A 288358-nucleotide genomic window follows, 5' to 3' on the forward strand; every position below is an offset into this window, starting at 1 on the left:
CCCTTTGAGCACTTGATTAATCAACAGACTTAATAAAATAAAATGCATATTACTATAGAAAGCTACTGGCAAAGAGTATATCCTGCACGATGAACAGTATGTCTCCCCTTTTACGTTTTTTTCCCGTTGAAATTCAATGTTATTCCTTTGTTGTTTTTAATTATTAATTTTTGTTCAACCACAAATGTGTTGGGGTGGGCTTGATCTTTTGAGCAAAGCTCGCCCACCTCGCCCCCCCCCCCCCCGTCTTTCTCACATTATCTGCGATGCATACTCTGTCACTCCTGCACTGCCGGTGTCATAGGCGAATTGGACCGGGCAGCCGATCGGGGCCGGAGGGACTAATCGGCGGCTCTTTTATCCGCCGATTTGTTCCGAATTTTGTTATGTGATGCGATCGTCATAGCCGATTTGTTCCGACCAGGCGATTTGTTCCTATACGCCGTTCATGCAACTTTGACACCCCTTCAGCAAAAATGTAAAATTCCAGTAGTCCTTTTCAACCAATTGGCTCCTCCAAATCAACCACACCCACAGAACAGTACAGTTGCCAATTTGAGAATCTTATTTTGGACATAGAGATGTATATATGTTTTGGAAATATATAATTTATGCATTATTTTAGCACACTTCCAATTGATTACAGCTGTGTGGGGCCACAAAGCCATATTCACACTGAGCGCTCCCTTTGTACGCCTGTGCTATTCGGGGTGTGAACTTCGATTTTGTATAGATCTATATGTCTTAGAAATCGGGGCAAGAAATAGGATGGGATGGCGACTGGTGTGCTGAGGGTGGGTGGGGGTAAACACTGCTGCGTGCTCATCAAAACCCCCAAAGTAAGTAGAAAAGAAAAAATATATATATCAATAAAAGAACTAAAAGCTTAATAGTCCAACAAGGTTGCCAAAAACACAGGGAACTCTCAGTGACACTTTTTTTTTGGAGGGGGGCTAAGCAGGGGCCGGGGAAGCGAGGGGTCTGAGGGGCTTTAGCCCCCCCCCCCCACTTTTTTCCAAAACCGTGTACAAAAACGTAAAAATGACCATAGGATTGTGATTTTTGCATGGTCAGCCCCCCCCCCCCCCACTTTGAAACCGTTCCGCGGCCCCTGCTGAGGACCCCCGGGTAGTCCAAAAAGGAGGTGCCAAAAGGAAAAGGAAATAGATGAAAATATATAAGGGAGAGAAAAAAGGGAGATTCGAAGAAGAGATCGCAAAAAATGGGGGAATGTATAAAAGAGAAAAGTGGAAAAAAGGAAGAGGGAATTAAGGAGGGGGGAGAAAGGGAAAAAAAGAAGGGGGACAGGGGGAGATTCAAAAGGTTATAAAAGAGCATGGGCGGCCATTTGAAGTGTGACCTCTAAGGAGGTGCCGAATTGATCATAATTATGTTCGACCTTATTCATGTTTCACATGGGGGGGGGGGGACAAATTGACATTAAATTACTTAGGGGGGAATCAAATTGACCTGTATAAATGAGGGGCCGCCAAATTGACCTCAAACTCGGGGGGGGGGTGGGAGCCTTTGGTGCTGACATAAGCAAACACACACACACACAGGTGTATTATATTTTATTTATGACAACTCAAAACTGGTCGTAGCTTCTTACGATCATCAAAGCTTGGCGCAATAAGAGATACTAAGCAGCTACAAGTTTTGTATTGTCATTTTTTTCACTTATCATTGAAGTATATATGGCACCGGCGTTCTGTCCGCGGGTCATTTCTCACGCTATATATTTCACCAAATTCATACATATGAAGAAAAAGGAGGCTGAAATACCTCTTATCTAGACCAACAATTTAGATTTTAAACAGAATTATGGAAATAATCGGTTCTGTGATCATATTAAAATTACCTTAAAAATTACACCAATATATATATTGAAACATTAATTTTGATCAAAACAAATATTTATAGAATATATTTATTACCTTTAAATATAATTATAGAAATCATTATTTCTAAGATAATATTCAAATTACATTAAAAATTACACGAAGATATATTTTGAAACATTTATCAAAGTAGATAATTATAACATCTACCTTAGAAAGATTTGATAAATGTGGAACCAAACGGCGGCTCTCCTATCGTTTCGGCAAAAAATTGAACCAGTCATTTGGATCTGGCGGGCCCGATCGACTAGCCGTTTTGTACTGGCGGTACTAATCAGCTAGCCGTTTTGGACCGGTGGTACCCGGGCCAATTCGCCTATGACACCGGCCTGACTCTCATACAAACATAACGGGGAATCCCCACAGCCGTCGTAATGAATATTCATTAAATGACGTAGCATCCTGCACAACCAATACAATGAGAATTCCTGCGCTCAAACGCTGATCAAGTTCATTCTTCGCTGCCATTCCACACAAATTCCTTTCTAAAACTGCCTATAATTAAGATCGTTTGATTGATATGAATATTGACGATTATTTTCCAAGTATAGATTGTTTTGAACAAAGATCATAGCTTTTGTAGCTTCCCATATACAAGCAGCGCAAATATTTCGGTTTCAAAATCATTCACTAGCAATTAGTCAGCTATGAGTTTCTATGATATAAATCTATCAAGGCCGACGCAGCTTGATTGGCGGTCCGGGAACCATGGGTCACTTTTCTCAGAACTACAACAATCAAACAATCAAACAACCACCTCTCCATTTCGACCCATGGTTTTAATTGACCGTTTTTTTTTTGTATATGAAGAATGATAATAGCACATTACTAGGGGAGCGGACCCCGGGGGGGGGGGGCACTCAGTATATAATGCATAGTGGGTATGTGCCGCGGAGGGGACCCCCATTTTTACACTCAAATTTCCGTTCCAAGGCATAGCATTTTTGTCTTATTGAGAAAAAGAACAAAGAAAGCCGCTCCAAGGAATAGCATTTCCTTCTTATCGAGAAAAAAAGAAGAAAGAAATCCGCTCCAAAGCTTCGCATATTTTTCGTTACGCCGTTCCGGTCGCATTGATCTGCTACAATTTTGGTGAAAAGCGGCCGTAGAGCGCTTTTCGACCATCGCCTAAGCGCGAGCGCACCCGGCGGAGGCCGCGCTAGCTGCGTCCTGCACGATTGCCCGTTCCATAGGGATGCATACGCACTCACAGAGATACGGAGATCCGTTCCGAGGACCCCCGTTTTCACAAAAATTTGTAGTTCCGAAGCCCGTTCCGAGGACCCTCCTTTTTACAATAAGCCCGCTCCAAGGCCCCCGTTTTTTGCCTCGCCCGCGGCACACCCCTACCACTTTTTTGGTCGAGTGCCCCCCCCGGGGAGCGGACAAACTCAAGGGCGGAAATCTCTCCCCAAATGTAGGGGGACCAGGTGCTGGAAAATTTGAAAAGCCAAAAAAAAAAAAGGTTATCACCCCCCAAATGACCAAAATAAATTTGACAAGCAAAATTTAAAAAAAGGTTATCACCAAAAAAGTAAGGTCATCTCGCCCAAAATACATGTTTTATTTCGATTTTGAATGATGTATTTCTTTCCATCAAAAGAGACCAAACATAGTAGGGGGACATTTTATATTGTGTCCCCCCTACTATTTTGGGTAGGGGGGCAAACAACAAATAGGGAAATAGTTTGGACTAAAGTGGTGCTCAAAAGTTGGTAAACCACAAGTCCCGAATAATGGGTTACACTTCGTATTTCCGAAGGTTCGTAATTCCGAAGGTTCGTAATTCCGAACCACGTAAATTGCCTATACCTCGATGTTCGTTAATCCGAAAACGAAAAAGGGTTCGTTAATCCGAACATTTGTGGCGTTATTCCGACGGTTCGTTATTCCGAAGGTTCGATAATCCGAAAACAAAATAAGATTCGTTGTTCCGAAGGTTCGTTAATCCGAAAAAGAAATAAGGTTCGTTGTTCCGAAGGTGCTTTAATCCGAAAACAAAATAAGGTTCGATGTTCCGAACGTTCGTAATTTCGTAACGAACCTTATTTTGTTTTCGGATTAACGAATCTTCGGAATTACGAACCTCAATTCGATTTCGGACTAACGAACCTTCGGAATTACGAACCTTATTTGGTTTTCGTATTAACGATCCTTCGGAATTACGAACCTTCGGAAATAAGAACCTTCGGAATAACCGAACCTTCGGAATTACGAAGCGTCGGAATTACGAATGTATGCGGAATAATGAACATTAAGGTTCTGCCGTGTTTTAGATACATAATTGTGATTGTCAAGTAATAACATAATACTTTCAAATAAGTTTGTTTCTCTGGGCTCGCTGAACATTGTAGTGTTATTGTCTAGTGCATTTTGTATTGGGGTTCACTAACCTTTGAGCACAACTGCATGCATTTATCAACATGATAAAAAGACACGGAAGGTCACGTTGAAATAGGAAATGGACAAAAAGGGAGGCCTTAATCAACTTCGAAGGTATTTTGAGTTTTTGACAGAGATTGTAGAAAAAATGTATTTAGTCCACGTGCTGATTAATGATTCATCCACCTCATAACATACGTTTTAATAATAAAGACATAAATAATGGTATTGTTGAGAATGAATGAATATGATGTAGTACAGTCAGGGGCGGATCCAGGATTTTCCAAAGGGGGGGCAAATTTTTCGGAGGAAAATTTTGATTAGCCAAAAAAAAAGTTTTTCAACCACAAATTAAGGATATTTCGTATACCCGAAAAAATTTGGCAAGCAAAAAAAAAATCCGCGCCTGAGTACAGTCCGAACTCCCTCTCCCTCGCTCTCACATTCTCTCTCTATTCCTGTCCCGCGCGACCGACCGTCAGATTTGGCGGGTTTTCCCCAATAATAATGTAATTCATGAATTATTCATGTTTTCGACCGCAGCGTAATACTATTGTTAAACCCGAAAATTTGCTCATATTTTTCCCCATTAAACATGTTAAATATCATGGTTATACTTCCAAAAACAGATTTAAACTGAATTATTTGGTTGAACTAAATTCGCAAACACTTTGGACCTTCCTAATTAGGGTTCATCGCCTTTTATGGTTTTAAACTTCTCTATCTTCAAAGTTCAAAATATTAACCAGGAAATAACGAAAAGCGTGCTCGATCGTTATAAATATGAAACTCAAATGTTAGTGCACCGGCGGCCAGGTAACCGTGGTCTCCCCTGTCATTCTAAAGTCGTTGAAATTACATGCTTAATTTCGTCGGTTAGAGCCAGAAACAATACCACAGGCAATAAGCCAAACCTTCTCCCTTTCGACCCATGGTTACTAAGGCTGTCTTTTAACCTATCTTATCGTTGATTTATAATAAGTACAATTGTCATTATCATTTTGAAAAAAAAATATTTATAACACGACATGCAAACATTGGCTTAACAGGGGAAGTTCACCCCGCTGACGAAAACTTCATCGTAACAGTAGCAAAAGAAAAAAAATAATGTAACATATTGATGAAGGTTTTAGGAAAATCCAGTCAAGCTTAAGAAAGATGTTAGATTCTCATGAAAGAAAAAAAAAGAGTTATCATGAACCATTAAAAAGTTGATATTTATCCTCTTCCATGTCTTCTTTTTTTTATATTTGGGACAGCTGTTCGCATATGATGCCACAGACCAATTAATTTCACATTACTTTTTTAATCTTTGATAGATTTTCCTAACATCTCCAATATATAGGCCTATACATTTGAATTTTCCTTATTTTTTGTCAGGATGAACTTCGCCTTAGTTTGGACATGGAGATCTCTCTATATGGTTGATGATGAGGACCCCCCCCCCCCCCGAAAAAGGGAGAAAGAAACTCTGTGGAATTGTGGAATGAGGAAAAATTAATCACTAATTATTTCACGTTGATTTACAGAGAGAGTAACTTGCATTTAAAACGTCTATATTCCAGAAATGGGGGGGGGGGCATGGGGGCTATGTCACTCAAATTCTTTTATGTAGGGCTTACAGAAAAAAATCCCAAATGAATACAAAACTTCGATTATGGGGGGAAATAGGCGGATCCAGGGGGGGCCCGATGGGCCCGCCCCCCCTATTGGCGGAGCAAAAAAAAAGAAAAATGGGAAAGAAAGAAAAAAAAAGAAAAAGAAGGGAAAAGAGAGGAGAAAAAAGAAGGGGGAACATAAAAGGAGGAAGGCGAGTGAATAAAATAAGATGAGGGGGAAAAAATCTTTCATGCCACTGTACAGTATAAAAATTTCGCTCGCGCTTCGCGCTCGCATTGCCTTTTAGGTGATTTATATATCTTGCTCAATATGGAACTTAATTATCAAATTTGGTAGTCAATATACAAAACATATTTCAGCTCGGATATTCGAACTTTCATTATTTTGTTTCATTTACAGATTTATTTTTAAAAAGTGCTCTGTAAGAATTTATGTTTTATCTTCTGAATATTAACATTTTCTGCTCGCGCTGCGCGCTCGCAAAATTTGATTTGTCAGGTACCTATTATTTTCCTGCATTCCATAAAGTTTTCAAATATCCCTATTCAGGTCAAATTATAAAAACGTAATAGCTAGCGCTGCACGCTCGCATTTTGATAGGTGATTTGATATGTATACCTCAATATTAATTCTATAACAAACTACTAAAAATCCCCATTTCATGACAGTTTATAAGAAATTTCGGCTCGCGATTTGCGCTCGCATTGATTGTTGAAAATATATTAACTCATGCATCTTATTTCATAATTACAAAAGTGCTCGAAATGTCCAGTTTTCAGGCCATAATAAATTTATAGATTTCGCGCTCTCATTAGGCTTATTAAATTAATAAATAAGATATTAATTTAATAAAGAAAGGTGCCCCTTTTTTCAGAATGGAATATCGACAAGTTTCATCTCCCGCTTAGGAAGAGAAATAAGAAGATAGTCATCATTTTCATATGATGACATAATGTTCTTAGAATGTCCCTGTCCTATGTCAAAACTCAAAGTAATAATAATGAAACATATCAGGTGGGTGTTTCATAAAGCTGTTTGTAAGTTAAGAGCGACTTTAAGAACGACTGGTGATCCTTTCTTGTGGTAAATGGTATATTCATTGGAGATGGATTAGCGCGTAAGAAAGGATCACCAGTCGTTCTTAAAGTCACTCTTAACTTACGAACAGCTTTATGAAACGGCCCCCAGATCTTTTTTTAACTGTGATTCATATCCACCTCATATTTTTCCTACAAAGTGCTTGAAATACCGAGCTTAAATTGACCCTATTTTCAGATTGGAATATAAAATATTTTAAGCTCGAGGTTCGCGCTCGCTTTATTGATTTTCATGATGAAAAGGGGTATTTAGAATGCCCAGATTCTAGGTCGAAATCTGAAACACGCGCACGCATGTTTATTCAGATACGCAGCTTGTTCTCTATTTCAATCATTATGAGCCTATATAGCCAATTTGAGATCAGAATATCAAAAATTTTCTGCACACCCTTTGCGCTCACATTATTAATGTAGGAAGATACCAAGTTATACCCATTTTTTTCATGATTTACAAAACATGAAGAGAGTGTCCCGTTTTTAAGTTTGAAATCTATTTTTTCTTTCCGCTCGTTCTTCGCGCTCGCATCAATTGTTTGGTTATAATACTTATACCCTTCATGATTACAAAAAGTGCATAAAACGTTAATTTTTTAGGCCGGAACGTCAACAAATTTTCAGCTCGCGCTTCGCGCTCGCATTATATAATCATTGAACTATGTATTGTCTTAATGGCTAACTGCAAATCGTCCTTAACAGGTCCCTTTTCGACAAGGCCAGAACGCATTATAAACATTTCTGCTCGCGTTTCGCGCTCGCAGTAATTATCTAGTTACATACGCATCTTCTTAGGTTTACAAACATTGCCCAAAATGTTCAACTGAATTTTCAGGACAAAATACATGAAATTTCAAAATTGTTAACTCGCACTTCGCGCTCGCAATATTTTAATAGGGCTTATGAAATTATTACATAAGAATAAAGCTAAGCAATTACTGTTAGGACATGGGCGTTTTGCCCCCCCAAAAAAAAAAAAAAAATCACGATCACGATCACGAAAAAAAAAAGGAAAGGGAAAAGGGTGAAATATAATATTATTTTCCAAATATTATGTTAAAAACTATCAAGAACTTGGATTTTTGTAATAAAAATGTCTAATTTTTTGCTCGCTTTGCTCGCTCGTAACTTCTTATTAATTTTACGCGATACGCCATTTCGAGCCCCCTCAAAATTTTTGGCTCATTACGCCACTGGGACAACTCCTTCAAAGAAACAAACAAAAATCAACTTTGAGCGACCGATCGCGGATAATATGGGTGAAAAAAAAATTCGCCCCCCCCCCCTATTGGCGGAGGCTGGATCCGCCCCTGGGGGTATGGGTTATTTCCTTTTGTCAGTGGAAGGCAGTTTACCCGCCATCAAGAAGTTGTCTCGGGATATTGTTTATTGTAAACATGGCTTTTGCCGAAATTGATTCGCCATGACGCCATGTAAGTTATGGCACAGTTCTGTCATTAATTTGTCTTGTATTTTATCGTGCCTTTTCTTTAGCGAGGTTGTGTCTTCTTGTATTTTATTGAGACATTCTGTTTATAGGTCTGAGGATTTTTGCCGATGTCGCGTCTGATGTCGTGGTTTTGTCATTTTGTCTCGCATTTTATTGAGCCATCCTGTACAGGCAGCCATGTAACTTATGACGTATACTAGTATATAGTTCTTTCATTTGTCTATTGTATTATTGAGCCACCCTGTAAAGGCCTATATAGTCTATTCCCTTGTCATGCTTTATTAGCACATACACGCACATCTGCTCATACGATATCGAGTTCAAGGCCAACACATTATATGTAGATATGCCATAGCATATCAATCATAATTTATAATCCCGTTTGTAACATACCTCAATCATATTTCTGGAGGACGACAGCTCTTCTTCCGTGGAAAGAACATAGTGTCCCACAGTGTGATCACAGTGTCATTTGTGTGTCTACAGTGTGATCACAGTGGGTGATTTCAAGTCCGGTGTTTGCCTTGGTGTTGGTGTTGAAATTTGGATTGCTTCCCTTAGCTCCAAATTTTATTCTGAGTTTGTAAAACTGATCTGGACCACATTATTGACATCTCAACAACTACTAGTGAGTGACTTTTCGGGACCATCTTCATTTTATGTTTGATGTTATACTCATGTAAAAATTGACCTAACACCAACACCAAAAGGTCAACACTGAACTTGAAATCACCCAGTGTGTCCACATACGTGGACTGTGTGAAAATGATTATTATTCACACTGTTAAAATGCTCAAATTCAACAGTATGATGATATTTTCACACTGTTGGGCAACTCGACAGAGTGCCTGCATGTTCACATGCAGCGTGTTCACATGAATATGGTCGATCCGATGTGTATATGATTGTGATTCACACTGTAAGTTAAAATGCTCAAAAGTCAACAGTGTGAACGTGATTTCACATTGTGTCCCACACTGCGAACACACTGTGGCACAATGTACTCTTTCCAGTAGGGATATTACAATCAATATGGGGGTATTATCGGCTAATAATGCGACAATCACACGGCGAAGCCGACTCCAGGCCGACCTGGGCCCCGTCTTACAAAGAGTTACGATTGATCGAATCAATCTCAAGTATATGGAAATCCACCAATGTCATAATTTTTTCTCAGGAAATTTGCTCAATGTCTTTTGAAAACAAAGAGAAGCATACCGAATTGTCAAGAAAAAAAAACAGTGAACAGGTGAATGTATGAATTTACGTCATTTCTCGAAAATATTTTGAACAAACTTGTATATTAGATGTTGACGTTGCTGGCTTTTCATAGTTGCAAGTCACTGTAAGATGTGCCCAAGATCTATTCTTTTTTTTTAATAAGTGCACACTACACCTATTTACCAAGAATACATATAGCATTTTCATTAACTAGTATTTGAATATAGGATAAAGGAGCACTGTCTATTAAACGCTGTGCTCGCGGGCATATAGGTGCCATCTTTGCCGGGGATCGAACCACGGACTTTCAAAATTAATGTCATGCAGCCAGCAGGCGCCTTAGACCACTCGGCCACTGACGACAACCTACCGTCACGGTGATACCATCACGACGATCGATCGGTTTGGTTCGTTGGTGTGACTGAGGGTGTCATGATGAGCCACTCCCCTTAGACCTCGGTCACATTTCCTCTACGGTCGCCGTATACGGCGAGTCGAAAACAGCCGTTTTATCTGATTTTATTCAAACCATGCACCCATTATTATGTAGCTGGTACAAAAAAAATGTTAAAACGGCTGTTTTCGACTCGCCGCACGGAAGCGCCGTATAGAGGAAATGTGACCGAGGTATAATTGATAACTTTTGTGGTGAATACATTTAATCCCAAATTAAAATGCAATGTCTTGTTGTCTACCATATTCATGAATTTCTGGGTCAAAATACGGGTGCTGAAGTTCACTTCAATGCACTGTTGGTCTGTTTTGGTTTTTTAAATGCCATGTATATACATTTTATTTTTTTCAAAGAAAGATTTCATTCATTCTCCACAAATCACGAAATCAAGTACAAAATGCAGGTAAATACATGAATATAGAGAACCAAATATTTGAATAAGTTCGATGTACCTGCATGGATCCATCAATACTTACAATAGACTCAGTTTGTTGCATATTCACAGTGCCTTCTAACAGGTGTTGATATTTTAATTCCCTTTGAATTGAGGAAAGCGATAAATAACCTTTTAAACATCGAGGAGAAAATATAATATATAATATTCAAAATATGATATTTAGCATATAAATGTCCGCCTGGAATGCCAAATACAAAATCATTAAAAGATAACTTAATTGCACTTTTACGAGTGTATTTTTCAAAATGAACTAAAAATTGACGAGTAAAAGGGACAATCCTAAAATAAATGAGCAATATTCAGTTTGTTCTGAAAGAAAATGAATGTCTATAGGATGCCCTATATTGTATATCGAGTAGGAGATATTCAAACTTTGATAAATTCTTCGGGATATTTTGTGGATACCCAACGTAAATTAATTGGAGGTGCCGTGGCCGAGTGGTCAAAGGCGCCTGACTAGAGATTAAAGTCCGGGGTTCTATATCCCGGCCATGGCACTAAAGGCCCGTGAGCAAGGCTTTTAACAGTGCTATTTTATCCTACATTCATATAAAAATCCTTCATTCAAAATCCTGAATACATACACACACACACATATATATAATCACAAAAGGTTTACTAAATGCCGTAGAAATAAAATCGTAGATTTTAAAAGGAGCATAGCTCTCAAATATATATATTTGATATATATATATATATATATATATAGTGTGATGATAAGTTTACTTCTACCAATCGCTGTTGAGTTGTGAATATTTAACATAATGAGATTAGGCGAGGCCAACTCAACAGATGACGCAGGACACCATTATTTGCTTTAGCTTTCGTCTTTTAATTGAGACTTCGTCAGAAGCGTCTGTAATTACAGACTATTGTGATAGTTAAAGGTCAAGTCCACCCCAGAAAATTGTTGATTTGAATCGATAGAGAAAAATCAAACAAAAATAACGCTGCAAATTTCATCGAAATTGGATGTAAAATAAGAAAGTTATGACATTTTAAAGTTTCGCTTATTTTTCACAAAACAGTTAAATACACAACTCAGCGATAAGCAAATGAGAGAGTCGATGATGTCCATCACTCACTATTTCTTTTGTTTTCTATTGTTTGAATAATACAATATTTCAATTTTTACAGATTTGACAATAAGGACCAACTTAACTAAACCATAAACTATTACAATAATGGTAATTCCACATGTTCAGGGAGAAATAAAACTTTGTTTCACTTGAAAAGGAGGAGAAAATTAGAATATTTCATATTTCATATAATAAAATACAAAAGAAATAGTGAGTGGGTGACGTCATCAGTCTGCCAATTTGCATACCGACCAGGATGTGCATATAACTGTTTTGTGAAATTAAGCGAAACTTTAAAATGTAATAACTTTCTTATTTTACATCCGATTTTGATTAAATTTTCAGTGTTTTGCTTGTTGGATTTTTCTCCTTTTTTTCAAATCAACTTTTTTTTGGGGGGGACTTGTCCTTTAAGTATGACCGTATCCTATCTCGTTCTTAACTATCACAATAGTCTGTAATTACAGACGCTTCTGACGAAGTCTCAATTAAAAGACGAAAGCTAAAGCAAATAATGGTGTCCTGCGTCATATGTTGAGTTGGCCTCGCCTCATCTCATTATGTGTTTTATATATATATATATATATATATATATATATATAATTATATATATATACAAATGGAAATGCTATGATATGCATTCTTGACAACTATGTGTGCACTTTTTTTTTTAAATGCTATTCACTAGCACTGACTTCGTCAAAATAATTAGGCTCCTTTTACCGGAGAAAACTAGAGCAACAGTTCTCGCTCCTTCGATCGCCACGCTCTCTTGCAATGTTTTCGAGAATGCATGCCTTCAAAGCCGTGATATAAACGTCGTAGAATAAATTTAAATCGTTATTTTACACATGTCAACAGAAAAGCCCTTCTACAGCTGAGTAATCTTTTGTCATTAAAGGTCAAGAAAAACAGTTGATTTGAATCAATGTACTAAAATAAAACAAGCATAATGCTGAAAGTTTTGACAAAATCGGATGTAAGGTTTGAAACTTATCTCTTATTTTTACCTAAACAGTTATAGGCCTATGTACATTATAATATATGCAAATGAGAGAGTCGATTATGTCACTCACTCACCATTTCTATGTTTTTTATTGATGTCTGAATTATGCAATATTTCAATATTTACCAGGACCCTCTAGAGGGGGCACAGCCGCCCCCCCCCCTTTGAGAGGCACAATGAAAATTTGAAATGTAAAAATGCCGTTAAAACAGAAGTGCCCCCCCCCCCCTTGGGGGCATACCTTTTTTTTTGCTTGTCAAATTTTTCCATGGACGAAATGTTCATATTTTTAGTTGAAAACCTTTTTTTTTATTGTCATTTTTTCCACGGGAAAATGTACCCCCCCCCCCCCCCTTAAAATATCCTGGATCCGCCCCTGGAAACAATGGCAATTCCAGGGAGGAATTAAACTTTGTTTCACTTGAGGAGAAAATAAGAATATTTCATAATGATATACAAAAGAAATATTGAGTGGGTGAAACCGTGATGTCATCGATCGGTCCGCTCATTTGCATACCCCGATCAGGATGTGCATTGTATTGTATTGTATTTATTTAATCACGGTTAAAAAGCCTGCTTTCAGCTAGAAGCTGCTTTTCAGCAAGGCCGTGGACAAATGATAATAACAAATAATATCAACATAAAACAAGCATACAAAAATAAAAACGAAAAACAAAATATATCAACACATGGGTAAAATACAATTGGCAAAAGTAAAATTGGAGTAAACACAAATGAAAAATAAATAGACGAAAATAGTATACAAAGTTATGTCAAAATTAAACATAAAAAAATGAAGATATATAATGCGGTATCATCAAGGGTGATCGGGGTGGAGAATTAAATTAAGAAAGTGATATGAGACGTGCAAATGTAGCCGGGTTTTTTTCTAATCGGGTTGTTGCGGGTAGGTTATTGAATAATTTAGAAGCTGAATAAAGGGGACTGTTTTTTAGATAATTAGAATGAGGCTTCGGTAATTGAATTTGTCGGTCTATGTTTCTTAAAAGATATTCTCGTGATTTAAAGATAAATTCCAGTTTTGGTAACGATCTCAAAATGACTTTTTACAGAATCTAATATTATGACCTCCCAAGTGTCTGTTTGGATGAATAAAAAATATGTGCCAAAGGATTCTGGAAGAAATTGTGTAAGTGCTGAGAAATAAGCAAATTAAGCGCGGATTTGGGCACTTCCGTCGGGTCTTTATTCCAACAATAATAATGCACTGTCCCACGTGTGCCTATCTGTGTTGGTGATCTTCAGTGTGAACATTTTTCAGCGTAGATTTCAAGATTTCAAAAAGTTCAGTTCATGTAACTGTAACAGATCTAGATCCTCGATGATATACTGACAATTAAGCCTGGTTTTACAGACTTTCTCATTAAATCAGTGTTTACTGCAACTACTGGCATTTCTCTTTAAGTGTGATTCGAGTACAAAGGATAGATGGAGCTAGATTATTGACCAATTTAAAAATGGTAAAAATTTTGACTGATTGTTCCATCTCTTGTCATTTCTAAATTTCTGGGCTCTTTAGATGCAAAGTAAATGCATGTGTCGTCTGCATATAAAGAGAGGGAGCATTGTTCTACAGATCTGACCAAATCATTTAGAGTGATTATAAAGAGGAGGGGGCCTAGGATACTCCCCTGAGGCACTCCACTTTCAACAGTACGAAAACCTGACATATTACCATTGACAACCGTTGATTGCTGCCTACCATAGAAATAATTGCGAAACCATTTTACTGCATCCTGATCAAATCCAAAGTAAGATAATTTCTTTAACAGTAATTCAGACGATATTAAATCAAATGCCTTCTCTAGGTCTATAGTGACCATACCAATAACGTTACCTTGATCAATTTTGTTAGCAAAATCATCAGTAATATTTAACAAGGCAGTGGTTGTTGAGTGGCCTGGACGAAAACCATGCTGGCATGGATCAAGCAAACTATTGTTTGACAGGTAGTTATACACTTGATTAAACACAATCTTTTCTAAGACTTTAGACAAAACCGGGAGAACTGAGATTGGTCTATAGTTTGACGGATTAGTATTGTCACCACTTTTGAAGATTGGCGTTACACGAGCCCTTTTCCATGCATGCATCAGGAATCCTCCCTGTGGACAGTGAAGTATTGACAATATGTGTCAATGGCGTAATGATGTAGTCAATACCTTCTTTAATTACATGTGCTGGAAATTGATCCAGGCCAGTGGCCTTATTACTTGCAATTTCATTGATGTGTTTTTTAACATCTCGACTTGAGATCGGCTTAAAACTGAAAGTGGTTGATACTTTGTTTAAGTATTGATCCATATTGTCTTCAAAGGTAAACCTTTCTTTGCGTTTAGCTGCCAGGTCAACGAAGTGATCGTTTAAGCGTGTGGCAATTTCCTTAAATCCCAAAATATCTTTACCATTAAAAGACAGTTTTTGAATTAACTTCTTGTGTTTTTTATTAGGAAGCATACATCGTAAAGATTTCCACATAGCAGAACAATTCCCTTTGTTGATCAAGATTATCTCTGAAATATATTGCTTTTTTGCCTTTCGTATCATATCTGTGACAGTATTTCTAAGTTTTTTGTATAATATCCAGTCACTGTCAGATTTCGAAGATTTAGCACGGTTTTTTATTTCATTCCTTTCCTTTATCTTGGTCAATATGTCACTATTTATCCATGGAGTTTCTTTTTGTCGCACTCTTTTTTTCCTAAGAGGTGCGTGTTTATTCAAAACTGAACAAAATTTACTGGACCAAATTTCATAGGCAATATTAGCGTCTGTTTCAGAGAGAACATCTTGCCAACATACATCGCTTAAATCGTTCTTAAAATCGCTTATATTCATTTTCTTTAGATTCCTTGAGTACACATATTTATGACACACAGATGGAGATTTGTGCTTTCCTAATGAGCAGATCACCATATAGTGATCGCTCATGCCTAGTGGAATGACATCACAAAAAGTAATTTTGTTATGATTTGAGGAATATATAACATCAATAAGTGTTGCAGATGTCTGTGTTATCCTCGTTGGCTTATCAACAAATTGTTTTAAATTGTATTCTTCTACTAAGTTCAACAATCGTTTTGTTTGGCAAGTGGGTGGCTCCTTAGCAATGTCACAATTAGATCTCCTAAAAGAATGACATCTTTAGACAAAGATTCAATAGATTCAAGTACCTTCTCAAACAAATCAAAAACAGCACTTTGAGAGTTTGGTGGTCTGTACCAATACACAATGATAAAAGGTTTTTGCTTATCAATGCATATTTCAACGCATGTCAATTCTAAACCATCAACAATAAGGTCACGTTTGATATTAAACAAAATATTTTCTTTAATGTAGATCAAAATCCCACCTCCGTTTCGATTTCTATCCGTTCTAACAACTCTATAACCTTGGACATCGATCTCACTATTAAATACAGATGAGTCTAATCTTGTTTCACAGAGACATAATATTTGAATATTTTGCCTAGATAAGATATTACGAACTTCATCAATGTTTTTCAATAATGAACATATATTAAGGTGGGCAATATTGATACCGGACAATGACTTGACTTTCATGAAAATGTCATCGGGAGGATGATAATTAGGTAATGCATAATAATATTATAACTGTTTTTTGTATATAGAGCGTAACTTTAAAATGTCATAACTTTCTTATGAAACGCTCGTTTGATTAATCTCATTTTATTCAAAATTTCAAATCAGCTTTTTTGTTGGGATGCACTCGTCCTTTAATGAATACACGGAAATAATATCGCCTCATGCTCAGGGTGGCACATAATATCACATGATTTGGCATGATTTCCTGTGTATGTTCATGGAAATAATTTTCTGTGCATGTTTGCCTGGAGATACATTTTTTCTCGATAGTATGTTTTTCTTCTTCTTCAGATAATGGCCGACTCATTCAGGCATTATGTGAGACAAACATTACATGATGAAGGTTAATTTATCCATGTGCATTGATCATTACTATATTGACGAGTACGAGTATTGCTTTCCATTCATGAAACGATAGCGAACATAGTCTATAAGCACAGACTCAAGGTTCGTCTACAAAACTCCTCCTCGATAGGCTTACCCCCTCAAACTAAGCTTCCATCTGCACGAATCTACATATTGACGATTGCTATTTTTAATACTGAGAGTCAGCTCTCTATATTAATGCCATTTAGTTCGCATTTCGGAGAATAACGGAAAGATCTCCGCATTTAATATGATCCGGGACAATAATAAATCGCTCAGGCCTGGGATAGATACTAGTAATAGAGAGACTCCCCGTGCGTGTGTGTTCAATGAATAGTCTGCGCCGGAGTCTGCGTTGTGTACTCGCTCGAGAAACCGGTTGATACTGGTTTTGTGAGATGCAGTCGCTGTACTGTAGCGTATGTGTAGTATATATAGAGCACAGAGATCGAGACCATTCGGAATACGAGGGTTTGTTTTGACTTGCATTTTCAAAACGCTCCTACACTGCACTAGCGTCGGTAGATGCAAGCGGATTCCATGTGCATTTTGGTGGCGCCTTTTTCGTTGCAATGGATGTGCATTGCTGTTGACAATTGAGGTGACTATTACCATAATATCATTATTATCCATAATCCGTAATTCATAATGATGTTCTTGGTTTTCCACCGTTATATCTACATGTATGAACGTGTGATGTGTATAGAATGAAGAGAATGATATTGAAAGTGTGACTTCATGTTTTTTTTCTTCATCTCAATTTTAATTGATGGAGGGGGGGGGGGGCGCCAGGATCTCTTCTTTTCCCTCCTTTCTCCCCTCTTTTTTTATTTTCATCCAATTTAAAACGACTTGAGAAAGCATAGGGAGGGTGGGGTGATCGGCGGCACCCCTCCCTCTGTGGCACCGCCCATTTCTTGTAGCTCCGCCCATTTTATGCCTGGTTTTTTTTTTATAGTGCGAACTTAAAAAAAAAAGAATGTGAATGACAGATTATCATTATTGTGGCTGATCTATGTTATATTTATTTTCAAGCAATCTTTTCTGGCATAACATTGGATATCAGACAATAATGATAATAATAGTAATAATATTAATGATAATAATGATAATAGTAAGAGTAATAATAATAACAACAACAATAATAATAATGATGATGATAATAATGATAATGATAATAATAATAATAATAATAATAATAATAATAATAATAATAATAATAATAATAATTATAATAATGATAATAATAATAATAATGATGATAATAATAATACTAAATAATTTTTCCTTCTGGCCTGATGGGTCGGGCCGTTGAGTAGATCTTCATATAAATAAAATCGCTATCTTTGACTGTATTTATTCATCAGTAGAATGGTATGAAGCAGATGTGGTTCCCTTTCTTTTCAGTTTATAATTAATTTTCATATTGCCAACTCATCACAAAGACTACGGGCGTACATGCACGCACACTACATCTTTAGATGTCAAATCTTTTATTCGCTCGTTTCGCTCGCTCGGGAGCTTAAAGAAATTTTTGTTACGTATGACCAATGTGTAAGCTGGTCAGTGAAGACTGGGTGATAATCCACATGTTCCTGCATGGTGAATACTTAGATCGGCCTTTCGATAGGTCAAGAAAATATAACAAAGATCGTCTATGGTTATTCAATGTTGACTTTGTCGAGGTTAGTGGTATGCGGGTCCGTGTCGCGTGTCATCGCAGAGTCAGAGACTTATAGGCCTCAAGAATATATCAACGAAAGGGAAACAACCCGCCCCTCTTGATCAATTTGACGCCCAGCTATGTTTAAGATCAATTTGACGTCCCCAAAATAAGACCATTTTAAGCTCCCCGAGTTTGAGATCGAATTGGCACCCCCTAAGTGTAAGATCAAATAGGTGACCCTTTATTTAAAATAAAAATTAAAAAAAACTTGGTACCCCATAATCATCCCTGAAGGGCGACCTTACGGATAGGATCGATTTGCCCCCCCCCCCCTAAAATTAAGATCGAATCGACACCCCTAAATTTAAAAACAATTTTCATGGCCCTTACTTTCGGGGTCGGTTTGGTGCCCCTAGGATTAAGACCAATATATAGCGCTCCATTGTAAGATCACTGATTAGGCATCCCTATTATTGTAGTATTCGTGGTATTATTGATCATATTGGCACTCACCCCCCCCCCCCCCCCGAGATCGAATTAGAAATTTAGTACCTCCTAACTTTTGGGTGAAGTTTGGCGCCACTTAATAATAACTCCCCACCGGAGTTTCAGATTGAATTGGCGCCCCTGTCCGATCTGACGTTCAATTGGCGCCTCGAATGAATTATGAATTATTGTTGATAAGTCACGAGGGGGTCCATTTTTAGTAGGTCATCTCCGAGGAACCCCGTATATGCTGCGCATCGGTGCCTAGGGTTCGACTGGCAGATAGACCATGGACTTATGGTATTGCTAAGTAGGCCACTATTTCACCAACCGTCATGATCTGTTGGTTTTTAATCTTATTTTTCTCCCGGAACTTGAGGCTAATCGTCAGGTTCCTTCTGAAGCGAGACAGAATACATTCTTGTACTTTAAAAAATAAAAAAATAAGAAAATTTTCGCTCAAGTAATAACCCCATCTGATATGTTGCTACAGTTGATTCACCTGGGCCCCGTTTCATAAAGGACTTGCAACTGATGTAACTTTGCCATTGTGGTTACTATACCATGATAACCTGATTCTGATTGGCTGCTGAGCCCTGTTACCATGGTAGTTACCGTTACGGCAAAGTTACAACAGTTGCAAGTCCTTTATGAAACGGGCCCCTGATATCGTTACACTCTTACACAATAAATATTCCTGGATCCTTATAGAACAAGCTATCAATAAATATACATACCGATAAGGGACACCCAATATTAATGTCCAAAGTCTAGCTATATTTGAGGTTGTAAGTTTTTCTTCGTATTTATATTTGTTTTTCATGGACTTTCGTCATGTCCAGGGATTCATCGGTCAGACACGACAGGAAGATAATAATTGTGTGAAACAACCATGCAAATATCTCATGTCGTTTGAAAGAGTGACCTGGATACCCAGACACCAGATTGGACACTGAACGAACGAACGGTGCAAGCAAGGCCGTAGGAAATACGTTCGAACTCAAGATATTGAAGACGTCGCGCCACACTGACAGTGACAGTATTCTAACATTCCTGCGAAGGTGCAATATTGACCCGCCATGGATCCTAACCCAGACTACCCCCTCGTGCCCTATGAACGTCCGTCATGGACTTCAGCGATTAAACAGGATATGATCCCGAAATACAGACTTAAGGTAAGGCCTATATAGATCTAGTAATGTTTGTTCAATAAATGTGCACATTCATCTTCAAGCCTTCTGATGCATTATAGGCCTACATAATGTCATCGATGATGAATGTTATCTTCGAACTGGAGCTGCAGTGGTTATAAAACTAAATATATAAACTATTTAGACATCATATTTGTTAAACGGATACTTCAGGCTGAAGATATTTATATCTCGATAAATTCACAGAGCAAAATGCTGAAAATTTGATCAAAATCTGATAACAAAATAACGAAGATATTGAATTTCAAAGATTTACATTATTCCGGTGAAACAGTTCTAGGCATGCCTTCATGAATAGTCATTAGGTGGGCTACTGATGTCGTGTCCCCACTTGTTCCTTTGTATTTTATTATATGAAATTAGGTAATTTATTATACCAAGAACTAAAACAATTGGACTGACAGCTGATTAAGTGCATTAGTTATTTATTCCTGCAACTTATTTCATCATAATGAAGACAATTATTTGCACAACATGTATGGAAAAAATGATTTCATGTAATGACATAAGAAAAAGGAAAGTGGGGATGTGACACCATCAGCCCACCTAATGAATATTCATGATAACGTGCATGTAACTGTTTTCACAAAATATTGCCAAACTTTGAAATTCAGTAACTTTGTTATTTGTCCGATTTTTAGAATTTTTCAGCATTTTGCTCTGTGAATTAACTCGTATTCATTTAGATATTAATATCTTCAGGCTGGAGCATCTCTTTGAAACATGCTATATAGTTTTGGGAATTACATCTATGATTTTGTTTGATTCCATTCTAATGTTCAAACTAAAAAAAACAATATTACCTAGCAATATCTCTTCATTTTTTCAACAAAATAAGCATATTCATTCTTACAATACCCGACAAAGTTCAAAATTACACTATTCAAAAGTAGAAAATGATCGCTCACTGAGATTAATCCGTCATCAAGGTCCTCGGATATGGAATACTCTGAATGTGAATGTTACATCATGCAGCTATTTAAACTCTTTTAAACAAAAATGTAAATCAAGCTTGCTATCCACTTATAGTCACTAAATATATATATTTTTTTTTCTCTCTCTAATAATTGGATAATATGTATGTACATTGTGCTTTACCGGTATTTGATGCGTCTCACTCTTTGTGGCTGGTTCACTTGAAACTTTTTTTTTTTTTTTTTTTTTTTTTCATTTACAAATTTTAGAGTGACTTGTTCCAGGCACAATTGACTAGGCACAAATACCTCCCCCCCCCCCCATGCCTGTGTGATTGACTGTGTGGTGTGGATGTGTTTGTTTTGTTTTTGCTTTGTTACTCTGTTTAAACGCTTTTTTATCATCTTCTTTGTGTACACAATCTACTGAATTTTTGTTCCTGGGGGGAACATTTAACCCACAAGCTTCGCTTTTTAGTTCCCCCCTTTTTCCTCATCTATTATATTATTGTACATGAATTATGAAATGCATTTTTTTTTAATGCTCTCTTTATGTATGTAAATATTTAATGACTAGAAATGCATTTATAATGTTATGTGTTGTAAATATGAATTTTATTTTTTTTACTGATATGGAAATAAAGACATTGAATTGAATTGAATTGAATTGAAACCCGCAATCGGTTATTTCAATTAAGCACAGTTCCTAGTTCGTTTGAGTGAAAAAATAGTATTTATGTATTTATGTCTCTTGAAGATGAAGGTGTAGGTTTGTTAAAAGAAACGCATCGAAAAAAATACCACTTTTTTATTCTTTCCGAAACCTTTTAAGTTGCGAAAAAGAAAAAAGTTAATAATGAGAAGAATTTGCAAATCCGTGTTGCATCCTAGGTATGTTTTAAAGGCCTCCATGATAAAATTGTGGATTTTCCTCGCCTGGTCGCTATATGCTCCTCGCATATTTCTCGGGGATGGCGACACTTTAGTTTCTTCACAAACACCAAGTGTGCTCCACCCTTTTTCGCTCTACGCCCCTCCCCCCTGATCTCTCCACTAACATAGGGGAGAGATCAGTGCTCCCCCCCCCCCCCCCCCACACACACACCCAATCCAAACCGGACGTTAGAAATTCGTAGCCCCTGCTTCCGGGAATAGTATAAACGGTGTCATTGGTCCAAAATTATATGACCTGGGCCCCGGCATTTTGACACTTTTGACCAGTTATAACAACAGAAAAGGAAAAGGATCCAAGTGAACCACGGCATGTGGTTTGACAACACAATATTGACCTAGAAAATCACCAGTTCAACAATCCTCCTGATAAATCTCTGTTGATAAAATTCGACCTTTACATGCTAAATTTGACATGGTAAAGCGAACAAAATAATATGACATCGGTAAAGGTTTCTCCGAATCTCTATTGTGGGTTCGCTGTGTTTTTGTAAATTTACTTTATTTTTCTATATTCCCCCCCTTTTTTTTATTGTTTATTTATTATTTTTGAATAATTAAGATAGTTTAGTAGGGTTGGTTACCTTCGAAATCTATGAGCAATGATTTCCTTTCAATTTGAGGCATCTACCAAGAAGCAACAGTACATAGAAAGCAATTGGAATGAAGGTCTACAGATTTAAATACACTGCAAAAACTCTGGTGTTGATTTAACACCAGCCCGGAATCTATATGTCCACACCGGAGAAGTATTGAAACAACACTAGTTTGGAATCAAATCGATGCTGATTTAATACTAATTGGTGTTGTATAAACACCTTTCTGGTGTTAGACCAAAACGAAACTGGTGTTGTTTAACACTTCTCTGGTGTGGACATATATAGATTCCGGGCAGGTGTTAAATCAACACCGGAGTTTTGCAGTGTAGATGGAAAATGAATACATTAAAATAGGTCTATATTACATTGACATTTCTTCAATTATTGCCAAAAAAAAAACTTTACCCCGTCGATATCAGCCTATCTATGATATGATAATGTTTCGCTTTTCATTCGTTTAAGACCTCTTTGTGAAAGCTTATTAATACAAAATCAAAATGTTAAACCTCAAAAGGCTCCGTAACACTAAGATTAGCCTGTTTTATCCGACAGTTTCCAGAGTAACATTGCCTCTCAGCCTATCCAAATTCAATTAAAAATGGTTTATTAAAAATACTTTCCTTGCGGCAAAAGCCGAATTGCAAAAGTCTACATTTCAAACAAAATCATCAATAACCAAGGTAAAATAACTTAGTACTGCATGCGAACAAATTTCAAGATAGACTATATGTAACAAAGTATATCATAAATATATAGATTTAAATCGATACTCATTGATCAAATGGGAAAATGTGCAAAATACATGTAAACATACCTAATGTGTTATCATGATCATTTTAGATTTTTTCGTTTTTTGTAAGGAATATGTCAATTTAAACCCGATATTAGATATTGTAAATAAAATCAAGAAAAGATGTCAGATCTGACAACTTGTCAGACAAAAAATGTTGATGACGCACTCCCCTGGAGTGGGTTTTGTTTGTGGCACTCTAGCATTAATTGAGATGTTTCAATTTTTCGAGTATGCAAAACCCTTCTGAATTTTGATCACGCGTCTTCTTTTATGTACCCACAATGATAACAATGAATAAATATATCTTCGCCTAGTGTTTGTCTTTTTAAACGACATTCGACAAACAATGAATACAACATTACTCCAAAGTCCAAAGTCCAAACATTAATGGACAAGTCCACCCCAACAAAGAGTTGACTTGAATAAAAAGAGAAAAATCCAACGAGTATAACACTGAAAATTTCATCAAAATCGGTTATAAAACAAGAAAGGTATGACATTTCTTAGTTTCACTTAATTTCACAAAACAGTTATATGCACATGCATCCTGGTCTGTATGCGAATGAGGGGACTGATGACATCACTCACTCACTATTTCTTTTGTATTTCATTATAATTATGAAATATGATTTATTCTCATTTTCTCCTCATTGCCCTTTGAAACAAAGGTTTATTCCTCCCTGAACACGTGGAATTACCATTGCCTTAACATGTTATGGTTTAGTCAAGTTGGCCCTTATTGTCAAATCTGTAAAAATTGAAATATTGTGTATTTCAAACAATAAAAAACATGAATAAAAAAAATTATTAAAAAAAATAGTGAGTGAGGGACATCAACGACTCTCTCATTTGCATGTCATTGAGTTGTGCATATAACTGTTTTGTAAAAATAAGCGAAACTTTAAAATGTCATAACTTTCTTATTTTACATCCGATTTTGATGAAATTTTTTAGCGTAATGCTGGTAAATGTTTAAATTTTTCTCTATTAATTCAAATCAACATTTTTATAGGGTGGACTTGACCTTTAATGCGAGCTTTCCTCGATACAGTGCAAAATCCCGCACTTTTGAGGAGCGTGAGAACAAACTTTGGTTGGTGGTTTTCAACATGACTTGTGTGGTGGTAGAACAGCACCTTAGTTTTGTGGGTGACAGCATGGACCTATATAGTCCGGGTTATAATTGAGCAAGGTGCCACACGGAAAAGGAGAAATTTTCACATAGTGCTCCTAGACCAGTTTTTTACGCTGAATATGAATATATGAGGTAACCAGGCTGTATCCTGAAGATTAACCCGTGAGGGCGCTTTTTTCAAAATGGCCGCCATATTTTCAGAAAATTCAAATATTCGTACATAGAGTTTGAAATAAGCATTCAATTGCCACAAAATTAGTGTCATATGAAAGATAAATAAATTTGCTACAATTTGATACTATTTATATGGGATAAATAGGTCATTTGGCTGAGATTTTTGGTAGAAAACTTCATTTTTTTACATTTTTTTCCAAAAATTGAAAATTTTCAAAATACTTGATTTTCCATAAATCTCAGAAAAATAAAATAATTGCCACGAAACGTTCCAGAAAACTTTACTGATATACAATTATTATGTGTACAAATTTCTAAGTGGATACCATTATTAGTTGTAAACTTATAGGGTCTTAAACTTGAAAACTCTAATTTCAGAAATGTCGCATTTTGTACACTGTAGAGTCCATATGAATTTTCGTATACTAATAGACTACATGTACATAACGTATCTTGGTTTTAATTGAGCGAGGTGTCACTCGGAGAGGCGAAATTCTTATGAGGTTCTTCTAAACCAGTTTTGTACGCTTAATAAGAATATACTAGGTAAACAGGCTGTATCCTGGACCTTAACCCATGAGGGCGCTCTTTTCAAAATGGCCGCCAAATGTTCAGAAAACTAATTCTGTGGGTTAAATAAATAAAAATTAGGCATATTTGATAATCTTTTTGCATGCATATTTATTAGAGTGAACTACATACAATTTACAGTTACATCACAGACTCTAGAATAGTGGTAAAAGGAATTATAAGTATGAAAAGCAGTGAGGCGCTCTTCAAAATGACTGCAAATGTTGCTAGTATCACTCTATATTTATATACGTATTTAGTCATAAACTTTTAAATGGTTGTGAATTTGACATTTTTTTTGTAAAATACGATGAGGGTTATTCACAAGATATATGATCCATTCATTTTATTTAGCATTAAAAGGTGAAGGCACTCTTCAAAATGTCCGCCAACAATAACATACTTTAGATCTAAGTGATGTGGCAGCCATAATTTAAGAACAATTGATCCTGTGAGTTAGATAAGTACGAAAGACGCATATTAATCACTTTTTTCATCTGCATTAAAGTGGATGGACAATTATAATCCAGACTCTAAACAAGTAGTAAAAAGGGGGTGGTTGTGAAAACTGAGGGGGCTCTTCAAAATGACTGCAAAATTTGTTGGTTAACATTATATATTTGCTCATATTGAAATGGGTGTAAATTTGACATTTTTTGAAATTGATTGTGATGAAAGTTGTTCAAGAAATGTATTATGTGCCGTTAAAATGTAATGCGCACTTCAAAATGTCCGCTAATATGTCAAATGATGTAGATGAGCCTGTTCATTTTTGTAAAGAAACATTAACGAGGCTATTTGACAACCTTTTGTTTCAATTTCGTGTAAAGTTATTTTAAAACAATATATGCAGCATTACAAATAATGTGTTTAGGGGCAAAAAAATGAGGGCGATCTTCAAAATAGATGCCACAATCCAATTCAATCCAGCTAAAAATCGAGCTAAAAACAATCAAAACCTAATCAGATTATAAGTTCTAATGTGTTGAGTTGTTTTGTATTATATGCAATGAAAGTATGCTTGGGAGATCCTTGAGGGAGTTTTCCACAAAAGTCGAAGAGCAGTGCTTTTGATAGTTTTAGTTTCCGACTAAATCGTTCTTGGTAATTTCCCGTTAAGACCATTAATTCATATGTACCATCATTAATCTTCACAATCGCTCAGATCACTGCACTCTGAAAAGTCCTCGCCTTCATTTTCAATGAAAAGTTCCTCCACATCTTCAGGCATTATTGTCTGTATCCACTTAGGTTCCATCTCTTCATTCCAACCATTAGCACAAGCATCTGTGCCTTCGTAATCTGCTTTGCCTGCTGAACGCCATTCTCTAGCTATGAAATGCGCTCTTAGTTTGTGTAATTGCAATGTTTGGAGACAGGGTGGTAGCAATGCTATATCTATTACTTTTTGCTCCCTCGTCAACTTTCGGTCGAAAATGACATGCCTTGCTTCATTGACGTTGTGGGTCTTTACCCCGTATAGCAGTGATACGTATTCATCAAGTTCCTGTGACACCTGTGATGTGAGATCTTCTGACGCTCCAAGAAGGCAGAACGTTTCAACAAACCTGGGTTTGTTCTCCAACAACTTCCAACACATCTTCTTGCCCTTGCGAAAGAAAGCAGAGTTGTAGTCATTGCCTGTAAAGGCATGAAACCCTACAAGACATAACTTTTGAGATGCTGTCAGATCAATGTCACTGAGTTTGAATGCTTTTCTGTGTTTTCCAGTGTTTGAGTCAAGGATGACCCTGTCCCCATTCTCATCAAAATATGAGAGGGCAATGATAGCAATGTCTGTGTCGCCAGAATGTGATCTAATTATTGCTATCCCTTCATCATTTCTCCTCAGGGCGTGGTCTGCATGCAATACTACCTTTGTGTCTGCTTCTTCCTGACTGCTGCTAAGATCTGGAACCAAAACAACATCATCTTTAGTTACAAGGATGCACTCTTTATAGGATGAATAGTAGATACCTTCACATCCTAGGTCATGAAGTATGCCCTCTTTATGTTCTATCAGCACATCATGAACAATTTCGATCATTCTAGTCTTGTTTTCGCCATTAGATAGAAATTTGTTAAAGTCCCGTGGCAGCTTGGAATGCTTGGAGCTAACGATGACCTTAGGAGCCATTCCTCTCTTGTTTCTTTCGGTGGTCTTGATACTCTGTGGCAAGTATGAATCGGCAACGATATCTATTCGCTTGTACCCTTTGGGGATACTTGCGAATATTTTTCTGGCAAGATCTTCATATGTGTCAGGATATGATGTGAAAGTCCTGATAAGGGCCATCAGGTCAACGACGTAAGCAATAGCGTGTTCTTTCGCTGGCAAAATACTCTCAGGTTCCATTGTGTCTCTTGCGTTGTTCTCAACAAGAATGTCCATCAGCGCACTTTTCTGTGTCACTCGCCTTGTTCCATCGGCATTCCCAAGACTTAGTGGAACAGGAGTTAGAGGATACTCTAGAGCTTTCTTGAAGTCAACAATTCTGCCGTGCTTTGTTGAAGTTGCAAGAAGCTTTCCTAATACATCTCGATTAGCTTCAATTACTTTGACCTTCCCCTGGGCCTGCAGATGAACTTTCTTTCCACTATTAGAAAACAGAGTAAGCTTGTTGCGTTTGATAGGTTCATGAAACTTCACTTTGTCTGTCTTGAGCCTGTCTTTTACAAATGTTTCATGTGCTAACCTGCCGTTTGGAAGAACTTGCAATATTGCATCAGCAATGACCTTGCTGACAGGCGTTCCAGAGCTGAGATTGTATATTTCTTCTTTATCTATGCTAAGATCAAATGGATTCATGTATTCAGTGGTCATGACATCAACTAGCTTCTGCACCTTCATTTCCGATGAGAGGATATAAGATGGTCGTGCTTGCTTGTATGTATCTCCCTCAGGTTCAGCTTTGGAAAATGCTCGTAAAGATGCTGTATTTTCTGCTTGGTGTGCTCGGTTAAGTGTCCACTTCAGGATTGACCTATCATCTGTAGAAAATGACTTTATACCACCTGCAACTTTGGCATCTCTGTTGATGGTCTGTTCTCCACGTTGATCTACTGCTGTTCGCAATGCATATCTACCTTGCCCTTGTACTGATAGCCCTTTCACTTCAATCAACTGACGATTACCAGGGTATAGAGACTCAATATTCTCCATGCACTTTGTATAGTAGCTTCCATACCGAGCATAGTTGGTCTTATTGAGACCAAAGAAGAATGGCAACATGAACTCCCATCCATACCTTCTGAGGTCATACTTGTTCTCTTGAACTGCGGTGTGATGTAGGTGCTGACATTTCATAAGGTCTAGGTAATACATTAACCAAAACTGAGCTGTTCTTCCATGAGCTCCTTCACGCACAGCTGACCTGAAGTTCTCGTAATCTTTAAGAAATTGCTGGTTTTCCTCATCATGATGTATATCATTCAAAGTCTTGTCATCGTTCACACTCGTCAAGGAATCAGGAATACGAGCATTCGAGTGGCCGAGGAATGCTTTTAGAAGCAATCTCTCCAGAGCTGCATGGAACAAATTGTGAATTGCCCAGCAGCGGTTGTAGTGTGTTCCACTTATAATTCCATTCAGACAACCAGAGGAGCATATATCTGCTTGAAAAACTATGTCTTCAAAGCCAGATCCAGCAATCAGACTTCCAATCACTGCAAAGTTCTCCTTCATGAAGTGGAAATCACCAAGGTGCAGCATCACATTCTTGAATTTCATCGGGAAATTCCACAAGAGCTTGTAGGCAGTCATTGCAGCTCCGACATCCATGGTGACATTCACATAAGGCATGTTGACCTCAGTACACAGTTGCTGAAGGAACAAAAACAACCTGTAAATTGTTCCATAATCAGTTATTGGTGTGGTCATCGGTGGGAGATATGTTTCGCATGTCCTTTGTACCAAGATGTCAGAAACCATATTTCTCATTTTCATCAGCCAGCCGGAGAACATTGGTAGTGTTTGGTCTCTGGATGCTACCAGCCTCAAGATACTCCACACTAACATCGCCTTATTGACTTTCCCAACTTCACTTTCATCAATTCTTTGACTAATCATGTTCTGAAACAGTGCTGGTTCTTTCTTGGAATCGACTCTTGGCTTTTCTGCTTGTAAGGGTTGGTCAATGATTAGAGATCTTTGCTTGATATCTTTGGTGACGCTTGTTCTTATTGTTTGAACAATGTGAACAGGTTTCTCTTCTTGAAAGGCAACAATGTTTGTAATATCGAGTACAGCCTTCTTAGAAATCGTATCCCGATGCATGTTGAAATTATCTGCCCAGAAAATGGTAAGTACTGGGTCATCATTGACTGGTTTAATGGGCAAAGAGACCCCTTGGATTGACATTTCTTGAGCTGCTCTTGCTTCTGCGGTTTCAATACTACAGACAACGTTATAGTCCAAAGAGTGGCCTAGATGTGAAAGAATCTGAATGGGTGTCTTTTGGCCAGTCAGGTTATGCATTCCCATTCCAACAAGAAAGTGTTTCAGTGTGATAACTTTGCCTTTTGTCACTCCGTGGATGAGATCATTTGAATAAGAACGCACAAGCAAGTTGACCCTTTCTTGATTAGGATGTCTAGGTGAGCACAAAAGGGTCTCTAGAAATGTCCTTACTTGAATTGGCATACCTTCCTCTTGTTGTTCAAGTTCATCTACAGATGGTGGCCAAGACAGATCAGGTAGCTGATTTGCATAACTCTGAATGTCTTCTCTAAGAAATTTAGCTGCAAGATTGATAATGATATCTTTGTTTTTTATTGTTGTTGTTTCACTCAGCCCCTTTGCGTTGATTATGATTTCAGGATTTATGCGATCAATTGCTACAAATTTGATAACATCATCTCCAAACCACCCTTGTACTTTCTGCTTAAGTCTATTCCTATACCTGGTGTCACCCTCATGACCATCGCTATATATTTCATGTACCTTTGCCATGGATACTGCCTGATTAAGTTCAATTACCGTTTCTTGGACAAATGCTTTAGCAGATTCAAAATCGCCAAGGATTTCTTCACCTGTATCTAAGATTTCATCATTTCCTTCTCTTACATTCATATACTCCCTATAACATATGTCATGCATTTGAAATTCTTTTGCGATTAAATCAACATCACTAACATGAAACAACATATCTTTGTCGTTTATTCTTTCAGCTTGGCATTTGATATTTGTTTCGGCTGCTTTTGTCCTGAGCAATCGACATGGAGTCATTTTCCCTTTTACTCTCTTGTTGACACATTTACAAAAGAAACAGTGTTTAGGAAATATTGACCTTGAATTTTCTTTACTCTGTCGACGAGGCCTTTGCTCAACTTCATTTCCTTCATTTTCTTCTTTTTTCTTCTTCGACTTTGAAATAAAGACGGTAAACTTCTTGTAGCATGGAGTCATATGGACACCAGAAATGCCAGGCTGGATTTCGTTGGGGATAGTGGAGCATTGTTCTTCATGCCAATTCTCGCCTTTCCATTTCTCTCTTAGTTTCTTTGCTTCAGTTATTCTGGCAAATGTTTTTTCAGTCAAGGGTACTGTGGTGCTATACTTTGTGTCTGATTGGTAGTGGACAACACACTCTAAGCATTGTTGTGGGGCTTCCATTTCCTCATTTGGTAAATACCTGTGTGAAAAAAATTAACACTACTTTGTCTATAGCATATGAAGAGTTTGTTGGAAAAGAAAATTTGATACCTTTGAATATTAAATCTGCTATCATATTTAAACATTTAAAATTCGTCATGTCAAAAGCATTCATTCATTTCTTTCACAACACAAACATACACATATATATTGTGAAAGAAATATTTAAATACAAGAGTTGCCGAAGCTGTTGTACGTTTATAATTTCTCACATTTATATATATATAAAAAACAATTGTAAATACCTAACTTTCTTAGGTATTTACTAAATATAATCGTGTTTGTTTTCCAAACAAATTCTTCATAACTATTTTTTGAATTGATATAACCTTCGTTATAAAGTACAATTAAAGAAGAAGTAAAAAAAATTGAAAAATGATATATTTTAATTAAGAAAACAATTCATTAAATGAATCAAAGCTAATAGAACAATACTGCATGCCGTATATCGCTCTATCAGTGTAACATAAAAATATGGTTAGTTGTAAAGTAAAAATATATGTGAATACACTCACCAAAAAAAATCCACTCAAGACAAAGTAAGGAGGCGCAAGAGCTCAATCGGTAGAGCAGGGGTTTCGGATTCCGGTGACCCGGGTTCGATTCCCACTTGGTGCGCTTTAGTGCCCTTTGGCAAGGCATCTATCCTCATTACCACGTGCCTCATAGAGGACCTTAAGCCGTCGGTCCTCTGGTTGCTTGCTTACACGCATTCATGCTTCCTTAGCAATCAGGTGAAAAAAAATCACCAAAATCCAGGAATAAACTTAAAGTGTTATTTGAAACATTAATGTTAACAAATTAACTCAGGTTTGGCTTTAATGAAAATATTGAAACAAAACAAACAATAGTTGAATAAGTAAAACATTCAACAAATGAAAACAAATAGATTCAAACAACTTTTTAACAAATTTTAAATCATGCTTTGATGGAACTTGAAAACGTATGCGATGAAATAGTTCAAAATACCTTAACTTCTGCAAATATCTCAGCTATTTTCCGTTTTATCTTGAAAAGTCTACACGAAGATACAAACTGTTAAAAGAATAATTAAATAATAGACACTTATGCAAGTTTTTCTATAATTATGCAGTAAAAACAAAGTAACAAAATAATTACTCTCATTTGAATTATTTCCGCAACTGATTGTTTAAGGATTAAAAACATTACAAAGCATACCGATCTATTGCAGATATGCTCTAGTAACATGCACTTAATTAAGTACATGTTATCACAGTTGCATATTTTTTTTTTTTTTTTTTTAGATTGATCACCTCCCCATTTATTTGAGTTCTGGGGGGCTGGGCGAAAGGGAATGATCAAAAGCGCCTGTAGAAATAAATATCAATATCGTAAATAACTCATCTCATATTTAATGAAAAGAGTTGTTAAATTTGCCCCAATTCAAATGTTTATGATCAAATATAAATACTTTTTTTAACAAATTTGCAGCCATTTTGAAGAGCGCCCTCACTTGTTATCTTTTTTACCATTTTTTACCACTCTTATATAGAGTCAGGAATATGATTGTAGATTGTATTGAGTTCACTTAAATACATATTTATTCAAGAAGTGATCAAATATGCATCTTGTTTACTTATGTAACCCACAGAATCATTTTTCTGAAAATTGGCGGCCATTTTGAAAAGAGCGCCTTCATGGGTTAAGGTTCAGGATACAGCCTGTTTACCTAGTTTATTCTGATTCAGCGTACAAAACTGGTCTAGGAGATGCTCATAAAAAGTTCGCCTTCTCCGAGTGACACCTCGCTCAATTAACCCATATACATTATGTACATGTATTAGTATACGAAAATGCATATGGACTCTACAGTGTACAAAATGCGACATTTCTGAAATTAGAGTTTTCAAGTTTAAGACCCTATAAGTTTACAACTAATAATGGTATCCACTTAGAAATTTGTACACATAATAATTGTATATCAATAAAGTTTTCTGGAACGTTTCGTGGCAATTATTTCATTTTTCTGAGATTTATGGAAAATCAAGTATTTTGAAAATTTTCAATTTTTGGAAAAAAATGTAAAAAAAATGAAGTTTTCTACCAAAAATCTCAGCCAAATGACCTATTTATCCCATATAAATAGTATCAAATTGTAGCAAATTTATTTATCTTTCATATGACACTAATTTTGTGGCAATTGAATGCTTATTTCAAACTCTATGTACGAATATTTGAATTTTCTGAAAATATGGCGGCCATTTTGAAAAAAGCGCCCTCACGGGTTAATCTTCAGGATACAGCCTGGTTACCTCATATATTCATATTCAGCGTAAAAAACTGGTCTAGGAGCACTATGTGAAAATTTCTCCTTTTCCGTGTGGCACCTTGCTCAATTATAACCCGGACTAATAGGTCCATGGTGACAGCAACAGCGCAATTTAACGTCATTTTGTGGTCATTTTTTGATTTATACTCTTCTTCCTCCTTTCTTCCCTAATTTCCCCCTCTCCATGTTGCCCCCGTGTCCCAATCCCTGATCGCAGATCTTGTGTTGATGGGGGAAGCGTTTCGTGAAATGACTTGTCGGATGTTAAAGTATGGTTTATCAGGCGGTTTCCATGGGGACTGTCCTCCTATCAATCAAAATCAAAGAAAGTTAGCAGATCTGATAACTTGTCTTATACTCTGAAAAGCGCATAGAGAGATGTTAAATCTATTACGCGCTAAATAAGTTATCATTATTCTTATTGTCAAATGAAAAATGTTGATGAAACGCTCTCCAGGGCCCCGTCTTATACAAAGAGTTGCGATTGATCCGATCAATCGCAACTATGGAAAGCCAGCAACATCAACATCTAAAATGCACGTTGGATCGAAATATTTTCTAGATATGCTGTATATTCATGCACTCACCCTTATCTTGCAATTTCAGTGTGCTTTTCTTTGCTTACAAAAGAGGAAATTTCCTGCAAAATAAATTATGACATTGATGGATTTCCATAGCGTTACGATTGATTGGATCAATTGTAACTCTTTGTAAGTCGGGACCCTGGAGTTCTGCATGGGGAGGGTTTCATGAACAAATTTGTCTCACAAGTTGTTGGGTGTGGCATTACTTTTCTTGATTTTGATTGGTCGAGAAGCATATTGTTACTGTATTCGAATAAAACAGACTGAGTCGGATAAAACGTCTGACACCTGGAACGATCCACAGAACAGTCGCATCAATAAGTATCCATATAACTGAGAAAGAAAATGGCAAGAAATCGGTCATGAACCGATCAACTATTGTTATCAATCGTTATTATGTTACGTAATTATATTTGGCAAGTCAATATCTGTCACAAGCCCAGTGCAAAAGCAAAGGACAAAAATACTCTAGAGAAAAGATAATTGCCTATGTACTGTTTACACAACAAATCACGAAAAGAAAATGGGTTGGAATTACAAATCAAATGAAATATCTTTAATCATAATTAAATTCAATGCGTTCACTTCTGTGAATAATATGGCGTAACATCAACGAATAAATTCATAATGAAATTTCATTTCGAATAACATAAAGTCCTTAGCTGTTATCATTTCGTTGGGGCCCATTGAAGAAAACTGACGAGTTTATCGCGATCAGTGGCGAATCCGAACATCGATGACTCATCACTATGACGTCACACTGGAGGGCGATTCCCGAGACTTCTGTCCCGTCCGGAGTTCCCGTAAGCACCCTCAGTACTCACTGTTGATACGGCTCTGCCTTTAGAACCTCGATACCAAAAACCCACGTATGTGGGTTAAGAAATACACCAAGAAATCATCTAAAACTCCTTCCTGACATAGCAGCATAAAATATGATTAGCTCGTCGATAAAACAAATCCATATTATGTGTCTGCTAAAATTATAGCAAAATGATGAAGTTGATATTGCCCCTAAGGCAAAAACAAATCGAGACAAATCATGTCAGCTCCATCCAAACCAATAAAACGTAATGACCAAAATTAATAGGCCTACAGTACACGACGCCGTCGGATCGGGTTTTAGGGCGTAGTTCATTTGCCTAACAAAAGTTTTACAATTAATTTGCATATACGTATGCGCTTCGCCTAGACGTAATGTCCAGTCTTTAAGAAAAGCTCTAAATTAGTAAGATTCATACACTTAACCTTGACAAATAACCGCCAACCCAAAATGATATTACTGCTTTAGAGATTTTCAATGTTATCAAATTATAAAAGTTAGTTCACTCTATTTTATGAACCATTCAATCTTCGGGACATCTACTGAGAAAATCTGCTCCCACATTATCAGATCCCTTGATAACCTCAACATGGAAATTATAGGACTGTAATGCCAACGCCCACCGTAAAACTCTGGGATTTTTCAATCTCGCTTGCGACAAGTATGCCAAAGGAAAGTGGTCCGTCTGCAACGTGAACTTCCTCCCATGTAAGAAGTAGGCAAACTTCTTAACAGCCCACGCTAAGGCAAGACACTCGCGCTCTACTATCGGATACAAGCGTTCGCGATCAAGTAACTTATGACTGGCAAAACAAATGGGAAACAATTTCTCTTCATGAGTTTGCATCAACACGGCGCCGATGCCAACATCAGATGCATCCGTGCGCACAACGAACTCGCTATCGATGTCCGGTAATCTAAGTACAGGAAAATGACTCAGCCTGCTCTTAAGTGTTTGGAAAGCGTGTTCATGCGCTTCCTCCCACTTTACTTTCGTAGCACTATTTTTCTTCGTGAGATCGGATAGAGGGGCAGCAATGGTGGCCATATTTGGGATAAATTTCCGGTAGTACCCCACTAGACCAAGAAATGACCTTACCTCCTTCTTTGTTGTCGGTCGGGATGACGACAACACTTGCTTGATCTTCTCTGGCGTAGGTTTCACTTCACCTTGTCCCACGATGTGTCCAAGAAATTCTACTGAGCTACATGCAGCATGACACTTGCTCGGTCGAGCAGTGAGATGACTTTCCCTTAATCGTGATAGGACTCTCCTTACATCTTCCAGATGCTCTTCCCATGATGAACTATAGATGAGGATGTCATCTATATAATGAAGGACGTGAGGGAGTTCATCTAACACCTTCCTCATCATTCTGGTAAACACAGCAGGGGCGTTAACCATGCCAAAGGGAAGTACCAAAAACTCGTACTGGCCATCAGGAGTTACAAACGCCGTTTTCCCACGGTCCTCCTCGACCACTGGTATCTGCCAATATCCTTTTGACAAGTCAATTTTAGTGAAGTACTTGGCATCTCCGATATCTGCGATTACCTGATCTATGTTGGGAATTGGTTCGTTGTCGATGACTGTTTTAGCGTTGATCTTCCTATAGTCAACGCAGAATCTATTCTTCCCGTCCTTTTTCTTGACGATTACCACAGGTGATGCATAGGGCGATGTAGACTTTTCGATTACTCCCATCCTAAGCATCGTCTCTACTTCCTCTCTAATCGTCTGTCGTAGTGCTTGAGGTACTGGGTAGGGGCGTGATCTGATGTGTTCGGCCGAAGTCAACTCCACCGAATGACTAATGATGTCCGTCTTCCCAGGGACATCGGTCATGACGTCTGTGAATTCCCGGAAGAGCGCCTGCATCTGAGTTCGCATGTCGACGGGTACGTCGTCGCCAAACTCCACGTCATCGATGCTTTCCGTCTGCTCAACTACTGGGAATATAATGCTCGCAGAACCATCACTCTCGTCACCCTCATCCACAATATGGATAGCAGCAACTTGATCAGCTGGGGCTGAAACTTCTTGACTACCATCTTCATGCTCCCTCTCAACATACCTCTTCAGTAGATTGGCGTGATAAGTCTTCTCTTTTCCATTCACCATCAACTTGTAGTTGTTCCTAGCAACCCTCTTCACGACCTCATAAGGACCTCTCCAATGCATGAGTAGCTTATTGCTGCTAGTTGGTAGAAGTAGAAGAACTTGATCACCACACTCAAATCTCCTCTCCTTCGCCTTAACGTCGAAGTGTGTCTTGTACTTCGTTGAAGCCTTCGTAAGCTCCTTCCTAGCGAGCTCACAAGTCGACTCTAGTCGTTCCTGCAAATCAATGACATACTGATAAACTGATTTGACTTCTTCTTCTGGGACTTCTGTAGACCATAATTCCTTGAGAATAGTCATGGGTCCCCTGACAGTTCTCCCATACATTAATTCAAATGGAGAATATCCAAGACTCTCATGTGGAACCTCACGATACGCAAACAGAAGCGCGGGTAAGTATCTATCCCAATCTTTAGGACATTCCTGACACATCCTACGCAACATTTGCTTTAGGGTCCCATTGAACCGTTCACATGCTCCATTAGCCATTGGATGGTAAGGAGTAGTGTGAAACTGGCTAACTCCTAACAATTGGGCAGCTTCTTTCATAACTCCCGAAACAAACTGAGTACCATTATCAGACAATATTTGATTAGGTACACCTAAGCGTGAAAATATTTCAACTAGGGCCTCTGCCACACGCTCGGCTTCAATTCGAGGTAGGGCTACTGCCTCAGGGTAGCGAGTAGCTAGATCAACTACAGTCAAGATATACCTATTCCCTCTATCAGTAATGGGATCTAGGGGTCCTATCAAATCTACTGCAATTCGTTTGAAACAAGTATCTATCAAAGGGGGAATTACGAGTGGCACCTTACCAATCCGTCCTTTAGGCATTGTACGTTGACATGCGTCGCAAGAAGCACAATAACGCTTGACATCGGATTGTAGTCCAGGCCAGAAGAATTGCGTCAGGATCCTGTCATTCGTCTTCCTTGTCTTCAGATGTCCAGCTAATGCAGAGTCATGAGCTAGTCGAAGAACTTGAGATCTGAACGGCTTGGGTACCAACAGTTGAGTAAACGTCTTCCCCTGGGTGTTACCTAGTGACCTGTATTCACGGAATAGAAGACCATTCTTAAAGTAAAATCTCACTTCGCTATTCTTCCCTACAAGCTTTGACTCACCCTTTTCTGCTAAATCTCTTAGTTTCTTCAGCGTTGCATCTGCCTTCTGTGCTGCAATAACATCCTCACGGGTTGCGATACACTCCTGCTGCTTTGACGATCCAAGACTCATGAACGGCCGATCCTTTCGTCTCTTCGTCCCTCGAGTCTCCACTCCTGCCCCTTGTTCCACCTCTTCATTGATAGTTGACTCACTCATCAACTCACTTGGTTGCTCTTGAATGATGACATCATCCTGGTTGTGCGGCTGGGACACATCATTCGGTATCTTTTCGTCTGGTACTTGAGTAACGCCTGACAGATCATCTTCTGTGGCCTCCGACGATGAGGGCGTACTCTGCTCTCTTACAGTTGTCTCCTTTATGTCATCAGGATCACCGTCACAGGAGGATCTATCCTCCTTGATGGATGACTCGCCGTCACTCGCCTTAGTGTAGGTCCAGTTCTGATCCTCATCTCCAGGTTTCCTGGCACCTGTAATATTTCCGATGACTAAATCGTACAACGGGTTATCAACACATAATGCTGTCACATTACCTTGGAAATATGGGGTACTAACATACAGCCTTGCCTCTGGCATCCGTCTAATTGTTCGGTCAATTAGCATACATAGCTTTGTTTTTCCTGTAAACTGAGCCTTCTTCACTAAATCCGTACGAACAATCACGCAACTACAACCTGAATCGCGCAAGACTGTTATTTTCTTGCCATTTATACTGCCATCACAAGTGGGCATATCTGATTCTACTGTACAAGCCGTATAAAGCAACGGAATTTCATGACCACACTGCAGCTTTACCGTAGCTGAATCGGGACTAACACCTTGCGTTTGCGGTGTTGACATATCAGGGCATACGCCGACTACGCATGCGTTCACAGATTGCTTACGCGAATCCGAGCTTAACTTGCCTGACCCGTCTCTCGAATTACTGCCCTTTTTGTTTGGACACCTGGCCATAAAATGACCTGATTTACCGCAAGTATAGCAAGCTTTTGGATTAGGACTTATGTCGCTTCGGTCCTTACTTTTACCATCTCTCAATTTGCGAGCATTTTCTTCACGGCGTGCGCGTCTACCGGAGTCAGTTGTAGCTGACACATGCGCACTCCTATATTGCTCAGCTAGCAAAATTAGCTCTGGAACGTTTTCGGGATTTCTCTCCCGCATAAATACAGACAATGAACGCTCAGAGGTCTCGTAAATGTGTTCACGAACTATTACATCCAACAACGCATCAAATGTCTTTTCTTTGCCGCTCAAATCAATGCAGCGCGTGACGTAACGAATCAAACGGTTAGCATATTGGTAATAAGATTCTTCTCCGCCTTTCTTCGCTTCGCGAAAGCGTTTCCAATTTCCTTCACTCGTAAGAGCAAAGTATTGCAATAGCATGTTCTTAAGGAGATCGTAATCGGTTGCCTCCTCTGCGCTTATTGAACAATATACATCTAGGGCGGGACCTGTCAACAAGTTGCCTAGAGCAGACGCCCAACAATCCTTTGGCCATTTACTCAAAGTCGCGTGCCGTTCAAAACGGTCTATATACGCATCTAGTTCATCCGTTTTGTCTCGGAACGCTGGCATACAGGGGATTTTACTAAGACCCTCAGACGATGTCCCAATAACTTTCCTACTTTCACTTATCTTCAAATCTAACTCCTTTTGTTTCGTTACCTCTTCTAACCTTCTTTGATCATCTTCCCTCCTAAGTCTTCGTTCATCTCTTTCTATCTGTTCGTTTCTACGCTTTTCTTCGAGAACCTTGTCACGTTCTTTACAAGCAAATTCTAATAATTCTTTACCCGCTAGTCCACACACTTTACCGAATTCAACAAACTTTTCCAAATCCATTCTTTAAATTCTATTTGTTATGAACAGTACTGCAATTAATTATTTTTCTCACTCCCGGACAAGCCCCCATTTGTCACAAGCCCAGTGCAAAAGCAAAGGACAAAAATACTCTAGAGAAAAGATAATTGCCTATGTACTGTTTACACAACAAATCACGAAAAGAAAATGGGTTGGAATTACAAATCAAATGAAATATCTTTAATCATAATTAAATTCAATGCGTTCACTTCTGTGAATAATATGGCGTAACATCAACGAATAAATTCATAATGAAATTTCATTTCGAATAACATAAAGTCCTTAGCTGTTATCATTTCGTTGGGGCCCATTGAAGAAAACTGACGAGTTTATCGCGATCAGTGGCGAATCCGAACATCGATGACTCATCACTATGACGTCACACTGGAGGGCGATTCCCGAGACTTCTGTCCCGTCCGGAGTTCCCGTAAGCACCCTCAGTACTCACTGTTGATACGGCTCTGCCTTTAGAACCTCGATACCAAAAACCCACGTATGTGGGTTAAGAAATACACCAAGAAATCATCTAAAACTCCTTCCTGACATAGCAGCATAAAATATGATTAGCTCGTCGATAAAACAAATCCATATTATGTGTCTGCTAAAATTATAGCAAAATGATGAAGTTGATATTGCCCCTAAGGCAAAAACAAATCGAGACAAATCATGTCAGCTCCATCCAAACCAATAAAACGTAATGACCAAAATTAATAGGCCTACAGTACACGACGCCGTCGGATCGGGTTTTAGGGCGTAGTTCATTTGCCTAACAAAAGTTTTACAATTAATTTGCATATACGTATGCGCTTCGCCTAGACGTAATGTCCAGTCTTTAAGAAAAGCTCTAAATTAGTAAGATTCATACACTTAACCTTGACAATATCTATTGTTCAGAGTATCTTTATTTTCATCCCTATCTTATATCGAGGTCATTTAAGGGCACATGGTGTCTGAGGTGAACTCAAATGTGCCGCACTGGCTTCGTACAGATGGGGGGCGGCTTTGGGTACACGCCCCCCCAAAAAAAAAAAAAAACAAGGGGGAGGGAGAGGAAAGGAAATAAACAGGTTAAAATGCTATATTAATGTCTGATTTTAAGTCGAAATCTTTCCAAGAATTTGTTTTTTTTATTGAAAAGATAAACAATTTCTGCTTGCTCGCTTCGCTCACATTTTAAAAACAACTCTTGCTCCATCCGCCACATCTGACCCAAAAAAAGGATTTTGCTCATTTCGCCAATGTTGATGTATCGACCATTAGATGTCGAACAATATCGCATCATTATTTTCCCCATAAATTGAGTTTGAAAAAAAATGATTAGGCGTGTAATTTAATTTAAGTATATTTTGATATTTCGGATGAATTTAGCAAGATGTAACGTTTTTTTGTTTGTTTTTTTTAATACTTTTTCCAGTTCAACGTTAATTTGCATTTTTTAATCATTTCCTTTGTGTTAATGATTAAAAAACACACGAAATTACAGATTGGTCGATGTATAATTACCATGGCTTCATAAAACAGGCACAGAGCAATTGTCTTTATAATCAATTTTATGAGAACTATACTGTCTTGCATTTATTATTACATTAGCATGTTAGCCATGTTTAGCTAGTGTTTTTGTGTTAGTGCTATTTTTATTATTTCGGGTGGCAATCCCGATGGTCCTTACCGTGTTGATTTAAATGGCAATTGTCCATGGCAAGCTATCTGCGTTATTTGAAGGTACGGGTCATTCACCACCCACATTTATTGTGAAGATGTTCAGGTTGACAAGACGCAAGTTATGTCAGTAAATATTGCACTATTCAGCTCAATTGGTGTTTTTTTTAATATATCATTCAATTCTGTTTATTAAAAAAGTCCTTGTTAAAACACTGTCGAAAGACTGATACAAACAAACATAACAAAGTATACCTAAATTCATAATCTGATAAGTATCGTGAAAAAAAGAGTAAATTATGAATTATTCAATATAAGTATATTGCACTTATTAAATATATGACTTCATAAAACATTTTTTGTTTGAACCTTTTATGAGACATTTGGGCCCTTTTTCTTTATACATTATTTTCTATTTAGCTTGGAGTTTTACATACACCCATACAGCGTTGGCGCTTGCCCGACATACCGGATGACTTTGAAGTGTTCGTTAAACGTGATGATATGACAGGAAGTGTTTTAACAGGCAACAAGGTAAGAATTAATCTGCAAGGACATAGGTAAAGTAAAGTAGATCACATAAATAATTAAAGGGGGGAATAGATGACGAAGTTTATTTTTTAAGAACTCTAGTAGCAGTAGTGGTGGTGGTGGAAGTAGTAGTAGTCAGGGACATATCCAGGATTTTCCAGAGGGGAGGGGGCAAATTTTCCTCGCGGAAAGATTTGACAAGCAAAAAAAGGTTTCAAACAAAAATAAAGTACATTTCGTGCACATAAAAAATTGACAAGCAAAGAAAAAAAAGGGTCCTCACTTTCAAAAGGAGGGGCACACTTGTGTTTTAACGATATTCTTACATTACAAATATTAATTGTGCCTCTCAAAAGGGGGGGCACGAGCCGGCTGTGCACCCCCCCCCCCCCCCCCCGTGGATCCGCCAGTGGTAGTGGTAGTAATAGTAGTAGTAGTAGTAGTAGTAGTAGCAACAGTATAGTAGTAGCAGTAATAGTAGTAGTAGTAGTAGTAGTAGTAGTAGTAGTAGTAGTAGTAGTAGAAGTAGTAGTAGTAGTAGTAGTAGTAATAGTAGTAGTAGTAGTAGTAGTAGTAGTAGTAGTAGTAGTAGTAGTAGTAGTGGAAGTAATAGTACTTTTGATAGTAGTAGTAGTAGTAGTAGTAGTAGTAACTCGGAACTTAAAACTCGATACTCGAAACTCAAAACAAAGAACTAGATACTCGTCACTCAAAACCCAAAACTCGATACTCGAAAAGTAGGCCTAGTGATACAGTAGACAGTTGGTTGTATCTACACTACCCATTGCCATTTCGTTTCAATATGCGATCTATTAACCTCACGTACTATACTACACGACATCGAATTTATTGTCACCTTTTGTCAACTCGTATACGAGTAATTGTAATGATGCCCATTCAAGCGTATTGATTACGTCTTGCTTGAGTGAAGATAAATGGACATGTGTGGACCAATATTTCCAAGCTGTATGATGATAAATTTGTCGTTTTTGTTGTTGTTTGGATGACACACAAACGTAGGCCTACAAAACCAGAATACAGTCACGAGGGGATACAGCGAAATAATACTTAACATGCTTAAGTAACCCAAAGTTGGTTCCTTTTTTTTGGAGGGGGGGGGCTTTTGTTTGTGAATGTGAATATGTCACATAATTCGATGACCTCCGTCACTTCCGATCCCAAATGTTAACAATTCTAAATAAATCGATTGATTACACCATGGACCTACTGTCCATGATTACACATATCATACAATTTGTTTTTGTTTTATTTGTGTAGAGAAGTGAGAGTGAAATGAGATGAATATTATTTCTTTGATGTTGCCCGGATTTAAATGTGTACTCTATGCTGAAAAATAGAGTAAAATTCACCAAACATAATGCTGCAATTTCCATCAAAATCGGACATCGAATAACGAAGTTATTACATTTTAAGAAATCTGCATTATTTAGTGGTACTAAACCAGTTCTATATGCACGTCGATCTTCATGAATATTTGATGAGCAAACTGAAGATGTCATATTCCCTCTTGTTATTTTGTATGTCATTATATGAAATTATGTTTATTTGAACTTCGTCCTCGACGGAGTCCATGACTGATTTAATGATTATAGACAAACATGGCTGTTACTCATTTTATTATAAGGGAGACATAATGCATATCAATAATGATAATAATAATACTAATAAAAATAATGATAATAATTTTTTCTAGAGATGACCATGATGTTTCCCTTGATCATTCCAATGTCAGGTACGCAAGCTGGAGTTTCTAATGGCCGATTGCGTGGATAAAGGCTGCCAGGCCATCATAGCATGCGGAGGAATCTTTTCAAATTCTTGTAGAGCAGCAGCCATAGCAGCAAGGCAGATGGGACTCGACAGCCATCTACTCCTGTGGTCAAAAGGAACGGTTGGTATCAGGTCGACATGAGCTGGGGGATGGGATGCAACGCTCGGCCTAAACCCATCCCGAATATAATGTACACTCCATGGCCGTGCTCTGCGGGGGAGGTGGGGCAGTTTCTCCCTCAGAAATTTTAAAAGCTTGCGTTTTTTACTGCAAATTTTCACAAAATTCACAAAAAGTATGCACAAAAACCTTTCAATTTCACTGTACAATTTGCAAAAGCGCCCAAGTGACAAAGCCCGGTCGCTTTGCTCTCTCGCTTTGGGTTTTCTTTTTTTCAAAAAAATTTACACGTCCTGCCCTCTCCTAAAAAAAAATTCTGGGTACGGTCATGGTTCTCTCTTAGCAGGCAAGCCCTCCGCCATTTTCCTAATGGGAATACCCCCTATTATAATTTGATGGCCATTTAAAATTGAGTGTGCACGTTATTATCAGGAATATAATGTTTCCAATGTAATAAACAACCATGGATACGGTGATATTGACATTTCATGTAATGATATCCTGTATGTGTGTGTGAGGGTGTGTGTGCGTATGCGCTAATCTAGTGGGTTATCCTTGCTGAAATGTTATTATGATATGAAGATCAGAGTTCAAGTACATAGTAAAAAAGAATGATTGGGTGGCGAATAAATTTGCCGGAATTCCTCACAGCATGAGAATCATGCAGTGTGCAACTGTGAGTTCGAAACATTGATTTTCGATTTCTCATGAAGAGGGAGAGAGAGGGGGAATAAGAGAGAGGAGTAAAGCGTGTGAGACAAGAGAAACATTGACCGAAAGAGGGAGAGGGAGAGAGGGAGTTCAACAGTACGAAAAGACACCAAAAAGATGATCTGGGGCTTGTTGCAGAAAGAGTTGCGTTTCAACGCAAGTCAAAATATCAAGCGCAAGTCCCGAATACGGATGCCTCGTTGGCTGAAAATCAAGTTACGCAATATTTTTTTGAGTTGCGTTTGATTGAAACTCTTTCTGCAACGGGCCCCAGTTCTTCAAACGAAATAAGAAGGAAAGAAGCAAGAGAGAAAGGCAGAGGGAGGAAGAGGGATCGAAAGAGAGAAGGGGGTACAGAGAAGACAGTGGAGAGTGACCCGGATTCGATTTCTACCAGGTGTGCCTTTGTAAAGGCATTCGTCGTCATATCAGGCCCTAAACGTTTGGTCGCCTTGCTGCTTGCTTACAAACACCCATGCTTTCTTTGTTATGAGGTTACACAGAATATCTACCATCACTACGACCATCACCATCCACTTTTTCTGACTGTAAAATTGCCATTTATTATTTTTTTCATGTAATTTTCAGGAGATGCCTTTCACGGGAAACGCCCTTCTCGATAGGTTGGTGGGGTGTAACTTCTACTTGATGCCGAAAGATTGCCCATTCCAGACAGACGTTTACCCACGTATGCATCAGCTCCATGATCACATCTTGTGAGTATATGATGATGATAACGACGATGATGATGATGATAATGATTATGATGATGATGATGATGGAGGTGGTGGTGATGACGATGATGATGTTGATGATGATGATGATGATGATGATGATTATGATGATGGTGACGATGATGATGATTATGATGATGGTGATGATGGAGGTGGTGGTGATGACGATGATGATGATGGTGATGGTGACGATGATGATGGAGGTGGTTGTGATGATGATGATGTTGATGATGATGAGGATGATGATGATGGTGACCATGATGATGATGATGATGATGATGGCGGTGGTGGTGACCATGATGATGATGTTGGTTCTGTTGATTCTATAACCATATTCTTGAAATGGCATTTACCCAGTTATGTTACACTAAAAAATATTGGGCAAAATTTTAACCACCACGAGGGTAATAATGTGTCGAACCAATTTGGGGCAGTATTTTACCCGATGCGGGAAACATATTGTCCAGTAAGATTAAAAAATAAGCAGCAATTACTTTAGAATGTCAAAATTTTCATCACACTGGATTAATAAAAATGCCCAAAAGAAGTGCCCAATGTTGGTTGGACACATAATTACCCTCATGGAGCACTTTTACCCAATATTTTTAGAGTGGAGACAGTGTTGTGACTATGTATTTTTTAAATTCAAATTTAAATACAATTCGGTTTTATTATAAAACAAAATCATCCAAAAGTCCGAAAACTAACAATGTGAGTTTACAATCAATAACAATGTGAATTTACAATCAATAACAATGTCAGTTTACAATCAATACTACAATTTATTACTTGAATGGAGTTATACTTGTCGAATTTGAACGTAAATTTTACTATTCATCTTACATAAATGTATAATCTTACACTATTTATTTTGTTTTACACACATTACTTCCTAGTTTTTTACACATTGTTACTTTATAGTTTATTTCACCCAAATTCCCATCTCCTATAGTGTCCCCAATTATTTCGTTACTTTCAAAGTGAATAAATTATAAGATTTGTAGTTTGTATCTATAACTTTCCATCCTTGTAACTTTAACATTTCAATGATATCATTTAGGTACAAATATTTTATTTATGTTAAGTTAACTAAGCTTTGCTTATAGATAATGATATTTTATGCATGCATGATATTGATAATTTTTGTTGTAATCTTGATTCTGTTTTCATCAGATCATTGATGAAAAACAGGTTTTTGCTGATCTTTTGAACCTGACTCAATACTGTATATTCTGATAAAATAGAAATGAAATAAAACTGCTATAGTGATGTTGATGATGATGATGACGATGATGATTATTATTATTATTTATGAATAATATTAATCATAATTTTTTTTATCACAAAACTAGAATTGATAACAATAATGGAGGCAAAATTGCAACTTGTATTGTATGAAATGGTGCTGCTTTAATTCTTCCGGTATTGACACGAAGTGACACAGAGTGGCAGATTTACGATGTTTACATAGATTTTATTGTGTATAAATCTCGAGTTAGTTGCTAAAATATTTCCATAGTATGTAAGCTACTGTTTGTCTGTAAATATGACACTTTTATCATGTTTATTTCACTTTATCATTTCTCTTTCATTTTTTAAAGTTATATTATGATCGTGTATTATTGTTTCATTTTCAATTATGCCCAACGATAGCCGACATTACACGAAAATAAGAATTATTTTGATATAACATTATTTAATCTACGGAAAGTGATTTAAACAATGAGCAAATGTACACTATAATTATAAACGAAACCGTATGTAATGATGGGAACAATTACAATCTCGATCTGTTATATATACACAACAAAATAAGTAAGTCCCCCCTTAAACAAATTGCTGTAACTTTTGAACGGCATTATTTTGAGATATGATATTCCGTAGGTGGTTTTCTACACTCATTAAGCAACTCCTGGCGAAAAATAAGATTGATCGGTTGAGTCATGCATGAGTAATTAAAGATTGAATTAAAAATGGCCATTTTTGAAAGTCACAAGAGTCATTTTTCAGATTGTGCAAATACAAAGTTGGGCAAATGTTGTCTTTAGGTGAATTTTATGGTGTTATGCTGTTTTACTATCCATCATTTAGCCACTCCACACACAATTTTGATATCATATGTTCATGGTTGAGTGAGCACAATTAATGTATTGCAGGGGCCGCGGAAGCGGGGGGGGGGGCTAGGCGGGGAGCTTCAGTCCCCCCCCCCCCCCCACTTTTTTCCAAAAGCTTGTACAAAACTGTAAAAATGACCATACGATTGTGATTTTTTGCATGGTCAGCCCCCCCCCCCACTTTGAAAACCCTTCCCCGGCCCCTGTATTGTGACGTATCATCAAGGGGTTTATGGTAGTATGGTAGTACTTGTTAGTTCATGTTTAAATTTGGAAATGTTGGTGGCTCCCCCGATTATAGGCCCCTCCCCCCATTTTAAAATTCTGGACCCACCACTGATTTGTCCATAAATTAAACTGATCATGAGAAATTGTTAGGAAAATAATACATTTATGCAGTATAAAGAGTATTCATTCCTAAGTTTTCGAATGTGCCCGTTCAACCATGAAAATGTTTAAAGTTCGGAAAGTGTGTGGTGATAGAAATGATGGATGATAAAAACAATAGCAATCAAAGTCTTATTTGAAACCGAATTTGCCCCCAATATTCACTTTATTACCTTTTAAAATGAGTCTGTGACATTGAAAATACAAATTTTCCCACTTTGATGTGTGCTCATTCATCCATAAATAAACAAATCGATTTCATTTTTGCACAGAATTCTGCCCATAGGTTGATAAACATTACTGCCAAATGACATTGCTAAAGACAGCCGTGAAAAAAAGTTCCACCATATTGAATAAGGGTTTACTTATTCTTAAACATGTGCACCCATAATGTACACAAGTCTATGAGAGACGAAGTCAAAATTTTAACAAATATGAAATGAGGGTTTGTTTCATGGACGGTTTTTGTTACTTCTGCCAATAGTTATTTCATGAAACTTCGTACATGGCTTCAGAGTAACACTATCCAAAAGGCGCGCACACCAAAATAACCATTCGATACGACACAGAGTGGGGCCAAGGCCTTGAACTTTCTTCTCATTTGCATAATATTCGAATATTGTGTGCTCACTAATGCATTAAACATCGGGATTTTCATAAAAATCAAATCAAATGAACGATGCAAGGAGGTTTGTGACAGATATCCATAGTTACAAATTGCATTTTTTCAAATAACGTCAAAAAGAGCTAATCGCATTCCACATGTTCATTCAAGCGTGGATATTTAATTAAACGCCTTTGAATCATTGAAGCATGTTAATTGGTCATGAACATAACGAACAAGTTGAGAAAATATCATTTTCAGTTCCCAAAATGAACCAATACTTGCCTATGATATTTGAAAAATCGTATTTTTTGTTTTCAATAAATGTTCATTGAACCGTGAAACGAAGAATATTGTTGAAGAAACTCTTCCAAAAATAAGTGTCATCATATTCTATCATTTTATTGATATCAATGTATAAAAAATCCAATTATAGCAAATTTGGACTTGTGTTTATTCAACCGTGAAATTTAGCCAAAAAGTTGTATCGTCTTTTAGAGAGTACCTTTTACAAGCCTTCTGACTATTTTTTATGATGAGAATGTGGAATTAGTTCCAATAAAATGGAATCAAGTCATGATATTTGGCTTGTGACTTTTGAAAAGTGACATTTTTGCATTTTGACGGTGCTCACTGAAGCATGAAGTGAAATACGTCCATAACGTTTACTAAGAGGGTAGCTTATAAAATTACCTACACGCTCATGGTAAAATTTATTAAAAACTCGCATTGGTTCGGAAATTATTGATGTTTGTTTAAGGGGGGACTTACTTTTTTTGTTGTGTATATATCGCTGTTTGTGTTATGTTTTGATTTTTGTAAATAGTATCCTTGAATATGAAGGTAAAATTAAAATTCAGTCTACAATATACAAATATATAATAGCATTCAACCTACCAGGAAACTGTCAACCAAGGTGAATATATATAGCAAAACAATAAAGTTTCTGTGAAATAATGATATTCAAACGTTTTCTTTCGTGTGCATATCTAAACAGTAAAACATCAGGGAAGAAAGCTTATGAGATTCCTTTTGGTGGGACCAATGAAATAGGAGTGTGGGGTTACATCGATTGTTTTCACGAACTCATGGGCGAGGTAAGTGTCTAGTGCTGGTATTAGGCTTGGCGGCACCACATACGGGGAGGGGGCAGGGGTGCGACCGCCCCCAGCGATTTGTCAAGTAGTGGGGGTGACAAATAGAAGAAAAGAAAGTAAGACAACAACAGAGTATAAAAGCATAAACTTGGGTCGTGTAATTCTTTAATACAAATTATTCATTAAAAAAATGTCATATCCAGATTGTCTTGAGACCCGGTCTTGACCAACCTCTGTAAAAGATATATAAAAATAATAACATCATTTTTCTTTATAATAAACCCAATGTTCTCACCTCCGAAATGAGAAAATATAGTTCTGTCGTTATAGGACTATATATTTCAATACGACTGAATATTTCATTCATTTTTTTTATTCATTCATTGTTTCTAACTTTGGAGTCAAGATATCTATATCTGTTCATGATAATATGAAATTAATTTTAAAATTATGCAATGACGACATGATCTTTCATTTTTGCAGGGACTATTTGAATCCGGTTTCACTGATATAGTGATAGCTGGCGGAAGTGGAGGGTCTGTTATAGGTCTTGGGATAGCAAACTACCTGACTGGAAGTAAATTAAAGTAAGAACATTTTTTAAAATTATTATCCCCTCTCTCCCTTCCTTCTTTCTTCTTTCTTCTTCTTCTATTAAAAATAAGTAATTGAACTACAGGCTTTGTGGAATATTGTTTTTCATGAATACATTGTTCAACATCACTTAGTTATTTAAACTGATGTATTACTATCCGAATTAATTAAACTGAATTAATTTTATCTTATTTTATGAAAAGAGTCAAATAATTACGAATCATTTTGCCTAGACCAGGAACCTATCCATAACATTGGTATAATACTGTACATATTCTCAACAGGATTCACGGGATGGCTGCGTGTCTTGATAAAGAGTATTTCCACAACGAAGGCGATAAGATTCTCAGGGCACTCGGTCTGCAGGAGGAGGGTGGCTCAGGTGTAAAAACGAAAGACATTGTCCAGTTTGCCGAAGTCGTGGGCATCGGGTATGGCATCAACACGCCAGAGGAAATGGGTAAGGATATATTCCCTCCTGGAAAGAATGCAGTGTTCCACATTGTGACCCACAGTGTGTTCAGAGTGTAAATGAAAGTGTAGAGTCCAACATGTAAACACTGTTGAATTGTCCACAGTGTGAAATTTGAGCAATTTATCAGTGTGAAATTATCCTCACAGTTGAATTTTTGATGCGGGAGTCATGTCTTCACCTAATCCACAATATGAACACACGATGAACACACTGTGTGAACTCACTGTGAAATCACTGTGAACCCACTGTGGAATCACTGTGAACTCACTGTGAACCCACTGTGAACTCACTGTGAAATCACTGTGAACTCCTGTGAACCCACTGTGGAATCACTGTGAACCCACTGTGACCTCACTGTGACAGTCAGTTCACAGTGAGTTCACAGTGTGTTCATAGTGTGTCCACAGTGTGTTTATAGTGTATTCATACAATGTGTTCATAGTGTGTTAACACAGTGTGTTTACATAAGTTCATAGTGCATTCACAGTGTGTGAACACAATGTGTTCTTAGTGTGTATTCACAGTGAACTGTTAACTCACTGTGAAATCACTGTGAACTCATTGTTAATCCACTGATCTCGCTGTAAAATCACTGTTTACAGTGAACTGTTAAATCACTGTGAACTCATTGTTAACCCAATATGAACTATGAACTCACTGAAATCACTGTGAACTCACTGTGAACCCACTGTTAACTCACTCTGAATACACACTATGAACACATTGTGTTCACACACTGTGAATGCACTGTGAACTCATGCAAACACACTGTGTTAACACACTATGAACACATTTTGTGAATAAACTATAAACACACTGTGAACACACTATAAACACACTGTGAACGCGCTGTGTGAATACACTCTGATCAAACTGTGGACACACTGTGTGACACTGTCTTCTTTCCAGCAGGGATGGTTACAGTTATGATATATTTCAATCATTGTCAGCTATATGATTTATTGAATATACCGTCATCTTATATTTGAGATATTCCAAACTTTGAACATACAATTAAATAAACCTGAGAACAGGGGCCCGTTGCAACAAAGTTAAGTTTAAAGACAACTCAAGAATTCAAGCGCCGGTCCCTAATTCATGTGTTTTGTAGCTTGAAAATCAAGTTGGATTAATATTTTTAAGTTTCGTTTGGCTGTGGCCGTCACATATCTTAAGCAGAACATTTATATGGTGCTTCTCTCTCATTTCTTTAGATTGCAGTGAGGTACCAAATCGAACATTAGATTAACAAGTCATTTATTCTATTTGTTTAATTTGAATCTGTCCCCAACACACTCTTCTAGATTGATTAGCAATATAGTGCAGGCAGACAGTTCTCTAGTAAGTTCACTGATAATTTGACAAACGAACTGCAAACTACACATCTTGTACTAATTGTTGTCGAAATATGTTTTATCCCATCACATAACAAGAAGTTACAAGAAAGAATTGAACTGAATAAACTACCTTAATTTCTTCTCCCTTATTTCACTGTTAATTTCTGTAGAATGTATAGAGAAGATCGCCACGACGACTGGTATATTCGTTGATCCGGTTTATTCATCAAAGGCTGCTTACCATCTTATTAAGATGATGAATGAGAGTCGAGATTCACTAAAAGGAAAGAAAATACTCTTCATCCATACAGGTAGGTGCACAGTCATGACAGTAAGTCATCATAGTGGTTTGAGAGGTCGTATAAACAGTGCCGTACAGATGGGGGGGGGGGCTTTGGGGCACTTCCCCCCCCCCCTGAATAAAAGAATATTAATAATAATTCACGACCAAACACAAAATTAGAAAAGGAAAAAGAGAAGGGTGAAATGTGGTATTGTTTTAGTATGTCAAAATCCGTAACAAAATTAGATTTTTGTAATAAGTTTTTGCTCACTCGCTTCTCTCGCTCACAACTTTTTATAAAAATTTTCACAAAATAACTCTTGATTGGTCTTGAGTTTCGTTGGTGTGACTGTAACGTAACATCTATACATTATTCATTTTTCCCAGAGCTATCAGCTTTCAGTTGACTGTGCTTCCACTTCTCAAACTTATTCCAGAAAAACAAAACTGGTTTTAACCGCTGAAGAACACACCGGTCATTTACTCTGGTGTTAGATTTTCCGTGTTAAATCAATACCCATGTGTATTATTATCATTACAACACGTTTGGTTGTTACTTTAGCAATCTTTGGTGTTATTTAGAAACTATAGAGTGTAATTCAAATTTGACATTTTAGGGTGTAATCCTAGAGGGGCGTCAGCTTTAAAGGGATGGTCCGGGCTGAAAGTATTTATAGCTTAATAAATAGAGTAGAATTCACTGAGCAAAATGCCGAAAATTTCATCAAAATTGGATAACAAATAACAAAGTTATTGAATTTTAAAGTTTAGCAATATTTTGTGAAAACGGTCGTCATGAATATTCATTAGGTGGGCTGATGATGTCACATCCCCACTTGTTCTTTTGTATTTTATTAAATGAAATTGGGTTTATTCAATTTTTTCCTCCAAGAAATAGAAAAATTTGATTGACAACTAATTTAGTGCATTAGATATTTATTGCTGCAACTTATTTCATTATAAGTGAGACATATTATTCACACTAGTATGAAAAAAATTAAAAAATATGATTATATGTAATAACATTAGAAAACGGAAAGTGGGGATGTAACATCATCAGCCCACCTAATGAATATTCATGACGACTGTTTTCACAAAATATTGCTAAACTTTAAACTTCAATAACTTTATTATTTGTTATCCGATTTTGATGAAATTTTCAGCATTTTGGTCAGTGAATTCTACTCTATGTATTAAGATATAAATATTTTCAGCCCGGACCATCCCTTTAACCCGTTGATTCCTAAAGTATCCAATCCCCATACGTTTTTTCTTACAGGAAATCCTGTTCCAGCACATAACGGGTTAACACCCCAGTTTTCAAAGTTGACTCTCTTATCTGCCAATCGTTGATATCATCACCCTTTCTCTTTCTCTCCATCAGGTGGTGTATTTGATCTTTTCAGCGGCGTCTTCGCTTCCAGGATGAATGCAAAATCTGCCGCTCAAAACAGGGTTCACGATTGGATGGAACTCACTGACAATGTACCAACCTGTCAATGAATCAGTGGTGACATAGGCTTTAGAAGATTTCTCACAATAAATGCGTTCTCATCTCCGTTATAAACCGATGAATGTAGACGGCGTCAGTACTCTGCATGGCGCAGAGCACTGTGTTGCTGCCCTCTACATTCGTTGGTATAAACTTTATACACTTTGATTGGAAAATTTACTGAACGTTGTTATTGTTAATTCGTGCTCTACCCTTGTCTTTTTGTCTTCCATGAAAATAACTGACCGGCAATAAAATTACGAAAAATTGGCAATATATTTTCCGTTTTAGGAGAGTTTAAGATTATCAAAGTGACCATCCTCATTAATTTATTAGTTCATGGAATTTTACCGCCAAATTTGAAATTGTAGTAACGAATTGAATATAAAAAAAAATCAAGAAGATTGAATAAATTAAGAAAGCAACGGATGGGGGTAGAGGTGAGAGAAAAGACAAAGGGAGGGGGTCGAGGAAAACATCTGATATGCCTCAATTCAGAAGACATTATTTAAAAGATATTGGTGTTTGATTTTTTTTTTTTTTTTAAATAGATCATAAATAAAAGAGAGCTTAAGTAAATCTAGAGAGAGAAGAAAAAGGAATGGGCTTACTTGATGAAATTTGAAATGCATGACTTTAATATTGACCAGGTAAGTTGTAAATAGGGAGAGAGGGGGAATAAAATGTTGTCCCATGCATCTCGGTCATTATAAATGATGGGAAACAAGTTGTCTGTGAGCATGGTGAGCCTATCTATACGTCGGGAAACTTCCCAATGTTTTTAGGGGTTAACTAGCAGTTATTGGGATTCGAGCGTTCCTCATAATTTCAGTTTGCCGCCATTTTTGTAATCAAATCGAATGAATTTATACTCTGAGGCAATAAAGCAAGATTGTTGTTACAAATTGACGAGGGGAAAAGGTGAAGCATGCGATAAATGGGGATTTAGGAACCTTCGCAGGAAACCTATTAATGTTCCTGAATGCTCCCCCCCCCCCCCACCCCCCGCCTTCAAACCAATAGAATAAGGCAGGCTGATAGATGTAGATTAACTCATTTTATAAGTAGGTAGAAAACTTGATATTTATTTAACTTTTATCGCAAAATATGGTATGATTAGGCGAAAATCCTCGTATTTTAACATGTATAATATATTTTGATCGGGACTGTGGGTCTGTTCATTTTATTTTTGTGTGTGATCTGTATTAAAATTTTATAATCCCTGTTAATAAGGATTTCAAGGTCGACCTGATTATGAAATTTGTTCAAATATATTGTTATTGATACTCGTTTTGTAAAAAAAGTCTAATATTGCACTTTGTAGTATGGAAAGGGTAGGCCTATGTCATTTTAACATGTTTTTAAAAAATCGAATCGTGTAAATTAATTACTATCATTTTAAGCAAAGGATAAAATTTATTTATTTTTATTTAAATAAAATTTATTATGTTTATGGTATATAATGATATCAAATTGCATAAATATATATGATAGCAAGTTTTAGTCGGTTACGAAATGCTGCCTTTCTTTCATAACATGATGACACAAATGTTTGCGTGTATATTTTCTGGAAAAAAAATTTATTATAATAAGACAAGATAATATGGAGTTTGAAATTTGTAATTGATAATGGATATCGCATCAACTGTTGAATATTTGTTACTTCAAAAGAAGATTTGTTACTTCATTCGTATTGTGCATCATAACATAATCATTAGTATCAATATCATCATCATCATCATCGTCGCCATTATCATCATCATCGTCGTCGTCATTGTCATCATCATCATTACATCAAAGGAGTAGGATTTTGAAATGAAATACGATTTTGATACGAGAAGGATCAATTGTCACCAAAATTTTTGGAATATACTGGGGGTGTTACACGAGACATCTTGTCAGTGATTTTCACTGACAAATTTTCTCTGAGCCAATCAAATGCAAGGATTTCAGTAGCTTATAACAGATAGTCATTGAAAATTACTCAATGTTTGTTTCATGAAATGTTTCCCAGGTGTACTAATAATTTTGTCGATTAAAACAGGTCAAGATCTTGTGAAAGCTGCTTATTACAATGGGTTAAAATGGTAGAATTAGTTGTCTGGTGGTCGTTCCATTAATTGGGTTATGGAAATGTCATAACTTTGTTATTTCTTGTCAAATTTTGACGAAATCTCAGTGTTTTATTTATCTGATTTTTTATTATAATATTTTCAGCCTTGAATACCCTTTTAAGTTTGAAATATTTTTTTACGATTGTATTTCAGATTTCTCTGATTATCTATTAGGTTTTATCCATTAACACTGTAAAATATGCAATGTGATCATAACTATTTTGACACTCTGTAATAAGCTCTTGCCTTTAGGTCACGAATGTTTGCTTCAATATAACGATTTGGAATTCAAAAAATCCTTTTTCGCGTGTATTATTGCAAAAAATATTAATGTTATGGGCAATAAAACGTGTCAAAGTATATTATCAAATTATATCCAAGCCTTCGTTTTCTTTCTTTTTCATTTGTAATGTTTGTTGTTGGTGTCGGGGTGAAATTCCAGGCTGTTTCAATTGGAAATCGTAAATGAACTGAATTAGAATTTTTAAGGCTTTTTTTAAGGCAACAAAAATGCTCCCCTATGGAGCTTTATAGGTGAATGCAGTGATGACATTATCTTTAAATTCACAAAGTTTGATGACCTTTATTTTTACTCTTTGGGGGGGGGGGGTGTCAGGATGTTTTAAGAGAAAAAAATGGGCCCTCTTTTGTCCCTTCTCCTGGATCTGCCATTGATCAGAACTTCTAGTTTATACTACCTGGAGTGTTGCTAGAAAGGGTAAAAGGAAGGAACAGGAGGGAAAACCGTTTGAGAAGGTTATGTGTAAACAGAAAGGGTATAAAGGGAAAGGCTAAGAAGATAGGAAAATAATTATCCCCCTTCCTCTGCTGCTGCTTTTCTTTCAAAGTGGAGGGCTGAACCAAAAGTGGGGGGGAGGGGCTGACCATGCAAAAAATCACAATTATATGGGGCAATTCCATAAAATATGTACGTCCGACCCCCTATATGTGGGACTTTTTTCTGTCTCTGATTTCTTGTTCTTTTGACAGTTTGTAATGCTCTCAAATGACCATGACTTGGTCAGTTTATGAAGTGAAATAAAACTTGAGAAAAATGGGGGTTGGACGTACAAAAAGGTTGACTATTTTATGGAATTGCCCTATGGTCATTTTTACATTTTTTGTACACGGCTGAAGCCCCCCCCCCCCCCGCTTCCGCTGATCCTTTGCCAATTCGTCTTCTACTATTAGTCTACCATCAGTTCGTCCATTATCCACATGGTTTAATTGCCGTTCGTCCAATAACCAGTTGGTCCAATGGCCATTTAATTAGTCCATATACCAATTGGACTAAGTGTTAATTGGGCGAAATGAATGAAAATAAAATGGACATTAGACCGACTGGTTATGAGACAAAATGGTCATAGACAAACTGGTGATTAGACGAAGTGATGATTGGACCAAATAGTTGTTGGACATGTGACTGTCAGATGAATTGTTGATGGACTAAATGGCATTAGACTGATGCACGGAAATAAAAGGTGGACTAATGAAGGTTGTGAGTGGACGGGTTGGCATCAAACGGACGAATTGGCAATTTACCTACCGGATAGTGTACAGATCAGTGGTTATAATCTATAGAGAATATATATCTATGTTATAACCCCTCTGACAACACAATATTCATAACAGCAATATGTCACTCATTCCAATATTGGTCAATGGTACTTATATTATAGCAACCATTAGATCGATGAACTTTCAGTAAATAGTACGGGTACCATGCAGGATTGCGATTTCTGTGTACATTACAATCTTATTTTATTTTTGCACATCCGGAATTATTGGGGGGGGGGAACGATATGTTTATCCCTCCCCCCAATATTTTCATTGGTGGGGCGATCGCCACCCCCAGCCCCCCCCCCCCCCAGGATCGACGCCTCTGCTTGGTGTCACTATACTTAAAGGGGTCTTAAAAATAGCCCAATAAACATGACCCATTGTAATAATAAACTTTGATATAAAACTGTATGATCCGTCGAATTGTATGTACATAACACTATATAGTATTTAGGAAATGATATTATATTTCTTCCTCTTCCCTTCCTTTCTTTTTTCTGCATTGTTTTGTTCTGGTTTTTTTTTTTGGTGGAGCCGGGACCATGACCCCAAGCCCCCCCCCCCCCCCCCCCCGTATAGGTCAGTGGTAGACAGGAAAGAAGTAACATTAACCTAAATCCTCTCAGTGTAAAAAGAACACTCGCTCATCAAATGCAGACAGAATTAAGCCTATATTGTTTCAACAAGATACCATAATATCCTACAGATTTGACTGTGAATTTTTTGACTACGTTATGCTCAAAATGTTTAAAAGTGTCTAGTTTTCGGACAAATATTTATTCGAAATAGAGCATATCTCACCCGGAATATTTTCATTGGCATTTCTTATTTAACGCGTAGTTTAAAACTAGAAACATGATGGTTTCAATCGACAAGAGAGGCTTGTATAAGCTTATAATTACATGTTATAAATAAGCTTGTAAGCATGATGTAATATTATTTTTGGAGTAACATTTTGCCAGATTTATTACGTAATTTAGATATATAATTTATTTTGCTGATGATGTGCATTTGGCCATGGACTCGGTGGAGGGGATATATAGGAGGATTGGGAAACTGGCCGGTGTAAGTATAGGCATAATTATCTTGGTAGAAGAACGCATGTTACCGAGTGCTTATTTTGCTATCACGGTCTATATAGAAAACTCACCATAGGCAGACTAAATTGATTTTAAATGAATTTAGGGGGAGGGATCAGTGACGTAATGAGCCCAGAATTTTGAGGGGGCTAGACATGGAGTATAGCATATTTTTTTAATGAGAGCGAGAGAAGCGAGAGATCCAATTTTGTGATAGATTTTTACCATAGAGATATATAAACTAGTAATATTTTCTTTATGATTTTGACATAATATTCTGAAAATAATATCATAAATTATTTCACCAATCTCTTTCCTTTTCTCTTTTTTTATCGGTCGTGAATAATTGGGGGGGGGGGCCTTGCCCCCCCCCCCCCCAGCTCCCCAGATGTAAGCCCCTAGGAGGGATAATCAAAGTTGAATAAATGGGAAACGTATTGAAAATAATATAATATGTGGTTCAGTAACATAAAAATTGCATTTTTGTTTTATAGATATTTTATATGCTCACAAGGCCCTAGTGATGACTCCAAGGCCTAGTGCTGCTACCCTCTACGTTCGCTTTGTTATATGAGCAATGGCAAATTAAAGCAGCGCCAGATTTAAGAAATGAGAGGAGCATTTTCGTGAACTTTTCTTCCAAATACAGGGGTAATTTAGAGGTAAGTGAAGATTTCTTACTCTTGAATTGCGCATGATTCGGCTCCCATAATTGGATTGGATATCATGAATATGGTATGGAATGATGATAAGTCTCTTATTAAATGGGTTTTTGGGTTTCTTGAATTGCATGCCGGAGTCGGGGAGTTCCTCCGCGCGGCTCGGACGAAGACGGCGAGACTCCCTTGCCTGAATATGGTCAAGTCTCGCAGGGCAGGGCCAGGGTTACCGGCAAAAATGCCAAGTTCTCGAAGACCAGCGTCAGCGATGTGCGTGAGATCCAGGCATGAGAAAGAGATTTAGCTGTTCAATATTTTTTGTGGACCCCTTTTCTACTTTACCCACTCACAACAGTACCTCACTCACTGTCCTCACACATATGCGATGCGAGGTTAACCTCGCTGCTCGCACAACAACGCATGTGATTTTGCAACGGACTGACGTTTTCATTCATCACACGAATGTGAGGGAATGAAACACGCCAAAACCTTTTACATTTATTCACTAAAATAATTTCAATCTATCATATGACTTAATTTTAAAAATATATTCGAAATTAGTTTTAAAAATGATTTTTTAACGCTTGCCTCCAAATCTCGGCCAGGCCAGGAAGCTCCGAAGATTCTTCAATACTGCGGTGATCATCATGCAAACAACAATCCAAAAGTGAATTTTTCCTATCTAACAGTCTCGATTCAAGTCGTCAGCGCATAACAGCTTGGAAGATTTTGTGGAAAAGAACTTCACAATCCAAACTTACCAATCTCCCCATGGATGAACTTGAAAGGCACCAAATTTTTAGTTGAAGACAAAAGAAAAGGAAAAAGTGGTTTATTTCTTTCAAAACAAAACCAGAAAAAACAGATCTATCAAAGCTCCAAACAACAAAAACAGACATCAAAGCTCCAAACAAACACTCAAAACAAGAGAAACAAAAGTGACACAAAAACTTGTACAAATCCCATCCCCATTTTCCAGTTATAAACACAACCCCCACCTGCACCCCTCACAAAAAAAAAGAAATGGATATTAAAAAACAAATGATGATAATAAAATTAATAAAATAGAAAAAAAGATTAATAAATACAGGACTCAGACCCATGTGGAAATGAAATATTCTTTCCTCTTAAGTTTTCATGTATTTTCTTACAAGAGTGAAAAATGAATGAACAACATAATTTTTGCATTTTAATTAAAAAGTCAACATTTATGATATTCCCCTTTCAAAAGCAAATCCAGTCTCCAAATATGAAACATGATTGAACAATCAACCGCCTAGACTCTTGAGTCACATAACCTTGGGAGGAAAAAATATTTTTGTGACAAAATGTATGTATTAAAATCAATATCAGAATAATAATCTACGGTACAGTGTATAATGACATCAATTTTCAGAAAAAAGCACAAGATTATCAAGTAACAAACAATTCAAGATGCAGTACAATTCAGCATGAACGAATCACTATCGACCGCTCCCGTCACCCAGCCCACTGCATCCGGCAGCTCGACTGCCAAGAGACCGGCGGTAGCCCACCGCATCAAGCAGCTAGACTGCCGAGAGACCGGCGGCGACAAGGGTAGCTTGCGGCTCTTATATCTGACCTGCGTGTTGATAGAATCGGCTCAAATATTGATATTTTGCAGATCATTAGTAACAGAAAGAGTATCCTTGTTTGGAAACATATTCTACTTACCATTACAAAAATTTGATCATTTACGCATCCAAAAATTTGATGAACTTTCACGCAGCGATATTTAGTCCATACAGCGTTTTAACATATCTTATAATTGAAGGTGGGATCCTATTTCGTTCATGAACGGTCCTCTTCCTATGACGTGCATCGGCGATGATCTCAGTAAGGCATCTCGAGTGGTTCTCTCCATCTGCTAACGTCAGGAAGAAATGCCTTTTGGATTGTGGTATTGATTTATTTTATTAGCTTGTAGATATAGTTCTGCTGGCTAGGATCTGGTGATATAACTTTCCTATGCAGGAGGTAAAAGCTATCATACAACAAATTTGAAGGGTCTTTAGTGTCGCCACCTTTGTGTAAGAGAGTTACAATTTATTCTGCTGTTTTTCCAGCATCCGGGTGGGTCCCCTTCAGTGAGCATTTTGGTGAATATTGTGGCCCTTAATCTATACCGTCATCTCCAGTGGCTGATTTTGATGTCTTTGCCCGGAGGATGTTGTTTTTAATATCTTTTGGTTTGATAGCTTTCATGTCAAAACTCGTGTCATATCTATCGGGTAGCCATGGGAACCAAATTCAACCAATTCAATTGTGAGAAGTCTATCGGGGATTGCTCAGAGTATTTTGATAGAAAGTACCGATCAGCTTCCTCCTTTGAGAACTGAGGTTTCTGTTGGGAGGAAAGTAACTTTCCTTCTGAACATTTTTTCGCGAAGTCATGGAAGTTACTCCTGAAAAAAATTTCCTGATGGGAAGTTAGTTTACGCTCGTCATTTCTTTGCTTTATTTTGTTTAAGAAGCTCACTGTTTTTACTGCTTCCTGAAACGCTTTCTTATCTTCTTCTTCTGTACCGTGTCTACCAAATGCTTTTTTCCGCAATTCATTCTTCTTTTTCTTAGCTTCTGAGAGTGTTTTTGGTACATGACTTTGGAACCGATTTCCTTTTCTTCATGTATGAATTCACTATTGCTAGACAGGACGATTGTTAGCAGATGTGAAAATTGCTCCACCGCTACTTTCGAAGATATACTTTCAGAACCTAATTAATTCAAAATGTAAGGGTTCGAGTATATCTGAAAGTTCATCGTTGTACTTTGTCCATACATGGCTTGTAAGGGATGGGACATCAAAACGTAAAGCATGGTTTTCACGTGAACATACAAGTACTGCAAAGACATGCACGAGAACGTAGAACAAGTTCAACGACATGTTACGTAATAAGTACAGTAGCACAATACAAACAGAACACAATAGTTTCACTGGAACAAAAGAAAAATATACTTCAGAACGCAGTAGTATTTATATGTTTCAGCAAAAACAAAACACGGGTAACCAGCCGGGTGGTATATGAAGAGTTCGCATTACCTTTACTTCGTATCGACTGACGACCTGAAACAGAGGTTGCACTTGAATGTCTTTAAATGGAGTTACATGTACATGTAGTTATAGAAGTCACATATAGTCCGGGCAGTAATCATGATATTGTCCAGGGGTAAACACACAGAAAAATAGATGTGAACGTGGCTAAAATCCAGATTTCAAGCAAATTTTTGCAGTGGCTTTTATGTAACCGACTGGACCGGCTTGCCGTAGTCTTATCGGTAATATGTGCATCCGGGCAGTAATCATGATGGTGTCCAGGAATACAATGTGTAACTATACTTTGTAGTACTAGTAGGGTAAAGCGCCTAGTATTCAGTCACTTATGGGCAAATCAATTTGTAAATCAAAACTTTTCTCTATTCGGATCGATTTTTAAACTTACAGAAAATAGGCCTACAGATTGATGGCTTTGATGCTGAAAAAGATATTCCCAAATTTAAAAGGAATTATATTATCAGTATTTGGTCATATGAGTTTTTCTTGTAAATTATCCTGAGTGCAACAGCCATAGAAACAAAATCTGACCAAATACTGGGCATGTTGCCGTAGACCTCTACTGATACAGTGGTAGGACAAGTGTGGTTGATATTCCTGCTAACGACTGGCAACCTCCTGCTCCCTCGTGATCATGGCTGGCACCATCCATTGCAACTTGACTCAGAGAGCGAAGTTGGCTCAGTCGGTAAAGCGTCTGCCTGTCGAACCAAAGATTGTGGGTTCGAGTCCACCCCAGGCGGATGACTGAAGCCAGTGCGTTGTGTGTAAACGTCTTTCCCCTGTTTCATAGATGCAGGCTATGTTACAGTGGAAAACACTCCATCCCTTGAATAGGATGTTAAATGGAAGTCCCCTGTAGAGGAGAGTCACCACCTTTGCACGTTTAAGAACCCACTGCACTATTCGTATAAGAGTAGGGGGAAACCCCGGTGTAGTGGTTCACCTGCACTCCCCCCAATCAGTTAAATATCGAGAGGAGACTCCGAGAGACCTGCAGATCACAGTGATTCAGTTTGCTCTTTGCCTCCCAGGCTCAGGTGACGCCAAACAAATAATAATAACTGACACAACTTTGTTGATATCAATCCCCTGTCATGTAGAGCACCCCCATGATGGCTTCATTTATGTCCTCTCCACTTATAGTAGAGGACTTCATGAATTTCCCATTTGACCTTTATGACGTATCTGACAAAGGCACAACATTGTGCTTTATCTGAGTTGTCAGTTGATTCATCCAAAGTAAGAGCAATTTAGTCTGCATTGTTCAAATCATCCGCCAGTACTATTCTTCGGGTAGAGGTGCTGCTGGATAATGGAATTTGTGTGAAAAGTGAGAGATTTTTTTCTCTTCTCTGTGAATATGGAATCACGATAACCTCATTCAAACAATCCTTCACTATTTCTGAATCAGAAAAAGGGTTTCTTCTTGTTACCCAGAACCGAGTCCACACACACGGAAGCTTCAGTTGCTTTTTGTTATTTTGGGGGAAAGATTCTTTCTCATGCATACTCCACTTTGTGGAATAACCTTCCTGGAGGTCGAGACTTATAAAAATCTTCTCAAAACTCTTTTTAAGTCACATTTAGTGTCTCAAACATCAAACAAATCGTTTGCTGGAAGATTCATACAAAGATTTCAATTGGTTTACTTTATAGATGATGTTTGAAGATTGAAGGTTTGCATGGTGGTATGAAGAAGTGATTTATTTTAGTTTCCCTTCTGTGTTCTGTGGGTACCCTTGTTCAAATCACCTGTGTTTGGAATCGTAGTGATGCTTTTTTAAATACGTTGTCCCTTTTTCCTGGAAAATGTTATTTTCGGCATCCACCTTTCCTTTCTTTGTAGAATTCGATGACGTCTTGATCTTCTTAACAGTGAATGTACCCCTGAGAAAGTCCGCAGGGTTCAACATGCAAAAATATAAGTCACGTTCATTAAAAATCAGATCGATTGCATGTGCGACTGTGTGTGTTCGTTTTCAATGAACATGATATCAAATCAACGTTCGATGTGAAATTCGTGCTTTTGATACAGCAATGGTACACGCCATGTGGGGCGCTGGCAAGACACCCATTAGGCTTAGCCTATAGCATGTCATCCATGCGATCAAGTTAGTTACTAGAAATTCATCCATAATGTGGTGCAATTGACTCGGGTCAAGTAGTCAATGGGCACCTGGTAGAATATTCCTTGAAATGCTTGATAGATGAATTTCTTGCTGAGGTAAATTAACATCGTACATGTAGCTTGGATTCACCATGATCCTTGATTGAAAGGCGCGAATCAAACTATTAGACCACGATGCTTCCACAAAATTTATTTGTTTAATTGTGACCTACATGTACATTGTATGTCATTAGCTAAGCTATTCCAGAGAGTGGGTCCAGTATATTAAATTGAAGTTCATGAGAAATTGTATAAAGTATTTTGTAAATGAAAGACGTCTGGTAATGTAGCCACTTAGAAATCTATTTCAGAGAAATATTTACCGTAAATAAAAAAAATGTAATTTGTTACATTAAGAAAATTGAGTCAGCTTGATTTATGTCTCCTTTAGATGATGCCATTAATGACGGTAAATTTAATGACTCCATGATTTTGATATTTTTATATTTATGCAGAGACAGAGCTCGTGACCTAGAAAACATGCCTCTCTCTGTTGAGTACTCAATCATCGATAATGGCGTCCTAACTGATTTCCTTTACATCAAGGACAACTGTGAACTTGGTCAACGATGATGGCATCATCCCGGTGGACTTGCTCTACATCAAAGACAAATTTGAACTTGGTCATTGATGATGGCATCCCAAAGGATTTCCTCTGCATCAAAGACAACTGTGGACGTGGTCAACGATGGAAGCATCCTGACAGATTTCCTCTACTTCAGAGGCAGCTAAGATCTCGGGTCAACAATAATGGGGTCCCAAAGGATTTCCTCTAAGCCAAGGACAACTGTGAACTCGGTCAACGATGATGACGTCCAACTGGAATTCCTCTATATCAAAGACAGCTGTGAAATCGATCAATGGTCATGGTTTCCCAGTGGACTTCCTCTACATCAAAGACTGAACTCGGTCAACAATGATGACGTCCCAACAGATTTCTTCTACGCAATGAGGTAAGAATTAAACCAGTACTCCACAATTCTAGAAATCTGCTATGCCAACTACCCTGTTAGTCATATGAACTATTGTTTTTATCAAATTGGGTAGGCCTCAAGGTAACTAACATTTTTCTCAACAATATTACGACGTGCAGCATAAGAAGACGTTCTCCCTACAATTACTGCAATTCTGTATTCAATTTTTAATTTCTGTGCAATATCAAAGGGAACTGCAGAAAAATAGATTACTGGTACCAAGAGACGTGAAATCATGAAGTTAAAATCGAGCCCAGAATAAAAAAAATTGGTATGAAATCCAACAGTTTGGTAAATGGTTTAGGTTCGGTTATTCTCGGAAAATACATGTAATGCTTGCATTTTCCTTGACTTGGATAAAATTTTAATTAGAAGATGTAGCAAACACATTTTTTGCATATTTTAATTTTACTAATTTATTTTTCAATTATAAAAAGAACCAAGATAAATTTTGAAGATATAGTACAATGAAGACAGCTTGATTTATGCCTCCATAACTTTATGATGCCATCAATGATGATTTTAATGAATCCATGAATTTGATATCTTTATGTTAATGCAGAAACATAGCTCATGGCCTAGAGAAGATTCCTATCCCAGTGGCTGTCCTCTACCTTAAAGACAACTGTGAACTTGTTCAATGGTGACGGCGTCCCAACGGATTTCTTCTACAGAAAAGACAATTGTGAACTTGGGTTATCAATTATGGTGACCCATTGGATGTCCTGTACACCAAAGACAACTGTGAACTCGGTCAAAGATGGTGGTATCCCAGTGGATGTCCTCTACGCCAAAGACAACTGTAAACATGGTCAACGGTGATGGCATCCCAACGGATTTCCTCTACATCAAAGACAACTGTGAACTTGGGTTACATCAATGATGGTGACCCATTGGATGTCCTGTACACCAAAGACAACTGTGAACTCGGTCAACGATGATGGCATCATCCAGTGGACTTGCTCTACATCAAAGACAAATTTGAACTTGGACATCGATGATGGCTTCCAAACAGATTTCCTCTGCATCAAAGACAACTGTGGACGCGGTCAACAATGAAAGCATCCTGACAGATTTCCTCTACTTCAGAGGCAGCTAAGATCTCTGGTCAACAATGATGGGGTCCCAAAGGATTTCCTCTATGCCAAAGACAACTGTGAACTCGGTCAACGATGATGACATCCAACTGGACAGCCTGGACTTCTTCTACATCAAAGACAGCGGTGAAATCGATCAACGGTGATGGTGTCCCAGTGGACTTCCTCTGCGTCAAAGACAACTGTGAACTCAGTCAACAATGATGACGTCCCAACAGATTTCTTCTACGCAATGAGGTAAGAATTAAACCAGTACTCCACAATTCTAGAAATCTGCTATGCCAACTACCCTGTTAGTCATATGAACTATTGTTTTTATCAAAATGGGTAGGCCTCAAGGAAACTAACATTTTTCTCAATAATATTACGACATGCAGCATCAGAAGACGTTCTCTCTACAATTACTACAATTCTGTATTCAATTTTAAATACCTGTGCAATATCAGAGAGCGAAGTTGGCTCAGTCGGTAACGCAGAGATGCCAACCCTCCCTATTTCATCGGGAGGCTCCCGAAAATTCGACCCAACTCCCGCCCTTACGATTACCATCCTTATCCTCCCGAAATTACGATTTTTTTGCATTGATCAAATTGGATTGGAAGTACATGTATCGTCTGCTAACTTTAGCATGTAGTAACTCCATTACGTTCACTGCTACTAAATTCTGTGTGAAAGGCAGACAAATACGGAGCAGTGAAAAGCTGGTGCATGTGATATGCCCAACGGGAATCCACTGTGCACCAGGCCGGTAGGCCCGGCTAGCTTCGCGGGGCGTGTGCGCTCGCGGCCACTGGATTTGTCGAGTCGTGCGGTGGAATATCGGTGTGTGATTTCGGCGTATTGATGGGTTGATATTGACACGAAATGGCGGAAAATCAACAAAAGAAGACCAAGAAATGGTCTCAGAAGTATAAGACTGAATACAGTCTCCAGTACCTGTGTATTCGGAAGTCGGAAAGAGGAATTTACCATGCATTTTGCACAATTTGCAGCGTGGACATTTCAGTTGAGCACGGACTACGGAGGTCGTGATGATATTCGGAAGCACGTCGTAGGGAGCAAACGGCATACGGACATTGCGAAGACGAGATCTACGAGCTCCACTAGTAGTAGTACCCTGTTGACTTATTTCACCAAGCAAGGGACCAGCGAGGTGGAAGACGTTACCCACGCTTTAATAATAGTAAAGAGGATAATTCCTCATTATTGTTGAACAGGTACTTTTCTTCTATTGTCCCCTCATTTTTTTTTACATGTAAAAATGCATATTTGATATTTTTCTTTAATTTTTATGTTAAAAAAATGGGAACAATGTTTTTTTTAAAACATGTGAAATGTTCCAAAATAAGGGTCAGATTGCACCAGAGAGCATCTAGAAACCCAGAGCTTCCACGGCCCTAAGGCGGCGACTGGACCCCGGCCGCAAGGGTCGAGCGCTCCGCGCTCGAGATGTGCGCTACGCGCACATAATTTGGTGTCGGTTGCAAATCCTTCCTAATTCTGATTTCCAAAAGTTGGCATCTCTGGTAACGCGTCTGCCCGTCAAACCAAAGATCGTGGGTTCGAGTCCACCCCGGGCGGATGACTGAAGCCAGTGCGTTATGTGTAAACGTCTCCCTTGTTTCATAGATGCAGGCTATGTTACAGTGGAAAACACTCCGTCCCTCGGATAGGACATTAAATGGAGGCCCCGTGTAGAGGAGAGTCACCACCTTTGCACGTTAAGAACCCACTGCACTATTCGAATAAGAGTAGGGGGAAACCCCGGTGTAGTGGTATTCCCCCAACGAGTTATAATGGGAGGAGAGACCTACGGGTCACAGTTCTGTGTGCGCGCCTTTCTAGGCGACCCAGATTGGCTGGCTCCTCAAAAATGCGCCTTTGAATGTCTTTGACAGATATATGGCGCTATACAAATGCTGTGCTTCATCATCATCAAAGGGAACTGCAGAAAAATAGATTACTGGTACCAAGAGTTGTGAAATCATGAAGTTTATATCGAGCCCAGAATAAAAAAAGAAGTTGGTATGAAATCCAACAGTTTGGTCAATAGTTTAGGTCAGTTATTCTCCAATTTTCATCTAAAAAATACATGTAATGCTTCCTTGACTTGGATAAACTTTAAATTAGAAGATGTAGCAAACACATATTTGCATATTTTAATATTTATTAATTTATTTTTTGCAAATAAATCATTATAAAAAGAACCAAGATAAATTTTGTAGATATAGTACAACTGAGACGGCTTGATTTATGCCTCCTAAACTTTATGATGCCATCCATGATGATGGTGATTTTAATGAATCCATGAATTTGATATCTTTATGTTAATGCAGAAACATAGCTCATGGCCTAGAGAAGACTTGTGTTGAGAACTCAGATTGATGATGGCGTCCCATTGGCTGTCCTCTAAGTCAAAGACAACTGTGAACTTGGTCAACGGTGATTGCATCCCAACGGATTTCCTCTACATCAAAGAGAACTGTGAACTTGGGTTATCAATGATGGTGACCCATTGGATGTCCTGTACACCAAAGACAATTGTGAAATCGGTCAACGATGGTGGTATCCCAGTGGATGTCCTCTACGTCAAAGACAAAGTCTGTGAACTTGGGTTATCAATGATGGTGACCCATTGGATGTCCTGTACACCAAAGACAACTGTGAACTCAGTCAACGATGATGGTGTCCCAACAGATTTCCTATAGATATGTCAAGGACGACTTTGAGTTATCAAGACTGAATATTGGCAGGAGTCGTTAACACATGCAGGTAAGAATGATACTACTAACAAATACACAAAGATGCCAACCACTAGTACCCTTTTTAGTTGATTGCAATGTGTATGTACTCAAAAGAAAATGTGTCGAGTATTTTGTTAATTGAGTCCTTTTTCATTACCAAAGAATTTGCCTATTAAAGTAAAATCTCTTAGGAACAAAGATATCTGTCCTACCTACATGTAGGCGAAATTCAGAGTAGAAGATGTAAACATAAAATCCCCATTGAGAAGATGTAGATAACACACATGTATGTTTTGCATATTCTAGTATGAAAAAAGCTTTGACTTGGGCAATTATTTGACTTAAGGAAATCTGACTTGTATGCAGACTGTAATTTATCTGACTTGTATGCAGACTATAATTTAGGTCTTCTTTTGAAATTCAATTTATTTCAATAACATTTATTTTACAAAAGTTTTACACATAATGGAGGTAATGTTTTTATGGAGGGAAACCATCGAAAACTCCAATCTCTAGTATCAACCACATGCATCCAACAAACAAGATAGCCATGTGTTTGGAGAATATTCATGGTTGGAAGGAATAAAAACTTTTTTTTAATATTCAATGAGTGAAAAAATGTACCTGTTGATTCACCATGTTTACATCCCTTGTGACTTATTCTGAAAGCACCTAGTGACGTTAAATTTTTACCAACATTTAATCCTTTGCCAATTGAAACCAGTGGCCCCAGTACAAAACCTAGCACAGTTTCAGAATTCAGTAGGCAGCGACTTGGGTAGAGTTTCATTAACTAGTCAGTATGAACCATCTCTCCTTTTCTTTACTACTATTGTCATCTTTAAAGGATGGACGTCTAATGCCAGACTTCAACTACCAGGAGCCTCCTATGATCTTTGAATGTAACATTGCGTGAAGGTGCTGGAGGAACTGTCGCAATCGCTTCATACGGAACGGCATCAGGAGAGACATGCAGGTGTTCCATAGTCCTTCGATGGGATGAGCTGTTGGATGTAGGATGCAGGATGTTCCCAGAGGCTCTTTTATAAATATGAGTAAGTACAATAACGAATCAAAAGGAAGATCTAATCATTAATGATGTAAAGACCTGGTCCTAGTGCATTTATTGAAGCAGATAGGATGTAAAATGTAAAAGAAATTGTGCCATCTTTTGGAAAACGCTATGCTCTTTCTATCAAGCATCCATTCACTGTGATTTTCGCCAATTTTGTCCATTTCTGGAGCGAATGAAAACGAATGAAGCCACCCCTGAAATTTTGATCCTCCATTCATCCCTTATGCATACGTTTTGTGTCCATCGGCCACGTAACAATCAAAGTGTCCACTTGTTAAATATATCACCACAGGTACAGTGTTTAATATACATGTACCCGGCAAACACCCAGTAATAATGATGAGACATATTGCAAGGAAGTGAGTAAATGGTTATATCCATGTGTTATTTGAATCGGCTGGCTCATTCCATTTTATTACAGGATGACATAAAACCCATTCTACCACAATGACCCCCCCCCCCATGATTCGCTTCGTGCACATGTTTTTGCTTGCTATGATTGGCTGGTAGAAATGTATTACATAACAATGGGTGACTTTGTGCAATGTGTGTGATTGGATCAATGTCTGCAGAGGGCAGAGCAAAATTTGTGGTTATAAGAGTGGTTGGGTCATAAAAGATTGTAACTTTGATGGTTCATTTGACCTTACAAGTTCACAAGGAGATGCTCTTAAACTTCATTTCATCCTGAGTACATCAACTCGACATAATTATCATGGTCACGACGGCTGAAATTTTACGTTTACAAGCGTCTACATGTTTGGCCGATATAGCCTACATGTATCAGCCTTACGCGAAGAGTTGTACGAGGACCTAGAACCAGAACCTCATTCATTGATATTCGGACAACACATTTCATTTTGCAAGAGCACATGGCGACATCCGAAGTTCCCTCAATCGAAGGTACGTAAAGAAAAAAAAATGTGATACTCTATTTATTTATTGCGTAAATATTGAATCTGTCTCTTTATTCATTAATGCATTATGAGAAGATGAATTTGTATATACTTTCTTTTAATTCATGTTACACGTATCTTCATTCTATGACTCATGATATCGGAATACGTATCAATTTTAGTGACATTAATAATGTTTATATCTTTATAAAAAAACAGATTGTGACATTGACGGGTCGCCGGGAAACAAGAACTTCCCCGTCAGTAGAGCAGCCAGCTGCAAGACCATCGAACCAAACCTCCACAGTAGACTACACACAGCAAGATTTACCCTCAACCAGTGGCCTTCCACCCTGACGACAAGGCGGGAAAAGAAAGTTCAAGCCCAAGAACGGTGGAGCCTCGTCAGCCCGAGCCGCCAGCGACGAATGCCCTGCCATCGTGCCAGCACGATGGTATCATGAATGAACTGCTTGATGGGACTAATGACAGGGATTTTGTGAGGGTTGTCTTCAATGCTCCCAGTTGGGCAAACCCATTAGTGTGCCCCTTGTAAGGCGAGACCTGGGGCCTGTTTCATAAAGAGTTACAACTGTTGTAACTTTGCCATTATGGCAACCACCATGGTAACCTTGATTTTGATTGGTTGCTTAAGCCCTGTTGCCTTGGTAGTTGCCATAAAAGCAAAGTTATAACAGTTGTAACTCTTTATGAAACGAGCCCCAGTTAGACAACGATGCATTTACTGCCAAACTCAAAGCCTCCTTACAATGGCATGAAGAGGTTTCATTGGATGAAAATGTGTCGCTTAACATTATGCCTGAAGGAGGTAAAAACTCCAAAACTTACCTAAATCTATTAAAAGGAAAGACTCCTCAAAATGAAGAACATCATTAGGATAAAGAATAGGGGTGATGATATAATGTGTTATGCACGGGCCATTGTAACTGGTATAGCTAGGATTGAGAATGATGAAAATTGGAATTCAATACGGCAGAGCTATGAAAGCAGGCAGAATAGGCTAAACAATTACACAGAGAGGCAGACATGGCATTGAGGATATTCAAAAATTTGAAAATACAACTCGGATGCAAAATTACAGAGTATTTGTCATTTCCAAGAAGAATTTAAACAGTATCATTTATTCTGGACCTGACGACAGGCAACATACCATTTACTTGTATTGGCACGATGATCACTATGATCTTGTGACATCACTCAGAATTTTTGATGGAGAAGGAATAACACGATTATTGTCAAAAGCAATGTTGATATTTTAAGGAGATGTTGCTTGAAATTCCGCACACTCTGTCAAGAAATCACAGTCAATAAGGCAGTGGATAAGGGGGATACGGGCGTTGACCCCTTCGAAAATTGTATCACTATCGCCACTGCATGCAATCTTGTTTTTCGGTGTAACTTCTTAATTCCACGTTCCATCGCCGTAATTCCTCCCAGAGGCTACTCACCACAAGACAAGCAATACAATATTGCAATACGATGGCTGAACTAGGTCAGCCAACAAGAATATGCCTATATTCAACATGCTAGGAAAGAGGGAGAGGAATGGGTTGGACCTTATAAGGTGGATGGGTTTTGTCGGGACAACAAAACTATATATGAGTTTCATGGATGTTTTTGGCACGGTTGCCCAAAATGTTACCACCGAAACACACCCTGTGGACGTGATGGTCATTTGAAATGTATGGGTGATCTATACTTGGGAGACTGTCTAGAAGGAAAGATACATCAAATCTCTCCTTCCCGAGTACAAACACGTGACCATGTGGGAATGTGAGTGGAAATCATTTGAATCCACGTTGTCTGATGATGATTTGAAGTTTGTCAAACCTTATACCCGATCCCTCTCAATCCCCGCAAAGCCTTTTATGGTGGGTGGACCAATGCCAATTGCTTATATTTTGAGCGTACGTGTGATGAAAAAATCAGGTACGTTGACTTTGCGTTTCTCTATCCCAGTAAAAACAAGTATGGTTCTTACCCAATAGGACATCCATACATCATCAACTCAAATTTTAGGGATATTGCCGAATACTATGGGTTGGTCATGTTAAGTATTACCTCCCCGAAATTTGCTCCATCCAGTCCTACCGGTAAAAGTGAATCTTAAGTTGATGTTTCCTCTTTTTCTTCAAGTGCGCGGAAAATAGACAACAAACTTTAAATTGCAGTCACGGCCCACAAGAACGAATGCTCCGCAGTACTTGGGTTACCCTTGAACTTACAAAGGCTATTGAAAAGGGGTATAAGGTCAGGGAGATTGAATCTGTTTGGTATTTTCCAAGGCAAGCACAACACAACTTTGAATAAGGTACATGTACGGTGGGTTTCTACCGATTACATCGATAATTTCCTGAAGATTAAATAGGAGGCTTCCGGATGGCCCAAATGGTGTAAGAACGGTGAAGAAAAGACACATTATGTTAGGGAATAATGAGGGAATTTCCTTTCAACCCGAGAAAATTGTTATAAATAAAGTGCTGCGGTCTCTTATTAGTAAACTTATAAATGTTAAATTTGTTTTGGGGCCGTTTTGGAATGAGGAACAATCTCCCAAGCGTACAAGTTACAGAGAGCCCCAAAGACTTGTATACGATGTTCACCTCAGATGAAATTGTTGTCACAGATCTTAATTTCATCGCTGATGATGAGGTAGCCGAGGTAATATTTATCAAGAAGGAAGAGTTTGAAGAGATGGGAGGGAAATGTAATGCAGCCATTTCTGCCTTTACTACCGTGCAGGCTCCCTTGAAATTATATGATGTAGTTGATCGTTTAGGGGAACGGGTGTTGTACATGTATATCGATACCGATAGTGTCATTTACGTTGAGCGGTCCGGGGTGTCCCCATGATTGGCAGCCTGAACTAGGTGATTATTTAGGAGAGTTAACCGATGAATTGGATGGTATGCACATAACCACATTTCTTTCAGGGGGGCCAAAAAACTATGCTTACCAATTTAAACAATGGATGGCAAGATGTGTTGTAAAGTCAGGGGTATCACACTCGATCTTTGACAATGGTCAGCTTATCATTTCCACACAATGAAAAATATGATCCAGACGATGGAGACAGAGGTTGAACACAAAATCACTGTCACTGATAAGTATCAAATAATGAAAGATGCAAAAAGGAAAAGGATCGAGACAGGGGAGCCCGTAAAGATTATCGGGTAGTGTATGACAAACGATTGTCATACCAGACAATTTCACTCTCCCATGATATGGTTACCTGACTTACCTCACCCAGGCCAGGTGTAAAGAAAAAAAAAGAATTAAGTCTGCATTGTGGTTCGTGTATATGGTATGTTTAGAAGACTTTTTTCTTATTATTTGTATTTTCTCCCATTCTATCAACATGTCCACTGTAAGAGGTGATGCAGGCAATGTTCCACGAGTGCAGCATCGAGTCAAAACCGTATTTTGTGTTGTATTTGTTACTTTGATGCTAGCACTCTTATCTGTTACCTCACATTCTCTGGAGAAGAAGCACTTAGAAAACTTAGCACTTTTATCTTAGCAAATCACGATCCAATCTCTGGGCATGCAGACTTTGCATATTTCATGCGGTCGAATCGATCCTTTCCAAATTAGTGGATGGACAAATTGTTCATGGTTCTAATGTCGTAGATATGATATATGATGTATTGAAGGGACGTAAAGCGTCAAACCTATTAGGGTGGCAACATTTTCTTCGTTTATTGATTGATACTAATGTACCAGAATCTTTGCTTTCAAATGTTGAACGCCGTACTTTTAATGAAAGAAATTAGGAGCGAGACTTCTAAAGAAGCAACAGATTCTCCAGGTTCCTCCAAAATATAACCACTTACAGCGTACACCCGTTTTAACCAGTTCTGTAAAACTTAGTATTGGTACTTAACCAATAGTAAAATGAAAGTACACCAAAAGAAAACAGGTGTCTCATTCTAAACGTTCTAAAACTCCAGCTTTGAAGTGGGAAAGCTTGTAGGTCATATATAGCCTACATGTACTGTAGACTGAACTTTAAAGTTTCAAGTTTGACTGTCAGATGTGATGATCAATGTATGAATATTCAAATTGTTTCGTGTATACATTCTCTTGTATTACTTATTGTTATTGTAAACCCACGCTGAGTGAAGTACGGACACCTTAATCATAATGTACGGAACTTTTAATGATGTTATCCGGGGTGTCAGTTAAAGTTAATTTGTTAAGAATGCATAACCATAACCATTATCCTTATTTTTATTCAAGGGTAACAAATTATATAAACTATATATGTATAAGTGTAACCGTTTTTTTCTGGATAAGTTCTTGTAACTTTTCACCCGTGATAAAACCAACTTGGGTTCTATTGTATAGAAATATCAATTTGATTCTGATTGTTTTCATTGATAAATGTATCATGTATCCTGAATCTGTCCCATATAAATGTGAGGCTGAAAGAATGACACAGAAACGAGAAGAGTTAAAAAAATATGTAATATATCAGAGTATATTCATGTGTTCAAATATATAAATTTGCAAATGTACACAATAAAAAGAAAATCAATATGAAATGACATACACTGTAGTACCAACTTTTCATGCAGTCTTTGTTTAAAATGTGTCTACGTTAATCTAAGATTTTGACCATTAGAGAGAAAGAGAGAGAGAGAGAGAGGAATGCATTGAGATGGAGGGGATTGATAGATGGATGGATGGATGGATGGATAGATGGATGGATGCATGCACGGACAGACAGACAGACAGACAGACAGACAGACAGACAGACAGACAGACAGACAGACAGACAGACAGACATATAGATAGATAGATAGATAGATAGATAGATAGATAGATAGATAGATAGATAGATAGATAGATAGATAGATAGATAGATAGATAGATAGATAGATAGATAGATAGATAGATAGATAGATAGATAGATAGATAGATAGATAGATAGATAGATAGATAGAAGGGAGGGAGGGAGGGAGAAATAAAGAAGTGGAAAAGTAAAGGCACGCAGAGAAAACAAGGGGGCACATATTTACAATAGAATGATAATAACTTATAATAATAAATTGATTAAACAAAGATTCAGAAGGGAGTACGAGAGAGAGAGAGAAACATTTTCATATGATTTACAGAAGCATCTTTGGGGAAACCCAATGACAACTGGGTTGGTCATGGTTATCTATTAATGAGAGCCGATGGAAACCTGTTACTGCATCTGGTAATCTATCAGCTGGAAAAAACTACTAAGGAATAATACTAGTTAATGTACTATCGGATTTAACCACACTTTGAATTTGTAAAGCATCCATGCTGAAATAGGGATGCATAATTACGCACTCACACGCAGGCGAACTGTTCCAAGGACCCCGTTTTACAAACATTTGTAGTTCCGAAGCCCGTTCCGAGGACCCTCCTTTTTACAATTAGCCCGCTCCAAAGCCCTTGTTTTTTGCCTCACCTGGCTGCGGCACATACCTACCACTTTTGTGGTTGAGTGCCCCCCCCCCCCTTGGGGGTTTTGGTCTGGCCTGCATAGCAGAGCAAGACTATAGGTGTCACTTTTCGGTGGAGGTGGCGGCGACGGCGTCGTCAACATTGAAATCTTAACCAAGGTTAAGTTTTTGAAATGTCATCATAACTTAGAAGGTATATTAACCTAGTTCATGAAACTGGACATAAGGGTAATCAAGTATTACTAAACATCCTGCCTGAGTTTCAGGTCATATGACCATTGACCAAGGTCAAAGGTCATTTAGGGTCAACAAACTTTGATAATGTTGGGGGTATTTGTGGAATTGTCATCATAACTTTAAAAGTTTATAGATCTTGTTCATGAAACTTGGGACATAAGAGTAGCCATGTATCCCTGAACATCTTGTGTGTGTTTCAGGTCACATGACCAAAATCAAAGGTCAATTAGGGTCGATGAACTTTGGCCGTGTTGGGGGTATTTGTTGAATTGGCATCATAACTTAGAAAGTTTATGGATCTACACATGTAGTTCATGAAACATAGACATAAGGGTAATCAAGTATGAATGATTGTTTTGCACATGTCTTAGGTCACATGATCATGGTCAAAGGTCATCTTGGGTCAATGGACATAGTATTTTATTATCATATGAGTGTTTTCTTTTGTGAATATTATTTAATAGCTGTTTTCAAAGTTAGCACTCCTGCTATATCGAATCGCATAATGCAGGTGAGACTGCCAGAGGCGTTCCACTTGTTTTTGTAAGGGACTCTAGAAGCAGTAGAAAGTAGAAGTATTTAAGGGAAAATCATCTGTCAATTTCCTTTTCCACCTACATCTCAATTTTTACAGAGCCCTACTGCTGAATGCAAGGCTACCAGATGGCAAGGATGGCAACGTCACATCTTTCTAGAGGCGATGGATGGCAACAGATACAATGTCTTCAGGATCAACAGGAGGTTGTGACAGATAACAAAGATTGCATGGAAGGTGCTTTCCTTGTGCTTGTTATTGATCCCTTCCAAGAGAACTTCCAGTATTGCGTTCAAGACCAGGAGGTTTGAGATCATGCCTTGCAGCTCCAGATCAACAAAGCCTGTCGCACACTACACAATCTTTTAGCGATCCAATTTTTGGAGAAAAAAATGTAATAGCGTTCAATCTTAAAAAACTTTATAACTTAGTTTATTAACAAATATCAAAATTTCAATTTCAATCAACAATGAGCCTCCTTTGAAGGAATAAAAGCGAATTCAATTCCAAATTGTAGCGATGTCATACAAATCTTACCATCAGCTACAATTTGAAGACAGTTTTGATTTTACTCAGACAATACAGCTTGCAGTGAAACAATATTGTGTTTTTCATGTTCCTGGCATTATTACAAATTTCTTCTAAAATTATTTTACTTTTTTTAACTTCCATGTTTAATGCAAATATATGATGTTTTAAAAAATTGGGTCGCAGATGGATTACATAGTGTGCGGTGGTCTTGACAGAACATCAGAGATCAAGATTGAAACCATGAGACCACGGGGGTGTTTCACAAAGATGTAAGTATGACTTAGAGTCGCACTTAAATGCCGAGTTGCGTGCGGTATAAAAGGCATGACTGCATTGGTCAGATCATGCAAAGATGATGCACACTACTGCAAATCAATCAATAAGATTGCGTGTTGCATATCTTGTACGCGTCGGTATTTAAGTGCGACTCCAAGTCATACTGAAATCTTTGTGAAACAACCCCAGCTTTCATAAAGGACAAGTCTACTGCAACGAAAAGTTAATTTGTATAAAAAGAAAAAATCAAACAAGGATAATGCTGAAAACTTTACCGAAATCGGATGTCAAACAGGAAAGTTGATACTTAAGTTTTGCTTAATTTCACAAAACAGTTATATGCACATCCTGGTCGGTATGCAATTGAGGAGACTGATGACATCACCCCTCAATATTTCTTATTTTATGATATGAGTACGAAATATTTTTATTTTCTCATTACAATGTGAAAGAATGTTTGAATTCTCCCAGAACATTGAGAATTGCCATTGGTACAACCTATTTCGATTCGATGAAGAGTTTCCTTACAAACACCTGCAAAAAAATAAAATATGGTATAATTTGTACATCAAAATACAAAAGTAATAGTGAGTTAGTGACATGAACTCTTGTGCAGTGTATATAACTGTTTTATGAAATTATTTTGTATCCGATTTCAAAGGAATTTCAGCATTTGGCTTGTTTAATTTTTGTATCGCCTGCATAGCAGAGCCAGACTAAGCACCACTTTTCCGACGGCGGCGGCGTTGTCAACATTTAAATCTTAACCAAGGTTAAGTTTTTGAAATGTCATCATAACTTAAAAAGTGTATGGACCTAGTTCATGAAACATGGACTAAGGGCAATCAAGTATTACTGAACATTCTGCTGAGTTTCAGGTGAACAAGGTCAAAGGTCATTTAGGGTCAATGTACTTGGACCATGTTGTGGGGATGAACATCGAAATCTTAACCAAGGTTAAGTTTTTGAAATGTTGTCATAACTTTGAAAGTGTATGGATCTAGTTCATGAATTTTGAACATAAGGATAATGATATAACACTGAACATCCTGAGTTTCAAGTCACATGGCCAAGGTCAAAGGTCATCTTGGGTCAACGAACTTTGGCCATGTTGGGGGTATTTGTTGAATTGCCATCATAACTGTAAAATTTTATGCATCTAGTTCATGAAACCCGGACATACATGTAAGAGCAATCAAGTATCACCAAACATCCTGTGCGAGTTTCAGGCCACATGATCAAGGTCATAGGTCATATAGGGTCAATGAACTTTGCCCATTTTGGAGGAATTCGTTGAATTGCCATCATAACTTTGAAAGTTTATAGATCTACATGTAGCTCATGAAACTTAATAGACATAAGAGTAATCAAGTATCATTGAGCATCCTCCATGAGATTCAGGTCACATGGCTAAGGTCAAAGGTCATTTAGAGCCAATGAACGTAGTATTTCATCATATAATTTTTTTTTTTTAAATAACTATTCAATAGTTGTTTTTCAAAGTCAGCACTGCTGCTATATTGAATGACGTAATGCAGGCGAGACTGCCAGAGGCGCTCCACTTGTTTTCCATATTTACCTAAATCAACTTTTTCTTGGGGTTGACTTGTCCCTTTAAGGGGAAGACCACCCTGACAAAAAGTTTATCGTAAAAAATAGCCGAAAAAATGATATGAAAAATATTGAAAAAGGTTTTAGAAAAATCCATCAAAGAATAATAAAAAAGTTTAATTATTTGATTTGTGACGTCACATGCAAGCGGCTTTCTCCCATTTTGTATATAAAATCAATGAAAATCAATGAAATTTAATTTTCTCCAAAAATTGAAAATAGTTTCCACTGTACCTTCAGTATATCATTAGAGAATTCATTTCACACCCGTTCCTACAAAGAAAACAGAAATAAGTCATCTCGAACCATTAAAGAATTGAAATTAATGTATTTTATTACATAGCGTATGGAGCAGCTGCTCGTTTATTATTACAAATCCAATACTTAAAATTCTAATGTCTTCCTCTATCTCTAATGGATTTTCCTCAAATTTTCACCAATATTCTTTATTATTTTTTTTCTATTTTTTAAAACAAACTTTTCTTCAGGGTGAACTTTCCCTTTTATAAATGAAGGAACTTTGTCGCCAGATCAAAGGTCCGATCACCGTAGGAAAGCCTGTTCAATCATTGAAATTAATACTCTGCCAAAACATGTGAGCCAAAATGACTCATTTTTATGCCACCTTGCTGAAAAAATCTGAAGATCAATCATTCTCTTCTGACAAATATTATGTCATTTATTTATCTGTGTAACTTTGGACAAACATTCCTTTAAAAATCAAGGGTGGATGTTTAATATACATCCACTATTCTTCATTGAGGTGGTTTGTTGCAATATGTGAACATACTGAAAATGGTTGCAGAGTATTTGTTTCACCATAATTGAATAGGCCTTGATGGTGAAATGTATATTGGTATAATGTTATGCATTCAAGTGTACCATCTAAAATATACTTATTACTAGACCTGTATTTTATTGTAACTTGCATAAGGCTAAATGTATAAAAGTTACTTCAAAGAACCTCAAAATAAGGTATCCTTACATCTTTGGCAACCATTTGGGATCGCAAATGAAATTAAAAAAAAAAAAAAACAGGTGCTTATATGAATCATTTTGCACCAAGTAATCTACCCAAAATATAAGAGCTTGTGCAAAACATATTTCAGAATCAGCATGCATATTAGAACCCTTACAGTTGTCCATTCTTTTGTCTGTTCTCCAAAATTGTAGTATGGCCGAACAAGTTCTTTTTAGTTGCTTTCATAGATTTAAGCTTTCTTTGAAGTGATATTTACATACATTCTTGTACAGAAGGTGTAGCTTTCAGTGGCCTGTTGCATTGAAAGCATCATAACTCCATCTCGATGCCATCTCTATGGAAAGCCAAGCTGGTCAATACAATGAATGGACGAAATGCAGATGCATGGACTTTGTACCTGGAAAGCATAGTCTATTCATGAACGATTATTGTCTAGCTTGCCTTTCCATAGAGATCCCTTTGTGCTGGAGTTATGTCGCTTTCATGAAACTGGGCCCCAGGGTTGTTAATTTGATATTTCTCAGGATTTTTTGGCTCGGATTCTCAGAAGAGTTTTCAATTGCACCATGGTACAAAACCATGAATTATGCAGATTTGTGGAAATAATTCTTATTTCATTGCGTTCACTAAGAAAAGTCCAATTATAAGTGTAGACTTTTGACAAAAAGGGGCCCTAATTTAAGCATGATAATTTTTTAAAGCTACTTAAACGTTGGTTTTGTACCATGGTACAATTGAAGCCTTTTTTTTAGAAAACGGGCCAGTATCTATGTGTTATTTTAATGAAACATTGTGCAGTGGATTCATTATTCACAGTGCTGCCCTGCAACTACATGTAGTCCTATCTGTTGTTTTCTGAATTTTGTGCTTCATGTTGACCACTGTATCCATGGGGAATGACCGGATCCAGTAGGGAACAGCTTTACTAGAGTTCTCATGATGCATCATGGGAAAACTACAAAAGCAGTGCAAGACCTTGTTGTTTCTCATCATTTTGTTTGGGGGGTGGGAGGATTTGATAAATTTCATAATCAGGGTGAAAATTTGTGTGGATTCCATAAATATTCCAACTATTCTCAAAACATGCTGAAGATTTGATAACTGGCCATTTTCTTGCTGTGTTTCCCTAGTTGGATATATGTATATGCCAACCAACAAGTCACAAAAATCGTCCTGTGCAACGGCTTGCCAATGGCAGCACTTTGAGTTATGAATCCATTCTTGTATACAAATATATCAGGTTTTCAGAAAGTGTAGTGGGAATTATTGATCCAAGGATGGTCTGGCAATTTCTCTTTCAAAATAAGTAGTGATGTTGACAATCCAACCGAGGTTTGATAATTCCCAATATGCTGTTTAAAGAAATGCCTAGTATATTTGTTTAACATCCCTTTATTCTAATAGCTAGCAGTTAATCTACAATACATGTGGTCCTTGTTGATGTGTAACCAATCTGGACCTAATGCAGACCAAATTGACCTAAATTGACATTCTAGACCTCTCGCCTGGAATAGATCATGCAATCTCTCAGAGGTGCCTTTCAGCAAGCTGTCTTTCTTGGGAAAGACCTGTGATGCATTGGCGCAGACATCAATCAAATTCTGCTGAGCGCGATGGCTTAGGGCAGTGAGCTCATGAGTTAAGCGCAACCAGGCTTTGAAAGCGCAGTGCGCGATCTAGACTATGGTCTTGATTAGGGATGATTCAACAAGGAAAGATCGAAAATAAGATACAATAACGATTATATTATATACAGTGTATGTTGCTTTAGAAGGTAAAGAGAGAATTATTTGTACGAAGTTGGACTGGAAATAACTATTTTTACTGAGGAGCAAAAATAGTGATATTACCACTCCAAACAAAATCGAATAATTCCCTATATACTTTCTCAAAGCCTGCATTATTTTATGTTATTATATGTTAACATGTTCATGTGTATCGTAAGACACTTGTTTAAATGTTGGGGCAGGTCCAAGCTAAGTATATTCTTCTATTGGAGATCCCAATTCTGTTATATGTTAGATATACATTTGATAAAGCTGTATTTTTTCTCTTATCTATATTGTTTGGCAATTTGGCAACAATTATTCAAACTTTCACTCTGTTGTGATTTTAAATTGTTGAAAGTAACCACCAGATAAACATGAAGAGTTTATCACAGATGTACAAAATACCTGAATTATTGTGTGTATTGTGAAAGCACAGTACCATTATTAAGTGTATATTTGTAAAAATCACCTTTTTTGTTTCTGGATCAATTTGGATATCTAAAACCCTGATATATTCCTTATTGTTTGGAAAGAATTACAAGTACATACATATTCTAGGAAATCATAATGACTATGATGCAATGTTAAATTGAATTGCATGCATTAATAACATAGATATTACTTTGTCATGAGGCCTGTAATGATGGAAAATGTTTGGGTTGGATAATTTCTTGATTAAAGACCATATTTTGAAGTTCGGTTTAATTTAGGTCTTGGTCTATAAATGCTGTACTAAAATTATTGGGAGCTGAAAATGTTAAAACTTTCATTACAATGAATTTATGTACTGTGGTGTTTCCTAATGCTCCAATGATGATGAGAAATATTGTTATTATCATTCCCAGATGATTATTAATAGTCTTAAGTACCAAATGTGCTGATAGATCAAGTCTCTTCCATTTGAGATATGTGTCACATTTTGGTGTCCATAGTTAAACCACAACTTTAGTTTAGAATATGCTAAAATTGTTTAGGCAATTTTATGACGGTATATGCAATAACCATTGATGGTATTCTAACATATATACATATGTACCAGGCCCAGAAAATTTTGTCAATTGCAATGAACCCATTATTTGCGGATTGATTTGATGTTTTACTCACTGTTGGTAACTTGCTCACTGGGACTTGTACTTGTACAAAGTACATGTATACCCCTAATGGGTATGTTGATGAATACATTTTTATGTAGCTTCCTTTAATAATAGAGCAAATGTTTAATGGTCATAGATAAGATATCCTGTTATCTCAATTCTTCAGTTATTTGAGTTACCAAGATATATATAAAGTTGCGAAGATTTTGAGCCTATTTCATAAAGAGTAACAATGATGATAACTCAACCATTATTGTAACTACCATGGAAACCTTGAATGTCATTGGCTGCTGAGCCCTGTTACCATAGCAATTGCAACTTTCACTCATGTAGAATTTACGATAGTTTTAAGTCTTTGACCCTTTCACTGAAATTTCTGAAAATTTGATATTTTTTGTGAGGGTTCTGCTTACTTTCTATGGTTATTGTTCATGTATATTTTGTATACATGGCCGTATGCAGCGGGGGGCAGTTGCACCCCCCCCCCCCAGGAAATTTGAAAACCTACATTTTTTACTGAAAGTTGTCACAAAATTCACTAAAAGTATGCAAGAAATCCTTCAATTCCACTTTTAAAAAAAGGCAAAAGCACCCCAATGACAAGCTCAATTGCTTCCCTGCTTTCAAGTCTTTTTTCGAAAAAGTTTACGCATGCTGCCTCCCCAGCGTACGGCCATGTTTGTATATCTTATATGTTCACAATGGGTATGCTAACTTCTGTTGGATACTGTTCATGTAGTGATATATTTTGTGTATCATATGTGATATGTTTTGTAGCTTGGACCTGCCCTTAGTCTTACAAACATCTGATGTAATGGGTGATATCAAGTGTGGTGTTAAGAACTGGTGTTGGTGTTGTGTCAAACAAGCTCCAGCTGCAACATTTATTAAGCTGGATTTTGGACTTGATATCAATCAGTGTTTAGATTAATATAATTTGTTGTTGAGATTTAAAAGGTGCTACAAACTTTCTACACCTCAACTTGATCATGAAGGAGCATAGCGACCTGGGGAGCGTCTCATCAAAATTTGTCTCCTGAAAATTTGTCAGATCTGAAAAATTTCTTGGAAAGGTCCCCTGATTATCCTATCAAACCAACACTAGCACCCAATACCACTCTTGAAATTGCTCTATGATATATGTACATGTTTATATCAATAGTGTATAATTCTATGTCCTGATTGTCTCTTTGTTTTAAATACATTATTTGGATGGCAGCCCAGAAGATTTATTCAAGTGGAACACACCAGAGCAACCGACCGATTGATCAACGGGATGGACTCTGGCCCTCATGGATATGGATTGCTGGCTGGTCTGAGCTGTGGTCTTCCTTCCAAAATCACCCATTTTATGGCTTCACTACCAAAGGAACCATTTTTCATGATGTACAGTGAGGAGTAGATGATTCCATCATGCATGATGCACCCCAGGCCCTAAAGTAAGTGCTTCAATTGTGATTTTAATCATTTGCTTTGAGTATTTGAGACAATGTATTAAGATTCCTTTAGCAGTGCAGTTGCTGAGGGTGACAATTATGATTGTGGAATATAATTTTTCTCAAGTGTAACTATTTCACATTCTCTAGTTTTCAGAGCATATTTGGATGGTTAAGTTATGTCTATGTCATATTCTGATCATAAAGGGAGCAATAGATATTTGGGTAGCATTTATTGGTTGGCATTTACATTATGACCAAACAAGTAACTTTGTGGGACATTTTGTATGTATGGACACTTGTTCTGATACACTCCTAAAATCTTGCTTGATTCTTCATCATCCTTCTGTCTCGATCTTCTTCAGATTATACCCAACCAGCTCTCTTTCTCATTACCTTACCCCCTCTCCAATGCCGTCTCTTTCTCTCATCCTCTCATTGAATATTCGCTCCATCTGTCAATCTCTCTGTAACTATTATACCACCCTCCCTCGCAGAATCCTCAATGCCCCTTCACTTTTGTTACCTTGCCTTATGCACCTCTCCCACATTTACTCGCTCTCTTCTCCATTTCTTAATCCATGGATTGCAATCTCTCTGCACCTTCCTGTGCTATTCACCAGAGCCCCTGATTAGAAGAGTTTGGCCAATCCAGTTCCTATTGGGCACATCATGATATATACATGTACACACTGTACCTGCCATGATGTGACTAAAAGCAACTGAGTTGACTGAACTCTGACAAGATGGCTCTGCCACCTACCGCTCTCTGTCACTCTCCCCCTCCATGCCCTTTTAACATGAATCCATCATGACTGATCAAATGTTCTATGAAGTCAAGTTTTCATCATTCAGAAAGAAAATTAAGTATGATAAACCTTCTTGCTCATAATACACACTCTTGCAAACATGTTATGATTGTCTTCCTATAAATTCCAATAAAATACTTTCCTCAATATAACTTTATCCAAAACAAAAAACTTGGTCCTTCGCTCATGTCTCATGCAGGGTAATTTCATTGTTCGGAACTTCATCTTTCAAGTATCCTCATACTCTATAAGGGAGTAGGGAGTGAAGTTATAAAACTAAGGCATTGGAACGTAAATACTCTCTAATTGCTAATTGTTAGTGTTTAGGGTCGACGCTCAATCTTTATGGGCTTGTCTGTCAAAATTAAAGAAACGAATTTTCTGGGTAATGTATGAGGCCATATACTTAATGAGCATTGAGTGCTTAGAAAAGGATTCCCTTATGTGAATGTAAAATTTTGCATCAATTTTACCCAGAACTCTTTATTTGTGTAACACTTGGTGAAGCGCAATGTCATATGTAGTAGTTTTGCGCGAAGCTTGCAAGCCTGGCTCTTCTACGAATTTTCCTCTTTGCCGATTATCTGAATTTGAGCACCGTCTGAAAAGATTTTTTCAGAGTCAAATCTGATTTGTCTTTGATTCTTGTGTCACATGTGCTGTGGTGTTCCAGTCGTTCCGACTCTCGCCTTGTAATCAGAGGGTCTTGTATTTGCAACCCACCGAGGTACACGGTAGGATGAAATTGTGAGTATCGATGGCATAGCAATTAGCGCGTATTGACTTCTCTGTGTTGGTACACTCCTCAAGAATGGAGATCCAGTTAATCTGTGTATTACAAAGTATTCAGTACAAACTTGGATGTCCTTCATGGAGCAGATGGACCTCGGGGCTGTTCTGGCCCAATATTTCATGGCTTCCATTGCATCTTGCAGAGTTTCTGGACTCAAAGTACCATCTAATTTTCTGCAATGCTAAGTGTCCTATAAGCTTGAATGCTGTTGATGTAGCACTTTTGGCACCACTTTGACTTGGTACCCACCATCTTGACCTCCCAGGAATTGATGTCTCAACTTGATCTTCCAATTCTGAGTATCATCTGTCCCTCTTGGATCCTGCAAATCCTGGACTAGAAGTATCTTTTACCATTCAGTGACTACTTTTCTTTGGTTCCTTTGGCTGATGTGAATACAATGGGCTAACACCAACACCATTATTGCAAATTCCCTGGAAAGCTTGTTTTATGATTGGCTACTAAGCCCTGTTTTGTTACCATGGTAGTTGCCATAATTGCAAAGTTACAATATTTGTATCTCCTTATGAAACTGGCCCCTGCTTTGTTTAAGAACAGTCGTTTGTCAAACATCTTGAAGTTCTCTTGTTAGGTTGACCCTGTTGGTTATATTATGGTTTCTTCAGTGTTTAGTTGGGCAGTTTGCACCATCCCTTTTGATAGGGTAGGCATCAATTTTTACCTCACAGTCACTTTCTCGGTTTTGCAGTGGTTTCCATCCTGGCAACCAGAAAGGACCAAAGATATCATTGATGTACATTGTTTACTTCCATGCTTGCTGGCAGTCTGTGTGCGGGTGTGGTTTCTGTCATGTGGACAAGAAGATTGCAGATAGCCTTGCACTACCAGTGATATTACATGTATCTGACATGTAACTTGCATGGAAGGTCATGAGATTGCTGACATCTTTGTCATACATGTACATGATGATTTCCTTTGAGGAAATTCAGCTGATTTTCGAGTTGGTTCTCCCCTTTTATTCTGTCTTTCTCCCAGTTTGTCAGTGTGTATTTGTTTTGTTTTATTTTGGGGGCTTGATGGTGCTCAACTGAAAGAGATGAGTTGTGGAATCTGGAACAAGTTGCTCATAACTTGGTCACCTTTCCCCGATGGCCGCCGTACGGCGAGTCGAAAACAGCCGCTTCAACATTTTTTGTACCAGCTACATACGGGTGGTGCAAATAAAATGAGATAAAACGGCTGTTTTCGACCTGCCGTGCAGCGGCCGTAGAGGAATGTGACTGAGATATCATTCTCTGGAAGACTACTGTGATCTTTGTCATCACTGTACATGTGTCTCTACATATCCCTTGACCCACTCTGTGTTTAAAGGATGCTTGATGGATTTAGACTGATCCACTTGTAAAGGTCTAATGGTGTGTGTTCCCATTATTCGTTAGGTCCATCACGAAGGCCATTACTTTGGCAAGAGTTGGACATGATACTGGTATGCTAGGCATCATTAGAGTTGAATGTGTCTATGAAATCTGTCCAAGTATTTGATGAATTACGAACTCCTGCACTCATTTCATGCAAGGTCTTGGTGCTTCCAGGAAATAGTTCTGTGAGTGAATCACATACCAAGGATGAGGAATGTGTTTGAGATGACGACAGAGTCGTGCCGATTTCCATCATGCTAGATGAATTCCCCCATAATGCTTTGCGCGAAATATGACATTGCGCTTCACCGCCTGATACACGTACCATGCTTTATTAATTACTTATGGAATCTTAAGTGCTAATGCTCTGGACGAGCCTATGGGTGAGAGCTGTATTTATTTTTCCGGTGTTATATTCCTTATAATCTCCTTGAGTACGGGGTGGGAATGAATCATGCTGTTCCATTGCACGATCATTGGGTTATCCTGCAAAACCAAATGAGTAAATGACCAAGAAGCAAAACCACACCAAAACAAAAGCACAGACACAGTTGCTTGTTCTTTAAAAAGAAAATATTTCATGAATTTTAATAATCAATCCCATGACATGGCATCCATAGGAATTCTTAGCAACATAATCATGACATGTATGAATAAAGAGTGTAGTGAAATAGAAAAATATTGTTTGAATTTCATACTACTCTGACATACTTTACAACAAAAACAAGACAAAGTAAAACAAAGCAAAAAAAAGGTGCTTTCTAGAACATATCAATCATGATGGATTTGTGGAGGAAGGACATGAAGGGGAGAGATGTCGCAGAGATGGTTTGGTAGTATAGGAAGGTACAGAGGGAAAGCAGTTCATGGATGTAGGAATGGATTAGGGGGAGATATTTGTGGAGGTGGGGTAACAAAAGAGAAGGGATTTAGAGGGTTTTGGGAGAGAGGGTAGTGTAGATAGAGTAATAGAAGAGATTGACAGATGGAGGGACAATGGGAGGAATAATCAGAGGGGAGGGATCAAGGTAATGGGAAGGAGAATGGATGGAACATTGAGAAGAGGATGATGAGGGTGTTAGGAGGGGAAATAAAATCATGGGGGGGGGGGGTTGAGACCACTTTATCAGAATGTGACTTCATCAACCACTCAAATATGCTTTGGAGAACAGAGAATTTGACATATCGTAATTGTTGCCCTCGGTAACTACCCTTAATGCATTGTCTTTCATACTCTTAGCAACTATTGAATCACAATTGAAGCACTTGACTTCGGGGAGGGGGCACATCATGCATGGTGGGGTTATCGACACCTCACTGTACATTATGAAAAAAGGTTTCTTTTGGTAGTGATGTCATAAAATGGGTGAGTTTGGAAGGGAGACTACAACTTGGACCGGACAGCAAGCCTATCTGTGAGGGTCAGCAGCCATCCCAAGATCAAGGTCACTTGCTCTGGATAGTTTCACTTGGATAAATCTTCTGGGCTGCCATTTTTTTTTTATGTGATTTTTTTTCAATCTAATAAAATCTTTGGTGATATCCTAAATATCTGTCCATTTGTTTTAATTTAGTTTGCATATTATATACCATGGTTTATAGGGGAAGTCCTCCCTGACACTTAGAGGATTTGAAAGCAGGAATTTAAGAGAAACATGGCCCAAATTCACCAGGTTTAAACCAAGAGGGGGTACTATTTCCAGTGGCAGCACCAGGATATTTGGGGAGGGGAGTGGAGGGGCAAACGAAAGTGTGTGTGGGGGATGGCAAGGTCAAATTAATCTGCATTTTCCCTTCATTTTTTTTTTTGGGGGGGGGGGGGAATGCCTGGTGCTGCCACTGACAAACCATGGACTGTGCAGGTCGCATGTATAAAAGTGCCCAATTCAGCACGAGCACTCCAGTAATAAATACCCCTTTTTCACATAGGGTGCTAAATATGTGCTGAATTAAACACAATTATACATAAAATCTGCATAGTCCACGGTTTCTAACCCCTCCTGATTTAAACTTCCCTTGGTGAATATGAGCCTTAAGGCCACAGCACACCTTATGATTGATCTCCAACCCGATTTTGGAACAAAACCTACTAGAATTTGATGCTTTTACTGAAAAATGGAATATCTTTATTTGTGATATTCCAAATTAATGTACGAATACCCGTGTGTGACAATGCTCTAATATAAAAGCGAATTAAACATCAAATCGTTACGACGTCATAGCAATCGTAAGATTGGCTATGATTTTAAATCAATTTGGCCTTTACTCCAAATTATAGGCTTGCAATCATCCAAAATTGTTATATTAGTAATCTTTCAGCTAATTTGATCTTAATAAAAAGATAATTTTACTTTAAATTTTCTAAAAAATGAGCAAAATGCGATTGTTCCAAAATCAGATCGTGGACCAGTCATAAGGTGTGCGGTGGCCTTAAGAAGGTTTGAATTATTCAAGATATGATTTTGCGACCTTGCATGTGAACACTTCCATATGCCACATACATGTGGTATAAATTCCTCAAATTCCCATAAAGAAAAAAACATTTCCCTCAGAAGGCATGCAAGAAAAAAAATGTAACACATAGTACATACACTGTAGAATAATTTGATATTTGGCTGGGATATTTGCAATGGAATTTATATAACAAAGTATGGAGCTTATTTATTCACATGTGAAGTCACAAAAAAGTACAAGAAAGAAATGGAAGGTAAAATGGTGTAATATGATCTATTTTGGAGAAAATTACACATTTTTTCTTATTAAAACAACTATTTTTTAATAGGATTTTTCAGTAAAATGAAAATTGAAAATTTAATTAGATTGACATAGTATCTTTCAAGAAGTTTTATATTTCACAATTTTTCCTTCCCTTTCTTTTCCTACTGACAGTAATGTTCCCAAGAACGTTAACCCTATATAGCCAGAGTGTATATTTGTTTAAATTGCATAACCCGGAGGCCGGGGCTTATAAGCCACATCCGCAGCTGTTGGTTACGCGATCACAACAAATATCAGCAAAATTGTATCGTTCCAATATTACTTGAATTCATATCTGATTATGCTAATTGATAAATGCATGTAATCAGAATTTGGTTGGAAATTATTTCAAATCTCCTGAAATTCTGGTTTGGATGCTCTTTTTAAGATTTTCATGATTTTTCTCTTTTTTTTTCTTTTTAGATTTTTTATGTATTTCGTTGTTTTTCGGCTTTTAGTTTTTTTTTCTGATGGAAAATTGTCAGCAACTCTATTTCAATTATAAATCAATTGTTTTTAATCAGTAAAAGTAGAAATATTGATGCATTTATGAATTTTGTCTAGATCCAGAATTGGCATTGGACTCTGGGGCGGTATTCTGAGGTCATTTTATCTTTAAAATATTTTATTTTATCTCTTAAAATGAAATTGGTATTCTGAGATTACATTTTATCTCTCAGATAAAATTTAAAATGTTATCTTGCATATAAATTTCATCTTGCGTAACTATAGATGATACGCAACAGAACAGTGCCTGCGTAGACATACCCATCGCGTATCTGGGTATTGCAACGCGGATGATGTGCTTGCGCCCAAGTTACTTTGAAGAAAAAGATAAAATGAACTTAAAAGAGGGTAGGGGCTATTTTATCTCCGCGACGTTGATTTCACCAATATTTCTAGGTCAATTAACCCCAAATGTTGACATGAAAATGAAGAAAAATTATATATTTATTGAGAATAACACCTTAACGTTATTCCTGTACAATCAGAAAGTATTTCATAAGACTTGTCTTGACTAATATTGTCTTTGAAATGATGCTTGAAAAGATGCGATATAGACTTCGAAAAAAGATGAGAGTATTGTCCTTTTTGTTAAAAAGAAATCTCTGTAAAGACGCGCAAGCGTATAGTGCAAGCGTATTTGAAGTCAATAAATTGACGCAATCTCACCCCTTTACCACACCTCCTGGCGGAATGGATTTCAATTGGTTGAGTGACACGAGAGAGCTATAAAAGCGCGTTTCTAATTGGATATTGATTAAAAAGTAGGTGTGTCTTACAGAGATAAAATGAAGATAAAATTGTTTTCAGAATACCAATTCGGAGAGATTTTAAGGGTATTTTATCTCACTGATTTTAACAGAGATAAAATATTTTATTTTATCTGAGATAAAATGGATCTCAGAATACCACCCCAGGTCTATGAAATCACGTGTTTGAGCAATTGGTTGGACGTGCATTCATTTACATAATGTTGCATAATTTCGGATCAGCCGACACGAGTGTCGCAAATTTGGTCTCAAAAGATTTGCGAAACTTGAAAGTAAAAAATTTTGCGGGTGGCACAGTCCCCCCCCCAAAAAAAAAAAAAATAACATGGCAGGCTAGATAATGTTAACCCTTGCAATAGAATTCAGTCGAACTATCAAATTGAAATTTAAGATTTTCAGCTTGCAAGGTAAAAAAAAAGCTGTGTTGAATCGCTCTAGCTTCGATATTTTGTTTGGAAAAAGCCATGAAAATACATATTACAGAGAAATATTGTTGCCACATACGGAGAAGGGCAATCAATTTGGTTGATCTGTTTGGTTCTATATTGATTCCTATTGAAGCATTTAGCGTTCTCGGGAACATTCTCGTCATTTCACGTTAGGTTCTTACTAGTACAATGGAATGGTGTAGAGATTAGGTGTGCGAACGGATGGAGAATAAAGTGGTTACGGGAAAGGTGTCGTGCCAATGATGAAGTGTGAGGTATGATAACAAACAGGTGGAGAACAAAGGGATGAGAAATGGAGAGATGATGGGAATGATATCCTGAATACAGTACAGTTTTTAATCCATTACAAACACGGTATCATAATTCATATTTTGTCCTGTTCTTTTACAGCATATATGTATTTCAAGAAAATAATGCAGGCTACAGATGCTCTTTTACAATATTCATAGACTATTTTTATTCTTGAATATACATTTATATTGTTCCTTCACAGAAATCTGTATTTCTTTTTTTTGGGGGGGGGGGTAGGCTCAAAGCCTTTTCAGCAGAATTGAAATGAAGTAAACATGATTTTCAAGCTAAAAACATCCTTCCATGATAAACATTTTTCATCATCTAAAAAATCAATGGTTTATATTCAAAATAAGTATAATGATTTGAAAACAACATATCACAATCAGTGAATGATTTTAAATCTAACCATAATGCACATCCACACGTCTTATATACTTATCGTTATAGTTTTGGCCCTTTATTAATGAATTATCACTTATTTATTTGGAAGCCTATTTCTGTAACTTAAAATTAGCAAAATATCATCAGAAAAAAATCACGTATTTATCTTGTCTTGACACTAAAATTTTCCCCGATTTGCATTTGTATGGGTAAGGACAACTAAACTTGTGTAGTTCTAGGGACACTTACTTTGCGATACCCTTCAAGAAACAATTTGAAAGTCAATGTGAATAGAATAAAATATTTCCATACTTGGCTCCAAATTTTTGAACTTTTGAAAATGTCTCAGATAAACGGAAAACTGATTTTATGGATGTTGAAATGGTAATCAATTATTAAAGAAATGAGAAAAAAAATTACTTGGGATCGAGTAGACCTGGAAATAAATTCATTTGGCGCCACACCCTCTTCAGATGCAACACAGAAATGACCAGATATGATATAGTGGTAACCTCTGACCTTATTCCCTGGTCATTTTGACCCGGTTAGGATGTGACCCTAGACATGATGATTTAATTTCGACAGGGATTTTATTTTAGTGAACATGTAGAAAAATGACCAAGAGAGAGTGCCAATGGATAGTGCAAAATGAATGGAGTGTGACAAAAACATATATATATATATATTTTCATATAAACAAGAAATAAATACACAGAGGCAAAATCAGACAGTCATTTAATAACAAAAAGTCCAGTCAAAATAACTGAATTTGGAACAGCTTTATGAAACAGCCCCAGCTATAATGTAATAATTGAAGTACCCGAATATCAGGAACAATTTAGGAATGCAATATTATAGTTATTTTTAATAATACTCTTTACAGGAAGTCCATCCGAACAAAAGGTTGGTTTAAATGTAATTGAAAGACAATCAAATAAGTATAATATAGAAAATTTCTTCGGATACGATGCAAATTTAACAAGTTCCGCTTAATTTTCCTTTTTGGTATGCAAATGAGGGAAATGATGCACTCACTATTTCCTTTGTATTTTACTCTTTGAAATATGACATATCTAAATTTTTCATCATAACAATGTGAATATTTTAATTCTTCCCTAACCATGTGGAATTGTCATTGTTGTAATATATTGTGATTCAATAAAAAAGTTGCTTTAGTTTCAAACTGCAAAATTTGAAGTATTGTATGATTCATACACTATTAAAATCACCTTTTTTTTGTTGGGGTGGACTTAACCTTGAAGGATACAGCAGTATGGTCTGGGGAATGTTTCATAAAGCATAATGTCAATGATTTTCACGGACGGATTTGCTCTGAGCCAATCAGATGCAAGGATTTCAGTAACTTATAACAATAGTCAGTGAAAATCACTGGCTATCTGTTTCATGAAATGTTCATGAAATACTCAAACAGGCTAACAATGATCATTGGCTGATCAGCGATAAGACGGTCCAAATAAAACGGTATTGCATTTTTAGTTTTCATGGCTTATTTTGACTGGACTAAAAAATGCATCGTAAAAATATACATAAATATTCTTATTTACAAAGGCAAAATTGATCAAATCTACTAATATTCTGAACATGAAATTTGACTCCAAATCAATGTGTAATCTTGGCGGCCATAACTAACCCCACGCGTGGGGGGGCAGTCAAATGTATTGCTGTACACATGCATGACCAAATTATTTCCAAACACCCCCTAAACAAGTTTTTCTCTGTGTGCAAAATAACCCCCAAAACAAGTTTTTCAGGGGCTTCATTTACACACTTTGGCCCCTAAATGAGTTGTTGTTGGGAATATGACCCCTAAAAAAAATCTTTGGAAAAAAAAAACTTTAATACGTTTGACCAAACAATTGACCACTGACCAGTCTTTCAAAACCACTCTTTTTTTAAATACCCTTTACGAGTCCATGCGTGGCCCTCGTCCAAAACTGAAAAAACACTCCTTAATAAACGTGTTTTTTGGTCATGCACGTACAGCAATATATTTGACTGGCCCCCCTGGGAAAACTACATGGGGGCTTCGAAAGGAGAATAAAATCACTTTCAATTGGTTACGCAAAGAGCCCTGTGCATTGCTATGTCACTGCATGAATGACACATTATTAGGGAAACCTTTGGAAAGAAATGACCATATAAAGCAGCCTCAAGAAATCAGTCTCTCAGCACGGAGGTCAGAACTGAGAATAAAAACATTTAATTGCCAAGATTGTAGGATTTAACACAAATCCTCTTTTTTTCAATTGCTGCCAAAGAGAAATGAAACAATAATTGGTTGTATTGAGGGGCAGCCCCAGGGGGGGGGGAGAAGACTAAGGGCAATGCCATATTTATATCTCAATTGAATTATAGAGACATTATAGGGTTGCATGGCCCTGATATTTTTTTTTAATATTCTGTATCTTTCTTTCTTCCCTTTATTAACCATCCCACTCTTTTTCCCTCTTTTTTCCATTAGTTGAAAAACCATCGGGGCGGGCAGTCATCCCCCCTGCCTGATATTCTTCTCTTATTGCAACCCGGTCGATTGTCTCAATTGATGTGAGTACTAAAAAACTTTCTGTAATTCCATAGAGATTTATGTGAAAGTTAGAGGTTAATTGAAATTTATTAACACAGAGAGCATATTATTGAAAAAAAATCAATGTTTCATCCTAATTAATTAATTTTGATTAATAAGTACTTTTTATGAGATTTGAGATGTGGGTTCAGCGTGAAATAACAATGCATGGACCACACCGATAGTGGACCGGGTTATTCAACACGGTACATTTAACTTCTCTTTTTACATTTAAGTCTTCTACATGAGAAATAAATACAACATAAAAAGGTCTTCTACACGAGGGTCTCATGTTAATAATGGTTTCTTGACCCCCTTTGTGTATGAATACTTATGTGTGTAACCGAGATTTAACAGACATGTTTCAATCATATGTAATTTTTGTTTACATCTGGGGGCAACCTTTAGCATCATTATCCAAAATATGTGAGCAAGGCTCAAACTTTGAACCTCTACATCAATTCATAACATCTACCATGTAGCTTGGATTATGCAGCTTGGCGTAGGCCACATTGCCTAGTCTGTCATGTCAGAATACATTTGCAGTAAAGAGAAACGTAGGAATGTACTTTGTACATTACATGAAAATTACCATAAAAATTCTGGAATGTTCTACATCTCAATAATAATTCTGCCCTACATGTCTACATGTACCATCTAAGATCACATCTTATGGTTAAGATGTTCAGGAAGAAAAAAAGCTTTGCTTCGATAGTCCCTTCCAGTCATCTTCACACAAAAGGGCTTGTGTAAACACCACTTCCAATATACATACTGTACGGATGTAGACGGGAGCACATGTTCAGACGATCTCATCCTTCAGAAGAGAGTTTGTAGATCAACCGTTCTTCTCGACAGCTTGACAGTTCTCATGTAAACACCACTTCCGAAATGCACGCTCTACAGATGAAGATTGGAGAGTGGGTTCAGACAACCTCATCCTTCAGAACAGAGTTTGTACATGTAGATCATGTTTTCTTTTCGACAGCTTTGAGTCCAGCTTGTAAGAGATCGACCATGACTGGGTAGATACTGGCAAACTCCTTCCCTTGTCTTTGCCTCACAGATTGAACATAGGCCTCCAGCGTACCTCTGTATAATGGCGAAGAACCCAAAAAAATATTATACTTTGATGTAATTCACCTTTACAAATATTCATCAAAATGAAGGACAACAATTAGCCTTCGAGCTTCATGGTAAATAATTCCTAAAAACATACAAGGAAAGAGCATTTTGTCACTTGCTCTACGTCTATGAAATTCTATATCAATCCACCTTCATAATTGTAACAATTCTGAAAATTTCATATTTGAACTAAAGGCCATCATTTCCAGAATAATGTGTGACATATTTTGTGCCTTTGGATGTTTTTGACACATAAATAGTGCTATACATATGTTGCTCATCATCATCACCATCATCATCATCATCACTATCATCACTATCATCACCATCATCACCATCATCATCATCACCATCAACATCATCACCATATCACCATCATCGTCATCATCATCACCATCATCACCATCATCATCATCATCACCATCATCACCATCATCATCAACATCATCACCATCATCACCATCATCACCATCATCAACATCATCATCACCATCATCATCATCATCATCAAACTTTCCACCATTTATTTTTGGATTCCCAGATCATTCCCACAAGCACTCATGTTGGAGGACAAACAATATAAACCTGTGCATCACACCATGATCAATCATTGTTTTATGGTCTAACGCTTTGGTTTCGAATTGTTATGTCCTCTACGATGGCATCATCTGAATCTACTCTATTGAATGAATTCTATATTTTGATCTTACTTGATTAATGCAAGCCTCTCTTTCTCGGCTGTGTGTTCACTCATCCACTGGGAATATCTAGAGGTGGACCATCCAGCAACCTAGGATTGAAAGAAGAGACCAGGGTCCTCTTACAAAGAGTTACGATCGATATGATCAATCTCAACTCTACGGAAATTCATGGTCATAATTTTTTCTACAAGAAATTTGCACAATGTCCTTTGTAAACAAAGAGAAGCACATTGAATTTTCAAGAAAACAACGAATGTATGAATAAACATAGTTTTGTGGTTGATTGGATCAATCGTAGCTCTTAGTAAGACGAGGCCCCACATATATCACAGTAATTTTCTTCAAAAGTTGTATATCACCATGAACCTATGTCAGTAACATCATGGACGTTGAATTCTTAATACCATCGAGCAACCAATGATCACAAGAATAGATCAGAGATATGGCAGTAATTAAGGGAAATAACAGATAGCCCAAGCAGATGATGTTTGCAGAGCTTTGAAATGGCAAAGAAAACACTTTAAGGACAGCCTCAAATTTAGCCTAAAGCAGTGCCATTCATACCTGAATGGTACGTGCCTGAATGGAATGGTACGCGCCTTAAAACCCAAGATAATAACAACAAACAACAACAACAAACCCTGTGCCAAGGATAGAAAGAAATGGAGAGTAGTGATTTTAGTGTGTTATCATGTCAGTGGGCCTATAATGTTACAAGACTACACTGCTCAGAATGAGGCATTATTGGTACGAGACTGGGCCAGATATGAGCAGTTGAGGACTTGAGATGGCGCTATACAAGGCAGTTGATTCATTTAGCTTTAAATAATTTAAAGGTTTTGAAAGATGAAATAAACAGGGTTCCCAGCTTTTCAAGAAAACAAAATTCCCTGATTTTCCCTGATGAAGTTTACAAATTCCCTGATGAAATTTACAAATTCCCTTGAAGTTTACAAATTCCCTGATAATTATTTAAACCCATTCCCAGTTTTGCATGTTTTCTAAGTTGCTGCAGTGAATTGCATGTATTTACAGTATTAAAACAATAGTGTAAAACTAATTAGTACCACCATAATCAGTCATTCAATGGATGTTGCTTTGATATGCAAAAAAATATATAACAAAGTCTGACTATCGTGCTTTCCACTTTTAGGCTGGTCAAAATACCCTGATTTTGCCCTCATTTGAGGCATTTTTCCCTGATCGTAGGTATTTTTTTTAATCAAATTCCCTGATTTTTCCCTGACTGGAAAAAAGTAAAACAATTTTCCCTGATGGGCAGGGAACCTTGATAAACCTACCTCATGAGGTGACATGAGTTCTGAGGGAGCCCTAGCAAAGAGGAACTGGAGGATGGTAGAATACGGGATGATGTCTCCTAACGCTGAACTGCTTGAGATGTGTTCTGGTGTTTGGAAGAGCATTGGTCTGAAGGCTCTCAGGAGTTTGTAAGGTCGACCTAGGTCGGAAGGTCGTCTGCACAGAGGCGTAATAGCTAACTCCATCTGTTTGGAAAAATGAATGAAAGGAATTTACATAAAGCTTTGTGTCAACAAAGTAATTCCTCTTGAACAATGGTGTAAATACAATTTTAATCGGTTTTTAAAACACAGTAATATGAAATGCAGCAAAACATTTTTATTTCTTATATTACAACTGAAGAAAAATATACCAACGAGGCTCATACATGCATATCACTGAAATCAGACAGAACTTTACATCAATGAAAATATTAGCTATTTAAAAAAAAATTGATTTCATCTACATTTAATAGCCTTAAATAACATAATTCAACATTTTCACCATAATCTATTTGTGATACTAGCAAAATAGATATTTTGAGGAAAATTGGAGCCTCCAATTTTTTTTGCTCAAATTTTCCACAAAATATATTTATTTAGCGAGGATCACACTTTAACAAATAATATTGTACAATCATTAAACTCATTACATTAACAATTAAACAGGCCATTTCCTCAAGTTAGGATTAAGGAGCATATTTTCTTTGAAGAACCTTACATAAAATATTTAATACAACGTCTTTCCACCCTACCAAAATATATTCACATAATAAAGAAATATTCAAGTAAAATGGGTGAATTCAGGGGAAAAAATTACACAGGAGGCTGGGAGCGATTTAACCCCTGAAATGCTCAAAGGAGCACTGGAAACAAAAAAAGGGAGCCCTGAAAATCCCCATTCATTGCAATGTTAAAGCTTATCCAATGTTGCAGATTTTTAAAGGTAGTAAGTTGTTTAAAATAGTGTAGTAGGTTTCACGGTACACCATGTATCTTTCTTGGGCAGATGTTGGTCCTGAAAAGGACCACCCAATCTCGACGTTTCGACAAGTGTGTTCTTGTCGTCCTCAGGAGAATGAGCAAAGTTTGTAAAAGCAGGCCTTATATACTCTGTCGAAGTGCCGTATGCACGGTATCTCGCAGGGTACATGTCTCTGATTGGCTAGATAGGTCACATATGACATCCACATATGCGGACGTGGGTGACAACACACAAAATAGCCCCGAAAAAAAAACAATAACTTTTTTGCCTGGGCAAATTTTATATATCTTGACTTTTATAAATAATGAATTGAAATGAATTGCACATAAAATCAAAGAAATACACAACACAGAGTATAATCATATGTTTTTCAAAACATGATGTAACTTTGACCAAATTACCTGAGCAAAATCAGCAGCTAATCTCAGTTTGCCTCCTTCACCGAGAGGTCGAAGCAGACTGGCATGTCTTACGAACAGTTCAATGGCTTCACATGCTATGCTGTGTAAACTGGTTAATTAAAAACATTGAAACAGTTTGTTACTTCATCATATCAAAGAAGTTTGGAAAATGGTAAGAAATATCAAAATTAAAGCGATAATTGTCGTGCATTATAATAATAATAATATAATAATAATTATGGATATTTAGAGGCGCTAAAAACAAAAAGTACCATAGCGCGTACAATGTATGAATAATAATTTAACATTTGCAATAATTACTACAATATTCAAGATAAGAAGGGAAATTAATTATTGAGGAAAAAGGTATGTCTTAAGGGAAGATTTAAAGCCAAGAACAGAGATGATCCTAAACAAAGATGAATGGAATTATATTTTTTTCAGATAATGGTGTCCTTCATTCAAACATTTCATTTATCATTCATAACTGTCATGTGTGACTGTTCAACAAGCCATCCAAAATTCTAATGAAATAATATGGTCTAGCCATGCAGTTGACAAAGCTAAGAATTATATTGATTTTGAACCTAGCATTTGCTTGATTTTGTCAAAAATACCAATAACTCTGAGAACAATAAGAAAAGTTCACTTGGATGTTGCCAGTGTTGATGTGTAAATTTATGAAAATCTTATGAGATTCTGTAAATTGCATATGAAAGATAGACTGCAACACTTTTTTTTCTACTTGGGTTGATTAAACAATTTTAAAAAATTCAAAATTATCTATTTAAAAATATGTACATGTAAAATAATTCAACTGCCCTGTCTACATTAAAAGGTGGTTCACTAACGACAAGTTTCGCCTGACTATCCAATTAATAAAACATGCAATATAATCTTTTTACCCTTAGATGAGCCTTTACCCCATCATCCTCATGAACACACATGTGGCTTTACCCAAGGATCATTTTTACCAAGTGTGAACACAAGATACATTTATGCAGAAATAAAAAAGCAAGAGCAAGTCAAACAAAAACTTTAAAATCTTTGCAACAGAATATCAGACCAACAAGGAAAGGGATTTCTTGGTCTCTGCTGAACTTTGTTCAAGAGACAAAAAACCTGCTCAATCTTTTGTTGATTACATTTAAAACATACGTCATGTCGAAGAGCCGTGGTGTAGTAGTTCTGACTTTCGCCTTGTAAACAGAGGGTTGTGTGTTCGGATCCCACCGCAGTCTAGCGTCCTTTAACTCTTGACCCAAAATTATTGTATATTTGAATTTGCCAGCACCATTATGAGGCTACGATGAATGCAAGGAATGCACTCCAGGGAGTGGAAATTACGCACTTTTCACGCAGGATTGAAATGAATCCAATGATTGGGGTAATAATATGCTGTATAAAATGCTTTGAGCTGTTATGGGATAAGTGCTATATAAAAACTAACTATAATTATTATTATTTTAAAAAATGAACTAACCTGTCTATTATGAAATCCGTGCAGTTGAATTGAGAGAGATAAGTCCCTTGTACTCTAGCGATGAACCCTTGTAACTCTCTCATATACAGGGAACATGGAGCATCGGGGGAATCCTTAGGAACAGGTGCACTGGAAAGAAAGAAAGATTGATTATATCTAATCTTGTCAATACATCAATTTCAATTCATATTGTTTCATCTCTAAGAGAAAAAAAATTGAATAAGTCATAATCATTGAAGTATTGCATGCTACAGGTACACTTCAATGACCACAAAAAGGTCTGAAAATATGCATCATTGCATTTAATGATTCATAATCCATGTATGACTAATCACGATTTGGAACTAGGTGCAAAGCAAAGGCTATACTTTTTTCTCTTTCATATCATATACAATTCATTACATTTTTATGATGGCTTTGTTTGGAATTGTTAATTTCATGCATAGTAAATTTTCTCCTTTTACGATGTTGTTAATGTATAGTGTACAAAAAACCTTGGAACACTATACATTTAAAAGAGTTGGTACATAAAATAAATCAATTCAAACTCCTAAATCAAAATGTTTAGTTCCTTTAGGGCCATTAAAGCTCCTTTTGTTAATTTTACATTTGATGGTATTGACAAGTGGATTTGCTTTTTAAAGCTGATCAGTATTCAAAGCATGATTATGAGTATCCCTAAAAAATATATTTTCTAAATAAGGCCCATCTTTCTTGCTTCTGTTCATCTTGTGTAATAATCAATGACATTATGGCCAAGGCAAGAATTGAACAAGATCAATGACCTAGTCATGTATCTATAATACTACACAAAATGTCTTACTCATATGGATAATTTCCAAGGCCTATTCCAAGGACAATTTCATTCAATTCAATTCAATTCTATTTTATTGTCCGCATGGAAATTTGTTTTGCTCAAATTATAAACATTTGAAATAAGACATTACATATTGCATACATGTATATCACATGCATAGATACAATTATACAAAATTGCATTAGAAAGCGACAAATACAAGGGAAATTCTCCAGGACAATGTTAACGTTTTTTCCAATAAAGATGTAAAATTAAAGACGATAAGTAAAGAAGATCGCCCAGTAGAAATGATCTGGGCTCCGTAACACAAAGCATAACGATTGATCGTACGCTTGATTTTTTACGATTGATTGTACATTGTAGTCAATGCAATCAATCGTGAACATTTGTTCTACGATCATTGCTAAGGTTTGTGTTACGGGCTCCAAAAAAGAAAATACAGGTGGTGAGAAGGAATTTAGGAAACGTTGAATGCGACAGTTCAGTGACCAAAGAAGTTTACCTGAACGCATGAAAACATGATTGAAGAGTGGATGATTTTCCTCTTTCCGTATTCGTTGCATTTCTAGTACAATTTTTTATTTTGCAGGCATCATTTAAATTTTGGGTATGGCCGGTGATCTTTTTTGCTTGTTTGGCGATTCTCTCAATTTTCCTAAATTCCTTCTTTCGACAACCCCCGAAACAGACAACACATTAACTAAATAATATAACACTCTCGATGACAGATAACACAAAGTAAGGATAGTCATATCTACATTAAATGATTTAAGTTTCCTGAGGAAATACATATGTATTTTTGGCGAAATGCCCCTTTTTCTCATGACTACTGCATGGTGTACTCACGTTTTAAAGTCTTCACTGTGCATGGTTAGAATAATGGCTTCAATAGAATCAGCAATGGATGCTAACAGAGGCTGGATAGCGTTACTCATCATGGTTACTACGATCTACAAGAAAGATCATATAAAGAACGACATGAAATATGTTTGACTGTTATTATGCTACTAAAACAATACAACTTCTTGTACTTAAGGCCTGATCCCACTGGCCGACAGACACAAAACGTATTCATAACGGATACAGCAGACAAGCAAAATTTCAGGGTGGCTCCGTCCGATTTCATCCGCTCCAGACAATGGACAAAATGGGCGAACAATGAAATCACAGTTTATGGACCAGGCACGGCCAAATCCATAAGTCGCTCTGTGTTATTTTCTGTAATTGTGAGGCAAACTTGCTGTGACAATAAAGCTAAATCTGATTGAAATTTCAATTAATGTTGGACCCAAAAATCATGATCCTTTTCCTAATTGCAGTCCAAATGGTAACTTTTGGTAAAAAATTTCTTCATCGGCCAAAATGACTTGAGGGCGGTCAATCAGTCAATCAATTTGGAATCAGAGTACAATTTTACCCCGGATAAAGAAGTCAAATCTTCCCCTATCTCCTTGGCTACAACAGTAACACAATAGATTCAAAGCGATACCTGAAGGGAGCCCTCGACGATAGAAATGGCATTCTCGGGGTAAGCTCCAAGGGCCTGTGTGACCTTACTGATGGCATGATGGAACTGGTAGAGGGAATTCACCACAGCTGCATTCTTAGCTTGACCGGCAGTAGGGGGCGCTATCACCTGACTAGCATCACCATCGGTACACAGCTGAAAGATGCAAGGTGGAACACAAATCAATGAAATGGAGAATAACATGACAGTGTAGATAACAATGTTATTTCCTATAAATAGCGGGGGGAAATGTGTATATTATAATGTCATTTCCCATAATTCAGAGGAAAATGATGTAGATTATGTTATTTCCTGTAAATCATGAATTAGCCTGAATATGAATTGTGCTAGATACATATCTGATCATCCTACACATGTATATGTAGCAATTAATAAATAAAGGCACACATGACAATTAAATATATGTACCTTGTATAGATTTATATACATGGCATAGAGGAGGTACATGTATCCTTAAGCTGACCTATCAATCTAGGCTATCTAGAAGCCTACATGTAAATATCTAGGGTATCACTTTTTATTATTCATGCTAGCACAGCCAGAGCTTATCAGGGAGCGTAGGAAAGGAAAACCTGCACATAATGTTTTCTTATAGTATCCTCTCAAGATCTTCAAGATACTGTCATTCTGGGTAATGAGCTATGATCCAAGGTGACACAACATTTGCTCCTGGGCCATTTGGTCCAGTCTTAATATCTCAGAAGGCATAGGGTTCGAGATAGGATTGTAGTAGAGTTTATTGTTCAGAATAATGTTGAGACAGGGCGCGACAAACCCGCTTGCCCGGGGCAAGTGAAAATTATGTGCGGGCAAGCATTTCTCAAAGTCAATTGCCCGATCGGGAAAGTGGTTGTTTTGGAAATAAAATATCAGTAGACCCTCTAAATTTCAATATCTTTTGGACAATCACAACTATCTCTCAGATTATGTCAAACCAGTAAAAAAAAAACAGTGGAAACTGATGTAAAATCAGCGCCAATTACCAATAATTTATCGCCAGGTACCTCGTTCGAAAAACCGTGCCATCGCATCTTACGTTCTATGTGTGCAATGACTGCGCATGCGCTACTTGAGCAATTTGCCGATGCACACCAAAAAAACAACACCAAAAGTGGTTAAAATTTCACATGAAATGGCCATCTATTTTCCATATTACCTTGAAATTGTTTTGATTTAGTTGGAAACTACTGAAAAAATGAAGAATATTCAGCTCTTTCTTGACTCTCTTTCTTTACTCTGATTTATGATGATGTTACACTCGGTAAATGTTTTTTATTATTGTGGTCCCACATGTAGACTTTCATGTTGACGAAGTGTAAAACGATCAAAACGATCAAACGATACGATCAACGATCAATGCTGCAACACCATGAAAAAAAAACCCTGAAAGTCTACATGCGGGACTACAATAAAAAAATATATTGACCGAGTGTAACATCATAAAATGATGAAGAAAAGACAAGAGAGAGGTGAATATTCTTAATTTTCTTGATAGTTTCCAACTAATTTTTAAAAAAAATGGAAAATAAATGACCATTTCATGGATTTAAAGATGCGAAATGTGAAATTTTAGCCACTCCACTTTTTTTTTTTTTTTTTTTTTTTTTAACATCATAAAACGATCTTTTTCAGAGTCAATAAAGAGCTGAATATTTTTCAATGGCTTTCTTTATAGTTTCCAACTAGATCAAAACAATTCTAAGGAAATATGGCAAACAGATAACCATTTCGTGGATTTAAAGATGCAAAATATGAAATTTTAGCAACTTTTGGTGAAGGCTTTTTTTTAACCTTAAATTAAGCCCCATTTATAAATAGCGAAAAAAAATTCAAAATAAACGTAATGACTCAGGCCTACGTTGCTGAAACTTTTACATGTGTGTTCTTTTACACTGTACATGATTGTCAATTGTTGTTATTTTGTATGACCTTTAAAAATAAGAGTAGTGCCGTCATAATAAAAAAAAATTATAAAACAAATAGGGCAAGCAGTTTTTTTTATCGGGCAAACACATTTCTTCGTCACTTGCCCGACAGGGCAAGTGACAATTTTTTTTTTGTAGAGGCCTGGACTTAAGATAAGGATTAGGGTTTATTCAGTTTTGGAGGCAAGGTTTTATGTTGGGCTTAATGTGCAGATTTTCCATCAGAGCAATTGTCGCCAGAGCAAATGTCATTTAACAATCATCAAGAGCTTTCTCTCAAAGAAGAGCAATATAGATCACGAAGAGCAATAGAAATGATATTTTGCTCTGGTTTGAATGGGGCTCATCAAAAATTTGCCAAAGGTAAAAGCAATATCTTACCAGTTGTTCACATTTATTGACGTAGAGGTTGACAGTCTTAGAAGCGTTCTTGGCAACAAGTATGCTCAGGTTGGAGTCTACACTGGCTACACTCAGCTCACTGAATGACAGAAAGAAAAAAAATTGATGTAATCGAATAGATGGATGGATGGATGGACGGACCGAGGGACGGACCAACCGACATGAATGATGGTTGCCTTAAATGTGAATGTAACAGGATGGAATTTCCTTTGAGTTGGCCTTGTGGTTTCATTTTCTTAGAAAGAGAGATTACAGAACATCATTTGAGATAATACCTAATTTGATTAAGAATATTTTTAATTCTTCAAGAGATTTTTCTCTTAAAAAAATATGAGCTGTGAGGTATTTTTGCCCACATGACAAATCATTTCATTTGCATGCAATATTGTACTATGGATATTATTGGGTACATTGTATCATTATGTTTTTCAACTTGCTATCTCTCTTGTATATTGAGTCTCAAATAAGCACCTGTCTATCATTATGAAACTCCCTGCTCTTGGATTCCCCCCCCCCTCCCGTCTATCCTCATCTACCCCCCCTCACTCTCTCTCTTAAAAACAGATTTTGAAGACCCTTTTTTTAGTAATACCTCTGGATTGTCTTGGCGATGTTCTCCACCTCACTCTCCGATGGGGGGTACGCTGCTCCACTAGGGAAGACCAGGTTGATTGGATCAAAGAGACGTGATAAGGACCTTGAGAGGTATGCCGTCTCAAAGATGAACAGGGACTCCTTCAAGGCTTTCTCAGGGCTAGAAGTGAAAGAGTAAAGTGATATGTTCTTGAATTTTGATTACACAACTGATGGTTATGGTAATCTAAGATAGAGGGTAGTGAAAAAGTGAAGGGGGATTCTTTTCCAGCAGTGGAAAGATATACTGATAGTAATGACGATAATGATGATGAAGAATTGGGGACGAGAGAGGGGGTAAGGAGGATAATGCTGGTGATGAGGATGATGATGATGATGACGTAGATGATGATGATGATGACAACGACGATGGATGATGATGACGATGGTGATGATGCTGGTGATGATGTTGATGATGATGATGATGATGGTGGTAATGATGGTGCTTGTGTTGGTGGGAATGATGATGATGATGGTGATGATGTTGATGATAATGATGATGATGATAGCAATGTTGCTGTAGCTACCAATGAGAATGAAGGTGATTTTGAGTAAATCATGTATTAAATGAAGCATTCCAAAGATGCAATTATAAAACCCTTTTATTTTGGATGAAAAACACATTTTTAACAATTAAAATCAAGTTTTGCCTTCAATCTTCAATTCCTACACGAAGGTGAAATGAGCTAATCCCAGGGAATAATTTTGCTTTACGAATTTGAATAGCATTTTTGGTCATAAGAGAAAAACCTCTCAACTAAGTAATGTACAGCATTACAGTCCTATGTAAAAATAAGCTATACATAAGACTTGATGTGTAGCAGTCTTTTAAAATATGTGGAGCAAATTGCGATGCGATACCAGGAAAATTATTCCCTGTAATCCTCAAAAAAAAAATTTATATCTTACCTATAATCCTCTTCAACTTTGAGACCAACGTACATATCAACGACAGGTGACTGAGAAACCCCCTGGGCGTCGACTAGTGATGTTGCTACAGAAACAATATTGAACTGTTCTAGCCTTTTCCACAGGTCATTGTATAGTCTGAGAAGTTTGGGATACTCCCCTTCAAAGGCCTGTTTGATGAAAGTTGATGCTGTGAAAAAAAGAAAAGAAGAACATTACACTTGTAAAAATGAAATATGCTGAAATATTTCAAGGGGAAGAAAACCAAGTCAATCCTTTCACTGGGCAAATTCAGGATCCCAATTTTTTTAAATGGACATTAGCAACAAACAAGGACTCACACAAGACAATTTTCTGTGCATTTTATTTCATTTATTTTTGCTCAAGTTCTTTTCTGCAGCTTTGTGCAACCACACAACAAAATGAGTCTCCCGCCTCTTATATCATTTTGTTGCCTCATTTCCTACTGACTTTGGACGCAAGATGTTGCCAACGTTGTTGCCAAGCTTTGTTGACATGTACCAAACATTTTTTTTAAAATCCTTAACTCTGTACTAGAACCACAAGGCTTTTCTCCTTGATCAAAAGATTAACCCTAAAATGGCCGGGGGGGGGGGGTTGAATCAACCCCCCCCTCAACATTTTTTGCGATCATTCCGCCGCGTGAAATTTTTTGACCGCGCCACTCACAGAGTTTATACTTTTAAGTCTCGCGCACCTTTTGAGACCAAATTTACGATGCCCGGGTACGCGGTTCCGAAATTACGCAACATTTTGTAAGTGCATGTCAGACCAAAAATTGTTCCAAAACGTGATTTTGTGTACAAAGTCAATGCAAATTGAGTTTTGTCATCTTATTCATAAAGATATGATTATTTTTACTTTAAACAGCTGAAAGCAATTGATTTTAGCATAATTATGCTTCAAAAAGGTTGTGCAATAAATCTGGTGAAAAAAACAAAGAAAAACAAAAGGTTGAAAAACAAAGAAATACATAAGAAATTAAAAAAACAATAAAATACATAAGAAATTGATTTCCAAACCGAAGTTTTTTTCAATTGCCATTGTTAAGAATGCTACAAAGAATATTTTCACCAAAAATTAGCATTCTAGGAGCTTTATTTAGTGAATTAGAGCAAAAAGTATGATTTATGCATAAATTAGCATAATTAATTTATATAAAATAAAATCTCATTATTTTGGAAAATTTTACCATACAGCCTTGTAGATTACATTGCACACTACCTGCGTGCAAATTTTTGCGGCGCTCGCGCGATCGGCGGCCGAGATCTCAGGGGGGGTTGAATCAACTCCCCCCCCCCCCCCCCCCCCCCCCCGGCCACAGAACAGCCAAAAAAGCCCAGCCTAGTTAGGGTTAAATGAAATCAAATCAATTCTCGCTACCCCAAATAGGAACTCCGTCGGGTCGTCATCACCACTTCCGGTTTAGAGTCATGCTCGCGCGAGGTTCGCGATACTGAGTTTTCCACCACGCTGAAATCGATGCCAATCAGCGTAATATGTACAGATTATAATACTTTTTATCACATTTGGTCAGTCTTGATTCCATTTGAATTATAAATAAAAATAAAAAATATATTTCACGTGAAAATAATTTTTATTCAAGTTTTTATTTAGCGACCGGCCTGACATCACGATCGTATTCAACTAGACGCTAAATATATACAGCATTCATTTCGTTCAATTTTTTGTCGACCACAAAATGGATAAAAATCAGTTTCGGAACTTTAAAAAATCTTAACTGACAGATGAATACCGTGCAATGGAAAGCGTCGGGCAGAATTAGTGACTTCAGCAGAAAAGGCCGTTAAACTGTATCGTGAAAGAGAGGGTTGTGATCAAGAACTTTCCGAGCGAAAGCGACGTTGTGTTGTTGTGCATGACGGCACTGTTGATCTGAATGGCAAAACAGTGCATTGGACTTCCGAACAGGAAGTTATAATACCGAAAAGCTATCCCATAATGCAATGCGCATTACAGGGATTTTCCCGGATCTCGGCGAAATCGCTATTTGGGGTAGCGAGAATTGCTAACCCTACTTACCATTGGCCAATTCTCCAAAATCTTCCTTCATCAGTTGTGTTAGGGACATCCAGAATGAGAGCATTATATTTCCACGACCATCCTGTAATACAAAAAAAAACCAAATGATATTTTTCTTGTTTATCAATCATATCACATGAAGATCATAAAGATCAATATAAAAAGCATGAATTATCCCTATACTCAGAGTTATTGTGTTTCTCATGAAAAAGTGGCAATGATGATAGTACAATAGATGCACAGCACTCTTGTCAACCAAGCATTGCGTTAAGGTGCTCAAATATACCGAGGGTACTGCCGCATTCCACCAGTCATGTGTAAATTTGTGTGTACATTACAAGGAAATTAGGTTCCACTTTGTTTACCTTTTGACCCCTACATGACCTTTGACCCCATCATTCTCATTGGCTCACATGTGGTATTACCCAAGGATCATATGTACCAGGTATGAACGTAATTGATGCACAAATTAAGAAATAAGAGCAAGTTGAACAAAAACTTGAACATTTTGGAACAGACTAACGGACTAACAGGAAAAGTGATTACTAAGTCTCTGCTGAACTTTAATTCAGGCGAGACAAAAAAATGAGAAAAAAACATGAGGGAGAGAAAGAGGAAAGTCAGAGGAGAAAGAAAGAAAGAGAGGGAGTTAGAGAGAGAGGTAAAGAGGCCTACTCCGTCAAGGTCAACAAACTTTGGAATGTTGAATGTTTCAGGAAGGGCAAGGAGCGTACCTTCTGCAGCTCATCCATAAAGCAGACATGGGTCACTGGATCTCTTTTCTTGACCAACACTTTCTGTAAATGATTCACCTGTATGCAGTACCAAAGAAAAAATAGAAAAGGAAAAAAAGGTAAACCAAGTCTGAGGAGCCCATTGCATGAAATTTATAAAGTGCTAGTGAGATAAATAATAATAATAATAATAATATAGGGTATTTATATTGCGCACATATCCACCTTGTTAGGTGCTCAAGGCGCTCCTATATTACCCGGCTAAGCTAGGCGTTCATAGGCGTTCATAACTTGCAAAAAGTTACACAAAAAACTTCTTTCATCATCATCATTTCACTATGATGCAATAAGTCATGTTGCAATTTTGTTTATCATGACAAGACAATCAATTTGTGCAACCATTTTTTTTTTTTGCAGTACGAAAAAAAAGAAAATGGTTATACTGGGGCAGAGGGGTACATTGCATTAATCTACAACAAGATGCTAAGAGAAGTAAAACTTGTAAAATGTTACACAGAAAACTCCTGACATCATTATTCAACTATGATGCAACGAGTCATGTAGCAATGATGTTTATCAGGAAAATACAATCAATTTTGTGCTACCATTTTCAGAGACTATTTGGGCATTGAAAGAAACTTGCAATCAATTGCAATTCTATATTTTGGGTCCCAAGATCAATTATACATCTTGCGATTAATTGCAAATTTGCACTTGATTGCTACTCCCCTACTTTCAACCAGTGCTCCGTCTTCCAAAGTTACGATTGATCCAATCGATCGTAACTCTATAGAAATCCATCAGTGTCATAATTTCTTTCTACAGGAAATTTGCACAATGTCCCTTGTAAACAAAGAGAAGCACAGTGAATTTTCAAGCAAACAATGAATGCATGAATATGCATCGTAGTTAGAAAATATTTTGAACAAACATGCATAATAGATGTTGACATTGCTGGCCGTCCATAGATGTGATAGATCGGATCAATTGCAACTTGTGTAAGACGGGGCCCTGGAGTATGAATTGTATGCTATAAGTAAATTGATATATCAGTTTTCAAATTACAACATAACTTTGCAATTGATCGCAAATATTTTCTCAAAACACCCCCTACCCCCCCCCCCCCCAACCATGATTGATTATTGCTTCACCTGTCCACAAGCAGCATGTATTTGGTCCATCAGTTTCTCAAGGTTCGTCCACAGGGTAGCTCTGAATGCCGGTGTGTTCCCAGGAGCGGGCATGGCTGCCTTCCCGGGTCCTGAGGAAAAAAAGAGATAACATTTAATCTGTGAACATTGAAACTCATTGGCCCAAATCCACAAAGTTTGTTTAAAAGTTTGTTTCAATTGTACCATGGTACCAAACCATGGACTATGCAGATTTCTTGCACTTAATCTGTAATTACGCTCATTTGACCGCAGACACTAAGAAAATTCCAATAATGAATGTACGCTTTCGGTAAGGGTGCTAAATTTTGCTTTAACGAAGTGTGACGATACAAAAAATCAACATAGTCCTTGGTTTTGTACTTGGTACAATTGAAACCATCTTTGTGAATTCCAGCCATTATAACATACTACAATTCAGCTGATCACAATTCACAATATATTCTGTGTCTTTTCCGGCCGCGTCAGACCAAAAGACGTTAAAAGATGGGAGTTGCTGCTACCCTGTTTGGCGTTCAACGATTAAAGGGATAGAGCCTCGTCGATCTGGCGCTGCATAGCGGCTGCCGGGCCCACGATCAATTGGGCAAAGCAAATTTTCGGAGTATTTCATTTCATGTCTATTTCGAACAATAAAATATGGATGGATAAAATATGGATGGATGGATGGATGGATGGATTTTCCACTCTACCCTATAATTTATTTCATTATATGCTTAATATATAAAAACCAACATATTTTCGTCCCTTGAACAACTTGTAAAATCACCCCCCCAAAAAAAAAAGTCAAAGAATTTAATTAAAACATTTATGGGGTTACTTTTTGAACTCACCAGCCAAAATGTTTAACGCTGAATTACAGTTGACATTTCCTGCTTGTGCTTCATACAGGTTTAAGTGTGACTTAGCATCGCAGGGATTCGCAGATAAGGTTCATTGGTTAGATCACGCACACAGGAAGCGAACTACCACGTGTCAATCAATCCGATTACGTGTTGGCGTTTTAAGGGGCTCTTTTCGGCATTTCTAAGCCGATCATTCCGAGGTGTTGAATTATTGTTTTAGTGGATCACACATGGACTAGTGTGTGCGCAGCGCTTTGTAACTGAAAGGAAAAGGCGCTATATCAAATGTCTATTGGATTGAATTTTGGCGGAAATTTGCACAAAGTCCTCCAAGTAATATTTCCCCTGCACTACAAAGTCCCTGGTGTCACCAACGATCCCACTCTCTCCCAATGTCACCTCTCCAATGCTTCATCCAAAACTGACCTTTACCAGCCGGCACAGTCGTATGACTAAGAACCTGGACATCTAAAGCATCCTTGATGTTCTGCCTCAGAGCCTTCTCGCACTGACCAACGACGGCCTGTACGGTATCCTTCAAGCTTCCAAGATTGTGAAACACTTGCAGGGATGTGGCAACTTGTGTCTGGTTCTGCATTTGAAACACAAAGAAATCCAGAAAATAGAGGAATGCATTTGACTTACAAGGAGTCATATCCCCTTTTACGTTGAGTTTTTTTTTTTGTTATTTGATGCAATTAACAATTACAACAGGTGACAAATTTATGTTGGAAAAATATGACAAGGCTAGGCTATCAATAGGGGATACAAGTGAATTAGAGTGACTTCACATGAATGCAACAATAATTATTGCACTTGTATTTTTCTTTTTTATACTTCTATTATTCAACTTAACAATCAAATGCGTCAAGTCAATCAGTTCTAAAGAACAAAAGTAACCATGAGTATCATTTACTTATGAAAATATTTTGATAATCATGTCCTCACCAGCTACTTGAAAGCAATGCCTATAAAAATAATCTTGATATTACCCAAGGCCCCATCAGACATGGCATATTTTTTCTGAAATTCCTAATGGTCTTGTAGTCATATGCTACTTTGTGCAAGGAGTGGATACCATAACCATTGGCAATTCATGAACGGTTATCCATATTTTTATTGTTTGAAATAGACGTGAAATGAAATACTAAAAAAATCTTCTTTGCCCAATTGAACCTGGGCATGGCAGCCGCTGTGCAGCGCCAAATCGACAAGGCTCTATCCCTTTAATTGTTGACCGCCAAACAGGGATAGAAGCAACTCCCATCTTTTAACGTCTTTTGGTCTGATGTGGCCGTGGTTTGAACTCGCGACCTCCCGGTTCCCTGAAGTCCGTTCAAAGGCTGATTTTGCCTCAGATGACATTCCATACTACCAACCTGTGTTTCCATGCCTTGTTGAAGCATCTTCTGCGCCTGTTTCTCGACATCCTTACGAGCTTTCCTGATGAAGAGTGTATCCTGCTCTATCACCTCGATCCCTGCCAGATCTACTCCATGATAGAGGTAGTCTGTCAAAGGGAATATAAAATACTGTGAGTGGTATAGGTTAACTTTGACCACAATTTTATGGGGTGCCACATGTCCAGTGATTCACTATTAAAAATCATCCTGATCCTTCGGCAAAAAGTTGTAAAATCATTTAATGTGTTGAGAAAAAAGGAGATGAAATGAGAATTCAATTACTTTTAATTCATTTCATATCTTTATCATGAATACTGAAGAAAAGGATTGAATCTAGCATTCAACAGTGTGGACTAAACTTCTTGTCTGTGAGGTCTAGGTTTAATTACAGAATACCATCGCATTAGGTTAAAGGTAAACAAAATTTGTGGGAAATACGGATTAATAATTGTGAGCTTTACAAATCGATTCCTCCAAGAATTTCAGGAACAATGGTTTAATGCATAGGAGTGCTCTTTAATGCACTCACATTAAAAATATAACAAATAAAAGCTGAAACTGTTGGGCCAAAAATGTGTGTGTAGTCCCTTTCTTAATCACTGTTTTTCTGCTTTAGTAATCTCCTAACCCTTTGGATCTTACCTAGTTCATTGAGACTCTGAGCAGCTTTAGTAATCTCCCTAGCTCCACCCTGAAGCTGTCCATGAAGTCTCTTACTAAGGTACAAGATTCTGATGATTCGTCTTAACAGATCACAAGCCTCCTGGTTTATCAAACATGAAAATGTCACATTAAACATTACATGAAAACCTAAATGATGGTGATGGTAGGCAGATTGGTATATTACGACTGATTAAAATTTCATGATTTAGTGTATTAAGTGGACAAGTGGTTGTAACCCGTTTTAAGGAGTTTGGAAATGAGGATCTAAATTGCATCAATGAAAATTAATGCAATATTTTCCATTGTGAAAATTGAATGCTTGTAAAGACAGTGAGCTCCAAGCTCAGTGAACCCACAATCAACACAGCCAATGAAATTTACAGCTCATGTACTATGCTGCCCAACTTTGGCTAAAGGAAGCAATGACACATCAGTCAAATTTGACTTATTGTTGTTTCTGAAACACCCTTTGTATGTTGCACGTTCAGGCAAAATTTGGGGAAGAAATTATCGTTTTATGGAAAAATATTGAAGAAAATATGCTGTTAAACTGCTGCATTGACGCCTATGTAAATGAGGAACACACATTCCTCATTTACAACAAATGATACTTTTGTAACTTGCTTCCTTTTGCCAAAGTACAGCAGTATGGTTATAGCCAACACATTAAAATTGAGGTTGTCAGGGTTTTGATATTTGCATATTCAAAGGGTACAATTTGGCGATAATATTGATGGTATCAATTTGTATCAATCACCTTTTTCTAAAGTGGATCACTCAAATTACATTACATTCTGTTTTGTTTTATTTTGCATATATTTTGAAGGGTTTTAAAATCATGAAAAAAAATATATATCATCTAAACTGTTCTTCCTTGGGTATTTAAAAAAGATAAATATTAGCATCAAGTTTAAGAAAATACATATATATTATACATTATTTAGTCAGAAACAGAAATATACTCACTTGAAGCCTTCTGAGCTGTGCTGTCCTTGCAACTATCTTGTTGTATGGCTCAACAATCTTTGTTTGAATCCTGAAAAAATATGATTTGACCAGTGGAAGTAATGATAAAAGTTAATGCCAAACACTTTTCCAAAAAGCATATTTGCAAATTAAATTTACAAACACTATCAAGTTATAATTATATTTTTTTTAATATACATTTTTGTTTGATACAACTTTCAAAATGCTGCATGTTTGTCTGATAAAAAGAGAGTTACTCGAGTGTTGGTGGATCTTGATAAAATATCAATGAAAATATGCTGTAAAAGTTCCTCTGTTTATAAATCCCCACTAGTTTCAAAATTTATTGTATTGATGACATGTAGCCTTTGAATAACTGGTAATCATTGTCCGACTTCCATAAATTATCATATCATCAACAATTCAAAATATATATATATATAGTTTAAGCAATTTAATACCTTTCTACAGCTGCTTGTAATGATTGAATCCTTGTCTGCATCATTTGTAGGACGCCTTCTAGTGTTTCGATTCCTGTAGCCTGTGATAGCAAATCTTCGTGATGTGCTCCAACCTGTATTGTGAAACAGAAAATAAAATATTCTATAAAATATCTCATGAAACATGTGATCAAACTATTTGAACCCTACAAAACAATTTAAATTCAAAATCAGTTATGCTTCTGAAATGGAGTGTATTTTCAAATAGGCCATTTCCCATCACATCAAATATCTGCGCAGTCCCAATATCCAGTTAACCAGAATTTCTTTTGAGCACGGTGTACAGCAATCAGATGAGGGGAACAGGCCACAATGAGAGAATTAGACTGGTTGCTAAAAGTGCTGGTAACAAAAGCAACAATATGACAGGAAAAAGCCAGCTAAAAAGTTCTACAATAAACAATAATAATAATAATATGTAACATTTTCAGTGATGAATAAAAATGATTCTAAACACTGCATACTATTCTACTCCATCTTTCAATCGAAAGGCTCCCCTGATCGGACCCTCAAACATTCAAGGAGAGTGGCAAATGTAGATGAACGCCTTCCCAAAGGACAAGGGTGCTGCAGTAGAATTTGAAAGCCAGGCCTTGCAATTCAAAGGTCCTGGGTCCCGTAACAAAAAAGTTTGGCAATTAATCGCTCAATGAAATGACCCATCAAGATCATCGTTACATGTGCATTTTGCTCAGTAGACTGATTAGGAATTGTTCTTTCACATTAACGATAAATCGCTATACTTTGTGTTACAGGACCCTGGAGACCTGCTAACAACACCTCTTTAGACATCTTAAAGAACAAGTCCACCCCAACAAAAAGTTGATTTGAAAAAAAGGAGATAAATCCAACAAGCAAAACACTGAAAATTTCATCAAAATCGATGTAAAATAAGAAAGTTATGACATTTTAAAGTTTCACTTAATTTCTAAAAACAGTTATATGCACATCCTGGTCGGTATGCAAATTGGCAGACTGATGACGTCCCCCACTCACTATTTCTTTTGTATTTTATTATATGAAATATGAAATATTCTAATTTTCTCCTCCTTGTCAAGTGAAACAAAGTTTTATTTCTCCCTGAACATGTGGAATTACCAATATTTTAACAGTTTATGGTTAAGTTAAGTCGGTCCTTATTGTCAAATCTGTAAAAATTGAAATATTGTATTATTCAAACCATAAAAAAACAAAAGAAATAGTGAGTGAAAGGCATCGACTCTCTCATTTGCATATTGCTGAGTTGTGCATTTAACTGTTTTGTGAAAAATAAGCGAAACTTGAAAATGTCATAACTTTCTTATTTTACATCCGATTTCGATGAAATCTGCAGCGTTATGTTTGTTTGATTTTTCTCTATCGATTCAAATCAACAATTTTCTGGAGTGGACTTGACCTTTAATTTGTGCGTACGCTAATGGTAAGTTGCAATGACAAGTGACAGCTTACCTGGGCATGCAATTCCTTGTCCAAAAGGCTGATTCCTTCAGCCATTTTGGCCAGCTGATCAGATATGGCCATCGTTTGCATGACCCTATTGGTGTGATCCCGCACATCAAAGTCAGCTGACACAAACTCCAGGAAAGTTTCTAAATGCAAATGAGATATCAAGAGGTTACAAATGAGTTTGATGAATTCAAAAGAAAAAGAAATTCAATTCACTTGAAAAGAAATTAATTTTAAATTTTCTATTTTTAGTATGGTATCAACCCCAATGTGACTCATTTGTAACATCTCGAAAGAAATAATATAAAAGTGAATTTTCTCTAAAAATGCTAAATGCACCACCCCTTATATGCGCTATTGTCACCTATAAGGTTATATATGTTTTGGTATTAGGAGTGGTAGATAATAGGTTACCGTTTTTAAAATAAAGATTCAACGGACAGAGTAACGCATGCCTCCATTCCACATGGCAAACTTGATTCACAAGCCAACACAGTCAATCACCACAACAAACACCAAACAGATTATATGGGCACTATCACTCACCACATGAAAGTCTCAATTTCAACTTAAAAAAATTCCCCTTTAAAAAGTCAAATTTCGTCATTAAAAATGTAGATTCTGTGCCATATTTCCAGAGCACGCAGTGGCTTAGCTAAAAGTTAGAAGCGGTGTTGCCGAAAATACGCTAAAAAAAAAAAAAGTTTTCACTGTGAAAATACGCTAAAAATTAAAAAAACGTTTTCACTGTGAAAACGTTTTTTTTATATTTTTAGTGTATTTTTCGGCAACAATTTAGGATCATGTCTTCAAAATAACCAATAAAATAACTAAAACACTCAGATACCGCATTGAATTTACACAGAAATCAAGTTGACGGCATGGGGTCCGAGCTTCTTCTTCTTCTTCTTCCGGGTGTAGTACAGACCTCTGGGTAGAGTATTTTCGTACTTTGTGCAGTGCTTAAAAACTAGTGTGCCATGCTGCATTGCCAAACCTCAGTAATATGCTTATGAGGTTAAAGGTGTATGTACATATAAGGTAAAAGTGCTCCTTGTGCAAGTAAAAACTAACTCCTTTTCCATCTAAGCCTGGCGCAGCGTTATCCCGTCCAGCTGCCTCTTAAACTGTTCCAGAGAAGAAGCAGATGTTACACTGGCAGGGAGCTGGTTCCAAAGGCGTACAACACTAGGAAAGAAGGAGTTCTGAAACCCAGAGGTCCTACATAATTGTTGTCGATGTTGAGTATGTCGTCGTCCAGATGATCGTAGTGCTGGGTAGAGGTAAGGTGGTTCAGGTGGGATGGCAATCAGTCCATGAAGAATACGGTAGAGCATGATCACTTTCAGATGAGCTCTCCTTTCAGCGAGAGACTGCCATTTCAGTGAGTGAAGCATTTCGGTGACACTGTGTCTTGGGTGGTAGTCTCCAAGTGTAAACCGAGCAGCACGCCTCTGAACCATTTCAAGTTTCCAGATGTAGTCTTGGTAGTGAGGATCCCAGGCTGTTGCTGCATACTCAAGGATAGGTCGTACATATGTCCTGTATGCCTGGTCCTTGATTTTCTTGGGGCAGCCATACAGGTTTCTTTGGAGGAATCCACGTGTACTATTTGCTTTTTTACATGTACTGTCAATATGCGTCTTCCAGCTGAGATTGGAGTTGATGTGTACTCCGAGGTACTTGGCATTGTCAACAGCTGGAAGTTCAACTCCATGAAGAGAATAAGGCGATTTGATGACATTTTTCACCTTATTGGTCACTCTCAGAACTTCACACTTCGATGGATTGAAAGACATCTGCCACTTGGCTTCCCAATCTTGCAGGTTAGTGAGATCTTCTTGGAGTGCGTCTGCGTCAGATTGCGAACTGATGTGTCGGTAGAGAAGACAATCGTCGGCAAACATCCGCACCTCCGACTGGACACAGTTAGGCAGGTCGTTGATGTAGGCCAGGAAGAGAAGCGGGCCAAGTACAGTCCCTTGAGGTACGCCCGAGTTGACATCAGCTGGGAGAGAGGTAGTTCCTTCAAGCACCACCTGTTGGACACGATCTTTAAGGAAGGCTCTGATCCAACCAAGAAGATTTCCTTGGATGCCATAGAAGGCTAGTTTTCTCAAGAGTCTTTCATGTGGTACTTTATCAAATGCCTTTGAAAAGTCTAACAGTAAGCATCTATCTGCTGTTTGTTGTCAATCCCTTTGGCAAGGTCGTGTATGGTCAGTAGCAGTTGGGACTCACAGGAGTGGAATTTTCTGAAACCATGTTGCTTTTCAGACAAGATACTGTTAGATTCCAGGTGATTGATGATTTCTGAGAATATGATGTGTTCAAGGGTTTTGCACACAAGTGAGGTCAATGAAATTGGTCTATAATTGCAGGCTTCGTGCCGGTTACCTTTCTTGAAGATTGGTGTGATGAATGCAGCCTTCCAGTCTAATGGAATTGCACCTTGATGTAGGGTGGACTGGAACAGTAAAGAAAGGACAGGTGCAAGCTCTGTAGAACACTCCTTCAGGATACGTGCAGGAAGGCCGTCAGGTCCTGGTGCCTTGTATGGGTTGATCTTGGACAACAGTTTCCAGACTCCTTCAGAACCAATTTCAATGTTGCAGATCTTCGGGTGTGGACTAGCTCCCATGTCAGGAATGTTGTCTATGTCTTCTTTTGTAAAGACTGAAGAGAACTGATCATTCAGGACAGCAGCCTTTGTTTTGCTGTCACATCGAAGGACGCCATCTCTCAAGAGTGGGGATACTCCAGAGTTGTCACACCGCTTATTCTTAATGAATGTCCAAAATCTCTTGCCTCCACTGGGACCTTCTCCACATATCAGATCTGAGATGTAGGTCTGGTAGGTTTTACGGCATTCCCTTTGCATAGTTTTCTTAAGTTCCTTGTAATTACGGTGTTCTGTGTTGTAAATCTCGGCTGCGGCAGCTCTCGATCTCCTGAATGATCTTTTCTTCTTTCTGGAGAGACGTTTCAATTCTGTCGTGATCCAGGGTTGGCTAAATCTGCATGAGGTCATCTTCGATGGTACATCTTCCTCAAGTGCAGATAAGATCTTACTTTTTATCTCTGTCCACTGACTTTCGACCGGGGTATCTAGAGAAGTCTGGGCCAAGTAGCTATCAGCAAAGCTTGCCATTGCTTCTCTGATGGTGTCCATGTTTGCCTTCTTCCAAAGATAGACCTTCCTCTTGATTGGTCTCTGTATCTTCGCCCTTATGTCAGCAACCGTGAGGACCATATCATGATCGCTGATACCTGGTAAGGGGATGCATTTCCTGATTAGAGATGGACGATTTGTGAGGAAGACATCTAGGATTGATTGACCTCTCGTTGGAAAGTCTACTATTTGGCTGAGGCATAAGTCTTGAAAGGTTGATAGGAATGCTGAGTTAACACCGAGGTTGTACTGGTGGCCTGTCACAGTCTCAGTCTGCCAGTTAATGTCTGGCAAATTAAGATCACCCGAGATCCAGATGGCCGAGGATGGGTTGTTTCTTACGACGCCACTGATAGCACTGCATATTTCCTCAGCACTGGCTATGTTGTTATCAGGAGGACGGTAGAGACAGATAACTATCAGGTTGTGACCACCAACGATTTTCATTTCAGCAGCCACAATTTCCTTGTTGGTATCAATGGACACTTCTGATACAATAATATCTGATTTGGTTGCAATAAGTACACCTCCGTACCCATCATTTCTGTCTTTCCGGATAGCCGGTAAGTTGTAACCCGGCGGGAGGATTTCCGAGCTAAGGATGTCTGGCCGTAACCAGGTCTCACTGCCAACAATAATGTCTGGGTTGCAGGATTCAACCGCTTCCCAGAAGGCTTCCTTCTTGTTCCGGATGCTCTGAAAATTGACAGTAAGGACTTTAAAGGACTTACAGTTATTTTTCTTGGATCTCCTTGCTCTTTGTGGTGATGAAGTCCTGGGTGGTGAATCTAAATCTTCGATTGTTCCAATCGAGATAAATGATGAAGTATCTGAACATGTGCTGAATTCACTTTGGCCATCCGGAAGATCAGAGAGAGCAGCAAAGCTGTTCTGACTCTCAGAAATATATGAGTCCAGCAGGGAAGATGAAGTGTTGGGTTGATCACATTTTGCGCAGAACCAGGTAACATTGCTGTTATTGAGACTGTTGTATGTGGCAGTTGACATTCCCATGCAATCTGTATGGTACCAAACATTGCACGAGTCACATGCAACAGCTGTCCTTTTCTTCGACCATCTTACTGCCTTCGCACACACTCCACATGGATACTTTGGTGTGTACGGTCCTGGGTGGAGCTCGATATCATGGGTGAGGAGAAGTACACTAAGATACAGAAGAACCGACTTACTACTAATTCTGCTTACAAAAGTTACAGCATACATGTTTCTTTTTTGAAAGAAAGAGTTGGTGTTCAAACTTGAAGTCAATCCGGCAGGTAGGTTTCCCAAAGATGTAACATGGCTTCCTATGGTCAGGCTTGAGGCTGGGAACCATGTTGTCATTGGGAGCTGTTCCCAGGAAGGATGCTTGAGATGTGATTTCAAGGATTGATTTTTTGTAAGTATACAGTTCACAACAAGGACTGGGACAAGTAAAAGGGCAGCAAAGATTTTAGGGTTGCCCATGTTATTAATCTAGACCAGTCGATAAATGCACGTAGTATACTCACAAACATTAGCATACAAACAAGATATATTAGTATGTTATGTGTAGTCACTGTAGATCTATACTTATCAATGACCTGTCATCAAGCAAGTTTCATGTTGTATATATGCAGTCACATGGGTTCCACTATTCTTGCATACAATAATACAAGTGCAGGGTTCTATCCAAGTAACACAAAGCTTGTATTGTGTAGGAGGCAGGGTTTCAAAGAGTTGTAGGCTAATGGCTAATCCCTTGACAATGGAACAATAAGCATCTGAAGAACTGCAATGACCAGGCAGATAGTGGCTTCACACCACTGTCTGTACACCAAATCTGGTGTCTGGGACCACACTGAGCCTTTGTGTAGTTAAGCAGCTTCCATGGTGAAAACTTTAAGTTGGAAATTTCCAGCTTTGGTCTTGAAAAAGTCTCTAAATTCGCTCTGTGAGGTCTCTGATGACCAGTGGGCAGATCACTAGTGAAGAATGGATGAGGAGATAATTTTTGACCCCCCAAAAGTAGAAATTAATGAGGAGCTCGCCAATGCAGCACGCACACAGTACAGCACGCAACAACTTCAGCCCTGCGAAGTTGATGCGGGAGCGAAAGGCCACTTTAACTTCCAGGTTGCATATCATGCATATTGCATGCGATGCAGCGCAATTCAGCGGCGTTCGCACGCATTGACTTTGAATGTACGATGTGCTATCTCCAACGAAGGGTGGGGCTGTCAAATTGCGTTCACAAAACATGGCGATATATTTCAAGATTTTATGAAATATTAAGATAGAAATTAGAAAGTAACAATAAACACACTGTAATTGAAAATAGACAAATATATTTAACAACCATTGTCATTGATGCACATTTCGTTTTGTGAAAAAGTTTAGAACAAAAAATATTGCAGGAAAACGTAACATGTCGAATTGTGGGTAGGTTACTTCACATGGACTGGAAAATTATCAACTTTTGCTGCATTGCTGCCTCTAGCTCTCTGAATGTCCTTTAAATGACCATCCAGAACGCAGAAAGTTGGCGGTCTTGCCCGAAAAAATAGAGCCAGAGAGGGCTTGACATATTCTGGAATGTGTGGGACTGAACTAAAATTTTGCAACTGAACTAAAATTAATGTTACTCTTCGGTTTTTTAATAATTTTGAATTATGTGACATTTCTTGAAATATAAAGCAAACATCAGCTTACCATCTTCCGTAAGCTTTTTCAATAATGCATCCTCCATGTTTCCTCAAATATAAATAACAATCAGTGGAGTATTACTTGAGAGTTAAATCATCGCCACGTAAGCCTAACTGTACCGGTCGCGAAAATTCAGGACCGGGGCGCGGCGCCTGGGACGGGGAGGGCCCCCGAGGGCCAGGGGGTGGGGTGAGGGGATATATATATATATATATATATATATATATACCCCTCCCACTTTACGGAGGATGGGTGGGGTGGCCTGTACAATCATCCCCCATGGCCATGCCCCTACTTTTCCGGGGCAGAAAATATACATATTCATGATTATTCATCGTTTAAATTTAAAAAAAAACTCAATCCGGCCATCATGAAGAGGATAAAATAATTTTTAAAAAATAAATAAATAAATAATAGAGACCCAATTAAAAAAACTGAGGAATGGTACGTAAGAAGAATTAAAAGCTCAGAAGAGTGGTGAGAATACCAAATAGAAATTTTGAGCCCCCCCCCCCTAAATGAAAGCAATATTTCAATTCCAAATTGTAATCACTTCATCATCAGCTACATGTACATACGGCTTTGACTTTACTCAAACTTCGAGGCTTGCAGCAAAGCAGAAACATGAATTTAGGATATACCAAACATTACCAAGAACTTCAATTAATTCATAATTCATCTCCCTAAACACATGATGCAAACCAAAGTGCAAGCTTAAAAAATGTTAATATCAAGGCCTGAAAGAGGGACTTTAAATTGAGGATCTTTTATAGGAATTCCAAGGAATCTCTTGCTCCTTTTCATTCTCTCTACTCTTTTCTTAATTCCCAAATTACTCTTCACACTCACACAAAACATTTCCTCATCACCTCTTCCCATCCTTGCTACTTCTTTGATAAAAGATATGCAACATTTATATAGCACTTGACACAAATGTTTATATTAAAACGCTGCATGTATCAGCTATTATCCCTTCCTTCCTCTTGGTGGCCCCCCCCCCCTTCTCTATATTTCCCCCACCCCTTCTCCCCTCCCGCCCTATTTCTCACCCTCTACATTTCTTACATTTGGTAAATCTTTTTTTTCTTCTAATCAATGACTTAATAGATACTCTAGGTCAAAGTTCAATGCACTTTATTTGAAATATGTGTACAAACAAAATAAAAATTTACATAACATGGAATGTAAATTTACAACTTATCTGAATGGTAAAACTTGTACTCCACCCTTTCTGCATTACTGTGTTCTATATGTCTAGCTTGGAGAAGCATAAAAAATAAAGACCTCATTGGTAAGCAAAAATGATTTTTTATTAATGATACACCAATGGAAATCTAAATGAGTGCAAATATGCAAAGCATTTGTCGATCTATGCATGGCAAGCCATTTTTACCATAAATCCTATTTGTTAATAGCAATAATTTATTTTTTGAATCAAGATCACATCCTTGAAATTACGGATAGTCTTTGATTTCTTGATACAGTATAAAGAATTCATTTTGAGTTGACACGTTGCAAATCTTGCTATCAAGAATTTGAATTTAAAAAAATCAATTCCTGATAATTACACAGAAAAGGGGATCAAACAGCTTGTCATATACTTTGGCATATGTCATCAAGCCGTAACAACCTCCATGTATCATGAACAAATTCTAAGCTGTAAAAAATGGCTGCACACATGCAAATCAGACACTCATGGTATTAAGAATGAACTTGTCTATACGCACAAATGAAAAACTGTGGACTAAACATAATATTCTAGACTGAAACCAGGATTTAGCATAAACTTTGGCACTTTGGAGAACAGCTTTGATGCAAGAATTACAGTCAGTGATGTCAGTTTCTTAAAATGGAAATTAAATGCTTAAAAGTTAATGTACACTATATTCAATAGCAACTATTCAGCCACAAACAAGTGAAGATTTTATATTACAGTCATGAATTAAGTTGGTAAAAAAAACTTACCAAACTTACAGGACAAGAAATGAATTAACTACCAGAGAAAATCACTTTGGAAGACCATCATATACATACACTTTGGGAAAAAACACTGACAGTTAACACATCTAAGATCAGGCTAAACATATAGCTTATCCACAAAATAGTACTTATAAATATTGCACAATAAATAACAGTAATAATACCTGTGGTATGGATGCTTCTCTTCTACACAAAATGAACATTGTAAAATTGTTCAGATTTGGCATGAGAAAACCCAACAAAATGCAATACAAAGTAGCACTTTTCTACTAACTTCACAGCAAATACTTGTACACCGATCTGAATTAGATTGCTAAGAAGTTATTGTGAAGCATGTAACAAGATTGTTTGCACATTTTTTTTTTCCATTTCCAAAATACTTTTATTAGACAGTTGACACTTCAATCAACCGTTCATTAACAATATTAACATCAAGTGTTGTAGGGATTGGTTGCAACATTCACAATGTCATTCAAAGAGTCTATGGCCCGTATTCTGAAGTCAGGTTTAACTTAGACTCAGGTTTAAGTATGGGAAGCCAAAAGTATCAATTTTTTTTATTAAGTTGTAGTTTCTTATGTTTACTGTGCTCTTTCCTGATTCATTGATGGTGAAGACAATAATCTATATATACTTCCTAGACAATTATGAATGATTTGAGAGCCAAATGAGCTGAAGTATGATATCTCTACTGTTAGTGATTTATGTAACAATTGGCTCGCCATACTTAAACCACAACTTTAAACCTGAGTTTAACTTAAACCTGACTTCAGAATACGGGCCAATGTACTTAAAGAAAAAATATATATGAAGAACTATTTCCCCCATTTGGCAGAGTAAGTCAATTGAAGAAAATGCTTTATATGTATTTATAATATTAAGTAATGAATACAGCACATGGGAGGAGTGAGACAACAACATTTGAGGAGCAGAACATATTCTACAGGCTGTTACCTGAAATACATTTAGTTTAGGATTATTTATCCAAGGCTAATAGTCCAGGATAGGCTCCATAGAAACTTGACCAAACCTTGTTTTTTTATATATACAATATTTTTTTATGGTTTCTTGTCAATTCGAGGGTGCTGATTACGAATCTGGATGATGCCACTCGTGTAACCTTGAGCATTTTCCGCAAATTGGCAAAATCCAATATGGCCGCCAAAATATGCAAATTACCCATGAAAATCATAAAATTGTCCGCACATTGGCTATGAAATCGTGTGGCAGGAGTGAAATACTCTCTGAAAAAATAATTTTTGACAAAAATATTCATTTTCCTGATATTCAAAATGGCCGCCATAGGCCCTTGTATACTCTATTATGTACAATATGAATAGGGAAAACTAATTTTCACAAAAATTAGCACTAAACCGCAAAAAAATCGCGATGTACGAACGAAGTAATACATGCAAATCATCATTACTAACGAGATATATCATTTATTATGTCATATATGGGGACCTTGCTGCATTTTGATATCTAAAAGCCGCCCGACTGGCCCAAAGAGTATTATGTACAATGGCAGTGGCCTGGGCCCCAAAAATGACAAGAGTGAGCACTAAAATGCATATTATTAAGATAAACGAGTGGAATACTGACTAAAAACATCATTGCCATTAATATACCATTTATGTGATAAATGCTGTATTTTGACATTCAAAATGACCGCCATAGATGTACAATGCGAATGGAGAAACTAATTTTCACAAGAGTGAGAATCATAAAACGCATATAACTGTGATATACGAGTACAAATATTGTCTTAAACATGATTTCTAAGTGAATACATCACATATTGGTCGTGGAGGTAATAAATGCCGTACTTTGAAATCCAAAATGGCTGCCATAGGTCCTAAAAGTATTGTGTACACTGTATTTTGATATCTAAAAGCCACCACTGGCCCAAAGAGTATTATGTACAGTGGCAATGGCCTGGGCCCAAAAATGACAAGACTGAGCACTAAAATGCATATTATTAAGATAAACGAGTGGAATCCTAAAAACATCTTTGCCATTAATATACCATTTATGTGATAAATGCTGTATTTTGACATTCAAAATGGCCGCCATAGGCCCTATATTTATCATGTACAATGCGAATAGAGAAACTAATTTTCACAAGAGTGAGAATCATAAATTGCATATAACTGTGATATACTAGTAACAATATTGTCTTAAACATGATTTCTAAGTGAATACATCACATATTGGTCGTGGAGGTAATAAATGCTGTACTTTGAAATCCAAAATGGCTGCCATAGGTCCTAAAAGTATTTTGTACATTGTAACATGGGACATATAATTTTGACAGAATTTGGCTTTGCTTGACTTTAAATATTGCATATAATTGTGAATTGTGAAAGGGTGAATTATTGTCTAAAACCATGGTTTCTACCGAGATATATCATATCATGTGTAATTAAGTTGATAAATGCTGCATTTTTAAATTGAAAATGGCCACCATAGGCCCTTATCGTATAATATACAATTTGAGTGGAGACAATTAATGTTCACTAAAAGGGCATATGGCAGCCATTTTGAATGTTGAAATACAGTATTTATCACCTAAATTACATAGGATATGATATCTTTTGTTATAAATCATGTTTTCAGACAATATTTCACTCATACATCACTATTTGGACAAGCAAAGCCAAATTCTGTTGAAATAATTTGTTTCCATTCACATTGTGCATAATACCATAAGGGCCTGTAGCGGCCATTTTGACTTTCCAATAACAGTATTTATCACCTAACTGACAGAATAAATGATATATCTTAATAGAAATTATGCTTTCAGACAATATCTTACTCATAGATCACTATTACATGCATTTATGGTGCTTACTTATGTGAATATTGGTTTCCCACTTTGCATTGTACACATGGGCGGAAATCCCAGGGGGGACAGGGGGGACGTGTCCCCCCTACCAAAAATAGTAGGGGGGACACAATATCAAATGTCCCCCCTACTATTTTTGGTCTTTTATGATGGAGAAAAATGCATCATTCACATTCGAAATAATACGTGTATTTTGGACTAAATGACCTTACATTTTCGGCGAAAACCTTTTTTTTTTTTGTTTGTCAAATTTTCCAGAGTGAATAAAATAAGATGAGGGGAAAACTTGGAAAATAAAAAGAATCTTTCATGTCACTATATAAAATTTTCGCTCGCGCTTCGCGCTCGCATTGCCTGTTAGGTGATTTTTCAATATGGAGCTTAAATATCATGTTCGGAAGTCAATATACATTATACATTTCACCTCGGAAATCAAACTTTCATTATTTTGTGTGATTTACAAACAGAGTTTAAAAAAGTGATCTGTAAAAGTTACAGCTTTTATGGTCTGAATATTAACATTTTCTACTCGCACTGAGCGCTCGCAAAATTCGATTTATTCAGTAGGCCTACCTATTATTTTTGTGTATTCCATTTAGTTTGAAAATATCCCTTTTCAAGTCTGATTGTCAAAACGTAGCAGATAGTGCTACTCGTATTTTCATTGGCGATTTATGTATGTCTCAATATTGATTTTCATGACAGTTTATCAAAGATTTTGGCTCGCGATTTGCGCTCGCATTGATGGTTAAAATGTTTTAACTGATGCATTCTATTCCTAATTACAAAAGTGCTTGAAATGTCAAGTTTTCAGGCCATAATATCATCAGATTTCTCGCCCGCATTATGCATTAATAAATAAGATATCAATTTAATGATTAAATTGTCCCTTTTGTTTCATCTTGCGCTTAGTAAGAGGAATAGGAAGATAGTCATCATTTTCATATGACTTGTCCTAAGGATGTCCCGGTCCTATGTAAAAACTCAAATAATAATGAAAAATATCAGCTCTTTATTAAGTGTGATCCATATCCACCTCACAATTTTCCTACAAAGTGCTTGAAATATATAGCTGAAATTGACTCTTTTTTTCAGATCGGAATATCAAATAGTTTAAGCTCGCGCTTCGCGCTCGCTAATAGATGTGTAAAATGCCGAGATTCTAGGTCTAAATCTGAAACACGATCATGTTTATTCAGATATTCAATTTGTTCTCTATTTAAATCATTATCCAGTTTCAGATCACAATATCAAACATTTTCTGCTCGCGCTTTGTGCTCGCATTATTAATGTAGAAGGATCCCCTATTACTCATCCTTTTCATGATTTACAAAACATGAGTAGAGTGTCCCGTTTTTAGGTCTAAATCTCGATTATTTCTGCTCAAGCTTCGCTTACATCAATAGTTTAGTTATATAGCTACCCTGTTCACGATTACGAAAATTGATTACAATTTTCTATTCTTTTTGAAAAAATGTCAAAAATTTTCAGCTCGCGATTCGCGCTAGCATTGATTGTTGAAATATGTAACGTCTTCATGGCTAAGTGCAAGCAGTCCTTAACAAGTACCCTTTCGATCAATTCAAATTAAACGTATATGAACATTTTCTGGCTGCATTTTGCACTCGCTTTATTAATGTAAGGACCGGGTGTAAGAAAGACCCCAATTACTCATCCTTTTCATGATTTACAAAACATGAACAGAGTGTCTCGTTCTAAGGTCTAAATCTCAAAACCTTCCGCTCGTGCTTCGCGTTCGCATCAATTGTTTAGTTATATACCTATTATATGTTTAAGTTACAAAAAGTGCTTAGAATTTCCAGTCTTTGGGTAAAAATTTCAAAAAATTTCGGCTCGCGCTTCGCGCTCGCATTATTTGATTGTTGAAATATGTAACGTCTTCATGGCTAATTGCAAGCAGTTTTTAACAGGTACCTTTTCCATCAGTTAACCTCTGCTCGCACTTCGCGGTCGTAGTAAATATTTAGTTGTATATACATCTTTTTCAGAATAACAAACATTGCCCAGAATGTATAAATTTTAGGAAAAAAATACATAAATTTTTCCCCAAAAAATTGCTCGCGCTTCGCGCTCGCATTATATAAATAAGGACAATGATATCATATATTTATGTTGATTTATAAGGATAAAGCTAAAAAGTGACCATGAGGACTACTCCTTCAATGAAACAGACAAAAATTACCTTCGAGCTGCCGATCGGGGATTAACATATGACTGAAAATGTTTTCGCCCCCCCCCCCTATTGGCGAAGGCTCGATCAGCCCCTGTTGTCCCCCCTACCTTTCGGGACAGATTTCCGCCCATGATTGTACATGATACTGTTAATGTCTATGGCGGCCATTTTGAAAGTCAAAATACAGTATTTTACACAAACTTGAAACCTGAATGATATATTTCGTTAGAAAATATGTTTTAGACAGTATCCCATTAATTTATCACATATATATGCATTTTAGTGCTCTCTCTTGTGATTTCTTTGCTCCTCTTTCTCATTGTGCATAATACGTTTAGGGCCTTTGGCAGCTATTTTGAATATCAAAATAAAACATTCATCACATACATGGCATATTAATAATATATTTCGTTAACAATTATGTTTTTAGTCAGTATTCCACTCGTTTAATCTTACTAATATGCATTTTAGTGATCACTCTTGTGAATTTTTTGGCCCCCATTGCCATATACGCAATACTGTTTGGGCCAGTGGCGGCTATTTTAGATATCAAAATACAGAAATGTTCCCATATATGACATAATAAATGATATATCTCGTTAGTAATGATGATTTGCATATATTACTTCGTTCATACATTGCGATTTTTTGCACTTTAGTGCTCATTTATGTGAAAATTAGTTTTCCCTATTCATATTGTACATAATAGAGTATACAAGGGCCTTTGGCGGCCATTTTGAATATCAGGAAAATAAATATTTTGTCAAAAATTATTTTTTCAGAGAGTATTTCACTCCTGCCCCACAATTTCATGCATTTCATAGCCAATGTGTGGACAATTTTATGATTTTCATGGGTAATTTGCATATTTTGGCGGCCATATTGGATTTTGCCAATTTGCGGAAAATGCTCAAGGTTACACGAGTGGCATCATCCAGATTTGTAATCAGCACCCTCGAATTGACAAGAAACCATCAAAAAATATTGATATATAAAAAAACAAGGTTATGCCTCTTCTATCCTGGACTATAAGAGGGGAGAATTCTAAAAATTATTATCCACAATTGGCACTTAGGTACTAGGGTTATAGGAATTTATCAAACCATAGTTGTCTATTAATACAGTACAAGTGATAGGCTTGGCATAAATTAGCAATAATCAAACTAAGTTTGAAAACACATGTTAAAGTAATACATTAAAGGTAAGGTACATTAATCTTAAAGAATGGGCAAGAATGTGAATTTCATAATTAGCATAATGCCATTTCCATTGGACCTGAAAACATTCCATGACGCATCATCACAAAATCTACATAAGATGTTGAGACGTATATCACAAGCTAAGAGGATTCTTGTCATTTATAATGTATACAGGGATAGTCACCTTGTCAAATGAATGGCAGTGTTTTGACTAATGTAAAAAGGGGGAGCAAAACATTTAGAATGATTCTGCAATAGACATCTGTATAATATTATAGGGGAAAGATGTTTTTCATGAAACCTGATAGACTGCAAAAAAAAAAATTGGCATCTCACCATATTGTAAGTTACATCATAAATTTGAAAAGCTACCTAATGGATGAGCCTAGATGAGAGCCCAATATAGGATGGGAAATGCTCCGAGAGCTAATAAAGTCGTTAATCTGATTGGCTAAGAGAAAAATTGTGAGTGATAATCATGGAGACATTTTGTTAAATGCTCCCAAAATAATCATTTCGAAATAAACATTTCAAATCAGGTGCTCATTTTGAACAGGACAAAGGAAAATGATTGAAGAAATAACATTGTTCATAAGTAGATTTGTCGACTATGTCATTGAGTAATCATTGTCAAACAAACTCACTGGTATATGGCACGTAACAAGTCATTTATCTAATATTCACTTATTGTAGGCAAGATCAATTAATACAACATTCAAGGTGAAGAATATGGAATAATGTAAGCATGAATTTGCTCTTGCAGTCCATACAAGAGTAAGAATTGTCCAATAAAACGAAACATCATTATTAAAGGTAATATACTGCATCATTCACATCGTGTCTCCATATTTACATGATGGAGGTAACACCGAAAACAACAACATAATTTTAAAACTAAAAATGTGAACATCATAAGTGTATGACCACAAAACTAAACAGTTCTCACACAGTGATATGAACTAAGCTGCTTTTCAGAGTTGTTACATGCACTACCAAACTTTGTATCTGGTGGAGTTTATACGAAAGACATTTAACATGCATACAAAAAATATTGCTAAACTGAACTGGACAAGACAACTCCTTCTCAAGAGAGTTTTTTCTTCTTGATACATACTAGTCATGACTTGACTAGTATATTCATACACATACATCATAAAAGACAACAATTCTCCCTCCAATTACCTTGTCTATTGTCTATCAAATATCAGCGTGATTTCCTTCTCTTTTCCAGGAGGTCTACCAGTGAAATATTTCAATCTAGACAGCATACGATACTTGGATCACCCCTCTCATTTCCTGAATATCATCACTGTTCAAAGTTAAAGTTGGTGGCTAATAGTCCTCTACCTCGACCCCTTCCTCTCCCTCGACCCCACCCCCTGCTGAACCCCCTTCCATTTCCTCTAAAATCCCCTCTATACCCAGAGGAGTGGTGTTCCGTCATCTGTCTAGGTTTAAAGAACCCTCGACCATATCCAGGAGATGGGTACAAATTCTGCTCCCTCCGGGAATATGGAAACCCTGAATCAGGATTTGCTGGAGAACTCCATTTGGTTTGTTGGGCCACTCTCTGAGGGGACGTTGTATCGCTTTCTCTCTTACCAACGCTGGGCTCGTTGGAAGCGGAAGCACTTGAGACAAGTCCTCTTCCTCTACTCACATATCTAACAAAGTCTTTTGTACCTTTGACATTATCTGATGAAGTTAAACACTGAGGAGACTGGACTCGCGAACTTCCCAAATCTTCTATGCTAGTAGTTCTTGTGCAACTCTCATGGGAATCATTTGATGAGGAGTGGACAGAAACAGGAATTGCATAAACTTTATCCTTTGGTTTCATTTCCGAATTCACAGAAAGCTTTCTTTTTTCTGGATTTCTCTCTTGGTGTCCTGATGCCCAGGAGGACGCAGTGAAGTCTTCGCCAGTTTCTTCATCAGAATCACTGTTCTTGTTACTTACAGAAGATTGTCCAGAAACAGAATTACCCTGATCTCTCACACCTGATGGTACCTTGTCCATGGGACTAGATGTACTTGTCTTTTGCCTCTTGGACCATCTTTGACCACCTTGGTTTATAGGACTTGGAGATTTCTGGGGGCTGCTTCCTTTCTTTGGTGCAGGGTCAATTGCCTTAAAATCCCATTCATTTTCAGATGTACTCCACCCACCATCTGACCAACTTTCTGAAGACTTGTCCCTTTTGGAATTCCATGCTCTCTGAGACTGAATGGCCTTGACATCACGCTGCTGTTTAATGCTACCTGATGTCTGATGTGGTGAAACTGATGCTTGATAACCTTTACGTAGCTCTTCTTGACTGTTCGATCTTGCACTGTCCTTTCTCCATGAGGAAGATTCACAAGCTCTGGGATGAGATTTTTGTGGCTCTAACCATTTTGATTCAATACCTTGCTGATCACTTGTCAAATTTTTGTATTGTCTTGAAGAGCTCTGAAAGCTGCTACTTTTCCTAGCTGCATGGTCTGTAGCCTTCGTATCCCATTCATTTTCTGATGTATTCCATCCACCATCAGACCAGCTATCTGAAGACTTGTCTCTCTTGGAATTCCACGCTCGTTGAGATTGAATAGATTTCACATCACGTTGAAGTTTAATGCCACCTGATGTTTGATGAGGTGAGACTGATGATCGCTTATCTTGATAAAACACTTCTTCCTGTTTTGATCTTTCACTATCCCTTTTCCATGTTCTTGGCCTTGACCATTCCCTGTCAGAGCCAGAGCTGCTGTGACTATTTCCTCTTTCTCTACCATTAGATCTATCACTGTATTGCCGAGCATGGACACCACTCTGCTCAAGTCTGAGATGTTTTGTTCCACTCTTCATCTCTTCTGCCTTGTCCCTCTCCATAAAAGCTGCATCTACTGGCTTTGCACCTCCAAAGATTGAAGATGTAGTGGCAGTCTTGTCTGGAACCTGTTCAACCCGCTGTGTTCTCTTCTGCGACACCACATTGTCCCTCTCCCTAAAAGCTGTATCTACTGGCTTTGCTCCTCCAAAGATGGAAGATGCAGTGGCAGTCTTGTCAGGAACCTGTTCATCTGGCTGTGTTCTCTTCTGCAACACCAACTCCTTTCTCTCCCCTGGAGACACTCCATCAGAGGACTGATCTAGTATGTGCGTGCTGCTGTCAGTCCTTGCAGAATGTTCTTCTGCACTACTTGTTCTGCCATCCCTTCTCTTGTCTCTATCATAACACAACCCTTCGAGTGGCATACAGGGGACAACACCTGGAACATCACTTTTCTCTGGATTAATCGTGTTGCTTGGATAAATCTCCTGCAATCTTTTGGCATTTCCTGAAGAACTGTCACTATCCATGACAAGATCAGGTAAGGGGTCACCAGTGGTGTCATACCAGCCTCTACTTGGAGCTGTGAAGCCATCGAGGTTCGGACAGTCCTCTTCTATTGGACACCAAGGCTTGGAGGACATCACCTCTGGATCATCACTGTCATAGACGTCCCAGATCTCTGTCCCTTCCTTCTCCTTGCCGACTTTCACTTCTGCCTTTTCTCCATGCTCTGCTTTCAAAACAGGAGTACTGCAAACTGGAACAACACCGACTGTATCTGAAGAATTCATTGCTTCAGGTCTACCATCATTTGTCCTTTCTGGTGTCAAATTCATATGTAAAATAACTCCTCCATCATCAGCTTTTTGGTCTGGAGAGATCCTTGCAACAGGACTTGAAGCATCATCTTGTTTCACTTTGCCACCCTGTCTCTCAAAAGAATCCACTGGCGCCTGTTGATTTGTCTCAACGGACGGTGTTACTTGCACCTGCGGTTCAACTGGAAAACCTTCTTTCAGGCGAAATGGATGCTCTTTCTTTGGAACATCTTGGACGCTTCCTTCAAGTCCCTTGTTCTCCCTCTCACTCTCTTCTTTCTCCTCTGCCTGAGGGTCATCAAAGCTCTTTATGGTTTCCTCCGTTGGCGGCTCACATCCCACATAGGCACCATTCTTCATACAGTATTTCAGCAGTGCCCGCCAGTGATAGTCCTGTGGAGATTAATACAAAGTCAAATGATTTCAGTGGCAATCATTTAAAGCAAAGTCTTCAAAAGCAAGGCAAATCATTATCATACCATCGAAATATGTTTTTGACATGATACAAGTAAGCTGAACATCATAAAATCATGAAAATTAGCCAAATACTGTACCTTGTAATGCTGAAAGCATATTGTAATTATAAAAGCTTACACTTATTAGTGATGACAGATAAAATTCAAAGACATTGCAATAAAACAATCTTTCATGACATACACATAAACTCACTAAATTGCCTTTTCTTGGCAAGTCCATCCATTCTATTTCATTTCATTATCTAATTAATCAGGCCTTTTACAGATGCACTCTATTCCAATATTGTTTTACTTATATTTTGCAATTTATTATTTGTATGCTATGTATATTTCTATTTCGTATTTGTGTCGTTTTAATCAATTTGATATTTCCATTTTTACCTGTAGGCCTACATATTAATTTACTTATTAGCCAAAGTCACTTTAGATCTCTTCAGTTCCTGTTTATCCCTTTTTTTTTTAATGATGAACATTGAACTTTGTGATATATGGCAATGTATTGTTTCTTTGATTGTAATCTTTGAATGAAAAATTGAATCAACCTCAAATCTCACAGTTGTGCAAATTTGTTTGTTTTCTTTTCTACATACCTACCAACCTCAAACCATCAACAGTGAATAAAACAGAAACATTCTATTCATTAATCAGGAGAATCACATCTTGTTCCACTATTGTTAATCGTTACTTAACTTGTAATTTTTGAGTCTCTGTGATGGTCAAAGAAAGAGTCAAGGCACTAAAACTTACATTGACAAGAAGATGGGGATTCCCCACGACAATGAGCAGGGCTTGGGGTCGTGTAATGGCAACGTTGAAACGTTTTGGGTTGCTAAGGAAACCAAGCTGATGCCGGATGTCAAAGTTCATCAGACTGGCACTTGACCTCACCTACAAACAGGAGGAAGTTGGAAGAGAAAAACATGATTTAGAGACCCCAGTATTCGATACATTACATTGTTGAAGCGTTGTGGCCCAGTGGATTAGTCTTTTGACTTTGAAACAGAGGGTCGTGGGCTCGAATCCCAGCCATGGCGAAATTTCCTTCAGCGAGAAATTTATCCACATTGTGCTGCACTCAACCCAGGTGAGGTGAATGGGTACCTGGCAGGATTAAATTCTTGAATGCATGAGTGCTGAAAGGCAGCTCGAGCTAAAGCCGGGGTAATAATAATTTCGCGCCTCGGAATAGAATATTTCTACATAGATGGTGCTTTATAAATGCCTATTATTATTATTACATTACGTGTTCTTTGGAGACATGTTACACACTGGGCAGCTGCCTTTAAAGAAATATGTCATAGCCTGAAGTGAATACTCTCACAAACTTGAATATGATCACAAAGCACACAAAAAAATATATAGTGTGAGGAAATTTTCAAACTGAATACTTCGTTCATGATTTACTGTTTGAAGAAAAATAGGGGAAATAATTATACGTCATGTTATGAATATTGAAGTTAAAATTTATGATTATAACTAATTTCTTTGTCTGTAAGAGTATATAAAAATCATAGTGATGTTTGAGTCATAGGACTGAAGAAGCCATTTTGACTTTTTATCAAAACACACAGATTTGCATGTTATTGCAAATCACACCATAAAAAATCATATTTTATGGTTCTTTATCACACCATAAAAAATCTTATTTTATGGTGTGAAATGAATATAGGAATACCAAAGTTTAGTGAAATGTGAGAAAATAAAACAACTCACTCAGCTTTCTTAAAATATGAGTGAGTTGTTTTATTTTCTCACATTTCACTAAATTTAGGTATTCCTATATTCATTTCACAGCATAAAATAGGATCTTTCTCCAGTACATGGGGTTTCTTTTCTGATACAAAATGACACTTTAAAAAAATAAATAAAGAGAAGAATGAATTCTTAAATGACCTACCGTTGATATGATGATGACCAGTCTTTCTTGACCCTGAAACTCTTCAACTGATCCAACTTTGGTATCCAAGATATCTACACTATCAAGGAGAAGGTTCAATTTGTCAACCTGAAAACAAATCAAAGAACACAGGCAATCAATGATCATCAACTTTTGGTAAATGCAACCCTCATTTTTCTCCAGTCATACTTCACTAATAATAATAATAATAGTTACATTTATTTAACGCTTCATACGTTGGTTTCTAACGAAGCGCTTTAAATTATCACCCCAGTCGTAGGATCCATCACTGTTCCACACATAAAGTGCACCATCTCCACTCCCTCCGTTTATCGGTGCACATGTGCCAATCTAATCACATTGAATTTCTGGGTACCCATTTAACACCTGGGTTGAGAATGACAAATGTGGATAAGTGCCTTGCCAAATAACATTAGCGCTAGGTGGGATTCGAACCCTCAACCCTTGGTTTAAGAGTCAAGTGACTGAACCACTCAACAACAACACCTCCACACAAAACTGATAATTTGAGAGCATTACAAATTTTCATATAGAAATCATTGACAAATCATTCCAGGTGGGAGTTTCATAAAGCTGTTCGTAAGTTAAGAGCGACTTTAAGAACGACTGGTGATCATTTCTTGTGGTATATAGAGTATATACCAAAATGTTCATTGGCGATGGTTTAGCGCGTAAGAAAGGATCACCAGTCGTTCTTAAAGTCGCTCTTAACTTACGAACAGCTTTATGAAACGGACCCCAGGAAAGTTTCCCAAACAATAACAAAATAAAATTGGCAAAGTATACTTCAATAAGAAATAATTGTCAACATATGAATGAAGCATTGTTACAATAATGATAATTAAACAATCTAACAGTTTATCATTAATATCTAGCGGTAGCAATACTACAGTTCAAGTTCAGGTCAAACCCTAAACCCTTGGTTTAAGAGTCAAGTGACTGAACCACTAAATCACAACACCTCCACACAAAACTGATAATTTGAGAGCACTACATGTACAAATTTTCATAGAGACAAATCATTTCAGGAAAGCTCCCCAAACAATAAGAAATAAAATTGGTAAAGTATACTTCAATTCGAAATAATGAATTGTCAACATATAAATGAAGCATTGTTATAATAATGATAATTAAACAAGTTAACTGTTTATCATTAATATTTAGCAGTAGCAATATATAGTTCAAGTGAACATGAAAATGAGGAGCTTATTAGTTTGTAGTTGTATGCATTCTTGAAAAATACATTATGGGAGAAATAATATTTTCTTGTCACTTATAACAAACAGCAAACAGATTGAGTAAGTTCTTTGCAAATTTTAATAACTGTGTCACTTGATGAAGTTCTACAAAATAGTTATCATTATTAATGTTGTACCTGTTTTCTATACGGTGTGATTATTCCTATGTCACTTTCCCTAAAGTGACATTCAGAGCAGCTCAAAAGATCTTGAAGATATGTCACGGCTTGAACGGCTTCAGCGGGGTTACACCAGGATGGGCTATTGCCTTCCTTCAAATCAGCTCCCTATCGGTAAAAAAGTGAAATTGCGTTGACAGTCAACGACGAAGTAACAATTGCCCCCCCAATAACTAACTCCTTCATCATATCTCTACAATTCATACCAAACACAGTAATCAATATAATTTATGTTTGTTATGTTATGGGAAAAAGTATTAACAATTATATGAATGCAGAAGGAAACAATTATTAAATCTAATCAAATAAAAAAACATTGATGACTTTAAGATTTTGAAATAACAAAATGTAGTTCAAGTTATATTTCACTTTGTTTGCCTATTACATACGTCACCCTATGTCTTTATTTCAAAGCCTGGCCCACACTTTCCTATTTTTAAGCTGCATATTGCTGAAAGCAGCAATACCTTCCGTAACGCGGCATACTACGCAGCAAAGTGTTTGGTTGCAATCACACTTTTGCGTATACAGTTGCACACAGTAAAGCGTGATGATGAGAGATAAAGAGAGGGAAGTCGAGGTAAATCTAACAATAACACTGTGTTGGACTGAGTAAGCTGCTCGGTGTTGCTTTTTGTTGTTTCATCCTCACGTGTCCTTGCACATGTTAGCTCATTGCCACTCATCTTTGCTCATTTGGATTTTGGTTGCGTTCAGTTGTGGATGTTTGAAAAAAAATTCATACTACCGAGCTAGAACGCAAGACCTCTGCGTTAGTCTCTGGAATTGACCCTGTATCGACTTGTTGCATCGCATTATGTTGCCTTTGGCTGCGATTATCTGCATTTGAACGACATGCAAACATGCGGCTGAATGCAAGCCAAAATCGCAAAGGTGTGATCCAGGTTTGAGCAATAAAAAATGACAATACAAGGTTTTTGTATCCAATTTATCATACCGGTTCAATGACCATTGCACCGGCGACAATTACTCCGAGGGAAAATCAGCTTGTTAAGCCAAACATAAAATACATGTACTAACCTCCAAAACTATATAAACCCTAAACCTAATTTTTACATTATTCTGAAGCAAAAACTTGATTACAATCCTAACTCTAACCCGATGCCCTCTGAGATACTAGGACCAGAGCAAATGTCGCAGGAGACAATCCTAACTCTGACCCTATTCCCTCTGAGATATTAGGACCAGAGCAAATGTCGCAGGAGCAAATGTCGTGTCACCATCATACCTGTATACCGTGGAAGATGACGGGGAAACCGTTTTTGTTGGGGAGCTGGTTCCAACCACAAGCCAATTCTCTCATCTCGATGTTGGCACAAGCATTCAGCTCATCGTGATAGAAACACTTCGATGGAAGCTTCAGCAATGCAGGGTGGGATCGGTAGTTGTCGACAAGTTTTGTTACCTGAAGAAATGATGGAAGAAAAAACGAGAAGGGCTTGCATAATTATTTCAAGGAGTAATATATCAGTATATCAGCGATCTTGAAGGTCAAGTCTACCACACAAAATGTTGATTTGAATGAAATAGAAAAATAAAACAATCACAACAATGAAAGCTTCAGAGGATTCAGAACTAAAATAGGGTAGTTTTACCTTATTTAAAAAGATTTGCGTGTGTTTACAAACAATGATAGGCACATCACAAGTAGCATAGAAATGAGAAAACTAATGATGTCACAGTTTAAAACACTGTTTTATTCCTCTTGGAAAAGTTAAATCATAATTATCAAAAATTTACTGTGATGTCATGGATATCCATTTTATCGTCAAATGATATGAATTGCATTTTCTTACTTGTAAAAGAATGCAAAGTTGACACATTACAGCCCTACAGTGTACTTAGAGATCCAAATTTTCTCTTGCCTAAAATTCTATGTTCTAAACATTATTTACTCTGTTTTGGGGTGACATGCACAATTAGCAAATTGTAAACTAAAGAAAATCTCAGAAAAAGGTGCCATACACATACATGTAAGAGCTTGGCAAACACGGTTTGTTTACATGGATTTCTTCATTGTATTTTCGTAATTTGAATTTTTGGGTCTGAAAATTCTGTTTACCATAAAATTCTGTGAATTCCATGAATTTTTCCGTTTTCCATATTATAGGACACCGGGAACTCTAATCTAGACTTACCAGGAGTGGGTTGTATCCGCCGTGGTCCCTGAATGTTTTAGCGTCTCTTTGGTACAAGTCTCGTTTCATCAGCCTCTCTAACAGGGACTGCTCCAAACCGAGTTCACCTGCTTGAGAACTGGCTAAAACTGGTCCCAACTGCATCGGATCACCAGCCAAGACAATCTGGTTAGAAAAAAAGAGAGAGAGTCAGTTATCCGGTGATATTAGCTTCTCTAACATGGATTGGACTGCTTCAAACCCAGTTAACCTGCTTGAGAACTGGCTAAAACTGGTCCCAACTGCAATGGATCACCGGCTAAGACAATCTGATTAGAAAAATAAATGAGTCAATTATCAGCTGATATCCACCTAGAGCTCTAACAAAGACTGCTGCAAACCTAGTTCACCCACTTGAGAACTCGTTAAAACCAGTCCTAACTGAATTGGATACCAGCTAGTACAATCTGATCAGAAAAATGGAGAGTCAATCAAGAGGGGATATCAGCATTTCTAACAGTGACTGCTCCAAACCTAGTTCACCTGCTTGAGAACTGGCTAAAACCGGTCCCAACTGCATTGGATCACCAGCCAAGACTATGTGATTAGAAAAAAAGAAAGTCAATTACTCGAGGTAGGATGCATAAAACCTTTTGCCACAAAACACTTAAGTAACATTGAAATCGCGGGTAAGAATAAGGACCCTATTCTGCTCACGCACAGAATGCAATTACCCACTGATCAACTGGAGGTTTTATTACACATGGGGGGTACTGTAAGGAATTTATTTCATATAATCCACTGCAAAGTTCAATTGCAAATTAAAGTTTCAAATGACTTTAAGCACGACTGACAACCCTTTCTTGTGCTATTATTAAAATACATCCCTGTTCTAGTGGTGAACAATCTCATATCTAGCAAAAACTATTTCACAAACACGCATTTTATATATTGACTTTCCTGCCTTTCCATACTTGCAATTAATCCAATCAACCACAACTATGGATGGCCAGCAACGTCAACATCTAAAATGCAAATTTGTTCATACTATTTTCTAGATATAATGTATATTCATGCATTCATTGTTCTCTTGAAGATTCAGAGTGATCCTCTTTGTTTACTAAGGAAATTGTGCAAATTTCTCGTAGAAAAACATCATTTATATGGATAGATTTCCATACAGTTGAGATTGATTGGATCAATCGTAACTCTTTGTAAGACGGGAGCCCAGGACCTAAGAATTAGTTTCTTGCAACATTCTCTTAAGAGAGAACTCACCTGTCCATCAAGGCCAGCAGACTGCCCTATACCGATGAGCGTCTCAGGTTCCGTGGCTTGTCCTGCCTCGTCTACGATGACATGGGAAAAGTGACCGGGTTTCAGCCCAAGGGAATAGAACTGGCCTCCGGTAGAGCAGGTACTGATGATGATTCTATGATGGCCCACAGCCCGAAGCTCTTCTCCGTTGCTGCAGTACTGGTGGATGCACTCTGGGATGTTCTAAATAGATCAACAAAGCAAAGTACATTGGGTGATTACAAGAGTGGTGTGGATCTTTTGGTGTTGAGTCAATTTTTTTCTAATTTTCTCTTTAAATATTTCACTCGAAACTTTGGGTAACTTTCAAGAAAATGGCGAAAATATTGATGTGAATGAAGATTGTGCAATTTCAAGTGCAGTCTTGGTGCTGGTGTTGGTAAGCACGATTCAGTCTGCATTACATATGTCCAACAACTAATGAGTGTTACAAGATAATCAATATCACATTATTGATCGCTCATCACCAAGTTAGATTTGTCCGAGGCACGATAGCTCTGTCGTTAGAGCGGGGGGTTCCATATTCCGCTGACCCGAGTTCGTTTCCCAATCGGTGCGCTAGTGCCCTTTGGTAAGGTATTTAAATCTTCATTACCAGGTCCCTCAGAGAGGGCCTTAAGCCGTTGGTCCTCTGGTTGCTTGCTTACAAGCATTCATGCTTTCTTAGCAATCAGGTAATAAAATTTTATCTTATAACATACATCTTATTCCTATTTTGTGCTTTAGAGTACCAGCCAACACCAAAACCAAAAATTTAAAATTGAATACCAAATCACCCATTATATACTCTAATAAAGACCGCTTTTACTTTCTCTGGAAATATCATATTATGCAGTTCAAAATTCTTACCATATCTGAGCGACGGAAGGAATTCAGCCGGACCATGTCAACTTTCTTGACAGCACCACTCTGATGGAGTCGTTCAGCCTATGGAGAAAAATTTATGTCCATAAAAAAAACACGAATTTCAAGCATCTCCTCTGCTTCAAAATCCCGAGTCAATCTATACTATAACTGTATAAATGGCCTTTTAAGATAAATTGCAGTTGCAAGGGGATATTACCAAGCTTAACAGGTGGTATATGTATACTTTACAACCAAACTGGAAATACAGGTAAACTTGGATAAGTCTACTTCCAAAGTGAATATTCGCCAAAGGTGAAAAAATCTTGAAGACCAGATTATGCAAAACATGTGTCATACACCTCTACCAAATCAGAATTATTCTTAGTCAAACAGATTTCTATGGTCTCTATTTCCTTTGATTTTTTGCCCCCCCCCCCCCCTTCCTCTGCATTTCTACTTTTTAATGTGCAATACTTTTTGTAAGAGATTATATACTTGATTTATGTCATGGGAGCGGCATGTGTGGGGGCACATGCCTCCGGGCAACAGTGCTTAATTTCACTTTTGCGTTTTTGTTTTCTAAAATTGTAATTGTTTTGTGATGTATTCTATTTGCTTTTTTATATTGATCAAATAAATAATAATAATAAAAAGACTTGGCTGAATTTCACATTTGCGCCCCCTGACCAACTTGCCGCTCCTATATTTCTTTGCATGTTTGTAAAATTGTAATTGTTTTGTGATGTATTTGCTTTTTTATATTGGTCAAATGAATAATAATAATAATAAAAAGACTTGGCTTTTAGGCAAAGTTACCTCTAGAGGATATTTGATTAGAGCAAGGTCCTTCTTCTACTGTCTTGTTCACAATGTTCTTCTGTGAATCTTTCGATTTAAGCAAGAAAGAAGGATGAATTGACTTTATCACGGCCCTATTTTTATAATCAAAATCAATTGCTAATTTCAAATGACAATCAAAATCAACAACAGCTCATTTCAAATGACAATTCTGATTGGTCGTTCATGGGTACTTTGAGACATGTGCACATGAAACGGGAAATTTGATTGGCTGATGCACGATTGGTGGGCAGGACTAACCAAAAGATCTGCAGCACTGTTGGATGGTGTACAGGCCAGGATACGACTCGACGGTACGTGCTTGTGAATCTGGAGAATAGTTTCAACAATAGTGATCGTCTTCCCTGTACCTAGTGATAAAAAACAATCGAAAAGGAGTGATATTTCAATCAAGATAAAATCATAATTTCAAATCATAACATGAAAAGATTTCCAATACTAGCACGATAGATTCATACATTGTGTATCCAGTTTCATAAAACTAGTTACAGTAACCATTTTGCAACAGTTAAAAGCTACTGAAATCATTCAATCTGATTGGCTGATAGTAAAATTGTTATAGAAATTGTGTATTTTAGAATAACAAGTTTTCTTAATGAAATGGGACCCAGGTGTTTCTGATTTAAAATGATATATGAGTATATGATTTCAGCCCTCATGAAATTTCATATATATTCTTTGCAACATCTATGAGCTCTTATTGATTCCATTTACATATGTTATGAAGAGAACCTTCACTTCAGAGCAAGTAGATTGAATGAACTCATTCATAAATGCATTGTTCACACACTAATCAAACTTGTTTACATTCGGAGAGATTTCCCAAACTACTGATCTGGGCCCTGTAACACAAAGGTTTGCGATTGATAACAAATATGAAAGAACACTTCTGATTGGTCTCTTGGAAGCATTTTAAACAATATGCCCATGTAACAATAATCTTGATTGGCCAATGTTATTTAGCGATTGATTGTTATAAAAGCTTCGTGTTACAGAACCCTGATAACTTTTCGGCTGGATGGGAGTGTTAAGTACTAACCAGGTGGTCCAAAGAGAATATAGGGAGTAGGTCTACCCTCTCCCTTGAGGATCCTCATGACAGCAGACCTCTGGCGGGCGTTCAGCTTATTATTAAAGAACTCCGCCTTGTCGTCCCCTTCACCACGTTCCGTCACATCCTGCGTGGTAGCTACTCCATCCAAGAGGGCGTTGGGTACCAGGAAGGTGAGCTTCTCGGAGTCTTTGGCAGCCTCTGAGGGTTTCCGAACCAATCGGACATCCTGGCTGGCTATGGCTTCAGTAGACCCTGAAGCATTCACTATGATGCTTTTGATGGGACTCTGGGACCGCGAGGGTTCTTTGGTAGGACTGCCCTCTGAAGATAGAGGTCTTGGAATGTTCTTGGGAGTCGGGAGCTTGATGACGGTCCTGGGACGGCCAGGGTACACGACTGAACGTTGAATGGTTGAGAAGGAGACCTCCACCTGTGGGGACTTGGCTTTCAGTTCAGTTGGAAAGAGGACTGCAAAGAAATAGAAAAACTTTTCATAAGCATACATTATAAACTCTAGAAATGCTTTATTTGCTGAAAAATTTTAATTGAGCAGACTTTTTATGGGGAGAGGATATGATAACTATAAAACTGACAACTCAATGTATGATACAGAATACAATAAACATCCTAGATAATCTCTTTGCTACCCCAATCCTGAGAGGGTTCACACATGACATCTCTATTTTGTGTTGTTTTTTTTTCTCATAAAATTTGTCATCAATGATCATTACAGGCTGTTGTTAAAGACTAATGATATTTAATCAATTCTATTTGGTTTCCAATCTGAAGAATATAAATCAGCATATAAGATATATTGCACAAAGCATAATTATGTTATTTTACGCTGTAATCATAGTAATCCTTGCAATAATTGGACTGGTTCATTTCATCCTGTATAAATTATACGCATGTAACAGGCTGCAAATATCAGTATGTAAGAGACTAATTCGCTAATAAAAGACTAAACAATCGTTTTATCATGATGTGGCCAGTATTCTAAAGTCAGGCTTGACTTAGACCATGGTCTAACTCTGTGCTAAAATTATGGGAGGCTGCTTTATGTCAAAATATTGTTTACATTGTATGCTTCTATTTGTTCACTGTGCTCTTCCCTAATTCTTTAATGGTGAAGACAATTATCTTATTCATCCTTCCCAGACAGTTAAGAATGATTTGAAAGTCAAATAAGCTGATACAATGAACCTCTACTGTTAGAGATTTATGTCACAATTGGCTATCCATAGTTAAACCACAACTTTAGACCAGGGTGTTAGGACGTTCCACAGTTATGTTTGTGCGCATTATAATCTGCGCATAGTTTACACTCTGCGCGCTGACGTCACAATGGATGAACAGGTGACTAATTAGCTGCAGGTATGAGCTGATTTTTCTCATCTTCTGCACTTTAACTGCAGATCCGATGCGTTATTTCATGAAGCTAATAAATGGAATTATTCCATGGACCATTCAAAGAAAAATTTCTCTACAATTTCAAAATACTTTACTCTGCAGTGCTGCCAAGAATCACGAATATTACCCCGAGTTTGAATAAATGGTAGAGTGGTTTTGATTTTTTCTTCACATAGATACGAAGCATTCGGCGCATTTTTGGTGTTTTAAAAAGCACATTTGCTCTAATAAAAATGCTGATAGTTTAAAAACAAGCAGATGAACCCCTATTTTTTAATGTTTGTACCTCTTAGGTATACCTTCCTCTACAACTCTGCAAATTTTGGTGAAAATGACATGGATTTTGAATAAAGTGCAGCATTTATTGTACGTTTGTAGTTTGCTACTGAAATTTCACATTTTTTAGATTGGGATTTTGTTATCTTTTACGCCATTTTTAAGAACTGACAGTTCTGTTAAACTTAAAATTGCAAACAAATAGCACTATAAATAGATTCTCCATTCTAATGATACAATTACTAACTCTCTTGCGAAATTTCATGACTTTTTCGTGTATTTTGACAGAGTAATAGAGGTTTAAACTCATTGTAGTAATCTTGGGCGGTCTAAAAATGCCAAATTCTTGTGAATGCGCGATTCTTAAGAACATCAATTTGGGTGAACTTTGAAGCTTTATAGCAAAAAATCAAGCACATGGACCTATGTTAATTTTTGCATATTTCGAATATTAAGGTTCTAAAGTAAATATGTGCAAAGTTTGGTGAAAATGACATGGATTTCACTTTAACTGTGGAACGTCCTTAAATTAAACCCAACTTCAGAATACGCAGAATACGGGCCATATTCAGTGTACACACCTTCTTTTCCCAGGATGAGTGCTGCCATCTCAACAACTTGGTGGCATCTTCTTAGAGGGGTTCTGAAGGTTGGGGAAAAAAGGTGCACGAAAATTATGCTATCTGCTGAGATGAAGGGCACAATGTATATGTTAAATATCAATGCTTTACAATGCTAGCAACACAGTTAAACCCATAGGCCCGTATTCTGCAGTCAGGTTTAACTTACACCATGGTCTAACTCTGTGCTACAATTATGGGAAACCAAAAGTGTCCAAATTTTTATGAAGTTGTATGTTACTTATGTTTACTGTGCTCTCTCTTGATGCATCGATGGTGAAGACAATCACCTATTTATACTTCCTAGACAATTATGAAAGATTTGAGAGCCAAATGAGCTGAAATATGATATCTCTACTGTTAGTGATTTATATAACAATTGGCTATCCATACTTAAACCACAACTTTAAACCTGAGTTTAATTAAATTCAAGTTCAGAATACGGGCCTCAGACTCTCATAGAATAACCAAATTGCTGTGCATTTGTATATTGAAGCCAATACATATAATTAAATGTTTCAAAATATAGACTTACCTCGAGAATGTGAACATAACACTGAATATCTCTGCTCCATACGATTCCTGGAAATGAGGATGAAATTTTAAGAAGATGTCTTCGTTGTGCACCTAAAGAAAGGATTAATATAATCATAATCATCAGAAATAATTACTGAAAAACACTCAAACATTGATACAGTGATATATCTCTTTTCAATAACAATCAGAATGACTTGCAGATCATTGCTAATTTACATACATGTAGTATACTGGCATAAAATGAAAATAAATAGTATCTAGACACTACAAACACTTAAAGATAAATGCCAGTTGTGGTAACGATCTCAATATGAGTTTTAAAAGAATCTAATATAATAACCACCCAAGTGTCTATTTGTATGGATAAAAAATATGTGCCAAAGGATTCTGGAAGAAATTGTGTAATTGCTGAGAAATAAGCAAAATAAGCGCGGATTCGGTCACTTCCGTCGGGTCTTTATTCCAGCAATAATAATACACTGTCCCACGTGTGCGTATCTGTGTTGGCGATCTTCAGTGTGATCGTTTTTAAGCTTAGATTTTATGATTTCACAAAGTTCAGTTTATGTAACTGTACCAGATCTAGATCCACGATGATATAGTAATACTTAACCTTGGTTTTACAGACTTTCTCACGAAATCAGTGTTTTACTGCAACTACGTTCATTTAGCTTTAATATAAACCCCTTGACTAACGTAAAAAATCTACCAAAATACACATGATTGAAATACATACAGAAAGTGGCAGGACAGCAAACATTACGTTGCGAAGGCATAATGACCTCAAATGTGACCTATCCTCTAATAACTAGAAGTCACCCAAATTCAAATTCTGCTTTTGCATCTCGTCTCAATGTACATAACATCAATGCACTTGTACAGTCAATGTGGGTGGAAAAAAAATAGAATCACAATGCCAACTCAAAGAGAAGACCATCCAGTTGGATTGAGCAAGAGCAGCCATGAGCTCTTCACATTCTGAACATTCAAATTTTTTAGATCCACAGTACTGTAGCTCAAGCAGCAAAAAAAAAACTTCTATTATCTAATTTGAAGGGCAAGTCCACCCCAGAAAATTGTTGATTTGAATCGATAGAGAAAAATCAAACAAACATAATGCTGCAAATTTCATCGAAATCGGATGTTAAATAGGAAAGTTATGACATTTTTATGTTTCACTTATTTTTCACAAAACATTTAAATGCACATTTAAATGACTCCTCGATATGCAAATGAGAGAGTCGATGATGTCCATCACTCACTATTTCTTTTGTTTTTTATTGTTTGAATAATACAATATTTCATTTTTTGCAGATTTGACAATAAGGACCAACTTAACTTAACCATAAACTGTTAAAATAATGGTAATACCACATGTTCAGGGAGAAATAAAACTTTGTTTCCCTCGACAAGGAGGAGAAAATTTGAATATTTCATACAATAAAATACAAAAGAAATAGTGAGTGGGTGATATGTCATCAGTCTGCCAATTTGCATACCAACCAGGATGTGCAAATAACTGTTTTGTGAAATTTAAGCGAAACTTTAAAATGTCATAACTTTCTTATTTCACATCCGATTTTGATGACATTTTCAGTGTTTTGCTTGTTGAATTTTTCTCCTTTTTTTCAAATCAACTTTTTGTTGGGGTGGACTTGTCCTTTAATGAAATAGTGCAAAGATGGAAAGGTACATTTACTTACCTCATGTACAATTCCTTCAAAACGAGGTGCGTTTGGGCTTGCGTAGGGCTCTGTCAATATGACCTTATCTCCAACAAGAACAGAAGGTCTACCTTCAGCAAGACCAGGTACTTCCAAGGACAAGAACTCACCTCTGGGTCTCATACTGGCCTGCACATACCATGAGAATATTTTAAAATTCCATTCAGATGGACAATCATATTCCCTCATATGCATCATTTTGTATTTGTAAGTATCTCATTGACAACAGTCACTCCAGAGAATGTCATAAAAGGGGACATTCAAATTTAATAGCAATCATTAAGTTAATTTTCAGTGTTTTTTATGCCGTTTGTGAAATCATACAAATAGTCTTTGTTGATTTGTTATGAATAATATTTTTTTATCTAATCCAATGTTAGAAAGGGAAATGATAGAATGAATACAATGTCCTCTTCTTCTAACCTGACATGAAATTGCATTTTTTTCAGTAACCTAAGTTTCCTTTTTTGCAGAATCAGATCAGGAGGAAAAATTGCAAAATTCAAAAATTACAAAATACAAAATAACTAATGATTATGTGATGCTATGAGCTCCCTTTTTTCACACCATCCATGTTGAGCATATCACTACTTTGTGAATATGCGAATATATGTAGGTATGAACAGTAGATTTAAATTGGGTACAGCCATTTAAAAAAAAACCCGCACAGGAATCGTTTAGACAGCTCCTATCATAAGGTTATATATAAGAATTAATAAAATAAGAAAAGTGAACAACAAATTCAATCGATATGCTTGGACAAAAATTAATTGCGCTTTGTACCCATACGAACCCCAGAACAAACGTTAGAGGTAGGACGTGGAGAAAAGCAGAAAGGGGGGAAATAAGACCAAAGAAAATAAAATAGAAGCTGGAAAACTTCAAAATGCCATACATAATTTTTAAACCAACTTGAAATTGAGATGGACGTGTAATTTTAAAGATTCACAAGCTCACCCGTTCCAGATCAAATTCTCTCATATCTACTTCCATCTTCAGTTCCTCTATGTGGAGAAGTGCTGAGAAAATTGTGAAGTAGTTATCAGGTCTCAGAGACTATATGCAGAAAAGAAAAGGACAGCATTGTGGAATTTTTTTTTTAAACACATCATTTTAATAAGTATTCCTTAAATTTGATAAAGAAAATCAGCTACAAAATGTACATAATAGCCTAAGTTATCAACGAAAATGAATGTCAATAAATAGTGATCTGAAGAGCATACATATCAACGCACATATTTTTTTTAAATTGGAAAACAATCAATGTTCATAAACCTGCAGAGGAGTTGCAAGCAAATACAATCATCATTAATTTTTCTTCATTCAAATTTATAACATTTATTTTCTTCCATTTTCACAAAATATCATTTTTCAATATAAATTATACAAAATCATAGTCATAAGAGTATTAAACAAAAAAATGCCACAAGCAAAAGCTTGAGGCAGGATATGCCTATCATACAAATAAATGAGAAGCATATTTTGCAGACTTGCAAATGCTTTTCTTTTATTTATGTTTAATATACAAAATGTCCCTAAAAACAAAAAATGGAACAGTTGAGTTTTGATGGTTTATCATATAAAGTTAAACACAAATAAGATTGACAGATGACATGTCATTTCACATCAGATATGATTATCTACACATATCTGGAAACAGACCTTAAGTTTCATTGTCCAAAAGATATGGTGAAGGAAGATTTTTTTTTTTAAGCATGCTAAAATGCCTTGACAAGTAAGATTAAATTCAGAGTATTATGACAATTTTCCTGTATAAAAGATGGTTATTTGGTGGAGAAAGCTAATTTGCTAAGAAAGCAGGAATGATTGTCAGCAAACAAACCAGAGGACCAAAGTCTTAAGGTCCTCTCCGAGGGATCTGAAAATGAAGAGTAAAGGGCACTCGCACAACAAGGGGAAAATCAAACCCGGGTTACCTGAGTCCGTAACCCCCGTTCTATCGATAGAGCCATCAAGCCTCCTGAATATCACACATTCTGAATGGTTACTTACCTGCTTTAACTGTGGACAAATCTCAGTGACATCCCTCTTTTCTGCATAACACTCTTTGAGCCGTTTGCCGACTGGATACATGCCAAGCTTCACGGGAAGATTTGGATTGGAGGTTCTGTGGACACAGTACAGCTTGTATGAGTAAAATTAGATGTGAAAATCTCCAATAAAGCAAATGGTCGACCGATTCCTCAAGTGAAGCGTAAAAGTGTAATGTTAGGTTAAATAGTAGATTTTGGGGTTTATGTACTAAATTATTGCTGGGAGCGTCTTGGACGGTGTGTGTGGTTATTAAATCCACATTGTTATTATCATCATTATCATCATTATTAACCTGTTGAAAAAAAGAACATTGTCACTCCCAGAGGCTTTTGTATTAGGACTGCCTGGTTCCTGTAAGCAACTGGTTGACAGATTCCTTGATGACCCCAACCCCGGCTTACCTAGCTGGTCTCACACCGGGGAGCACTGCCGGTCCTCTTCCACTCGACACCATGGCATGTTCCATCATCCACTTCTCCTTGCCACTGAGGCGACCGGATGTCAGAAGGGTGTTTGTGGCTTCCTTGACAGTAATGGGTATCGGACGACTGATAGAGGAGGAGTCAAAGGTCAATACAATCTGGCAGGCTGATTTTCCAACACTCCTGAAACATCAAAGACAAAATTGCATTGATAAGTAAGACGCTTACAAGCAAACAAAGACAATATCCTTAATAAACTTAAGAACTAATACATATCACCATTCAAGTCATTCAAGTTGGTATGCTTAAAGGAGAATGAAGCCTTCGGAACAAGGTAGCTTGTGTGAAAACAGAAAAATCAAAGAAACTGCCTCTTTTATCACATCTATCAGTAGATCATGTGTTCTTTCTATAGGAGGGCATGTAATACAGATTTTTAAAGAATACATCATGGATAAAGAGTTTGTATCATAATAAGAAAAAGCAAAAGAGACATTTTGAGGGTATTTTATAGTCCATCAAAGGTAAAGTTGTTCACACATGACATCACCCATCCTTGTCGCATTGCCAATGGGAGGATCTCCATAGCATTAGTGATTGCAATATTCAAATGACCGTAACTTTCTCATTATTTGTCCGATTTTTCTCAAACTTTCTTTGTTCTTATTCTTTGATTTTTCTGTTTCGACACAAGCCTACTTGTTCCAAAGGTTTCATTCCCCTTTAAGGCTTTTAATACAAGTGTATTGTTCCAGGCAAAATGACAAAAGCAGGAAAGTCGGTATGCAGGAGGGTGAGCTTTTGTTTCATAATTCATATAAGACCCCCTCCCCCCAAGGAATAACAATAAAAATATTTTTAAAATTAAATAAATATTTCTTGATGACAAATCTGACAAGACACATTATTATTGCAACTATAGACAGGTAATAATGTAATACATTTTATGACTGGCACCCAGTAAATAAGATCACATGTTTGATCTGAAAAATTAGTCAGAAAAAGTCATGGAACCAGAGGAATTTGATCCTATCATCTACCGGCCAGCAACTCTATCACCAGATATCCACTAGTCCATGGCATAGTCACAATAAAATATGAACAATTAACATCTATATAAAGCGTTTTAGCGATGCATTAAAGGACAAGTCCACCCCAACAAAAAGTTGATTTGAATAAAAAGAGAAAAATCCGACAAGCATAAAACTGAAAATTTCATCAAAATTGGATGTAAAATAGGAAAGTTATGGCATTTTAAAGTTTCGCTTAATTTTTCAAAGCACATCCTGGCTGGTATGCAAATGAGGAGACTATGACGTCATCCACTCACTATTTCTTTTGTATTTTATTATATGAAATATGAGATATTCTAATTTTCTCCTCATTGTCAAGTGATACAACGATTAATTCCTCCCTGAACATGTGAAATTAGCATTGTTTAATACTATATGGTTCAGTCAAGTTGGTCCTTATTGTCAAATCTATAAAAAATGAAATATTGTATAATTCAAACAATAAAAACCAAAAGAAATAGTGAGTGATTGACATCATCGACTGTGTCACCAAGTTGTGCATATCACTGTTTTGTGAAAAATAAGCGAAACTTTAAAATGTCATAACTTTCTTATTTTACATCCGATTTTGATGAAATTTTCAGTACTATGCTAGTTTGATTTTTCTCTAATGATTCAAGTCAGCATTTTCCTAGGGTGGACTTGACCTTAAAAAACTTGAATTTTGGTGTGTATCAATTGCCGTGCAGTATCACAGCGTATCCCTAAAAAGTACCGAAATTCGACGAATATCCCACAGGCTCCTGTACAAAAATTGCTGTTGAATTTGAGACCATATTCAAAAGTCTAGTGCGCATGCGCGAATGCATGAAATGTACAACGCGTACAACAATGAACGCAATGCGATGCGCAGCACAGAGTACAATGACGCTTAGTAATGTCACAATAAAATACATGAGTCGTATGTCAACGACCAAAGTTAATGTTATGAAGTGATGATGCCGTATTTGGTAAGAGATGCCTTGACAAGTTCATTAAAAAATCTCCCTCTTTTTATTTTATTTCTTTTTTTTTTTGGGGGGGGGGAATAGATGATATAATTGAATGGCTCTATATCATGGAATACCAGAAATATTCCACTCCTTAGGGCCAATATTCCACTCATCTGCGATTCGTGGAATATTGCCCAAAACTCTTGGAATATGTCTGGTATTCCATTCTTAGCCATTCAATATTATATAAATACATGATAGGAAATGCAGTATGTTTTTACATGAGATATACAATATAAATACAATATGCAAAATCGCTGATGTGGTTTACGGTACACCATGTGAAGTGTTATAGAAACAGTGGATAGAAGAAGAGAAGAAATGGATAGGCGAGAAAGTGGAGATTTGAGAGTAGAGTATTCTTTCTTGAAAGTAGTCCTGAAAAGGACTGTAAACCAGGAAAGATTGATGAGTTGAGAACAGCTTGAGTAGTAGAGCTAATGAGGAGATGCTGGCTTGAGTCAGCGATCCATTTCTTCTCGTCTTCTTCTATCTATTGTTTCTATAACACTTCACATGGTGTACCGTAAACCACATCAGCGATTGTACATACCACCATGCAAACCTTCAAACAAAATATGCAAAATGTAGGCATGGGTTGACTGATATCCTACAAACCTTGCTGTGATGGTTACAGTCAAACTGATTTTGCTGCCGGAAGTAACCTCAATGGATTGGTTGCAGGAGCTCAATCCGGTGGATTTCCTCACCGCATCTTCAGCAACACCATCGATACTGAGAATGATGTCGCTCAAAAGACACACTGCTTCAGATTTAATCAGCTTCCGCGTTTCTTCACCTGTGTTTCTGATCAATGAAGAGAAGTGTTTAATTTTTTTGCTCGTATCAATGCAAATCAGATGTAACATAGGGGCCAGTTTGATAGATTGAGAGTTGTGACATTAAAGGGGAATCCAACCTTGGCCATAAAATGTTGTGTTGAGAAGGAGAAAAATAAATAAAACAGAATGGTGAAAGTTTGAAAGAAATCGAACAAGCAATAAGAAAGTTATAGCTGCTTTAAAATTGAGATCACTAGTACTATGTAGATTTCAAATTGGTAACTGGGTAAGTAAATTATGACAAGGGGCAAGGACAACTTTCCCATAGGCCACTTACTTTATTATCAGGGATTTGTGGTTTTCTCCTAAGTACCCATTCCCCTGGGGCAGTAATCTAAATATAACCCAGGTAGTATATTGTTTTAGGTCCTCATGAAAGAAAAATATAATTTGAAATAAAACTTTTGGGCAAAATGACATTTTAGCCATAATATGTATTGAAGTACATGGAAGAGTAGTCCTTGCCTTACATCACTATGACATCACATATGCGGCCAATTTGAAGTCTCCATGGGTATAGTGATTACCAATATTTAGAACTTTTGAAAAGTCATAACTTTCTTGTTGTTTGTCCAATATTGTTCAAACTTTCACCTATCAACTTGTCTGATTTTCTTTTCCTTATAAAAACAAGTTTTTATTTGGGTTGGATTCCCCTTTAAATTAAAATCTGAAAGCTTGCCTTACTATAGATGTGATGAAAAATGTTTGAATATTACTTGGTAACATGGTTATATTTTCACTGTTAACAGAAGTCACATTTGTTGAAAATGCAACAATGACTTTACATATCATCTAAAAAGTATGCTTGTGGAATATCACAAAGAAGAAGTGACTTAAAGATACTTCAAGTTTAGTTTAATTTGTTAAAGTTGGGTGACGATGTTGCAAGATCATAGTCTCCTTGATTCTTGTCTGATGAGTCTTGTTTTAATACTGCGATATGACGCAAATGTCATAACATTGTCATCAAGTAAAAAAGCTTCCTTTTTTTTTAGGTCATCAATTTCCGATTTTTCAAAAGTTTTCTCTTTGGTAGTTAAGTGAGCTCATAGAAAATGCTTTAGTAGAGGAGGGGAAGGTTGAGAGAGTTCACTTCTTAGTCCTATATATATTCCATCTTAACAATGCAAATATGTATAAATGATTGGGCCCCTTAGGAAAAGTGTTAGAGAGCATAAATTTGTTATCTATCAGGGGAAAAGTAAGAGGAAGAGTTATCATTTCTTCTGAGCTTACCTCACATACACTGTGACATTTTTTTCCTGACCAATGCACATATTGTTGAAATCTCCGCTCACTGTGACTGCCATACTATTATCTTTAGTCATCTTTTCTCCATCTCGAAATATATTTGCAGGGAACTGTTTGCCATGGATCATCCTATTTGGAAGAGAAAAAAAAATTATTATTTGAATTTTAGAAACAAAATTGCAGTTCAAATATCAGTTAATTAATATCTTTTCATATTTATAATAAAAGAAACTTTATTTGTAACTTTATAAATTATTGCGAATTATTTAATCTAATAACCATTCACTTCATATATACACCCCCCCCCAAAAAAAAAAAGTAAATAAATTAATGAAAAAGAAGTAAAAGAACAAAAAGAAACTTTGTAAAAAAAAATATGAAACACAAAATATCCTTGAAGGGATCTTAATAACTGAAAAAAAAGAATCTCTTTGTTACATAATCAAGAAAACAACTCTTCAAATTTTTGGGCTGTAGTCTAAATGCAAAGAAAAAACCTCATCTTTTGTCAAACACAAAAATTATCATACGAAGAAGGCTACAGAGAATAGCCTGAATTTTAAAGGGTAATCACGTAATATTCTTAATTGTGTACAGGAATCTAGAGCTACCAGATAATAATGATTACCTTTCTTGCTTCTTTAAGGAGACCGTGACAGCTCTCCACTTGCCCTTGCTTTGATCAGATTCAATAGCCTTTCCTTCTACTTCGTCATCACGCTTTGGTACATAGTTTGGATCACATGCCTTTCTGGAGAAGTAGATTGTTCCGTCTATAAAACCATAGCCCGGGTACACTCGAGTCACAAATCCCTTGAAACGTTTCTCCCTCAATGGCCGAACGGTCTTTACAACCTTGGCTCCAGTCTCGATGTTCTTTGTCATTTCTGCAACCAACCAGTCACCTCTGTGCGGGATGAAGCCATAGGGACACGCATCCTGGTCGTAGAACATGGTTTCGTCCATCCATCCAGAGGTCCTCTCCGTCTTGGTCACCTTGCCGATGTGCCATTCTGGTTCCTCAGCGCCGTTCTCGTCATCCTCCCAGTCTGCTTTGGAGATGATGACTTCTGTAGCTCGGAGACCTACATCTTGATGTCCACCAGACTCTATGGTCGCTTCTGCCCTCAAGCCAACCTTGGGAGTCATGTTATACAGTACGGAATCAAATCTAAAGTGGATCGAGTTGTCAATAAGCCCATAGTCACTGTAAATATGGGTAATCTTTCCACTGATTGTGCTTTTGGTTTCACTTTGTTCTGCTCCATTCTTGTATGGATCATCCTCTTCATCTCCGACCTGGAACAGAACAGACTTGGTATGATCTGCTTGGGCATTGCCTGGTGCAACATCTTGACCATATTGTGGTTGAACATCTCCATCGTAACTACTCCCATAACAGGGATAGGTGGGAGCGGTCCCTTTTCTGGATTCAGGTTTAGTATTGGGAGATTCACTTGATGATGTTTCTTTTGGAAGACTGTTGCTCCAAACATGAGCTACTGCTTTTGATATCGATGAAAACATATTGCAGAACAGTCCTATAAGGTTATCATCTCTGGAGAAGGAAACATTGAATCTTCTCTTTGTTGAGTCACAAGAAAGACCTGTACAGAAATAAAGAGGAACATACATAATATTTTTGTTATTGAAAGTAAATGCCACATAGGATTCCGACCTATGTACCTACAGCACGCATATCTGTAGCCTTGGGGAAAGACAAAGAAATCAAGATGGCGATGTAAATACGGTGGCAAGTTTTCCCCGTCTTTTTATATTTTTATTATTTTGTTAATGAATTCTTGTTTAAAATGAAATCAATATCGTAGAAATGTCGGACATGAAGTTGTATCCCATTTACATGATTTAGGGCTAGATCTTTTAGAAGGAAAATAGAAATCTCAGGGGTGAAAGATTCAGTTTGTTTCACAGTACATGCACATGAATGGGACGCAATCCCTGGCTCTGCTCTGTGGAGAGTATTATACGTTAGTAAACAATTTTTACTCTCTAGGAGCCTCCTGGCTAGGTAAGCAACAGTAAAACAAGGCAAACGCCAAGCGTTGTCTCGCCTGCATATTGCAGTCATGACTATGCTATATGACTTCTGAGGCTGTCAGCAGTTTAGGGGGTGAATTGTGGTTCTGACAGTTTACATGCATTAATGGTATAGGCCTACTTTATCCCTACAAAATCAGATAACACTAAGAATGCTGTTAATACTATGAAGCTATAATTACTTTCCATGCAAGTAAGGAAATGAATGTTAGTGAAAAAGAATGTAATTGATAATAATGTGAGTAAAATTGTAAAATTAAATTATTAAGGTGTTATGGCAAACTTATTGTTTGAAAAAATGGAGGAAAGGTTGTGCATGAAAGATAAATATAAAAACTTATTGTGTGTGATTTTATTTTTATTGCTTTCTATTCTTATTGTTTTTTTCTTCTGATCTGAATGAGTGCAACATGTTGCCCGGCACAACGGCGTGGACGCGGATCACACTTCATAATATTCACACTGTAATGAAATGCCAATCTTTAGCATAAATGTTGGATGATGGTAGGGGCATAACTTTTCTCAATTTGTTTTCTACAGTATTACCAGAACATGCATACAGCAAATCTGAAGGGTAACATTTAAGAAACTTTGACAGCTTTTCTATTGTAGCATTGGCAAATTTGTGTGAATATTATAAATGGTGCCAAGAACTATAGCTCATTAAATAAATAACAACTTGTAACAGTTTTTAAAGAATAAACAAGTAAAATACAAAATCTGGTTCAGGTATAGAGAGTACTGAGTTCTGAAGTAAAATGTTAATGTTAAAAAGTATAAAATTATAAAGTTCATGTCATTAGAGGAACAAAGTAGTGTGAAAGTTCCTTGACCTTTGACCTTAATCAAATTCAACTCACATTCGAACCTGACCTGCACCTTCAAGAGATGGACCTCTGTTACGAGTTTGGCGAACCCACCTCGAAGCTATAGAAAGTTATTGTGTGTACAACACAGCACAGTGCCAGTCATGGAAAGTTCATTGACCTTTGACCTTAATCAAAGTCAACTCACATTCAAACTTGACCTGCACCTTCAAGAGATGGACCTCTTGTATGAATTTGGCAATCCTACCTCGAAGATATAAAAAGTTATTATGTGTACAACACAGCACAGTGCCAGTCATGGAAAGTTCATTGACCTTTGACCTTAATCAAATTCAACTCACATTCGAACTTGACCTGCACCTTCAAAAGATGGACCTCTTGTATGAATTTGGCAATCCTACCTCGAAGATATAGAAAGTTATTGTGTGTACAGCACAGTGCCAGTCATGGAAAGTTCATTGAACTTTGACCTTATTCAAATTCGGCTCACATTTGAACTTGACCTGCACCTTCAAGAGATGGACCTCTGTTATGAATTTGGCGATCTCACCTCGAAGCTATAGAAAGTTGTGTGTACAACCCAGCACAGTGCCAGTCATGGAAAGTTCATTGACCTTTGACCTTAATCAAATTCAACTCACATTCGAACTTGACCTGCACCTTCAAGAGATGTACCTCTTGTATGAATTTGGCAATCCTACCTCGAAGATATAGAAAGTTATTATGTGTACAACATAGCACAGTGCCAGTCATGGAAAGTTCATTGACCTTTGACCTCATTCAAATTCGACTCATATTCGAACTTGAGTCTTGACCTGTGCCTTCAGGAGATGGACCTCTGGTATGAAGTTGGTGATCCCACCTCGAAGCTATAGAAAGTTATTGGGTGTACAACACAATTGTTGACGACGACGACGCCGGAAATAGTGATACCTATGTCTCGCTCCACTACGCAGGGGAGACAAAAATGACAGAAAAATCTGGAGTGAACGAACCGGAAGTCTCAAGTTCTCAACAATCTTTTTTATTTTTGGTGGGGGGTAGGTAGGAACTCTTTCCAAAAACTGATTTAACATCTTTTAAAAGAAAGCTTACAAATTTTATTTGTTAATCATAAATTTCAGAAAAACCCCGCTCATAATATAGCGCATTATAAAAGATGGGCGACACGAAAGTCGAAAGACGGTCCTTGGCCCCAGGGCCAGGGGAATCCCCACCAGCGACACGAAACTTCGATCGGGAACCTATGCAATGCCCATTCATTCACCCATCAACAAACCACACGGACTACCGAGCGTTTAGAAAGACAAAGCCACAGATAAATGTACATAAGATATCAATATAAAAGTACACCATAGGTCTCTCAATCGCTATCACATCAGTTTATCATCAATTTAGAATGAAAATACACATCGTTTTACCTACTATTTTCCACAGTTTTCGGCCAGTTTCGGCACAGGATTTAGTCTTTGTACGTCCGCGCATATGGTATAAATATTGCGCAACACACAAATAATAAAAGAATTTTCTAACTTTTTCCCCGTCAGGAAGACATGATCACAACTTGAAGCCGGACTCAGGCGCGTAGCCAGGGGGGCGGTGGGGGCGGTCGCCCCCCAAAAAACGTCCCCAAAAAGAAATAAAAGAAGGGAAAAGAGAGAGGAGAAAAGGAAAAGAAAAGGGAGGAAAGGGAAGAAAGGTAGCTTTGTGTTTTTTTCTTTTATATTTTTTTTTTTTCTTAAAAGAGAAACTTCTTCACTCTGAATTGCTCTAAATTTATATATGAATTTTGCTTCCGCGCTGCGCGCGGTTAAGTGACAATATTGAAGTTCTCCATTGTTTCCCCCACCCTTTCTCTAACCCTGTTTTCCCACCTCAGCTATATGTGTTTCTTGCCAGTTAAAAATCAAATGTATACATTAGGGCATGGAATTAGAGTACGGTTGGGCCGAAGTATATATGAAGTTATCTTTTTTTTAATTGATCGCGCAACTTCTGGTCGGGTCGGCTCCGGGCGGGTAAAATCTTTATATCAATTTCTGCCGTCACCTCCGGCCATAAAGTCAACTTATCCCGCTTTTCAGCTCATTACTAACAACCATAATTTTGGGGCAAACAGGTTCCTAACTTAAAAAGAGGAAGGTATAAAATTCGTGTCGTATTAAATAAAAAGGTACAATATTTTTTATCAAATGCTATAAACTTCATGTCATTCCCCTGCACATTCATCTCTTGTCCTGTTTTGCGCCCTCAGTTTGAAATTTTGAATGACACTTAAGTTTTTTTATAATTAAAAATGAAGCGCTTCAGGATAAGTCAAAGAAATTAGGCATCCTTTTTTTTATATAATTTCAATAAATCACAGAAGTTTCAACTTTTTACGCACTACTTTCCTTGTAATGAAGTTCAATAATCTTAGAAAATCAATTGAATTAGAGTCGATGGGGTATTAGAGATATCTGCATTTGATGAAACGTTCGCCCTTTGAAATTTGAGAGTTTCATTGCTCTGCACGGGGAGGACTTCTTCTCCTCTGTTTTCCGAGTTAAAGATATGCACTGTCGCTGAATTGTTTGTAATCAAATCTGATCTTTCCAAGGGAAGTATTCAATATATTTTTAAAATACGCTTTTCTCGGGACCCTTTTCATGGCAAAAAAATTGATAAAACGCTTTAGCTTCCGCGCTTCGCGCGGGGTTATTATTATTTTAATTTACTCCATTGAATTCCTTATTTTGTGCGTTCACAATCACTTTTGAAAACTCATGAAAACAAGGTTCAAAATCACAATATAGTCAACTGAATTGGAGCCGATATAGGTACTAGAGACAAAGAGAGACGGCTCCTTTTCATTTTAATTTATGAAACACCAAAAGCTTCGCGCTTCGCGCGGGAGGGGGAAACTCCCTGCATCCACCCCCTTAGGGAGCGCGCTTCGCGCGCTCTGTAAGTGTTGGCATGCTTCGCGTGCATTTACCGCCCCCTCCAAAATGAAATCCTGGCTACGCAGTTGGCCGGACTTGAAGTACATCACACCTGAAGCCACAATCGACCCCTTCAAGTTCTCCTTCTATCCAAGAACGATTAGGAACTGGAACAACCTCCCCAGTTCATTTTTTAACATGCCGAGGGTACAAAAAGGAAATAACCATGAAAACGGACAAAAATCCTCACACTGGCTCATTTTCAATTCCATTTTTTCAAAAAATTAACCTAGCTCTCCACGCTCGCATGATTGATCTAGAATATGCACATAATCTTGTTGTAGAACTTCACTGAAGGACCATCCCCCTCCCGTGGCACAATAAGCCACGGGGCTCGATATGGCATATCGCATAAAATTATAAAGAAGTTGCGATCGAGCGAGCAAAAATTTCAACATTTTTATTACAAAAATTCGAGTTTGTGATAGATTTTGACATATTATTTGGAAAATAGTACCATATTTAACTCTCATCTCTTTCCTTTTCTTTCCTTTTCTCTTTTTTTTTCATGATCAGGCCCCCCCCTTCTGTACCTATTCTCCCCCCCCCTTCCTTTGGCGTACAGATATGGCGGCTTCACGACGAAGAAATAAAAGGGGAAAAAACAAAGAGAAGCAGCGTGAATACGATCATATGCTTTCAATAACATAAGAATCATAAGATTAGCATTTTTGTATTAACAAGGTAAAAATTCCCGCCATGTCTATTCCCTAAGATATTTGGATTAATTTTGTCACAGCCCCCCCCCCCCCCGATCCCTCCCTAAACTATAAAAAAAAAAATAAAAAAAAAAATAAAAAATCTCTTAATTTAATGTCAGTCATCCCCACATGTCAACATCGAACGAAACACAGAGTAAAAGAAGATTTGATTGAAGATTTGATACTGACCCCTTGATTGATAGGCCAAAAGTGCCGTTGTGGAAAGCAACAGAAATGTGTGCCATATCTCGAGTAGAGAAACTACTTTTTATATTTTTTTAAAGCTTAGACATGAACTCCAAAATGCTTGTATTTTACTTAATTTATTATATACCAGATACCAGGCCAATATTATGTTTACCATAAAATTAACATTTTCACACCTTTACTCTTATAGTTGAGCCGTGTATATATATATATATACATGTATATCCTTGTTGAAATGCCTAATAAAATAATAATAATAATGATGATGATGGTGGAGGTGGTGATGATGATGATGATGATTATAATGATAATAATAATAATAACAATAATAATAATAATAATTCGGTATGTCTGCTCCAAGTTCATAGATTTGTCTCAATATTGGTTCGGTAGGTGATTTTCACATTGGACACTTTAAGCAAAATAAGGCAAAAACAGGGCCGTCGCTGGAGAAGGGGATGCATTAAAATGTATATCGTTACTCGTTAGCCCCAATTTTATCGGCTGAAAATGATGCTATATAACGGGGAAAAGGAGAGATCAAGGAAAGATGATCGACGGAATACTAATAAAAAGATACAAAGCAATAATGAGCGCCGAAAGCAAAAGGAAAATATTTTCAGTCCCTATATTCTCTTCTTTCTTCTTCCATTTTTCATTTCCCTTCCTTTCCTTTGACTCCCTTTTTAATAATTTAATGTTCTCGATCCTTACTTCCAATGGGGATGGCAAATTAGCCGGTAAAATTCATACTTAAAGAAATTATGATTTAACAAAGACTATCAGTTGTACTCGCTCGCATTTTGAAAAGAAATAACTCCGGCCCTGTCACTTAATATTATCTAAATGAATAATGTTTATGCACTTATCATTTTTATTCATTTATTTATTTATTTATTTGTTTATTTATTTATTTATTCATGTATGTATGTATTCATTTATGTATTTATATTTCTTTATTTATTTATTTATTTATTATTCATTTATCTGTTCTTTTAATTATTTTGTTATTAATAATCCCCCAAAACCAAAAAAGACATTTAGCGCTTCGATCAGCCGATCGGGGAAAATGTAAAAGATTTTGTCGGCCTTTTTCGGAGTGCAGCTGGATCCCAACGTGCAGGTGTCAAGACGTGTATATTTGATAAGGTTTATTATGTATAAAATGTCATTACTCAGTCGATCTGAAGTCATACCATTTCACTCTGAATTAATTGAATATATTATATATATATATATATAAAGGGCCTATGTGAGAAGGCGTGGGTGTTTTTTTTTTTTTTTTGGGGGGGGGGTTGCCTTTATTGCATGCGCTTTTTACTTTAAGAACAGTTGGTTTATTGCTAGGAACTGCACCAGGGGAAAGTGTAAAGGGATGAGGCACTTCACCAGATTGCTTATATACATGACCCCCCTCCCTTTCTCCACTTTTCCTCTTATTCTTTATACCCCGTGATTTCACGCTTCTCTTTGGCTCTTTCTATGCAGTCTGATTTTTTTGTAAGTGTCCGATCTCCTCGATTGCTAATTTCATAATTTTTTTAAATACCTCGGTCACATTTGCTCTACGGCGGCCGTACGGCGAGTCGAAAACAGCCGTTTTATTAATTTTTATTCAAAGCTGGTCACTAGCGTACCTACGGGGGGGGGGGGCAGTCTGCCCCCCCCTGACGAGTCACAACTCATGCAAAGGACGTATCCGTGCCCCCCCTGACCAGCTTGAATACCTTTTTTGCCCCCCCTGACGAGCTTGAAAACCTTTTTTTTTTTTTTTTTTTTTTTTTTTTGCTTGTAAATTTTTTTGGACGGTTTTGCCCCCCCTGTGGAAAATCCTAGGTACGCTACTGAAGCTGGTACAAAAAATATTAAAACAGATGTTTTTGACTTGCCGTAAGGCCGCCGTAGAACAAATGTGACCGAAATATAAGAAACCTGCAGACATTGTACAAGCTCTTCTTATCATATTTTACTTTCATTTACCGCCATTGTCATAATCTTCTGTATTCTGCATAATCAAATGTATTTCTGGTGTTGTGTTATTATATTTTGTTATTTTGAGAAATGTGAAAATAAATTCAATTCAATTCAATATATAGGGGCGCCAGAATCTGATGCGCACCCCTGCAATGCGAGCACCAAGCAGTTAAATTTTATATAGTGACGTGAACGATTTGTTTCTTCATTTTTCAAGTCTTCCCCTAACCTTATTTTGCACTTGTCTACCTTCCCTTAAAGTTCCTCTTCTTTTTTCCCCGTATTCTTTAATTTTTTTCTTATTATTTTCCTTCCCCCTTCCTTTCAACATGATTTTTCAAGGACTTTTGCTGTCACCGTTACTGCAAGAAATTTGGTTTTCCTTGCCATTTCAAAGGAGTATAGAGCATTTTTTTAATAATTTGTTTCGAAACTTTAATTGTACAGAATAACGTTCTTACTGAGGTTCAAAGATACCTATTGGCACTGGCATGACCCCAAACTTCGGAAGCCGCAGCAGAAAGCACGAGCTGAGCCAATTAATAACAGCGGGATAATTATTTTGTATGGGATTTTAAAAAAGTCCATTATTTCAGGAATGTCTATTTCCCCTGTCTTGAAGAAAATTAATGGAATCGCGGTATAATATCATCCCTTTCTGTATAATAAATTTTAATTAATAGGTCTATTTATTTTCATTTCATTTGTTGCAAACATAATGAACAGAAAAGCGCATGCATGTTTAATTTAATTTTATTTTGCTACAAATTAAATTGGTTATTTTTTTTACATGATTGCTAAGAAAGCATGAATGCTTGTAAGCAAGCAGCCAGAGGACTGACGGCTTAAGGTCCTCTCCGAGGGACCTGGTAATGATGATGAATGCCTTACCACTAGCACACCAAGAGGGAATCGAACCCGGGTCACCGGTAAGCGAACCCCCCCCCCCCCCCCCTCTCTACCCACTGAGCTAAATCCTAAATCATCATATGCACGATTCGATAACTTACTGTTTGTTTTTAAATTTTTTAATTGGGCAGATGTCCTAGTACATTTAAACGTCTCATAATTCAATAAACCCACACTGGTTATACTCTTACCACCACCAAGGAGATATCAGATATCTCATTAATACCACCACCACCTCTATCGTCCTATATACCACCAATTTATGTTACGACGCCAAAAAAAGCGATGATCAGATTCTTGCCATGTATTCTGTGTATAATTTTCCTTTCACGCCACTAGCTAACAATACATTGCAATGCAGAGAATACGCAGACGAAAATTGGATGCCTCGAGTTCGCTGGCAGTATCAATCACTCTCAACGATGCTGGTGTCACAAATTTGCTGAGGAACGACGACATCATTGTAGATAGTTTTTCGCAAAGAAATAATGTTCTTAAAGTTAACCAGATTTAGGAGAAGGAAAATGGAACATCTGATACGAGTTGCTGTATTTGTTTTCGTGACAATAAATGTGATTTTTAAACCATCGGCGGGTCAGACGACAGCGCCCATGTCGAATTCGGACTTTCCGGAGCTGAGCCTGTAAGTAGTGGAGAGTGAAGAGTGTTGTGATCCTGTGTGTTTACCAGGCAGTCGGCGAACCTCTGTCTGCCATTATGGCCATGCATGTATTCTCTCTTTATATTATTCGCGTTGAACATGTTGTATAGCTGTGTTGTGGTGATGAAAGGATGATTATGATGATGATAATGAGATTGACTTTTTTCTATTCTACTACTTCTAGGCCATTTCACTAGATATATCAGTTTTATGTATTTTATCCTTTTTGGTTTGAAATGAAGAAAACGATGTGGATATTTATTTAGGAGCATATGATAACAAGTGGAGTAGGTCCCATTTCCAATCTATTACCAGGTAAATGTTAGAAACCAATTAAAAAAATGATCACATTTAGTGCATTATCAAACTGCTTAAATTAAGGAATATATTACAACCGTGTACATATATAGGATGAGTGGAATAGTGCAGACTAAAGAGCCAGAGAATTTGCCTCAAGATACTAGTAGTAGTAGATCTTACATTTTGGACATTCTTTTTTTAAAGATGGGGCCCGGGTTATTGATATAATTAAAAGGCTAATCTAAATTGAAACAAGTTAAGTTTGATTCAGGATTTTTTGAAGCATTAGATGCATTTCATCATTTTATTGTTTTAGTTCGTAGTGGGTCGTTTCCACACCCAAATGATCTCCTCGATATACTCTCAGTGGGTCTGTCACAAGGTTGATGAGCTGCTTGGTATGCGTATTATTTGCTAAAGTACTGTTGTTGGAAGTTGGCATTGGTGCTTGTGATGAAGCAAACCGAAGATGATAATTTTATTCATTTCCTTGTGAAATTACTCTGCATGTTAAGTTGCTTGAAGTTGAATATATATGCAGTACATGTACGCATAAATGTATCTTCTACTTTTATTGCACTCACACGTATGCGAGGTTAGTATTAGTGTACTAACCTCGCACCGTGAACCGCGTTTGGCAGTGGATTTCTAACTAGTGGGTCGCGCGTGCTGCGATCCCACTTCTGGTGTCCACAACACACGACTTCAATGGCTTGATTTTTCTGTGCGCGGCGGCATGTAATGAACCCTTGAGTGCTTTTATTGGAGATCTGCATCATAACAGCTGCTCTGCTTAAACCAGGGTTATTATGCTGCATTTTTTTGTCGAGTGCTTAGAGACGTCTGATAAATTAAGTGTTTTAACACTTAAAGTGCTATACCAGCAAGTATAATATTTTTATCTGTCTTTGCAATATGTTGCTTATAAGATGTTACATACATGTCGAGGACAGGAAAAGATATGTGTCTCATGAATTTTCCTGTTCAATCATTTGCTCCTTTAATGATTGAAAATATGATTGTCGGTGATCTATACATTTTGTAGCTCATTTTCATTATCATAGATTTCTCAATTCATTATTAATTTTCTCATTACAGGGTTAAAAAGTGGGCGGATGGTTTAAGTGAGACATTGATAGACACGTTGGACAAAGTGACTGGGAGAAGAGAACTTAGACAGGTTCGTAAAATTTGTACTTTAATTTGTTTTGAATTATGTATATATAGCTACATGGTAGATCAGCCTTCACTACTGCAGCAAGCTTGATAAGAATTGATCTGTATCTCTCTCATATATTATATACGGATTGCACATGTACCCCAGAATGTTAAATGATCACATTTTTATATATAAAGATCATTTATTTATATACACCACCTTTTCAGATCCCTTTTATGTACATGGTCCACTAGTCAACTACAGCCGTAGACACCAACCTATTGTTAGGTCTCAGATTTAAGCTGATTCGATGCATGGATTTGTGCCTGGCCATCGCTGTACAAAAGGAACAAACGAGCTTAAATCTGATTTTGTGTGTAGTGGCATATAGATCAATATGGCATACAGATGACACAGTGTCTGTGCATGTGTTGTGTCGGCTTTTACCAGCTGCACAAATGAGTGGTGTGAGAGCTCATTTGTTTATTGGTTTTTTGATAAATATTAAACATTAGTTTATTCACTGACCCATTGTTGAACACCTATGACTAGATTCACAAAGCTGGTGATGAGTTTGTGTTAAATGTAGGGCATGTATGATATATTCCTAATGTAAGCATGATTGAAATGTGAAATCTGTGTAAAATACAGAACTTGCAAATATGAAACTTCCTTTGAGTTAAAAATACCGACATGTCAATTAAAATTAATGCCACGCAATACTAGTAATAAGGACAAGTCCACCCCAACAAAAAGTTGATTTGAATAAAAAAAGAAAAATCTAACAAGCATAACACTGAAAATTTCAGCAAAATCGGATGTAAAATAAGAAAGTTATGATATTTCAAAGTTTTGCTTAATTTCACAGAACAGTTATATGTACATCCTGGTCAGTATGCAAATGAGGAGACTGATGACGTCATCCACTCACTATTTCTTTTGTATTTTATTATACAAAATATGAAATATTCGAATTTTCTCCCTTTTGTCAAGGGAAACAACGATTAATTCCTACCTGAACACGTCGAATTAGCTTTGTTTAATACTATATGGTTCAGCCAACTTGGTACTTATTGTCAAGTCTGTAAAAAATGAAATATTGTATTATTCAAACAATAAAAACAATAAAAAACTAAAGAAATAGTGAATAACAGACATCATCTACTGACTCACTTGCATGACACTGAGTTGTGCATATCACTGTTTTGTGAAAAATAAGCGAAACTTTGAAATAACTTTATTATTTTACATCCGATTTTGATGAAATTTTTAGCGTGATCCTAGTTTGATTTTTCTCTATTTATTCAAATCAACATTTTTCTAGGGTGGACTTGACCTTTAAATGTAGGACATGTATGATATATTGAGATGAATTTATTCCTACATGAAAGCATGATTGAGATGTGAAATCTGTGTAAAATATAGTTTAAATTGGAGATATGAAACTCCCTTTGAGTTGAAAATACCGACATGTCCATAAAAATTCATGACACGCAATACTAGTAATTTAAACTAGACCTGAATAATGTATGGTACTACATGTATTTACCCCCCTCCCTCTTTACAGATTTTGTTCTGCAAGAGATTGTTTTTAAACATATAAAACAGAAAGAAATTATAAGCTACAATGATGAATAAAGTTTGCTTTGTCTGTGAAAATATCCTTGATCATATTAAAACGTGGATATTTATAATCACTCTTTATTTTCATATCAATTTAATTCTTTTTTTTTTTTACTATTATAACAATTTCTTTTTAGCATTTATAAATAAGTATGATTGTTTCTTAAGAACACCTCAAAACAAAATAGAAATTGGTGATTTTTTTCATAAGAACTTAGTCAATTGTTCTCAGTTGTTATGTTTGGATAAGTGCACTATGTGTACAGTATATGGATACCATTGACGATCTTCTCCATTCCGGAATGAACATGCTGAACTGAAAAGGAATGCATATTGCATAGATGAAATGAGACAGTGTGTGTATATATCACATGCATATGTGCACATGTTAGGTGTGTGGATGCGTGCTGCATCATCAGTGCATGGGTGATTCATTTTAACTACAAGGGCAGACTCCATGATTAATTCCAAACTAGTATTATGAATTATTTAAATACGTAATGTACATTCTGCTTGTACACTCATATATATGTTACTGCGCTACCAATCCTACATGTGATCAACTATTATAGGTCTACACATTGAGTGCATTACATGTACATACTACCATTGTAAGAAAAATCTATGTCAGGGAATAATTTTGCTTTACAAATTTGAATAGCATTTTTGGTCATAAGAGAAAAGCTCTCAACTAAGTAATGTACAGTTCTATGTAAAATATGCTGCCTATATACAAAAGACTTTATGAATAGCAGTCTTCCCAAATTGTGGAGCAAATTGCGATGCGATACCAGGAAAATTATTCCCTGCATGTAGATACAGTATGCTAATCATTTCATTGCACTTGGCCTTCAGGTATTATTTTGCTGTATTCATGATGAAGCAAGAGGCTATATATCTTCCAAACTGTTCATGTCTTTCTGACATGCATTGCCATGTTCAAGTAAATGCATCGTGGAAATTAGGATTTTTTTTGTTAAATGAAGTAGTATGATGTGTGAACATGTACCTGCATGTAGCAACAGGCAAGGTGATTCAAACACGTACTTTGCAAGTGAATAGAAGATAATGCCCAGGGAAAATATAGGCATATAGGATATAAGAACATTGTTGGCATGGTGTAACCTCCCCCCCCCCCACCCAAAAAAAAAAAAAAAAGAAACATGCAAGTCAAGATGAAATATTATACACATGCCACATTATATTTCTCTGAGCCTCTCAACCATCAAAAGGATACAATATAATATTCTCACCTGGAGATAGAATTAAAAACTACTGGTACTGTTAGAAACATGTAAATATTGTTGTTCTCAAACATTGGCTCAGGTTTCACTTCCTACATTAAAAATACTTCATATTGTTATTACAAACAATTTTTTTTTCATTTTTTAAAACTATAATCCTATTTTTCCATAATTACAAGTTTTAATACCCACCCCCCTTTATCAAGGAAATGAACATTCCTGATTCAACATCAGGGAGTTGAAATTTCTTTTCTCAATATTGGTTCATATTTTATTTCTGTCTATAGTATAATTTCGATTTTCTTTGTTAGTCATTTCATATCTATTCTATTACATTTTTTGTCTTTGAATGTAATATAATTTATTAATTTTTAAGCATGTAACATCACAAACACTTCAAAACTATTGTAGAGTGGCCGAATGTTCAAAGATACACCTCACAAAATCAGTCGTAAACAAGCAAACTCAAATCATATCAAACAGCCAGAAGCACCAAATAAGAAGAACCTAAAATATAATTGTAGCTGAACTAAACTCAAAATAAAGATGTCAACAAAATGAAGTCCAGTGATGCTCTGATTTATTGGCCTGAAATCCAGACCTCACTAGGCATTGCCTTTACAAATAATATATTCAAATATATTTAAAAAATAGTGTCACATGAAAAATCCATCCAATAGAGGAACAGAGAATGTAAGAACCCAGAAAAGTGGAAGAACCAAGGGTGAAAGGTGAACCAATGAGGATGAGGTAAAATGATATGAATGAAGAAGAATGTTCTGAATATAAATGAGAAAAGGACAATAGAAACATGTGGAGCTGCATGGAGTTGGAATGGCAATTGAATGACGTGATGTAGAAACTAAGGAATGAGAGAAACAGACTGTGTGTAACAATGGTATAGAAATGGGAAGTGAAGAGAACTATGGAAAGCAAAGTGTGAAATAAACAATTAGATTAAACATGGCAAAATTCAACCCTTACATAAGCTTCCTTCTTCGCTAAAAATGTCCTAATTTTTAGAAGTTTCAAATTGATACATTTTTATTTTAAATTTTGGTCAAAAGAAGTTTTCCGACAATTTTTGGATTCACAAAATGAGAATGAGTACTTTCTTTGATTTTATACATGGGGAAAAAAAAATCAAATATTTTTTCTTTTTTGTTGTTGAAAATTTCAAAATGAGAGAAAATATCAGTTTCTATTAAACTTTTGAACTGTTCTGTTTGTTTGCAAAAAATTAAAAAGTTGAATAACCTGGTTCTTTAAAAACACTAATTTCTAAAGGCATTGAACTGCATCAAATTGTACAATCTGTAAAGTTCATAAATAACCAAGTATGAAGGTGAAAAAAAAGATAAATTCGTTAAAGCTTTGCATATATAATCGTCCAAAGTGCACAAGAAAATTTATAATTTCTGCACTGTTATGTATGTAAAAGAGTATAAAATGGTTAGCAATATATCGACAAAAAATTATCAGGATGGAATATTGAGGTTTTTATGAAAACACATGAGATACATGCAATAAATTTAAATGTTGAACAATGTAATATGAAAAATAGCACAAATTCAGTTTTCAGTTTAGTTCAGATATTACTTGATTTCAATCGATGATTATTTTCTCTTCAAAAATTCAATTACTTTTAAATGTTCTAGACACGGATATATAAAAAAATACAAGATTGTTGTAACGACAGTTCATTATCTTCTTTCTTCTTGGAAAAAGTTAATTGGTGTTCGGATTAACACATTTTCATATCATCGCGACGTCGACTGTTAAAGAAAAGATGATTCCAAATAACGTTCAGTGTCTTGAATATTTCGCTGTTGTTAAAAAAATACTTTGAAGTTTTCCAATTCGAAGAATATATATATCAGCATCGCTGAATGCAAATTTTTTTGATGATTTCGCTGTTTCTTTAATAAAGTTCAAATGTCAGTTTGATGAAATTCACAAATGCAAACTTTGATGATTTCGCTAAATTTACCTTCATTGTTGCTATTTCTTTGAATGGTTTAAATTGTAAATGTCACAGTTCTGTTGAATTAAAGCTGAAATCAATAAATTCACATCATTTTTTAAAGTCACGAAATCTTGTTGGTATTTTGACTCTTCGTCTATAACACGTAGAACATGTTCTCATCTGGTGGACGTCCAGGGGGTTGAGTTTGAGGGGCATCATGGTGTCCGACACCGGGGGGGGGGGGCACTCAGTATATAATGCATAGTGGGTATGTGCCACGGAGGGGACCCCCATTTTTACACTCAAATTTCCGTTCCAAGGCATAGCATTTTTGTCTTATTGAGAAAAGGAACAAAGAAAGCCGCTCCAAAGCATAGCATTTTCTTCTTATCGAGAAAAAAGAAGAAAGAAATCCGCTCCAATGCTTCGCATATTTTCTGTTACGCCGTTCCGGCCGCTACAATGAGCCGCAATTTTGGTGAAATGCGGCCGCAGAGCGCTGTCCGACCATCGCCTCTGCGCTATAGCGCACCTGGCGCATGTGCCGCCGGGCTAGCTGCATGCACGTTCCATAGGGATGCATACGCACTCACACGCAATTGGATTGGTAATTGCCATCTTCAGTTTGATGAAGGTGTTTTCACAGTCGGCATCCCACCGCTGCCACCAGTTTGTAGAGTGGCCGAATGTTCAAAGATACACCTCACAAAATCATTCGTAAACAAGCAAACTCAAATCTTATCAAACAGCCAGAAGCACCAAATAGGAAGAACCTAAAATATAATTGTAGCTCAACTAAACTAAAATTATACTTAGTCTTATTTGCAAAATATTACAATAAATTAAAACACCCCTTTATAACAATAGTACAGGATTATTATAGAATTTTTATTTTATAACCCTGTAAGTATACTTCATTTACAAGAGATCCACTTGTACCCAACAGCAGTGATTCATAGATTATTTGAACAACCTTTACATACCAGCATCGATGAGTGAACATAATTTGAACATATGCATGCTATCACTTACAACCTAATACTTGATAAGTTTAGTTTAATAGAAATGCTGGTAGAGTGTTAAGCTGGAAGTATGATGTATGTAGTACATGTCCATGATATTTTACTTCTTAAAGGACTAGTTCACCCCCAGAAAAATGTTGATTTAAATCAATAGAGAAAAATCAAGCAAGTATAATGCTGAAAATGTCATCAAAGTCGGATGTAAAATAAGAAAGTTATGAAGTTTTAAAGTTTTGCTTATTTTTTACAAAACAGTTATATGCACAACTCAGTGATATGCAAATGAGAGAGTTGATGATGTCCCTCGCTCACTTTTTTCTTATGATTTGATTGTGTGAATTATACAATATTTCAGTTCTTACAGATTTTTACAATAATAATGACCAACTTAATGAACCACAAGATGTAATTTCACATGTATGTTCAGGGAGGAATAAATCTTTGTTTCACATGACAATGAGGAGAAAATGATCTCCCTTTACATTAGTTACAGAGATGTTAAATACATTTTCTTTTCATTTCTATGATAAATATTGTTGATAAAAAATAAGAATTTGCAGAACATGTCAGAAAATATTTATGAAGCTACTTTTTGAGACAATACACCTGTCCCTTTCGTTCTTACGTTCTTAAACCAATTAATGGACAGTTTAATAATCCAACAGTTTGTAACTTAATTTTCCTTACATATTGTTAACATGTCATCTATCTTGATTCCTGTTTGGATCTGGATGATTTTAAATTGGGCTATTTTAATCTTTTTTTTAACAGCTTTACACTGACAAGGCCTTGGATGTAGAATTTATAAATGGTTCAGAACTCATAGAGGATGTGGCTGATAAATGGCAGGCTATACTCCAAAAGAAGATGACTGCAGTGAGGGTATGTTGTAAAAACATTTTTCCTTTTAATTTTCTTTTTATGCTTGATGATGGATGTACGGTCAGTGATATATTCACTTTGTTCACTAATACCCCTTCCTTAAAGGACAAGTTCACCCTGACAAAAAGTTTTTTTTTAATACCAGGAAAAAAAAAATATTGGTGAAGGTTTGAGGAAAATCCATTAAAGATTAAGAAAGTTATTTGAATTTCAAGATTTTGATTGTGACAGCACATACGAGCAGCGGCCCCCATATGTCATGTCATATAAAATGCATAAATTCACATTTTTTAATGGTTCGTGATAACTAAAAATTTCCTTCTTTCAGGAGCGGATGTGGAATATTTTGTTGATATACTGAAGGTACAATCAAACCCATTTTCAATTTTTTTAGTAAATGACTATTTTCAATTCCCAATACATGGGAAGATGCTCACATATAATGTCACAAATCCGAAAATTTAATTTCTAAACTTTGATGGATTTTCCTCAAACCTTCACCAATATTTTTACTATTTTTTCTGCTATTTTTACGATAAACTTTTGGTCAGGGTAAAGCTTCTCCTTTAAGCTAAAATTTTATTATTCATACGTGTATGTCCAATGTTCATATAATTATACTATGTCACAATGTTGCAGATCTACATGTATCTAGGTCTGTGGTGTGATAGTTAACCTTGGTTCTAAAGCTCTTGAAAAGTGTCAGTTATGTGTTAAGGCGACCGCACACCTTACGACTGGTCTGCGACCCGATTTTGGAACAAGATGTGAATGTGAATGGAACATATCATTTCATTTGAGGTTAAGATTAATTGAAATAATAATATTATAACAATTTTGAAAGATTGCAAGTCCGTATTTTGGAGTAAAGTCCAAATTAGTTTCAAATCGTAGCCAATCGTACGACTGCTATGACGTCATTACGACTAGATATTAAATTCGCTTTTATTCTAAGAAGGATGACAGCATAGTCACGAATTTTATCATAGGTATATTCGTACGATGATTTAGAACATTACACAGTAAGATATTCCAAGTCTCAATATTAGCATCAAATTCTATTACATTTTATTCTGAAATCGGGTCGCAGACCAGTCGTAAGGTGTGCGGTGGCCTTAATACATGTATACTCAAGTATCATATCCTGCAATCATACATATGTTTAGTGGCCTGTGAATCCTTTTCAAACATACATTGTACAAATTAAAATGGCCATTGTTTTGTTTTGTTTTGTTTCTTGTTCTTCTTGGGTGATGTTTATTTTAAAAACAGGTTCTTTGATCAATTTTATCCACAAAATCTAGCTTATCCTGAAATTTGTCAGTCAATTGCATACATTTGAAAAGGCTTTACAGCATTTATATTAAAAAGGGGGGAAAATAGGTTTTATCTTTTGATAGGGCACTGGATCAAAATAAATTTTTAATGTGCATGTAAGTTCACAAAATCAGTCTTGTAAAATACATTTTAATTTCATAAATTCTTCATCATTTACTATTTTAGAGCCTACACATTCATATAATCTAGTAATGTATTGGAATTATGATAGACGCAATTTAGCATTAACCAACAAAAAAGACCGGCTGTAAAATCAACACGCCCACTGCCATTTCTCGAGTTTAAAGGAGAATGAAACACTTGAAACCAGCTGAATCCATATCAAAGAGAAAAATCAAAGAAACATATTGTTGAAAGTTTGAGGAAGATTGAATGAATAATCAGAAAGTTATGAGCATTTGAATATTGAGATCACTAATGCCATCTAGATCCTCCAATTGGCTATGCGACCAAGATCTGTGATGTCACACACGTACAACTCCCTCATTACTTTAGTACTTATTTCACTTATATTCTCACTTTTATAGAGTCTATCACAAGGTAAGGTGTTCTCTTTATGAGAGGACAAGTACAGAGGTTTCACAACATTATATCATTGATGAATCGTTTGTCATATGATTAGAATGAGCAAAAAGATATATTTAGGGGTATATTTTCAGCGTCCAAAAGGGGAGAGTTGTTCATCTGTGACATCATAGATCTTGGTCGCATTGCCAATGGGAGGATCTCCATAGCATTAGTGATCTCGACATTCAAATGCTCATAACTCTTCTATTGCTAGTCCTATTTTACTCAAACTTTTGTTGATCTTATTCTTTGATTTTTCTGCTTTCACAAAAGCTAACTTGCTCCAAGAGTTTCATTCTCCTTTAACTTCAAGCTACAGTACATGTATGGCACACTGGGGCAGAGCATACGTGCACCTCCATGCATGCATTGTTTTCACACATTCTTATTACATGTACTTCTCATCCGTAAAATAAAGAGGCATCCACCGTCAGGGATTCCTGGCTGTATTCATTGTGTTAAAACCTTGAACCTGATTGGTTTATGGTTTATGAAGAACAAAAAAAATTCAATCTGTAAAGAACAAACAATTGAACCGGAAATTAGACTATTTTGTCTAGATTAAATCACACTTTGAATAGTACTTTCTCAAAATAAATGATGAACCTGAATAAAACATCAAACCATGTCTCTATGTGTGATTATTGACTTTTGACAGCTCTATCTTAACTTGCAAAAGGACCATAAAATTATCAGTAGTAATCATAATTATCTTCATGAAATATCTGCATTATTTTCCTAGCAAATATTCAAGAAAAAGCTACATCAGTAATCCTTTTGGTGTTTGCACTGGAAAATAAATCTCCAGGAAAATACAATAAATTCAACTTGAATTTAAGTATAAATATTTCACTTGACAAATTGTAAATCCTACTCAAAACAACTCTTTAAAAGTTTGCTTAAATTCCTTTGACTAGCCACATTAAATTGCTTTGGTCTAGTTTGATTCATAATACACAGTTATTTTATCAATCTGAAATGCTTCTATAATATCTCTGTCAATAATATTCCATAGATATATAAGCTTTCATAAACCCTGGACATTACTACTCATTGCTTTATATAAACAATGCAAATTTAGTGCTAACTTCAGTTTTGGTTTCATGTCCCAAATCTACGTAGCTTACATATCCAAAGAAACTAATGTGATTTCTAAAATAATTATCATCAAAATAATTTCTCCTCAACTCAATTATTTCTTTCCGTTCTCCTTTTCCTTGACAAGTATAAAACAATGAATTTTATACCTTTTTTTCATACAAGACATGTCGCATTCTGTTATCTATACGGCGACCTCACAGTATGCAAAATTTATGCAAATGAACATTTAACCACGTGAAGGTTTTCTTCATTTTCATTTTTACATTTTAGATAATTGGCTCAGAAAACCTTTTAAAACAATATTTAAGCACACTTACTTCTTTGGCAGGAACTACGAACTTTGTTTTACATAATACTTGTTGGACAAGCTTCATCCTAGACGGAATCTGCTACTTTGGAGAAATTTCAAGCATTCGGTCGAAACTTGTTGCTCGATGTTTTATGACATGTTTCGAAGCTGAAATTTTAGGCTGAAACCGATTTTTACCTATAAACATATATTATGGTATCTGCAACAAATAAATAGTTTCGATCATCGAAACATCCTCCCGCCCCTCCGGAAGAGGAGACCTTTTGAAAACTTGAAATTTCTCAAACAAATATATCATATGACATGCAAATGAATAAATACATGTATAACATATCAATAATTTTCAACGAATTCAGCTGAAATGTACGTTCAGTCTCAAAGTCTTTAATTTAGTCAATATAACCTTCTGTTGGGTAGATAACCGCTAGTTTTGTAATGGGTCTACGATACTCTCCGGAAACAGTTTTTAGCTTCACATTTCGAACTTTACCATCAGGTCCCGGATAAACCTGAATGATTCTTGCTATAGTCCACTTTCCACGAATTGCATTGCTCTCTGCAGTCATTACGACGTCACCAACTCTAACGTTCCTTCGATCCGTGTTCCACTTTCTACATGGTACTAGAAGTGGTAGGACGTTTTGAGACCACTGCTTCCAAAATGAATCCACTATTTGCTGGACAAATTCTACGCGATCGCAAGGATTCTTTGTTTGCTTAAATGGACCCTGGGGAACATTTCTAGAAGACCTACCTAACAACATATCATTTGGACACAAATAATTTCCATCATCTGGGTCATTGCATTTCCGTCCTATCGGTCTCTCATTCATAAGATTAGCTACTTCAAGAAAGCATGTATACAACTCAAAAGGTGTGAGCACTTGCTCACCAATTGCTTTCTTGATTGATATTTTGGCACTTTTAACAAGAGATTCAGCGCACCCATTTTGGTGGGGTGCATTAGGGGTGATGAACTTCCACTGTATCCCCTTATCTGCACAGAAATCTTTGAGCTCATCTTCACTCCATCCCGATATCATCTCGCGAAGTTCGCGTTGAGCTCCCACAAATTGAGTTCCATTGTCGCTAAGGATCTGAGCTGGTCGTCCCCTCACTGCTAAGAATCTCCTTAGGACTTGGAGAAATTCCATTGTTGAACAATCTGTTGCGATTTCCAGATGAACGGCACGCGTATTTAGACATGTAAAGATTACACCATAATGTTTGGCCCTCTTATTACGACCAACCTTTACTTGAAAGGGGCCAAAATAGTCACAGGAGGTGTAATGAAATGGTGGAGTGTGAGGTGCGACACGACTACTGGGTAAATCAGCCATCTTCTGGGTCTCACGCTTACATTCTGTTGACCTGCATTTAACACAGCGATGCTTGACGGTTTTCGCCAAACGATGTCCTTGTAAGATCCAAAACTTGCGTCTCGCCTTGGCGGTTGTCGTCTCAATACCTGGGTGTCCAATCTCATGAATGTGACGTGTGAAAAGTAGAGCTATGTGATGGGAACCTGGGAGCAGAGCTGGATGTTTAGATTCATATGATGTTACTAAGTTCTTAACTCTTCCTCCTACTCTGATTACTCCTTCGTTGTCAACGAAAGGGGTAAGGGTTCTGAACTCTCCTCTCTCAAATCTGCTTTTCAGACCCCTTTGCGCTTCCTTTGTCCAATATAGCTCAGCTTTCTTCAACTCTGCTGGGGCTAACGTCACATCAGCATCTGGCATGGATTCTTTCTTGAGCTTTGACTTAAGAATCCGCACAAATCTGAAAACGTAGGCAGTCACTCTTACTAACTTTCGCCAACTTGAGAAACGTTCAGATTCGATGGGGGCAACTGACATGTTGACAACTAATACCTTCTGATTCGTCTTTCGTCTCTCTAGATTCTCAAGACTCTGATCAATATTCACCTTGTCTACTGGCCACTCTGTTTCGTCAAGATGCAGGAATCTAGGACCGCACTTCCATTCATTCATAAGGTCGTTTACTGCAATTCCTCTTGACACTTTGTCTGCTGGGTTATCTTCACCAGGTATATGTTTCCAGCTTGAGGGATCAGTGAGAGTCTGAATCTCCCCTATTCTGCTTGACACAAAAGGCTTATATATCCTGGCCGAAGACTTGATCCACTGTAGAGTTATCATGCTGTCGGTGAAGAGCATCACTTTCTCAACCTCTAATCTCATCTCTTCAGTGATCGACTTGTACAGTCTGGCAGCTAATACGGCGGCTTGTAGCTCCAATCTGGGTATTGTCAATGTCTTTAATGGTGCTACCTTTGACTTGGATGCAACAAAGCGAGTCTCGAACTTGCCATCTCCGGTTTGCCACCTTAGATATGCACATGCACCGTATGCATTTTCTGATGCATCAGAGAAAATGCACAACACTGGTTTACCTTGAGCTTCAGGAGGTGTTAGACATCTTTCGAGAGATACTTCATTCAATCCTTTCATTTCCTCGAACAGAAGCCTCCAGTCCGCATCTTCCTTTTCAGTAAGAGGGTCGTCCCAGTTGTAGCCCCTTTGCCACAATTTCTGCATCCCTATCTTGGCTCTAACAATCACTGGGGCAGCAAATCCTATGGGATCAAATATGTGGGCGATTTGACAGAGGATTTTCCTCTTAGTTAATCTTTCTTGACACTCTCCATCTATTCTTGAATTCAGTACACTGTCTCTAAGCTTTACTTTGTATGAGAAGGTGTCATTTTCTCTGTCCCAAACTACTCCTAGGACCTTCTCCTCAGCTATGTCATCTAGTAATTTCATCTTTCCTTGGGTGAGGTCTCCCACATCAGATTCATTGGAAATCCACCCTTTAACTTTGAAGCCTCCGTCATTTAACACTTCATCTATCTCTGCACTTAGTTTCCTGGCTTCATCTACAGTCTGTACAGAGTCGCAAATGTCATCCATATACACATTCCTTTTCAAAACAGAAGCAGCATGAGGATGTGTACACTCTCCTTGTTCTGCTGTAAGCTTCAGAGCAGTCTGGGCGATTGCTGGTGCTGGTTTGTCACCGAAAGTGACAACCTTCATCATGTAGACATCAGGTTCTCTGTTCCCATCCAGGTCTCTCCATAAGAACCTATGGACATGTTGATCTATCTCTGGGATTGACACACGATGGTACATCTTAGAGATATCCCCACATAAGGCCACTTCATTTTCCCTGAATCTCAGGAGCACTCCGACCAAACTGTTCAAGAGATCAGGACCTTTCATCCAGTATTCATTTAACCGATGACCTTGGTAAGATGCAGAAGAATTAAAAACAATTCTGATAGGGGTGCTCTTTTTTTCTGGTCTTACAATAGCATGATGTGATATGTAATGAACTGGTCCTTCATACTTCTCGATGTCTGCTTCTGTGAGTTTCTTAGCAAACCCCATTTCTTCCAGTTCATGGATTTGCTTGTTGTAAGCTTCTGCGTGCTCTGGGTTTCTAGAAAGTCTTTTTTCAGTTGACTCAAGGATTTTCACTGCTTGACTCTTATTATCTGGGAGTTCATTAGGATCCCTTTGCCATGGATAACCTATTTCCCACTGCTTTCCTTTCTTCTGTGAAGAAGCTCTGATGATCTCTTCCTCTTTCTGTTCATCAAGGGTTAACTTAGTCTCTTGGCACTGACAACTTACACCTTGAGATTCCATTCGCCAAAATTCTGACAAATCTGGACTCTGAACTGCTACGTGAAGGACATTGACACACATGGTTCGCTTCTCTGTGGCACCAAAGATTACCCATCCTAATGGAGTTTTTCTTGCTATGCAGTTACCTCTCTTCTTTAGTTTACCACCTACTATGTATCTTGGATGATCTATTCCAATCAAGATCTCCACTGGTCCATTATCTCTGTTCAGGTTAGGGATATCAAATTGATCTTTGAGGTCTTTCAGACTAACAGCTTCTTCCTCTGTTATTGAAGGTACGCCGACAACTTCAATAATCTGGTGTTGCTTGGTTGTGTTTGCTTCTCTAATCGGCACTCTATATCTGAAAGTCTCTAACTCTTCTTCATCTTCGCCAAGCTTCTTTATTGTGATGCTCGTTTTGGTGCCTTTCAACTGGAGTCTCTCGGCGAGTGAATTTTTTGTCAAACTAACTTGTGAGCCGCTATCTAACAGGACATTTGCTCTGGTATCACTGTCAATGTCTATGGATAAGATTGGCAGCAACGATGCTCCAACTGTAGTCGCAACGTTAATGTCATTTTTACTGCTCTCATTTTCCATCTGTTGACTCGATTCAAAGTGCAACAAAGGATGGTGATAGTAAGTGCACCCGTGCTCTGAACATTTCTGCCTTCTCCTACAGTTTGCCATGTAGTGGTTTTTCCCTGCTTTCTTTAGGCAGCTAAAGCAGCATCTATTTTCCTTGAAGAACTTCAGTCTTTCTGGGGCAGCCATGGAGATTATACGCTTACACTGATCTACCCAGTGCTCATCAGTCTTGCAATGCCAGCAGCGATGTTGTCTCTGAGCTCTGTCTCGTGGCTGCTCTGCATGGTATCTATCACTATGGTCTGGTTTGCTCTTTTCTTTGTATGACAAATGATGAACATTTGCAGACTTTCCTTCACTTTGCATTTGTGATCTCAATGGTGCTGAAGCTCTCATCCTAGCTTTCATTTCCAGGTTCAGCCATGTCAACAAAGTTTCAAAGCTTGTAGCTTGCTTCTCTGATTCTTGGTATCTAAACCAATTCTTCCTATCAACTGCGCACAATTTTCTCTCTATGGTTGCTAACATGTGACCGTTGTCCATGTCACCCTTCTTTCCAACTAGCTTAAGGATGTTATAGCTTCTTCTCACAAGGTTGACAAACTCACAAAATTTGTTGTCTTCGTTCTCTTTCAGTGGTTTGAATTTGCTCAGGTCATTGATTATTGTATCAGCAACAATTCTAGCATCTCCATACATGGAATCTAATAGATCCCAGGCAGCATCATAATCCTGACCTATGCCTTGGATTAAGTCGTGTGCACGGCCAACGAGACAGCTTCTCAGGATTGTCATTGCATCACGTTTTCCATAACGCGAATCAACCATGTGAACGAAGTCTGATCTGAATATCTCATAGTCCCGAACATCTCCAGCAAACTTGGGTAACTTCGGCTTCTCCACCTTAAAACTGCATCTAGCATCTGACATACCTGGAGAAGTGTCTCGGTTTTGCAGTGGAGGGGGATACAAGATTGCCGATTCTGGAGGTATAGGAGACCCTCCCTGCATTGGCGGCATCTCTGACTGTGGTAGTACTTGTTCTGTTGGCGTCTTGACTCCTGAGCTGGTTTGAGAACAGTAATCTGTAACCTCTATCTGCAATTTCAGGAATTCTTTCTGGCAATCACCCATCCACTGTTCCTTTATCTCAAACTCAGCATCATCATCAATAGTCATAGTAAAGTTCTCATGGGTTTCTTGTAGGTCTCCATATGCTTGCTCAAACTTGCTATATGCAGACTGAATTTCTGGCACTTCTCTGCTATTATTAAGCAAAATCTGAAGACCGTTACTGTGTCTGGTGAGCCTGGCTTTCGCTCCCCTTCTCTTGAGTTTCAGCGACTTCTTGTCCTCCGCCATCGTAGTAACAACTCAGCGAAGTTCCACCAGAAATTGAATATGGTTTATGGTTTATGAAGAACAAAAAAAATTCAATCTGTAAAGAACAAACAATTGAACCGGAAATTAGACTATTTTGTCTAGATTAAATCACACTTTGAATAGTACTTTCTCAAAATAAATGATGAACCTGAATAAAACATCAAACCATGTCTCTATGTGTGATTATTGACTTTTGACAGCTCTATCTTAACTTGCAAAAGGACCATAAAATTATCAGTAGTAATCATAATTATCTTCATGAAATATCTGCATTATTTTCCTAGCAAATATTCAAGAAAAAGCTACATCAGTAATCCTTTTGGTGTTTGCACTGGAAAATAAATCTCCAGGAAAATACAATAAATTCAACTTGAATTTAAGTATAAATATTTCACTTGACAAATTGTAAATCCTACTCAAAACAACTCTTTAAAAGTTTGCTTAAATTCCTTTGACTAGCCACATTAAATTGCTTTGGTCTAGTTTGATTCATAATACACAGTTATTTTATCAATCTGAAATGCTTCTATAATATCTCTGTCAATAATATTCCATAGATATATAAGCTTTCATAAACCCTGGACATTACTACTCATTGCTTTATATAAACAATGCAAATTTAGTGCTAACTTCAGTTTTGGTTTCATGTCCCAAATCTACGTAGCTTACATATCCAAAGAAACTAATGTGATTTCTAAAATAATTATCATCAAAATAATTTCTCCTCAACTCAATTATTTCTTTCCGTTCTCCTTTTCCTTGACAAGTATAAAACAATGAATTTTATACCTTTTTTTCATACAAGACATGTCGCATTCTGTTATCTATACGGCGACCTCACAGTATGCAAAATTTATGCAAATGAACATTTAACCACGTGAATGTTTTCTTCATTTTCATTTTTACATTTTAGATAATTGGCTCAGAAAACCTTTTAAAACAATATTTAAGCACACTTACTTCTTTGGCAGGAACTACGAACTTTGTTTTACATAATACTTGTTGGACAAGCTTCATCCTAGACGGAATCTGCTACTTTGGAGAAATTTCAAGCATTCGGTCGAAACTTGTTGCTCGATGTTTTATGACATGTTTCGAAGCTGAAATTTTAGGCTGAAACCGATTTTTACCTATAAACATATATTATGGTATCTGCAACAAATAAATAGTTTCGATCATCGAAACACTGATAATAATTCATACTTCATTATCATGCAACACACACCCAGCAACTCCATGATGTAGTCAAATACATGTACATGTATGCACATAGCAGGTACTTGTATTGTCAATCCCATATCTACATCTACATCGACGTCTGCATGTACATGTACATGAAATCCAATACATGGTGTCAGTGAAGTCTCTTGTACATGAAATATTCATTTAGGGCCTCACTTGATGCCATTTTTGAATTAGTTTCTACCTTGCACTCAAGGATAATCTTGTTATCACTGTAGTCTGATATTTCTAGACTTTTTTTAAATATTGATTTTTCAACAGAGACACTGCATACTAAATACATATATGCAAGAGCAAGTTGAAATTTTAATTGACTCATAGACCATGCATATATTATTAAACTGTCATACTGTAAATATGTAAATGATTGGATTGGTTTTGACATTAATGAGGTCGTTAACATGCAATTAAGTGCAGTATGGTTGGAGACTTAATTAGACATGCAGATGTTCATTCAGTGTAGGATCAATTAACCCAACATTAATAAATGGTTGTCTTCATATGAGTGCCCTGTGTTTCATATATAATTTAAAGGTAAATGAGGGACTTACTATTACACCTGTTATCACTAATTTGAAAAAAAATATACGCTAACTAGTGTTAAGAATAGATAAAGAAAAATGACATTCTGAAAAGTGCCTGTTTTTTCTATCAAAAGCAATACATTATACATGTAGTATAAGTCTACATGAAACATTTCAACATTTTAGTTCTTTTACAGTAGTACTTGCTACTGTTCTTGACTATACATCCTGTTCTAGGATTGTCTATCTTTTCCCTTTTTGGGGAATATATCCTGTCTACATATATCGTCATCTTATAAATGCTGAATAGATGTTTTAATCCTGACATTTGCATGTGTTGAAGTGCACACAGCGACCACTTCAATAGGTGCACTAGGATTTATGAAAAAAATATAATAGTAATTCCTGATTACTAATGACTACTCTTCCTTCAAGGGATACCCCCCATGTGTAGCACCTAGGTCATATGAATAAAAATTCCTGAAATCCAGATATTTGTTGAACATGTATGTACTGTATAGCTAAATTTATACTATTGAGTAAAGGCTCTAGCTGAACACATGTATGTCCACATCTAATGAAGATAATGTCTTCTTGATATACATGTAACTGTACACTGCCTTTACATGCAACCCCATGGGTGTAAATGTACATGTATTCTCTAAAGCAGAGTGTATTCTTCATGATGTCAGGGGCAGAGTCAGCCTGCCCGGGTATTTTTTATTGAAGATTGGGAGGGGGAGGGGGGAGTGGGGGGGGGGCAAATATATCCAAGGTATGTACATGACTACCTCCTTTCTTAACTTCTACTTTGAACTAGTGACTACTTCGAACTTCTTTTCTCTGTATTAAAAAAAAAAAATGTCTGCTCCTACAAAATTAATCACATTCCTTTATTGGGTAGGGAGATACATTATGCTTGTGCATGGTATTGTTTCACAAATACAATGAATTATGCTCAGTCAGAATTAAAGTGAAATAAGCTTGTACTTGTACGTGTAGATCTACATGTACCCAGTTAAGTAGCAATTCAGCAATTTTTTCCATTTTGAATTAACTTATTAACATAATGATATGCAGCTGTTTGTTCACAGTCCATTTAGACAATTTATTTTCAAGTGTATAGCTTTATCTACAGGTATCATCATTCATCAATCTATAACCCACATATGGTGCAATCTACTGCAGTTTTTTTTTATGTTCTCATTTGTAATGGGCCATTATGACATCTAGTGCTATTCCCTACACTGTAAAGTATCATTCCCCCAAAATCATTATTAAATCTAATGTATGTAGAATGCAATTGTAATGTTGATATGATGTTTTCTTCATTTCTACAGAAAATAGTTGATAAGCTAGAGGAGGAATTTGCTAATTACACTGCTGACCATGATATTGCAGTAAGTATTATTCAGTAATTCTCAGGTTGTATGATCTAACAGATCATTACAGTGTGATTCCATAGAATTAAAGCATTACAATGATTGTTGACTGTCATCTCAATGAAGATTGTGTGAATGAAAATATGCAGAATTAGAATTTTGAGCTTGAATATTATTTGGAATATGAAAGAACAACATATTAAAGCACAACTTTTAAGCTATACCACAAAGATGCATTCATGTTGTCACAATTTAGTGCATATTCACTGAATTGAATTTAATTATAAGGTTTCATTTGAACATTTTATCCTCCCATGGTACATTACATAATGAAATTATAGTGAGAAATGACAGTAAAATGTCAGTGATCCAACAATGATGGAAAATACAGAAATAGCAAATGTATGGATTCATTACGCGTACAACTCTATCCAAATGGGAGGTTGACTTTATAAGATTTTCTAGTCAAGCATGTATGAAAGTAAGTGTCTACCTGATCAAATTTTTACTTTGCATTATCTGTGTGATTTAGATTGGTGATGTAGACTACAAGAACTCTAAGAATTTGGGAAACTTGACTCTGACATATGATGAGAGATTCAAGTCCGATGTCAATCTAAACTGCAGCTCTGTCCAAATACCGACAGACATCTATGAGGGAGGTCAGTATATCTCATATCATCCGCTCACTCTTTAGGTGGTTTCGAACCGCCTCGATCACAAGAATCCCCATTAAAATCCTGAAGTTAAGAGAAAGTGCAGTACGGTCTGCTAAACAAACAAGGCACAAGATTCAAAATTGCTAGCTCAGCAGCCCCCCATGGCGCCTGGGCCCAATCTACACACTGGGCTATAAGCTCTCGTAATTTGCTTTCTCACTGCCAAAATAACTTTCGGCCTTGGAAAAATTCCCCGCGAAAGTTCTCGTAATTTTGACAAGTACCTACTATTTAGCAGGTATTTTATTTTGGGGAGATTACGTGTAATTTGCTTTCACATTGACAAAATTACCTGATATTTTCTGATTGGGGTAAATTTCCTGATCAGAAAATAGCTGGAACTGACAAACTTTGAGGCGGTCTGAAACCACCCTTTGTCCATTGCACCAGGGTTCACATGCTGATGCCATTACTCCATGCACTTTTGTTTACATGCTAATGTAATTATTCCTCGTGCATGGCTGCTTGCAGTGTGGTTTTATGTATTCCTATTGTACATGTACATGTATAGTAGTTTTTTCCACAGGGTGTGGGATGAAGGTTTTAGTATGCAAACTTTGAACAGTCAATGAGTATGCTACATTTGTAAATTTTCAACAAGACTTTCATCTACTGATATTTAGATGTATTTTAGGAATGCCAGAAATACTGTTAATTTAGTCATCCATTTGCTTTACATAATGAACAAGATTAAAATGAAAAGAGAGATGAAAGAGAAATGTTGTTAATCTAGTCTTTCATTTGCTCTACATAATTAAAGAGACTAAAAGACGTTAAAAGATGGGAGTTGCTGTTACCCTGTTTGGCACTTGATGATTTAAGGGATAGAGCAACATTGATCTGCTGGTGCTCAGTGGCTGCTGGGCCCACAATCAATTGAGTGATATGATAATTTGGATGATATCTATTTTTTATTTCTGTTTTGGACAATAAAAAGTGATTTTTTTAAGCACCTGAACAATGCATCAATCAAATTTTATTGTTTTTCAAGAGCAGCTACTCACATGTGACAAAAGGTTGTAATTTGATGTAATGCAACACTTGCATGACATAATTCATATTTTCATGTTAATTGATCAGATATCAGTAATGTTCTTTAGTTTGGCAACATATTTTGATCAATGTACTTGATTTTAAGAATTCTGGCATTGCTTCTTATCCCACCGCTGCCACCAGATCTACTTTTGCAATGAAATATTTCAGATATTACATGCACATTGTAGCATATATGAGTAATATAGTCAAATGACTTGATTAGTAGTCACTTCAGTGGCAATGGTTCATAAACCACTGCTGCCACCAGATGTGCTACTTCTGTAATGAAATATTTGAGACAATTCATGTACAATTTATGGTATAATGACTCGATGAGTAGTCACTTGAGTGGAATGGGTTCATGTCCCACTGCTGCTACCAGTTGTGCTACTTCTGCCATAAAATATTTGAGACGATACAGGTACATTATAGAATATGGTCAATATTCACATGATGAGTAGTCACTTCAATACATGGCATTAGTTCATATCCCACTGCTGCCACCAGATCTGCTTTTTCCAAAATGAAATATTTGAGACATTACATACAACTTATTGAAAAGGGGATTAATCAAAACTGATTTTATAACAGTCTGGTAGTTGTGAGTAAATTCATGTAATATGCAGGGATGCCAGTTTTCAGGCAAAAGCCTGAATTCAGGCTCTTGCAATTTATTTTCAGGCCATAGTTTTATCATTTTTGTGTACAAAATATTGTATTATAGGTGATTTTCAGGCCCTCTGATCAATTCCAACTGGCATCCCTAAATATGGATCTGTTAATTGTACTGACAGCACAGAAACGTTGTTAGCGCTAACGGTGCACTAACAGAGGCCCTGTTACAATCGGTAATGTCACAGCGACGCCTTATGTTACATCAATGCATTACTTACACATTGAAATAAATGTTTTGACATGTACGAATTGTTTGAATGTCAAATGAAATGGATATGTGACTGGGCTTACTCTTCGCGCTCTGTTAGGCTTACAACGCTTCTGTGTGGCCGGCCGGCACTGAGCAGTTGTCATTACATTGATTGGGCAAGGTCATGTAGACCAGCTGTTTCATCATTCTTTCATCCACCGTGCCTTCAATACCTTGTCTCCTGTTGATGATCACTCCATATATATTCCTATTTCAAGGAATAGATTATTTTTCAATGTACTGATCTCGCAGTATGGAATTTATTTGCTTATTTTTTTAATCCTATTGCATGATTAAACATTAAAAAAAATGTAATCCAATAAAGTTGTTTAGCTCATGTGCAATGTTTCTGTAGAGTAAATATTTAACTTGGTTCATGCATAGAACGTGACATTGTAATTGGACTTACGTGTAGATGTATATTGTGACAATCCACTCTGTAGAGTGCTGAAGGTGCTTCTCAACAAATTTCAAAGGAAATTAAAAAGAATTGAACAAAAGTGTTTTCAGGTATTTTTTTTCAGGAGTTAAACATTTTTTAATGTGTACAAATGTTTTATTTGGGCAAGCCAGGATCAGATGATTGGGTTTAATAAAAACACCTGTAAATCACCTAGAAATGTAATTGTAGTATTATATAAAAGCAGAGCATTACTACTTTAATGATCAATGCCATACCTGGATGATAAATATCCTGGGCCCGTCTTACAAAGAATTACAATTGATCCAATCAATTCTAACTCTATGGAAATCCATCAGTGTCATAAATTTTTCCACAGGAAATTTGCACAATGTCCTTTGTAAACAAAGAGAAGCACAGTGAATATTTAAAGAAAACAATTAATGCATGAATATACATCATAGCTAGAAAATATTTTGAACAAACATGCATAATACATGTTGACGTTGCTGGCCGCCAATAGTTGCGATTGATCGGTTCAATCGCAACTCTTTGTAAGACGGGGCCCTGTTCTTGCTGAAGAGTGCTTTTCACTGCTTTGCCTCATCATGTATCTATTCATGCTAAAACAGTGATGACTCATTATTCCTTACAGACAAGGTTATCTTGAACGGTATCCAGGCAACCGAAGGTGTTGATAGCGTCTTTCTCAGTAACTTTGAGGAGGATCCGCAGCTTCTTTGGCAGTATTTTGGCAGTGCGGATGGGTTTTATCGTTCCTATCCAGGTAAGTGACCTTTCATTTTGTAACGTCATTATATCTTTGTGTGTTAAGTGGGTAAAGTGCGTAAAGCTTTCTCCTAACCCTCTGTACTGGAGGAACTATAAAAATAACCAATGTGTATCAACGTCAATTGAATAGTTACAAATATCAAAGCTGCAACAGAAAAGCAGAACTTCAAGCAAATGTCAAATGTACAATTGTAATTATTGTACGCACACAAAGAGTTAAATCTAATGTTACAGTCTGGACTGCATGTCAGTATTACAGCACAAAGTGAAGGGCTGTATTTGTTATCATTGCGCAACTGTTGAGTTGTTTTAATATTAATGGATTTATGAAGGCATTGATGCTTGGACGTGTATATAGAAGTGTGGACAAAGTTCTGGCTTATTCATGCAAACCCAAATATAAAAAAAGATAGTAAAACTCTAGAAACCAGTAGAGTTTCATAATTGAGTTCTGTCATGCTCCATATCAAAATGAAATTAAAGTGTAGGTGATTATCTAATATCCACATTTTGTGTCATTGACATCAGTTTGATTTATTACAGAGTAATTGTTATCGACATGTACACAAACAAATTTTTCCATGATATTTCTTGCAGTCAATAATGTAAATTATGTAAAACTGAAATGATTTATTTTCTCATACTACCTCAACTCACAGCGGGTAGGTATTACATTTGTTTTGTCAAATTTGAGAGAAAAGAAATTCCTGTGAAAAAAAGCTTTATTGGGCAAAGAGAGCATGAAATCCTGTTTTATTGTATTTTTTTCTTCAACAAACTTTCTTGCTGGTTTTAAAGACATTGTCTGTATTTATTTAGTCACCAGCTTGATTAAAGAGGTATAAAAAGATGGTAAGTAAAGTTTTTAGTGAAAATCAGCACTGTTTTTTTACTCACCAGCAAGGCTTACTAAAATTTGATGATTTTCCTGCAAGATTTTCAATTTACTTTTTTTTTTCTTCAAATGCATGAATGCATGCCAGAAGGCACAGAGATCGACTGCAATATCCTGAATCGTGAAATAAAATGCTAAAGGGATTAATCATTAATGATAAAAGTATAAATTCTTTGAACACACATTCTCAAAAGTACACATCTTAAAAATTAGGCAATTTGAAAAAACCTGATTTTTTGTTTTTGTGTTCAGATAGATAGATTTATAGAATCAGTAAGTATTGAGATACATGTAAGCACATGGTGCATGCTTAAATCTGATATTTTTTATTATGGTAACTATGCCACCCATCCAAAAGCTCTGCCCCACATCTCTGGAATTCTCTTCCAGCTTCCCCTACATTCTATCCCTGATATCACATTGTTCAGATCCAATTTAAAGACTTACCTCATGAAAAAGGCATATTCAACGTAGTTCCATTCACAATGACCTTGATTTTGTTTATATACTTTAAATTTTCTACGTTGTAGAGCACTTTTATATGGATCTCATGAAAAGTGCAATATAAGACTATGACAGTATTATTGTGGTAACTTCTATGAAAACATTGGCTCTGTTGAAATGACTTTGAGTGATATGACCATGATAAGTTGCATAGTTACCAAATGCAAAGTTTTACACAATGGGGGTTTTAGGTCTATATATGGCTCCATCAATCTACATGTAAATGAATGTCAAGTAGGCCTACATGTTTGAATGTACATATGTTATCATCTAAATGGTGAACATAGGCTCTTTGCATGAAAGAAAAAAGCATAAAGAATGAAGGTAGATCACTTTCGTGAGAATTTGAAGGGCCAAAGAAAGATATAATTAGTGGAACTCAAAAGAATAACAGGAAAATATTGTTGTATTGTTGTATTGCATGTGCACTGTGAAACATAGGAATGGGTTTTTTCTGTATAATGCTATGATATCGGTTACAGATGTTTGTGAAAACAAGCAGCTTGGGCTTTCGATAACTTTACTGGAATTTAGCATTGTTCTTTAATTTTTCATATGATTTTTTTTTATTAATGGGTATTTTGCAATTTACATTATAAGTAAAGAGGTATATGGCTGCCTATTAGAAGCTCAAGCGTTCAAGTGCGATGATAATTTTGTTTACTCAATATTTGCAATGGCAAAGAGATAAATTGCAACAATATTTTCTTATTCCATACCTTTTGTACAGAATAGAATTGCTCATGGCAGTACAGTGTACTATTCCACTAGCTAATAACTTTTCTTATTTTTGAAAATTTATAACATTATATTATACATTTTCAAAACATACGATGTTCATAAAGTAGAATATTAAATTATTTTCACTGGCTTTGAAAGTATGGTAACAATACAAACTAAAATGAGGAGAGACTTGAAACAGATCATCATCGTTTATGTACCTTTTCAGCTGGACCTGATATTAGTGGACTTTACGATGCTCGTTTGAGGAAATGGTAAAACTACAAATTTTTGTGTTTTTTACCATCTTTGCCACGTATCCCAGCTACCATGTTCTGTTGCATGCAATATCTTTTCTCCCATTGATAGTGACCCATCGATCATGTGCTAACATTACACACCATAGACATCCATGTGAGAGGATAGATAAAGATTATTTATTTCATACATATATAGTCCTACACACTTTAATAGCACATTTGTATCTATTTTACAGAGACAAACTGTATGATACATTTTATTTCCCACAGTAGGCCAAGAAAATTGTGGTAAAAGTTGTAAAACCCTTCTGGAAATCATTGCCATTCAATTTTAAAATATGAATCATCACCTTTCAGAGTAAAGGCTATGAATATATACTGGAGACCTAAGATGACATTGCAAAGTTAATAAGGCACGCCTCAAAATCACATTATTCAAATCAAGAATATTGTTTTAATGGTATATGTACTGTAAATGTATCTGTCTTTGAATTAAATCCCCCTCATGATCACCTAATAGTGGTTCAATGCAAAAATTATGTAGCAACAACATTAAACTACAGGCAAAAGGCAAAAAATTGAAGATATTTCAGCTCAGCCTATATTCAATTCAGATTCTGGTTGTGGGCTCTACTCAATGGAAAAAAAATGTACGAATTGTTTGAATGTCAAATGAAATGGATATGATAAAAATATATATGGTTTGAGAGACTTATTGTGATAAGAAACATTTGGAGAAAATGTGTTTTGATAAGAAATTTTGTAGCCCTCATTATTATTGTTATACATTTAAAGGGGAACCCAACCCAAATAAAAACTTGTTTTTATAAGGAAAAGAAAAATCAGACAAGTTGATAGGTGAAAGTTTGAACAATAAAGGACAAACAACAAGAAAGTTATGAATTTTTAAAAGTTGTAAATATTGGTAATCACTATACCCATGGAGACTTCAAATTGGCCGCATATAGGATGTCATAGTGATGTAAGGCAAGGACTACTCTTCCATGTACTCCAATACATATTATGGCTAAAATGTAATTTTTCCAAAAAGTTTTATTTCAAATTTTATTTTTCTTTCATGAGGACATTAAACAATATACTATCTGGGTTATATTTATATTACTGCCCCAGGGGAATGGGTACTTGGGAGAAAACCACAAATCCCTGATAATAAAGTACATGGCCTATGGGAAAGTTGTCCTTGCCCCTTGTCATAATTTACTTACCCAGTTGCCAATTTGAAATCTACATAGTATTAGTGATCTCAATTTTAAAGCAGCTATAACTTTCTTATTACTTGTCCGATTTCTTTCAAACTTTCACCATTCTGTTTAATTTATTTTTCTCCTTCCCAACACAACATTTAATGGCCAAGGCTGGATTCCCCTTTAAGGGAAATTTTACAGGTTTGGTTTGTTACGGCCATTACCTGTACATATAATTGCACATGCAAGCAAGTATATATTTACCCAGGGTTATAGCCATAGGTCAAAGCACATATATATTTCCAACATCCTGCACTGATATTTTTTTAGCAAGCATATCATTGAAATGTACAAGTATACCAATGCTAAATCATTTCATTTCACAATCAAATTATGTTTCTCAATGTTCTGAGGAAATGCTCCACATTCTTATCATGAAAGGTGTCCATACTGTTTATTTTTTTAAAGAAAAAAAAAATTGTTATCCCGATCATGGATTTTAACTCCATGAGTCCATGCATACAATTACAATATGTTTATTTTTGTTGTTGCATAAACGTGTATATTTATCCAATGCACTGATGCGCAGTCTCGTGCGCAGTACACAGTTCATGTGCACATATGGGAGAGAAGACATGAAATTAGCACTTGGTTTGGTTTTATTTACCATGTAAAAATCACAACCAAATACATTGCACAAATATGGGATTAAATATAAATATATAAAAACACTTAAAAATATACAGATGGATCACTCTATTCAGAGCCAATGACATAATGGCTCTGTTCTTCCTCTGTTCTTCCTAGAGGTCCAGTAGAGGTCCAGTAACGAAGCTTTCATTGTGGAATTCTGGTACTTTTTGATTTGTAAAATGACTTCTGTGCACAGCAAAACATACTTTATAGCAAACATTCTCTGTAAATACATAATTTGACATTTACAATGTATGCATTCATTTGGGTGAGAATTCATTGCGATACATGTAGTGCATTAGAGAGAGAGTGGAGGTAGAATTGGCGGTGCTGGTTTAGATACATGTGGGTTTTAATTGGTTATGAATGGATTGAGAGCAAAATCTTGCCCAAAATTCTTTGCACTGGAACACTCAAAACTTTAACAGAACTTTAACAGATACATTATGTAGGCATGCATTGTAATACGTTATATGTTTAGGTTTCACAATTTAACCATAACAAAATGTTGAATTGTAAATATGAGTGCATTTGATTCTTGAACTTGTTTGATTATGAATTTCCCTTTTTAACGCAGTGGTGAAGTATTGATCTCAATATGTATCTTTCTAACTTAATGTTTACAGTTTTTAATATGCTGAATGATTTTTGTTAGCCCTTGATATCTTTGTGAATTCTGTTTCGTTTTAACATCTTTTAAGATAAATTAAGTGCATTGTAGGCATAGACAATGATTTGCAATGCACAGAAGGTTAACTACAGAATCGTAAAGTAACTTCATGATTTGAACTACGGTGTACTGCCTCTAGGTGGTTTCAGACCGCCTCGAAGTTCGCCCGTTCCAGGTATTCTCTGATCGGGAAATTTACCCCGATCAGAAAATACCAGGTATTTTGGCGGTGTGAAAGCAAACTACGCGTAATATCCCCGAAAGAAAATACCCAATAAATAGTAGGTACTTGGCGAAATTACGAGAACTTTCGCGGGGATTTTTCCAAGGTCGTGGGTATTTTGGCGGTCTGAAAGCAAATTACGGGAACTTTTAGCCCAGCGTGTCGTTGGGTGCGGCGCCGTGCATGGGTTGCTGCTGGGCTAGTGATTTTGAATTTCGCGCCTTGCTGCTTATCAGACCATACTGCGCATGCTCGTAACTTCAGGAACTTATCCCGAAGGGTATGTTTCAGGGCGGTGTGAATGCAGGAATAATTAATGGGTATTTTTCAGCCTAAAAAAGTTCTCGTAATTTAACGGGGATTCTTGTGATCGAGGCGGTTTGAAACCACCTTCTGTCACATTTACCTTGGCCACTGTGGACTATAAAATATCCATGGCCAGTAGGCTACACTAGCAGTTGTATGGTCGCTGCATTATTTCCACAGGCATGTTTAGTAAGGGTTGCCGCACAGTGTGTTTTGAATATATGGAGAAAGAAACTGCTGCCATTTGTCTTTTGTGGTGATGACACAACTGCGATGGCCATAGGTTCTTGACGAGGCTGTCAAAAGTTGAATGCTGTGCACCCACATGTCAAATGCAAGGTCACAATACGTTAATTTCACAGAACCTTCGTAGAATTATAATTTTACATTGATGTGGATTTTTTTCTAATTTCTATGGTGACTGTAGAATTGAAATAAGTTCTAATTCTACTCTAGTCCTACATGTATGGTCGCCCCTATGGCCTGTTGTAAGCAGATAAAAAAAACTTTTGCGGGACTAGGGCGATTTCCACCCCCCCCCCCATTGCTCAAATGAGCCCTGGAAACTCTAAAAGGAGCCCTGGCGGATTCAGGCAGTAATCTTTGAAAAGTAGGCCCCACCCCGAAAATAATTCATTTATTTTTTGCCTGGTTGCAGCCATCAACTAGCTAGCAACCAGCAGCTGACTTAGTATTTAATTGATAAGTAATTAAACAATAGTTAGCAAACAGTTAACTTGCTAAAAGATTGCTTGAAAATTTATCTGCATGCCAATTACAAGCTTATTAAGCTTTTCATGTCTAATAACTAGCCTGCCACTAGCTTGTAACTAGCTAGCCACCAGCAAGTTACCGGCTTTTAGCAAACTTGAAATTAATTTGAGGGAGTTAACAGTCTTTTTGGCTGTATTATGACCTTTCATATTGTTTTTCTGAGCGTGAATATTTTCCATCTGAATAGCCTGAAAGATCATGAAATGTGAAAATGCATGGTATATATTTATTTTCTTTCCTTCCAGCCTTAGAGGTTGTGACCACGCCCACTTATACTTATGACCCTCGTGTACGGAAATGGTAATGATGTAGAGTATGTAGTTATCTTGGTATGGGGAAGATCTTGAGGAACATTAAAGTGCACGAACATGTATTTTTTTTGGGTGTATTTCTAAAATTTTAATTTCAGTCCTTTAACATACACCCACTTCTGATATACATGTACCTGCCCACCCCTGCCCAATAAACGGTGAATATTAATTTTTTATTTCATTCTAGCCCTAGAGATCATGGACACTACCACTATGAACACTGTTTGTTATGCCTCTTGTACACAGTAAAAAAATAGCACATTGTTTAAAAGCCTGTCGCTCTCACAACAAGTTGTTTAAACTTTTTAAACAACTTGTTTAAAAGTTTAAACAGTTGTTAAAAAAAGTTTAATCAGTTGTTTAAAAAGTTTAAACAATAGTTGTTAGAGTAACGGGCTTAAACAACATGCTTAAAATGAGAACGTTTTTGTAGTGTTTAAGGAAATGATCATGCCTCACCTATTGTAGGTGGTTGCTGGACGTGTTACGTTGTCTTTTTGTCCATCCGGGGGCACATTTCATAAAACTCGTTAACAAATACCTGTAGTAACAGTCTTAAGCTACTGAAATCATTCAATTATATTGGCTGATACTGAAATTGTTATAGAAATTGTGTATTTGTTATTATAAAAGTCTTTATGAAACAGTATCATCTTCAAATGTACAGGTTTAAATATGCATATGAGTGACAATTATCCTATTAATTATTTTGAAGTGTATCAAAGGAAACAACTCAACAGTCACAAGGTCATGAATATTATAGGTCTAATGAAGAAATATTTCAGGGATCAATTTCAAAGTTGGTCCATGCAGGCAAGTGGGATTTAGACCATGTATCATGCATATTTGAGGGATAGTGACCAGATCGTCATCTGGAGAATTAACGAGGAAGTTAAACCTGACAAAAAGTTTATTGGAAAAAATAGCAGAAAAAAGTAAAAATACTGGCAAAATTTTGAGGAAAATCCATCAAAATATAAAAAAGTTATATGAATTTTAATTATGTGACTTGAGACGTCATATGCAAGCAGCTCTCCTACATATTGTATGGCAAAAAAAAATAAGTGAAACATCATTTTCCCAGAAAATTGAAAATGGATTTTATTGTTTTGTCAGTATATCAATACACAAATCATTTCACACGCGCTCCTAAAAAGAAACTTAAAAAAATAAGTAATCACGAACCATTGAAAAAATGAAATTTATGCATTTTATATTACATAACAAATGGGGCAGCTGCTCGTTGATGACGTCACTAATCAAATATTTCAAATTGTAGTAGCTTTCTTAATATTTAATGGAATTTCCTCAAACCGTCGCCAATAAGTTTTAAGTATTTTTTCTGCTATCTATTCTACAAACTTTTCGTCAGGGTGAACTTCCCCTTTAAAGGTCAAGTCCACCCCAGAAAAAGTTTATTGGAATAAATAGAGAAAAATCAAGCAAGAATAACGCTGAAAACTTCATCAAAATCGGATGTAAAATAAGAAAGTTATGACATTTTAAAGTTTTGCTTATTTTTCACAAAACAGTTATATGTACAATTCAGTGATATGCAAATGAGACTAGTGATCGAGTGACATCATCAACTCTCTCATAATGAGAGAGACGATGATGTCACTCACTCACTATTTCGTTTTTTTTATGGTTTGAATTATACAATATTTCAATTTTTATGAATTTGACAAATAGGACCCTCTTGTTTGAACCACAGAATGTTAAAACAATGGAATCCCACATGTTCAGGGAGGAATTTTTTTTTCACATGGCAATGAGGAGAAAATTAAAATATTTCATATTTCACATAATAAAATACAAAAGAAATAGTGAGTGAGTGATGTCATCGGTCCCATCATTTGCATACCGACCAGGATGTGCATATTACTGTTTTGTGAAATTAAACAAAACTTTAATATGTCATTACTTTCTTAATTTAGATCGGATTTTGATGAAATTTTCAGCATTATGCTTGTCTAATTTTTATCTTTCTATTTTAAGCAGCTTTTTGTTGGGGTGAACTTCCCCTTTAAATAACGCGTCTTCTCCCATGTTGGTTGATTATGTGTGCTTGTTAGCATTTTCCAGATGTCTTTCTGAAAGGATCAAGATCTGACATGGCAAAGAAGAGGGATATTTTTCTAAGAATTGAGAGGAATATCCTGAACAGATTTTTGAAAGAAAACAAGGAAAATGTATCAATACGGATGTTATTGCTGACTAATTTGTATGGTGGGCAGAATGATCAGTAACACAATCCATTGAAAACCTTTGAATGTATTCCGTGTTTACATGCTGCACGGACTCACGTGCAGACTCGCCTTTTTTATGCGTTTAAACGTGATTAACTTGCACCAGACTTGGCAATTTTTCTCTGTGTTAACTCAAAGTCAAGTCTGCCCCAGCAAATAGAGCGCGTTTCATGAAGTAAATTTTATCAACTGATCTATGTTTTTGCCCCGCGAGCCAATTCTGATCCACGAGCTGGGACAGCTTGTAAACACGATGCAAGATAACCCGCGAGCCGAGTCTGCACCGCAAGCCGGTGCAGCGTGAACGTTACACGGAATTAGTGGACAATTTTGAAGGGCCCTTTTTCTTTTCAACATGAATTGAGAAGATAACAGTAGTCCTGTTTGTACTTAAATCACTTTACAAATTTAACAACGGCCTTCATGTCGTAATATTGTAAATATTAACAAAACTTTATTGATCTATATATTTTGTGAGAAATTTATCTCAGACTGGGCAATTCTGTGAAAGCATAAACCTCATGATTAATGAATGCTTTGATTGCATGGAATTATAAAGCAGGTAATGTTCTTGTGTTTTCCTACAATGGTTCTTATGAAAGCCCAACTATTTAATCTTTTAGTTGTTCCAGTTGTTGAACCTGATGATTATACTGAAGATCCGCGCACTAGAAAGTGGTAAAATCCTTATTCAGACCCCTCAGGACTCGTCAGGACTCTAATTTTCTTTCCAGTTATCTTTTGAAGCTTTAACTAAAATGCCTTACGCGCTGAAGCTGCTACAGTAAATACAGCGTTACTAGCTTTATATGTTATTTGATGCTATATTCAATTCCTTTGATTTGCAAAATTGTATTTTCTATTTCTAACTTTCTCAAAGATCTATGGATTTGCATAAACGTCCTCTCTAACAATAAAGTTCGATCAAGTTTTATAGTTTCTATTTATTATCATTATTACCATTAATTTTTTTTAAATCCAAAATCGAGATTTAAGAAAAGCAATTTCAAAAGGAATTAAAATTCATCAGGACAAATAGAAATCTATGAATTGGAGAGACTTCAATTGTCAGTATCTATACAATATTAATTTCATGTAAAAAATATAATATTCTAACAAAATGGATCGTTAGAACAACAAGTCTGCACTTATATATTAAATGATCAATGTTTGTAAGCAACTCCTTACATACCAATGCTTCCAAGGTTACTCGCAATCTTATCTCAAACCTGTGGCTCTCGTCCTTTCAAAATGTCATTTGCTGAGCTTCGGAACAACTTGCCTGATATTGTGAAACAAGCTAATACTGAAGAATTATTAAGTCCTTTGGAAGACATTCCTTTTTTGTAAGATAAGATATACAAGTACTTCATTGATTATATGCTCCTCTGTAAACAGGTGTATCTTTCTCTTCTTTTCTTCTAAGGCCGAGTTTATGCTTCCACTTTTCAGGCCAGAATCAGCGTTTCCAAACGTGATTAGTCCAAAACACGGTTGCGTCCATGCTTACTTTCATTTAAACGCTGTTTCAAAACACCTATCGTAAACTCACAAAAAGGTGCGTTTGTAAACGTCGTTTGACCAGAATCAGGCTTTCTGGGGAAGTATAAACAGAACCACGATCGTAAACGTGTTTAAATGACGTCATTTGGTACATGCTTCCGGTGAGATGAAAATCCGCGGGCAAATACAGTTGCATTGCTCCATGGTGGCATGTTACCTCCACGGAATTACCTCTCATCTCCCTTGTTTTGCATGTGTAGTACTATTACTAGTATTACTCAATTACTTCAATTTGTCATCACGATGAACGTTGAGGGATTTACACAAAAAAAAACAACAACCCTGGAACATGAGTTTTAATGAGGAGACATCGCCAGATGCCCCAGTATAGCAGAAACAAATAGATATTTTATTATTTTGTGTACTTAATATTCTTTATTTTTTCTTACCATGGTGGAAATTATATGGCTATATCAAGAAGCTCCATGCAATGACTAAAATATCGGAAATTGTTCGATGTTTATATAACATTCGATGTACCTTCCCCATAACAACTTTCGAAAAAGGGCGCGCCCAATTTGACCTCGCTTTCCTGCTCAACGAAAATTACGATGCGAAGCCAGCCGGAGATCGTGATTTCGCCTCTGAAAAGTTAAGCATAAACAGCACTCCCAGAACCACGTTTACGATCGGCGTTTTGGATCGACGTTTGAAAACGCTGATTCTGTCCTCGCAATGGAAGCATAAACACACCCTAAAGCTCATAGAGGCATGATGTTATCATTGTGATATGCACTACTGTATATAAACAATGTATTACTGTTATTATTGTTAAGCATACCGCTAACGCTTGAACCAAAGAATATAACATAACAAGAGCATGATACTGATAATATTAATGCTAGCAATGTATAATAAAAGATAATGATGATGATGTTCACAATGATAAGAATAATAATGATGCTGATGATGATGATGATGATGATGATAGTGATAATTGTATTGGTAGTAATGAAAATGATGATAATAATGGTGAAAATTATAATTGATGACAGTGATCATGATGTTAAGTTTACAACAATTAGCATATCACCATGTCATGTATAGAATGTTTAGCATATTCCAAGATATATATAGTCAATAAGCTAAGAATCTGAACAAATTTTCAGAATTCTAATATTCTCATAGGTCGCCATTCACCCTGACGAAGTTCAATCACATTACATACAAATGGGTGGTACAAGTTCGGTGTTAGTGTTGGAAGCACATTTTGGATTGCGTTTCCTAGCTCCAAAACCTACAATCTGAGTTAAAAACAAATAATCCAGATCATATTGACAGCTCAACACCTAGTGAGTTACTTTTCAGGACCATCTTCATTTTATGTTTGGTGTTATACTCATGTAAAAATTGACCTAACACTAACACCAACACCAAGAGGTCAACACTGAATTTGAAATCACCCATTGTATATCCATACCATCATTACCATGGGACATGAGTGTAACACTGAGTATTGAAACTCTTTTCTACTCCTAGCGCGATTATACACAGAAGATGTAACCAAACCCTTTACTGCCCGCACTAGAAAATGGTATGAGAAAGATTGCTTGAATTTGGAAACTTTGCTTTGATCACTTGCCCTCTCCTGGTGACCCGACATTTGCTCCTGTGAAAATTTATTTATGTTTTTTGTTTCCATTTTCAATATGTGATAAGATGTACATTAATTGTTCACATTGAGTAACTAATTATTTGCAAACAATAAATTGCAAGACTTCAAAGCCTTCTAAAGTTTGTGAAAGGGACAATATTGTGAATCATACTCAAGTATCACATACATGTAACATTCCAATATTAGACAAGCGTAGTGGCCATTGATTTTTTTCAACCATTATTCTTTTAATATAAAGAAATTAAATTTTGATTTGTTAGGACCCACTTAGGTGTCGAGTACCCTCTTTCAGTAATGTTAATTGTTATTTTACTTTTAAAATGTACAGCTTGAGCACATAGTGATTAGATATATCACAAAGTTACAGACTATAAAGAGTGAGATAAATTTTCAGCTTATCCCATGCTTGATATTGTGATTTTACATGTATATAAATGATAAAGAAGTTCCATGCAAAATCGCAAAATTTATCCAACAGGGTTTTTTTGTGTCCTAGATCCCTATCATATCTGTTTGGGCCTAAGAATTCTGATAATCTAGCAATTTACCAAAAATATAATAATTTTTTAAAGTAAATACATGAAAAGACAAAATCACAAAATCTTACATTTGGAATGTCGGGAAGTTGTGAAAAGACGACCAGTATGTACTTAGCATTCCTTTTTGCAGCTGCTCCTATTCTAATTTTGTGAAGACTTAAATAGTGTTAAGATAGTGATAGGTTTTCATAATGCAAGGGTAAAGAATGCATCTGTTTTTACACCATGAGTTTAAGCAAGGGCTAGTTTCGTGCTAGATTATACTCATGCACATATATTTCAAACGAGCGATTTCACCTGGAGCAAATGTCTTATGATCTTATTCTTGAACCCCTTAATGGAACTTTTTTTGCATCTCTGGTGAGCATAACCTCATTTTCGCACCCTCTGAGCTAAATTTCCTCTGTCGCAGGAACTAATTTTCCAAAACCTTATAGGAAAACTCCCGGACATCAAGATGGTTTTGATATAAACAGAAAAATGAAAGGAAATTATTTGTGAAGGTTTGCCAAAAATTGATGAAAGAGTAACAGTTATTGATATTTAATAAGTTTTTAATATGTGATTTTATATTTGAGCAGTTTTTCCTCATATCACATGATATAGACTTATATCATAAAATACTATTTTCTCCAAAAAATTTAAATTATCTTAACTGTGCATTCAATATATCAGATTTTATACAAATTTCAATGAGAATGATATTGTATTCATTACAAATTTATTGAATTCATAATGTGGAGGAGCTGCTTGAACGTAATGTCAATCTATTACTGTATAATTCTTTGATGGATTTTTGTCAAACTGTTATCCTATCATTAAGTTGGTATTTCTTTTTAAAATTAAAACCACTTTGGTGTCATGAACTTCCCCTTTAACAAACTATCCGCTGATGGTTCTAAAAGCCTATGTGCATATTAAAAGCTAAATGCATGTGACCTCTCTGAGCCTTTGTGGCTTAAAAAAATGCTGATTACAAATACCTCGTATTTATCTGTCTTCTCTGAACAACTAAAGTATAACCTTCTTAGCATAATGATAATCTAACTCCGAGCTCCAGAGTTAATGATGAATAATGTATGCATGCTTTGATTCTGATATTTAAACATAACCTGAGTGTGTACTACTTTCGATGTAATATTTGCAGATATATAATAACTGTAAATAATGAAAGCTGCTTGAGTATTGCAAACTCATAATATGAAATGGGGCAAATGTATTAACTTTGCTGTATGACTATGTTTTCAAAGCAAATTTAGGATTACATATATTGTGACTTGTACAACGTATAAATACAGTTTTTGCAGGATTACCTGCTGTGATGTGATATGGGCCTGTTCTGGTTGACCCAATGGCTCGTATTCTTAAGTCGGGTTTAATTAAAACACTGGTATTAAGTTGGGGTTTAACTATGGAAAGCCAGTTGTTACATAAATCTCTAACAGTAGCGGTTCAATGTATCAGCTCATTTGACTCCCAAAACATTATTAACTGCCTGGGAAGGATAAGTATGACAGTTGTCTTCACCATTAAAGAATTAGTAAAGAGCACAGTAAACATGCGAAGCAACCACTGTAATCGAAATTTTGAAACATTTGGCTTCCCATAGTTTTAGCACAGAGTTAGACCATAAGTTAAACCTGACTTCAGAATACGGGCCAATGAGTCCGGAGATTGTAGATTATGAACTCCATTTATTGATTCATGGAGCACTGAAGAATCATGCAACATAAGGTGGTTTCAGACCGCCTCGAAGTTCGTCAGTTCCAGGTATTCTCTGATCGGGAAATTTACCCCGATCAGAAAATACCAGGTATTTTGGTAATGTGAAAGCAAACTACGCGTAATTTCCCCGAGAGAAAATACCTGCTAAATAGTAGGTACTTGGCGAAATTACGAGAACTTTCGCGGGGATTTTTCTAAGGTCGCAGGTATTTTGGCAATGTGAAAGCAATTTACGGGAACTTTTAGCCCAGCGTGTCGTTGGGCGCGGGCGCCGTGGGTGGCTGCTGGGCTAGTGGTTTTGAATCTCGCGCCTTGCCTGCTTATTAGACCATACTGCGCATGCTCCTAACTTCAGGAATTTATCCCGAAGGGTATGTTTCGGGGCGGTGTGAATGCAGGAATAATTAATGGGTATTTTTTAGCCTAAAAATGTTCTCGTAATTTAACGGGGATTCTTGTGATCGAGGCGGTTTGAAACCGCCTATTGTAGTACATATTGTAAGAACCACAGGTATCGAAGAGTAGAGTTGTTCATCTGTGTAAAACCGAAAGACTTGTCAAACAGAAGATTGAAGTGTACATCTATGACATACTTTATGTTGGGCCCACTCAGTATAACATTAGTGATCTTTGCTCTTAGATTTGTGTGTGATATTACATGCCTTTTGAAATGGAACAAACAATTAGGAGGGGATCCCTTCTTTAATTGTCCTGTATTAGGTTATTTTTTTATTGTGAGGGAACTGGTTTACAAGATAATTTTGCTTGGATCACTCACAATGCACTAATATTGTCATTTGAAAGTGTACTAACCATTAACACTAACATAACCATATTCAAACATATTGTTATGTACAATACTCAAGTTTTTAATCTAACATTTGCCTTTGATAATCATTTACATGCCATTTGCTTTTAATATCCATTCATGACATAGTCTTTCATGCAAAGCTCTTAATCACTTTGAAACTTTCATTTTGTATGTTATTCTTTGCGTATCTGCAGATATTTACAAATTCAGTTGTAATCAAGACTTTTTACAATTTGAATTTACTTTTGCAGATAGAAAATGAGTTCATTTTATGACTCGATTGCAAGAAATATTTATATTTTGATGGCATTGGTCATGATATATTTCATTTTGGTACTATTATAAAAAAGAAAACTTATCCATAAAAGAAGTTTAATGAATAATATTGATCAAAAAACAGAATGAATATAGGCCTGATATGAATGTTTGATTTACAAATGTGTACAGTTATGTTAAATAGGCCTGAAATTCACTGATTATCTCCAAGGAACAATCCTAGCAATCAGTGGAAATATTTCAAAAAAAATGTAAAATTTAAAACTATATTTGATCCTCTCATTAACTGAATTCTGAGATTTAACATGGATCTACCCGGAATCAAAGTTGTTCCAAGATACAGTGGTGTTTAAAATTGGATTAATTTAGGTTCTTACTCTTTATCATTCCAATGCTTTATTTTTATAATAGGCCAACACTCTAGGATAAACTAGTTTTGTGACTAGATAGTCGGCTGGATGCGACTAATGTGACAACATCTAATCTATTCGTAATATCACTATATTCTAGTCTGAAATGACTTTGTTCTATTCAAATGCAAATAGAAAATAGCAAAAATGACTGAAGAAATTGTTGCAAGAAGCTAATTTGTTTCTTGATTTTTCATCTATTCTAGTAAAATTATCTGGTTTGTTTTAAGAGAGTAAATTCATCCCCTACTAAAATCTGAACTCTGTTTTCTCTGTGACTAATTATCCCTTCATAGTTTGTACAGGTCTTCTTGTTCTTTTCTGTGGTTGACTAACACCCCTAGTCTCCTTCCCCATTCCATCTTTCAGCTAAAGAGTGGGTTTCTGCAGGGGAACCTGATAAAGACCAATATGATGTTCGGCGTAGGGGCTGGTAAGTGAGGCTATTAACAGGAAGCAATTGTGACTGCTGCTTCATAGATGTGATCAACATGCCTTGTATATGATTTGGCTTAAAAAATATTGTTTGAAAAATATGCTTTGCTTTTATTATTTTCATCTCAAAGCAAACGTGTGTTTCAAAGCATCTCTCTCTTGGTCATATATACGTTATAATATATTATTATAAACAATTAAACATCTATATTTTTTGTTTCTTGCTGTAGTAGGAACAATTCAATGTGCATTTATCTATGAGGCGCCGAATGTACCAATATTATATAGAACAATTATTTGTTATATAATCATTATTTATTAAATAATAACTATTATTTATATATAATTTACATTTTATTTGTAAATAACTACTATTATATAAAATATCATTTCTAATTATTTATATATAATTCCAAGTAATACTTCATTATTTGTAAATAATAATAGTTCGACATTCCATTATTTATAAATAATGATTATTTGTTTTTCATTATTTATAAATAATGATTATTTGTTTTTCATTATTTATAAATAATGATTATTTGTTTTTCATTATTTACAAATAATGATTATTTGTTTTTCATTATTTATAAATAATGATTATTTGTTTTTCATTATTTATAAATAATGATTATTTGTTTTTCATTATTTACAAATAATGATTATTTGTTTTTCATTATTTATAAATAATGATTATTTGTTTTTCATTATTTATAAATAATGATAATTGGTTTTTCATTATTTATAAATAATGATTATTTGTTTTTCATTATTTACAAATAATGATTATTTGTTTTTCATTATTTATAAATAATGATTATTTGTTTTTCATTATTTATAAATAATTTGTTGAGTTTTCCATTATTTATAAATAATGATTATTTGTTAAATAATGAAAACGTCTACTTCATTATTTATAAATAATTTTTTCGAGTGCACCATTATTCTCATTATTTATAAATAATCATTATTTAATGTTCGAGTTTTCCATTATTTATAAATAAAGATTATTTGTTAAATAATGAAATATCTACTTCATTATTTATAAATAATAATTTTGTTTCAATATCCCATTAATCATTATTTATAAACAATTTTTACAGTTTGCCATTATATACAAATAATCATTATTTATATACAAATAACCATTATTTATTAAATAATGCCATTATTTATTAAATAATGCCATTATTTATTAAATAATGCCATTATTTATTAAATAATGGAAAACTCGCTATAACATGCAAATGTGGGACCGCCCATGATATGAATATTCATGATGCGATTTCCTTTTTCGTGATTTTTCTTCACAAATTTTTGTCCATTTCCTCTTCATAATGACATTTCTTGAAGCAATTTTCTAGGGATATGGTCTGATTGTAATATTCTTCATTTTCTATATAACTTCGTCTTCGTAGAAATATCAAAAAGTGTAATTTTATACGATTTTTCCTACAGTTCACAATCCCCATAGGCGCGCGTGTACGGTAGGGACAACCGGTGAATCGACGGAGTGCTCTTCATCGAAATACTACGTTGGTTGGTCCCCCGAAGTGGCGGGCGGAATTTAGCCCGAATCCTCGATGGAAGTCGATCAAGTGCATATGAGCTGAGAGAGTGAAATATCAGTGTACTTGTACAGGCCCTTCTACTTTTTATAAATATTTCTTGTTGCTTTTTTTGTTAAGTTAATTTTTCCTGGTGTAGAGATAAGTTTCAGTTCTAATAATGCACTTCAAATACATTTTGGAGTGTCTGTTTGGGGCGTTTGGGGCGATTTCACCCTGGCCCCAAAATGCTCGCAACGACAATACGGGGGCATGATGACCCCTAAATTTTTAAAAACTTATTTTTCTATTGAAAATTATCACAAAATTCACCAAAAGTGTGCACGAAAGCCTTCGTATTTCACTTTTAAAACTCCAAAAAGTGCCCAAATGACAAGCTTGGTCGCTTCGCTGTGTCGCTTTCAACTTGAGAAAGTTTACGCGTCTGCTTCCCCCCCCCCCCTCCTCCGAAAGAAATTATGTATACGGCCATGCTCTAAAGAGCCTGGCACATTGATTTATGTATACTTCCATTTTCATTATTTTTATCTCATTATCAACATGGCCTTACGCAGAATTTTTTCCAGGGGGGCCGAGGCCGGAGCATAACGCGCGTAAACTTTCTCAAAAAAATCTTGAAAGCGAGACAGCCACGGGACCAAGCCCAAATGACAAGCTTGGTCGCTTCGCTGTCTCGCTTTCAACTTGAGAACGTTTACGCGCGTCTGCCCCCACCCCCCGAAAGAAATTCTGTGAACGGCCATGCTCAAAAGAGCATATGGCACATTGATTTATATGTACTTTTCATTTTCATTATTTTTATCACATTATCATCATGGCCTTACACAGAATTTTTACCGGGGGGGGGGGGGGGGGGAGCAGCTAGGACGCGCGTAAAGTTTCTCAAAAAAATCTTGAAAGCGAGACAGCGACGCGACCAAGCTCAAATGACAAGCTTGGTCGCTTCGCTTTTTCAAGATTTTTATGAGAAAGTTTACGCGCGTCCTGCTCCCCCCACCCCCCCCCCCGGAAAAAATTCTGCGTAAGGCCATGATGATAATGAGATAAAAATAATGAAAATGAAGTATACATAAATCAATGTGCCAGGCTCTTTAGAGCATGGCCGTATACATAATTTCTTTCGGAGGAGGGGGGGGGGGGGAAGCAGACGCGTAAACTTTCTCAAGTTGAAAGCGACACAGCGAAGCGACCAAGCTTGTCATTTGGGCACTTTTTGGAGTTTTAAAAGTGAAATACGAAGGCTTTCGTGCACACTTTTGGTGAATTTTGTGATAATTTTCAATAGAAAAATAAGTTTTTAAAAATTTAGGGGTCATCATGCCCCCGTATTGTCGTTGCGAGCATTTTGGGGCCAGGGTGAAATCGCCCCAAACGCCTCAAACAGACACTCCAAAATGTATTTGAAGTGCATTATTAGAACTGAAACTTATCTCTACACCAGGAAAAATTAACTTAACAAAAAAAGCAACAAGAAATATTTATAAAAAGTAGAAGGGCCTGTACAAGTACACTGATATTTCACTCTCTCAGCTCATATGCACTTGATCGACTTCCATCGAGGATTCGGGCTAAATTCCGCCCGCCACTTCCGGGGACCAACCAACGTAGTATTTCGATGAAGAGCACTCCGTCGATTCACCGGTTGTCCCTACCGTACACGCGCGCCTATGGGGATTGTGAACTGTAGGAAAAATCGTATAAAATTACACTTTTTGATATTTCTACGAAGACGAAGTTATATAGAAAATGAAGAATATTACAATCAGACCATATCCCTAGAAAATTGCTTCAAGAAATGTCATTATGAAGAGGAAATGGACAAAAATTTGTGAAGAAAAATCACGAAAAAGGAAATCGCATCATGAATATTCATATCATGGGCGGTCCCACATTTGCATGTTATAGCGAGTTTTCCATTATTTAATAAATAATGGCATTATTTAATAAATAATGGCATTATTTAATAAATAATGGTTATTTGTATATAAATAATGATTATTTGTATATAATGGCAAACTGTAAAAATTGTTTATAAATAATGATTAATGGGATATTGAAACAAAATTATTATTTATAAATAATGAAGTAGATATTTCATTATTTAACAAATAATCTTTATTTATAAATAATGGAAAACTCGAACATTAAATAATGATTATTTATAAATAATGAGAATAATGGTGCACTCGAAAAAATTATTTATAAATAATGAAGTAGACGTTTTCATTATTTAACAAATAATCATTATTTATAAATAATGGAAAACTCAACAAATTATTTATAAATAATGAAAAACAAATAATCATTATTTATAAATAATGAAAAACTCAACAAATTATTTATAAATAATGAAAAACAAATAATCATTATTTATAAATAATGAAAAACAAATAATCATTATTTGTAAATAATGAAAAACAAATAATCATTATTTATAAATAATGAAAAACCAATTATCATTATTTATAAATAATGAAAAACAAATAATCATTATTTATAAATAATGAAAAACAAATAATCATTATTTGTAAATAATGAAAAACAAATAATCATTATTTATAAATAATGAAAAACAAATAATCATTATTTATAAATAATGAAAAACAAATAATCATTATTTGTAAATAATGAAAAACAAATAATCATTATTTATAAATAATGAAAAACAAATAATCATTATTTATAAATAATGAAAAACAAATAATCATTATTTATAAATAATGGAATGTCGAACTATTATTATTTACAAATAATGAAGTATTACTTGGAATTATATATAAATAATTAGAAATGATATTTTATATAATAGTAGTTATTTACAAATAAAATGTAAATTATATATAAATAATAGTTATTATTTAATAAATAATGATTATATAACAAATAATTGTTCTATATAATATTGGTACATTCGGCGCCTCATATTTATCAGCATAATCCAATAAACTCCAAGAAGTCCAAGTACCATTAAACTTCTTTCAATTTAAACATTTATTTTCTTGATGAAAGATGGTCTTTTTCTAGTAAAAATATTTCATTAAAAAATTGTCAAAAGCTCTTGAAACGAATGAAATTAAGAACAAACTAGCCTTATTGTTTAACAATAATAGCTAGCAGTCTATAAATGTCATTTTCTGAAATCAATGATTATAACAACCAATATTATCACTTATTTCCATGTTATGTGCTTTAGACGTATGTCAAGTAAATAAAAATATCACAAATCTCATGTTCATGCTTAAACTACAGTGCAGTATTTTATGTAACATTATTCGTTCGGATGCAGTCCTTGCAGGTTTTATTGATAAGTTGCATATATATATATTTCATTGTTTTATTTCCTTCTGTACTAAGTTGCACTAAGGATTATTTCATGTTTTCCCCTTTAAATTACTATATCCTCTCAATATATTCATATACAGTTCGTGATATTGAATAACTAATTCTATGTATACTTTAAAACTAAATTAGCACTTATAATTGCATGTATCTTTTTAATATAGATGTATTCCTGTAGTTGAATGTTTATAAGACTGTTTTCACTGCACTTATTTACACAATATTTATTTCCCTTTTAAAAAGCAATCCTTTAATCATTTTTTTTTCATCTAACAAGCTCAGTATATTTTATATCAGTGTGGAACTGAATGTGATGCTCATTAATCATAATTATGTATTGCACTCCATAATTTTATATCTTTTAGTTTTGTATAATTTTAGCCAGGGAGAGTGAAGATTAATCAATGTTTAATAAAATTTGATAATGAAATAATAAAAGTGAAGGTGGTAGAGTGTCCATATTCCAACCAGAGCAATGTCTTTATTAGGAGACTTCATGGTACACTAGGTATCTTTCATGGGCATAAGTTTGGTCTTCAGAAGGAGCGCCTGCATGACCGCCTTGCTGTATGCCGTGCAGAGTGCTAGGTGCGGATCCAGCCGGATTAGACAATTTCCGATTTAGGGGCCATATTTTTATTGCACAAAATTAGTTGGCCTCTCAAAACTAATGGCCCGATTTCACCAAGGTGGTTTTGAAAACCATCGGTTGAACACATGTTATTTGCAAATTTTCTGCAGCTTAAATAGTGCTTCAATTGTCCAATGCTGATGTGTGCTCGTGTCACAGTACACCAAATTGATGCCTGTTGCCATGGTTGAGAATGCTATTTTATTTATGAGTCCACCGTTTTGAGCAGTGGACTCATTAATGCAAAACAGTGGACTCAACCATGAATAAAATAGCGTGGATAACCACGGCGACATACAGGCATCAATTTGGCGCACTGGAACAAAAGCGTGCATCACTATTGGTCATTTGTTGAGATACACTGTCAATTCAGTGTAAATTATACAGGAAATCTACATACAGTAAACCATGGGCTCAATCAATGGTTTTCAAAACCACCTTTATCAATTAAGGCTGTTGTGTCTATTCCGGCTGGATTAGCGCAGGCTGGAGTGCATTGGATGGTCCCATTCAGGACCAAATATATGCCAATGGAAGATACATAGTGTACTATGAAGCCTTTACATTAATTCATTCTCTACCATCAGAAGCTATTTCATTTATTAATTAACTATGCTGGTAGGTCAAAAAAAAATCAGTAGAAATATCTAAATCATGCTATGTGAGACCTTGTAAGAAATATAAGATCTTTGCAATGTTCAGAAAAATTAGAAGTTTTTTAATTCATCTAATGAAAGCCAAGTATTTTAATATTACTCACTCTTTTTCATGCTTGAATTCAAAGAAATATGCAAAAAAATGGTAGAAAATAATGCAGAAGCAAAAATGATAAGCAATTTAAAGACAAAACAAGCGATCAAATTTTTATTAATGTTATTTTTCATAAAGAAAATGAACTTAAAACATAGATCTTGGTTTTCAACTTCGCTTTTTGTTGTGATTGAACTGAAATGAAATTGATATTCTTTAATGTGAAGAATGACTTTGAAATTGTGAATCTCTTTTCTAGGTACATCCAGGCGACAAGCTCTCCAAAGGATGTCATGATCCTTATTGACTCGTGAGTTTATTGCAAAATATTTTTTTTGTCATAGGAATTGATTGTGCTATTATGGAAGAGTAGTGTCTAAAGGCCATCCATAAAAACAAAACCAATACCTCACATATGCTCTACGGCGGCCGTACGGTGACCGTTTTATTCATTTTTTTCATTTTTATTCAAATCTCCTATATGTAGCTATAATTACAATAAATGTTAAAACAACTTTTTTTGACTTGCAGTATGGCCGCCATAGAACAAATGTGACTGAGGTATTATTGTATGACTAGTTACATTTTCTTTAGCCAATGATGGGAGCACACTACCTATGGTATGGTTCTGGTCAAATCTCAACTTAATTTGCATTCGATATAAAACTTTGCGCTCCAAAATGCGAACTAGGAATTTGATCTCTGGTGATGATAAATCATGATTGGATTTTCAAGTTTAGCCAATAGGAACGGGAACTATCAAGAATCTGACTCGAACATGAGAAAGGGTCACCATCAGTTGTCAACAAAACTTGAGGAAATGTTTTGAAACTTTTGTGTATTTCTGAGATTAGAACAGTCATTTGATGATGGGATTCAAGATTTCAGTTACGGTGATAATATATATTTTGGGTCATCTGACTGGAATGGAAGCGAAATACCACCAGGAGCTGGACATAGAGGAACAGAAGATACCTCATCTAGAACTGAACCTTATGTACATGCATGGATGTATATGATTCACACATGTATGTATGTTCACAAAATTGCTACTGTTTCCATAACTTTCTTCTTTCTAAACTTCTTAATAGGAGCGGAAGCACATTTGGAATGACTCTGAAGATCATCAAGGTCTCTGTTTCAAAGGCACTGGACACCCTTGGAAATGATGACTTTGTCAACGTAGCATGGGTAAGTGATATACCTAGGTTTCTCCTACATGTATAACAACATTTGACTAGGCAATAAATCTGTTAGGGAAAGTTGTTAGCACTGACAAGTTTTCATTGTTTGATAATTGATAGTAACCATAGTAACAACCCGCAACTGGTGCTTCTCAGCCTATCAAAAACTATGGAACAGCCATGATTGATAGTAACACTGCTTTATCTTTTGTGTTGTGCATCATAGATATTGGACAGATAGTGTCATAAGGGACCAGATGTAGAAAAGATAAATCAGATAAACAACAAGATGCAATTCTCGTTTGTGATTTAATTTGAAATCATGTTGATTGCAACCTTTTCTGCAGAGGATACCTGGGGCTGTTTCATAAAGAGTTACACCTATGGTGACTTTGCCATACCATGGTTACAGGACTCAATAGCCATTCAGAATCAAGGTTTTCATGGTAGTTACAATAATGACCTATTTACCATCATGGTCGTATGCAGAAAATTTTCCCTGGGGGGGGGGGCCAAGACGTGTAATAATTTATGAAGAAATGCAAAAGAGAGAGACCAAAGGTTCTCATGGGGGTGCTTTTGCATTTTCAAAAGTGAAATTAAAGGATTTTGTGCACACTTTTGGTGAATGTTATGATTATTTTCAGTAAAGAAATGTAGGTTTTCAAAATTTCTGGGGGCAACTGCCCCCTTCCCCCCCAGCTATGTATGGCCATATTTACCATGGTTGTTAGTCTTCATGAAGTGGGTTTCAGGTCATATATGAAATCCTAGAGTCTGAATCGAACTGTCTGATGATCAGAGCAGAATTGCAAAAGTTGATATGAATTTTCCAATTTTTCTGATTCCAGTTTAGTAAAGATGTCCAGAATGTAAGCTGCTTCAATACCTTTGTTCAAGCTAACCTTAGGAACAAGAAGGTAAGACCCTCCTTTAGCATCATTATTGTACACAGATATACTTGATATATTTGAAGATATAAAGATTATTGTGAGCAGCATATAATTGAAAAAAAAATCATCACTGCCAGTTTGGAATTTTCATCCTTTGATGATTCTCATGTCATTCCATTTGTAAAAAAATATGTTTATACTTAGAAAGCAAGCTTGTTCTTACCTTGATGAATTTAAACAATTGAAGTTTCTAGATTATATACATTTAAAAAATCTTGAATGCTCTGGTTTTATATTGATGGCTTTTTAAAAAGGTGAATTTGAAAAAAAAGTAAAATTAACTTTAAAATTAATGAATTTGTGGATATCTGAAAAAAGTGTTGTTTATATTATTGTATTAGTGTGTTGTGTTCTTGATTTATTCCGAAGAAGAATTGCGATGAATTTTGAAATAACTTGAATCAAATTTCACAGGAATTGAACAACAAAGTACAGACTGAAGTTAGAGCAGGTGGGATTGCTGATTTTGCAAATGCTCTGAACTACGCTTTTAATGAATTTGAAAAGGTGAGTGTCTGTATTGAAAAACATTCTGAAATGATAAACTTCAATCACTGAACATGTCGTTAACCCCCCCCCCCCCCATTCCGAAGAAAAAGTAAGAAGCTGCTGAAACTTCAGGTTATAATAAAAAGGCACATTAAACACATGTTGTGAGTTTTTAGTTTATTGCACAGGAAAAGTATTTTTGAACAGGGAAACTTGTTGAACTTTTCCTCGATATTGATACCAAAACAATTCTGTGGCCCACTTTTTTCCCTTCATGATATTTACTGTTTTTTAAACCCTGAATGCCAAACCCGACTTTTGCTGTAAATCCCCTTTAATTGGTTTTGTCTGCAAATAAACTTGCATAAGTTGCCCTTCTAGAAGTCTTATATTCTCCCAAGTTGAAGCAATTTTTTTTAGACCAGATTGTGCAAACATGTATTATATATATATACGTCTTATAGATTAAATTTCTCCTTAAAGAAATATCTGAAATCGCAAATGATTTAACTTAGTCAAAGTTACATGTATATAGCATACAGGTCTCAGTGAGACACAACCTCTTGTGAGAGACCTATGACCTTTGACATTCTTTGTTTTACAGTTCAACAGGACAGAGAGGCTCGGTGGTGAGGGAAATAATCAGGGCGCAGACTGTATCAGAGTGATCATGATCTTTACTGATGGTGGAACGTCCTCTGAGGAGGCCATATTTGAGGCTCGAAACAGAAATCCATTCAAGGTAGGGGGAGAGAACGGAGGGAGGGGGAGGAGGAGGGAGGGATTGGAATGGAGGAAGTAGTGGGGAAGGAGGAGGAGGGACGGAGGGGGATGGATTAAGTATTGGGGGAGGGGGAGGGAGGGGGATGGAGGGTGGCGGAGGAAATCATGGGGAGGGGGAGGAGGTATAGGGGGAAGGGAATAGAGGAAGGAGGATGACGGGAGTCGGGTGGGAGATGAGGTAGTGGGGGAAGGTGGAGGGGGAAGGGGGTTGGAGGAAGTAGTGGGAGAGGGGTAGGTGGGAGAGGGGGGAGAAAGACGGAGGAAGTATTGGGAAGAGGGAGGGAAGAAGTAGTGGGGAGGAGGAGGTAGAGGAGGAATGGGGGGGTGGGAGAGGGACAGGAAAAGTAGTTGGGGAGGGAGGGGGTGGAGGAGGGAGAGTTGGCAACATGCATTTTTCTTGTCAACTACGCCTGTTGCCCTTGGTTAAGGTCCTAGTTTGTTTTTACAGCATGGCTAAATTTGACCCCACTTTTGATCAATCATTATTTGGCAAATTATTCATGGGGACAATATATCTCATGGTTTCAAAGCTTGCAATATTCTAAAACCAAATGATCCCAATAACCTAATATCATGCACCCATATTTGCCATTTCCCACCCAAGTGTATAGAAAATATTGGTAGAAACAAAATGTTTGAAAAGATTATGTAGTCTTGTTGATCAAGGTTGTAGATAATGGAGATGGCCTTATGCACTTTTAAATGGATCTGAAAATAATATGAATATCTTTATCTGTGAAAATTTTTACTTTGTATTTTTGTAGGCTCGAGTTTTTGTGTACAAAGTGGGTGCTGATTCTATGGTGTCTTCCGATGGTATCAGAGACATGGCCTGTACAAACAAAGGTAATTTCTTATCTAATTCATTAATTTAATTAGTTTTGTTTATTTCAAAATGGTTTTATTCCTGATACTGTTTCTATTAATATGTGGGTCCCATTTCATAAAGACTTGTTATAATAACAAATGCACAATTTCTATAACAAATTTACTATCAGCCAATCAGATTAAATGCTTTCAGTAGCTTTAAACTGTTATTGTGAATTTGTTATTGTAACAAGTTTTATGAAACGATCCCAGCACTGTACATAATTAGGATTCACCCACAGCAAATAATGAATGATTAGAAGTCTAGCCAGCCTGGAAATTATTTCAGCACGAATGGGCATAGCCATTCATAAAACATCCACAGTCATTAATTATTATTGTGTTTAAGATGAAGTTTTTTATGATATGATAGGGTTTTTATAAGTTTGATCTGGATGTGTGTGATTTTTTTTCGGACAAGGAAATAGTCACATATGTGCATGAGAATGGGCTACATGTACATCCATATATACAGAGGTTGCTTTTTCTTTGATATTTTTTGTAACCTTATGTAATATTCTTCTTTTTATTGGTATAATTGATGAATTGTTTTACTGTCTCATTGTAGTAACTTTCTTGTTATAGGGTGCAATAGTGCAGTCAATTCTTTAGTTGTAAAGAACAAAGAAAACTGCACAAATTATTATGTGATTAATATAAGTATTCTTTATGATGATGATGATGATGAAAGATGGAATTCATCTTTTTCACATGAATATTTCTTTCCAGGTTACTTCAGCACAATCCAGTCATTTGGAGCTGTGAGACTCACTACTTTGGTACGCACTGTTGGCTAATTTCTCCTTGGTGTTAATTATGGCCCTTAATTAATCCTTTGATAAAAAGAGTATTATTTGTGTAAAATGAAAGAAAAATTAGAGCGTTCTGTGAAAGTTTGAAGGAAATCTGACCCCAAATGATTAAAGAAAAATGGTTGTTTCAAACTGAGATTACTATTGACATTGGTAGTGTGGTAAACACTTCTTATGTACCTTACTAGCAGGAATTATGTGTTTTTCTCCTGTGTACATTAATATAAAAATATAATGTAGAGAGGGTTATATGTGTAAAAGATGACATTTTAATCATTTTGTGTAGTAAAACAAATAGAGGAGTAATCCTCACTCAACATCCAGTTTGAATTCCCCATAGGTATAATGATTACAACTTTACATAACTCTGAAAAATATTCATATATTTCTAGTTGTTTGACTGGTTTTGCTGAAATATTCACCTATCTGCTTTTTTTCAAATGATATTGCCATTTCGAATGAATTTCTATTCCTATTTTAATATTTTTTAAATATAGGATTATGTGCCAGTGGTCAGCAGGCCGATGGTCCTAAGTGGTCACAAGAACTTCCAGTGGTCAGATATATACTTGGATGCCCTGGTAAGTCTTTGGGTGTAATTGTAGAAGTGGAGGTAGCAGGTGGGTTGGTGGAAGAAAAAAAAGTAGAAGTTGGTAATGATGGCTGTAGTAGTAGTAGGAGTAGCAGTATTAAAATGTGGTGGTAGTAGTAGTAGTAGTAGTAGTAGTAGGAGTAGCAGTATTAAAATGTGGTGGTAGTAGTAGTAGTAGTAGTAGTAGTAGGAGTAGCAGTATTAAAATGTGGTGGTAGTAGTAGTAGTAGTAGTAGTAGGGTTAATTTCTATTTCTTTTACCCTCATACTATTACTTCCACTGCAACAACTTTTATTTCATCTACCACTACTTCTTCTGCTGTGGTAGATGAGATAAAAGTTGTTGCGGTGGTGATAGTAGTAGGAGGGTAGGAGATATAGAAATAAACAGAGGAGAGGGGGGTCATAGCCACTTTGCTGGTCCCCATTGTTCTGGCTATTGTAGAATATGAGAATTAGAAGAGAAAAAGGCGGCTTGGGTTTCCTGCTAAAAACATGCATTGGAGGGGGAACTAAGAGATAGATGGAGAGGCAGAGAAAGAAGAAAATACAAGACATGGTTATTATATATATGAAGTTTTAGCATAAAATGAACTGAAGTACTGTGTATTTTACCAATTACTAATAATTTTGTTGGAACTGTGATTTAAGTTTTTGGAATGTTTACATGTTTCATGTCAGCCATGCCATCATATCATTTTAAAAGCAGAAAACTTGTAGGTATATGTATGTATATAACAATTGTCCCAAAATGTTTATTTGTGCCATGTTTTACAAAAAAATACACTCTTTTTGTAGGGTCTTGGAATGATGACTACATTGACCTTACCTGTTTACAACACATCAACTTATACTGTAAGTAGTTTTTATTTCAGTGGTTACTCCCTGGCTTAGCTTATTTCAATCTTGTAAATCTTTCTATTACCATTTATGCTATGAAGATGAGTATTGCAATTGAAAGGTCTTTTCATATTTTCTTATGACTGTATTGAAAGTTGATGTGGTAAATGAGAACACTTCATTGTGTTGGTGCAAGAATGCCCCTAACACCACACTTTCGCATATCGCATGGGCACAAAAATGCACTGAGCAGCATGCATTAGTGCATTGCAACTATGCGGTGTGCAAGAATGTTTTGCAAAAGGGCGTTCTTGCACCGACACAACAACTTACTTTACCTTTCCATCGAGTAAATGGCACGAGTGTTATCTTCATCTGATGAACAACAAATCAATCTAGAGGCTGAGTTGAAAGTGAGATGAGTATTGCTTTCCGATATTATATATATTTCACCCCAGATAATTTATTTTGCATTAATGAAGAATATATACGCACCAAACAAGCTGGAAGTCCCCCTTGATCTTAGATGATTATTTTAAAGAATAGAAATTTCAGAGGATCACATTGATGATGCTTGGCATAACTAAAGCCATCAATAAACAGCAATTATTTATTGATTTTCATTTTATTTTTATTTTGCGACCTCAAATGCTCTCCATAGGTCATGTATTATAAAGTCCACAATTTGCAATTGTCAGAAAAAATTGAACACGATTTTACCTGTTCATTCAGTATGTACTCAGATGCAATCAGATGCTTATATGAAAATATGTATTTGATAATCAAGAACCACTAAAAAAATACACGTTTAAGAATTTAGAACAAATTGCTTATGGAGGAGTTGCTTGAATGTGATGTTACCGGATTAAAACTACTGGTATGAAAATTATTAATATTCATCCTTGTTTGGGTTTTAGCCAAACCTTTGTGACTTTGTTTCTTTTACCTTTTTTTCCTGTTTAAAAGTTAATATTGGAATGGACTTCGTCTTGGAAGCCTGAATTCACAATATCATTCAACCTCAGGAACTTCTTTATTGCAATGCCCTTTCAAGAAATCTCAGAATGAAATTATGGTCAACATTCATAAGAATGGTTTTGAATGGATTGTTGATACATGGATTGTGCATGTTTAATACATTGATTAATGACGTGCATACTGTACATTGAGAAAAGGTCAATGGATGAATATGTACATTTTTCATAGGGTGTTGAAATTTATGCTCATTGCCATGGGTTGAATATAGGCCTAATACTCTTTACAGACTTAAATCAAAAGATAAAGAGTTCATTAATGCTAAAATGTTTTAAAAAATAAAATTTTATGCCCATTCATTTTGTCTCTCAGTATTAATCATGAACAGAAAACAGTGCACTTAGAAATGCTTGTATTGAGCATCCTATTAATTTTTTGTATTATAGTTATTATTACTAACAATCATGAATTTAGTGCCCTGTGAGCACAGTTTGTATATATTCACAATTTTTTTGTTTCAATATGCTTGCAGTCTGCATAAACCTGATGCAAGATCACCTTTGTGAATTCTGGATTGTTTATTTTACACATCCACATAAGAAATGTTCACTTTTTTTCCATTTATGTAATTTTGTGTACATACTACATGTTATAAAGCACTTTTTACTCTTGGTTTATAGAGGGTTAAGCAGTACCGCTTTATACTTGTGGTTTACACATTTCACTGAATTCCAGCGGAATTGTTTATTGTGTATAACAGAGTTATGACGGCTCTGACATCGCATTAATATCAAGTGCCTTTTTTGTTTGACTTCTTCATCAAAGGATCCTGGATCTAATGAAACTCGAAAGGTAGTATTATCATGCCAAAACATTTATAAAAGACTTCCTTTGATCCCCGTTGCCCTCCTCCTACCTTTTATTATGTATACCTCAAACCAGAGCATGTTCATCTTCATCGATAAAACATTGCTTTGCCTTTTTCATTAGCATTCATGTATAATCAGTTCCAGTGTATATTTTTTTTCTTCACTTTGCTTCCGATTTGGTTATATCTTTTGCTGAGGATTTGGGGGTTTTAACAGGGGCATGAAGTCAACTTTAGTTTATTTCTGTTAAAAAATCATCGTGCATGCCATGTGAATTCATTTTCAAGTGCTCTGTTTAATAGTGGTATTTTTCTTTGGATTTTTAGAGAGGTAATTTGAGATGGAAAATTTGTCCTTTGTTATGATGACAATATTGAACTTCAAATGATTCAAGCTATTCTAGATTATTGAGCTAATATGTTAAACACTAGGCCCATCCAGATTGTTTATTTCAGTTTATTGCTGAATTAAGTTTATAATTGTTATTTTTGTGACCTTTTTGTGCCTTAATCATGCTTTTCCAATGGAGCTTTTTCCAAATCAATGGTATCACTTCAATCTGTTGCACATTCACTAGAAAATTGTCTATAGCACTCATTCAAATCATCATATAGTGCTAGTTGACTGTCTACCAATATCATTTGCACAATTACATTTGACGTGAAAATTTTAATTTTTATCATTATCCTTGTTGAAGCCTTGTGGAAGTATGAAGAATCATTTATTTAGTTAATCAATTTCAGCTCAGAATTCTGTATAAAGCTGTGTTTTTTATGTAAGGGTAGTGACAGGTTTGCCATTGATCAGCATGAGAAAGAGTCATTTTTTATTTTATGATCTGGGGGCCGTAACACAAAGCTTGGCAATCATTTTAGAACATGTTTTTACAATTGATTGCATTGACTACAATGTACGATCAATTGTGGAAATCAAGTGTACGATTAATCGCTAAAATTTGTGTTAAGGAGCCCAGTACAAGTACCAACTGAATAACTATTTGCTTTGATCTGGTTCTCCATATGATATTTCCAGGACCTGTATTCCATCCAAGATACCCTGCCAACCAATCCTGTATTCACTATTACTTTTCTATTAAAAAAAGAATAATTATTATTATTATTATTCTTTTTTTGGGGGGGGGTTTATTGACGCTGTTTTACTTCGATATGTCCATTTATGGGTGGCGGAGCAGAGGACACCCCCCCCAACACAAAAGAAAAATCCTCTGCTCCGCCGCCCATGCCTATGTCACTCTTTCTAACATGATCTCCACAGTTCAATGGGATTTCATTTGGTATTTAATGAAGTCACTTTTTATGCCATTAAGACTTCCCAGATATCCTCCCCTCTAGTCCTGTATTTATTCAATTTCTTTTTATTGTATTGATATTCCCCCCCCCATGAGTACTCTGTCTAACACGATTTCCACATTTCACTGGGATTTGGTTTTGTACTTGATAAAGTCATTTTAAATTTATGTTGTTTAATAAAACCTCCCAGATACCCTCCTCTCCAGTCCTGTATTTATTCATATATTTTTTTGTTAGCACTCATTTCTTCCCTTGAGAACTCTCTCTAAACAGGAGAGCCACAGTCCAATGGGATTTGATTTGGTATTTAATAAAGTTACTTTTTATGCCATTTAAACTTTTTTTTTGTTTTTGACCTGTATCCATTATTCAAATTTAATATCTTGTCTTGAAATTCCTTTACCCCCTCAACCCAAACCCCATCATATTTTGCTGTTAATCATCCCATTTTTATGGTCAACTTTGAGCATATTCAACCCCATCCCCTTTGAAAATATTAATTCACTCATGTATTTCTTACAATCCCTGTATTCATTGTTATCTCATACCTTTGATATCTTTATCCATATCGAGTTTGAACCCTTATCCTTCTCCTAATGGTGGGACTAGTAAACGGAGAGAATATTTTTTTCTATAGATGTAAATGTAACTTTGAGTATACGTTTATTTAAAACTTTGTACTCAGAATGCATTATATGTAGGTTAGACTATTTTGCTTTGGATAATTTGCATTGATTATTTTCTTTTGAACGGATTTGCCTTGGTTTCACCATTTTATTTCTCTCTTGGTTTACATCTCCTACACAATTACATTCAGAGGCTGTTTTAATAATCAAATAATTAAAAAGATATACAGTAATAATGCAATTTTTCATCAAGAGGGAGAATAAGCAAGTGTACTTCACTGGCGTACAGATGGGGGGGGGGGGGGCAAAATTTTCACGCCAAACAAAGGAGGATAAGTAAGAAAGGAAGGGAAAACAGTGAAATAGGATATCGTTTTCTGAAATGTTATGTCAAAATGTATCACAAAATTTGTTTTTTTTTATTTAAAAAAAAAAAAATTTTGTTAAAAGAAATTAATTTTGTCCCATATAGACCTACCATGTCTTGCCCCCTCAAGATTTCTTTGGCCATTCTTGGTCACGTGTATGACCAAAAATATGACAAATATTGATTTTAATTAGTTATAAAAATCTAAAAATTGTAGAGATTTAGTAATGTTTAGACAGCTATTATTTGGAAATAGTTATTGCTGTCACCAATATGCAGGTTCAAGGTCAGAGGTCAAAAGAAGCAGGTCACGTGTGTGACTTCACACAGAAGCATGATTTTGAAAGTTTGAAAGTTTAATTTCATTTTGAAATTCCTGTTAATTTCAAAATGAAATGAAACTTTCGAAATCATCATAATTAGTTATAAATCTCTAAAATTTATAAGTCATTATTTCGGTCACATGCATGACCGAGAATGGCCCTTTATGGCTCATTACACTACTGGTGCACTTGTAGTTGTGGCATTATGTACATAATAAATCAAGAGATCTGGTCAACATGAGGAGGACTGCATGATTTATTAACACCAACTTAAACCCATTGGACAAGATTTGAGTATTATTATGTCTCCTAGTGACCACATTCTTGGTTATCTTTGGCCTGGGGCTTTGTGTCAAAATCTGATATTGTCTTGATGAATTAACTTAAAATAGTAACAAAATCTTTAATCCAGGAATAAAAGTCGTAGTGGTTCTCCTAGACTATGGAGAGCAAAATAATTGGGTCTAAAAAAATGGGTGGTGTTGACACCTTTGTAACCATTCTCTTCTCAAATGCAATGAATTAAGGATGATATCCATTTTTGAATAGTTTTTCTTTCTGTTTTCTTTTTCTGATTTATAACAATCTGAGGCAATATTTTTGTCGGAAATAGTACCAAGAGATTATGATGAAAATGTAAGGCAAATGTAAAATGTAATTCCACCCAAACTAAAATAGAGTACTGGTAATTCTTGAAACAAAAACTGGTCATAAGCAAAAGAAAAAAAATGTGGCAGATTTGTTCTTACACTTGCTGAATAACTTTTTTGAAAACTGCAAAGTGATTCATCAAGTTACATAGGAGTGAGTACACAGGAGTCTGGAACACTCAGACTAACTAATTTGCTTCCAAAGCTATTGTGGGAACTTAATTTTTGTGTTATATTTGAATGAGAGATGTGTTAACTAACTTTTGTCATTATGGAAGGTATGTCAATGCTTTACATTTATGTTTTATTTAAAGAAATTGTGTATTTTGTTTCTATTCCATGCTTGTCAAAACCAGAGTCAGCAGTTGCTTGGTGTTGTGGGGACTGATATCACTACCAAGAACATGGCCGATACAGTTCCTATGAACAAGGTATTTATCTCCTTTATCTTTCATGTGCAAAGCCTACAGTTAGTTTAAGTTGATAAATCATCAAAATTTTAAACTTGTGTAACATAAAACAGAATGTCAAGACAGTGATCGTGGTTGAGTGAAACTTGCCAGATTAATTGTTGCTATATTTGTTGCTCTTCAGTTGGTATTGTTACTATTTCACGAAGCAAAGAAATATATCTTTTGGGGATCATTTAGGGTCTTCTTTGGAATGATTTATATGAAATCCCTATTGGCCAAAATTACATCATTACACTTGAAGCGAAGGGAATATTTCTTGAAGTTCAAGGAATCATGTTTGGTGTCTGTCTTCAGTCTCTTATATCACAGAAAAGGATGATAACAATAAAAAGATTTTATGTTGTGCACATCACAAAAAGCAAGTATGTCTCTATGTGCCACGGGCGTAGATTCGAGCAGTGTACCTGTTGTTCAGGGGGAATGATCTATTGTTTCACCCCCCTGAATAGCGTGACGTCACGGCTCTATGCCAATGCTGTGTGTTTCAGAACATAGAGAAAAGAAAGAGTCATGTCACTGAGTTCACTTTGTTTAATTGAGGTACATTTTGAAATAAGTAAGTTTTAAGAACTGTTTTGAATTTGTCTAATGTGTCAGTTGTTTTAAGTGAATTTGGAAAAGCTATGCCATTTAATCTGGGGCAGCACAAGCAAATGAATGTTTGCAATATGTTTTTGTCTCACCTGCATAGCAGAGTGAGACTATAGGCGCCGCTTTTCCGACGGCGACGGCGGCGGCGGCGGCGTCAACACCAAATCTTAACCTGAGGTTAAGTTTTTGAAATGACAGCATAACTTAGAAAGTATATGGACCTAGTTCATGAAACTTGGCCATAAGGTTAATCAAGTATTACTGAACATCCTGCCTGAGTTTCATGTCACATGACCAAGGTCAAAGGTCATTTAGGGTCAATGAACTTAGACCATGTTGGGGGAATCAACATCAAAATCTTAACCTAAGGTTAAGTTTTTGAAATGTCATCATAACTTAGAAAATATATGGACCTAGTTCATGAAACTTATACATAAGGTTAATCAAGTATCACTGAACATCCTGCATGAGTTTCACGTCACATGACCAAGGTCAAAGGTCATTTAGGGTCAATGAACTTTGGCCGAATTGGGGGTATCTGTTGAATTACCATCATAACTTTGAAAGTTTATGGATCTGATTCATGAAACTTGGACATAATAGTAATCAAGTATTACTGAACATCCTGTGCAAGTTTCAGGTCACATGATCAAGGTCAAAGGTCATTTAGGGTCAATGAACTTTGGCCAAATTGGGGTATTTGTTGAATTACAGCCATAAATTTGAAAGTGTGTTGGTCTAGTTCATAAAACTTGGACATAATAGTAATCAAGTATCACTGAACATCCTGTGCGAGTTTCAGGTCACATGATCAAGGTCAAAGGTCATGTAAGGTCAAAGAACTTTGGCCACGTTGGGGGTATTTGTTGAATTGCCATCATATCTCTATAAGTGTATTGGTCTAGTTCATAAAACGTGGAAATAAGAGTAACCAAGTATCACTGAACATCTTGTGCGAGTTATAGTAGTTTTCAAAATCAGCACTGCTGCTATATTGAATCGCGTGATGCAGGTGAGACGGCCAGAGGCATTCCACTTGTTGTAAAGATAGAATGAATGATTAAAGGATTCATTCTGAACTTAACATGGTGAGATGATTGCTGATTTCTTGTGACATCTTCCAGGAAACATTAACAATTTTGGGTGCTATGAAAGTACAGCTCCCCCTCATTTATTGTTATCATCCTTCAAAATTGATTGTTATCATTATCTGAACTTTGCTCACTCTATTTCTTAAGCAAGACACAAATCTGTGCAATTTTCTTGATATTGTGATTGCTCATTGTTTTTATGGGTAAGAAATAGATTTACATAGTTTAGTATTAGGCTATGTGGAAGTCCGGGCCCCGTTGCATAAAAGTAGTCATTATGGTAACTTGCATGGAATCCTTGATTTTGATAGGCTGTTGATCATCGTAACCATGGTAGTTACCATTGGATGGCAAAGTTACCATAATAGTAACGTTTATGCAACGGGGCCCTGTTCTTTGTTTCAACTTTATGCTTGATGTGACTATGGGCAAGCAAATCACAATATTTCAGTGAACAATATCAGTCAATTTATGAACAATAAATTGAGCAATACTGGTATTTGAAATATCAAATAAGGAGAGTGCTTTACGGAATAAGGAGTGATAAGATGGTTTCTGCATGGCGTTGCTTCTTTACTAACCGCATGTTGTCATAGCAACATAATCTCGCAGTGATAAGTATATAGGGTTAGCATCCTCATCATTTCAATTGATATTACACATATACTATTTCTGGTTGCGTTAGAATGTTGTTTTCAGTTTGGAGTGTAACTTCAGCATGTTGAACCGGGTATTTTGATATAACGTATTTTTGGTCAATGCACATCATCATCATCATCATCATCGTCATCATAATCATCAATATCATCAATTTAAATTTTATTGGAATAAACTATGGCAATCAGGCTGTATGAATCTGAGAAAAATCAATTTGATTCTGGAGAGAAAGTTTCTTATTTACATTATCAAGAAAACTATGTGAATCCCCTGTAAGGTAATATCAAAATTGATGTTTTGTACTGAAAAATCCTTATCTCTTCTTTATAGAAAAATATCACAGTACTTCAGAGTAAAATCTAATTATGGTTCATTTAATTTTTGTATCTGCAAAGTATGAGTGCTTTAGAGAAAGCAACACGCTTTTATGAAAGAACGGATTTCAAGTATGTAGTGAAATGCACATTCTGGATATTTATGTTATTCCTTCCTTCATGTATGCACTTCTGAGAAAGTGAAACGGTTTATAATCACTTGGTCTACCGTCCTCTCAGATAGTCTAATACCACATTGGCTTAACCCATTCGGACAAGTTTAAATTCAGTCTAATAAACATTTTGTCTAATGACCAGTTGGTCTAATTTCTATTTTCATCTACTTGTCAGTTATCAGTTTTTACTTTGTCAACTGAATTGTGGTTTGAAAATAGTCATTCTAACCAGTTATTAAACCAAGTGGATATTGGATGTAGACTAAGAGGCAGTTAGATTAACTTTTGATTAAAATAAGCGCCTTTGAATGTCTTTGACAGATATATGTCGCTATACAAATGCTGTGTGTCATCATCATCATCATCAAAATAACTGATTGTAGATAAAAAAGGATTAGACTATGAGACCAAACGGGCTGTAGACAAAGTTCTTATGAACCAGTCGGCAATTTACTTGTGTAAATGGTAGAAATCACAGCACTTCTCTCTCTGGAAAACTCAAGAAAAATATATATCACTTGATGTCGTTTGATCCTATCTTTTTTTCAGCCTGAGTATAATTCTTCATTCAGTCAATCTGTAAGTGTGTGATGTGTTACGCCGCAATATTCTATTAACCCGAGCATGTGTAGCCGGATGTGTAAAGTACTTTCTGTAAACCTGTTTTTTCCTCTCTAACTATTCTTCCTTTATTAGTGAAGCAGTGTGTTATAGACTACTATGTAGTTATAGTTGAACTTGTATGCGTATTCATTAAATATGTCATATGTTGTTCAATGTGTTTGCATTGTCACTAATGCTTCTTCTGTAGATGTCATGCTACTTTAACATAAAACTGCAGTTGCCTTGGCAATACTAACACCACTATTGAATCTTATTTAAGTACTGGGGCCAATAATTATAAGCTAGAAGTTTGTATTGTCATTAAGAAAGAGCTCATTACTCAAAATAACCATGATTATACTATATACGTATTCATGATTAATTCGTTGTATAAACAAATTTATTAATTGTTCATTTTTCATCTTACTATAACTGAGCTAGAAGTTTGTTTTGTCATTAAGAAAGCTATAATTCATTACTCAAAATAACCATGATTATACTATATACGTATTCATGATTAATTTGTTGTATAAACAAATTTATTAATTGTTCATTTTTCATCTTACTATAACTGAGCTAGAAGTTTGTTTTGTCATTAAGAAAGCTATAATTCATTACTCAAAATAACCATGATTATACCATATACGTATTCATGATTAATTCGTTGTATAAACAAATTTATTAATTGTTCACTTTTCATCTTACTATAACTGAGCTAGAAGTTTGTTTTGTCATTAAGAAAGCTATAAATCATTACTCAAAATAACCATGATTATACTATATACGTAATCATGATTAATTAGTCGTATAAACAAATTTATTCATTGTTCATTTTTCATCTTACTATAAACATTTTTCACCTTTTGTACATTCATCCAATATTTTGTTTTATTTTTATTTTTTTTCATTTTGTATCTCATATTAATCCATCTTTGAATTGTTTATCATTTATTAAACTTCATTAATCTCTTCTTCACATTCTTGTCTGGCCCACTGGAGTTAAATTCAAGAGTGAGGGATCCAAATGGGATCTGTACACCATCCATATGTAATAAATATCAAAGCTAGGGTGCAAGACTGTGGTGGTGATGACATGTCAAAGTCAAAGGTCATTTGAGGTCATATGTTTAATAAAGAACAATTGCAATACCTTTTTCTTAATTTTACTTGCAGATGCTTGGATATAACAATAAAACTTGGGTCTTATATGCCCTTTAGCATACCTTTACATTATCATGCTTTCTGAAGTCACTTAATAAGGTCAAAGGTCAGTTGGAGGTCAATTGGGGGTGTAAGGTCAAACATTACAGTGTACCTGCAAGAATTTCTCATTCTTTTCTGCTGAGATGTATAGTTGAGGAGGGAACGATGCAAGCGTTCTTAGAACGTAATTTGTGGGTGAGACACAATATGGTGAATGCCCAGTTTCTTTCATTTGTATACTTTGTTCTTTTGTTTTATTCATCTCATTTTTAATCAGCTGTCAAGATTTCATTTACCATCGTATCTCTCATCACATAAGCTTGTAATTCACTCACATACATTTATTTGTCAGTATGGTTTTATTAATCAATTGCTACTTTCAGTTCTCATTTCATTTTCATTGAATGTATATATTTATCAAAATTTAATTGTTATTCATAAGAAAAAAGTCATGCTGTAGGCTGTGATGTGTCAGGAATCCAAAAGTTTTGAGAGTCTGTGTTTAATACTCATTCTAAACAATGAAATGCTTGTATTTAACCAGGGGACCGTTTCATAAAGCTGTTCGTAAGTTAAGAGCGACTTTAAGAACGACTGGTGATCCTTTCTTGTGGTAAATAATATTCACCACTCATGTTTATTGGCAATTATTTTGCGTGTAAGAAAGGTTCACCAGTCGCTTTTAAATTCGCTCTTAACTTATGAACAGCTTTATAAAACACCCACCTGAACATATTCAAGCATTGGGCTGAACCCTTAAGAGTTACTGATAGTTTTATGTGATCATCATACAATTATTTTTAGAAAATCTTTTAAAACTAGTGGCCTTGACAATTGGGTGTGTATGACATTACACCTTCATACTTCAAGGGGAATCCAACCTTCAAAATATAGATGACTTATGCTTGCTTAGATTTGAGTAAAACTGTTACAAAAGATTTTAGTCATATTGTGGATTGGATCGAATGCCTTTTCCCAGCATCATAATGGCATCACATATGCCTTAATCCCCCTCTAAAATTATTTTTTTTAATCTTAACAACAGTCTTCCTCTTGGGTTGGATTCCCCTTAAGTATGTTTTTGTTAGTTGAAATGACAATTACATTTACCTTTCATTTAATTGCATGTTTCATGCTTTTTACATCTTAGTAATTTACATTTCCAATGTTTTACCTGTTGATATGATTGCTATCAGTTATACATGTTTTTGCTACATGGTTAACCTACATTTTTAATCTTTCATCATATTTCAATTTTCTAGTGTTCTTAGGAAACGAATAGGGGATACAGAATTTTCGTGTCACACATTGCATCTATTTGCGTCAGAAATAATATAACAATATAATATAATATATCTTTTAATATTATTGATTCATCCATTCATATTATTGATAAAATAATGATACACAGGTTACTTGAGCATCAGATTGTGCTGATATACCTTATTTTGTAGACAAACATTCTGCCCTTGTAATCATCTAAATCTAGTAAATCTTGTATTATCTTCCCACCTCTAGTTTTTATTTGAAGATTGCATTGAATTAGCTATAGATTTTGCTTAAATGAAAATACTGACACAAATAATCTGCCCTTTTCTAATGTATAAGTAAAGAAGGACAGAATTATTGATTTGGAAAGTGAGAAATCTGAAAGTTCCAGCTTGTTTTGTAACCCCAAGGCCCTATTGCAGAAAACATTGCATTTAAATTAACTCCAATATCGAAGGCAACTTAACTTAATTTACAAATGACCGGTGATCTGGTGATTAATGGTGATCTTTTCTTGTGGCAAATGGTATGCATCAAGTGTTCATTGGTGACCATTTAGCACCTAAGAAAGGATCACCAGTCGTTATTTAAGTAGCAAGTAAGTTACAAATGGCTTTATGACAACCTATATAGGAGGCCTGACAATATCTATTCTACGTCTGTCAAGGAGGTAAACTATCAAAAGCTGGGTGCGTTATGAACGCCTAGCTTAGCCGGGTAATATAGGAGCGCCTTGAGCACCTAACAAGGTGGATATGTGCGCAATATAAATACCCTATATTATTATTATTATTATTATTATTATCATAAAAACCATTTAGCTCTTACTCATGGATGTCTATGAAAATTATGATTATTGGGATTCGTAAAAGTTTTTTTTTATGGGGAAAGGGAAGCACTAACAATGTAACAACTTAATGGTTAATATGAGAATCAATGTACATGAAATGTAACCAGGGCTTCAGTTTGAATGGAATTCTCTAACCTGTGGGTTGCAGCAATTCATTCAGTTTGTTTTTGCCTCCCATGCACAGATGATGTCAACTAAATAATAATAAAAGTATAATTGTTGATACTTTTCAAATTTTGTTTTCAATGTTGTCTGCCTGCCCTTTTTTAATTTTATACTTGATTATTTGGTTATTTTTGGCATTTGTCTTTAATGAAGTTAAAATTGTTTGATCTATATTTATTGTTTTTATATATTTTCTATGACTTGCATGGTTTATTACAAATTGTTAAAATTGAAAATGACAACTAACTCAGAAATCAGAACGGGTAAGTTGACTCTGCCACAAATATAAAAAAAGTCATGCACCAATGCCTATGTAAATTTCCCTTCATACACATAAATATAATATATCATCTATAATATGCAACATTAAATATCGATATGATTATGATGTTATTGACAAAGTTTTGAAACTCAATTGATTGAAGCATTTTTGAAAAGACATCTTCCATCCATGAAAGATTCAGTATTTTGCATAAATTCATCATGCTTTGTATCCATTATATATTCAATATATTGCTATTTGATTTTTAGATTGGACCTCAGGCCTATGTGTTCGGTGTCAACAGTAATGGCTATATTTTATTACATCCCAGATTGAAAGCAGAGGTAAGAGATGACTATTTAATGAAATTAATCAAAAAAGAAATTGTGAGAATATTATATTTACAAATCTCTAACATTTCACAATTGAATCTGAAAATAACCTCGCAAAGTATGACCTCCTTTTGGAGTACCCATATATATCCAGACACCAAATTATCGAATTAACGAGGTTTATACATCATGCTGTTCCCACGCTGTCCCGACACAAATCCATGTTTAGATGATGTAATCATAAATAATATCCTGAAACAAATGATTTACTAATATCAGAAAACAAATTTGATACTTCACTGCGAAAACTCCGGTGTTGATTTAACACCAGACCGGAATATATATATGTCCACACCAGAGAAGAATTGAAACAACACCAGTTTGGAATCAAGCGATGCTGTTTTAATACTAATTGGTGTTGTATGAACACCTATCTGGTGTTAGACCGAAACCAAACTGGTGTTGTTTAACACTTCTCTGGTGTGGACATTTATAGATTCCAGGCTGGTGTTAAATCAACACCGGAGTTTTTGCAGTGTATTTTAACTCAGAGAGTTCTCAAAACATACTTTGCTTTCTACATGTCCTGTGGCATGCTTAATCTTTTCAAATGACAATAATTCAATGTTCTCCTCTGGATCTGAACAAGCTAGATGCTAGTGAGAGAGTGAGAGTGCCTGTTTTATACCATGATGTAGATAGAAATGCTATATTTACTAACACTTGTTGCTATTGTTAACATTCTGTTCCGACAGTATCTGTACTATTTTCCCTAAATTGTCTGTGTGCATGCTTCTGCGATATTATTCCCCAGAGCGAGGAGTAAAAGAATGAACTTAATTATTCTTCATAAAAAATAACTCTCTAGTCTCTATTAGGTTCTATTGGAATTATACAGGCTATAATTGAAAAGTCAAATTACAATTTTGATGATTATTTTAGTGTAAGGTATTTAAAAGAAAAGATGTTGCCATGCGCCAATTAAAAAGACTAAATGAATGAGGATTAGAGAAGTATGTAAAGATGAATATGTTTATGAAAGGGCAGTACATTTTGTTACATTATGTATATATATCGAATATCACTTTTACTCATGTGTTAGTAGTAAATCAGGGAGTATATCTATTTTCATTTTGTTTAATTAATTGAAGCTATTAAAAGAACAACTCATGTGTAGTTGGCAATGTGTTATGAAAAATAGTAAGGAAAATTTGATGTTTAGTCTAGAAATAGGAATTTGTCCTAGTGAAAAAATGTAGGCAATAATTTCAAGTATGTCTATGTTTCAGCTGTCCTTTTATTTTACCCCCATCTTTTTGAAATAAGAGAACTGGTGATATGTCAGTATGTAAGGACAATTAATATGGTAATAAGACTGAATGGGATTCGTAATATACAGAAATTTAAGTTTATCTCAGATGCCTTTTTAGCTGAATGGAGTGACTTGTTATTACACAAGCATGATTGAAGTTATCACTTTTTCACCCTTTTGCATTTTTTAAACTTTATTTTCTTGCATTTCTAGTAAGACACCAGTGTATAGTAATCTTGCATTCCCCAGTTTACATCCTAAAGTCAGTCACCTTTGGGAATATAGTAGAAAGGAAATTAGTATAGTCTACGAGAATGGCAACTGAGCATTAATACATGTATATAGGAGTGATCTGGCAGTTGCTGCCATAGCCCAATTTTCTGCATTTATTGTTATTTTAATAATGTACGTCTTTGTTTGACGGTAACCAAGTTTTTTTTTCCACGGGGTATTTTAATGGAATGTAGACAATTCAAACTTCTGTTTACATTGTCATTTAAGCCATTTAAATCGCTTAGTGATAATTGCTTAATGCATTTATACGAATGCCATAAAGCGTATTTCATTCTGTTTATCTTCTATCTCTCAAAAGAGGGAGATTATTTGCTGAGAATTTTTATGGAGATGAGGTGGATGAGACAAAAACTGTTGATAAACTGAATAATAATCATTGCAATTGACTTGTTTCTGCTATATCATGTGCTTTTGATTACTCTTTCACTGAGAATAGTCTCATCTGAGGGGTAAAAACAGTTATTTGTCATCAGAAAAAAGAATGAGGAATTTAGGATCAGCAAATATAAACAACTTTATTCTAACTGATGAATAGAAAAAGATGAATCAAATTTCATGAGAGATGCGAAGCATGTGCATTGAGGTTAATCATATAATGAACATGCATGTTATTATTGTCAAGTCATTTCAGTTTATAACTATCAAAGAATCTTGTCATGGGTCAATTTTGATAAAAATCCAACATCACATTGAATCATTTGATTTTTATATGGGCTATTGTTTTTTTTTTTTCATGGACCATATTCATGAAAATTCATCATCATCATCTTCACTAATATTTTGGTTTGTGCTGGGGTGCCATTATCAAGATGTTTCAGATATATATTACCAGGATTATTGTGTGAGATTCTTTAATCTTGTAAGTCTCTAAAATCCTTTTCAGTTTGGTCATGCGCTAAAAATTTACCAGCCATCATTACATATGAATTAATTTGATTTTGCTTTCCTTTTTGTATTCACACCAAGTTTGTTTGGGAATATCACGTAATGATACTCATATCCTCCCCCCCCCAAAAAAAATATATATATATACAGCACAAGTATATTCCTCATCAGCTCATAGAACCCTTCATTGTATTCCAAAATCACAATTACTTTTCCCAATTTTCTTGATTTGTCAGTATTTATTTCTCCTAACCAGCAACAAAAGAAAACCTTTAAATATATATTGTTATGAAACTTTTGACATATTTTAATGAACTCTAGGATTGATTTTTCTCTGAATGCATGATTAAAGAAACAAAAACCCATGTAAGCAGTTGATGCATGAACAACTGAATTAGAAATTGCTGAAAAGGATACTTCCGATAAATACATTTATCGTGATAACTTGTCTCCCCAGACACCTTTGGAATTATAGCATATTGAAACGGACTGTACTTGCATATTACCTGGTACCTTTCAATATGAAGGTGTAAATTTTATTTTACTCTGCATGACATAGATAAAAACTGATTAAAAAAGTATTACTTACCATGCAGAAAAACTTACTTGTGCCTTATGTAACAAGGATGCCCATGCATTTTCAGTATATGTTTGGGCTAACAATAGAAGATTAAAAGACCTTACAAAAAAACCACAAATCTTCCATCAATAGAAACAGTACCATTTGATTTTATTTAACATCCTGATATGTTTAACTCATGATTTTCTGTTGCTCTTTATTTTTGTGACATCCAAGAATGCAAACATATTACTACTCTCATCATCCTTCTTTTCCATTTCAAATTTCTCTTCTTTTTTTGTGTTGGTGATACTAACAGGAACTGATCGAATCAATTCTCGAGGTACCCTTAAAAACCATATCCCCCCTCCTCCTCTCTCTTTAGTTCCCATTCTGCGGGAATACCCCCCCCCCACAAGTTAGTGAGAGAGCGAGTGGATGGTTCTCTCGTACACTCCAAGTTGTATTTATTTGATTCTGCAACCTATATCATATCTATCTCCTTATACTCTCATGAAGTGTATGTGTCTTGTCTATGCATCTCATATACTCTATGTAGTCGTGTGCAGGGTTGGCTGGTGTGGACTGTATGTATTGTTTTCTCACAAAATCAAGTCTGCTTGACACGTCAGTAGACAATATTAAAAAAAAATCTTATTTCTCCCCTCCTCCACAGTTAACACATTATGTTGAAAATAATCACGATCAGTCGGCATGATGATGACGTCAAAAAGTATCGAGCCAGAAAGGCTCTGGATTGCTCAGTGCATGTGCAGTATTATGATTTTAAAGAATTTTGCCTCAGTATGATTAGTGAATTGAGTTTTGATTAATGCAGAAAAGGCTTTAGATTAATTACTTTGTTTGCCAACTATTATTATGGGTAGTATGGAATACATGCAATGTGCATGAATTATTTTGCCTGCTTTTGCAAGTGACAACACTTCTATTTTGAATAGCAGTGGATCACCTTATCACTTATTAGAATGATTGGGTAGATGAGAAAGAAATTTATATTTTCTTTTAATATGGAAACCCCTGTATCTATAAAGACAGAATTAAATTATATAAGAATTCATAAACTGGTTAAGAGCTGCGTATGTAATTAGATCTTACAAATATTTTAAGAGATGACTATAATTTCTAATGGAGCAAAATTTAAACTTTGTATGGATACATGGAAATATATTCCCAAAATGAATCATAAGTAAGTTGGGACATATGCTGTAAGTTTAAGAGAGATTATCTGATAATATAAACTGGGTTTCAAAGAAACTGATTAAACTTTTACAAAGGCACTGTACAAATTCCACTCAGTCAAAATGAACAATATTTGTACACAGGCTAGCTTCAATTATCTTTACTAAGCACACATCAATAATTCAGAGATTGGTTCAATCACAGAGAGCTAGCCATAGCCTCTCACATCAATTGGTTTCTTAATCCAAAGTCACAAAATAGCAAAAAAAAGACCAATTAAAATAAGATGGGATTAAACAAGCTTCCCAGTTTATTACACATGTCCTTCACAGGCATGTTTAAGTTTAAGTGATTGGCTCAATCACAAAGATGCTTCAGAAAGTTAACATCAAAATTTTAAATGACTGGAACAATCACACCGCCACATAGATCCCGGTAAGTGGGGGATAATGTGAAAACTGTGTGTACATGTATCTGTGTATCTCAAACAGCCACACACACACACACATACAGACTGTGTTCAGATTGAGCACTTTTAGAAATGTACGTCGACATAGAGGACTGGTACGAGATGACGTCATTTTTTGGCCTGCCATATGCCTCATGTCCTCACACACGTCCACTATCAGAATCGAGAACCTCGCCACATCCATTTTGCGGTTCTCCTAAATCACAGTGGACGTGTACGTGAGTGACGTCATTTTAAACCGTTCAAGCCCAGCATAAAGATCAACCTTTCCCTTTTAAAACACAGTTTTCAGTGACTTTTCACAAAATTAATGTAAATTGTACGATGCACTATGTTTATCATATTTGGAATTGCTTTCTGACCTCCAAAATATATATCAATATATATCCTAACTCGCGTAAAAAGGAATCAAAGCAAGTGAAAGGGCACGTGTGCACAAGTTGCACCTTCGCATCACCGACCGGGTCGCCAGGCGATGGTGCGCCAGATCTTCTGGGTCGGGCAGCGTGTCATGACCCGCTGGTTATCGCGCTGTTTCACGTGGACGTACGTACACATACAAGTCGAGTGAAATCTTAAGTATTCGCATCTGTAGTGAACAAGGGCAGACGACGATGTTGACTCGAACGATCAGAAGACTGCTACGTCGTTCTCGTTCACTGCTCCTAAAACTCTCTATTATCTCCCCGCTTACAGAGACATCTCCGTGAGATCTGTGTGTGGTTGTGTGATTGTTCCAGTCATTTAAAATTTTGATGTTAACTTCCTATCACTTCTTTGTCATTGAGCCAATCACTTAAACATGCCCATGAAGGATGTGTTTGATAAACTGGGAAGTTTATTTAATCTCATCTCATTATCAATGGTCTTTCTGTTTCCATTTTGTGACTTTGGATTCTGAAATCAATTGATGTGAGGGGCTTTAACATCTCTGTGATTGAACCAATCTCTTTATTGGCATAGAAGATATTATCAAAGCTAGCTAGCCTGTGTAAAAATATTGTTCATTTTGACTAAGTGGAATTTGTGCAATGCCCTTGTAAAAGTTAGATCAGTATCTTTTGGAACCCAATTTAGAAAGGAGGTTTTTTTGTCTGGATCTGTCAGGGTAACATATTTTGTAAAATATAAATGGATTAGATAAATTATTGATCATCCTCATTTTCTTTTATAAAACTTTATAAGTAGAAAGGTTAAAAAAATATAACATGTCCTATCATACAGGTAGTTGTTTGTACTGGTACTGGTTAGATGGATATGTTAAATGATATTGACATTGGTGTGGTGTTTTTTAACAATGATTTATATTTTACTAAATTTTCATCTCATACAGTTTACCTAATTTTGATGATTTGTACTCTGTATGTTATTAATATTCTATTAACAAGTCACTAATATCACTTTTGTAAAACACATTGAAAAGTGGTGTTTGAGCTCATATCTTGTATGAACATGGTAAATAAAAATGTAGCATTATGAATGTTTGCTTAAATAGAAGACCCTATTTCAAAAGTATTATGGACTTTGTAATAACATTCAGAAGCATAGGTCTCAGAAATGCAAATTAACTTTTGAAATATGATACAAGGAGTTAAACGAGTAACATTTGCATGATGTATCATTTATTAAGTTATTTTTGTAGAGTTAACTTTGTCTATGTTTCCCACATTAAGGCATGATAGGGAATGTAATGAAGTACATCCATTATCTAAATTAATGACACATGGATGAGATGTTCTAATTTCATGTCTTCATTTTTAGATTTTCAAGTTTTTTTTAAGTGGGGATCTTTACTTGATTTGTCATAGTGGCTTATTCAAAGCTTTTGATGTGTAACGACCATAGATGAAACTACTCCTTTAATCAAATTTGATAACTTTCATGTTTAAACAGAGAATAGAATGGGGAAATTAGTGTAATATCCCTCAAGAATGGGCACCAGAACTTTTTACCTGAATTCCATTATTACAGACTTCGTTTTTTAGGTACAAAATTTCTATAAAGTTATTCTAAACAACCCAATGTTGAATTCAAAGATTCTACTCCTTAGCAAAATAATTGTACCACGTGTTTTTTTTTTCAATGACCCCACCCATATAATCTTTATTTTTGCGCTGGTCCCAGTTTGCCCCCAAGCCAGTTTTGTGTGAAACATCCCTCTAGGTATCTTTGCTCCTCTTGATTCAACCACATATAACATGAGTCAACCCTGTAACCCTGTTTCCCAAGCTTGATAGCAAGTTACGCTTGAAAAGTAATTTTAGAAATGGATATATGTGCCTTCGAAAATGATAGTTTTCTATACTTATTGGCAGCCTTGATAGTGTGAAAAATCCCTATGATAATGATCATTACTTTCATTTTACATACAATCTTATCTAAATCATTTTTATTTCACTCTTAGTGATAATCTTCTCGTGTTGAAATTTCCAGAAAATAGTGACTTGGTATCGGGGTTGGATTTCTCTTCTAATAAATCAGCAAAATTTTCTGTTCTTAGTTTGTCCCTTCGTACTTCATTCTCCTTAGGGTTTTCGTTTCTATCCCTTTTTCAATTTGTTCACATTGATTTGATTTTAAAAATGACATTGCGTTAATATAGCATGTTTTCATCTTGTTATCAGTTGATGTGACACTTGCTCATGTGGCAGTTGAGTATCGTCAGTCTAAAGCTCTCCGAAGACAAACAAAGAGTTTTAATAGGGGTAGCCCCCATGTTAGCTCAAGGCAACAAGGCAGTAGTTGCCTTGGGTACCGGTACCATCCTTGTCTGCCTTGCTGCCCTTGAAATTTCCTCTCACATCTAAAGAAGTTTTAATGCAATTTTTCAAGCGTGCTAAGAAAGCACTGCTTAGTCCTCTTAGGTGGTTGCTGGGACAACCAGGTGGGTGTTTCATAAAGCTGTTCGTAAAGTTACGCACAACATTAAGCACGACTGGAACATGATCTTAGGTGCTAAGTGAGCTACGTAGGGATAGTGTGGCACAAGAAAGGATCACCAGTCGTGCGTAAAGTCTTGCGTAACTTTACAAACAGCTTTATGAAACACTCACCGGGGAGGCGTTTCACGAAAGGACTTGGCGGATGTTTTATCCGTCAAGTCCAATTTGATCTGACAGTAGCAATAGTAACAGCGCTTCTCATCAGCCAACCGGAATCACTGAAAGATGTTAGGTCTGGCAACTCGTCAGACAAAAATGTTGATGAAACTGCCCCTTAGAAGGGGTTATGGTCCGTAGTTCCAATAATTTTAGGATATGGGTGTTGGACATTGATGGCTTCCAAAATGCGGATTCGGGAGCAACTGCTGCTTGAGTAAGTGTCACAGAGTCTGCTATCGTCCATCTTAGCTGTTTTTGGTAACTCCTTATGTGTTTAAAAGGTGACCATTTCCGTGTTGTTTTTAAGACTGAGAAGTTGTGTTTCTCCAAGTTGTTTCATGGTGATCCATCTTGCTTTCATTTCATCTTCAGTTGCTCTTGGTTTGAACCCCCACCTTATCATCATTACCGTCTCCATCCCCGTCACCATCATCATAAATTTGTATTTTCCCAACTTTCATTCTAGTCCTCTCTCTCTTCATCCCCATTCATCCATCTGTTTTCACCCATTTTTTATGATAATTATGATTTCATTTTGATAGTGTTTCGTTCATGCTCCATCATTCCATGTCATATAATTTTACCTCACCCATAGTTTACGCCATTCAAAAACAATTATGCAGACAAAACACTTCATCGATTGAACAATGATTTGAGTAACTATAAATTCTCCAATGGTGTAAGATCTCTTTTATATTTTTTAAAGTAAATCAAATAAGTTTGCTTGCACAGTTAATTGATTGACAGAAAGGCTATTAAATCGATATAGTTTCACAATAGTTTTTGTAAAGCCCTTATATATTTTTTTTAAATTCAACTTTCCTTCTTTAGAATTTTTATTTTTTTCTTTAAATTTGTTTAAATAATATTTATCTAGAAGTCACATCTTAATGTTTCACACATGTAATTGTAAGTTGATCAGTTATTTCTTTTAAAATTTGATGGCCTCTGCATACACTGAACACAATTTTGTGTAGATGGTACATCATAAAGAAGTGAGAAGCCTCCATTATTTGGCCATTTGAATTTTGAAATAGCATTTATGCTACTTTAGAGATTTTTTCTCTACACCCTCCCTATTATCATATAGAAGAGTGGTTTGCTGTGTTGTGGTATTCCATTTGTTTCATTGTTTCACTATGTCAGTGGGTAAACCTTGCCCCGGCGTTCCATTGACTAAGAAAGGTTTGCAGTGAAATGTTCATGGAATGGTATGTGTTCATATTCCCCCAGTTATACACGTTTTCATATCCCCAATGCATGTATTATTTGCATGAAGCCAAGAGGATGTTTAATACTGTAGAGTAAGTTTGAAGGTGGTCATTCAATCTTTCATGACCTTTAAAAACCATTTTTTCCATTTTGATGGGTTTATTTACTTATTTATTCTTCATCTGTCATTGTTATTATTACTTGTAGTTTATTGATTTTATTTTATTTGATTTTTTTTGGGGGGAGGGGGCTTGAAAGAATATGGTTATATACACCATTTTATTAGGCTTTTAGTACTTTATGAAACCAAGTAGAAAGTGGAAACCTGTCCTTCCAGTTGACAGAAATTTGAATGAATCCTCTCACTTATTGATTTAATACTGATATATTTCTAGAAAATAATGTAGAATGGATACAGATCATGTGATATTCCTCACTCACTGGGAGAAGAAAGCTAGACTTTTTTGAGAAAAAAAACAAGGGTACCTTAATATGACTTTGCATTTATTCTGAGGGACGTGTTACCCCATGATACTACATAGACAAACCTGTTTTAGTGACATCCTTTATAGAAGGACCACCAAATACCACAGGTTTGATTTCCCTGGAATAGAATTACCTGATAATACTATAGGGAGATTTTGCAACCACTACGCAGAAGCTTTCTGGAACATAGAGAATCTATTGTCAAAGCCCTTCATGATAAAGGATGTCCTCGTTGAAAATCGTTGAATCAAAACAGCAGGGTCATCCTGGACCCTTGACAAACAACATATATTTGCAATTTTTGACAGCTCCGAATCTTGGGTCAAAGCCGGCCAGTGCCCCCCTTTTTGAGAGGCACAGTTAAAATTTGTTAAGTAAAAATACTGTTAAAACAGAAGTGTGCCCCCCTCCTTTGAAAGTGAATACCTTTTTGGGGGGGTTAAAAACCTTCTTTCTTTTTTTTTGCTTGTCAAATTTTTCCTCTGGAAAATGTGCCCCCCTTTCGGAAAATCCTGGATCTGCCCCTGATTACAGGAACCTGTCCATGAATACCTCTTCACTTGGGTTTGCTTTTCTTGTCTCTTACAGTGTGGTCTGACAGTTGATTTTGAACTTGAGTTGCTGTATTAGAAATAATTGTTCTACTAAATGAGCAATTGTGGGTTAGGGTTGGTATTTTTTTAAAGAAGATATCCTACTTTAATGTGTATTTAAGAATTAGATGGAATGAACCACCTTCACTCTTGTGTAACATCTCTCTAGAGAGTGCTTCATGGAGCTTCTTGTCAGTGGTTTTTGCTGACAAACTTGCTCTGAGCCAATCAGATGCAAGGATTTCAGTAGCTTATGTAGTGGAAATCGATCATTGTTATCATGAAAGTGCTCCCTTGGTTTCAGCAGATACCTACCGTGTATGATGAACCCAATAACATCAAAAGGCCACTACAACATAAATGAATAAGAATTTCTGTGAAAGTGCAGTGCTGCATACTACTCGTATTTTGTTACTCGTGTGAATCTTCCGAAGTGATATGTTGGAATGCCTAACATAGCAATCAATCAGGCATGGTATGGTCCTTTTTCTGAAGGGGCTGTCATCCATTGAAATGCTATAAAACTCTCTCGTATCATAATGAATTCCAGCTGAAGCTATGGAAATTACCTTTTGGGAATTTTCAGATTGTGAGACAGCTCTCCAATTATGGTCTAAGAAAACAGTTTCATTTAAAAGAAAAACACAGATGATTGAATAATGAATTATGAGTTTTATGCAGTGGTGCACTTGAACATGAACGTTGTGGTTGATATATACTGAGTTCATACATGTATTTCCCAATACCCTCATCGTATCATATCATTGGTCCTTGTCCTGTTGTATCCCTCCACACATGTAATGTACCCCTATTCTATCCAATACTGTAAAACCATTGTCACTGCCAGAGTATGAAATAAATTAAAGACCAACCCCACCCTTTTCTGTTATTTTTCTTTTATAAAGTACAGTAATACTTACTAAAAGTTCTTAGATCATCAATATTTAAAAGACCCTATTACTGTCATATATCTCAGATACCATACTCACTTTGCGTGGTGTGGAGTAATTGTTATTATCAATACTGTATTGGTATATGTTAGACACTGTATATATTTTGTAAAATTGTATCATTTTTGTAATCTTTTTTATTAATTGACGAAATATCAAGATTACCTTTGTAATTTTAAATGACATATTTGATGAGGTAAAAGAAACAAGTGTTGTAGGAAATCATGTAGCATTTAATTGTCCATGGATGGGGATTTTTTTTTTAATGCTGAGATCTTTAACCTGTTTGCATGTTCTGACTATGATGAACTTCAATAGCTTCATATTCATGGCTGTGTCTTTGTTTACTAACCGCATGGCACTACCGCCCATGCATGTTTCTGTTATGACATGGCCTGCTTTATCATATCATCCATTCTCATCTTATTTTAATTGTGTATATTGCATGTCATCAGTCGACCCTTTTCACGTTTCATGATTTGTTCTGCATGATGTTAATCACTTTTTATTGGATGATTTGTCATTTATCTTCTTGAAACACTCTTAAAGTTTTAATAGCTCACAACTTTGTTACATGCTTGTTTGTTCCTGTGGTGTCAAGCCGACTCAGAATGGCACTTGCAAGTCAAGGTGACTCTTTTTCTGGGTCATTTTAACTCAGAATAGAGTTAACTTTTCATTTTAAATCAAATTTGACACTGCAGAATTAAGAGTGGTCATTATCCGACCCACAAGATTACTACTTGATACCTATTCAGCTGTCCACGTCTAGTTTGGTGGGGATTCTTTGATTATAAGAGCAAATAGTTTCCCTCAAATTGTTAAATACTGATCACCAGCTCAAAGATTTTGTTTTACTGAAATCTAATTTGTTATATTTCTTTGAGAGATAGTTAATTCTGTAAAGAATATATTAATAATAGGATTGATATGTAACCTTTTTCATCAATTTCACCCTAAATTTATAATCATTTATCTATCAAATGACTGATGCTAGTAAAGTAATGAAAGTTTCATCATTCAATGGTTACTTTGATTTCAAATTTGTATTGTTAACATATCAAACATGGTAAATATGTTTCATATTTGTGTTGAATGGGACATTCGTATGAAGACATATGCCTCTTTTTTAGCGTTTGGAAGTTTATTTCCAAAATTGTTTTATTTGTCAGATGACACCATTTATTTCCTAATTGATCTGGAAATCCTTATACGTTAATGTTTTGGAAAAAAGTATTTTAATTGTTATTCCACGATACATTGATGCCTCCTTTGAAAGAAGTTTGTTTGTGTGATTTTGAAATATTTTCTTTGTTTCATAGTTCACGTATAACTTACAGTTATACTCAGTAATAGATTTGATGCTTTCTTTTGAACTTAAATGTATTCTAGCTGTCTTCTTTAATCTTTGTATTCTGTAAATACAATCAATGTTTATATTTTAAGACGCTTTTGCATGCCAAAAAGCATGGATATCAGATTTGATAAACCCTTAGTTGTTAATTTGTATTATAGTTGTATATACATGTAGTGCATGATAAAATAACGATTATAGAAATGATTTATGTACAGTAATGGTTGATTGCACAATGTTGTATACGCGTGTTTTAGAATTTAATAACTTTTGTAAATCAGTAGCAGATCCGAATCCCAATAAAGTTTGAAACACTTGTAATGACTTGTAAGTAATTTCAGTATTTATTTACCTTTCAAAAAAAAAAAATATGTTACAATATAAATAGTGCCATTTTGTAAGTTTAGGTATGACTTCATTTTTTCCCAAATAAAACTTGACTTTTTTTGCATGGGGTACATATAAATCAAACCACTCAAAAATTTCTGAAGTATTATTATGTCCCCCATTTACATTATCCAATTGTTTCAATAATGCACTTTGAAAGGCAATGCTATTTTGTGTTGATATACCAGGAAATTGGTCGAATTCTGGCACTATAGGATATTCCTTGATGAAATGTTGATTGCTTACACTAACAACTTTGATAGTGAAGTCATTGACCCTATTACTTTTAATGTATAGTTTGCACTTAGTTAATGGCCCTTCACAGCAATATACTCACTTGATGGCAAAATTGAATGTTATTTGTGCTATTTCCTGTATCTGTGTAGTTGAACTATTTGTCTGATCCGCCAAATGTCGACTTCTTGGAAGTAGAGTACGAGACGGAAGAAAAGAAAGTGGTGAGTGGTTGTCGACTTTTGATGATTCTCCATCGCAAAATAGATCCTGTAAATTGGATCTATATTTCAATGAATGATTGAGATCATTTCACTGCACTTATTTTTAGAATTGGTACATTTTGATCTATTCTGATGTCAATCATGTAGAATATCCGTATGACTTTAAACATGCCTGTCTGATCTTTAAAACAATGGCAAAGTGATGAACATTGAAATTGGGAATCGGTGAATATGTTTAAAATGTGGCATCATTTTTGTACTATTGAAGGGTCGAGATTCATATAGATTTCCCTCTTAAAATGATAAGAAGGTCCCTTTTTTCCAACATTTTTAGTGCAGAGTCAAATAAGGTTGTATTTCAATGTTAAATGATGAAAAATGTTTTCAAATTAAATTGAAAGAATTGTATTTTCTCTCAGTTAATTTTTAATCGATATTAGTTATATGATGGGTGTCTTATTTTTGGTTTGTGTTCAAGTGCTTTTTCCTAATGATTGCAACTTGATTCTTGAGAATACTATATTACACAAATTCAAAATCAATATTCATTCTCAGTTGCGGAGAGACATGATCGACAGGAAATCAGGCACTGTTGAGCTGGAGACGCCAATCATGTCCAGAGATGAGGTAAGAAACACATAAACTGACATAATCACTAGATTGCAAGGATCATTCGAACCCATTCAAATTGGCAACATGAATCGAGTCGCATTTGTAGTATGCATTATTTTAGATTTAGATTTTTTAAAAAGTATTTGAACACCACTCTTAAGAAAAAGGGAAGAATAAAGAACTTGAAGGAATTCAGAATTTAGTGTTCAAATTTATTGAATTAAGTAGTGAGAGTCATACTATAAATTGAACCAAATATTCCTGATAAAGAAATTCTTATTGAAGAGATTAAATAAGTGTAATTTCATGTTTTTTATAATATGTTTTGATAAGTTGTAATAATTGGGCTGCCAGAACTTATGGGTACGTTCATTTTTTACTACTTTATTTTACAGTTCACATAACAGGATAAGTTATTATTATTTTTCTTTAGATTTTCAAACAATTAATTTTGAGAGAAAGAAATTGCTTCTATCTTATTTAATTTCTCTTTTTGTCACAGAGATATTTGGAATATGTGAACATGACCTATTCTTATACATTCATTGACAACACAACGTTCAGGTAAGAGTGCTTATAATTCAAAGGAACATTTCACGAAACAAAATTTGATTTTTTTTTTTCCTTGAACCGTTGTCCTAAGCTACCAAAATTCCTGCTAGTTTGTCGGTGAAAATCATTTACAATTATATCCTTCCTCATTACCTGGCTGTAAAAATCCAAGTTAGGTTTTAATGCCATGAAAACCAGCTAAAGAACTTATGAAGCAGTTTGATAATTTATATGGATTGAAGAACATATTGATCATTTAATCATTTTGGCATTGTGAAGAACATTTTTTTAAATATTTTTGATGTTAAGAATTCTATTCTAAGATTGGTCAAAATTCAGCAAAAGTGATGGAAACTTAATTAGTGTTTTGCTGACCATTTCAGCCCATATTTAGAGCCCTTATGCATTATAACGATAATTGCATCTAGCTTGCCTATCACCTTAAATAGTAATTATTTGCTTACTTTGTTGAAGAAGTAAGTTAATTTTGACATTAATGGAAGGTAGATTGTAGGAATTAGTGGAAAGTACATGTATTTCTACAATTATTCATGTTGGCTCCATTCTTTAGCTTTGTTTCTTCATCTATTTTACAGTGTCGCAATTGCTCAGCCCAGCTTCGACCTGTATCAACTCACACCTCCCGAAAATATGAATCTGGTTATGGGTAAGTAAAATCAACCGCACCCTAAGATTTGCAATTTGGAAAAATGTTGAATAGTGTCTATATATAATACCATATCTTAAAAATCTTTTTATGATCAATAAATAATGATGATGATAATGATGGCTGGTTTGTCAGGGCCGAGTTTAAGTGGCAATTTTGCAAGTTAGTTTGTGAGATGATAGAATATGACCAGGAACTTTGGCAGATAAATCCTCTATCTATGCGTCCTATCCAAATCTGCCAATCTAGTGTCAATTAATTTTATATTTGAGCGGGCTGAAATTTCTGGTGATGTAAATCTTCTTTGAAGGAGGAAAGATAATTTTCCTTCTTTGTGAAATGACATTATAGATGTTTTCATTCAAGATAATTTTATGTCCATGAGGTCAATATTTACAATGTCTGGATTACTATTTTAGTAATTATCATTTGGAACATCAAAGAGGGAGACTGATGAAGTAATATGTAAAAGCTCTTTGTTGAATTCAAGTATTGAATTTTGTTTTCTTTTATTTTCAGAGCTGACTAACATCATGGATAGAAGTGATATACTCATTGCTCCTTGGTAAGTTGAGTAATCTTCACAATTCCTTCTTTGGCCGAAGTTTCTATCATTCATGAAGTCAAAAGCCCTTTATACATGTAGTCCCCAATGTTTTTATTGTTACAAAGGGCCTATACTTATGCTACCAATTCAGTGCATATATGTTTCAAATATTAGTTTTGTTTATTTATATCTTGCATTTCCATTCATATTTTTTCTTGTTTCTCAATAGTGATGCATACATTTCATGTTTGGACCATACATCACTCTGGATTTTCCCCCTCTTAACAGATATTCATTTTCTGAGTATTTTCCCTTATTTCATTTGTAATTAATTCTATTAAACAGAATGAATAATCATCATAAATTCTTGTATAATTCCCCTTTAAAAAATTACATGGTACAATTATCCTGCATAAACCCTAATTAATTTTTACCTCTTATAACTACAAGATCACATAAGATAAAGCAAGTAACGAAGGGGAAAGTAGAGAAATGCATGAGAAACTGAAGAAAAAGGTGTTAAAACTTTATTAAGATCCATTTTAAATGAAGAGAGGTATGGATATGTCTTAAAGCAGATATTAACTAATTGCACCATTTTGAGTCCTCAACTACTCATACCTGGCCAGTTTCCTGACCCCTAATGCTAGTGAAGTCTAGTAATATAGACCCACTTGAATGATAACATGCTAATTAACAACTCAATACAATACATTTATATCGCAATAATTATGTTACCAAGAAGCAAAACAATTACTTTTCCTCTCAAAACATTTTAGTTTCTCTATACAAATACAGGTCAAGTTATTCTGTAGTATTAGTACATGAAGATATCTGAAAAAGTATAACGTATGATTACTAACAGACCTTGCAAGCATGAGGGATGTGAATAGGTACTTTCAAGGAGGACATATTGTTATATTTTGTTTGAAAAATTAATGGAAAGATGCCTTTCGTATTTGAATACTATAACACTATACACTAAAAAGACAGGAATTTGAAATCCATTACTGCTCTGAATAGTGACCAGTCGATATTATGATTTAAAATCAATCTTTAAAAATTTAAATGTAAATCTTAAAGATTGATTTTTAAATCCAAATGTATTAGAATTTAAATCTTTATGGATTAATCTTAAATCCCAACATTGACTGGTCACTGTTCATAACTGTAATGGATTTATTTTAAGTCCTTATAATTTAGAGTGTACATTGAGAATGAATATTCACGTAGTTAACATGTCATTCTATATAATTCACGTCAGCAGTGAGTTATTAACATTTCACATGACTATAGAAGAATTAACTTTTTCTATTAACGTGAAGATTTAATCCAGCTGAAAAACAATTGAGCACTGATATTTTGTTTCTTTTGATGAACCTCTGCAGGGAATTTTGTGAGCAGTTTGTTGGAATGGATCCTGCTAACATTTCAACAGAAGATATCAAATCAGCTATCCAGGATACTATTAAGAATAACAGTATAGGACTCGGAAGTGGTGGAGTTATTGTACTACAAAAATGTAAGTTTGATTCATAACTTTAGTAGTTAAGAGCATGCTACTGAGACAAAGAGAGAAGAGAATGAAAGGTGTGTGAAACAGGCCCGTACCCTGTCTTACAAAGAGTTACAATTGATCCGATCAATCTCAAGTATATGGTAATCCAGCAATGTCATAAAGTTTTCTTTAGGAAATTTGCTCAATGTCCTTTGAAAACAAAGAGAAGCATACTGAATTGTCAAGAAAACAGTGAATGTATGAATATACATCATTTCGAGAAAACATTTTGAACAAACATACATTTTTAGATGTTGACGTTGCTGGCTTTCCATAATTGCCGTTGATCGGATCAATCACAACTCTCTGTTAGACAGGGCAGAAAGAGGATTGATAGATCTATATATTTTATCATCATTTTATTTTTATTAAGAGAACTTTGGCATGTGTGAAATATGCATGTAATTTGCTTTTTTTGTGCTTCTATTCATCAGGCAATGATGAGATGGTGAGAAAACTCCTTGTGGATGCAGAAGTAACAAGTAATTTATCCTCCTACTGGGAAACAAAGACTGATGATATGGAAGAGTAAGTTTATGTCTTGAGCTAAGTTAAAGGGCAAGACCATCTTAACATAATAAAACAAGTTGGATTTGATTAAAAAGCCAAAAACTGAACAAGCTTAACACTGAAAATGGCTTCAAAGTTGGCTTTCAAATAACAAGTTTTTTTAATTTCATAAAACAATTATATTCACATTCTGGTAGTTATGACGTTGCCCTTTTGTATTTTATTAATCAAAAGATTTTAATTTTAACATTATGATGTTTAAAATGTGGAATTGCCATTGTTGTTAATAAAAATAGTGAGTGACATCATCGACTCTCATTTTCATATGACTGTGTTGCCATGTAACTGTTATGAGACAAATATGCAAAAAAATTTAATGCTATAACTGTCTTATTGTACATTCGATTTTGATTATTTTTTTGTGTTATGTTTGTTTGACATTGGCCCATACATTACATACACCCCTCTTATTCTCCTCCTCCTCATTCTCATTCTTCTCCTTCCTCTTCTTCAGGGTTTCTGATTTTTTAATACATTGTACTCCTGCATTATCTGTTCTTTATAAATAATAATGATGGAAAATATTCATTGGATTAATGCATACCACACCATAATTCTCTCCAGAGGAAATACATTTTCCCTTACGAAGTCAACCTCTTGTATTAAAAGTTGAAATTATTTTATAGTCAAATATTTGTACGAAGCCGCTGCATTTTATCATCCATTGTCATTTTTAAAAAGTAATGTCAGTCAATTTCTTTGTAAATAAAAGCTACATCATCAGTCCTTAAGGGTTGACTTTGGCAAATTTGTTGTAATTGAGTACAGTATATATTTTTTCCATTTCTCCCCCACAGTAACGGCATCATTTTTGTCTTGGCTGCTACTCAGGGTGGTCTCATAAAAGTTTTTCCTAAAAGGTAAGTTTGTTTTTGTGATGTATTTTCTCATGTTTGTGGAATCGTCGTGGCGTAGTGGTTCTAACTCTTGCCTTTCGCTCAGTGGGTCGTGGGTTCAAATCCTAGTTCAGGCGTCAATTTCTTTCAGCAATAAAATATGTTCACATTGGCTGCCCTTAACCCAGGTGAGGAAAATGGTTGTGCCTGTTAGATGTATGTTCTTTGATACATAATGATACGGCATGCTCTTTAAGTGGTAGATAACTTTTTCTTATCAATTTAATTTAATTCAGGTTTGTTTTACGAAAATAAATTTGTTTCATATAATGTACCTCGTAGTTCATGTTGTCCGACCAGCTGAAAATCAGAAGCATCGGAATTGAAGGTAATTCAAATTGAACTTTTGATTCATATTAGAGAAGCTTTTCACATTGATTGAAAAAGAATGTTTTTCTTCCCATGCAGCACCATATCAATGTGGAGTGCAGACGAAATCCAAAGAATGCAAGACCCATGGGAACAGAGTTATTATCAACGCAGTCTGTACACAGATAGATATGTCTTTTCTGTTCCATACAATGATGGTATGAAATGTCGATTTTTATCTTGATATGTATTCTTTATGCATTCTGTGCACACAGGGTTTTAATTCTCCACCACTACATGTATTTTGTTTCTCTTCATAATGTTTATCGGGGGGGGGGGGGGCATCCTGGTCTAGTGGCTACGACTCTTGTCTTTCAATCAAAGGGACATGGGCGAGATATTTACCCACATTATGCTGCACTCAACTCGAGTGAGGTTAATGGGTACTTGGCTGTATTAATTCCTTGAATGCTCTGAGCGCTGAAAGGCAGCTCGAGATAAAGCCGGGGTAATGATAAAAATAGCAATGTACCTCGGAATAGATTATTTCTAAATAGATGGCACTATATAAATGCCTATTATTATTATTATTTTGATTATTATTATTATCTGCTTATTGATATGCAAGGTTCTCGAGATGTTGCCTTCTGGATTTGCATAGTGAGGTGGCTTTAAAAGCTTCCAAATATCTAACTGATGTTTGTTTCTTCTTTTTGTGCTTTTTTTACCAGGTGAAGGACCTCTCGGTAGTTTAACAGAGTTCCGTTCAAACATCACCATCAGCAAATCAGTGCCTCTTGATAACCAAGCAGTTCCTGCAGGTAAGAAATTTTAATTCATCAATTATTTTTGTTCTTAAATTGATTAACCTTCTTGTATATGTCAATTTATCAATCATCAGTGTATCAACTTTTCGACTCACTCGGATTGTGGCACGCACTGTACTCAAATAGAACTTTTCGCTTTGACTTTCAGTGACTATACAATGACTTTAAAAAAAAAATTTGCTTATACATATACTGCATGAAAATTTTTTATATTTGTTAATGTGTGTAACCTCTACATTATTTAAAGTCAATTTTTTTTTAATATTCTGTTAGTTCTATGTGAAATGTATTTCAAGTTTCAGTGAGAATTTCCCCTCTTGTATATAACATATGCAATTTAGTGTATGCTGTCACTAATAAATCATATTTTGTTTGAATTTTTGACGAAATTCCAAATTTATTTGTGAATCCAATCTGTTTTTGATTAAAATTAGTATTTTCTTATACAAAATATCTATCTTTTATCATTTATTTCAGTTGTCATGGTCATGATGGATCCAGCTTTTTTCAATGATTCTTGGGATCAGACCTCGAAGGTAAAGAAAAGGACACTCATGAGTATTTAGAAAGAATGATTAAGACTCATCCATTTGTGACCAACTCTGACCAAAGATAGTGGCTACTTAATTTCAGAACTCCCATGGGTTTTTTTACAGGGAAACACAGTTCCAGTTGGCAATGCCCTTTTAGCAGTTGTCTAACATTGAATTCCCATGTTCTTTGGCCCGTATTCTGAAGTCGGGTTTAACTTAAACTCGGGTTTAAAGTTGTGGTTTAAGTGTGGATAGCCAATTGTTACATAAATCACCAACAGTAGAGATATAATATTTCAGCTCATTTGACTCTCAAATGATTCATAATTGTCTAGGAAGTATAGATAGATGATTGTCTTCACCATTGAAGAATCGGGAGAGAGCACAGTAAATATAAGAAACATACAACTATATAAAAACTTTGACACTTTTGGCTTCCCATAATTTTAGCACAGAGTTAGACCATGGTCTAAGTTAAACCTGACTTCAGAATACGGGCCTTTATGTATTGTTAGTATTAATCTCAGCAATTTGATAAGTTCAGTAATTTTGCAGAGAGTGATATTTTGTTGTATTGGTGTAATGGTTCTGGCTCTTGCCTTGTAATCAGAGAGTCAAAGCCCACCGCTGCCGAGTGTCCTCTGGCAGTGCGTAAATAAACATTTTGCCTCTCTCCACCCAGGTGCTTAATATGCTACCCAGTAGGAGGTGAAAGTCATTGTCGCTTGTCCAGTGCTGTGTGCGACTCAATGGCAACTGGCTGAAATCCCCCCCAGGGAGTGGAGCATGTGAATATAATTTCTGCGCAGGAATGACTGAACGAATCTGATGATGGGGGTGATAATAAATCTGTAAGCGCTGAGACACGTTCAATGCCTTATAAACCTTTGTTATTGCTATTATTATTTTAAGATAATGATATATATGTAACTTGCTTCTGATTTGTTTTCAGGGTTTCAACGATCATACATTGGAATACTCCTGTGCAAACATGGTGAGTTTTTCTTGGTGAAGGGGCTTGTGCCATCACAACGGGTTATGGTGTCTGGTCGGGCAATCACGTGACGCAACTGTTCGAGAAAAGGGCTCCCTAAATTTCAGTTTACCAGACCTTTTGTTTATTTGGCTCTAATTTTCACAAAACATTTAAATTGGACCTGAACATTTGTTTATGCGACTGATAATTTTCACAAAGTATCGGGTAAACTGGACCCGACCTCTTGGGAATTTAGTGGGCCCTTTTCTCGAATGGTCTGGTTACGTGATTGCCTGACCGGACGTGATAACCCGATGTGATAGCACAAGCCTTGTGAAGGTCAAGGGAGTTGGTAGGGGTAATAAAGCAAAATCCTAGTGGCAGTTTCTGATTGTGCAGATATTGATATCAGGTTTGCGATTAATCGCAAAATGAAATGGTCTATCAAGATCATCGTTGCATGTGGATTTTGTTCAGTAGGAACCAATCACAGTTGCTCTTTCAAATAAGCGATTAATCGCTAACCTTTGTGTTACGGGGCCCTGGTTGATGAAAGGTAGAACAGGGAACGAAGACCTACTTGTATAGTCAAACCCTTCTATTAAGGCCACACATGGGAAACAAAAGAAGTTGCCATTGGTGAGAGGTTGACTTTATATACAGGTTCTATAATGCATTCCTTTCAAACGGGGTCTTTAAAGACAGGATTCCTCTTGAGACAGGTATGTGATAATGAAACACAAATGCGTCACACAAATGCGTCAGGAGAAGTTGCAAACTTTTGAGCAGAGTGATGGTTTTGTAGCTTCATTGGAAAATGGAAAAACAGAACATTTTCATGATGGAAATGACAGGAAATAAATAATAAAAATGCTTTTGAGACGGTCTTTAAAACTTTTCCTCGTAATGAGTTTCCAATAACATGGATATCATCAGTGAAAAACAAATATTTTTTTTATAAAGCTTAGATGTCTGAAATTTTATCCTAATCAACGTATTTTTTCTTTGAAATTAGGAGCTGAAATGTTATCTTCTTGACGATGGTGGTTTTATCATAGCTACGAACCAGATATTTGAACAAGATGAGGTAAGTTTATTGTTTTGCTCTTTCTCTTTCTGCTTTTTATTCCTTTTCTCCTTCTTGAAGTCTGCATTCAGTTGTGGTAAATCCCCCTTAAAGTGAAGGTTGCTATTCCGATCCATTCTAGATAATATGAATGTGTATGCCCTAAAATAGTTATGATATTAAGGATATTAGATGTCTGGATATTTTTTCTCTTTGATATAAAATTTTACTTTTCAAGCATGGTAAGAGCTGAAAAAGTCAGGATATGATCCTTGCCTATTACTTTCTGATAACTAATCATTAAATTTGTAAGATACGTGCACAGATAGTTCCACTTATTCTTCTTATCATTTATTAATGGCTGTCTAATTTATCATGATATCTGATTTGTGATATCAAAATCTTTGTTTTTTTTATCATCTAGCTGTTAAGTGATTCTCTTTTTTAGAAAGCATGTTACTAAATCAAGAAAGCTATAACCTATTAAACAAACATCAAATCTAAGTTCCAAAGAGTCTGTGCTGTAAGGAAAGTCAACTGGCCACCAATGACATCTACATGGGGTTTTGTTGTATTGTGCCATTTATGTTTGATTCTATTCTCCTGCAATGTCATGCAATCTTCATCATTTGTCTTATTTATGGCAGGTTGGGCGTTTCTATGGAGAAATTGATGGCAACATCATGGTTGAAATGACAAATTATGGAATCTATGATCGGTATGTAGTCTTTCTGTCATTTCCAACAACTGTGGAGTGAACATGTAACTCTTACATGCAACTGTAATTCATTCCTTATAACTTGATCGGTATTTTGTTTCAATCTCTTTAAAGTCCAGATTACTTAGCTATTTCAAAATGTATTTTTCATTATTGATTTCAGAGAGTGGATGATTACCTTTCTCCTATTTTAACAAACCCTTTAGGGTAGAAGTAACCTCCTACAGTAATATCTTCCCTTAGAATGTGATAAAAGATATTTTCAATTTGTATTTGTCAAAGTATGGACTATAGACTGAACCACTTTAAGAATTATCTTTGTCATTATTTCTTTCAATACTTGAAAATATGACTTCTAAACTCATATCATACAATATAATTTGAAAAATAAACCTTTTTAAGTTGGTACTTTTCAAGGACATCTTACACCCAACCATTTTAAAATTTCTCTTCATTATGATTTCCTTTCAATGCTTGAAAATATGACTTCTAAACTCATATCATACAATAGAATTTGAAAAATAAACCTTTTTAAATTGGTACTTTTTAAGGACATCTTACACCCAAACATTTTAAAATTTCTCTTCATTATGATTTCCTTTCACTATTTCTTGGGAAAATATGACTTGTAAAGCCATATTGTACTATAGAATTTGAAAGATAAGCCTTTTTTTAATTTGGTACTTTTTAAGGACATCTTACAGCCAACCATTTTAAAATTTCTCTTCATTATGAATTTCAGCAAGCAGATGTTTGACTACCAAGCGGCTTGTGAGAGGGTTCCACCAAGTGACAGTGCAGGCATTAAATCTTGGTTTGTGGTATGTACCTCAGGTTTCCTCACATTAAAATTACCCTTCCAAGGCTACATTCCAAATAATCTTGTGTATAACTGGGATACATCCATTTAATCTTTTGCTAATTCATTCACTATGAATCCGTACACCGAAGACAATAGCACACAAAATTCCTTGTGCTAGCTCATCTCCCCGCGTCATAGTCAACCAAGCAAAGAGACTCCATTTCCTCTTTTCACTTTGTCCGTCGCGTGTTCGGACGTCTCAGATAAGTGGGTCTCGATATCTTGAATTCTATTCCATCCATGAATAATTATTTCACATTTGATCCTGGCTGCTTCACCTAAAGGGGAAGCGATCAAACTATCACTGTCTTGTCTCTCACTGACTGTACAATTTCAATGGCTTGTCTTAGAATATACCTTTTTAGACAACTATGAGTGATACACAGGATGAATTAACCCATATTTCTTTTGTGTATAAAGAAACCGATACGTTTTTAAGAGGAAAGGTACCTGTAATGTATTTATTGCAATATGAATGTAGGCCCTATTGAGCAGTGAGTAAGTGTGTTATTATGGGGGCGTGGGGGTATCGTGGTCTAGTGGCTAAGACTCTCGTCTTTCAATCTGAAGGACGTGGGTTCAACTCCAAGCCATGGCGTGTTTTCCTTCAGCAAGAAATTTACCCACATTGTGCTGCACTCAACCCAGGTTGAGGCAGACAGGAAGTAATTCCTCAAAAAGCTCTTTAAATGGGGACTGTCCTCAAAGTTGGCCAATCAAACATGCAGTGGGGGATATAGATCCATGTGCTCCAGTGTTAGCCCTGTTACATATACCTATTTATAAAACAATTATAAATATGTTTTGAATTTTGGCATATAAAAATTACCCTAAAAATGTATGAAATAATTGCTGCCATACTGCATGTACTTTTGTGACCCAAGTCGATTTATTGTGCCTGACTTTGTCTTAGTTAACTTTGTAAAATCTTATATTTTCCATGCAAAGTTCTGCCCTTGATTGACAAGATATTATGACACACCAACAGTTTATTTATTTTCCATGTTGAAGGTGTATGCATTTAGATTCCATTTGATTTTTTCTTTTCCAAAATATATTCATTGTCTTTTTTCATTTCTAGAAAGATTCACTTGTATATGATTTCTTTACTCACCCACTTTTTTCACAGCCAACTTTTTATGATGTATTCAATTTCCAAATATGGGCTGCAAATGCATTGTGGTAAGTCCTTTTTAAACATTAATTAAAAGATTGTAATACAAACATGTTAATTTGTAAGCCTTCTTTTCCTATCTTCTCTTTCAATAAGATTTTTTTTTTAATTCAACACCTGAACATATTAAAAACAAAAAATCTTAATATGCATGTTTGTAAATAAAAATATAATTATGAAAATTCATTTTCAAACCAGAATTTTCTAGAGAAATTTGAATTCTGATTGAAGTTCCAATGTGTGTTTATATGCTATGATTGATATATTGAGAACTCTCTTTTAAATTCCCCAAAATTTTTTATTCTTTGTCTTTCCCCCTTAATAGGACTTTTATTCATCAAACCTTTATGGATTTTCTACTATTTGGATGGACAGATGTTTCAAGTAAGTATCTGACAAATATCTCCTTGCTTTGTAAATGCATGATATGCACTTGTCATTTGATTAATTATTAATTTCAATTTTTGTTATTGAAAAGTAGCATTGGATTCACTTCTATTTGCGAATGTTTTGCAATGATGAGATACATACATATACAAACCAACAGTTAAAATGCATTCTATATAGTCTGCATTGTCATTATTGCGCCACCAACTTAGAGGCTGAAGGCATTGCCTTGCATGCATTGTTGATATTGTCCTGATGCATCTCAGACAACTTGCGCACATTCCTATATCCTTTGAGGGAGGGCGCTATGACATTATGATGTCATATGCATATGTCTACTTCATATATTTTCTCTTCAATATTTTTACTTTTCTATAACTCAGTGATCCATGCTGCTGAGACTACAGAATCCCTCGGCAACGTAAGCTGTATCAAACTGATAAACAACTACTACTTTGGCCAAAACCTGAGTGGAAATGGTGCCAAGGAATGTGTCAACTGCAGCAGGTCTGAATGAGATTTGTTTTCTTCTTGACATTTCTGAAAACAGTTACATTTGAGGGGAATAGATTCCTGTGAACTTACCTCATTAAAAGCAGAGTGATGATTATTTATACTTCCTTTTTTTCTCTGACAAAATAAAGCTGCACAGCTGACTTATGTACATTGGGTTTATATTCTCACATTGGATTATAAACCTGTGTGGGCCACATTCTAATATCTTGTTAACTGTAGCCTTGTAATAATAATAATAATAATAATAATACTCAATATTTATAACGCGCTTTTCCCACATGGCCCAAAGCGCTCACAATTTCAGTTAACTTATTCATACAAACAAAAAATCAGAATGACATATTAAATGAAGCCAGTTGCCTAGAAGAAACAAGTTTTAAGGGACTTCTTAAATGACTCAATTGTTGGGGATTGTCTTATTGTGAGAGGGAGTTTGTTCCATTCCATCAAGGATGCAACAGTGAATGTTCTATCTCTGGTCTGTGTACACTATATTTATATACTAGGCTCTTTAAGTATGCTCTCGTACTGATGAAAACTATTTGTTTATTAACAATTATTCCCAGACAATGTAATAGAGAGAATGTGTTCTGTTAAAGTGAATGTCTTTCATCATAATCTTATTTGTATTTGCCTCTCATTGATCTATTGAATAATTTTGCCGGAACACTACTAAAACAGCTGCTTAGAATCTAGACAACAGTACTCAAGGACTCTTCTGGCTTAAATTTATCTTTCATTGAAGACCAAAATTTCCACAAATTGGATTTGAAAATATTTATTGATTTTCTTTTTTTTTCATCCAGGAGTTGGGCTGCTAGTCGAGTTGGTGGTACCAATCTAGTGATGCTTGTGACAGAGAGTGACCTTGATTGTGATACTTGCCCCTTGTCTGTGGTCAGACAATCGCCACAGGAGCTTGGTCCAGATATCCTTTTTAAGATAAATTTGATTAAAAGAAAATATATACTCATTTAGTGGCAGTGAGTCATATTTTGGAGCAGTGAGTTCAGTTATATGGCTCTGTAAAAGAGCACAAGCTAAATAGATATCACCTTTTAGGCTTCCTTGACTCTTTCTTTTGAATTGTTCATAAGTATAAAATCATTTTCACCATCACATGATCAGGATCCCCGTTTCAGAGGGATTCAGCACCATGTATCCCATTGCTGCCACCATTAAAACCCTAGAGGGATCGAGCACCATGTATCCCACCGCTGCCACCATTAAAACCCTGGCTATGGCTCTGATTATACTAGAGGGATCCAGCACCCTGTATCCAACCGCTGCCACCATTAAAACCTTGGCTATGGCCCTGATTATACTAGAGGGATCCAGCACCATGTATCCCACTGCTGCCACCTTTAAAATCCTGGCTATGGCCCTGATTATACTAGAGGGATCCAACAACATGTATCCCACTGCTGCCACCATTAAAACCCTGGCTATGGCGGCTCTCATTATACCAGAGGGATCCAGCACCATGTATCCCTTTGCTGCCACCATTAAAATCTTGGCTATGGCTCTGATTATACTAGAGGGATCCAGCACCATGTATCCCACCGCTTCCACCATTAAAACTATGGCTATGGCTCTGATTATACTAGAGGGATCGAGCACCATTATCCCACTTCTGCCACCATTAAAACCCTGGCTATGGCTCTGATTATATACTAGAGGGATCCAGCACCCTGTATCCCACCGCTGCCACCATTAAAACCCTGGCTATGGCCCTGATTATACTAGAGGGATCCAGCACCATGTATCCCACTGCTGCCATCTTTAAAATCCTGGCTATGGCCCTGATTATACAAGACGGATCCAACAACATGTATCCCACCGCTGCCACCATTAAAACCCTGGCTATGGCTCTGATTATATTATAGGGATCCAGCACCATGTATCCCATTGCTGCCCCCATTAATACAGGGATGCTATTTATCAGACTAATGTCTGAATTCAGACATTATTTTCAACCTATTTTCAGCCATAGAAAACACGTTTTTGTGTTACGAAACGGCTTGTTCCAAATGTTTTCCAGACTTTTTAAGCCATTCTTAGTGGCATCGCCGTCTATAATGATAAAATGTCACTCCCCAATTACAATTATCCACAGTTTTAACTATACTATTCAATGCCATGATACTCCATACAGATCTGACCGAAGAAGGGGTGATGAAAACAACACACGTGCCTAACACTGCTTGAGAATGGGAACCAAACCATAGTGCCCTCATCACATTTATTCCAAATCTAGCAGAATATGCCGGAATGAAATGGCTATTGCCCACCACCATCCGGTCAAATCAACCCCCCCCCCCCCCCGCTATTCATCTTTCTCCCAAGCATTCAATTCATGTTTGGTTCAAATGTTACTGAGATATGTTGTAAGAAATACTTAGTACACTGTTCAGTGTTCATTCCACTTTAAATGCACCTCAAAATTTATAAACATTCAGGATGACCACAAGAATTCGCCCCAGTGCAGTGAAAATTTCTAGAATGCCTAATGAATATTCACAAATGAAGCACAAACTGACTCCTTTGCAGCTCATTCTGCCACTAGTCTGACTAACTAGTGTGCGATGAGTTGCCTGGTCAATTTACCTGATTTGAACTCCATTTTGGTGAACTGAAATTACCATCAATTTCCCTAATTTTTTTAAATTCCAGTTCATTCTGCTTGATCTCCTGCCGATCCAAGCAAGTGTGATGGGGCCTTGATCATAACATTTTTATGTATTTAGGTTTTTTTTTTTTTCAAAGTTGTATCCTTAACGGTTCATTAATTCACAAGATGCCCCTAGCCCTTGTGATGAGACGCCAAGATACAGAAGGAGACCTAGTGAAAATTGTTACGCATTTAGTGAAGCTGTAAGTTCAATTATTTAATTCATGTATTTATTTATATGTTAGTGTTGGTTGGCGGAGAGTTTGTATCAGTAGACAGTTAACTTGTGTTATTTACCTTAATCCTTAGTCTTAGTGTAATGTGAGGGTTGAGTACTGAGCATTGTCATCAATCTTACCTGTTGCCTAGGTTACTCATTCCAATGTTCCGAAATTCGGCTTCCTTATGAAGTCTCACCTGAATCTGCTGAGGCAGCGGGTTGGAGTTGGAAATATTGCGCTGATTATGGTGTCTTTATAACAAAACAAAAAAATTTGGCTGTATTAATTTGCCCATGAATATTATAAAGAAAAGAAACATTTGAAAAAGAGTACCGGAGGGATGATGCCATGATGGTCATTTGTAATATAATATGAATGTTTCCAACTTCCAAACAAGATATCCATGTGCAAGGCATACATTGTATGATAATAAAAGTCAGGATTTGAATTGCTACTCTCAACGACACCAGGGCCTTTTAGAAATATTTTGGCTTGACATTTTGAATCTCTATGTATCAAGACTTCAAGGTATAGGCAAATGGTTAACTGAAGGTCCCTGTAGTTCTTAACCCTTTGCCCGCCATGGACAGAATCGTGCACTCCTGCGCCACATTAATTTCAAGGTGCAACATTGAGAGGGGCTTTGCATGGACTATACTAATTCAGCTCACAATAGCTTTTGATTGGTTTATTGTACAGAAAAGCTTTGTGTGTACACAGTACAATGCAATACACTCATCACTAATGTACGTACATATGTATGAACAAAAGACTCAATGCACTCAATGTGTATTGTGAGCAGAGTGTGACTTGAGTCGAACTAGGCAGTCTGTTGTATGTGACTCTAGTCGAATGAAGCAGGCAAAGAGTTAAGTTACCATCTTTGCTACTACCATTCCTATATGTCCCATGGCTCAGCAGCCAAGCAAAATCAAAGTTTAATGGTATTTACTAAAATTACAAAGTTCCCATAATATCAAGAGTTATGCATCTTGGACATCATTCAGTACAAAGGCTTATACCTGAAATATAGTTATGGTTGTAATAATAATATAAAACATGTAATAAAAATGTACACGAAAGTCATCGTTTTAATCTGAAAAAGTCATTATAATAATATTACCATCTCTTATTATTTATTTTGTTCTCCCCTCTTTTGCCTTTCCAGGAAAATACAACCATTTGCAGAGGTGTGGTATCACTAGCATCGCCATGGTTACTTCTAATTTTACACATATTCTACCTTGGAATTGTAAGGTTTATTAGTGCGTAATGGTGGTCAACGATTCCTGTTTTCTAATTTCTAGGTATTATTTCATGATGATATTATATAAGAATATTACTTCATGTTTTTATTGAATTATTATATGTTGTTTCTTTTCATTAGGTATCGTTTATGTAATGTTTAAATGTGGACACTGAAAGTATGTTTATACTAAATTATCTTTGTGATGTGCTGATATTATTTTACCTGTCAAACAGCACTGATTTTACTTATCATGGCATTATAAGCAATTGTAATTGACAAATTTAATCAACTCTTGCTAATAAGATATCCATCTGTAATTGTAAAAAAGTGCTTTTAGACTACATAAAAGTAATCATGGTTCAAAGAAAATTACTCAAATCATTTGACACTGTATCATACACTTGATGAAATGTACTTTAGTTTCGTGAAAATCATGGAATTTTGAGTATTTTTCATGGATTAAGGTATGAAATATAGATGGCTATATAAATAGCAATCATGAATTCAAATTCATTTATTCAAATCATTTCTGCCACTCGAACTATCCCATCATGAAGGATTTAATTTATGTAGTATGATATACATGTTCAAATTTTATCTTATGGACTATGAATTTTATAAAATGTCAAATTGGTGAAAAATTATGTTTTGAATCTTGAACTATGGGTACACTCAAGTGAATTATATGTAAGAACTGTTTGAATATTGTATATAATTTTTTATACTTGATGATGTAATATATCAAGTGTCTATTATTAGATTATAGTTATTTGTATGCAATGCCCAACAACTTATTTGTCTATTTTTTTCATTCTCTCTCTCTCTCTCTTTCCTTTTCTCACTTTTTTCACCTTTTCTCTCTCCCTCTCTTCCTCCCTCTCCCTCTCCATTTCTATCTCTCTTTCTTTTAGTCTCTCTCTCCTATATCTCCTTTTCCTTCTCTCTATCGATCAATGAATCCTATCTTTCCTGCTACACCACACCACATTCCTTCTCTCTTTCTGTCTCTCTCACCTTTGCCAGGAATCGGCTTTGTGAATTAACAGCATTAATTATAGCGAGTTACACTCTTTATAGGTTTTGTGCATATAAAACTGCCTTTGTTAGTGCCTAAGTATGTTTTGCTTAATTTTTGTATGTATTACTGTGTTTGTAAATTGTTAGCTTTTAGTATATTAAATTCACAACCTTCAAAATTTGTAACAGTAATGTTGTGGTACATTCCTATGAATTATTTATTGTTATTAAAGGCTATTTGTTCATTTGAATAGCCTTATATTACATGTATATTTAAAATTCAAATACAGAAACTATCGCTCATCTCTTATGAAAAATCTATCAAATTTAATGTTCTTATTTTGTGCAGTATTATCCCATATTGTTTCTGTTGCAGAATAAGATATATGTCTATGAATTGTACATTTCATTATATCAGATTTACATGTCAGTTGTGAATTTATCATTTCTATTATCATTATAATCATATTGACTCTCCAAAGTTTCTAAGCCAAGGATGGGCTTAACATAAGACTTGTCACTTTAAAAATATGCAAGATTGGTAGAGTATGTTAACCTAATAGAACATTGACGAAACATATATTCATATTTACTCTTAATACTATTAATCCTATTGTAATCGCCCTTACAAATATCTGAGATGATAAACTCGATATGGTAGCTTACGCATAAGTTCTAATATGAATATTCCAACTGTTGAACTAAGATAAAATTTCTTGTTAAATCACTATATAAATATATTTGTATTCTAGTACATGTATAATTTGTATATTCCTATCCAAGAGCTGAATTCCGTGAAGATAGTGAATGGTCTAATTTAGTTATATGTATTTTTTTTTTACATACCTCAATCAATTTCCTGAGCCAGTCTTTCAAAGAGTTGCAATGGATTGAATATCAAACCCAACTGAGATTTATTTTGTAGTTGTACAAAGTACTTAAAGTCTTAAACAATAGGAGTTGATATTTGAATTGATTTTAAAGCATCATTATTGTAATCATGTTACTTTAAGAGGAATTTGATGCACTTCAGAATAAAAAAGGGTTTTTAGATAACAAACATTATATAATATATTCCACAAATGTATTCATATGTCAAAGTTATTGTATTACTCTCCTTACCCCCTTCCAAAAAAAATGAATAAATAAAAATGTCCAAGGCTGAAGTAAAATATACAGATATTTCCAGTTCTTCTCAGATTTGGGGTCAGGAAATTGTGACGTTATATCTATGGAAACTGAAGTCACAACTCTTTAATTTGAAGTCAGATATTCTAAATATAATTTTCTTCCAAAATGACTTTGAATATATCACACCCAGCTTTCTCATCACTTTTTTTTATTTCCCCCATCACTCATTCATGCACCAGTAAACTTAATGAATGTGTAGAAGCACTTAGAAAGACAATATTTGGCAGACAAAAACCCAACTTACATTTATTTAATCAGAGTAAACTTTATCACTATTTCACATAGTCCAAGAAATTATTCAATATGATATTTTATAAAAGTTGTTAATAATGCACCATCTATATGAACAGGCTGTTCTCAGTAGAGCAATCTTTTTATCTGTTTATTCTTATGTAAATGTGCAATACAAGATTAATGTTGGCAAGAATACATGTAAATAGATATATATTATTGATCTTAATTAGGTCATGGCATTATTCATAGAGTGTTAGGGAAGTAGCTTGAGAAGAAAGATATATTGGGATTGTTATCTGCAATCATATTATGCTCTGATGCAAGATTTGCTGAGATTGTTCATTTTTGTTACATTTATGTTACATGTTCATGTATACATTGTAACATTCTACTGGTATATGATAATCGCACTCTCATAAATATTTTATATTTTGTGAATTGTTGATAATGCTAATACACTGATGAATGGGCTAAGAGGATCTGTGCAGATTATGATCAACTTTGTCATGCTCTAAAGATTTTACACACTATATACCACTATGCACTGCAAAAAGATTGGTGTTAAAACAACACCAGTATGTGTGTTTTTGGACTGTGTCAAGCCTTTTACACCAGGGGCCTATTCCATAAAGATTTGTTATAATATCAAATAGAATATCAGATTCTATCAGAAGTTTATGATCGGCCAATCAAATTGAATTATTTCAGCAGCTTTGTACCATTATTCCAAATTTGTTAACTGTAACAAGTTTTATGAAACGGGGCCCCTATGTCAAATTCATCACCCTTTAAGTTGTTATGTTATATTTACACTGATTGAATATAACACTAAGTAATAGTGTAAATATAACACATTCAATGACATCAATGGGTGTTGAACCAACAGCGTAAATCTAACATTGGTTTAAAATACTTGATGCGATCCTCTCACAACACTTAATGGTGTAGATTTTAGCACTTTATTTTTAGTGTAATACATGACACCTGGATATGATTCCACATGAACATTTTGCTCCAGCACATCTTGTGGAGAAGAGCTCCCTGAAGTGCAAATCTCCTTGCAGAAAACCTTACCAAGAGGACAACTCCTTTTCAGTTAGCCCCCCCCCCCCCCCCGTCAAAAGTCTGTACTGTATTTTTCGCAGGAATTCCGAAAAAAGACGCCATGTGTCTTTCGCAGTAGCTTTTCTGCATTCCCTATTGTCATGTCCATGGTGGAATGTAAATAAAAAAAATTATCAATGAATGGCTGCTTGCATGTTCCAAGCAGGAAAGACGTCGTCCGACCTTTGACAAGGTCCCTTCCGGGGGGGGGGGGGCTTGTCCTTTGGAAATTTCTTTTTAGAAGTAGTTTAAAAAACGGAGCTGGCAGATTGTGAAAATTCTTTAAAGTACTAGCACTCCCCTTTGTTCATAACCAATACATGTACCTTCAAACACTTATGAAGTACGTATGCGTCATACTTGCTCATAAATGCACATGTAAATGCATATTCATTTTTCGCCAGATTAACGTGTATTCTGTAAAGTGCTTTGATACCTCACTACATTTAATTTTCTTATAATCATTGCCTTCCGTTATAAATTCTGCAGTGAAATATCTTTTAGTTTCCATTTACTGCTCTTGAAAAAGAGTATCTGCTTGAAATGTCAAAGCCAGAATAATGTATGACATGTAAGTCTACTTACATACATGCCCGGGGGGGCCACTTCCATTGACGAGTGGATACCATGCGCGAGCATGGGGTCTCGAAAAGCACCCTAAACACGTATTTTCCATATTCTGAAAATGCACCCCTTAACAAGTATTGGCCTGTGAAACCCTACCCTTAACAAGTATTGGAAACAAAACGATACTCTTGACAAGTATTCCCTGAAATGAACCCCTAAACAAGTACAGCGATATGTCACGGGTCCCTTGGTCGTCGGTTACTTTTACACATCACTTGGTTTAGAACGGCCCTACCTTCCACACGTCGCGCAAATCGGACTCTAAACACGTAGTGTTGGAGCAAAAAGGACATCCTTTATAAAACATTTTAATTTTGTTTTATCATCCCCACAAATTTGACCCTAAACACGTAGCTTTCCTAACGAAATAGATACCCTTTTTTCATTATTTTTGTGTTTTTGACACCCTTATCACGTTACGTACGTAACGTGCCCTATCTTGAAAAAGACATCCTTTTTACGTGTTTTTTTGGTCGCGCATGGTATCCACTCGTCAATGTAAGTGGCCCCCCCGGGCATACATGTAAGTAGAAAGTGTTCCACTGTCCTTTTTCCATGAAAAACGTGATAATTTATATTGGTTTTTCCCATAAATTTCTGTCTAAAGATGACTTTTATGTCTAAAGATGACTTTTATGTTATGTTTTGTCCTTTCTTGCCTCCTGAATTCCAATTGTCTTATTGACAAGATTGGCTGCTATTTCTTTATTGGTGATATCCTATATATTTTTAGCTCTAAAACATTGCTGTTTTCTTGGAAATCATTGTAAACTCTGGAGTGTTTTCATTTATTTTAAAGACGCATATGTTTCCATAGAAAATACCACTCATATACCCATATAGGGGTGTTACAGAATTTATAAGGAACTAAGATATAAGAACTATTATCTTGTTTATAAATATTCATTTATTAGGGCTATTTGAAAGTGCAGTTGGATCAAAGCATTTATATATTGTATGAGGAATGTGATGTACATAAATTCAATATAGTCAGGGGCGTGAGGGATCACAAATAAAATAGCTGAAAAAAAGCCAAAGAATGTAAAAAAGCAGAAATTGGAAGAGCTCCTATGGCTTTTTTACATAAGAAAAAACAAGCTGGCATTGAGCTGAAAATCAGCTTATTAGCTGAATTCATCCCTGTATTTATATATGTGTGTATTGTTGCAAACATCAAGAATAGGGAGCTACAGTCTCCATTTTCTGCAAAATAAGAATACCTAGCAACAGAAAAACAGAAGTAATGACCAACAGAATTATAGCTTACAATCACACTTTATATTTAAAAAAACACCTCAAAAATAGATCTTAAATATCTTTAGAAAATACATTCCCCTTTAAGGTATCTTGCGCCCACTTTATGGCCAAAGGTTTGTTTGACTAGCGTGTGTTTGTGTGTGGTGGCTGGTATATGAAATAGTATGCCCATTTTTTACGAAACATCAATAATGAATGCTAGAATTTTATGACAAGTTTGCTGTCAATCAAATAGCAAGATTTTGGTCATGTACAACTGTAGATTTTAGATTCAATTGGTGAAAGTATCATTAAACAGTCTATTGCTCCGTGTAACCAAAAGTTTTGATGTCAATTGCAAAATGAGAGGCAGCATTGCTGTGCATTTTGTTCTTATGACTGACTAGTTACCGTTCAGATTATATTGAAATTGCATTTGATATCTAACCTTGTGTTTTGTGTAAAGCCCCCCCCCCCTGCCTTTATTCTTCCATTGACATACATGGTTATACAGAATGGGAGACATTATTCGAGTGAGCTAGAGAATACTGGACATGATTAATTCAAATGTATAGCACTCATGTACATTAATTCCATGTATGCTGCCTTTATGTACATAAGTTTGTTTTATTTTGTTGTCATGGTAACATGGTACTCTTCCATGGTTTTATGATATACAGGCAGAATGAAACTAACAAAATTAGTTAATTGTAGTTTTAGACTTTTATGGAATGTAAGTTGCCAACTTGGTCAGTTATTTCAATCCTACCGGGTAGATGGCATAATGCTGAAACTTAAAAACTTGAGAAAAAAAATAGTGATTACACTAAACCTGTGTAATCAGGACTTGACCCAGGTTAACTGATGAGAAGACTGCCTAAAATACTTTGTTGCACTTGCAAAACATTACACATACATGTTTTGAGTGTAAATTCAATGTAATATTTAATTTCATTTTACATATTTTAAGAATTATACTCCAGTCCAGTCGAATTGAAATGACACATTTTCAATGTCTGTTGATTTATTTTGTATATTGGTGCACATTGTTAGCAGGTGCAATTAAGTTTGTGAAAATATTCGGGCAATATGAATGCATAATTATCATTATACACATGTATGATGTTTAGCTGTTGATATGTACATGCATATTGTATAAAATTTATCATCAAGCATCTATGAGATTGCTCATAGATCAAGGCAGTAACATTATGTAAGATCTTCACAAAGAGAAAAAAGAAGAAGAAATGTTTATTTGATTTTAATAGTATGGTATTAAATAGTGATTGTCCGAATATATCAAGTTGATAGATATCAAGAATCAGTTTTAATAGTATGGTAATAAATGGCGATTGTCCAAATATATCAAGTTAATAAATTGATAAATATCAAGAATAAAATTAAATCAAAGAAAACGTGCAAAGGTGAATTGTTTTAATGTAGCTAAAAAAAATCCAGAAGTACAGAGAATATTGGTCAGGGGTGAACATAGGTAGGTTTTCAAGGCCCTACCAATTGTATTCTTTGGTTGTCGGATATTAAGGCAGATAATGAAGTTTTTTTTTAGTTAAACTTGTTTTAAATTGTGAATGTCCAAATGCTGGAGACTAATGTGAAATCTTAAAAAATAATATTGTGAGGGATATTTGAAATTGATTTTTATGTTGGTGTGTATCTTTTATTTGCAATAAAAACATATAAGCCTATATAAACGAATAGTGTTTATAGTGATTTCTTTATGGGCAAGACCTTGAAACAATCAAGCCTTGTGGAGTGTTGTGGCCCAGTGGATTAGTCTTCTGACTTTGAAACAGGGTCGTGGGTTCATATCCCAGCCATGGCAGAGTTTCCTTCGGCAAGAAATTTATCCACATTGTGCTGCACTCAACCCAAGTGAGGTAAATGGGTACCTGGCAGGAATTTATTCCTTGAAATGCCACCACGCTGTAAAAGGCTGCAGAGCTAAAGCCAGGGTAATAATATCCAATTGAGCACATAGGAACACATTTGGCAGTGATATGCACTATACAAGCATGTTGGTATTGTGTACAAGCCACAGAAATGGAATGAAATCACATAATCCATAGATTGTATAAACTGTACTCCAGTTTTTAATTTCATATATTAAAGTCAGATGGTAAACGAACAAGTATTGGGTGGTTTAGATGTTCACAGTGAATACACTTAAAGAGTCAAACTCTGGTAGATAAAACACAAGGACATGAATAGAATTCAATATTATGAAATGATATTTACACCGTTTCATATGGGTAAACCAAGTTTAAAATCATACCATGCAGTATCAAAATTATACAAACGATAACTAAAATCAAAACTATTTGCCATCATTGGAAAATTTCTTTCACTCCAACATATCCATATCATCTTTTTGAAAACTGATTCTGCCATAAGTTTTCAAACCTTGATTTGTTCTGGGGGCCGTTTCATAAAGCTGTTCGTAAGTTAAGAACGACTGGTGAACCTTTCTTACATGTACTTGCTAAATCATTCCCAATGAACATCTTGGTGTATACCATTTACCACAAGAGAGGATCACCAGTCGTTCTTAAAGTCGCCCTTAACTTACGAACAGCTTAATGAAACGGCCCCCTGGACTGATTTTACAGTCGGAACTCATCAGGGTCCCGTAACACAAAGGTTAGCAATCGATTTTATATTGGTTGTACCCTGGGGACAATGCAATCAATTGTAAAGACATTGTCCAACGATGACTGCTAAGCTTTGTGTTAAAGGCCCCTAACTTCACCTTACTAAAACTCATCCCTCAGTTTTTTTTTTTCAATTGTCGCCATTGTATAGCCGCCCTCTATAAAATACAATATTATTGATCAAATAAATACCTTTTATTTAGTAACATCACTCTTAAACCAGAGATACATGACAGCCACCCCAAAAAGAAGCCATATTGTGTATTCATTGTTATTGCTATTTCCGAATCTTTATACCTACATGTACATGTAATATAAATAACTGAACAAACTAATCTCATCTCGGATTGTAGAAACGTGCATATGCAGTGGCCCGATAAATGCTTTCATTTTTTTTCTTGTCAACAAATGTCGACTTTGAATCGGACCTCCAATCATCCATATTAGCAAAATCTTAAGTTTTGTTGTTAAAAGAGGCACTGCTGGTCTGCATCTATAAAACAAATAGAACAATTTCCGGATTCCTAATACCTGCCATCCCCACAAACTCAACCAAATCATACATATTATTCACATTTATCTTTTATAATGCAGTCTGATACAAATCCAGGAAAGGGGATGTAAGCAGACATATAGATAATCATGTACAAACAATTACAAATGGCGTAACTGACCAGTTCCAACATATGTCACAATAGCAAACAATAACAATACTTGGGATGTAGCCCCGATAAGTAATAATACAAAACATGATATTGTCATATACCAAAGAACTCCCAAACTAGGCTGTTGCCTTATTAGCATATTTTTTTAGTGTCACATGGAAACATGGAGTTTGCATTCGATTCACTGCGAATAAAGTAATGAGGAAAGATGGCACATAATTGCACAATATCCTTTTGTTAATAATGAATTATAACACACTAAACAGTAGCTATATCATGACATTTATCTTTTTTCATCATTCACCTAAATAGTTATTTCCTGAGATTTCTCTTCAGTATAATTCTGTTAGTATCATCAAATTGAAATTACATAAAATAATGTAGTATGTATATAATAACAAGCACCTTTAAGGTGATATAATTGAAAATTCATGTAAAAAGATGTAACGATGATAATTTCATTGAAAACAGAGAGCCTAAGAAGCAAGTAGAGATGTTGGGTGATGTCAATTTTGGTGCTGGTGCTGGTGTACGAAGCACAATGTAGTACACTTTCCCTAACTCAACACCTAAATATGAATTTACAAAATGATCGAAGTCACATAGGTCACATTAAGAAATAGCTATAAAACACCTAGTGAAATCCATCCCACGACCTGCTTTAGGGTTTGGTGCTGTGCTGATGTAAACTTCAACCCAACACCAACACCAAAGTTCAACACCAGAAGGTCGACACCGAACTTGAAATCACCCACTGTTACATGCACCTCTGGCTCATGAGATGAACAAATTTCCTTCACTTCAATTACATCATACACACATACTTGAGGCGATTTGAACGCCACACTCCTCCACCCACCACAAGAATATAGGACGTACACTCTGGAATTCAGGTTATCAGAGATTGCATCGCTTCCATAGAAGTGTTGAATGGATCTACATCGTCTCTGGAAAACAGTTTGAGGATGGTGACGGTGCTACAATCCAACCCAGGTCAAAAACTTCATGGCAAGCTCAAATCCACAGAAACATGCCTGTGAAATGGAAAAAGGAGAAAGGGTTAAAAGCTTCATGGCAAGCTCAAATCCACAGAAACATGCCTGTGAAATGGAAAAAGGAGAAAGGGTTAAAAGCTTCATGGCAAGCTCAAATCCACAGAAACATGCCTGTGAAATGGATAAAGGAGAAAGGGTTAAAAACTTCATGGCAAGCTCAAATCCACAGAAACATGCCTGTGAAGTGGATAAAGAAGAGAAAAAATGGTAATCGAGATACAGAGACAGACAGAATGGGGGGGGGGGGGGGGAGGGCAAAGATGGAGAGAAGGGACAATAGCATATGGGCAATTCCATAGGTTGGTGGACATGAGCTCAATGTGTCTTTGTACTGTAAAGCCCATCTGAACCGTAATGTGAGTAACCACTTTATCTGCACCCCTAGTAAAAACCATGTGTTCTTTATTTTTGAATTAAATACAAAGTTTGTCTCCCTAATATACTTCTTTGAAATGGAAATAATCAACTTTCATAAAAGCCTTGTATGATGACACTTTTCACTTATGTCGACTTTTCATTTTATGCATGTCCAAATCATGTAACATGAGTAACCGACACATTTCAAAGATTTGCCAGGAGCATAATAAAATTTCCCAAGTTTTGTTTTTATACAAAGGATAGTCAGACTGCGTACTTTGTTGTGATAAAGAGATGTTTAGTTCCTATCAATAATAATGGAATTACAGCTCCAAGTATGAGTCAAGGAGTCTCCAAATGTAACGTGAGTAACCGTGGAATAGCCCATATGCATTTATGACATTTATGAGTACTAACTGGTTGATTATGGTACTTGGTTCCCTTGCTTCTTCAAAATACTTATTTTGCAAAGAACAGTTCATCCAATTTAAACAAAAACAGTTGCATTTTCTGAGATATGAAAAGCTCTTGCTGAAATGAGGTTTTGGCACAAATTGTGTCATTTCAGAGTTAGTGGTAAAACTATCATCTCAAATAAACATGCGCTTTGGTTACGGCCCTTTTGGCAGAAATAGACATCAATTTAACTGTCTGCCAAAAAGCCCTTAACAGTTTTCTGCATATAAACTAAACATTCTGAACTTGCATCAAAATGTTTGATGTAGTATTGTGTAAAACATAGTCATTAAAGGTATATGTCAAAACTGAATAAAAAAGGAACAGACTCAAACTTTGCAATGTAAGATAGGGAAAACTTCAAAGGCCTTTATCTAGGAATGGCCAAGGCCCTTTGGGCATTAAGTCGACTCTAAAGGTCTTTTCTTTTGAATCATCTTTTTTTCCTTGCAAATTGAGTCAACAATAGTGCCTAAAGCCCAGTGCACACTATGCGATCCGATGCGATATGATTTTTCAATAAATCAGGTTTTGCAGTAAATGTGACATTTCCAAGAAGCAAAATTATTTTATTTGAAGTTCAGCATGATGATAAGAATAATAAACTCACAATTTTGCTTTGCAACAAGCCCTGTGTTTGGAGTAAAGTCCAAATCGGCTCCAAGTTGCAGGCGATGATGATGTCATTACGATTTGGAATTGATTTTGCTTTTATTCCTACAGGGAGGCTTGAACTTGACTCAATTCCAATTTCAGTAGTCCTATCACAAATATGAATTCTGATTGCTAAGATTTTATCGGTTGCAATGTTCTATCAAATGTTATTTCAATTTCTTTGAGGTTTAAATCGCAACAAATCGCATAGTGTGCGCCGGGCTTAATAGTGATTAGAGTATTAAAATACTCACTGCATTGGCTGGGAAGGCTCTTAGCATTACTGGTGTGATGCCTTTGAAGAGAGCACCCGGTCCTTCTTTCTTTATCAGTTCAGCAAACACACTCCTCACACCCTTGGGGTAGGTGCCTTCGGGGGCTAGATGATTCATAAGAAAAATAGAAATCATTTTAATCAAAATGTAATAAATGAAATTAACTGGTAGACTACTAACAATCTTATTTCCATTCAATGCATAGCAATTTATGAAAAAATGCACATTTTAACATGATTTTTTTTTCTTCATTTTTAAATATATTGAATGGTATTAGCATGAAGAATACTAACATGAATATAAATAAACTTGGGTCCTGGATACTGTTTCAGAAAGAGTTATGGCTTATACTCATGTTTCAGCAACAACGGCCACTTGATATCTAACACGTAATCCAAAGGTAGCAAACCAGGTGTATGTAAAATCACTTTCTTAAAAGCACCCCAACCAAAGACGACATTGAAGGAAGTTAGAATAGAACCTACACTTGTCTCTGATTCTCCTACATGTGGCAGACTTCTCTTGATTATCACATGTGAGATTATGCATATGAATTCTGACTTTATATCAGTTATATTATCAATCAATTAGTACTTTGCATCTGTTTGCTTAAGAGCTGATTGGTCAATAAGCTATAGGGCATATCAACAAAGCTTTAGACCAATGTCCATCATTGAAACTAGATGAAATTCTCGACTGCACAGTCACAATCTATGTCTCCAGAAAAGGGATATCATATAATATCACAAAACTTATTTCTAACATTTTTCATACACTGATCTTTGTAATCCCATAACATCGGAAACTGGTCATATCACCATCACACCTGCATGCATACCTGGTCCAATTTTGAAGTTATCGCGAAAATAAAAGTTGGACGGAGAGAAAAAAGAATGCCTCCAGCGACTGCCTATGGTGAGCGCTGGCGTAAAACGGACTATGTCCTCATTTTTCTCAATGCCATTGTGACACATTAAAGGAGCTCAATTCACGGCACTTCAATGGAAAAACAAAACTGGTAAAGGAGATTAATACGAAAATATCAATATCTAAAACTCACATACGATATCTTCCCTATCCACACTGAATTTTTACCTGTTTGTAATCGTGACTTGAGTGTATCCGGGGCAATAGCGACCATCCAGTTGAATACACCTGCCGTGCCACCGGCTAGTAATACACGTAACACACTCAGATCACTCGTCCTGTGATTGGAAAAAAGATATACTTTATATATCAAAAGATACATATTTTACAAATAGAGATTAGAGATGTCATAAATCAAATAAATAAACTTGTATACAACATGCAAACAGAACCTTATATGCCATTTCTAGTCAGACTTAACTCTGCTTAAAGTTGCTTTTTATGCAGGTTCCCTCATATTTCACCTTATTTTAAATTGTCTTTGATTTCAAAGTGCTGTATTATTTAATTTAGATGAATGATGACATATCATATTTAATCTTCTGGTGTTATATTGTTTTGGATCATGTTCACATGTGAAATATGTAAAATAAAGTCAAATTCAAATAATGAAACACCCCCTCCCCCGATTGTGTAAGAAAGATGGCACTCACACAAGGCATGGACAAAAGCACCAACGTGAGAAAGTGCATGAAATGAGACATCAGAGACAAACAACTTACTTTTGTCCCTCGGGTGTAAGACCTTTCTTGAGGAGTTCATAGGTCATGAAATAGGTACCAGAAGCAGGAACATCTAAGAGGAGATATAAACACAAGATTTTATAACTATGCTTCAAATATTCAGAGCATTATTCTAAGAATGTTGATGGTGGGAATTACAAAAGTATTTATTCTGAATCAAACTTGCATCCTTAAAGTGTAAAATATTAAGGCTCATGCGAATAATTTTTTAGCTATTGCCTCTTGAACTTGCCAAACAAAATTAAATAATCTCAAACTTACAATAAGTCTATCATAAATTCAGACTGATAATATTTGATTTGTAACCCAAATATCTGTGAACTTAATTATTTTTCTTTTATTACAACTGACCTCACTTGACATGGGGAGTCATTAAGTAAAGCAGTGTTTCAGGGTAGGATGTGAAATATTTTAGGGGCAAATTTTTTTCACATTGGAGTGATTGCTGAATTTTGGGGGCTATTTATTTCACTTGAAGGGATACTTTTTATGCAATGAGCAACTATGCTGTAAATCCATGTAATCTATATAGAGTGATATATTAAAAACATGTATTTTGGTCTTCATCAATTGCCCGTGCAGTATCAGAGCGTATCCCTAGGACCAAAATCTAAAGAATATCCCATTGGCTCCTGGACAAAACTTGTTGTTGAATATGAGACCGTATTCAACAGTCTAGTGGGTATGTGCAAATGCACGAAATATACAACACGTACAACAATGAAAGCAATGCGATGCGCGGCATAGAGCACGATGACACTCGGTGACGTCATAATGAAATTTGATCTTGCGAAGTGATGATGCCATATGCGGCAGGTGATACGACTTGTTAAATCAAATTTCGCCCTCTTTTTTTGGAGGGGCGATGGGACAGATGATAATAATTATCTGGGATGGCTTTATTTCATGGAAGTTTTCTGTTCTGGGAATTTTAGGGGCATTTATGGCTGTGGAGAGGGCATAATCACTTGTTGCCCTCTCGCATTTCCTGCTCTGTATGGTTTCTAGAACCCACCTCTGAGCAGTGTGGCCATTGTGCCCTTGTAGAGCCCCCTGAAGAGACCGGCTTCTCTGTAGATCTGCTTGGCACAGTCCAGGGGTCCAGCATACTTGGCTTTACCAGAAGATGCTGCTTGAATCTAAACAAAGTCAACAGAAAACACACTCATTGCCATGGGACATTTGAAAGTCATAAAACCCTTTGCAGGATTGATCAAAGTTCATGTACTGTCCGTTATCCTTTTTTGTCGGTTAAAGTGTCAAAACAATTAGTTAAACTTCAGCATTTCAATTTCAAATAGTATAATATTAATATTAGTATAACTTCCTCAGTGGGTCTTAATTGCCATCATATATTCATGAACCTTTGATTTTATTGTTTTGATTATTCATTCTACATTCGTTGTTGAGAGGAATAATTGTATGAACCAACTGAACTGCATTCTGATAATGTGGATTAAAGTGGTGTTTTTTTTTTTCATATATGTCTTTTTTAAGTATTCCTTTAATCAGATTTCATTATGCAAAACAGTACAGTGCCAATCACTAATATCTAATAATAATAATAATCAGTTCTTGTATAGTGCATTTAACACATTATGAATAACGTCTCTATGCGCTTCCAAAGGACTTGGATATTATTACCCCGGCTATAGCTCAAGCAGCCTTCCAGCGCTCGGTGCATTTCAAGGAATAAATTCCTGCCAGGTACCCATTCACCTCACCTGGGTTGAGTGCAGCACAATGTGGATAAATTTCTTGCTGAAGGAAACTACGCCGTGGCTGGGATTTGAACCCACGACCCTCTGTCTCAAAGTCCTGAGACTAATCCACTGGGCCACAACGCTCCATTCACACACACTTGGATATGATCATCAAACAAAGCGATTTTAGGGCAATGAATCATGTCAACCTACAGCACTCCCATTGATGATTTTAAATATCTCATAGGAAGCGAGCAATTACCTGTAATAAACATTTTATGCGTTCTCCAGGAGCCATGATGGCTGTCGTGAAGACTCCTGATAACATACCAGCCATGAAGAGTTGCTCTGGTCTATTGTGGGTACAAGGAAGACAAAGAAAGTATTTTGGCAGAAATATGGAGTATTAGCGATGTCCAAATATATAGCATTCATGTAGCACAAAAGGACATTTTTGTTTGGTAGGGATGGAGTGATAGAGAGGAGAGAGAAAAAAAAAGAGGGGGAGAGAGAGAGTCATAGACAGTTTTGATCCAATAAGAAACAAAGAGAGATAGAGGTAGGAGAGATATATTTTCCAAGATATTGGGGCCTTCTAAAATTAACAAGTGGAACGCCTCTGGCAGTCTTGCCTGCATTACGCAATTTAATATAGCAGCAGTGCTAACTTTAAAAATACTAGAAAATAAACATTCACAAAAAATCATTCATATAATGACATAATACCACATTCATTGACCATAAATGACATTTGAACGGAGACTTAAGACTGTCAACTACACCCATGTCCACATTTCATTCACTCTATCCATAAACTTTCAAAGTTATGATGGCACTTCAACAATTACCCCAACATGGCCTAAGTTAATTGACCTTAACTGACCTTTGACTTGGTTTTGTGACCTGAAACTCACAGGGGATGTTCAGTGATGCTTGATTACTCTTATATCCCAAGTTTTATGAACTAGATCCATAAACTTTCAGTTAGGATGGTAATTCAACAAATACCCCCAACACGGCCAAAGTTCATTGACCTTTAATGACCTTTGACCATGGTCATGTGACCTGAAACTCGCACAGGATATTCAGTGGTACTTGATTAACCTAAAGTCCAAGTTTCATGAACTAAATCCATAAATTTTCAAAGTTATGATGGTAATTCAACAAATACCCCCAACTTGGCCAAAGTTCATTGACCCTAAATGACCTTTGACCTTGGTCATGTGACCTGAAACTCAGGCAGGATGTTCACTAATACTTGATTAACCTTATGTCCAAGTTTCATGGACTAGATCCATAAATTTTCAAAGTTATGATAGTAATTCAACAAATACCCCCAACTTGACCAAAGTTCATTGACCCTAAATGACCTTTGACCTTGGTCACGTGACCTGAAACTCGAGCAGGATGTTCACTAATACTTGATTAACCTTATGCCCAAGTTTCATGAACTAGGTCCATATACTTTCTAAGTTATGATGTCATTTCAAAAACTTAACCTTCGGTTAAGATTTTGAAAATAATTTTCCCAACATGGTCTAAGTTCATTGACCCTAAATGACCTTTGACCTTGGTCATGTGACCTGAAACTCAGGCAGGATGTTCAGTAATACTTGATTAACCTTATGTCCAAGTTTCGTGAACTAGGTCCATATACTTTCTAATTTCAACAAGTGGAATGCCTCTGGCCGTCTCACCTGCATCACGCGATTCAATATAGCAGCAGTGCTGATTTTGAAAACTACTATAACTCGCACAAGATGTTCAGTGATACTTGGTTACTCTTATTTCCACGTTTTATGAACTAGACCAATACACTTATAGAGATATGATGGCAATTCAACAAATACCCCCAACGTGGCCAAAGTTCTTTGACCTTACATGACCTTTGACCTTGATCATGTGACCTGAAACTCGCACAGGATGTTCAGTGATACTTGATTACTATTATGTCCAAGTTTTATGAACTAGACCAACACACTTTCAAATTTATGGCTGTAATTCAACAAATCCCCCAATTTGGCCAAAGTTCATTGACCCTAAATGACCTTTGACCTTGATCATGTGACCTGAAACTTGCACAGGATGTTCAGTAATACTTGATTACTATTATGTCCAAGTTTCATGAATCAGATCCATAGACTTTCAAAGTTATGATGGTAATTCAACAGATACCCCCAATTCGGCCAAAGTTCATTGACCCTAAATGACCTTTGACCTTGATCATGTGACGTGAAACTCATGCAGGATGTTCAGTGATACTTGATTAACCTTATGTATAAGTTTCATGAACTAGGTCCATATATTTTCTAAGTTATGATGACATTTCAAAAACTTAACCTTAGGTTAAGATTTTGATGTTGATTCCCCCAACATGGTCTAAGTTCATTGACCCTAAATGACCTTTGACCTTGGTCATGTGACATGAAACTCAGGCAGGATGTTCAGTAATACTTGATTAACCTTATGGCCAAGTTTCATGAACTAGGTCCATATACTTTCTAAGTTATGCTGTCATTTCAAAAACTTAACCTCAGGTTAAGATTTGGTGTTGACGCCGCCGTCGCCGTCGCCGCCGCCGCCGCCGTCGCCGTCGCCGTCGGAAAAGCGGCGCCTATAGTCTCACTCTGCTATGCAGGTGAGACAAAAACTTAACCTTAGGTTAAGATTCGATGTTGACGCCGCCGCCGCCGTCGGAAAAGCGGCGCCTATAGTCTCGCTCTGCTATGCAGGCGAGACAAAAACCACAAAGGAAATAAACCATAATAATAAAAACAATACAATGTTTCTGAATCATATACCCAAAATAAATTCATGGGAAATGTACACATTTACAAATTCCCACTTCATGGTTGGCAACATTTCTAATTTGCCCAAAGAATCTTACATAAACAAATTAAGGATAGATTATTGATTTTTAAAAATAGAAATTGTATTTTATCAGAAGCTGTCATGAGAAAAATATTATTCATCAGAGTTTCAATTCCTACAAACAATTTCTGATGAAAGATTAACTTGAATTCATATTCTAGGTTAGCATCCACTTCCCACGTAACAAAAATATTATAATTATGAAATCAAATAGAATCCCAAGATGAGTGCAGTACTCACGCAAATTGTCCATTTGGAAGCTTTGCTGTCTGCAGGCTCTTCCCCACACTGTAACCCAAGAAACAGACAGCATACATTGGAGTGACTCCAAGGATAGGTGCGAACATCCCCTTGTATAAGCCTCGGAACCCCTGGATAAGGACAATTGGGTGCCAAGTAAGTAAGTACACATTATGTAAGAAATAAGAATTACACTATAAATACAAAACAGTTATTTCAATTATATACCATAGGCCTATATAGTTCTCTTAAAAAACACAAGTTTTTCTGTGCTTAAATCAAAATAAATAGATTCCCAATTCTGCATAAACATGATTATTGGAATTATTCTTGGGCTTGTCTTGACAAAGAAAAGTCGGTTGTAACAATATTTATTTACACATTTATTTGCAACTAAAACAAAAGCAGTTTTATATCCAGGACTGCAAATGATAGGAAGTGTTAACAACATCCTAAATTTACAACAAATTGAGAATAAAAACACGACAGCAAATGCATGTAATGCAAAGTCCTTGTCCATGTACCAGTATATCTAAAGATGGCAAAAAGATATTTTGAATAATCAATCAGATCAATTGATTGATAATAAATTTAGAATTGAATTAAGTATTTCTTGCTGTGGTAGAGAAGACAATGTAAAAGAGATCTCTTTGGAAAGACTGAGAGTTGGTGAGAGGGGAGGGGGGGGGGGGTGAGTGAAAAAAAAGGAAAGAAAAAAGACAAGGGAGTGTTTACAAATTTTTTAGAACTTAATTTTGGGCTAAGATTGATCTCCTGGAAGAGTGTACAAGTTTAAAGAAACATGGAGATACAACATTGTGAAGAGGGTGTTAATAAAAATTAAAATGATAATAATGTAGGGTTTGTACAGCGCACGTATCTACCTTGCTAGGTGCTCAAGGCGCTTCTATATTACCCCGGCTAAGCTAGTCTACCGACTCTGGTGCGCACAGCTCTATGAGGAATTACTTCCTGCCGGTACCCATTTACCTCACCTGGGTTGAGTGCAGCACAATGTGGATAAATTTCTTGCTGGAGGAAAACGCGCCATGGCTTGGAATCGAACCCACGTCCTTCAGATTGAAAGACGAGAATCTTAACCACTAGACCACAACGCCCCCACACTACTGAGAGATGTCAAGATAATGCCTCACAATGTCTTTATGTTTGATATTTATTTACCTCATGTTTGACAATTTTTGCTGCACAGTCGAGTGTTCCTTTGTAGATTGGAGTTACTCCTGGGCCCGTAGGCTGTGTCTGAAGTCGTACCTGCATGAAAGAAATGTATGCACAATTACATGTAGCTACTTCCTTCCTATGTCAGAAATGTGCTGGTACGAAACTAAGAACACCTCACTGTTGCCAGTTAGAGTGGATCAAAATGTTTATACTAATTACAGGTGGAATGACAATGCCATGAAATTGTAAAAAAGTCTCAAGTAGATCTAGGCCTTCCCCTGAATTAAACTACTTCATTAACTTCAGTGTGAACTATTGAAAGAAGTGCCCTAACTCTACTAGTCTAACGTCAGTCTAGCCCTGCTTAGAATCTAGTTCGACTCTATAATATAATTACTTCTAAGACTAAGCATCTTTTTTTTTTTTAATATTACCCATTTCATCTGTGCTTATTCACCACGTTCAGTTCACAGTTTAATTCACAATAAATCAATATAAAAAGAAAGAACTAATAATGGGGGAAATGTAATTTTTTTAGGCATGAGCCATAAATATCTTGCAAAGACAAAGACAGAACTTTAGCCCCAAATGCAGCCTTTCTCATCTATCTATAGTTTACTAAAAAGTGTGTCAAACGATTGGGAGCAAAGTCCTTGACAAGGGCACAAGCAACAATGTTTTTCTAAATTAAGTCTCAAACAGCTGATGGTTATTTTTTTTTTTTAATTTGACTTTGAAAAAAATCTGATCTTGGATTTTGGACTTCGACTTTGATTGGTCTAGTTGAAGGATTTTTTGTAAGCCTAACTTCCCTAACATTATCAATCATCATTGCATTGTAGGAAACAATATGAATCATAACTTTGGTAAAATTTCAAGAAATTCACAGTTGAACTTCCGGTTCGTTAGTCGATCGTTAACTTTGCTTATTCAGAATAGTGCGATATTCTAATGAATTGCAATATCATGCTAGTTTGGTAGGTCACCTTGATGGTATCCAACGGGTGTCCAGCGGCGACGAGACACACACCGCCGAAGCCTCCTGCGAGAAAATTCTTGAGTGGGCTTGTATCGGATGACATTTTGGAAAGTATGCACAATCTCTCGAGAAAAGAAACGTTAATTGATGATCTGCTGCCACATGCATGAAATCACTGGAATAATTGATGAACTGGCGGTGATAACCGGTAATAAGTAATAATGAGTAAAGAAGAGTGGGGATGCCGCAGCCGAGAGAACGAACCGAGTAAAAACGACGGTAGAGCTAATATGTCAAAACAGAAAAGGAAAAGGGAGAAACAGAGAGAGAGTGGGAGAGAAAAAGGGGCGGGGCAGGGCGGGGTGACGAGAAATAAGTAAAATGGGCAAAACGGGAAGAATGTTCAGATTTTTTTTCTTGACTGTTCTCTCAATCTAACAGGGGCCGGGCGGTGGAACGTATTTTCGTTTGGGGGGGGGGGGGGAAATTAAAAACTGAAGGGCACTTATATGTAGCCTACTATCGGTCGGGTTAGAGTAATTTCGTTGGCGAGACGAGCTTTGCAGTGTATTTTCTACAAATTAAAGTCTAAATTGATTAGGTGCGACTGGGGACTAGGGTGTTCAAGGAAAAAATATGATTACTTAATATCATGGACATATAATGGATGAAAGTTTACTCCTGCATATTTTAATGAAAACTGTCAAATGATATCATTAAATTATAAATGGCGGATCCAGGGCGTAAATAACACCCTTGAAAATAGGGGGGGGGGGGGGGAGGTATATAGCCCGGGGGTAGATCATGATTTTCTTTTGATAGGCTGTTTTTTTTTCTTATTGTATTTAATTTGATTTGAGCCTAATATGATTTACATATTTAAAAATCGTGCAAAGAAACTTTCAAAAGAAAAAAGAAAGAAAAAACATATAATTTTAATCTATCCTATAAGAGGTCAATAATTGATTTGAATATGTTTTAGGGTTCAACATGAAAATTGTTACCATAATTTGTCAAGAATGAGACCTAAATATTTTTAATGTTTCTTAATATTATCTATAAGGGGCCCACTATATTTTTATCTATATATATCTCTCTCTGTATTTCGTATTTATATTTATTTACATATCTATATATTCGTTTGATTTGTAACTTTGTGTTTCACTGTAATTGTCCATGTTTGTTTGTAAAATTGAGAATGATCCAATATGTGTGGATTTTGATCAATAAAATTATGTAGGCAATTTTCGAAATATAGAGGGTTTTTTTTTTACCCAGCCTGGATCTGAAACTGAACTGAAGAAACATAATTATAGTAGCCTGGAATATCATTGAAACGACTGGGGCAATTTATAGTGTAAATCCAAAAACAATGCATCGAATGTGCCTGCACCCACAATAGGTTATTGGTAAATGCACCGAGGCGATCAAGTACACAATGGCGGGAAATTTCGAATAGCTGGTTGGCAGGTGAGAGTGAATGTATTTTACCACGGTATTTTACCGACAGGAATGCAATACGACATAAATGGACAACAAAATGGCGTCACATATCCGACCCGCACAATTTAAACAGCCAGCGCTAGCGGACAACACATGTTCTTTTGGGTCCTAATTTGTATGAGAGGAAATGATGGAAACTTCTGGAAGTGATTTGGGCCGTGATTTGAGTCATTAGTTTGGTGATAACTAGGTAAGTGAAACGATTATCAATTAAAATTTTCAACTATAGAACATTTTAATCACTATGAAATTGATGTTTGTTAATCTCAGTACCAACTAGGCCTATATGCCAAATCCTCAAAGCATGTTTGTGTCTGCTATTATAAACTTGGAGAATCTCACAACATTGAATACAACTTTTCACTGACATCATATGGGACAGCTTCAAGTGAAAAGCGACCTGAAAAGAGATCGACCTGAAACCCATGTCAAATGATCAGGAACAATGATATTGGGGCCGATATTGGTCACCCTAGCTTTTGGTCCAGTTTCATTAAATATAATTTCTAAGTTATGATGGCATTTCAAAAACTAAGATTAAGATTTCAATGTTAAGATTTCAAGGTTAAGATTTCAATGTTGACGACGGAAAGGCGGCACCGATCTCATTCTGCTAACGTAGAATTGCAATGTTTATATATAATCAGTGAATACCTGGCTGTCTTGATCATTTAACTCAAAAAGTTGTTTTTCTTCCCCAATTTTAGTGTGTGTGTGTGTGGGTGTGCATGTGTTGTAAACAAGGTAAATGTTCGCTAGAGGGTATTCATTTGTCTCGCAATCTACTATGGTCAACAAGGAAATTCGTGATCACTCTCGCAAAAAGTGTTCACTGGCTTTCTAGGAAATTCGTGATCACTCTCGCAAAAAGTGCGAGAGTGATCACGAATTTCCTAGAAAGCCAGTGAACACTTTTTGCGAGAGTGATCACGAATTTCCTTGTTGACCATAGTAGATTGCGAGACAAATGAATACCCTCTAGCGATTATTTCAATCCGCAATAATGAACCTATTTAGTAAGGTAAATGTTATTTATTTCAAATTGTTTAAGGTATAAGGTTACCCAATTATTTTCCATAGGGGTTCAATCCAGGGGCGGCGGAGCAAATTTGAAAGTGGGGGGGGGGGGCACAAGGAAAAATGCACCTTTTCGTTTGAAAAGGGCACTATCTGTAGACAAAAAAAAAAAGATTTATCTACAGTGGCGTAATGAGCCAACAATTTTGAGGGTGCTAGATGTAGTATTCAGAAAATGATATATTTTACCATTCTCTCTTCCCTATTCTTTCCTTTTTTTTTCTTGGTCGTGAAAAGTTTGGGGAGGGGGTAAGTGCCTCCCAAGCCCCCCCCCATCTATTGCTTATCTACCCCACTCACATGACTCATGAAACTTAAGGCACTGAGTATTATCCTTACCATTTTTTCCTTCATATGTAGTAACATATGATGTGAATATTTTTTTTCTTGTTTCAAATGGGCACTCGTTAACACATAAGATGGGTACTTCTCAGGTGAAAATACCAGAAAGGGCACCTATAAGAAAGCAAAGGGGCAATTTCTAACGGCAAAAATGGGTCCTTTTCAAGTATGAAAGGGGCACAGAACACTTTCATGAGGGGCACTTTTCTTGGGTAAAAAGGGGCACTGATTCGAGAAAGGGCACTTACAAGAAGGCAAGGAGGCACTTGCTCACACATACATGAAACGGGTCAGGTGAAAGGGGCACAGAACACGTTTGTGAGGGGGCACTTTTGGGTAAAAATTGGCACTGATACGAGAAATGGCACTTGCTAACACATAAATCGGGTCCTCATCGGTTGTAAGGGGCACAGAACACGTTCGAGAGGGGGCATTTTTGGTAAAGATTGGCACTTATACGAGGAAGGGCACTTGGTAGCACCTAAAACTGGTCCTTCTCAGGTGAAAGAGGCACAGTACACGACCGTGAGGGGACATCTTTCTTGCATAAAAAGGGCACTTTTTCAGTGCTTCAAAAAGTGCCCCCCCCCCCAGGATCACCGCCTCTGGTTCAATCTTTTCATTTTACGTTCTGTAAATTGCTTTTTTTTTCCGGAAAGGACACTTTGGACAGAAATGAAAACATAGCAACGTACTGTCTCAGTTTGTTGCATAATTTATAAAAGCGTTCTTGTATACATTATTGAACATTATTAAACATTATCATGCGCGTATTCGGGGGGGGGGGGGGGCTTTCGGGGCCCGGGCATCCGGGTGGGCAAAATGGGGGCGCCAAAACGAGGAAGAAAAGAGAGGGAAAGAAAAAAAGGGGGAAAGAAAGAGAGAAGGAAAAATAATAGAAGAGGGAAGGGGGCGTAGAATTGATGTTTTACTTAGGGTCGCCAGATTGATGTTCGACATAAGGGGAGCGTCGAATTGATGTTCGACATAGGGGGCGCCGAATCGATGTTCAACCAGGGGGGGGGGGGGGCGTCGAATTTAAGTTAGACATAGGGGCGCCAATTTAATGTTTGTCCTGGGGTGCCAAATTAATGTTCAACCTAGGGAGGGGGGTGCAAATTCATATTCGACCTTTGGCCGGGATTCCAATTTGATGTTAGACCGGGGGTGGGGCGCCAAATTCATGTTTTCACATGGGGGGGGGGGGGTCGCCAAACTCATGTTTGCTCGCATCAAATGCTTATAGTTATATGCCCATCCTGTTCATGATTACCAAAAGTGCTTAGAAAATCAAAATTTTAGGTAAGAATATCAAAAAATTTCATCTCGCTCGCATTAATTGTTTAGTCGGGTGACGACCCTGTCCATGGTTAAATAAAGTGCTAAGAATGTTCAACTTTGGGTCGGTAGACCAAAAAAAATTCAGCTCGCGCTTTTCGTTCATATTAACTGTTTTGTTAGATACTCATCGTGTTCATGACTACCAAAAATGCTTTCTCGAATGTCCAAAATTAAATTAGAATGTAAAAAAAATTCAGCTCGCACTTCTTGCTTGCATCAATATTGTTTAGATTGATACTTATCCTGTTCATGGTCCCAAAATGTGCTTAGAATGACAAGTTTTGGGTCGGGATATCAAAAAATTTCAGTTCGCGCTTCGTGCTCGCATCGATTAATTAGATGGTCATCCTGTTCATGATACAGAACGTGCTTAGGATGTCAAATTCAAAGGCAGAAAATCAAAAATTTTCAGCTCGCATCAATTGCTAAGTTAGATGACCATCCTCTTCATGGTTACAAAAAGTGCTTAGAATGTCCGATCGGGAAACATATAAATGAAGTTATCCCCCCCCCCCCCCCCATTGGCGAAAGCTGGATCCGCCCCTGATAAAGAAATTACAGCTCCTGGAGACATAATTTTAG

The 288358-nt window shown here is 36.1% G+C and overlaps 6 protein-coding genes and 3 long non-coding RNA genes across 12 annotated transcripts; 5 read left to right on the top strand and 4 right to left on the bottom strand.

The window, feature by feature from the left end:
* Window positions 1-41700: 41700 nt before the first annotated feature.
* On the top strand, window positions 41701-56038 carry LOC129257828 (uncharacterized). The gene is made up of 8 exons (XM_064096378.1): window positions 41701-41814; window positions 43565-43723; window positions 45023-45150; window positions 49271-49370; window positions 49854-49957; window positions 50249-50424; window positions 51947-52087; window positions 53444-56038. The coding sequence occupies exons 1-8, from the start codon at window positions 41785-41787 to the stop codon at window positions 53560-53562; spliced, it is 957 nt and encodes a 318-aa protein (XP_063952448.1). The 5' UTR covers window positions 41701-41784; the 3' UTR covers window positions 53563-56038.
* Window positions 56039-58869: 2831 nt separating this feature from the next.
* LOC129257827 (uncharacterized) lies at window positions 58870-80661 on the top strand. Its single transcript, XR_008584194.2, has 6 exons — window positions 58870-58966; window positions 64662-65159; window positions 65743-66514; window positions 68614-69049; window positions 69869-70076; window positions 77323-80661. It is a non-coding gene; the product is annotated as an uncharacterized LOC129257827 (long non-coding RNA).
* A 12236-nt stretch (window positions 80662-92897) lies between these two features.
* Window positions 92898-123641, bottom strand: LOC129257826 (conserved oligomeric Golgi complex subunit 5-like). Its single transcript, XM_054896237.2, has 20 exons — window positions 123503-123641; window positions 117643-117782; window positions 116155-116267; window positions 115694-115763; window positions 114707-114827; window positions 114041-114171; window positions 113088-113253; window positions 111799-111908; window positions 110648-110725; window positions 109914-109995; window positions 107850-108039; window positions 106900-107061; window positions 106287-106386; window positions 103942-104115; window positions 103299-103402; window positions 101636-101764; window positions 100153-100261; window positions 98770-98973; window positions 97478-97557; window positions 92898-96734 (listed from the first exon to the last, which is right to left on the bottom strand). Exons 1-20 carry the CDS (start codon window positions 123537-123539, stop codon window positions 96611-96613), a joined length of 2424 nt encoding a protein of 807 aa, XP_054752212.2. The 5' UTR covers window positions 123540-123641; the 3' UTR covers window positions 92898-96610.
* Window positions 123642-130725: 7084 nt separating this feature from the next.
* LOC129257824 (RNA helicase Mov10l1-like) lies at window positions 130726-159838 on the bottom strand. The gene is made up of 20 exons (XM_064096380.1): window positions 159804-159838; window positions 157206-158184; window positions 156563-156706; window positions 155100-155288; window positions 152396-152599; window positions 151953-152067; window positions 150897-150995; window positions 149919-150068; window positions 148214-148305; window positions 147640-147701; window positions 145358-145840; window positions 144559-144668; window positions 143464-143541; window positions 142576-142797; window positions 141319-141483; window positions 140409-140585; window positions 139118-139267; window positions 137722-137829; window positions 136572-136712; window positions 130726-135741 (listed from the first exon to the last, which is right to left on the bottom strand). Exons 2-20 carry the CDS (start codon window positions 158102-158104, stop codon window positions 133021-133023), a joined length of 6309 nt encoding a protein of 2102 aa, XP_063952450.1. The 5' UTR covers window positions 158105-158184; window positions 159804-159838; the 3' UTR covers window positions 130726-133020.
* A 6748-nt stretch (window positions 159839-166586) lies between these two features.
* LOC135153726 (uncharacterized) lies at window positions 166587-175094 on the top strand. The gene is made up of 3 exons (XR_010293235.1): window positions 166587-166880; window positions 168297-168378; window positions 174984-175094. It is a non-coding gene; the product is annotated as an uncharacterized LOC135153726 (long non-coding RNA).
* Window positions 175095-178799: 3705 nt separating this feature from the next.
* On the bottom strand, window positions 178800-184019 carry LOC129263157 (uncharacterized). Its single transcript, XM_054901077.2, has one exon. The coding sequence runs from the start codon at window positions 184017-184019 to the stop codon at window positions 178800-178802; it is 5220 nt and encodes a 1739-aa protein (XP_054757052.2).
* A 3125-nt stretch (window positions 184020-187144) lies between these two features.
* On the top strand, window positions 187145-201697 carry LOC129257823 (uncharacterized). Of its 3 annotated transcripts, none has more exons than XR_010292919.1 (4): window positions 187145-187206; window positions 187721-187850; window positions 190923-191054; window positions 200493-201697. It is a non-coding gene; the product is annotated as an uncharacterized LOC129257823 (long non-coding RNA). The 3 variants fall into 3 exon arrangements; XR_010292917.1 differs by lacking the exon at window positions 200493-201697 and adding an exon at window positions 197555-198771; XR_010292918.1 differs by lacking the exon at window positions 200493-201697 and adding an exon at window positions 193408-195107.
* A 5006-nt stretch (window positions 201698-206703) lies between these two features.
* On the top strand, window positions 206704-264304 carry LOC129257822 (voltage-dependent calcium channel subunit alpha-2/delta-1-like). Its single transcript, XM_064097943.1, has 37 exons — window positions 206704-206743; window positions 207178-207241; window positions 213791-213841; window positions 214623-214722; window positions 215567-215635; window positions 216083-216175; window positions 216762-216899; window positions 217705-217786; window positions 218537-218586; window positions 219117-219200; window positions 220010-220066; window positions 221852-221878; window positions 225528-225602; window positions 229023-229052; window positions 233095-233169; window positions 236527-236550; window positions 246346-246417; window positions 246973-247044; window positions 247532-247593; window positions 248178-248248; window positions 248768-248813; window positions 250184-250317; window positions 250788-250881; window positions 251721-251783; window positions 252228-252346; window positions 252860-252949; window positions 253433-253491; window positions 254441-254482; window positions 255480-255551; window positions 256178-256248; window positions 256991-257069; window positions 258240-258292; window positions 258610-258668; window positions 259055-259178; window positions 259994-260115; window positions 261982-262061; window positions 263248-264304. The coding sequence occupies exons 1-37, from the start codon at window positions 206704-206706 to the stop codon at window positions 263350-263352; spliced, it is 2748 nt and encodes a 915-aa protein (XP_063954013.1). The 3' UTR covers window positions 263353-264304.
* Window positions 264305-270821: 6517 nt separating this feature from the next.
* On the bottom strand, window positions 270822-283813 carry LOC129257821 (mitochondrial carnitine/acylcarnitine carrier protein-like). 2 transcript variants are annotated; one of them, XR_010292916.1, is made up of 10 exons: window positions 283521-283800; window positions 282535-282624; window positions 281353-281483; window positions 278504-278594; window positions 277554-277677; window positions 276518-276590; window positions 275964-276073; window positions 274848-274972; window positions 271314-273105; window positions 270822-271210 (listed from the first exon to the last, which is right to left on the bottom strand). XR_010292916.1 is itself a non-coding variant. In XM_064096381.1 (9 exons), the coding sequence occupies exons 1-9, from the start codon at window positions 283614-283616 to the stop codon at window positions 273049-273051; spliced, it is 897 nt and encodes a 298-aa protein (XP_063952451.1). In that variant the 5' UTR covers window positions 283617-283813; the 3' UTR covers window positions 270822-273048. The 2 variants fall into 2 exon arrangements, 1 of the variants encoding a protein (XP_063952451.1); XM_064096381.1 differs by having other exon boundaries at window positions 270822-273105; window positions 283521-283813.
* Between the last annotated feature and the right edge of the window lie 4545 nt (window positions 283814-288358).

The sequence above is a fragment of the Lytechinus pictus genome, chromosome 3 (assembly GCF_037042905.1).
Source record: "Lytechinus pictus isolate F3 Inbred chromosome 3, Lp3.0, whole genome shotgun sequence".
Lineage (NCBI taxonomy): Eukaryota > Metazoa > Echinodermata > Echinoidea > Temnopleuroida > Toxopneustidae > Lytechinus > Lytechinus pictus.

Coding starts and splice junctions, on each gene's coding strand:
- LOC129257828 (XM_064096378.1), top strand. CDS start 41,785: ATGACAGGAAGTGTTTTAACAGGCAACAAG. Junction 41,815..43,564: donor GTGTTTTAACAGGCAACAAG/GTAAGAATTAAT, acceptor TTCCAATGTCAG/GTACGCAAGCTGGAGTTTCT. Junction 49,958..50,248: donor CTGACTGGAAGTAAATTAAA/GTAAGAACATTT, acceptor TATTCTCAACAG/GATTCACGGGATGGCTGCGT.
- LOC129257826 (XM_054896237.2), bottom strand. CDS start 123,539: ATGGAGGATGCATTATTGAAAAAGCTTACGGAAGATG. Junction 117,783..123,502: donor GAAAAAGCTTACGGAAGATG/GTAAGCTGATGT, acceptor ATTTGCATTTAG/AAACTTTCCTGGAGTTTGTG. Junction 104,116..106,286: donor TCAATAAATGTGAACAACTG/GTAAGATATTGC, acceptor TGCATCTTTCAG/CTGTGTACCGATGGTGATGC.
- LOC129257824 (XM_064096380.1), bottom strand. CDS start 158,104: ATGTTTTCATCGATATCAAAAGCAGTAGCTCATGTTTGGAGCAACAGT. Junction 152,068..152,395: donor CCCGGTGTGAGACCAGCTAG/GTAAGCCGGGGT, acceptor CTGTGTCCACAG/AACCTCCAATCCAAATCTTC. Junction 148,306..149,918: donor TTGAAGGAATTGTACATGAG/GTAAGTAAATGT, acceptor TCCTTTCTTTAG/GTGCACAACGAAGACATCTT.
- LOC129263157 (XM_054901077.2), bottom strand. CDS start 184,019: ATGGCGGAGGACAAGAAGTCGCTGAAACTCAAGAGAAGGGGAGCGAAA.
- LOC129257822 (XM_064097943.1), top strand. CDS start 206,704: ATGGATCTACCCGGAATCAAAGTTGTTCCAAGATACAGTG. Junction 207,242..213,790: donor GATGTTCGGCGTAGGGGCTG/GTAAGTGAGGCT, acceptor TCTCTTTTCTAG/GTACATCCAGGCGACAAGCT. Junction 233,170..236,526: donor ATCCCAGATTGAAAGCAGAG/GTAAGAGATGAC, acceptor TGATACTAACAG/GAACTGATCGAATCAATTCT.
- LOC129257821 (XM_064096381.1), bottom strand. CDS start 283,616: ATGTCATCCGATACAAGCCCACTCAAGAATTTTCTCGCAGGAGGCTTC. Junction 274,973..275,963: donor CAAGTCACGATTACAAACAG/GTAAAAATTCAG, acceptor TGAATCATCTAG/CCCCCGAAGGCACCTACCCC. Junction 273,106..274,847: donor GAGCCTTCCCAGCCAATGCA/GTGAGTATTTTA, acceptor TCCATTTCACAG/GCATGTTTCTGTGGATTTGA.